This window comes from Antechinus flavipes, chromosome 4 (genome assembly GCF_016432865.1).
Source record: "Antechinus flavipes isolate AdamAnt ecotype Samford, QLD, Australia chromosome 4, AdamAnt_v2, whole genome shotgun sequence".
NCBI classification, from domain to species: Eukaryota; Metazoa; Chordata; class Mammalia; order Dasyuromorphia; family Dasyuridae; genus Antechinus; species Antechinus flavipes.
In genome coordinates, this window is record NC_067401.1 from 444,972,544 (window position 1) to 445,203,646 (window position 231,103).

The 231,103-nt window shown below is 36.2% G+C and overlaps 1 protein-coding gene across 1 annotated transcript; it reads right to left on the reverse strand.

The window, feature by feature from the left end:
• Positions 1-21,465: 21,465 nt before the first annotated feature.
• On the reverse strand, positions 21,466-222,906 carry DDAH1 (dimethylarginine dimethylaminohydrolase 1). The gene is made up of 6 exons (XM_051999248.1): positions 222,372-222,906; positions 84,092-84,191; positions 77,697-77,770; positions 75,218-75,337; positions 34,016-34,159; positions 21,466-25,029 (listed from the first exon to the last, which is right to left on the reverse strand). The coding sequence occupies exons 1-6, from the start codon at positions 222,672-222,674 to the stop codon at positions 24,913-24,915; spliced, it is 858 nt and encodes a 285-aa protein (XP_051855208.1). The 5' UTR covers positions 222,675-222,906; the 3' UTR covers positions 21,466-24,912.
• Between the last annotated feature and the right edge of the window lie 8,197 nt (positions 222,907-231,103).

A 231,103-nucleotide genomic window follows, 5' to 3' on the forward strand; every position in this document is an offset into this window, starting at 1 on the left:
CTGTCTTCCCACAAACTCTCTAACATTGAGAGTTCACATAAAAAAAAAATCTTTACCAATTTATGAGTTGTGAGGTGAAAGCTGAGAGTTATTTTGATGTACATTTCTCTATTAAGGATTTGAAGCTCTCCTTAGTGTTGATGGGCTCACACTGTTTTTAATCATTCATCAGGTAAAAAGAATGAGGTTGAGATTATCCAATAGTGGTTTATTGTTCTACTTATAATGCCCCCAAACTTGTTTTCTATTTTCTCAGAACAGGGGAAAGTCCATTTTTTTCTTCAATATGAAAAGTTTTTAGTAGTTTTTGTAAACACTAAAGTAGAGTACAGAGTTAATTTGAACAATACTGTGAAGGTTTACAGCAAGCCAAATGGGAAACCTAGCAGAAAATTGGAATTGATTCAAGCAGTGCATTGAGAACCTTTTAAGTCAAGTTGGGTTGTTGAGAAAACAAGCCAGGTGACCTTTCCTTGCAGGGCCATGATGTGTACATATAAAGAGTTCAAAGCTCTAAGAAGGACAAGGGGGTGCGGGTAGAAGTTGGCAACAATCGCGCAATAGGGAAAGCCAAGAAAGAAAGTTTTACAGAATGAGCAAGAACTTTTTTCTAAATAACTACCCAAGGTCAGTGTGAACTCACTGATATTTATGTAAGTGATCAAAGGCTAAAACAAAAATTTCCCCCCTACAATGACATGACTCATTAAAATAGAATGAACTTTTTTGGGGGGAGCTACTTTGTACAAGAAATTGGTTTGCCATTTACTATTTGGGAAAGCAGACTTGATTTTGTGAAGTGACACTAGCCAGAATGGAGTCCAAGAAAGATGGGAAAAAAATTAACAGAGCACGTCCGTGTAAAGAGAAAGGAGGTATGGAGTGTTTTCTTTCAAAAGTTTAAAAGGAAATTCTCAAGTTAAGCAGATGTGATCTGAATGTTGTCAAGTGGCAACTGCTTATGAGTAGGTGTGTGGTGCTGGGTAGCAGGAGGAAATGACTGGCAGTGGTGGGAGGTGAGAATGATAGACAAAGCTAGGTTTATGATAAACACTAGACCTAATCTGGGAGAGGAAAAAACTTCAAAGAGAGAGAGAGAGAGAGAGAGAGAGAGAGAGAGAGAGAGACAGATGTGTAGCAAGATCTTGAGCAATAATTATGAAAACAAGATGAGAAATATTAGGCATGAGAATTTACTCAAAGAACCAAACTTGTTTAGTTTGTCATGAAATTCAAATTAAAAGCTTTATAGTGTTCTACACAACGGGACAGTATGGGGGCTGATTTCTTTTCTGGGGAAGAAAATGTAAAAAAAAAAAAAACACCCTACAACCATGTAAATGTGGTTTTGTGAAGGGAGATGTCAACAGAAGAAAGAAGTACATACTAAAGACTTGGTCAGAATAAACAAAAGGAAAGCTGAGGGAAGCTCAATAGTATTTTAGGAAAAGCAGGAATTTGGGTGAAGCTCTGAGAATATAGAACAAAATTGCCTGCTCCATCCTGTCCCACTCCAATCTTCCCAAATGCAGCTCCAGGATACTCTATTTGCAATATTTACTCACCCAGCCCAAATATCAGCCTGCCTCAGGAAGGTAAGGGTTGAAGAAGAGACAAAATAATTTAAAGATGGCCAGTAATTAAAACAAGCACCAGAGTCCTTTGACTTGGACCATCCTTTAAGCTGTTGGATTCCACATGATGTCCAGAGATCTGTGTTTGAATAGATGAGCCTCTGACACCCACTAGCTCTGTGGTCATGGGTAAATCATTTAACATTTCTCATCATCAATTTGCTCATCTGTCAGGTTAAGGTAATAAAATATGCCTCATGAGATATTGTGCTATAGTGAAGTTGGATACAGGAAGGTCTTAAATTAAGCTTTGCCTTTTACTAGTTTACCAGTTGTTTGACCAGGGACAAGTCAATTCCTCTGGTCAAATCATATACAGAATATAACATTCCACATTTTAGGGTAACCCATGGCCCAAGACCTGCAAAGATTCTGGACTCATACAGAGCAAATCCCACTCCTCAAGGGGTCCCCATAGGCCACCTATTTCAGTATCTAAAGTTTATAGATGTATGAGATGTTCAGGGAGCACTAGAATCTCTGGTGTGAGGACGTTGCAGAGTCCTTTGCTCATCCTTTGATGTCTACCTTTCATGTGACTCTCATCTGTGGCTCAAAACAGCCGTAGCAGGTACGGTGGCTACACCCCAGTAAAGCCATCTCGAAAGATGAGCTAAATCAGGTGGAGGGTAAGCAAAAGGCCTCAGACCTGTTGGTGAGTTAGGGAGATGTCTGCCCCAAATGTGAAGACTTCCCCTGGTGGAATAGGTGGATGATAACAATTTGTTCCAATGGCCATGATGGGGGCTGAAATAGACATTGATGGCTTAGAACTTAGACATTAAGATATCAAAGTCATCTGTGGCATCCTGAGTCATGTTCCAGTCACCCTGACCACTGGAATTTGATGATGCTGAGGCTGACTCTGTCTCATTTGAATTCAATTCTTGGGCAAGTCCAGCTACATGATGTCATCAATCCTCTTCAAGAAGGAAGCAAGAACAATGAATGATAGATAAAGAAATGAAGATCTGATTGTATGAGGATGTACTCTGATGGAAGTGGATTTCTTCAACAAAGAGATCTAACTCAGTTTCAATTGGTCAAGGATGGACAGAAGCAGCTACACCCAAAGAACACTGGGAAATGAATGTAAACTGTTTGCATTTTTGTTTTTCTTCCCAGGTTATTTTAACCTTCTGAATCCAATTCTCCCTGTGCAACAAGAGAACTGTTTGGTTCTGCACACATATATTGTATCTAGGATATACTGTGACATATTTAACATGTGTAGAATTGATTGCCATCTGGGGGAGAGGGTGGAGGAAGGGAGAGGAAAAGTTGGAACAGAAGCGAGTGCAAGGGATAATGTAAAAAATTATCCAGGCCTGGGTTCTGTCAATAAAAAGTTATAATTAGGAAAATAAACAAACAAACAAACAAAAAGAAATGAAGACCTGGAGGGTTGAGTACTTTGTTTAAGTGTGATTGAAGTGGCAACTAGTATTTGAAGTCAGGACATCTGGCTCCACACCAAGTTTTCTTTCCACTGGAACCAGCCACTTTCCCTTTCTACTGTACCACATTCTTCTACATCTTAATATTCTTTTTTCCTCCCTTCATTTTTCCTCATACAATACTTGCTTGTGGGCATCTTTCATTCTTCCACCCATTGGTATAAAACTTTTTTTTGGCAGGAATGTATTTATTTTAGATTTTGCATCACCTGGCACATAGCACAGTGCATTATAGATAGCAGACAATAAATAATGAATTTAATTGAATCAATGGAATTAACATTGACTCTGGAGTCATATTCTGGATTTATATCCTGTCTTTGATGCTTATTTGTGTGACTTTGGGGAAATCACTTAATTTCCCTATGCCTCAGATTTCTCATCTCTAAAATACGGGGCCTGGACTAAATGATCTCTGGGGTTTCTTGCAATTCTAGATCTTACATTGTTTTTACTAAGTGTCTCTTCTTGTGATTGCAATGAGAAACTTCAAGTAGCCACTTGAGGCCGCCCTTGCTCCATTGTTATCATCCACTCAAAAAACATGGATAATATAGATGCTTTAGCTTCTTTTTCTATAGAAATTAGATTAAGAGACTTCCATGAGGGAGACTTACCCAGTAGAAGGTCTCAGATCTAGAATAAAGTTCAAAAAGTAGAGCTAGAGAAAGACTATATATATATATATATATATATATATATATACACACACACACACATATATACATATTTTATATATTATATATATTTATATAAATTAATACATATGAGGAAAATGCCATTATTACAGCTTTCTTCATCATTTATATTTTATACCATTAAAGGTTAGTTCTGGTTTTCTTTTGCTCTGCCATTATTTTTCTGTTAATACTATCTAAAGAATAAAAAAAAAAAAGACCATCAGTTACTAACAAACTCAACAGAAAATTGGATTGTAGTTGAAATATACACTCCAGGATTAGAGGAAAATCAATGCTTTTGGTTAATTGTAGTTGGTGGTATTACTCAGGCAGGTTAAGAAGGAAGGTCCTCTGGGAAATTTTCAACTAGTGTCCCCCTACTCCATTATGTGTAAAATAATGTTTTTCCCTCATACAGTCATATACTTAGTAAAAGAAAAATCATCATCTTTGGATTCTAGTCTTGAATTTCCCCCTCTGTCACTCTGCAATTCTGGGTAAATGTCTTTATTCATTGAAATTTCAACCTTCTCATTCATCATGCTGTTAGTCAAATCTTGGACTAGTGTCAAAACATGAATAAAGTGATTTGAGAACTTATTCTGGTAAGAATCATACTGTAGTTGTGCAAAGTCATAGTAATATTTATGCAATGTGACTCAGGAGCTAGAATCGAGTGTTAATTAAACATGAAGTTTTGGGAAAATCATATGCAATAAAATTCAAATAATCTTATCTTAAGGGCAGATGAACCTTTCATATTTTTCCCCTTAAAATTCTATAAGGATTAAGAGATCCCTTCTAAGTCCAAATCCTATAATTTTATGTAATTTGTAAAACTTTTCTTAATGCAGTGGAAACTCAGCCTCTTATCTGTAAAATGAATGCATTGTGCTACATGACTTTAAAGTCCCTTGTAGATCCAAATCTATTCTCTATGATCCTAAGTTCCATGATTAGATCATGGAACTAGGACATCTCTCTATAATTCTTTAAGCAAACCCTATGCAATAAAAAATAGTTTTGTTGTTGTTGTTTTGTCTATATTCATTTCTTTTTCCTTTTCTATTGCTATAGTTAGCATTTTTGGTGTACTATTGAATAGCAATGATGATAATGGACAACCTGGCTTGACCCCTGATCTTAATGGAAAAGCTTCTAGTTTATCTTCATTGTAGAGTATTCTGGCTCTTGGTAAGATCTTGGATCTAGGAGACAGAGGATCTGCATTTGAGTACGAGCCTTGTTGCATATGATCTAGAACATCATTCCTGAAATTAAGATAATTGGACTACCAACTCCTTGTATATATGTTGTTGGTGCTGGTCAAATCACTTAATTTCTATTTGACTCATTTTCCTCAAATGTAAAATGGAGATAATAGTAGGGTCTCCTGGGATTTTTGTGAGGGGAAAGTAAGATAATATTTGTAAAATATTTTACAGACCTTAGCATGCTACATAACTACTAAAAATATTATTTATTATATGTGAGGCACTGGGAGTCAAATATGACAAATGGAGCAATCCCTACTACATTACTAGAGGTAAACAAATTTCTTCTTTTCATTTTCCATTTCCTTATCTGTAAAATGAATATAATCATTCAACCCGATATAGCACTTGTGACTCTACAAAGCACTTTAATCTTAATTTTATTTTACTTTTTTTATTGAAGTTTTTATTTTCAAAACATATGCAAGGATAATTTTTCAACATTGACCCTTGAAAAACCTCGTGTTCCCATTTCCTCTCCTTCCTTCTACCCCTTACCCTAGATGGCATATGATCTAATATGTTAAACATGGTAAAAATATATGTTAAATCCAATATAGGCACACATATTTATACAATTATCTTGCTGCACAAGAAAACTCAGATAAAAAAATAAAAATAAAATGAGAAAGAAAATAAAATTCAAGCAAATCATAACAAAAGTGAAAATGCTATATTGTTATCCACCTTCAGTTCTCTGGGTGTAAATGACTTTCTCCATCACACAGCACTTTTATCATAATGTCTGTGAGTTGTACTCATGAATATTTGTATCCTAACTTTACATATGAGAGATGGAAGGTCAGAGAAGTTATGTAACTTACTTAGGAACACACAGCTAGTCAGTATTGGAGCTGAGATTTGAACCCCATTTTTTGGATTTGAAAGATCATATTTTTTCTCTTGCATTAGTCAGTTCTCTACTTACCATTCTTGGGGGATTCAGTCAGTTAATATGAGGCAGCTTGGTATAGCAGGTAAAATGCTGGACTTGGTATTAGGGAGACTTGGTTCAAATTTTGCCTTTAAGAGTTACTAGCTATATGATAATTGGCAATACTGGATTCCCAGTTTCCTCATCTATAAAGTAGAGATAATATCTACAGTGATTGATTTATGGTGTCATTTTGACAATCAAATGAAATGACTTATGTAAAATATTTTGTAATCTTTAAGGAGTTATATCATGGGGGTTATTTTAAACTATGTGAAAAGTGTTCTGTAAATGATAATGTGCTGGACAAAAGAGATAGTTAATTTAAGGCTTTTTTTTTTTTCTGTCACTGAATGCTAATTATTAAAGAAAAGGAATTATAATATTCAGGGAATTTACTTTTAGGAAAGTTAGCATATTTCTTGATGGCATGCTAGAATGGATAAAGTTTTGTTGGTAAGGTGACTCCTTATCTTCAAGACCACCCTACTAAATACTGCCTCTCCAGGAACTTCATCTCCAAGAACTAAGTCCAATAGAGGCAGCAAAGTTCACTTGGGAAATAACTGACACAAATCTGCTAGGAGATGTGAGGAAATCTATCCAGGTCTTTAGAATACTATATAGGTCATTGTTATTATCATAGTTGTCATAATCATCTCCACCATCATCATTAACATCAATATAGCCTTTTATACAGTGCTTTAAAGTCTACAAAACACTTTATATATGTCATCTTTGATCCTCACAATAGTCTTGGGAAATAAGTGCTATTATTATCAATCCTTATTTTATAGATGAGGAAACTGAGGCAGGGGCTAAGTTACTAGCTCATTTTCACACAGTTAAGTAGCAAAGGCTAGATTTAAATTCAAATTTTCTTGATTTCAGGTCTGGTGCTCTATTGTGACACTTAGGTTAAAGGAATAGGAATGTCTTTTGTAGGAAGAGATGCTTGAGGGGAACATAATGACTGTCTTCCTATAGATGGGCGTTGTCATAAGGATCACAGAAGGAGGCCTGGAAGGAACTTCAGGAAACTGAAACTCAGGGAGGTTAAGTGACCAGGTCACAAAGACAGGGTTTGACTCCTGGTCCTTTAACTCCAGAGGCAACGACACTGTTCTTTGTATTATACCATATTTAACACCAGAAGGAAAAATCGGCAGCAATTGTGGGAGTGGGGAGCTAACAGGGACAAAGATTTCAGTTCTATGTAAGGGAAAACTTCCTAACAATTGGAGTTGCTCCTAGGTGCAATGCAAAGACCAGTTACCCAGATGCCAGGGAAGCTATAATGAAAAGGCTTGTTCAGGTACGGGATAGGCCAGATGGCTCCTTCCCTGGCTCCGACTCAGAGATTCGGTGACCTTGAGTGTTTGAATCCTTCCATGGCAACATAAACACTGGAACCCAAAAAAGCCTCACACCTGTCAAGGTGGGTTAGCCTCCAGAGACAGAAAGTGAAATACTGAAAAGAAATTCTCTGGAAAGTGGAAAACACTCCTGTGTCAGCAGAAGGTCACTGACATGCTTAAAAAAGGCCCCTTGTTGGTTTGGTCACCAAGGGCCCCAGAGATTCAAATATATTTTTAGAAGTCACTGAGTGCTTACTAAAGAGTTTGACACTCAGAGATCTGGAATTTGAAGTTACTTCACTCAGAACCCACACATACAAACTGGTTTTTCTGTTGTTGCAGGGTTTTTTTCTCCCTTGTTCTGGTCATTTCCTGATATTGAGATTGAAAACAGCTTGGCTTTGACCTTCAACTCAATATAGCAGCTTATACTGAAGTAGAATAAATGGGAATAGAAGAGAAACGAGTTTGAATTTGGACAGAGAAAACCTGATTCCAATGTTGCCTCTGCCACTTACTATCTGGCCATCTTTATTTATTTTTTTGGGATTAAATGACTTGCCAGAGTCACACAACCAGTAAGTGTCAAGAGTCTGAGGATGCATTTGAACTCAAGCTCTTTCAGACTCCAGGACTGATACTCTACCCACTATATTACCCCTGGGTAACTTTATTTAAATGCTCCAGGGATCTGTGCCTTTTTTATGTCAGACTGAAGTCCTTCCATAGCTTAGGAGATGCTCTTTGTAGGAAAGAGACAGAATAATGAAAATTCCCTGAAGTTTTCTCCAAACCATACGCTACTCAAGAAGCTTTGCAAACTTTAAAGAGCTATATGTATGAAAGTTATTCTCATAGATAGAAAAGCCCTCTTTAAATGATAATATGCTAGGTATAAGAAAGGCAGTCAACTTAGAGCTTTCTTTTCTGTTTTTAAAAGCTAATTATTAAAGAAAAGGAATCACGATTCAGAAAGATACTTTTAGGACAGTCAGTGCATTGAATCCAGAAACAGCAGAGTTTTGGGTGAAAGGTAACTAACTTCTCACTGTCTGCTCCAGAAATTTCATCTTTTTTTTCTTGCATCTTGGATAAAATACAGACTCTCCAGTCTGGCATTCAAGCCTTCCACTATATACCTCCAGTCTATAGTTCCAGATTGATCACACATTTCTACCCTGCACCCAGTCTATGCTCCATTCAAACTGGTTTATTAGCCTCCATTTCCCACATTTTCCTCTCATGATCAATCTATCCCACACGCCGGAACACACACGCTCCTCATATTAGAGCAGCTACCTCCCAGGGTTGTGGTGAGGATCAAATGACAAAGTTTCTCAACAGCTTAACCCAGTGCCTGGCACATAGTAGATGCTTAAAAAATACTCATTCTTCCCTTCTCTCTCCTTGTTTCATGGTCAAAAAGAGCTCAGATATGAGTTCTCCTGAATCCCATCATTAGTGTTCTCTCCCCATCTCTCCACTTACTTTTTTCTGTATTTTCTTTTCCTTTCTTCCTTCCTTCCTCCTTCCCTCCCTTCCTTCCTTCCTTCCTTCCTTCCTTCCTTCCTCCCTCCCTCCCTCCCTTCCTTCTCTTCTTCCTTCCTTCCTTCCCTCCTTCCTTCCCTCTCTCCTTCCTTCCCTCCTTCCCTCCCTCCTTCCTTCCCTCCTTCCTTCCTTCCTTCCTTCCCTCCTTCCTTCCTTCCTTCCTTCCTTCCTTCCTTCCTTCCTTCCTTCCTTCCTTCCTTCCTTCCTTCCCTCCTTCCTTCCTTCCTTCCCTCCTTCCTTCCTTCCTTCTCTCCTTCCTTCCTTCCTTCTCTCCTTCCTTCCTTCCTTCCTTCCTTCTTTCCTTCCTTCCTTCCTTCCTTCCTTCCTTCCTTCCTTCCTTCCTTCCTTCCTTCCTTCCTTCCTTTCTTCCTTCCTTCCTCTCTGTCCTTATCTCCATCCCCCCTCTCTCTTTCTCTTCTCTCTGTCTCCTCTCTCTCCCTCTCCCTCTTCCTCTCCCTCTCTCTCTCTCTGTCTCTGTCTCTCTCTCTCTCTTTGTGTAAAAATCAGGGTTAAGTGACTTGCCCAGGGTCATAGAGCTAGTAAGTGTTAAATACATGAGGCTGAATTTCAACTTAGGCCCTCTTGACTCCAGGGCTGATACTCTATCCACTACACCATCTAGCTGGCCCTGTGTCTATTTTCTATATACATGTCTATATAGAATGTTATATAAGTATAGAAAATATGTGTAGCATATAATAGAATACTATTCTATATCATGTAAGTATATAGAATATATCATACATGATAGTATATAGAAATGTATATATGTATGTAGAACATATGTAGTATACAATAATATAGAATACACATATAAGTATATAGAATATATGTAATACATAACAGTAAATAGAATGTATATATAAATATATAGAACATATATATAGTACATAACAGCATATAAAATGTATACATAAGTATATAGAATATATATAATACATAATAGCATATAGAATGTATATATGAGTATATATCTAATGCATACATAAGTTTATAGAATATATGTAATATATAATAGCATATAGAATACATATATAAGAATATAGAATATATGTAGTATAGAATAAGATATAGAATGTATATATGCTTATAGAATATATGTAGTAAAGAATAGTATATATGATATATGTAGTATATAATAGTATACAGAATACTTATATAAGAATATAGAATTTATGTAGTATATAATAGTATATAGAATGTCTATATATAATACATATATAAGTATGTGAATATATGTAATATATAAAAGTATATAGAATGCATATAAAAGCATACAGAATATATGTAGCATATAATAGTATATAGAATGTATATATAAGTATATAGAATATTTATAAAATATAATAGTATATAGAATGCAGATATAAGTATATAGAATGTTGTAGAGAACAGGGACTCTCTTATTTTTGTTCTTGTAGTTCCAGTACTCAGCACAGGGTTTTACCCACAGGAGCTCTTCATAAATGACTGTTGAATTGACCTGAATGGGGTTGTGTGACAACCCTGGGTATTCTGAATTCTGGTGCTGCCCCTCTTTGCATTTAGGTGACTAACAGTAGGCTGCTGCCTCTTGCCTGATGTCTTGCCTGCGTGGTGGGACCTGAGAGATGTATTTCACTGGTACTCCTTTGGAGAACCAGAGTCCTTTCCTTAGAACATGTGGTATCAGGATAGTTAAGGTTTAAGTGACGAGTTTAAGAGCTTGTCTGGAACTTACCTAAATCACAAATGTCCTCACTCCTTGTTACCTATGAGTGAAAACATAAGCTCCCTAAAGGGAAAGCTTGCTCCTGGGTAGCACTAGTGAGCTGGGTCTCAGAGTCAGGAAAGCCTAAGTTAAATATCTGCTTCTGATACATACTGGCTTCATGGGAAAATTATTTCCTTTCCTTTTTCTGAGCCTCAGCTCTTCCTCTGTAAAATGAGGGGATAGGGCTCAGGGCTTATTGTAGTCCCTTTCAGTTCTGAATTTATGATCCTATTTTCACAAAAATGTATTCATCCGAACAAAGGGATGCAGGATATTCTTTTTTAAGGGGGTGGAGAGCTCTTCAAGTAATTGGTTTTCTCCCCAGAAGGTTTTAAAACCACTTCCCTGAGTTCTTGGGTCCCTTCCAAACACATTCTGATCTCCAGAAATCAAAAGAAAAAAAAAGATGTGCTTCACATCATATTATTGGAATCTGAGACATATCCAAAATCTGTGAATCATGGTTTGTGGAATCAATTCTTTCCACTAGGAGATGGGCAACCAAGACCATGAAGTTTGGCAACTGCCAGAATCAGAACTTGCCCAATTCTTGAACTTTCTGAGGCCCCATGAGGAACATTCTCGTAATTGGCCAGTCCCCCGAGAGCAGTGAAGACGGCACGGAACAATGATGAATTTGTCCCTCTTTAGTTTTAGTCAGGGGCCCATTACAGAGTCCACATCCTGCTGCAATGTACAGCTGCCCCACAGGAACCTAATTTCTGATAGGTGGCCCTTCTTTCACCTAATCTCAGGTAACTAGCTCTCCATCTCCATTCCTGTGCATTAGCTCCAAACCATGTGTCAACCGTCCCCCACTCTCAGCTTTGTTTTAGGTGATGTCTTATATCAGAAGTCAGTTCTCAGAGGGTATATATAGACTATCTTGCTTGCTCATATTTGTATCTTCAGCATACAATATATAGTATATGATATAGTATATCAATATATAATAAACAGTTAATAAATCTTCTCTGTGAATCTTTCTGTTTTCTTTTTCCGTCTCTCTCTGTGTCTCTGTGTCTGTCTCTCTCCTCTTCCCTCTCTTCCATTATCATAAAAATTTGAAGAAATGTTTTCATACAATTTTAAGAAAAAGAAAAGCAACTTATCATCCAAAAACTTGGTTTAATTCATCCTATTTTTTCCATTCACATCAGAAAAATATTAACAATTGATGCTCAATATGTTGAGAAACATCTTTAATAAGAGGATGACTCCTTTGAAACTTAAAGAAATTAGCCAGGGTAGGTATTTATGAAAAGACTATTGTTTTTCAAAATTATATAAATACGCCCTGTAAGCAGAACCTGTGTGGGGTTTGCTTCTGGCAAGCAGCTGTATCTTTATAATTTCCTGCACTGAGAATGATGTTTCATAACAGAAAGCTATAGATCTGAGGATGGAGATAGACTGATTTCTATCAAAGCAAATGGCAAAAAGTTAAGCAAGGAGTTTTCAGTACAATGTTGGCAAATAGCAGCGGGACTTCCCAAAGTACAAGGGCTGATCTGTCATTGCTTTCAGGCAGTGTTCATGTCAGATAACAATATGAAGCTCTATCTTACTAGCTGACATAACTGTTTGAGGCTTTTATTTATTTATAGTGACAGTGACAGGGTTTACACTTATACATTATTCCCCAAAGCCTGAAAACCTCATTTGTCATCTGCACAAAACTCAACTTAGAGAGAGACATGGTAACTAGGAGTAGAATAGGAAAGAATCCTGGATTTGGAGACAGAAAATCTGGCTTCCGGGTCCTTCTTTGCTAATTTACTATCTGGGTACCTTTAAGCAAATCACTTTATTTTTTCAGAGCTCCGTCACCTCATTTGGTTGGATTGTATCAAAGTTTCTTAAAATGTGGGTCATGACTCCTTTTGGGATCACATAATTGAATGTGGAGGTGGTGAAAAATTTGCCAATATCAAAAGGTATAAAATATTCTGTCAAGATTTACTTTTATATATAAATAAGCACATCACTCTCATTAGTATGCAAATTTGCTTTCATCTTTAATACATGGCAAAATTATATGTATAACAAAGAATGCTTTTAAAATAAATTTGTTATGGTTTATTTTCAGTAAATTTTTTATTTGTATTCTTATTTTATATACCCATATACCTGGGTTATGTAAAAATTTCTTGGGTAAAAAGGGGTCATTAGTGGGAAAAGATTTTTTAAAAAGTAAATAATCATTTATTAAATGTCTACTATGGGCCAGGTACTGTGCTAAGATATTGGGTGTTTTGGGTTTTTTTAGGCTATGTGTATACATTCATTCTTAACACTGGAAAATGTTTAAGAAGTGCTACATTAGGTGATGTCTTAAGTCTCCTTCAGCTTTCAATCTAAGATCTTCTGGTCCTTTTGACAAGTATCAGATGACACTATACTTTTGTATAAATTATCCTTGTATCCAGGTCTTCAGTTTAATTTGTTGGTTATTTTACTTTTGTCTTGACTTTTGTGCCTTTTTTGCCAAGAAAATCTGGAAAAATCTCTTATTTGTACAGTCCAGGATCTTGATAGTTTGTGTATCTTTCCAAACTTATACATTATGTTCCTTTATGCATTCTGAATTCCAGATAAAGTGAGCTTTTTTTTTTACTGTTCCTTGTATACACCTCTCCATTTTTTTCTGTCTCTGTATCTGCACAGACTATTCCTATCCCCCATTCTTCCTACTCACCTTTAATTGAAGGGGAAAGCAAGAAATGTTGATAGGGATGTGCAAAATTGGAATGTCAGTTCACTGTGGTGAATGATCTAACCATTTTGAAGAGCAATCTGGAATAATGCCTAAAGAGTTATTAAAATGCCTGTACCTTCACCCAGAAATACCTTTACTAGATCTATTTCAAAAGATTATTAGGAAAAGGAAAGAACCTATATGTTCTAAAATATTTACAGCCCCTCTCTTTGTGGTGGCAAAGAACTAGAAATTTCAGGGATGCTCATCAATCGGGGAATAGTTGGACAAATTGTGATATATGATTGTGATGGTACATTAATGTGCTATAAGAAATGATGAGTATGATGATTTTTAGAAAGACATGGATAGATTTGCACAAAATAATGAAGAATGAAATGAACAGAATGAAGAGTACCCTGTAAACAACAGCAGCAATATTGATTTAAGAATGATTTTAGTCAAATAAGTCATTTCGACTATTATAAATACCCAAATTAACTACAAAGAACCCATGAAGGAAGATGCTATCTGTATTCAGTGGAAAAAAATTGATAAATAGAAATATGTATAGAATGATTTTACACATATTTTTCAAAACATATTTTATATATGTGTCTTAAGGTACAGTGGGAGGAAGGAAGGGAAAAAAAAGAAAGTTACATAACTTTATTGTATATTTAAAAGGAAGAGTAAATTGTATACAATAGCTTTGCAATGTCATTTGTAATCATCTTTTTTCTATTGTTCTATTCACTCTATTATGGAAATGCTTATTTTATTTTTCAAGTTCAGAATAAATATATACAATTAAAATTTTTTTTAAGTTGAAATACACACAATAATTTCCAGCTTCTTTCCAAGCTCAGCTCAAATACCATTTTTTTCTATGTGGTCTTTCTTGATTTCCCAGCTTTTCTCCATCCCATCCTTATTACCTTGTGCATATTATATATATTGTATATATATATATGTATATCTATCTATCTATATCTTTATATATTTTTATAATCACACAATCATCTATCCTGAAGAATGTAAGTATATATAAAATTTGTCTTGTACTATGCCTAGCACATAGAAGGCACTTAATAAATACTTGTTGGTTGATTGATTGTTAATAATTCTAAGAAATCTTTACTAATATTGCAGCCAGAGGACCTTGAGACCTCGACATGATATGGGGATCATAGCTCTAGAATTAGTTAGACTTTAAAAGCCGCCTCATCCAATCATTTTACAGTTGTGGAAATTGAGACCCAGGTAGCTTAAGTGACTTGCCTAAGGCATGGAGGCAGTAAGCTTCATAGGGAAGATTGCAGGTCCTTTCTCTTGTGGCAGTTAGATGGTATAGTAGAAAGAGTGCTGGACCTGGCTTCAGAAAGATGAGTTCAAATCCAGCCTCAGATATTTACCATAACTGTGATTCTATATAACTCTTTTAATTTTTATATGCCCCAGTTTCCTCAACTGTAAAATGGGGATAATAATAGAACCTACCTTGAGGAACAGATGAGATAATGTTTGTAAAGCTCTTAGCATAGTGTCTGGCATATAGTAGGTGCTTAATAAATGCTTGTTTCCTTTCTTTCAGAATCATCACTCTTTCCACTACATCAACCCCTATTCAGGACATGGTAACACCCAATAAAGGCTCATCCCCATCTGTAATATGCACCATACAACAACAGAGGGCATTCTAGTGTAATTCCTTATTTTGCTCTCACTTTCAGAGATGACTGCTTCTTTCTCCTTAGTTTTGCCCCTTTGTGGGAGGAGAATAAATCCTTGACAAATATGTAGATTATTAAATTATCATTTTGCCTCAAGCCCTTACTAGGAAAACTTCTCCCTTCTGTTAAATCACATGCGCCTGGAAGCCATGGGTTGACCTGACCCTCTTGCCATCTACCCTGTCTCCCGCCCTCCATTTTTCATATTTTGCTTTGAAAACAGTTGTCACAATACCTACGCCTGCTGTTGGAATAGGCATGTTGGCCAACTGCCCAATGTCTCTACTCACATTTTCCCCTCTCTAGAACAAAACTTCCTTCCCTGGTCACCACTTCTTTAGCAGTATTGTGATCCCTTATTTGAATACAGAGGCAATTAGGTGGTACAGTAGATAATGCTGGACCTGGAGTCAGGGAGACCTCTGCTGAAATATGATCTTAGACACTATTTGTGTGACTTTGGGCAAGTCACATGACACTGTTTGCCTCAGTTTCATCATCTGCAAAATGAACTGGAGAAGGAAATGGGAAACCATTCCAGTATCTCTGCCAAGAAAACCCCATTTGTAGGAGCACACTCATCACAAAGATTTGGACATGATTGAAAAAAATAAATAACAACTGGAATGTAAGTTCATTGAGGATGGTAATTGCCTCCATTTTTCTGACTATCTCTAGGCCTACCACTCTGTCTTGCACATCATAAACCATATTTAATGTTTTCTTATTCACTGATTCTTATTTATGATAAATATATAATTCTATGATTTACTCTTATTTAAGGATACATCAGTAGTGTTAGCATCCCATTCAGGCAATGTCATTTTACTTAGATGAAATAGCAATTCTCTTAGTTTTTCCCATCATCATGTTCAACTTGTCTGCCCTGCACAGAGTTGTAAGGTCCCTCAATACCAGGACACCTAAGGAATGGTGTACATTTCATTCTTGGAGAAACTCTGCCATTGGAGCTCTTCTTTCCCTCAAGATCATCAACATGGATGTTCTGACACAGATTCTAAGATCATGAGGAATGACCTCATCCAAGTCCATCTTACTATTGCCATTTAGGTTGGATTTGCCAAATTTAAATATCCATCTAGCATTTATTAAATGCCTACTATATGCCAGGCACTGTGCTAAGCCTTAGGGATAGAAAAAAGAACAAAAAACAAAATAAAACAAGAAACACTACAAAACAGTCTGTGCTTTCAGGGAATTTACAGTCTAATGGGGAGAAAAGATGCAAAAAAAAAAAAATCCCCAAAACTATGTAAAATAATCTCTCAGGGAAGGCATTAAGATTAAGGAGGACTGGGAGGAGCTTCTTGTAGAAGATAAGACTTTTGTTCAGACATAAAGGAAGGAGTTGAGGAGGGAGAATTCTAGGCAGGACCACAAGGTGGTGAAAATACTGGAGGGAGATAAAAGTGTTCTGGATGCCAGGGTCATTGTATCAGAATATGTGGAAGGGTATAAGGTATGAAGAGACTGGAAAGGTATGAAAGGGCAGGATATGAAGGGTTTTGAATGCCAAGCAGAGTATATATTTGATCCTATAGATATTAGGGAGTCATGGCAGTTTGTTGAATGGGATGATGGGTGTGATCTGGGCAGACCTGAATTTTACCAGGATCACTTGGCAGCTTAGGGAACCTGGACTACTGGAATGGGGAGAGTTGGGACAGTGAGAATAAGCAGCAAGCTCTTATGATAGTTCAGGCTAGATAAGGGCCAGCACAGAAGAATACTACCTTCTTATCTGTTAGCTCTATGAAGAGATCAGAGGATCCACAATAATCCACCAACACATCACACAAATCTCATCCCTCTTTAATCAATTCATAAAGCCTCCAGGTTTATGCTCCCGCAAACATTACTATGGGATGATTCTAATCACCTAAGGCTATCTGTCTATGGTGTCCCTAGCATTTTTTGAGGTCTACCCTCACACTGTTACCTTTCTCCTCAGTGAACCAAAGCAGGGAGGTTTGGGAGGAAGGAATAGTGTAAACATCTGATAAAAGGACTTCCCATTTAAGGCTATGTAGCAGCTGTTCCTGCTGGCCAATTAACAACCTGTGAATTCATTATTTAAGCTGTCAGGAGAAACTCAGAGACATCAATAATGGAAATCTTGAGTTATTTCTGGACTGGATGATTGATTTGCTGTATCCAAATGACATTTTGATGGATTCCAGACTTGCTGCAAAGGGAGTAATGAGGATAATGATGATGGAGATGATGATGATAGCATGATTGATATTACATCTTTCTTCCTAAGAACTCTGAGTGTTTTTACTCCTTTAATCTTGTATATCTTCCAATAATTCTTCTAAAGCAGCAAAAGGAAGGTGGTTCTTAAAAAATATACTACAGGAAAGCCTTTATTTCATTTGAAAATAAGAAAATGTCCAGAATCACATAAACAATGTAGAAATCTCATAAAGGACTCATGATTATTCATATACCAGTGATGAAATCCATTTCCCTCTCCATGAAGTTCTTGGCAAAATAGAGCATTAGTTTTTGAGTCAGAGGAGCTGAGATATTCTGTGACCTTTATGCAAGGGATTTACTCAGTTTCCTCACTTGTAGAATATGGGGGTTGTACTATATGACATCTGAAGTTTTTTCTAGAGCTTGAATTACAATATGATACTATGACATTTTGAACTCTTAGCACCCCTTTGTGGAGTTTTACTAGCGTTCAGCTATTGTACAGACAAAGCACCATGGTAGGAAAAATAAGATTTTTCATTTTCCTTGTGTACGTGGGTAAAATGTTTACTCTCATTAATAATATTTCATTCAATAATCCTTCACTAAAGTCTTAGTTACTTTTTCTTGGAAGCCTAGGTTTCTTAAAGGCTATGCTTGCAGATCCCAGACATTAGCAGGTCCTCACTCCTGAACTATGGGCATGGTGATGACCTGTATGTGTGCACCCAAGAGCCCAGGTTGGTTAGGTTTGGAGGAGCAGACCAATCACTAGGATGGCCATTGGACAATGAGATTTTTAGCCCTAGCAATACTAGAAAACCATTTATTAAGTCATAGAGAAGATGTGGACTATGTTTTGATGGTAGGAGCCCCCCTCCCCCCCACTGATAAAAGTCATGGATCTTTGAAGTATGAGTATGTACGAATTATAATAGCAGCATATATTTATACATAGTTGAACAATACCAAAGTAACTTCACTTATATTATCTCATTTGATTCGAAAGTAAATAGTACTTGGGTATGATTTCATGATATATACAGAAAATTGGGATTAGAGATTAATTGATTTTGTCCCATGTCACAAAACTAGAATGTTGGAGAACTCCCCATTCGTTGTCTTGAATACATACAGTTGTCCTGCAGGATATAAGCAGAATCAAGGAGGTGTGAATTAACCTTCCCTAGCCCTCTTACTCTCATCCCCAATACATTCCCATAATACCAGACAGGACTGTTGTAGGCAAGGAAACTGGGGTACAGACCTGGGCAATATGGGTTAATTTTACCCTCTGGTGGATTGATTTGGGACTCAGATATGGGTCCTTTGGATAAGAAGAATACAAAAATGGCTTTTAGGACTTTGGCAGAGAATTTCAGAGACCCAGGAGAACCTCCCAGGTAACAACTTTTAAAGTTTTTTGTTGACTGTTTTTAATCTCCCTATTGATGGGTGTTAAATGATTTTATTTTCCTGAACTGCTTTTTAACCACTTTGGGTACTGTTTCCCCCCCCCCCATAGTATTTGATCCACTGGGTTTCCTTTTTCTAATTTCTTAAAATATTTTCTTAATCATTTCTTAAACAATAAATTGAATAAATCAACAAGTATTTATAAGTCTTTACTATTGCCCAGCACTGTGATAGACTCTGAGGACTGTCGTGATTTGTCCTTCCTTCCCGAAGACAACCATGATATCAGGAAGGTGATGCTGTGATATACATGTGAATTGAATTTGAGTGAGGGAGGGTTGTGCAAGGTCACCTGCCTCACTTTCCCCTCCAGAGCCATCTGGGTCCAGTGGTCAGATACAGATCAGGATGACTGGAGATAGCCTGGATGCAATGGGAGACTTCAGCCATTTTAAGCTAAGTTCTTTAATAGGTCTCAATTTGAGGCAATGCCCATTCAGTTATTAATGCTTAATACAAAAGAAATGAGGCAAAGAATAATCTTTTTTACTTAGTCAAACAAACAAATTAAAAAACAACCCAAACCAAAAACCAACCCAATCTTGGAGGGAAAGATCCTCAAGGTTTCTGGCCAAAGCAGAAATAAAAGCTATACCTACTCTGAGCCAATCAGGGCCCCAAAAATTGACCAAATGGGACTTGGACTGGGACATTCTGTTGGCCAATTAATGAGAGTCAGAGTGGTCTGATTTTAAAGTGTGGCCCTTAAGAAAAAAATCTAATCATTGAATCCCATGATATGAGGTTTCTGGAATTAAAATTTATATTTCTCTAGGCAGAGGATCCACAGGAAGAGAAAATAGAAAAGACCTACTATGTGCCAGATGCTTCGATAGGCTCTGGGGGATCCAAAAAAAGAAAAATAGTCTCAGCCCTTAAATAGATGACATCCTATTGGAGAGACAACATAAACAAACACCACAAGAACAAGTAAGTAAACGCAAGATAATTTTATGGGAGTGGCACTAGTAACTAGGAAAGACTTCATGTAGAAGATAATGCTTGAGCTAAGCTTTGAAGGGAACTATGATTCTAGCATTCTAAAAGCTCAGGCGAAGGGAGACCATTCTAGTCATTGGGGACAACCTGAGCAAAGTCAGACATAAGGGAAATGGACCATGTTGTGTGAAGATTGTAGTGGAGGAATGGTAGCAACATACCATAATACAGCTGGAATGGTAGGTGGGGACCAAGTTTCAAAATATGGAGTTGGTATTTGGCCATAAAGGTTACAGGGACATAATAGTTTATTGAGTGAATAGGAAAATTAGAATGGATAGAAATGTGCACCAGCAAAATCAAATGGGCAGTCTTTGAAGGATGGATTGGAGAAGGGAGCCTAATTAGGAGGTTCTTGCAGTAGTCCAGATAAGAGACAATGAGGACCAGATTAGGAAAATGATTAAGTTAATGCTATGAAGCTCTGTTCTATCATCCATGTAAAGGATTTTTTTCTTTCTTCCTTTTCTTCCCTCAGTCCTCTCTTATTGGTTGTGATCTTTGATTCTTGGTAGATGATTTTTTTAATAACAATTCTTCCTTTAATATGATTTCTTCATTTTTCCCCCTCAGAAACAGGTAGCTTTGAAACCAAGATCTAAGTAAAGATTTCCCTTTGGCCCATCTTGCCGGAGAAACAAAGGCAAAATAGAGATGAGAGTTTTTAATATTTTATTTGAAAGGGAGAGACCAAATGAATATATGGTTTGGTCCCAGGACTGAATGAATGAGACTAACATCTCCAAAAATCCAGCATCCAGCAGCCAATGCGAATTCTCAATGACATATTTATTCACAGTAGTTAAACAAAGGTAGGGAGGTGGAGTCCAAACTCTGGTGAGCGGGAATCTCCAGGCAGGAACCATCAATTTGGTTCTGACAGGTTTTGGGTATAAGATCATAAATTCTTACTAACTGGGAGGTAAGAAAGTGTCTGGCTAGAGACAGAAAGTCTGGACTCCCCCTTTTTGAGTTTACACATCGACAATTTATAACCTCTGAGTTATACTAGTCTTAATGAACCAGAGGGCAGCGTTGCAACTAAGAGGATTGAGGCAGAACAATTAGGGAAACTGAAGCAAAACAATTTAGAGAACCTGAGTCAGGATAATAAAAGAGAACTGTGGCACAATAAAATGACCCTATGACTCTCAGGGACACTTGAGTATCTAAGGTAGACAGTTGGCAATGATCCATTTGGACCTTTTCCTAACAGGAAGATTCTCTAATTATTAGATATCATGTGGGCACTGGAAGAATGTAACGGACTTTCATGATATATTGAGTATTACTTGAAGGAAATTGCCATGGACAATAATTGAGGGGACATCTATGGTCATGTCAAAACTAATTTTTTTCCTGCTCCACTATATATTATAAGTGTGTATAATTTTTAAATGTCTGAAGAGTGAATCATAACTTCAAAAGTGATTTGGAGATTCTTATCCTAATTGCCGTATAGGTATTTCTAATCTGTATCAGGATGGGTGGGCATGGATGGGTTGGGATTTGCATCGTTGGTGGAAATAACTCATATGAATGAGATCACAGAGCCCTTGTGGTATGCTGACATGTATTCTTTAAACAAAGAATTTAAAGAATTTTATCTTCTTTCTTGCTCCTGTTTTTGATATAATGACTTGGAAAATGAATCTTTGATTCACAATGACACTTTCCATTGCAAATGAAAGGCCAACACCATTTGCAGCACAACGGACACTTTATTCCATAATAATTGGTTTACATTGAAGATTGGAATTGCAAGAGACTAAAATCAGTGCAGAATTTCTTGGTCTAAAGGACTAGGGTATTTATGATTTTGGCACACAAAAAGAGGCTAACAATATATTGGCTGGAAGGACATGATCAGGAGAGACTGACCACATCTAGAAGCTATATTGTAATTCTATTTGCAAGCTGTACAACAATGCAATACTAAATGGTGAATAATTATAAAGATTTACATGCAACTCTATACAAGTTACATTATTCATCTACTAAGTATTTTCTCCCATAAGGTGAAGAGATGGCCTTAATATTCTGTTCACAGTAGATTAAAAAAAAAAAGAGCAAAATAACTGATAATAGACCTGTGTTTGTTACTTTCTACAGTTACCTGCCACAATTGAAAAAACCCTGAAGAAATAAAGAACTTTCTTTGTATATCCCTTATTTTATTTGATTTTGCTGGTTAAGTAACTCTGTTGGAAGTTTCTATTATTTGAATAAATACTGACTTGATCGTGTCACAGGGGGTTTTTGTTACAATTTGTCTATCCTTACAGATTCACCATCAACCAGTATAGGGGAAATTTGTGGCTGGTATTAAAAAAGATGACCATACTCTGTGTATGTTTTAAATGTCTACAATAGGCAGGTCATACAGAGCATCACAAAAGGGAAAATGTAATGTGTAATAAGGAGGTTTATTTAAGAATTCAGGATTAGTCTCTTGGGAAGAAGTGTCCCAATTTTAAATCATTTCTTAAGATAGAAGGAAAGGAGAGGAAAGAGAAGAGAGAAACAAAATGAAATTCTAGGAAATAAATAGTTCAGAGGATAATTCTATTCACATTGCAATTGACCAAAAATAGTCAGTGCTGTGATGATGGATAAAAGACAAAAGTTACTCTTAGTAAACTAAGTTTACTTATTAACTTTCCTTCCTTCCTTCGATATAAAACCTTGGAAGTTAGTCCTTCTTTCGCCTCTGGTCAAATTTGACATGAAAGGGTTAACTGTTTCCATTGGGTTCAAGTTCCTTCTGCCTCTCCCAATATGTGGTCAATATTCTCTCCCTTGTTGGTATGGTACTTCCTTATTTTGATTTGACTTTGGGATTATTCACTTCTGACAATTTGTAACACAATAATGACCAGTAAATGTTTCATTTACAGGATATATGTGATCAGATGTCTGCATATGATAAGAATTTAAAAGTTGAGCAATGAGGATTTGGAGAAATTTCTTCTGGTTTCTAGACTAAATAGAAGACAAAGCTCACGTGGGGCAAGACATGTCTGTGTTTTTTTTTAGTGCTCCCTCCTAGGAGGGGCATTGAATAGGTTTTCTAAAGTATTTGTAGGTGGCTCCATAGGGGTGAGGGAAACAAGGATGAGTAAGGGTGCAGTTATGTCTTTTTTGATGATTGAGTAAAAACATGTAAGTTGGCAAGGAAGAAAGCTGAATAGAATAAGAATGTAACAAGTATTTTCTGAATTTTCCTTATCCCCAAATCCACAGGAAAGGTGGAGATGACTAGGAAGTTGATAACATGTTGAAACCAGCCACTATTCCATGGAAAGTACCAAATCCACATCTGTGTAGGGACAGACTCTTTCAAGTCAAAGAAAAAAAGACAATGACTTCTTACTTCATAGTAGTATTTTCCTTTGTGCTGCCTGAGTCAGTCTGAAGGTTGAGTAATTTGAGAGTTACAGGAGAAGTGGAATTTAATTGAATTTCATCACAAATATTCATGGAAGTTAGAAAACAAAATTGTCTATTATGTGAAGCTGGTTGCAAGTCCCAGTTAGCCATGTAAGGAATGCCCAGTCACTTCTTTTGTCAGGGACAAATCCCGTCAGGGACGGGAGTCTCCATTCTCTTTGAGTTATGCATTTGGCATGCCCCTTCATTTTTGGACATTATTCTTTTTCAGGGGGAAATAGCATACTTAAAATGTTTAAAAATAGAGTCTTGGGAAAGATAAAAAGGACAAAAGCAGGAATCTAATAAAAAAGGAAAACAAAACCATTTAAAAATAAAAAAATATACCCCCAAATGATCTGGATTCCCATATCAGAGGGATGTCATCAGAGCATTTTGACGTTTGACATTTGACAGAGCATGTCAAATGGATCTTGTGATAGATTTATGGATTTATGGGAGAACATAGATGAGAATCATATTGGAATGGGCAGAAATGAATGGGTTGAGAGTTTTACATTGGGGAAGAGACCACCCACCTCAGTGAGATCACATTCCCTAGAGTATTGAGAAGGCCCATAAAGGGGGCAAGAACATGCAAATGTAAGTATCCTCACAAAGATATTATACGATGGAAAGTGAATACAGTATTTCTGAGACGTCTCTCGTTGGTTCCTCTCATTTCTATTTAGCACATTAATGCTTAGACTTGCCACAGTCCCTTGAATTTTCATTCAGGGAATCTGAAATATCATCAGAAGACTAGGTTGCAGCTTGCCTAAGTTTGGACCTCTAACTCTTCTGGAATTTGAATCTCTGGGGCCAGCCCTGTCTTGGTGCACCCCTGCATAGTAATGCTTTCCCAAGTTGCCACCCAGATTTGGTTGTGATTCTGCTCAGGAGCTCATTTGCCCATTCCTTAAGGCGGAAGTTGAAACAGTGAGGCAGATTGTATTGAGGCCAGAGTGGAATTGCACAGCCAGAGTGGAATTGCACGGTGGTATACTGATTAAAACTTTACTACCCAGAAGCCCAAGATGAGTCAACGTCAAAGTGGCTGTGAGAGGAGAGGGAAAGACCTGAAGACAAAGATTTAAAAAACAGGAATCCAAGAAACAAAGGGAGAAGGCCTCTTTCTTCATCTGTAAATGAGGGCATTGGACTAGATGGAAGTCCCTTCCAGCACTACAGCTATTATAGTCAATAGTCAATAAACATTTAGGTGCCTACTATGTATCAGGCAGTGTACTAAGTTCTAGGGGTACAAAAAGAGGCAAAAGTTATTAGTAGAGGCCAACATCAAGAATGAGAGAGAGAGAGAGAGGAAAAAGAATTCCCTAAAAATCCTACTATATGCAGATGATATATAGAAAAGAGAGATTATCTGACCAAGACATTCTTCTGAATATACTGGCATCTCAAAGGATTTTCTGTAAGTCATTAAAGATGAGTGTTTCCCTTGCTCCAATCAAGCTTTAATAGTTTGTTAAGACTTATATTTTCCTAGACTTATTCAGCTATCAAATCCACAGCTTAAGTACCATCTGGGGTAGGGAGAGAAGCATATGACAAGACAGAATGGAAATGAGAATTAACTTTTGTAAACACAGATTAGTAGCATCGTGGCACAGTAGATTGTCAATCAAAACAAGACTGGGTACAGAGTCATCGGCCTTGCATGTACGTTATTGCCAGTGACAAGTAGGGGATTCTGTGAACTCACAAGTCTACCTTTTTGTTAATCAAAATTGAACTACAGGTGAGTAGACCATCCACCTTTTCCAGTTCTGTGTTGGTGACAGGTATCAGCATGTGGTCCTTCAGTTTTTCAAACACCTATGGTAGAAATAAATGAAAAGATTGAAATAAAAGATTTTTTATATGTATATGTATTTCTGTGTATGTATACATTTTTTTTTGCAATTCCCTTCAACTTTTATTCCATTCTGAATCAAAAGATTATCAATGCAATAAAACATTCAAACATTTAAATCAGTGCATATGATTATTCCTGACATTTATTTCACCCCAAGGTATGGGTGACACACACACACACACACACACACACACACACACACATCCCATACTCACAGAACTGATAAAGTGATTTGCCATTTGCTATTTGGAGGCAGCTAGAGTACAGTAAAGAACTCTATATTCTTCTCTTTCAAGCCAAGTATGTGTGAGTACGTACTAGTTACAACACATGATAGTATATACTGAGATTTATTTTTTTTAATGACAACATGGTACAGTGGAGAGTCTGTTAGTTGTTGAGTTAGAGTACCTGAACTTGAATTTTGGATCAGCTCCTTGCTACCTTGTGTGTGCTTGGGTTTGTTTTCTCATCTATAATATGAAGGGATTGGATTAGATGATCTTTGGACTCTCTTTTAGTCTATCATCCTATGATCTTTGCTTTGAAGATCCTTGCTTACCTTCTACTGGGGATGATAAGGGAACAGTTAAGTTTAATATAAAACAAGGAATAATGGGACCAAAGAAGACGTCCGTGTTACAAAACAAGATTCTTAACCTTTTCTGATTCCTGTGTCCTTTTGACAGTCTGGTGGATCCCTTCTAAGAATCATGTATTTTGATGCAAAAAAAATTTTTTTATTGTTCTGTAAGAAATGATTAGCAGGATGAGGCTTGGAGAGATTTACATGAACTGATGGTAAGTGAAGTGAGTTTAGAACCAAAAGAACATTGTATGATGATCAATTCTGATGGACATGGTTCTTTTCAACAATGAGGTAATTCAGGTCAATTCCAAAGGTCTTGTGATGGCGAGCCATCTGCACCCAGAGACAAATTGTGGGAACTGAGTGTGAATCACAACCTAGTAGTTACACTTTTTTGTTGCTATTTGCATTGTGTTTTCTTTCTCATTTTTTCCTTTTTGCTCTGATTTTTCTTGTGCAACATGATAATTGTGGAAATATGTATAGAAGAATTGCACATTTAACATCTTGTATTACTTGTTATCTGGGGGAATGGGGAGAAGGGAGGGAAAAAATTGGAATACAAGATTTTACAAGGATGAATGTTGAAAATTGTCTATGCATATCTTTTGAAAATAAAAACCTTTAATAAAAAAAGAAAATATTAAGGCTGATAAAAGATAACAATTATATTATATCAATATATTGTATCAAAATGTACTTTTTAAAAAAAAAAGATCATAGACCTCAGGTTAAGAACCCCTTTCTTAGGGGAAGATGTAAAGAGTAAAAGTATTTTTAGCTGAAAGATTTCATGTCTATATAGAAAAGGTAAGGTCTAAGTGAAACCCTGAAGGAAGACAGGATTGTGAAGGAAGAGATGAGATAGGAGTCCATTCATAAAATTATCACTTTTTCAGGAAGCCATTTTGAGTAAGCAAACCACTTTACTATCATTCAATTCAACATTTATCAAGTGTCTACTATTTGCAAGGTATTGGGTTAGGTGCTGGGTACAAGGAGAAAAACACAAAATGGTCCCCGCCAATAAAGAAAGTAGGGGTAAAATATATCTTGTCCACATATAATATAATTTGTTCACGTGAGAATGAATATGAAGTAATTTCAAGAAGGAGACAGTGTTAGTAACTGCAGAAAAACCTGAATTATGCTTTGAAGAAAGTTAGAGTTCCTATGAGACGAATGGATTTCAGGCATTGGAAACCAAGTTTGCAAAGACAGAGATGGGAGATAGACTGTTACATCCCAAGAATAGCAAACAGGCCAGTTTAACTAAAAAAAGTAGAAAGTAGACTTTGATGAGAATGAATACGTGTAAAGAAGTGATATGAATCAAGAATCTCTTGAACTAATCTTCTTTTTCTAAAACAAAGCTCCTTAAGCTCATGAAATTATGGTTTATTATCAGTAAATGTTTAATTTGTATATTTATTTTATATATGTGGGGTTGTGGAAAACTTAATGGGGTTAAAAGGGGTCATGATTGGAAAATATTTAAGAAGTCTTATCCTAGAACCACACAGCTTTCATCTGATGATAGTTCAACCAACTACTTTTCCAACAACCACTGGTTGAATTCAATATATCTCCAAGTTTTCTTTCTCACTTATTTTCTTGTAGTCACTCACTTCAAATCTAATCACTTCCCTCCATAATCCTTTTTCACATTCCCAATCATGTGAGTTTCCCAAAGGTTTAGGTTTTGGTTCTTTTCGTTCTACATTCTGTGTCAGAAAACTGTTTGGTTCTCTAGTTTGACTAGTTCCTCTCTGAAAAATGACTTAAATCTCTATATATTATACATCCTAATCTCTTACCCAAACTCCAATTTCATAGCTCTTTCTGCCTTCTGACATTTCCATTAGGATGCCCTACCATCATTTCAAACTGAAGATGGACATCCTAGAAAAAGGTTTGGAGATGTGAAGAGAATGAATAAGAAAGGAATGGCATGAATTGATTAGAGTCATATTTGGATTGGATATCTCATCCTAAGACACCATGGCTTTTCACTGGCTATTATAGGGTGTGTTTATAGACTCTGGAAAACTGTAACACACTGGAAAAGCATCTTGGACTCTATGAACTCTAGAATTTATTTTCCAAGGGCCAGCCTAGCCAGGGGTGATAGAGGTTCATTACCTCTAGGCTGGTCACTAAATGATCCAGATAGGGGGCTGGTCTATGTCAGAAATGTAGCTTTATGGTTATTAGAAATGATTATCTTTTCCTTACCATGAGCTAAGTAAACATGTGAATTTGTTTTGGAGTGAATTTTAATATGCTTAGAGACAATAATTTTACTTTGGTATTTCTCTACCTATATGCTAGAAAAGAAAACATTTAGATTGGGGTTCTTAATCTTTTTTATATTCTGGACCTGTCTGGCAGTCTGGGGACTTTCTCAAAATAATGCTTTTAAATACATAAAATAAAACACAGAGGATGACAAAGGAGTCCAATTGGCTAAAAATTCCTGATTTAAGTAATGCATTTCCAACCAAACTAATTTTAAAATGGCAGCTGAGCATTATCTGACCTGAAGAGAAACAGGGTATCAAATTTCAAATTTATAACTATAATGGCTAAAACACCATGAAATCCCAAGCATTTAAAAAAATCAATCTTACAAAATGTAATAGCATTTTGCAAAAACAAAACCCAATCCATCTACTCTACCCAATTCCTCCAATGAAGCAAAACACCAGGGAGCACTGTTCTTTGGAATGGCTGCTGATGCCATCGTTGTTTTTTAAAAATATTATTGGGTAATAAAAAAGCAAAAGAAAATTTGAAAACAGAAATACTGCATATGATTATAATTCTGTAATAGGGAGTGACAGCAAATCCAGAGACCTAGACAACTTCTTGGGTGAATAACAGCAGGAGAAGCCACTTTAAGATATGGTTGAGAACAAATTAAAACTTATCAAAGATTAATGAAAACTTTAGAGTTGGGAAGAATGTGACCTGCTTGGGAGTCTACCCAGGAGAGAACAACAAATTTTTGGTAGTAGTTGTGTTCCTTCTGGTCTTACCTAGGTCTTACTCACTTTAGCAACTGCAAATAGTTATCTGCCCAATCCCCTAAACTTTAATCTGAGTTGCTACAAAGAGGTGGAATATAGGTGGAAAGTACTGTAGGATTCTAGCATAGGTGCCTTGAGGCTTTCTCTCTTCTATATTTGTATTATCATTCTATCTCCTCTCATCCTGATCTTGCCATCTTGCCAGTGGACCCAGAAAGTGAGACTGGTGACTCAGCCCTCTCTCACTTAGATAACAATTTACTTGTGTGTCACCTACTGAATGTCATAGTCGTAGAGTTCAAAGCACAAACAATAGCTGTAGGCGCTTAATAAATGCTTATTGATTGACTGAATAGTGTGAATTAATATTAGTAAATATTTTGATATATTTCTATGGCTAAGATGTCAAGAAACAAAACCCAGTGGTTACTTTAGAATTTTATAGCATACCATTCTTCCTATTCTCTTTGGTGGAAATATCTTATTTGATTTTCTAGAAGTAGACAAGGATATTTCTTGCACAATGCCTTCAGGCACAGGAACAGTATAACAGTTAAACAGATTATGCACTAGAAAGCCAGATATGTAGTGATTCCTGCTTAACAGGATTAACCAGAAATTACAAAAATGGAAAAAAAAAGACTTGTCTTGATGTTAAGTGAAGATTCTTAGATTGGGAAGGGAATTTTAGTGCTGCCCTTGGGGGAATTTCTTAGAAAAAGAATCTAAAGACCCCTAAGTCATGAGGGACCATTCGGCTGACTATAGTACATAAATGACAGATGGTCAGTTTTATTCCTTCATCCTTCTGGTGGAGTACTGCTTTTTGCCACTTGAAAAATATAGCTCCTGGTTATGTTAAACACTGTATGACCACTCTGTCTCCTTAGGGCACTCATAGTGCTTGGAAGTGTGATCCTAATTGGCCTTATTGAGGTCCTTCACCTGAGATATTCCATTTCTTATCTGCTCATCTTTATGCAGTCAGTTTCCCTTGCCTGAAATGTACTTCCTCCTCATAGTCCTGTTTCCTTCAGAACTCTGCCCACGGGCCATACATGAGGTCTTTTTATGATGCTTTCCCTGACAGCTCTTAGTATTCACAAAATTTACCTTGTATTTATTTTGTATATCTTCCTTTATGTTCATATTGTATCACTTGCTGAACTGTAACCATCTTGTGTGAGTGTTTCACTATTTGTATTTGTACCTGAACATTTAGTGTGGAGTTTGGCACAATTTAAGTGCTTCATAAATGCTTGTTGCCTGATTGTGGAAGGTGGATTTCTTACTAAAGTTAATGTCAATGTTTTTATCTGTACCCTCTATCCCATCTCAATTCCATCCCATCCCACCTCATCCTATCCCCAAAAGTTATTTCCATTATCCAGTTACATCAATCATTTCCATCTTTAATCAGCTTAAATCTCCCCCTTCCAGTTTAAAAATACACTTGTTATTCTTCCTAATGTCAAAAAAAAATTGCTTGACCTTAATAGTCTTTCAAACAATTTCCTTTGCTCTCTCATGCTCATTCACTGTAAAACTTTTGGAAAGAGAAGATTGTACTATCTCAAATTCTTCACCATCCCAGTTCTCAGCTGCTTGTAACCTATCTTTCCTCCTATTGAAATATTTTTTCTCAAGGTCAAAATAAGCTTGTTGCTAAAATCAAGTGATTCTATTTTGCCTTCATTCACTCTGACTTAGATGTGATATTTCAGATGCTCTTTCTTTTTTGACACTCTCTTTTCTTTTAGTTTCTCTAATCTTGTATTCTAGATTTTTTTCCTGAAGGATCCCTATCTCCTGTTATTCCTTATATAATCTTCCAAATCCTGGGATGGTTTTTCATGCTACTTTGTATGTGGAAGAAGATGTGATTCCTGATAAGCAGAAGGAATGTTGATACCTTTGTAAGCAATTTATTGTGTAAGGTATTCTTCAGGAGAAGTGACTGAACAAGATTTTGAATAGCACATGGCAGTGCTCCAAACTTTAGCATGTACTGCCATTATGTTCTTATACTTTATGGCCTACAATCCCAGTGACTGCTGTGAGAGGACCATTCTCCTTTTGGTTTAAACAGAGATTTCATCTTGTACCCAGAGTTCATTTACACTTGCATCTCCTTTCGTATGTTCCAATGTGTAGAAGTGCTTCAATCTTTTTCTTTTGTTTGCTTGTTTGTTTTTGTTTTTGTTTTTGTTTTTGGCTTGGAAACATAGGATTTACTCATTGTGCACTATTTGTGTTGGTCTTTTGTGTAACTAACTTTTGATTGAAGAGGGACTATGTTGGCAAGTGTGAGCTTAGGGCTACTATTCTTCTTCTGAGTGATGAGGGGAGTAGATTTTGTTCTGAACCTCTTACTTGTCTAGAACAGAGACATTTGAGGGAGTAGAACATAGATATAATTCTAGCCCAATACTCCTCTTGCAGACTATAGGAGGGATTGTATATTCTTAATTGTCCTGGACCTTGTTGCTTTCCCTCCAGCAGGTGGTGACAATCACAACTCTTATCTCTTTTCCATTCAGCAGAGTCAGACCTCAAATCACATCTAGCCATACTAGATTTAAATACTCTTGAAAGATTTAAATATTAGGATGACTTACAACATTTCATTTTATACATATGCTTACATAAGTTTACATATGGTTAAATAAGGGTGTTTCCCAAAATTCTGTTCTAGAATCCCTTTATTTTCTCAACTTTTCCCTTATTATCTGATCTACTCTCAAGCTTTGATGATCAATTAACTTTCATAGATATAACTCTATCCCAATTTCTACCAAGAGCTCCAGATTCATATTTCCAACTGCCTATTGGTTAATTCCATCTGGATTTCAACTTAATATGTCTAAAAAGAGGTCCATCCTCCCCACCTTCATGTAACCTACTTAGCCTCTCAACTACTTAATTTTTATTAATGGTACCAATAACTTTCTACTGTCCTAACCTTCCATGATCAAAGACTTTCCATAGCTCTCTATCAAGTTTAGTTTAAAATTTAAAGTGTGATTCTGGAATTCAATATACAACATTATCCTAACTTATTCTACAGTCTTATGTCTTTTTCTCTGTCATGTCCTACTCAAATTGGACTTGTATGACTCTAGTTTCTGTCTTGTCCTTTCTTATATACTAGTCTTTGTCCCTGATCTAGGTTACTTGTAGCTCTACCCTTTGCCTCAATCTTTTGAAATTCATCTCTCTTTTCAAGGTCCTATTGAGATGCTATTTTCTCACCTTCCTTTCTTATTCCATGCTACCCAAGTGCAAGTGATCTTTCTCTCTCTAGTTAATGCAATTAAAAAAAAAAAAGATGTTGGTAATTTATTGTTGTTTGTTGTTCTCAAAGATTACATCAAGGAAGTTAGTGTCTAGAGGAGGACAACCAAGATAGTGGAGGGTTTTGAGTCCATATCATATGAAAACTGGTTGAAGAAACTGGAAATATTTAGCTTGGAAAAGAGGAAACTTGGGGAGAGAGGGAAAACATGAAGACTATCTTCATGTACTTGAGGCACTGGACTTATGTTGTGCTCTAGAATGCAGAATCTGGAGAAATGGGTGAATGTCACAAAGGGGTTAATTTGGATTTGATTTATCACAATGAAAGCTGTCTAAGTGTGGAATGGCATGCCTCAAGAAGTGATGAGTTCCTCTTCTGTGGAGATCTTCATGCAGAGCCCAGAGGACCACTTGTTGATTCCTTTCACATATGAGTTGAACTACATGGCCACCCAGTTCTCTCCCAGCTCTCCAATTCAGGGATTCTTAGAAAATTCTCATAGTAGTTTTCCTGGTTCTCTCTTTTCCCATGTTCCATTCAATCTTATAACTTCCTTATTTATATTTATGTCCCATTCCCAGTATTAGATGATAAGCTTCTTAAGTTCACAGACCATCTCATTCCATCTCTGCATGCCCAGTACCTGACAGAGTGCCTTAGTATTAAATAAATGTTTGTGGAATTGAAGAGACCCCAAAATGAGAGACTAGGGGTTCTGGAAAGATTTGCCACAAAATAACAAAGTTTATTAAAACCCATTTTAAAATGAATGCCCAGATTTTGGAGGTACATTTATGTCACCAGAGAAAGAGGGCAGACTGAGAATAAGATTCAAAGAGTCACAGAATGCTAGAGATGAATTTATTATTGTGGAACATCCTAGGATTTAGAAGAGGAAGAAACCTTAGAGATTACATTGCTCAATTTCTTCACTAAGCAAGGAGGAAACTTAAGCAAAAAGAGATGAAATGTGATAAGGAAGAACAGGATAATCTTAGGGGGCCTAGGCTTAGAACAGGGAATTTAGGGGTCATCTCCTTCAGCTTCCTTCTTTATAAAAGGCTTATACCAGTGTCATCTACCTCATGGAGATGCTCTGAGGTTCAAGCGAGGTAGCATATATGAACTGATCCCTGGGTAAATGTTGGCCATCATGACTGTAATTTGCCTGTTATTTGTCACTGAGAGAGTAAGTGATCGATGCAGGATTAAAATCCAAGTCTGATTCCAAATCTAAAGTGCTTCTTATTATAACCACAGTGCCTCTCTCCACCATCCCAGTAGCTTATTTGAAAATCCTTGAATACAAATAGTAAGTCATTCATGAGTTATTAGGTACCTATTATAACTTCTGAAATACCCTATATATTCATAACACACACACACAACACACACATAAATGTATACTCATATATATATATATATATATATACTATACACCAATACCCACTTCCATACTCGCACTCCCTTTCAACACACACACACACACACACACACACACACACACACACACACATTTCATCAATGCTGGGAATTCCTACCATTAATGTAGTTCAAAACTCTTGCTATATAATACAGATTATGTAATAATACAATTCATTTATAATCTATTATACAATAATATAATCTATGTATAATCGCTTATAATCTATATTCTACAACAATATAATACAATAGATTATAATATATTATGTAATAATATAATCCATGTATAACTGATTATAATTTATATTCTATAATAATATAATTTACTTCTAATAGAGTTGGAATATTGAGAGGTGAGGTCATATGTGTCTAGTCCAGACTTGAACTCAGACTTTCCTGATCTCAAGGCATGCTGCTTCTATAAGACAAATGGTTTGTGTATTTGTTTGTTTATTAAAAACCTTAGAAAATAGAATGGCATTTTGAAAATAAATATCTGCTTGACTTATTTAGGAAGTCATTTAGTGACTAGTCTTAGAAATGAACATCTATAGCTAGGATGGTGGGACTTTTACCTTGTACCATAGCCTGAAAACTAAATTTACCTTAGCACTCTCCGGGTACTCTTCCGGGGCTCGGTGCAACAAGACATGCCCTTTGTTCGGGATGTTTAAATACACACAATTTGCGGCCACATCATCAGGCACAGTCAGTTTGTCATAGCGATGGTCACTCATCTGCTGCATGATCTATAAAGGAAAAAAATAAAGAAGTCCCGATTGGAATAGTTGCTGAATGTTCTCAGGAAGGGCCTCTTCTGAGTTATAGGTGACACCCAGGAATATTTTTCTACATGGAAGATACCTTTTGGACAACTGTTTCCCTACCTCAAACATACTGCAGCCTAGAAAAATGCTTTAACTCTCTGCTCAGACTTCTGTAGTTTTAGCAGTTAGTTCTCAATGAGGAGATGCAATAATGAAAAGGACAGTTCTCTTATTTAGATTCTGGGCTCAATCTTGCCTCTGAAGTTTCCTGCCTGTGTGTCTTGACAAATAACTTCATGTGGGCCTCAGTTTTACCCATCTGTAAAATGAACTGATTAGATGAGGGGTTCTCTGAGATTCCCTCCCAACTCTCAGTCCATATTCTTGCGGCCAGCTTCATAGGAATCATAAAAGCTCAGATTGTATTACATTGTATGTCAACAAAAGGAGCACAGTTTTTTTTTTTCCTTTTAAAAGTCAATAGGTTTTATGAAGTAAGGGATTTGGATACAGTGGAAAGAGTGTTGGGTATGGACTCAGAAAAACCTGAGTTCAAATATAACCTCAGACACTTACAAGCTGTGTCATTTTGTTCACGTTATTAACTCTGTTTGCCTTCATTTCCACATCTGAAAAAAAAAGATCTGGAAAAGGAAATCACAAACATTGCTAAGAAAATCTCAAATGAAGTCACAAAGGGTCGAACATGACAGATCTGAAATGACTGAACAATAATTTTTTTAAATGCCATTTATTTCATAGGATGGGTAATACAGGAATCCCATTCTTTTCTTTGAGAATCTAAGTCTAGAAAGGAAATTAGAAAGTTATTTAATCCAACTCTCTTATTTTTAAGATGAGGACACTGAGACTTAGTAGAGATGTTTGGATTCCTCGCATTACATAACTAGTAGTGGTAGAATCAAGATTTGAACTCAAGTTCCTGTGTGGAAAATTTAGTGCTTCTTCTTTTGGACTCTGTTATCTCTTAACATGAGAGCATTTAGGAGCAGATGAAATTTTGACTGTCTTCTCCAGGCTTGTTGGCAGTGCATAAAAAGTACATTAGTCAGAGCTGCTGGGAATGTTGAAGCCCCACCCCCTCCTCCCTTTCCCCAAACTGGTATAGATCAGGAATCATCCTCCCTTCCCTCACTATACCTTTGGATCAATTTTCTACTTTCCACATTCAGCCTAACCTGAGGCAAAGGCCTCCTTGCCTCATGCTGGTTATAGCTCTGAGTCATCATCCCTAAGACATTCCTTTAGTTTCCTTATAGTACCTCTGATCTGTTTCCTCTACCTGGAATGCCCTTTCCATGTCTCTGGTTCTATTTAAATTCTAGCCATTTTTCATGATTCAAATCTGCAGTCCTCTGTCAGACTGATCTGCCCTCTGAATGATTGTAGTACTTGTTGCTGATACTATTTAATTACCATTTGTCACTACTTCCTATTGATGATTTACTTCTCCCCCTCCTCCCCAAGCATATGTCTTATTATTAGTTATCTTAACTGAAAGTAGTTAGAGAGCTGGTCTTATACTATGTGACCATGATCAAGTCCCATTACCCAGTAACTCTCCAAAACTATAAATTTGGGGAAAGTAGCTAGTTTGTAGTGATAAAGTTTTCTCATAAAAGTTCCCTATACCCCTAAAAATCATAGGCCCAGACTGTCCCCATCTCCCCAAAGTAAATCTTTGGGGTATTTGGCTTTATTAAGGTAGGGTTGAATTTTCATATTTCTTAGAGGGCTTTCAATAAGCATTCAACAAGCATTTATTAAGTTCCTAAAATGCCTAGAACTGTGCTAGGTGCTAGGTTACAACGAAAACATACAGACTCAGTTCTCAAAGAGCCTACCATCTGCTGAAAACTTGTGTCTGCAGAGTCATGTTAGTAGCACTTGTTGGTGGAAGTCACGTCAGAGATTGGAAATGGGAAACAATTAATCAGTCATACTACATGTTGACAAGAACTCAGTGAGTGTATGATATTTATCTCCTTTTGTTTTCTCTTGACCTTTATTTTCCACTAATTTCAGAACAATTTTGGGAACAAGTATGCAGAAGGACTTTTTTTTTTTTTTTGCTATGTGTGAATTTTTCCCAGATTGACCTTTGTGAAAAACTTTTGTTTATAGGAAAATTCAAAGAAATATTTCATATGAAGCATTTTTTCCTACATATGCCACCAGTGTCTGTGTTCCAAGAGATGAGAAATCTCTAAATGAAAAAAGTGCCCAATGATGCTTAAATGTTTATTAAAGTAAACAGAACTAAATAAATGCCAAGGGACAAAATAACATTCACAAGAGGAGATCAACAATAACTTTTATTAACAAAAGCTGTATGTGACTTAAAGCTCTATAAGAAATGTATGCAATTATAGAAACACTATGAAGAAAGATATTTAAGAGAAAGAAGACATTTAAACATGAATAATGCTGTCTTCTGCCTGACTCTAATTGGCTAAAACCTAAGTAAACCAAAGCTTGGCTTTAGTCATGTCCATTAAAAGAGGATAAAATCAATTTTTAAGATGTTCAATGTTCATTCTGCTATAAAGAACTTACTATTCTCTGTTTAATGTTGTTGGCTTTTAGCTTCACTCATAAAAACTTCCCTGAGGGCAGTGCTTCTTAAATTTTTTTGTCTAGGATTCCTTTTTAACCTTAAAAAATCATGAGGACCTTCCAAGGAGCTCTTGTTTATGTAGGTTTATTCTCCATATTAGAAATTAATTTTTTATTATTATGATAATAGTTTTGACCTTGAGGACCTCTTGAAAGGGTCTCAGGCATACCCAGGGGTTCCTGGACCACACTGAGCAATTATAGGAGGTCAGATCCTATAGTCGTCTTGTGTCTAAGTTCCTAACTTCCAAAGAGAAAAGGCTCATTTTCTTCTAGCAGAGATCTTTGTGGCTTCTTGTTCTTTGCTCCTTTCTCAAGCATTCTAACCCCAAAGTATCCATGAGTTAATTCAAAATATATTTATTAAGCAAATTTATTGTGTGCAAGGCACTGTGCCAGTATCTTAGAAAAAAAAGATGAAAATTGTAAGTTTTTGTCCTTAAGAAGCTTACAATCCAATGAAGAAGGGCTGTAGGAGGGATATGCCACACAGAGGAATAAGCATGATATAAAGTAGAATGAGATAGGAGCAAAAGAGAGATCAAGGCAAAGTGTTCTTAGAAAATCTGAAGCGGGAGAATCACTTTTACCTAGGAATAAAACTATGACTTGGAAACCATAAACTGTGACCAAATCAATTTTGCCATTGTTCCTGCATGGGCACGTCAATCTGTTGTTTTAAAGTTATACTTCAAATCCTTCTAACTCTGGACAAAAGTGGTGGTAAGAGATCACGAATACTTCATGGAAGAAGTGATGCTTGAACTAGTTTTTGAAAGAAAAGATAGATTTCAATAGGGAAAGATAAGAAAGGAGTACATTTTATACTTAAAATGTAGTACAAGAGTGCTAGAACAGCCTGTCCAAAATTCATGGAAGTCAGAGAATGAAGGAAAAGAATGGAGGAAGCAACTGAAAGAGTTTTTGGAAGCTACTCATTTCAACTACCTCATTACATAGATCCATGAAAGTAAAGTGACATGTCCAATTACTTTCTCCCATTAGAGTGTAAGCTACTTGATGATAGAGGCTATTTTTTAAAAAAAATTGTATTCCCAATGGTGAAGATAGTGCCCAAAGATGCTTAAATGTTTATTAAATTATACAGAACTGAATAAATGCCAAGGGACAAAATAACATTCACAAGAAGAGATCAACAAGTATGAAAAAATATAACAAGATCAAGAACACTAAGACTTTATTTTTAAAAGGACATTGGTTTTAGCAGTTAAAAATTGGTAATCTTAAAGATAACTGTTTCAGTCAAGTTATTGGTGCTGGAAATAGAGGAAATGAGATGTCTTTTTTTCTCTAAGTTTTGTGTGTGAAAGGGAATGGGGAATATAAGATGATAGCTTGAGGGGATGGCAAAGTTAAACAAACTTTTGAGTGATTTTATTTTTATTTTTATTTTAGGGATGGAGGAAACCTGGGTCTTGCTCTAGGAATTAAAAAAGAAAGCAATAGATAAGAAGAGATCTGGTGGGTGGGTGGGAGAAGAAAGTGAAGAAAGACAAAAAGGAATCTCCAAATGGCAAACTCCTAAGGATGGGATCCTGAACCCAGGTGGTTGACAACAATTGACTATGGCATGGATAAGGGGAAAGGACTGACAGAGGGGAAGAGAGAATTGGACCAGGAGGAAAGAAAGAAAGTAAATGGAATGAGACTGAAGTCACAAGTAGGGGGTGAATCTTGGCAAGAGGGGAGCCACCAAAGATTTTGATTTTAGAGGCAAGGATGAATATGGGTGATGATTTGAGGAAATACAGGAATCTAGGGGAGAGATGAGAAAGCTTATGGCAGATGACTTCAATTTTCATAAAGCAAAAAAGATTTGTTGAGAGACAAGTAAGGGGTGTAATATGAGAAACTTGAGATCAGAGGAATAGGTTTTGGGAATAGCCACTGTGAGAAACGGATAAGGAATCAGTGATGAATACAAGTACTGCTGTGTAGTGTTAAGGGCCAAGTTTATATTAACTTGAATTTGCAGTGAACTCAGTCTAATTGGCAGTTTCCTGCCTCCTCCAAGAAGCAGATGTTGGGGATAGCCAAGGCTTAGTAAAGAGAAGGATAGAAACAATGGAAGAACAACAGGGGTAGAGATTTGAGAATAGCATTCCTGGCACACTGCAGAGTCAAGATGGAAGGAAGGAAAGGAAGTCATATCAGAAGTAATAAATAGATGTTTATGAATGGATTTAGAACTAGTTGAAGTAGATTTTATTGTTGTTCAGTTGTGTCTGACTCTCTGTGATTTCATTTGAAGTTTTTTTTTTTTTTTTTTTTAACTAAGATCCTGGAGTGTTTTTGCCAATTCCTTCTCCAGCTCATTTTACGGATAAGGAAACTGAGTCAAACAGGAATAAATAAGTTGTCCAGGGTTATACAGCTGATACAAGATCTGAACTCAGAAAGATAAGTCTAACTGAAGAAACAAAGGTCATACAATGAATGGCAGAGCCAGGATTGAATACTCTTACTCCAAATGCAGAATACTTTCTCCTGCACAATACAGCTTCATGAATGTCCTAGAAGAACAAATAGGGGCTGAGAGATTCAATGTTATAATGAGAGAAAATGATAGATAGAGGAAGAATGATATAATTAGAAAAAAGAATCTCAGAGTTCAGGATCTTGGAGATGGAGCAGTTTCAGATGATGAAGTTTACATTTTAGTCATCCTGATGGGTAGTAGAGAAGTAGAGTAGAAATGGCAGCCATACAAGTTGAGGTGGTTGATGAAGCTAGAGACAATTATTATGAACAAATGTGAATACTGACATCAAAGGTGGCATCAGATTGGAAATTATGAATATGAGTCAGGTGCTGCAGTCAATGAGGAAGGTTAGAGTCTGTCCTAGAGATTGATAAGTGACAATGACAATACTGGTATCAGAGTAATAGGAATGGACGACATGAACCTGAAAGGAGGGAATGAGATGGACTGGTTTTTTTTTGCTTCTATTTACTTATCCCTTATCCCTACACTTGACACTTTATGGGACTCTCCCTTGAGAAAGCAAGAGTAGGTCCACTGTTAGTAGAGTTTGGAAAAGAATAAGAAGGGAAAATTAAATACTCTTTAATCAAGACTCAATGACTATTTGGACTCATCTCTGCCTTTCTCCTAAACTGAAAATCTTTTCTCTCTGCTACCTTTCTCCACATCTCTTTCTTGTTTCTATTCAACTTATCCCTAGCCATGTTCAGTGCCCACCCAACTCTGCCTCCCTTCCCTCTGGGATCCTCATCTCTTATTTCCAAACTCCTCTTCATCTCAAATATCTTCCCCTTATTTTTTTTTCATTTATGAGATTATAAATTCCTTGAGGGCAGGAACTACCTTTTGCTTCTTTTTGTATGCCCAGTGCTTAGTATATTGCCTGAAATATTTACTTCATTTACTTAGTAAATGTTTACTTATTTATTGATTGTCTTAGATCCTATCCAAGGAGGCAGGATGCCCTGTTCCCCAAAGTCAGGATTCTACAGGCAGAGCTTTCAAAAACATGAGGCTACTTTTACACTTTGAGATCACATTAGTGAAGGACTAGTATAGAAACCTAAATGGGTGATTAACCTTAGACCTGCTATATTGCAGTTTGTGTTTATTTTGGGGAGAGCTAGGTGGTACAGTAGTCAGGCTTTGAAGACTTATGTTTGTGGATTCAAACCAGTCTCAGATACCGACTGGATATGGGACTCTATTCAAGTCATTTCACTCTGTTTCTTCACCTGTAAAATGAATTGGAGAAGGAAAGTGCAACCCACTCTAGTATCTTCGCCAAGGAAATCCCAATTGGGGTGATGGAGAGTATCATAACCGAAAGAGCCGAACAACAAAAACCACCCAGGATTATAGGATCCATCAATCCTATTTAGAGCTACAAAGAATCTCATAGCTTATCTAGTTCAAACCTCTCATTTTATAGATGAGGAAAGTCCAGAAATTTATGATTGACATATTTATTTATTATTTATTACTATTTTATTATTATTATTTCATTTTTAATTTGTGAAATAATACCAACATTTCTATAATATAACAGAATTTTTTGTTAAAGAGGATAATTGTACATGAAACTTAAAGATGTCCAAGCTCACTAAAGTAGCAAATGACAACATGGGGATTTAAAGCCCTATGAATTCAAATTCAGTGCTCTTGCTGGGGGAAGCATCTGAGAGCTGGTAAGGTGTTTCAGATGATCTAATTTTACCCCACTCATTTTATAGATAAAAAACCGTGAATTACATAGAGATGAAGCTTTCTTAGCATGCTTATCACAGTGCCTGGCAATAAGAGGCACTTAATAAGTACTTATTGATGAATTGACTGAAATTTTTGACTTAATGACAGAAGTGGGATTCAAGGCCTGGACTTCTGCTTCTCATCCTGGTATTCTTCCTGTTCACTACACTACCTGAACTCAAAAAACAGAAGCCAAAACCAAGGGCTCCAATGAAGAGGAATCCTCATTGAGTATGTAGTCACCTTGGGGAGTTTTGAAAGAGGTGCCATTGATAGATCTGCATGTTCCTCCACCAACTCCTCAAAAGGACCCGCTACATTCCACACATTGCAGGCTGAGTCATGCGTGTCCAGTGAGGACTTTGAAATACAAGTATGGAATGTGACCCATTTTTAAGGAAGTGTTATCAAGAATCTCTATCAGCTCCAACTTTTTGTTTATTGGAGAAAGAATAAACTTTTCAATCTCCAAGGCTGCCTTCACCTGTAAAATAGTAGTGAAGTCATCGGAACAAACAGCTAAAGAGTACTTACATCCTTTCCTGTTTTTAACTAGACTTTTCGATCCAGTCTTCACCTTGTCACCTTCTCCCTAAACAATCAGCTTCCCTATTTGTTGATCTAATCGGTTCTTTAATTTAGGTAAAGATACCAATTTGAGTCCTGATCCTTCTTTCTGGTGCTCTTCTTCATTGTTTTTTAACTCATCTTTTTCTTTTTTTTCTCATCTTTCTTTTTCATTTTGAACTAATCTTTTTAATTTCATTTCATTTTTACTTAAAGTTTACTTTTTCCCTTCATCATGCCCAATACCATGACTGGCATTGGAATAGCCAATAACTCTATTTTGAGCAGCTAGAGATAATGTAATTCTTCTATTATTGAAAAGCAAGTAACTCTAGTCTTTTTCCTGTGGGGAATATATGCTATGATCCATTGTTAAATTCTACTGGAAGCAATCTTATAATAAGTGACTTTTGCAAAGGCCACCTGAATCAACTCTGTGAGAAATTTCAAAATTAATTTACCAGAGATTCACAGTTTTTATTTCAAGCCAAGGGAAAAAAGAGCCAAAAGAAGTTACCTCTAATGTTTTTAATGAGAGAGAAGAACCCATATAGAACATAGGAGAACTCTACTTTACCTGAAAAAAACTAGAGATAAAAAGCCTTTGACAGATAACTGAAAAGATAGAGGAAGTGGTAACTGTAGAAGCCAAAAATAGGGAAAAAAAAGAAAATGAAAAACACTCAAGGTGACTCTCAGTATAAAAGGCTTTTTAGGGCCTTTGGCATGAATTCAACAAATTAAACAATTCAAGAAACACGTACAGGAAAATTGTTCTGGACAAAATTAATGAAGGATACAAAGTTGTTGGTGGTCTTTTTAGAACCCGTGGCCTCAAGAAGCTTATGCTTTTCTGGGGGAGACACTGCATTTATACAAGTAAGTAGGATACAAATGGATATGTAAAGAATAATGTAAAATGAGAGAACCAGCCAGACTAAGTGCACCAGTACAATTTAAAGGAGAGAACATTTTGAGCTGGAAGTTGGGTGGGGAGGGAGCTCAGGGAAGGCTTCTGAGAGAAGGAAGCACTGACTTAAACTGAGCCTTGTAGGAAGAAGAAGATTGCTAGCCAAATGTACACTTGTTGAAGTTAAGAACTATTTTTCACTTTATCATTGTAAATTTATATACAATGGGATTTAAAGAAATGCATATTGGATTGGATTCTGAATGAATATAAAAGCATTAGGTACTTGTGATATATAGAACACCGTGTAAGAAGCAATTGTGAAGAAAAGATTTCTTATTTTCTCTCAGGCAGCAGCCTTCTAATTTTGTATTACACATTCTTATAAATAATATAATGTGCCATTTTTGATAGTTGAGCTTTAGGAAGTAAATGTGTCCCCAGGGCACAGCTGGCCCGTCTTAATGGGGCTTCAAAGAGAAAGGCTCAGAAATGATGATCTCTCTGAGAAAGGCTCAGAAGTGATGATCTCTCTGAGAAAGACTCAGAAGTGATGATCTCTCTGAGAAAAAGCTCAGAAGTGATGATCTCTCTGTATCATCTTTTTGCCCTATTGAAGCTAGACAAGATGATAAGGATGAGCTCTCCTGGAGCGCCAGATAGGACTAGATAACTCCAAAGGGTTCCGAGAATTATGGACTTTGTGACTGTAGCATCTGGGCCTGGGTTTTACTTTTGCGTAGAAGATGAGCATCAATTCAAATATCCTGAGAATGCAGCTGTCGGGCTACATTAATTTCATGTTCCAACATTTTTTTTTCCTTCAAAAGGGTGGAGGTGGTATTTCTCTAGAATACCATGAAAAGAGTTCTCTCACCCTTGGGGCTGCACTTCCTGTATCCATGGCATCTTGAGCCAAGGCGGATAGGAGAAAAACACCCTAAATGAACCAGTGATACAAATTCCAGTTCCCGAGAACAGATTACTGTATATCCGCCTGAGACCTTTGGGACTGATTCCTTGAAGGACATAGAAGGAAGAAGCTAAAATATTTAGAGGAGGATACTGAGAAATGTAATAGCTGTCATTTGACATTTTCTGCCCTTTTTGGGAGCTTCCAACTATCATTAATTTACCAATATATATCTTTCATGAAGTAGTAAAGTGCAGTAGAGTGCTGGGCCTGCAGTCAGGAAGACACATCTTTATGAGTTCAAACCTCACCTAGATACTTACTAGCTGTATGAACCTGGTCAATTCACTTAATCCTGTTTGCCTCAGTTTCCTCACCTGTAAAATGTGCTAGAGAATGGAAATATAAACCATTCCAGTTTCTTTGCCAACGAAATTCCAAGTAGAGTTGGACATGATTGAAAACAACAGACCAATAAACTCATATCTTGTATATAATAAATGTTTTTTAAGTATTGGTGAGTGAATGAATGAATGATCTTCCCTAACCAAACTAAATATATTGGATTGGCTACCATGTTTTGGAAGAGCTCTTTCTAGATTTAAAGCTGAAAGGGATCCGTAAGGTCCTTTAGTCCAACCCAAGGATGTTATGGGATTTCCCTAAAGTCACAAAACTAATAAACATCAGAGATAGGATTTGAATCCAGGTGCTCAGAATGAGTGCTCTTTTATGATGTACATTTTTCTTTTTAAAAGAAGAAAAAAAAATTAAAAATGAATAAGAATGTAGTCATATCAGACACTGCTTTCAGAAGCCATCATGGGCGAGTTGTTTGTGTCAAATGAGCAGCTGTTGGTTTCAGAAAACTTTCCTACTTCACAAAGGCTGTTGCTGTCATAAAATAGAGTGGGAAACTTCTGGCTTCCTGCCCAAGAGCATTTACATGACCAGAGCGGTATTAGCAGCCAGGCATTTCCGGTGGTTCCTCACATTTCTGGGAATTCTCTAAACGGCTGGAAAGCAATTTTTGCAGGGCATTCTCTTAGTTCTTAGTCATATTTTCCTTATATTTAAGCAATTACCAAAAAAAAACATACTATGTTGTTTCACAGATGATCTAGGTAAACTGGGAGTATTGGTTTAATAATAAAGCAAAGATCTGGAAAGCATTTTTAGATGTTTCAGAAATCCTCAAAGCACAATTTGGGACAGATAGTTTTGGCCCACTAATGGTTAATTAGCCTCTCTATGAAATGCATAGTTATGCCAGTATCAAACATGTCAAAACAAAATTAATATTAAGAGGAACTTTTTATAGCGTTGCTATTTGGATATGCAAAGTATGATGCTCTATCACAGCTTTCATTCTGAGCAACCAAAATTATGAGAATAACACAAGGACAAGGCATTTGGCTGGAGGCAAATCCAGCAGAGGTATAACTCACTAGCTTGCAGAATTAATCATATATTTTCATTTAAAAAAATACACACACACACACAACTTGGATATGCCTGACAGAACAAAAGGGAAAAAAGGCAGTTTTTTCTGGGTTGATGGAATTTTTCTTGCCACCATGAAGGTTACAGAGGAAGCTATTCATTACAAGATTCTGGAGTAACTACTATTTCCATCTTGTCTCTTAATATTCGGGTGCCACCATTTTTCTATTAAGGATGTTTGCTTCAAGAAGAGAAGACAAAGAAGGGTAGCAACAAAAGCTTTCCAAGTGTTTTAAAGGCTCTCATGACAAAAAGGGATTGACTTTCTTCTGCTTGGTCCCTTAGCTGAAAGGGGAACAGAGGCAGAGATAAGTTGAATGTAAGAAAGAAGCTCCTGGCTGCTGTTCTAAAGTGGAATGAGCTGTCTTGGGTGGAGATAGCTTGCCATTGACTGGAAGTTTTGAAATAGACATGAAATGATCATTTGCTGGAGATTCAATAAATGAGATTCTTGATTTGGGCATGAGCTAGATTCTGGGGCCATCTTTTCAGCTTTTTATTAGTTTTTATTTTCTTTTTATCCTCAGTGTTTAGAACAGAACAGTATCTGGCACAGAGTAAATACTTAACAAATGTTTGATGACTTAGATTCTAGGTTCTTGTCAGTTCCTGCTGTCTTCTGCCCTGGTTGGGGATCTTTAGTATTTTATTTACTTTTAGGGATTATAGTTTAAGAAGGTTACTGGCCAATCCTTGGTACATAGTCAGAAGAGGGTGACCCAGATAGTGAAAAAGACTAAAAACTTTGCCTTTTCAGAATTGATCAAAAGAACTAAGCATGTTTTCTACTAATCAATCAAGCAATAATCAATTATTATATATCAGCCAATGTATTAAGTTATAGGGCTACAAATAGGGGCAGAAATAGTCTCTGCCATTAAGGAGCTTACATTTTTAATTGGGGAGAAAACATATATGCATATGTTTTATACACACACACACACATTGTAATTATGTATTATATGTTACATAATGGTACATATTTATCTACTGTTGTTATTTGTCCTTTGTTCTTGTAAAGAACCAGGACCTCAAGAAGGTGAAGTCATGACATGCAAGTGAATTGGATTAAAATGAGAGAAGGCTGTGCAAAGTCATCAGCTTCACTTTTTCTCTAGGTCCAGTGGCAAGATCTTGATCAGAACAACTGGAGATAGTCTTGATTGCAGTGGGAGATCCTGACCTTTTTATGCTAAGGTCTTTAACAGGACTCAATTTGACTAAGACAATGTTCAATCAGATATTAAGCCTAGGTAAGAAATGAGCAGGAATGGCCTTTTACCTAGTTAAAAAAAATTAATCTGGGAAGGGAGGATTTTCAAGGTTTTTGGATAAAACATAAACAAATGCTATTTGCTTTCACTCTTAGGCAACCCAGGCCCAAACTCATGACCAAATAGGGCTTGATCTGGGACTTTTCCCTCAGCCAATCTATGAGAGCTGGAGTGATTTAGGTTTAAAACATGATTCTAGCCCTTTAACCCCAAAATATTTGAGGTTTCAGCAATCAACATTTACATTCCTTTGGGCAAAGCTCCTGTAGGTAAAGGATGATGATAAGAGAAAAAGGGAAGCAACTTATATGTTCTAAAATGTTTATAGCTGCTCTCTTTGTGGAGGTAAAGAATTGGAAATTGTAGAGATTCCCATCAATTTGGGAATGTCTGGATAGGATTGTTTTGGAATATTATTATGCTATAAAAATGATAAGCTCAATAATTTTAGAAAAACATGGAAAGACTTGCATGAAATAATGACAAGCAAAATGAATAGAACCAAGAGAATATTATATACAATAAAAGACTTTGAATAAGTTATTTTGTCTATTATAAATACCCAAATTAGCTATAAGAGATATACAGAAAAAGACACTATCTGCACCCAGAGAAAGAACTGATAAATAGAAGTTTGCATAGAATAATTTTACATGCATGTATATATGTATAATGTATACCTGTATGTATAAATATATGTGTGTTTAGTGGTAGCCAACTCCAGGGTAGGGTGAAGGGGAAGGAAAAAAAAAAGGATTTTGACATGATAACTTTACTGTACATTTGAAAGGAATTGCAAATTGTGCATAGTAGATTTGTAATTTCATGTATAATCATCTTTTTATTGTAGTATGATATGGAATTGCTTGTTTTATTCCAAAAATTAAAAATAAAATTTAAAAGGAAAAAAAAGCTTTAGGTCTTGAAATCAGCAGCCTTGTTTTTGTTTTGTTTTGTTTTTTAAAACCTTCCCAGAGGTAATCTATACATTTTTTCAATTGGTATTTAATTTTCTTTCTTTGAGTCTGGGCAGTTCTCTTGTACAACGTAAAATGAGGGACAGGTGGTTTGAGCACAAATGAGAGAAAGTCTTAAAGGGTACAGTGCCTGGTAAACAGTTGGAGTTCAATGAAGCTTGCTTCCTCCCACACCCTTTCATCTGGTCACTCCCAACAACCCTCCTTTCCACAGCATCCACATTTGAATTTCTAAGTCACAACTCTTCTCATTCCTTTGATCAAGAAGTTTTTTGGCAAGTTTTCTGTAAAAGAAAATATAACTTCTTAAACTAACTACACTCTTTAAAAGTTTGTTTTTTAAGGCCCTTCACCTTCCATTGCCAGGCTGATTACCCCTGCCTCCCCTTCATGAACTCAGATGTCCCATGGCCGGCTATTTACACAGGACCAGTGCCTTCACACTGGCTGTCTCCTGTACCTGGAAATGTTCTCCTTCTTTACCTCTTGGAATCCCCGCCTCTCTTTGAGGTTCATTTCCAGGGCTATCTTCTTCAATGACTATCCTGATCCTCCTCGGTATCAATGTTGCCCTGCCCCTCACCTTCAGAATCACTTTGCCTAGATGCTGGACTGATTTATCTCTGGACACATGTCTATGTATATAACCCCCTTGAGTCTAGAACAGTACCTGTCTCGCCACTGTAACAGCATTGCCTCACACAGTGCCTAAGACATTGCAGATACTGACTTTCTGATGGTCTGGAACCAAGCTTGAGCCAGCCCTCCACTACTCAGACTGGGTTTCTCTTCCCAAACCAGTAACAAAGGTGATACTTTTGGATATGGTAGACAAGATTTTAAAGCCTAGATCTTTTGACAACCAGTGTGATCTTGGATAGTTTACCTTTCTCTCTCAGCCTGTTTACTGATCTGTAAAATAAGGAGAATTCACCCAAAATGCTTTAAGTTCCCTTTAAATTCTGTACATCTTTGATCCCATTTTAAGGGTGGGGATGGGGATGAGAATGGAGTGGAATGTAGAAATTAAGGGCTTACATGGACTAATGCATCTTTAAATGATTTCTGTGGTGTTTATTCAATAAACATTTCAAGATTTTGAAAAATGTGGATGTCTTGGTCAGGTTATAGGGAAAAGACTGGTGATAAATGGATTACAAAGAATTGGAGAAGCCTGAAACTTCTGAACAACAACCACCTATCCCAAACATATACCAAAGAATAGACTTAATGAAGTTGACCATTCCATTGTAATTATAATTATGACTTCATCCACTTGGTTTTGGTATGATACCACTTGGTATGGATGGTTAGAACAAATCTTTTAAATTTTCAATTTTTCCCCAGTAGGCTTTGTAGTATTATGTACCTTGTTACAACCAGTAGGATAGCATGTGTCAACAGGACCATGTGGAGAGCTCACTATCTATAGGAAATCCCTCTTCAGTTTGGACTTTGTGCCATATTTCCTTCCTAAGCATCTGAAACTTTAGCAACATGCTAATCTTGTGTCTTACCAGATGCTTATAGTCAGAGGTCATTGAACAAGGTTGTTCTATCTTTCAAGGAATCTTGAATAATTTTGATCACATTCTAGCTAGAAATATAGATCTGGGAGTCACCAGCATAAAGAAGGCCTCTTTCATTCCTTATTCCTGACGAATGTTTTCTTCTGTATTACTAACATCCTAATCCATTTAGTACTTTGTTGGAAGAAAGCTTTTAAGGAGGTGCTCTGCTTTACTGAAAAAATTAAAAATCATTAACAAGCAATAAACATGGACAATATGGTCTCTTGGAAAAGCACTCAAGTGACTGGGTCATAAGACTTGTGATCCATCCTTGCCTTGCCATGTGACTCCATATCTGTTAACTGAATGATGATAAACTGTGGTCTACTGTGAAATATCTCTTATGAACACTTATTCTTTATTACTATCCTTACTGAAGATAATTTTGAAGGGTACGTATTATTCTAATAAAAATGATAGCAAAGTAAGACTATTTGTTCTCTCAATCAACTTTAGAGGTTTTAATAATATATGAGATTTCTTTGTCCTACTTCAAATACCTTGTTATTGGGAATACATCAACAACTACTGATTCTTACTCTGACTTTCCTATCTATATTATATTTTTTTATGGGAAGTCATTAATTCATTGTATTGCAGAATGACATGATCATGTTTTAGCTTAAGAAAAATCAGTTTAGCAGATATGTTATGGATAATTTGAAGAGGGCTAACACAAGGCATTGAGATCAAATATTCTTTTATTTGATCTTCACAACAACCTTGGGAGGTAAATGCTGCTATTATCCCCATTTTACATTTGAGGAAACTGAAGCAGACAGAAGTTAAGAGTCTTGCCCAGGTATCAGAAAACAGATTCACCAAACTGTAGAATGAAATACATAGCATACATACCCGGAAAACTTTGAATAACAATTTCCTTTCCAAGTGTTCCTGATCAATGGGAGGTCAGTTTATTCTGAATGATCATAGTAGTGAAATATCTTTAATATTATCATTCAGGAAAACACCACATATCTCAAATGCTTAGGCACTGAAAACCCTGGGGATAGCTTTGTAACAAATGCTACTAAATTTGTCATCTCTTATCCAAAGAGGCTCTGTCACTTCCATATTTGTCAGTCATCTCTTTCCTACAAGCTTGCCAATGTTGGGGAAGGAATAGAAATATATGTCCTGATATTTACACAGGACCAAAACATCCTTCTTTCAGCTCCTACTGCCTTTTTATTTATTGATTCATTCATTTATTTTTTTTGTGAAAGCCCAAATTGTACTACTTTCACGAAATTCACCAGGGATAAAAACCTCTAACTCTGATTCACATGAAATGTGTGGTGTGTTAAATGTAAACTTCGGTAAAATTGGATCATCAAATCTCTCCTGTTGGCCCAGAGGCTGACACTTTATGGAAACTGGGCAAGGAAAACAGCAAACAAATTTCCAGAGAAATAGTGATCTACTTTCTTTATCCCCTCTCATTCTGAAACACTAAACATCTCTTTCAGGAAATGGGTCGGGTCTTAGGGAAACATCTGTTGTCCCTGCTTATCTTTCACAAGAGGCTATAATCTCTAATGTTAGACACCATAATTACTGTGTTACTACAAGGCTAAAGCTCATTGAGAGGCAATATGGTCTCTTGGAAAAGCACTCAAGTGACTGGGTGAGAAGACTTGTGATCCATCCTTGCCTTGCCATGTGATTCTACGGGATGTTACTTTTCATATGAAAAGTTTTCCCATCTGTATAATGAGAATGAGAATTTTTTTACTCTTCTTTTGGAAAGGACTTTTTTTTTTTTTTTTTTTTTTTGCGGGGGGGGGGGAGAGGTTGGGAGAGGACATGCTCGTGTATATATATAAATAACTGAGAAATGATAAAAAAAAATTAAAAACCTAATTAGAGTTATCAAATTTTAAAGTTGTAAAAACCTTTAGAGAGTATCTAACCCTTCTATTTTACAGATGAAAAAGCTGAAGTCCATAGAGATTATAGCTAGTTAGTTCCAGTGTTGGTACTTCTGAATTCTAGTTCAGTACTCTACACTTATTTTTAAAAATATAATATTCAATTTCTTTCCCCAATTACATGTTCAAACAATTCTTGAAACTTTTTTTTAAAAAAGTGTTGAGTTCTAACTTCTATCCCTCCCTGCACTCCCCTCTCTCTGAGATAGGAAGTAATCCAATATAGGGTATTCATGTAGTACTCTGTACTTATTTCACATGTAGCATTTTAATGTCTGTTTTAGGAGGGGATTTGGGATGAGAGCATGTACAATAATAACAATATCAATAATAGGTAACCACTTCTGTGCTTTAAAAAAAATCTTCTAAATGTGGAAATATGTTTAGAAGAACTACACATGCTTAAGCTATATTGGATTATTTGCTGTCTAGGGAAGGGCAGGAAGAAAAGGAGAAAAATTTGGAAAATGAGATTTTGCAAGAGTGAATGTTGAAAACTATCTTTGTATGTATTTTTGAAAATAAAAAATATTTTTTTAAAAAAGTGTTGAGTTCTAAATTCTATCCCTCCCTGCACTCCCCTCTCTCTGAGATAGGAAGTAATCCAATATAGGGTATTCATGTAGTGCTCTGTACTTATTTCACATGTAGCATTTTAATGTCTGTTTTAGGAGGGGATTTGGGTTGAGAGCATGTACAATAATAACAATATCAATAATAGGTAACCACTTCTGTGCTTTAAAAAAAATCTTCTAAATGTGGAAATATGTTTAGAAGAACTACACATGCTTAAGCTATATTGGATTATTTGCTGTCTAGGGAAGGGCAGGAAGAAAAGGAGAAAAATTTGGAAAATGAGATTTTGCAAGAGTGAATGTTGAAAACTATCTTTGTATGTATTTTTGAAAATAAAAAATATTTTTTTAAAAAAGAAATGTATCAAAAAAAAAAAAAAAAAAGAAAAATCATTTTCTCTTTTGGACCTCACTGTACTATCCCCATTTTACAGTTGAGAAAACTGAAGCAGAAGTTAAGTGGCTTGCCCAGTGTCACACAGGTAGTAAATTTTGGAGGCTGGATTTGAACTTAGGAATACCTGATTCCAGACCTAGAGTCTCTCTACAGCACAACCTAGCTGCCTGTCTGCATTATCTCATAGACTGATGGGATCAGATTGTTCCCAACAGTGTTCCAATACTGAATTCTCCCTGAGGTTACTGGGCCCTTATGTATTTCTACTGCCCTAGGAGATAAAGCTAAGGGATAAATTCAAACCATCAATCACTAATCAATGAGTCAGCATTCATGCAGAGGTTACCATGTGCCAGAGAGTACGCTAAGTGCTGGGGATACAAAAATGGCTAGAATTGTTTCTGTCTTCAAGAAGCTCTCAGTCTAATGGAAAGGTACTGTAACTATGTAAGTGTAAGCACAAGTTCATTTTAAATGGAAGAAAATCTCAGAAGGAAAGGCATTAATGTGGGGGGAGTGGAAAAAGCTCCATCAGAAGGGAGGATTGGAGCTGAGATTTGGAAGGAAGCCAAGGGAATGGATAAAGGGTAACAAGTAAGTCACCTGTTACCAGACCTATTCTTGAAGCCCTTCCACCTTGAAAAGAACTGTCAGAAGCCCAATGATGGGGTCCAAAATGTGCCTCATGAGGAGGCAGAAGATGATGGCTTTGAATTCTGACTTGGCCACTTGGGCTAATTGGGCCAATCATTCAACCTTTGAACTGAGCTCAGCTGGCTCATCTTTAAATTGGTCAAGTCCTTTCCTGCCCTAAAACTGTGTTTCCAAGAGAGCTTGTGCTTCCCTTAAGAAAGTCAGAATCAACTCCATCCATGGTGAGATATCATTTAGAGAATCTGAAGGGGAAGTCTGTTCTATTTTGTCTTAGTCTCAGAAAGAAATATCTCATCCCTCAGGTAATTGCTCTGTCTGTTGTTTTGTTTGATTATTAGTCAGTCATGTCTGTTACTTCAAGACCCCCTTTGGGATTTTCTTGGCAAAGATATTGGAGTGGTTTGTCATATCTTCCTCCATTTCATTTTACAGATGAGGAAACTGAGGCAAAAAGAGATAAGTGACTTTCCCAGGATCACACAGCTAGTGTTTAAGGTCACATTTGAACACAAAGCTTCCAGATTCCAGACTCAGTACTCTATAAACTGTACTACCTAGCTGCTCCTGAAGGTTGGTATTAAAACTCAAAAAAAATTTTTTTTCATTGCTTTTCAGGGAAAATTTCTGAGAATGACAGTGAGAGAGAGAGAGGGAGAGAGAAAGGGAGGGAGAGAAGGAATGAGAGAGAGAGAGAGAAAGAGAGACAGAGAGACACAGAGAGAGAGAGACAGAGACACACACAGAGACACACACACACACACACACACACAAAGAGACACAGAGAGAGACAGAGAGAGAGAAAAAGAGAGAGAGAGAGAGAAAGGTAGAGAGGGAGGGAAGGACATAGAGGAAAAAAGGAGGGAGGGAGGGAGAGAGAGAGAAAGAAACAGAAAAAGACAGATAGAGAGAGACAGGGAGAGAAAGAGAGAAAGGAGGATGGTAAAAGAGAGGTGGGGAAGAGAGAAAGGGAGAGAGAGTATATACACACACACACACACACACACACACACACATATAGGAGTAGTTGATACATTACTCAGATTAACCTACTACTTTAACCTAAAATGCCCATAAAATGTTATCTTGCATAAGTAACATAGGCAGACCTCAATTTATAAATGGTTTGTTTCAAAAACTCATTTATAAATGTGTGGAACTTGAGAAGAAAACACATTTTCCCATAGTAACAAAGTTACAAATGGCACTTAGGTCCAAGGGCAGACCACAAAAGCCCTTTTAATACAGGGTGAATTGGACTATAATACAGGATGCCCCCCAAAATCTCAGACTTTGGACTGAATTTACCTTGTTGGCTCAAAGTCTTGGTTCTGGAATTGGGGACTAAGTGCCATAGAAGGAAGGAAGATAAGGAAGAAGGGCATTTTCTTCCTTTTTCTTAGATTCTTCCATCCAATGAACCAAATTTGATATTGATGTGAGTGATAGCCTACTAGTGAAGCATAATAGTCTGTTAGAACAGAAATCTGTCTTTTTTTTTTTTTTTTTTGCAAACCTTCTGAATTTAAACAATGAGTCAATCAACAAGAATTTATATGCCAGGCACTGAGCTAGGTACTGACTTGAGCGACAAGGGCAAAACTGAGGTGATCCTTGCTCTCCTGATCCTTACATTCCACAATAGACAACATATTCACAGATAAGTAAATACTGGATATATACAAAAAATAAAAAGACAGTGATTTGGTAAAGGGTGATGGGATGGGAGGAATAACAATTCAGGGTAAGTCAGGAAAGAGTTTTTGCTGGAGGTTGCAATAAGAATACTAATGTTACAGAGATAACGTCTGTTCAAATATGGCTTGATTTATTTTGTCTATGAGATTGGCAACCTAGGAGAGGAGCTTTGAAGGATTCATTTGTCTTTGTCTCCCTCCGATCCTTTTTCTGCATCCAAATCCCACATTCTAATCCCATATGCCTGTGTTTAGGGCTCTTCTATTTCCCTACAATTCCTCTGGTGGCATCCTAACCAGGCTCCTTTTATCTTGAAAATACCCCATGACAAAAAAGATCTCTTCCCTTTCTTTTCCACCTTTTCTTAGTTTTTATTTTCTCAGCACATAGCTGATAAGATGAAGCTAATAGGTTTAAATTATGATCCTATAAATGATCCTATAACTGAACAATTTCATGCTAATGTATGACTGCTTTGTACACAGTGGGCACTTAATAAATGTTTCCTTATACTCTCCCATACGCTTTTTTTAAAAAAAAAAAAGCATACTGATTAAACCAAATGAATTTTTAACTAAGAAGAGTTCAGGCATTGTGAATAAATAAAAGTATTCAGGTGTGTAAAAAGGTGGTGGGTTTTTTTTTTTTTTTGGCAGGTCTGGTTGCTTGGAAATCTGCTCTAGGGAGTTAATTTCCCTAACTTTTTCATTGATTAATCTCTTATTCAATTTCTACAGATCTTCTCAAATGTCATAATCTATAGAAAGCCTTTCCTGGTCCTCTTCATCCACTCTGCATCCCCAAATGATGATGTCTTCTTTCTCTTGAAATTGACCTCCCAACTATTTTATATGTATCTTGTAGGTGGGTACCAGGTATCTATTCATTTGTATGTTGTTTCCCTCATTAGAAGGTAAGCTCCATGAGGGCAGGGACTATTTTTGCCTCATTGCATGTTATGTGTTCAAGCCCAATGCTTAGCACATAGTAAGGACTTAATAAAGTTTTAACTACCTATATGACTTTAAAGGATTCAAAGTTTTTAATAATGACTCCTTGTATAATGTCAATGAATGCCTTGTTCTGTAGGGGCAATGTTGGAGCAGGGAGGGTCCTTTGGAAGCATAGAGGGTTGGTAAGTTAAGAATTGCTTGTCGTTTTCTTCATAGAACCCTATTACACAATCGTTCCCAAATTATACCACACAATCGTTCCCAAATTACACCACAAAGCATCTTGACTGAGTGCCTTCCATGTGTCCAGTGAGAACCTGAAGAATATGGAATGATAGCAGATGAATTCTGAATATAAGAAGACGCTAACTCTATCACAGGACTGTTTTCAATATGGAGAAAAGTGATAGAAGGCAAACAGGACAAGTTGTCTCATATTCTGTAAGAACACACCTGCCACACACCTGTTTCCGAGTGAATGCTAGCATTTCATTAGTAGTGGGACTACACATTGGAGGACTTTTATTTCTAAAGGATCCATCATCATTTTTCTCCTATTTTAATAAGAGCCATTTTTGTGAGTCGTCATTTATTATACTTAAGAGGATATCCTACTGAATAGCTTTCATTTGAATTCTTTTTATGTTCAAGGATTCAGCAATTTGCTTTTGAAATGTTTTTCTCTCATGGACTTCAAGGATCTTAAATTTCAATGCTGTAGATACTTCCTCCATGGACACTTTTAGGTATGATGATCTTTGAAAATGTTGTGGCTGAAAGGTTCATAGGTTAGAGCTCATCTAATCAAATCCCCTTGCTGAGGTTCACACAGGATAACTTAACATCATAGAATCACTGAGCTGAAGCAGAAGGGGACCTCAGAGGCCATGAAGTCTAAGCTCCTTTATTTTTACACAGAGGCCCTTAGAGATAAAATGACAAGACAACACAGGTAGTGAGCACCAGAGATAGGATTTGAAGTCAGGTCCTTTGACTTATCCAAGATCAAAGAAAATGCAAATAGCAGAGCTGGGATGTAAGCTCAAGTGTCCAAGCTGAATGTTCTTCCCAATGCCTCTCAATGCCTCAGATCAGCCTTGGAAAGTTCAGTGATGACCTTCTTTGAATTTAGAGAACTTGGTCCTCAAATATCAGCTACATTGATAGCCTTGCACTTGATATCTTTTGATCTTGGTAGGGACAGCTTACAATGCAGCCTTGAACGCTCCAGGTTACCTTTAGGTCAAGATGAGGATCTCAGGAAGATTTCAGAACAGGTTTCTTTTCAGGGCTAACTTCTGACACCGAATACTTACTAAAGTAAACTGAAGTGATTTTTTTTTTTTTGGCCTATTTCTGGCCTATTCCAAAGTAAAGTAAGAATAAAAAAAAGGAAGAGAAAGGGGGGAAGGAGAGCAAGGAGTGAAAGAAAAAGGAAAGAAGGAAGATAGGGAATAAGAAAAAAAGAATCTGTCAGTCATTGTTAAAGACTTTACAAATATTATCTTATTTGATCCTTACAACAACCTTGTGAGATAAGTGCTATTATTATCTCCATTTTACAGTTGAGGAAACTGAGGTAAACAAAAGTTAAATGGCTTGCCCAGGGTCACAGAGTTAGTTAAGTGTTTGAGGTGGAATTTGAATTAGTTCTTCCTGACTCTAGGCCTGAAGCTCCAGCCACCATGCTAACCCTAGCTGCCAGGACAACTAATTAGGGGACGTTAGGGTCAGATGTAAAATCTGCTTCCAATAGGTGATTTTTAGAATGAATAACAAATAACAAGCATTGGAGTGTCTTGGGGAGCAGCAAAGTCCAGTTGTTGAAAAAATATCTGAGGAGGACTGGGTTCCCAAGGTAGGCTAGTTCATAGAGATTCAGCCTCTTACACACTGTATGATCTTGAGAAGGATGCTTGCTTGAATCTGTGTCCTGAGCTCTTTGTCACAGAAATAATGCTTACCTCTCCTACTCTCCCAAGGTATGTTGCACAATTGAATACTAGAAAAATATTTTTGAGCTTTTGGGAAGAAAGGTACTAAGAGAACATCCCATTTTATTTTTTGATCATTGTATCTTCAGGTGCTAAATTAAATCACATTAAATTCAAGAAACATTTATTAGGTGCTAATTATGTGAGAGGCACAGGGAACACAAAGATGAAAATGAGATAATCCCGATTCAAGGAGTTTATATTCATTTTTCAAGAGTAATACAAGTGGGTTCAGAGAATCAAAGAACTTAGAGGAGGGAAAAGAGAATTTATTGGGAAGATCCAGGATAACTTCATGGAGAAGGTAACACTGGAACTGAACCTCTCTATAAGAAGGCTTTTAAGAGATAAAAATAGAATTCTGAATGTAGGCAGGAACTAGCAGTTTGCCTGGAATATAGAGTGTGTGAAAGGGGATACCATGAGCCAAATCTGGACAGATAGACTGGAGTCAGAAGGTGAAGGGGGATAAAGGCCAAGCCAAGCAGTTTTTATTCTGTTTTAGAAGCAATAATAGGTTGCTGAAAGTTTTAAGTAGGGTCACGACTTGGCCAGATCTCTGCCTTAGATAGGATTATGTTGACAACTGTGTGGGAGGATGAAATAAAAAGGCAAAAGAGCAGAAACAGGAAGACCAATTAAGAGGCTTTTATAATAGCTCATGTGAGAGATGATGAGGGCCTGAATCAGGGTAAAAAGAGATGTGGAGACAGAAGGGCAATAATTGGCAGTGGAATGGATATGGGGAGAGAAAGAAGAAAAAACTTTAAGATTTTTAATTTAATTTAATTGAGAAAATAATTTAATTATAAAAACTGTGAGTTTTTATTTTAGGGTGTGTGTATATGTATATACATATACACTTACATACACACATATTATATATATGTGTGTGTATATATATTTGGATGGAGACAATTTACATTTTGCACATATAGGTGGATAAATTCGATAATTATTGATGCTTGATTGCACTTTGAGGGAAATTAGGGATAAAATGACAAATAGGGGAGTCCCATAGAGATGATAATATATGAATCTATGAAAGTAGATGAGATCACTAAGGGAAAGAGTGTAGAGATAAATGAGAAGAAGGTCTAGGACACAGACCTAGAGAACACTTAATGGTTGAGGGCAAGGAGTAGAACTAATTAAAGGAGATTCAGGAGTGATCATAAAGATACTGGGAAAACCAGAAAGTAGCAGCATCAAAGAAAATAAAGGATGATTTAACTAACTAAATAATGAACTAACTAAAGGAGATTCAAGAGTGGTCATAAAGATACTGGGAAAACCAGAAAGTAGCAGTATCAAAGAAAATAAAGGAGAGGAAGGCATTTAGGAATGGCTGACAGTGGCAACAGTTGTAGGGATGTTAAAGAGATGAGTTTTGGAAAAAAGCCTACTATATTTATCAAATAAGAAATCATAATCTCTTATGATGAAAAATGTTTGCTATCCATCTCCAGAGAAAGCACTGTTAGTGTTTGAATACAGATGGAAGCATCAGTTTTTTACGTTCTTTTTCTTGAGGTCCTTTTCTTTTTCTTTTTCTTTTTTTTTTTTTTTTTTTTTTTTTGACTATAACTATTATGAAAAAGTTTTATATAACTACACATATATAGCATGTATCAAATTGCTGGTCTTCTCAATGGAATTGAGGATGGGGAGATAGAAAGAATGAGAATCTGGAACTCAAAATTTTAAAAATGAATGTTAAAAATTGTTTTTACACGCAACTGGGGAAAAATAAAGCAATAAATACATTTTTAAAAAAAGATATCATAGTCTCTTTCCAAAAGATCATCAAAGAGAGTATCTTCTCTGTTAGTATTGGTCCTAGAAGTCAAATTGCAAAACAGAAGAAAGAGGGTGATTAGCATGTCACTTAAATTGCCAGTAAAATTGGAAAGAGATATAGGATGCTAGCTTGAGGTTATGGCAAGATCAAGTAAAGACTGTCATTTTCATATTTGTTTTTAATTAGAGAGACTTAGTGATTGTAGGCTGTGGGAAAGGAGCTAGTGGATAGTGTGTAATGAAAGATGAGAAAGAAATGGATCACGCTCTGGGAAAAGACAAGAGGGAATTGAATCTGGGGCAGAAGGAAAAAAGGTCAATCCTGGCTAGTGGCCAGTTGATAGGTGGCAAGAATCTACTTCTTTCTCAAAGACTGAGTAAAGGAGGAGATGACAGGGACTCAATATACTGAGTCATATATTGATCATCTATTGTAGATCAACATTATGTCCAGATATTATGAATGTAGAAACTTGAAATAACATTTTGTAACTTTTCTTTAACATTTGACCTCTTGAGAGTTTTTACAGCTACTTTATACTTAATCAGTAGGAAGTAACATCTTTCTTTTTGAAATTAGAATTCCAATATAGAAGGCCAAATTATAAGCTTCCCTATAGCATTAGTTTTATTTATTTTTTTAATGTTAAGGGCTTATAAATAAAGCAATAACATAAGTCATTGAGGAAATAAAAGAAATGGGAAAATGGCCAGAAAAGGCTATTTCTCAGAAAGCAGGTTGGAAAGGGGCCTTGTTGAACAAAGTCCTTAAATAAGCCTGAATCTTTGCTTGGGGACCTCCAGTGAGGGTAACCTGTTATTTCCCAAATCAATTTATTCTATTTTTGGATAGCAATAATTGTTAGGCAGCCTATATTTTCCTCCTGGATGTTTTCACCTGTTTTTATTGCTCCTATTCTTGCCCTCTGGGTTAAGCAAAGCAAGTCTAATCTGTCTTCAATGGAGAGAGTTTCAAAAACTTGAAAAAAGTTACCATAAGATAGAGATAGGCTTAGAGATTTGCCATAAAGCATCTCAAAACCTGCTTTAAACATTCATTAAAAATCATACTCAATGAACTGATTGATTTAAATATTCTTTAACATTACTGATAATACATCTAAGAGTATATTTTAAGATATTTTGAATTAATGAAACAAGGGGGAAAAACTGATTTAAATAGAAAAATGATTGATTTACCGCCTGTCTTTCACTATAGTCTGGTGCTAAACTGTATTTATAAAAGTGACGCCAGTAGAGAAAGCAGTTTTGGCAAATTCTAAACTTCAAGGAAGACCAGCAGATGGACTGTAGGTCTTTGATCCAAACACCTGCCTAGTTCACTTCTGAGAAGTTCAATACTTGGCTTCAATGTTGATTGCATATTAGAGATGGTGAGTCTACAGAAGACTGAATTTTAACTTTCTTTCTCTCTCATTTCATTATTTGCAAGTATATCCCCAATCCCAATGTTCTAAATGGGGAGAGAGTATGAGGGGACATTTCTTCCAGAGCTTGAAGAATAATTAAGTTATGATCAAAGCATCCCTTTAAATTTGCTTTCTACTATTACTGGACCTGTCTAAAACTTTTGCTTTTCAAATCAGGTTATTTGAAAGCAGAATCTTCATCAAAATGTAAGATGATTAAAACATGCAATTTCCAACAGTGACACAAAACCTATAGCCATCTTTGCCCTAATTCAGCTGACGCTTCATTTATTCCTATCCAAGGTGCCAAATTAAATAGAACATGGATTTTTGGTATAGTACAAAAATTGTAATGGGTCATAAGAGAATGTATGTTTTCCACACTCCAGGCAGAAATCATTTTTCCATACTGGTGTGAGAAACAGCAGGGCAACTCTAGTGGAATCATTATTGCACCAGGAGTCTGGAGACATGGTTCAGCTCTTGCCTTGGACCCATACTATTTGTGTGAGGATAAGTATCACCTAATCTCTTAAAACTTCAGTTGCTCATCTGAGATTGAACTTTTTTTTTTCTCTCAAGCTACAGCCAGAAATGTTGTCTGTGTTGTTTATTCCAGTGTAATTTTTTTTGTCCTCCAGATTGGAGAACTAGTTGATAAATAATCAGTGATCCTCAGAAACAAAGAGAAATTCAAATGATCTCTGATCATGAGTGACAATATAATGGATCCCATCCATCTAGAGGTTTAAAGTTTACAAAGGATTTTCTTTCCAACAATCCTTTGAGGCAGGTCGTATAAGTATATCTCTGATCCTTCCCCTTTTCACATAATTACCTGAAACTCTGAATGATTAAGTGATTTTTTTTTTTTTTTGTGATTGATTATAACTTACTAACTAACTAACTAACTAACTGGAAGAGTCTAAGGCGGTTGAATCAGATCTTCTGACTCCCAAGTCAACACTCTCCACTGCAGTCATCATGCCTCTTCTCAAACCAATTATGTAATAGAAGTCACAATTCTAACATTCTATGAGCTTAGATAACAAATCTGAATCCATTAATACTTAAATAATTTTCTTAATACCTTTTGTTTTTATATCACTTATTTCTGAATGCAGCTCTCTTGCTCCCAATCAAATCTTCTCTTATAACAAAGAAAAGTGGTCAAGCAAAAAGAATTAACACATAATTGTATCCAGCAATGTACATAACATTCTGCTTCCTAGTTTCCACCTCACTAAAGAGAAGGGAAGGATGGTTCAATTGGTTTTCAAGGACCAAGACTGGTTATTATAATATAGCCTTCTGGCTATATTATAGTGGGGGAAAAAGACTGAACTTGGAGTTGACATGTGGATTTGAATCTTGAAAGGAAGTATGGCCTCTCAAGTGGATGCAGTACTGGACTTCAAACCAGAAAGATCTATTCAAGTCCTAATTCTGATACTACCTAGCTGCATGACCCTGGACAAATCATTCTCTGAACTTCAGTTTCTTCATCTATTGATGGCCTTTACATCCCTTCTAGCTCTTCTTCTATGATCCTATTAATGATTTAGAGTTTCTCTGCATTTAAAGTATTCTTTCCATTGATGATATTACAGATGTAATAGGGATTTGAGAGCGGGCAGCCTGAGATTCAATAAAACAAGCATTCTCAGTCAACCCTAAGACTGACTTGGGACAATCGTAATATTTAAGTCCAAAGGCAGACATGATTAATGTTATGAGGTCCTTAAGAGGATATATGGCGTCTGCAAAAAACAGAATGAAAGAAAGGAGTGGAGACTGCAAGTGAGCAGCTGAAGCAGCAAGACCAACAAGTGGGGCTTTGGGGACTTAGTGGTTTAAACTGGGAAGGATCAGTGGCAATAAATTAAAATAAAAACTGAAAGGGAAAAATCTAAAGGAGAGCTGAGTCAGGGGAGAGAGGGGGAAGAAGTAAAAGGGGATCACCAAATCATTGTAGAACATATGATCTGGACTGAAATTATTGCCTGTATTGATTTCCTCAAGGACTGAGAGAAGTTCTTTTTAAACATTTGCCTTTTCCCCAGCTTTCCTTCTTTCTCTGTCTCTAGGAATAGACAACATAATACATTCTGCACAACTCCTTTACTTAAATGTTCCCTTAAGAGCCTAGGGGCTAGAAATTAGGGCTGAGCATCAAACCTGTTCAAATGTAAGAAATTATATTCCTAACTGGGGGCTCCAAACTGTTGTGATTGCATGTAACTTTTTGTCTGTTATAAATTCCATAAAAATAAAGAAATCATGTGAACCTGAAGCCCATTATGTTGCCCCTTTAAAAAAATAATGAGCCAGCTACTGTAGTAGATAAGTGGTTAATTAAATCTCTAGCCCTACTGTGAGAGAGAAAGGAGTAAGGATAGAAATAGGCAATATGTAGTTGAGATTCAGCTCCACCCCTTCTAAGATAGAGGTGAGAGAAGAAAGGAATAAGTGTTTTCCCAAGTGTTATGTAGAAATTGTGTATATTACTCTGTTGAACCCACTTTTTGAGGAGAGAGAATAACTCCTTTGGGGAATGTAATAAGATGTTAGTAAAAGATGAATATATGTTTTTTTTCATGGCGCACTAAGGTGAGCTAAGAGGTCATGAATTTGTAGTAAACTCAGCAAAGTTTCATGATTTCTTCCAAGAAATTCTGTTCTTTGTGAATATCAGAGGAGAAAGTTTGATGGTTGAGTTTATTTAGTTATTTAGGATTGAGAATTAGTTACAAAGAAATGGGGGAGGTTATTGGCTCAGTGGATAGACTGCTGGGCTTGCCAACTTCCTGAATTCAAATCCAGCCTTAGACACTTACTAGCTATGTAACCCTGTTTATGCCACTTAGCCTAATTAGCCTGTCTCCTTATCTGTAAAAATGGGAAAGGAAATAATATACTATTCCAGTATCTTTGCTGAGAAAACCCCAAATGGGATTTCAAAGAATTGGACAAGAATGAAAATGACTGAACTACAAAAAACATGGGAATGGCTGGATTTCAAGGAAGAGGAATGTTTTAAGGATGGAAAAGTATATCTTTTGAGAGAACTAAGTTAGAATCTCCTGAAAAGGCAGGGAAATGTAGCAGAAGGAGGCTCAGACTTGGACTCTCATATCTCACCACTGGCACTGACTAGATATGTAAAGTGGGGCTGAGTGGTACAATGATATAGCCAAGGCACGGAGTCAAGAAGACTCATCTTTGACAGTTCAAATTGATCCTCAGAAGTACTAGCTGTGTGATTTTGGGCAAGTCATTTTATTCTTTTTGATCCAGTTTTCTCATTTGCAAAATGAGCTGGAGAAGGAAATGGAGGACCATTCCAGTGTCTTTACCAAGAAAACCCCAAAATGGGGTTATGAGGAGTTGGACCCAATTGGAAAAAAAATATGTGAATGAATAAGTAACTTAGTTGCTCTGAGTCTTGATTTCATCATCTGTTGGAGTAATGGAATGGAATGGAATAAATATTTATTAGACACCTTTATGCACCAAAAACAATGGAAAAGGGACGTGCTTTTGAGTCTTGGTCTCCAAGTCACATGGGCACATGATTGAAACCTGTCTTAGGAGGGAGAAACCAAACCAGAACCCTCCTGAGAAAGCAGGGAAATGAGGCAGATGGGGCTTCAGAATTGAAGTCAAGAAGATCTAAGCTCACTGTGTTATTAAATGCTTTATAAACAGTATTCTTATTTGATAAAAATATCTCCAATCCAAGGGTTCTTGACAAAATGGCCTATGGATTAATTTCAGGAGGTTTGTGAATTTAAATGGGGGAAAAACCTCAACATCTTTATTTTTTACTCACCTCTAAATGAAATTTAGCATTTCCTTTAATTATTAAACAAATCATTCTGAGGAGTCCTCATAAGCTTCACCAGACTGTCAAAGAGGCCCAGGACATGAACAAATTTAAGACTCCATGGTCTAGTACTTACCTCAGAGGGTTTTTATGAGGCTCATATAAGATCAATCACTCAATCAATAGACATTTATTAAGTAGACATTATATATTTATTAGTCACTGGCAATACAAGGACAAAAATAAACTAATAGCCTCTGCTCTCAAGGAGTATAGTCTATCAGGGAGATACTCTGTGCATAAATAAGTATATACAAAACAAATGCAAAGTCAATCATATATGTGAGGTATTTTGCAAACTTTGAAATACTATATCAGTAAATGTCAACATAAATAATACAGGGTGTCCCAAAAGTATTAGGGCAGTCTAAAAACTATTAGGCAAATTTTGTTAAGCTGGGCAGCTAGTGGATGGAGTGCCAGACTGGGAGTCAAGAAGACACATCTTCCTGAGTTCAAATCTTGCTTTGGATGATAATAGTTGCATGACCCTAAGCAAATCACTTGTTAGTGCACTAGGAAACTTTGAAACTCCATGTTGCATAGAGGGACCTAGTGAAGGAAGTTTCACATCTGGAATTCTTCTAGGTCAATGACAGCACAAATCCCATCATTACTTCTATCCTATTATCAACACACTGAAGAACTGAGGATCAGATGATTGGAGATTTCCCTTCCTATTTTTCAGTTCCTAGAAGGTCCCCAAGCTCATTCTGTGGTTTGGAACTAATGCAGAATGGTTAGCTCTTGTGCAAGGCTTGAGAATATCATTATCAGAATTATTAGCAAGTGCTATTGGTAGGGCCAATTTTGTGAGGCAAAAAAGAATAATATTGCACATAATATGTGCAATAATAACAAATGGGAATAGAAACAATAATTACTCACATTAGTGTATTGCTTTAAGGTTTATAAAAGGCTTTCTTCACAAAAACTCTATGAGGAAAAATTACCTCCATTTTATAGATGAAGAAACTGAGATTCAAGAAGTATAAGACCTTATCCGTGGAAGCACAGCTAGTAAGGTTTAGGAGTTTGGAATTGAACAGAGATTATAGCCACTATCTCAAGTTTTTTATGCCTCCCTCCCTCCCTCCCTCCCTTCCTTCCTTCCTCCCTCCCTCTCTCCCTTCTTCCTTCTTCCTTCCTTCCTTCCTTCCTTCTTCCTTCCTTCCTTCCTTCCTTCCTTCCTTCCTTCCTTCCTTCTTTTCTTCTTTCCTTCCTTCCTTCCTTTCTCCCTCCTTCCTTCCTTCCTTCCTTCCTTCCTTCCTTCCTTCCTTCCTTCCTTCCTTCCTCCCTCCTTCCTTCCTTCCTTCCTTCCTTCTTCCTTCCTTCCTTCCTTCCTTCCTTCCTTCCTTCTTCCTTCCTTCCTCCTTCCTTCCTTCCTTCCTTCCTCCCTCCTCCCTTCCTTCCTTCCTTCCTTCCTTCCTTCCTTCCTTCCTTCCTTCCTTCCTTCCTTCCTTCCTTCCTTCCTTCTTCCTTCCTTCTTCCTTCCTTCCTTCCTTCCTTTCTCCCTCCTTCCTTCCTTCCTTCCTTCCTTCCTTCCTTCCTTCCTTCCTTCCTTGCTTCCTTCCTTCCTTTCCAGTTTAAATTAAGTGACTTGCCTGGGGTTATGCAGTTAGTTTGTTCTAGCCACTGTAACACTTAGCGACCTCTCTCTTGAGTTTCTTATCACTATCTCTCTGGGCATTGCTGAGCCCAACAGAGATGAATTAAACAGCACTATCCATTATGACAGCCTGTCCTCCATGGGGCTTCCACTTTTAGCACAGGACCTTGGGATGCAAATTCTTCTTCTTGTCTGTTAGCCTTAAAGGTTTCTTGAGGAATGAGGGAAGCAGGTCTGTGCCTGCTTTTCCAAGTAAAGAATCTGAGTCAGAGGAGTGCAAGGTCACAGACAGAGAATAGGTGAAAGAGCTAGAAATACAATCCATGAATTTTGATTCTCCTCTCCACCCTAGCCACTTAGACATTTTGGCCTGGTGGACAATTATGTTTCCTTAGCAGAGCAAACCTAAGGCTCTATTCTTAGCAGCGTGTCACCCAATCTCCGCATTTGGTGTGAGTTGAACATGCCTTTTTCTCATTAGCACAAATCTTCCTGGCATTCAAAAAAAGAAGGAAGGTGTTGCTAAATCTGATATAGGGAGGGGGAAGGGTTAGGATATGGAGTTCAATGCATGTTTTGTGTTCTTAAAAGTTGCTATTATTAAATATTAAAAATAACTTTAAAATGTGCTTTTTGAAGTTTTAAAAAACACATAGATCATTTCTTCCCCCCATTAAACCTCAGTTTCCTTGTTTACAAACTGAGGGAATGGACTGTTATTTCCCAAAGTCCATTTCAACTTTAGCAATCTATGAGCCTCTGCTTATTCCCAGGAACACATGATTTCTTCCTGCATTTAGAATGAAGCTGAAATTAAGCATGGTGGTTTTGGCTTCCCAGTCTCTACTTAGGAGCTTATCATGCCAAAACATTTTTCTTTTGGCTCTTCCAGCCTCATTGGCACAAGACTCCAGGAATATTGTTAGATCCTAGAAAAAGGAGCCTCAACATTTGTTACAAACATGAAGGCTACTTGGTTTAGTTTCTTAATTTCTTAATAAAGGAACGATTGATTTAAAAAAAAAAAATCTATTGTTCTGGTGATCTGGGCCAAAGTGCCTGAAACTGACAGTTAGGTAATGAGTTTAAAAAAAGACATACAATGAGATCTTAAATTTGCTTTTGATTTAAAGAGTCTCAAATAGGAAAATCCAGTGATGACAAGCTCTAATTCCTTGGGTCATAAAAAGTAAAGTCTCTCTAATTTTTTTCTCTCCCTGATCCAGTTTATTAGTTGTTGATTATTTTATTGGTTGTTCTTACTGCTATAGTACCAGCCCACATTTAGGGATATTCCAAATTATATATGTGTGCACAATCCAAACAAAAGGGTTGATTTTTCTCATTTAGAAAAAAATATAACTCTACAAAATAAGATGAACTTTTTGGATATTAAACCATCCCTACTGCCTGGTTATAATGAGAGGGAATACTTGGGGAACTGACCTCTATTATAGATGTTGGCCATTCAAGAGGAAAAAAAAATGCCTTGTGTAATTTAGATTAGCTTCTTGGTGGCTTGTATTCTCATTCAAGGCATTTTAAAAATGCAGTCACTTATTTCAGGAACCAGATAATGGGCCTTAAAGACATTTCCACAGTGATGTATTGCAAGAATTTTAATTTAAAATTCCAATTCTATTGGAAATCCACTTACGGGATTTCTGAGTTATTTGCATGACAAAAGCACTAAAATGGAATTGTGGTTCCATTATAATTCTTCTTACTCTAAGTTTTTTTTTTTTTTTTTGCATTCTTAAAGTATTTCTAGTAAAAATTCTTTGTTATAAAGGAAGACTTTACACACACACACACACACACACACACACACACACACACACACACACTCACACACACACACTACAGCACAAAACCAGCAACTGAAAGCCACAAAACAAAAACATCCTCCCCCAGCTCCTACCCCCAATGCCAAGGTTCTCCAAGGAGAAATATCTCTGAGCCACTGAGAAGTTGCCTCGTGGTTACCTCTCCAGCAGGTGGCACAGATTCATTGCTGATTATTCCATCATGCAACTTGGACTCCAGTCTGATTCAATAAGTTTTGAAAAATCTTTAGCTAAAACTTTCTTCAAATGACCTGGACTGTATACTACAAGGAGGTCAAATCCCAACTCATTATAAGTTTCTCCCCAGGACGACCATTATAGCCAGTCCAATCTCCAGGGGCAGGTTTGATGAGAACATAAGAACCCTGCAAATGCCTGAGGGACTGGCGCTTTCAAAACTGGATCTATACTGGAAAAGTATAGGCCATTGAATCAATTTCTGCTGCACTGTAGCTTTTTTTTCTCCTTTCTTCATACTCTTCTCTCCTCTTCTTTCCTCTCCCTTCCTGTCTTTGTCTCCGTCCCTCCATCTCACCCTCTCTTTAAGTCTACAACTGCTGAAAGCTTTTTTGGCTTTCCTGCTTCAGCCTAGTCCAACTCACCTGGATTTTTTTAAAATTAATTTTATTTTTTAAATTAACAAGCATTTTTTTTATTCCTCTCCTCCTATTTTATAGATGAAGAAACTGAGACCCATAGAGATAAATGAATTTCCCTTAAGTCACATAGGTAATAAGTAGGAGAGTTAGGATTTGAACCTCTCTAAGGGCACTGAGCCAAGTTGTGTGGCTCAGTGATTTATGTGATAATATTTATATTATTATCAACATATATTACTCATTAATACAATTTATAATCAGTTTATTATATTATGATTACTAATGTTAATTTATGATGATGATGATGCTTTGTAAAATCTGGCTTCAGATTTGAACTGGATGATGCTGGGCAAATAATTTTTAACGTATGCTTGCCTCAATTTCCTCAGCCTTAAAATGGGGCTAATAATAGCACCCATCTCTCAGAATTATTATGAGGATCAAATGATATGGTAATTATAAAGCATTTAGCACAGGGCCAGGCACACAGTATGAACATTATATAAATCTTAGCTATTGTTATTATTATTATTACTTTTTTTTTTTTTTTTTTTTTTTACTAATTCAGTGCATAGCAGGCTCTTAATTCATCCTGATGGATTCACCAGTGTGCTGTGGGTCTACTGATATGAATGCATTGACTTTTCTAGTAAACAAATTCCACTTGAGATGCAGAAAGGACAGAGGCTATTTTCCTTCCCAGTTCTCAAACTAGAAAGGTAACTAGAGCCCCTTGGCTACTGAAGGGCTGTATGAATTTCAGGTGCGAAAAACAGAATCGACTTGAGAATTATGGTGGTTCATTGCATGATGAAGTAGGGAAAATGAGCCCGGTGTATTTGTATGTTGTTATAAACCAATTAAATGATGTGCGTGTTGAAATCATTTACAATTTTCTGTATGACCAGCTAGATATGCAGCTTTAATGGCAAAAAGATGACAAATTGCATCTGCTTTACAGAAAGCCTTCTGAAAGGTTGTATATAAATCAAAAATAATTTAATTGAATCATATTTCAAATGCACTGAGCAAGGTTCTCAGTAAATTGTATTTCTTAATAGAAAAAAATCACTCATAATTTATCCTTTGTGAATATCAGAAAGTCAGTATACCTGGATTGTATGTATACTTGTCTCAGTATTAGGTGAATGGATGCTATTACCTCCTTCACTGCAGGGGGAGATGGGAGGCAGTCAGGTCCATGGAGTAGTAGCTCCAGTTTTTAGCTCTGATATCACTTCTTATTAGCTGTGTGGTCTTGGGTGAATCATTTAAACTCCATGAAACTTGGTGTCCTAATATGTATAATGGGAATGGTAAGACTTTGTCTACATACAATTGAGAATTGTTTTTGAGGAAATATTTCAGTATCTCATAGGCCCCTGACACTATGGGTGTGGGGAAGTCTCTCTACTGACTTCCTATGATGTGGAGACTTTTTTGAGAACCACAGAAGTTGATGAATACGTTTCCCCATTATATCCAATCTAGTGATGAATCTCTCCATTCTTAGTTAGGCTGAGACTTGAATAAAATGCATACAGTTAGTCATTTTTTCAAAATGGCCAGTCCTGCCAGAGCTTGGAGTCCTCTGTCAAAGCCCTTGAGTACATGAAGTCATCTCCATGCCATGTTAAGGCATCAGAGGTAGATGGTAGGTGAGGAGTAATTAACTATCAATCAACCAATGGGCATTTGTTAAGCATTTACTATGTGCCAGGCACTGTGTCAAGTCTGAAAATATGAAGAATTACAAGATAGTTCCTTTTCTCAGGGAGCCCATGGTTGAAAGGGGGAGAAAAAATGCAAGCAAAAATTGGGGATAATCAATCAAGGGAAGGCACTAGAATTAAGGGGGATCAGGAAAATCTCCCTGTAGAAGATGGGATTTTATATAGGATTTGAAGGAAGCTGGAGGATGAAGGTTGAGGAAAAACACTGTTGCTGCAAAGGCTGCCAGTCAAAATGTTCAAAGTTGGGAGATATGGTGTTTTGTTCAAGGAAAACCAAAGGATACTAATATCACTGGATCCTATTATCCATTGAGGAAGACAATGTGAGATGTAAAAAAAAATAAAAGTGAGGAGGAGGCAAGTTATGAAGAGTTTTGAACACCAAACAGAGGTTTCTATATCCTAAAGTCACAGGGAGTCACTGACTGGTACTTGTTGAATAGGGGGATGAATGGTCAGACCTGCATTTTAGGAAGATCTGAGGGGAAATTGATGAGTGGAATAGGAGAGGCTTAAGCACTCTCATCATTGGGTTATTGTCACTGTCCAGACATGAATTCTCATGATGAAGCTCTGCATTAGGGTCATAACTGTGTTAGAGGAGAGATGGGAACTTACTTGACAGTTGTTATAGATAGGACATATAGGATCACTTGTTCAAATAGAGGAATTTGCCTTGGCAAAGAGAACTGCCATCTCTTCATGTGAGACAGGGATGAGGGAAGAGACAGTGATAGAAGTCTGCTGGGTGATATGAGACAAGGGGGAAAGGAACAAGAGGGAGGTCTCAGAAAAGTCTTGTTTTTTGGTTAAATATTAGTTTTTCAACTGAAACAGTAGTGGGAAGGGAATCATAGGGAATTTGAGGAAGAATGAAAAGATAAAGAATTGCTGGGTGGATGGAATAGGAAGTTAATTTGATGTTCAGTCATTTAGTCATGTCCAACTTATAATACCATGGACTATGACATGTCAATACTGCCTGTGGAATTTTCCTGGCAAAGATATTGAAATGCTTTTCCTTTTCCTTTTCCAGTGGACTAAAGCAAGCAGAGATTAAGTGTCTTGCCCAAGATCACATAGCTAATGGATGTCTGAGATTGGATTGAACTCAAGTCTTCCTGACTTCAGACCCAGTATTCTGTCATTGAACAACCATGATTAGAGAGGTGTAAAAAAATTGCCTCATAGCAGTGAGGGATCAGTTGAAGTAACTTATATAAATTTGGAGTGGGATGGAGATTGGATCATTGAGTTCATTGGTAAAATGAAGTCCATAATAAGGAAACTCTTCATTCTCATATAGTAGCCACTCACCAAAGGTCACACAGCTAGTATCCATCAAAGGCATTATTAAAATAGTATTTTTATAGTATATTTAATATATATAGTATATTTTAAAAGTATTTAAATAAATACTCCATCCCTAAGTCTTAAAAACTTCTTATAAAAATGATATCTTACATATATAATTAATGGTGTTTTAGTCATTATAAGAGCTTTTCTCAAAGAAGTCTACCTCAAAGGCCTCCTCATTCTTTGAGGGTGACAATAATATGGAAGCAAAACATAGATTCTAACAGCTCTAATCACAAGATCCAGGGGCAGCAATTTAGAATCTAGAGGCCATCAAGGGAAATTCTCTCATTTTGCAAAGCAGAGAAGGGAAGGAACACATTCCATTGTGCTGAACAGTCTTGATTAAAAGTTCATCAAGGCAACATTTAGAGAGGCTCTTTCTTAGATTAGCCATAGCTTGGTAGAATTTGATTATCTCAAATTGTATATCCCTTCTCATTTCCATACTCAAACTCTCAATCATCGTAAACTTCATACATCCAAACTCATTATCTTCTTCTTCTAACCCTCCCTCCTTCTTAATATCACAATTATTGGCACCCCCATCCTTCCAGTCACTCAAACTTTAAAACTCTGAAACATCTTTGATTCTTCACTTTTACTGAACCTACAAATCCAATCTACCACCAACTCTTCCCTGTATCTTTCAAATAAATGACCTTCTCTGCTTGTATATACACAATCCCAGTTCAGGTTCTCATTACCTCTCATGTTGACAGCTGTATAATAGTCTTGAAATTGGGCTGCCTGCTTTACATTTCTCCCCATTCCAATATATCCTCCATTTAACTGCCAAGTGATTTTTCTAGAGCATTGGTCACATTTGACCATACTCTTTATCTGCTCAACAAACTCCTGTGGCTTTTTATCACTTCTAGGATAAAACTGAAAATCCTGTTTGGCTGTTTAAAACCCTTCTCAAACTTGCCCCTTTCTACCTTTTCAGTATTTTTATATTTTACTTCCCTTTACATAATCTATGGTTCCGTTTTATCGAACTACTTGTCATTCTGTAAACACAATATTCTATCTTCAATCTCTGACTCTATTCCCTATGTCTGGGATGTTCTGTCCACTCACTTTCACTTCTGAATTTCCCTGGCTTCCATCAAGGAGATCCTAGTTCATATCTCACATTCTATTGTAGTAGGCCTTCTCTGGTCTGCGCAGCTGCTAATGCTTTTGCCTTATAGATAACATTTATTTACTCTGTCTGTATGTTATATATATGAAGTTATTTCACCTGCTTTTCTCCCAATAGAATGTATGCTCACTGAGGGCAGGGAATATATTTTTTCCTTTTTTTTTGTACAGAGCCTGGCACATAGTAAGTACTTAATAAATGCTTATTATTTGACTAATACTGATCAAATTACTGATCATTGAAATATTTTAGGGTAAACTCACCTCACTTCACATTTATATAGTGCTGTAAGAATGTCTCCCAGTGAAGGAGGCAATACAAAAGTTAATACACCCTTTTAGTGAGCTGTCCATGGTAATAAAGCTCAAACCAGAGCCGGAGTTTGAACCCAATTTACTTGTTGACATTGTATAGTCGTTTTGATTGTGTTCAGCTCATCATGACCCCATTTGGTTTCTTGGCAAAGATACTAGAGTGGCTTGCCACTTTCTTCTCCAGATCATTTTAAAAATAAGGAAATGGAAGCAAACAAGATTAAATGACTTGCCCAGGTGACACAACTAAGTGTCTAAGGCCAGATTTGAACTTAGGAAGATGAGTCTAATTCCACAGCAGTCACTATCTTCTCTGCCTCTTAGCTATCCAATTTACTTGGCTTCACTTCTAATATTACAACTACTTCTTAGATGTCCCCCAAATACTGAAAGTATCCATACTTGTTCTATGATTCTATGCTGCTGGGTGTTTTGGTTCTTACCTCTTGGGGAAATAATAAATGTAAATGTTAGAGATAACTGGGTGGTATAGTGGACAGAGTGCTGGGTCTGTATAATGTCCAGGCTAGCTTTCTGGAGGTCCTCTGGATGGACCTTGGTCTCAGCAGGATAGTCACTATGAGGATAGTCTGGAATAGAGTCTAAAAATATTGTCTCCTTCATAGTCTGTTCACTCTGATTGACTGACCCTGTCCCCAATTCTCTCAGCCCTTAAATACCCTATTACAATTACATCATTACAACATACTGAGTGTATGCCAACTAGAGTGATTATATCAAACTAGAGTGATTATATCATTATATCATACTAGATATATGTGAACTAAAGAACCATTATATCATCAATTCCACTGTTTCCTTGTTTTAAGCATACTTTTCCGGAGTTCTGGCCCTCTATAGGTATGGAATCAAGAAGACCTGAGTTCAAATCCAACTGTAGACATTTATTAGCTGAGTTATTCTGAGCAAGTCACTGTACCTCTTTCTACCTCAGTTTTCCTCTCTGTAAAATGGGGATAAGAATATCATTCACCTCCCAAGGTTGTGTGGAGGGTCAAATGAGATAATGATTGTAAAGTAACCAGCATGCTGTTTGGCACAGAGTATATTAGCTATTATTATAACAACTGTCTTTTAGCTGTTATTATTATTAGTGCAGAGAACTTGGAGACTCAAGTCTGGTTTTCCTAAGTGCTTCAAGAACTCTCTGAAGGCAGAGACATTTTTTGCTTCCAAGGCTATTGAGGTTCCATTTTTTCCTTTCAGAGCCCTTCTTAGGTGATGAGTCCTTTATTACTAGGTATTAGAACTAGAAGCTCAAGGTTTGGTTCCTTCTTCCAAGGAATTTACAATTGATTTCATGTACGAGCAGTTCAACATGCTATACATGGCAAAGGATGTGGATACTGATGCTGTTGTCACCACAAACAGTCCCTTAGTAAGCTGCCTCACTGTAGGAGATGATTCATCTATTAGGGACTTTGTTACCTTTCAAATAAATCACTTCTTTCCAACACACCCAATGATTTACTCCCAGAAAATATGCTCATCCTTCTCTAAATTAGGCAGAACTAAAACAACATAAAGATCTTCCAAAGGAACAAGGAAATATGCATTTATTAAGGAAGTATGGTACACTAGGCATTGTGCTAAGCACAGTGAAAATCCCATTCAATTCTTACAGCAAGATTGGGAGTCTGATTGGGGTTTTCTTGGCAAAGTTACTGGAGTAGTTTGTCATTTCCTTCTCCAATTCAACTTACAGGAGGAAATCTAGGTAGGTAAACAAGTGACTTTCTCAGGGACACACTACTGGTGTTTAAGGCTAGATTTGAACTCAGGAAAAATGAGGCAGAATTTGAACATTAGTCTTCTTGATTGCAACTTAGTGTTCTATCCACTGTTCTACCTAGCTGCCTCTGGGAATAAACCACCATGGGCAAAACCAAATTCTTGAGGGAAAATCAAAATCTTGAGGCAGATCCAAGCCAGTGATAGGAAATACTTAGCAAACCAGTGGCTAATATAGCATGAGAGCAGAAAAGACAAGCTATAATCTTTTATCGAATACAGAAATGAAATCCAAATTGCCCAGGGCCAAACCAGCTGTTTCCAAGCAATAGCCATGATGGGGAGCTGACAAGGAAAACAGCCACTCTCTTTTCACCAAGAGACATTTCTATAAAGCTCCTGCCTTTGAGACTTTAATGGTAGATCCTAAATAAACAATCAAGAGAATGATAAAGATTGAGCTACTCAGGTGCTTTTGAATCAAAGTATTCTTTGAAGTAAGAAACAAGTGAGAAATGAATATCTGCTATAATATGGATCTTTGCCTCTTGAAAAAAGCAGTTTCCTGGTGAATTTCCCTTATTACAATGAGATAACTGTGGGGAAATGAGCACATCCCAGGTGGCCATGATAGTGGTACATTGCTACATGCTCTATTCCAGGCTTATTGGTTTTATCTGAAAGCAGGCAGGTATCAGAAAGAAGTTATTGAGCATCTCCCAGCACCCTACAGGCGGGCACTCCAGTCAGTTACACTCTACCTTGAGAGCTTTTTGTGCAGGTTCACTCGAGCCAATGGCGATCAGGTTGGGTCCGGCCATGCTGCAGAAACTTTTCAGATGTAGAGTATCGGACACTGGCACTGTGGAAACAGCATAATCCTATGCACAAAACAGAAAATCATTTTGTTTTTTGCCTGCTGAGTTTCATCATCACAAATTAAATTTTAAAAAATTCCTAAATGCTATCTTTCCAAGCAAAGACAATTATAGGGGACTGGAATATCTGGAAGGAAAGCTAGGATTTGAATGGGGGGAGGGGAATAGTATTACTCAAATGCATCTGTCATGGATTTGGGAGTTCCCTTCAATGACGCAGATCACAACCCACCCAAGCCTGCCCGTGCCATATGGCCCTTGTCCACGTCCTCCCATAACTTCAGCACAGAGGGCCCACCCTTCTTACTTGAGACTTTCCTCATTTTCTCCTAAGGTCACAAAGATACCATAGGAATCCTCAGGCTCTGTACTTCTCCTACATCTCTGCTACTTGACCAGCCCATCTTTATTATCGAGTATGCCTTTTCCCCACTAACATCCTTAGTCCCATTCTTCTTCAATTCCCAATTCTTTATGCGAGTGATGCTGCAAGCTGTACACTTCCACTAGACTCTTCTCAGTGTGATACCCATTTTAAAAACATCAGACTCTGTAGTGTTACCTAGCTCCAGTCATGACATATATGAATGATGTTCATTTTAAATTCTCTAGACACTGTAATGTTTTATGACTCACGGCTATTTAATAGCCTGAGTTAAATGTCAGTGTGGACCTTTGTTTCTGGGAGAAGTTTGGGGGCTTACTAATTTGCCAAATCAGACAAGGAGAAAACATGGCATAGCCAGATATTTAATAGAGCAATCAGTTCTTTAAATTTCTGGCCGTTCTGTGGGACTTGGGAAAGAGGGTTCTAAATAACCCAAGTTACAACCATTCAGGGCAATAAGCTTATTATTAGAAGGTCTGAGTTGGAGTTTACTGTTGCTCCTTCTTAATTTGACCGTATCATTTTCCCCCTTGGAATCTCAGGAGTTTTATGTAGCAATGAGGAAAATAAAACTGGTATTACCTTTGTTAATGGAGTCACTATGAGGATCAAATGAGATGACATGCATGAAGTGTCTTATAACACAAGGTGTTAATTTTGACTATTTTTGTTTGTATTGAAGACCCACATTTTTGGTATTCTTTAATGTTTCTTATGGGTCTCCTCATCTTTAAATATTTTTCAAAGAGATGAAACAGCCTCTGATTCCTTATATCCACAAAGAGCAAGAGGAAGCATTGCCAAACACCTAGATCTTACATATCTGACACTTATCTTTTATGTTGTGCAAATCAGTTTGCTTGGAATTCCCTGAGAGTCTGGTCTGAAAACATATCTCTCCATGTCATAACCAATCCAAGAGTCAGATATTTAAAAATTGCCCCTGGTTGCATTATGAGCACATGCAATTTTATAACTATGGATGGAGGGACAGAAAGGACTTCTATCTCTCTTCTCCCCCCTCCCAAGACAAAAAGAAAAGCACACACAAAAATTTCTGATGATAATCATATGCTAAATGAAATGTCAATGGCTCATAAAATATTTGTGGTTGACAACTTTATGCACTGACTTGGAGACAAGAAGGACCTGGATTTGAATCTATACTTATGAGCTGTGCAACACTGAGTAAGGCTCTTACCTGCTCTGACATCCAGTCTTGCTTCAGATATTTCCTAGTTCTATGACTAGACAAGGCATTTAAACCTCTCAATTTCAATCTCCTCATCTATAAAATGCACCTATCTCACAGGGGTATTATAAGGATCAAGGGAAAGGAAATATGCATTCATATAGCACTCATTAAGTAGCTAGCACTGTGCTAGGCAGTTATCTCATTTATTCCTCATAACAATCCTGGGGGGGGAGTAAATGCTATTCTCATCCCCATTTTACAGCTGAGGAACTGAGGCAAAAATGTTGTGACTTGCCCACCTAGTAAGTGTACATACAGCTAGTAAGTATGTAAGACCAAATATGAATTCAGATCTTTGTGACTCCAGTACTATGTTTTATCCACAATGCAACCTTCCAGGACTATGGTCTATCTATTGTGCAACCTAACTGCTTGAGATGAAAAAAACATACGTAAAGTTTTTGCAAATTTTAAACCAGTACAGAAATATGAGCTATTGTTATTATTATTACTATATATAATTTAAATGAGAAAATTATTTGAACTCAGTCTTTGTGACTCAAGAACCAGTGTTCTGTCCTGGTGCAACCTAATAGCCTCAGATGAGATAATGTATATAAAGTGTTTTGCAAATCTTAACCCTGTACAGAAATGTGAGCTATTGTTACTATTATTACTGTATGTAATTTAGACAAGAGAATTAATTAAATTCATGTATTCCTTCAACCACCATTTATTGAACACCTGCTGTTTGCAAAGTACAGCCATTTTTTACTCACCTTGAAAGTGTCAGCCAGGATTTCTGCACCACGTTGATTTGTCCTTTTGGAGAGGCCCACAAAAAATTCCCTGCCTAGATAAAATGACACAGACTCAGTGAGGGGTCCTGCCAACTTATCAACCTGCCAACTTATTTCATCGAAAAATAATTAAAGCACAGTGCAGTTAATTAATGCCCTCCCCACCCCATTTACCACTACCCACTCCAAACATCAGCCCATTAAACAAATGACTATATTAGCTTATAAGATAGAATGAAATTATTTTCATACATAATTTTATAATACTTGAAATGTTTACTTTGATTGGAAAAAAAGTAAAGAGTTAGTGGCTTTCCAAGTCAGTGGCAATGGAAATTGCATTTTTAAAGAGAAATCATTTTATGTGTTGGGAATTATTTTTATGAAAATAGTTGTCTTCCTTTAAAACACCTGATGGACATTCAGAAAATGGAGAGGGCTGCCAGTCTTGATGAAGATACCATTAATTGGTCATTCAGCTTGTTCTCAAATCTAACAAAATGTAAACTCCTTGAGAGCAAGAACTATTGTATTTTTGGCTATGATAAAACTCAATTACAATCTTGTCGTTGAAGAGGCAACATAATACCAAAGAAATAATGCTAGAGTAGGAACCAGAAGTAGTGGGTTTGAATCTCAGAGAAGGTTTAATAAACTACTAGTTTTTGTGCTGGACACAGGATACAAAGACAACAAAGAAGTCCTAGCCATGTTAGGAAAAAAGGAGAATCACAGAAGGGATTGGACAGTTTCTGAGGTGGATGGATGATGATAACTGAGGATGGAACAAAGTCAGAGCTGGCTAATTCTCAGCTTGTTTCTCTTCTCTCTATCAAGTAGCAATATCTTGGAACTGAAAAGGACAAAACAAATAGAAAGTGAGGAGCAGCTAATTGATGTAGTGCATAGAGCATCAGCCCGAAGTCAGGAAGCCCTGAATTCAAATCTGGCTTCAGACACTTAACACTTCCTGGCTGTGTGACCCTGGATAAGTCATTTAATCTCAATTGCCTCAGCAGCAAAAACAAAAAACAACCAAAAAAAAAAAACCAAATAAAAAACGAGAATCAGTGTCCAAGATAAGTTAAGAGGGGGCAAGAGAGCAAAGAACATCTAGAGAGAGAAGTGAATGAAATGCTGGGCCCAGAATCAGGAAGACCTAAATTCAAATCTGACCTCAGACACTTACTAGCTGTGTGACCATAGAGAAGTCACTTAATCCTGCAGCCTCAGTTCTTCATCTGTAAAATGAACTGGAGAAAGAAGTGATAAACCACTACAGCCTCTTTGCCAAGAAAACCCCAAATGGGATCACAAATGACTGAACAACAAATAACAAAACAAGGATATGTTTGAAAAGGGTATATCTGAGTTAATATATCAGACCCAGATAAAATATATTCCAGGGGACTAACAGAATGGCTGATATAATGTGGCACTAATACTGAGTGATATTCAAAAGAAATAAAAGGTAATATTAGAAATTAGGCCGGATTAGATAATGTTCTTTTAAGTTTCAAAAAAAAGGAAAGACTGGAGCCTGGAATCTACAAGCAAAAAGCATGAAGTTTAATACCTGGGAAATTTCTAGATGAGATTATCAAAGGAATTTTTGAAAATTACTAATGCTTTTAGTTTTTACACAATAAACACAATAGCTCCCCTTTTCCCTGTTATCCTCCAAAACACAAGCTCTCAAAAGAATTAATTTGTTCATTTTTGATAGAAAGGGTGGACATTCTCTAAAGTTGGACCATTTGGTACCAGCAGTAACTTTATATCTTCTTCAGAGCTGTATGCTTCTTTAGGTCCCTCTGCTTTCTGAAACATCTACTTTCTCTAGGATTTCTCTCCCTCCTTCCCTACTCGGTTTTGTTACCTCTCCATGTTGACTTTTATTACCTTGCTGCAATCATTGTGCATATGCTTCTTTTGTTTTTTTCTCTCCTTTGCATCATTTCATGCAAAACTTCCCATGTTTCTCTGCATTCTTAGTTAATCATCATTGCTTACAGCATAATAGTATTCTTTGGAAACAGCTAGATGGCACTGTAGTGTATAGTATGCGGGGACTTAAGTGGGACTTATTTTCCTGAGTTCAAATCTGACCTCAGATATGCAGTAGTTATGTAATCCTGGGCAAGTCACTTAAACCTAAAAAGATTAAATCTTAGTTTCCTGACCTATAAAATGAGCTGGAGAAAGAAATGACAAAGGATTCCAGTATCTTTGCCAAGAAAACCCCCAAATGGGGGCATGAAGAGTTGGACACAATTGAACGACAAAAAATATTCTCTTATATTCATATGCTATACTGTGTTTAGCCATTCCCAATTACTTGTCACATTTTTTTCCCTCAGCTTTTTTCTTTGTTAGAATGATGCTATGAATATTTTTATGTTTTTTTTCTGTTAAAAATCTCCTTAGGACTACAGTTTCCTGTAGAGGAATCTCTGGGTCAAAGGGTATGAATAACTTAGCAACTTGCCTTGCACGATTCTAAATTATCTTCTTAAATTATCATTTGAATTAATTTACACATCTCCCAGTATTGAATTAGTATTCCTGTCTTTTAGTTTCTCCAAGAATGAGTTCTTATTATTTAGCACCTTCCCCAGATTGGTGAATATAAGATGATGCCCTAGGATTGTTTTGTACTGTTTAAATAGTGGTTTAATAATTATGCTATATTTTAGAGAGACAGAGCTGAAAAAGGCAGCTGTCAGTGACTGTTCATTTGACTGACAGTTATGGTTACCTTGCAGGGGCTGAAGGAGTTTGAAGACAGTTTCCTAATTGTGTAGTAAACGAGTCAGACTATAGGTGGAAAAAGAGCATAATGAACAGAAAGAGAAACAAAAGGCATCTCATGCTCTATTTCTTGCTCAACTTATCCTAGTAGTGAATAAAGGCAAAAGTAACGAACAGACAGCATGAACCCCCTTTTTGAGTTTTATCCAGTCTATCCCCAGGGACATTTATTAAGTGTCTACTAAGCATGAAATATGGGCAGCTAGAATAGACTTCTGGTCTTAGAGGATCTGAGTTCAAATTTGGTTTCAGACACTTACTAGCTGTATGATCCTAGACAAGTCACTTAGCTGTTTACCTCAGTTTTCTCATCTGTAAAATGAGCTGGAGAAAGAAATGGCAAACCATTCTAGCACCTCCACCAAGAAAACCCTAAATAGGGTCATGGAGAATCGGACAGAACCAAAGTGACTCACCAATAACAATAACACTAAGTATGAGGTTTGGGGGAAATTCAAATACAAAACAAAAACCAGTGCTTATCTCTTCTTCTGGATGGATAACACATGCATACAGAGAGGCATAAACATGATCATTTGGGGAGGAAGGAAAGAACATTAACAAAATAAGGGGACCTGAAAAGGCATCCTGTGGGGGTAGTATAGGACCTGAAATGGGAAAGAAGGCAGAGATTCTACCAGATGAAAGAGAGAAGAGAGGTCACTCCAGACATGAATGTGGGAGATGGAATACTGATTTTTAGGGAGCAGCAAGAAGGTCAGCATGGCAGGAACAGAGAGCACATGAAAGGAAATAATATATATTAACTAAGAGCTAAATTGTGCAATGTTTTAAATAATAGCCAGTATTTATATAATAATAGGTAGTTTTAAGTTTGCAAAGAACATTATTTATGTTATCCCATTTAGTCCTTACCCTGTGAGGCAAGTGCTGTTATTATCCCCATTTTACAAAAGAAGAAAATTGAGATTCTGAGAAGGTTAAATGGCTTGTCCTATCCCTCAGTCAGTAAGTGACAAAATTCTAATTATTCTTTTTGACTCCAAGTCCAGTGTTCTATCCATTGTGCCATTCAGTTGTCTCTAACGCCAAGCTGAGAAACTTGTGTTTGCTCCTAGAGGCAATAGGGAACCATTTAATGTCTTGAAGAATGGTATGGCACGGTAAATCTTGAGCTTTAGAATAGATGCAGAGGAATCAGTTCTGCTCTATCAGTATGGTACTGCGGCTGACTAAGCTGCTAAGAAAAGAGTAGGTAAAATGACAAAAGGCAATTTATGATCACAAAGATATGTCCGATCTTGATGCCTGTAAATAAAGAATTGTTTATTTCTGTGCTAAGAACAATAAACCTCACAGCTAGCATGGTTTCAGGCAAACATATATCATCTACAATAAAAAACACCCCAGCAGTTAGCTTGTTGAGAGATTAATGTTACCCTAGCTGGAAAGACAACTTCTGAGTCTCTTGGGTTTAGTAGGGAAGTAGGGAGAAAGACCTTAGGGAAAGCGAATGTTTCAGAAAGCAGAGGAATCTAAAGAACCATCTAGCCCAACTTGATATATTCCAAAGAGTTTAAGCCGCTTGTCCCTAAGCCATATAGCAAATTAGCAATGCATTTTTCATTAAAAATTAGATTTCTTTATTCCTAGGCCAGTGGTTCTGAACATAATTCACTGATGTCTCTCTTAAATGGCTCCTATATGAATTTACAATGCTATGTTTATTTTGAGTTTTTGCTCCTGATGGCATCCAACCTTCCAGGACGTAGTTATGTGTTGCTGCACAGCAGTTGTTTCTTGTTAATAACTACAGAGAAAAATCCTATATATTTCAGGCTCCTTGATTTTCTATTTAATAAGAGACAAATGGAATTCTGATCTATGCTACTCAAAAAACCCAAAAGTTTCATGTATGGCTTCTGTGATAAATCCCAGATTCATGATGTCAGATGATCCCAAAGAATTCCTACTTCGCAGATATAATATGTTTACATTCAGTGGCGTGGTATGTCATAGATGGCATTAAAAATCAAATAATCTGATTTTGGTATTTAATAAGAGACCTAAGAATTAAAGTCAAGATTGATGACTCTAGCTTTTACATTATTATTGTCTTTTCCCCTTCTGGCATCCTATTAGAATGTGCTAGTGACTCTGATATTCCTCTGAATATCTTTGGGTGGCAGATATTCAATGTCAGATGTTTTTGTAAATGGTACTCTCTTACTTTTGGTTCCAAACTAAAGATGAATTTTGATTGCTTTCTTCATGAATTGTTCTAATGCCCTAACTTGATTTGGACTAAGAGATCATAATTATTTTTATGTCATAGATCCAGCTTATTGCTATTGTTCATTCTTCACTCTCAAAGAGGATCAAGAACATCAATAGAGAAATGACTTGGCTTGCAAGTGAATTGGATTTAAGTGATCAGAGCTGTACAAAGTCATCAGTCTCACTTTCTCTTCCAGAATCACTGGAGTCCAATGGCAAGACACAGGTTAGGATGACTGGTGATGGCCCAAGATTCAGTGGAGGACGTGGGCCTTTTAAAACTAAGGTCTTTCCAGTTCTCAATTTTTCTGAGGCAACACCCATTCAGTGATTAAAGACTAGGTAAGAATTGAGGCAAAAGATGGCCTAGTTTGTCTTCATAAAATAATCAATCTTGAGGGGAATTCTTTCAGAGTTTCTGGTCAGAACAGAAAGAATTGCTATCTACACTTACTCTGAGCCATCTCAGGATAATTTTTAAAAATCATAATAGAAAGAAATGCTAAATTTTATTTGAAGATCATTGACATAAAATGCACTTCAAATTTATGTAGCCCCTGAAATCTTTCCATGGACCCCAAGTTAATAACTCTCTGACTTAGATCATCATAGATTTAGTGCATGATTTTACAAAATACTCAAATCATGAGGTTGTGGCACAGATCATAAGAAATCCTGCAATGTTAAATTCTTTGGAAACTTTAAATCAATGAATAAATGCAAGCTGTTTATAAATATTATCCTAAGGAACTAGAAGTTATTTAACAGGTGAAAATGTAGTTCCTTTAATATCTATATAATACCCAAAGAAGCAATTCAAACTTTAACCAAGAAAGTGACTGAAGAAAATTAATACTGAAATTAGAAATTTGGATTTTGTTTAGTATTACTAAACATGGTATAGTAATGAAGATGACATGGTATAATTGATACAGAGATGGCCATAGAGGCAGCAAGATCTGAGGTCCAATCCCATTTCTGATACACTGGCTGTGTGACCCTGGACAGTTAACATAACCTCTCAGTACTTTAAGCATCTAAGACTAGGTTGCAGAGCAGGAACTGATATTCACTGCTAGAAGGAGTCTCCTCATCTGGGAATTCCCTAGACCAATAAAATCACAGGTCCAGTCCCTAATCTTAACTCTCAGTACTGTTATTGTTACAGTGGCATGAAGCCAAACCGATCTGAGTTCCAAATTATTAAAACTCACTTTACCATCTGGAAAAAATATTATCTGTAAAATATTGTAGTCTTGAGTTAATCACCTCTCAAGCAGAAATCTATTTTAAAAAATAGTGAAGCTATGTTTATATCACCATACCTGTGAATAAAACATCTCCACCATCCAAGGTTGCATTTTCATCTGTCATTTCTACTATGTTGAGCTGAAGGTTTTCTAATGTTCCTTTCATCATGTCAACCTGTGGAAAAAGAAGTCATTCAGAATCTCAAAAACCATTTTACAGTTTTCCAAAAAGAAAACATTTTCTCCTTCTACATTAGCACCAAGAAAAACAAAGAAATCTGTCATACAGAAATGGCCGCAATCATTATGCCCACCTTATTTCCTCTTGTTGGTGAGAAAGAGGAAGTTTTCCATTAGAATCTATTCATTTTTACCCCTGCCAAGCTATTTTTGGATAGACCTCTCTTTAGATGGAATTTTATCTCTGAAATAACAACAGTGAGCTATGAAAATTGATTTATCCTTTTAAAGACCAGAGCTCCTAACCTCTAATTCCTGGCCAATTAGTATAGGATTTATTTTAAGACTATATCTTAGGAATCACATTTGTACAAGGCCATATACAGGAGGATCATTTGTTCCAATAATCATTTGAATTCACAAATCAACATAAAAAATTTCTGTTTTCTAATTAAGTTTTCTTTTTGGAGTGTTGAATATGAATATGAAATAGTCTTTCTAGTTCACAATCAAATAGATTAAAGAGCAATTCCAACAAATTTTGTTCCCTATAGATCAGAGGTATCCAACCCCACTGCACGTGGCCTTCAAAAGTCCTAAGAATGGCCACACTTAAAATATAATTGGGAAATATTTAAGAAAATAAATAAAAATACATAAAAATAAAGAAAATGTTAATTTATGGTTTTCTAAATCCACATACAAGCTGCAGGATCTGTTTCTATTTGAGTTTGACAGCACTGCTATGAATAATCAACAAATATGCTGAATGTGTTCAAACCAAAGAAAATTTTCGATCCAAGCTGCTTTAGATTAAGTCCAGAGAAAAGGCAAGATGCGGATAGAGGAGTGACTGATGAATATCTATGAATTTGGCCCCTGACTCCAAAGGAATTCTAACATCTCCTGTGTTTATCTTTCTATTACCTACTCAAAATGGTTTTGTAAGAGACTGTCAACTCCTTTTCTACCAAAGAACAAAACCCCACAACCCCTAAGATCTGTGGGCCAATCAGTAGTTGAGCTGTGGTTTGGACAGAGCTGCCTTCTGGGAACAGTTACACGGACAGTTTAATTTCCTTGGGCTAAACAAAAATGAGGACTTAGAGAATAGGGACTATCTCCTTATATGAGATTATCCACATGGTTTGCATATTATTCAACAAATTCTGTAGTTAATTTAAGGTGTATGTGAGTACGTTTTTGTTCCCTGAAATAATAAACCTACAATTTTGAAATGAAAATTTGAATCTTTATAGGAATCCAGAATCTACTTTTCAAAGCATAAAGACATTCTGATCTGAAGCCAACCTGTCATATAGACCACTTCCAGGGTAGTTTACTTAATTACAATACCTAGCGACAGAAACCAGGAAACATTAAAAAAAACAGAAATGCCTTTTGAAATCTTTAATTTAATACAAGACTTTTCATGGGAAGCAGCCAATTAGTCTAAACATTTTTCTAAGGTCTGCACTGCTTCCAGCATGGCTGAGAGACATAGGATGAGAAGATGTAAACAGGGATGGAGGGGAAAATGCAAAAACCCCAGAAAAAGCATCCAGTCCTGCCAAATCACAGGCACTGAATACACACATGGTGAATTGTGAATGAAGAGTTCTGTAGACATAAATATCTCAGAGTGATTTCTAATGTAAGAAAAATATGGAAATACTTTAACAACAAGGCTTATATTCATACAGGCAAAAAAAAAATTTCAAGAGGATACAAAGAAAAATAAATATATCATCTCACTCTCATTCTGGAACCCATGTGAAGATTCCACAAACCCAAGTGACTCAGAACAATAAAAAATTATTTCCATGGATGAGATGGTCTTAATGGTGTAATAACTACATCGAATGACCTCTCTCAACAGGAGAATAAGCTGTCCTGTGTAAGAGGAAGTGGAATATTTGCTATAATGTTAATTTTTTTAAAAAAAGAAGTAAAGCAATATTTACCATGACTTGTTAAGTTCTGCTGAACTCTGGAAATTATGCAGCTGTCTTTCTTTGGCTTCCCTTCCATTTATGCTAATGGAAAATACACTGAATTGAGAAAGAGTATGAGAATTGTAGTATCGCCATTTAATGTCCCTATTAGGGAAGTGAACACTTCTTTCACAACCTCCTTTCTTCAGAGACTCAGTAAGAACTCGATCATAAAAATGCAATTTGGCCTGAGAATTCTGCACACACTGTCTCCAATCACATAACAATAAATTTTTTTTCCCTCATGTAGAATTGTAATTCAGTTATAGTACCTAAACGGAAAAGGGACATTATAAATCTTCAAGGACACTTCTCCTGGTGCCTTTCTCTATTTAAAGATAGGAAAATTAAGATCCTGTGAAGTGACTTGCCCAAGATCATCATGGGAGCAGGACTAAAATCCCAGGGCAGCCCTCATTTCTCTACTCTGTACCATTCAACTATTTTTGACATCATCTCATAATAATATTAGAGAAAGATAGTAACACTGATGTGAACTGACACAGAATGAAATGAACAGATCCAGTATAACAATACACACAACAGCAACAGCAATGTAAATGAAAAAATAATTTTAAAAGCTGAGCTATGGGTAACTGAAAAGCCGAAAATTATAAGGCCAAATGTTGCTGACATTTTCAGACACAATCAATGTATTGGTTGTTTTTTGCTTAACCTTTTCTCTTTGTTCCAAGAGAGGATACAATTATAGGAATGGGGATAGGGGAGTCTAAGACTCAGGGAGAGGTGCCTTGTCCAATCATGGAAATTAAACTGGGTTGGACCTGGTTAGTATTTGGAGGGGAGCCCTGATTTGACTTTTTTAGGGAGAGGGAGAATAAAAAACCCTGCACTAGGTTCAGAAATAATATGTTCCTGTGACTTTAAAACTATGTCCTCTAAAATTATTATTAATTTTTTGTTTTTAGGCAAAATCACTGTGGTTTCTGAAAAGTTAAAACAGCTGCCCTGGCATACACAACCTGGCTCTTGTACAAAGATAGTAATTTTTTGTAACACTCAGTCACATCCATATAAACAATGACATTCTGATCCTTCTACACCACAACCCAGTACAGGGGAGGGATGGGTTGGGGGTGAAAGTGGGAATGGGGGTAGGAGAAGGGATGGTACTTTCATGGAGGGCCTTGTTATAAAAAACAATAAAAGAAAATTCCATGTTGTTAGTAGTGAGAAATGAAGGACCAGAGGGCATCAAATTGACAAAGCAGAGACCAAGACACTTTTTCTAGAGAAGTGGGAAGGGCAGTAGTAGGCTGCCCATTGAAAACCACATGCACTTGGCCCTTGGGTTCGGTGAATCAGACAAACCTACAGCTCTAAACAGGCTCCATGCTATCCTGACAGGAATACATGGCAGGCCAGTCATGTAGGCAGCCAGAATACTAAATATAGTTATAAAAGTGGAGATTGTTGAAGGAAAGAATCCAAAGCCCCAACCTTCAAGGAACTGCCTGTCCTGAGGTCTCATGTCTATGGTTAATATTGTTTCAATTAACTTTCAGAAAACAAACCCAAACTCCCCCTAAACCCCACCCAACTTTTCATCAATTCAATGATCCCATCAAATGGAACTCAGGGTGGAGAGAAGTGTTTAGAAAAAAAAAAAAAAACCAAAACAGAATTTCTTCCAGAAACTGGAATTTGACAATGGGTCATTTAACTCATGAAAATGGAAAGAAATTGAAACTATGGTTAAATTAATTTTGTTCTAAATTTTCTCATTTTCCTTATTCCAGCCCAAGAAACTGCACATCCTTCTTACTGAAGCATAAGGCAAGAACATGAATAAATAAAAGACAGAATGTGACTCAATTATATGGAAGAATGAGAGACATGGGGGGAGGAAGGAGTAGTCCTACATGAGAGAGGAAGTGGGAGACCAAAAGATGGCTTTAAGAGGGAGAGAAACTACGTTTGTCTTTAGAATTGAATGGGTGAAAGAATGGAGGTGGATCATTTTGGGCATAGGATAGATAAAATACAAATAAAATACAAATGCAAGGAGATGGGAAGTGAGAAAAAGGATGTCCAGCTATTCAATTTGCCTAGAACACAGAGTACATAGGAAGAAGCAAGGTGAAAATGAAATAGAAAACCATATATACAGATATACATATGTACATGCCTATATGTATGTATATGTGTATGTGCACACAAATATACGTGTGTGCATACATGTATGTATATGTATAATGTAGGAATCAAACCGAGGAGGGCCTTGAATGCTTTAAATTAAGAATTTGTATTTTATCCTATAGGTAACCAACAGGAAGTCACTAAAGATTTTGCCCAAGGCAGTGAATTTCATTAGAAAGACTACTACGTCAAGAGGTAAGGTTGATAGAACCTGGCAACTGATGGGAGTAGAATAGTGTAAGGGAAATTCAAAAGTTAAAAAATCAAAAAGGCTTCTTCAGGTTTAAGTCTGGGTGACTAGTAGAAGTATAATATTGCCTGAAATGGGACGCTGAATAGGAGTATTTGGAGAATTTTAGGCATGTTGAATTTGCTGTATTGGAGATACCCAGAACGAAATATCCAACAAGGACTAAGAAATACAAGATTGAAACTCAAGGAAGAGACTAAGGTAGAGAGAGAGAGAGGGAGTGATTAGGTTGTGAGGATAACTGAAATCATGGATAGATGGATAAGATTGTCAAGGTGTAGGAAGAAAATAGAGAAGAAAGCAATGGATGCCTTGGGTGATACCTACCATTGGAAACAATGGAAGAAAGAGGAACCAAAGATCATTAAAAAAAAAAAAGATTGTAGAGGTAAGAAAAGAATCAGAAAAGACCAGGGGAAAAGAGGACAAAGATGGAGAAAATATCAAGAAGGGGATGGTTGACAGCTTCTCTTAGAAACCAACATGATAGCACAGTATAGGTACAACATGATATGAAACAGGCTTTTTAAAAAAATTTCCCACCTGTCATCCAAGAGTCATCCAATACACCAGCATTTAATGTAGTTACTTAAAGGATAGAAGCTGTACTTCTTTATTTGAATAACTTTTAATAATATTTTTCTGAAAATTGAGTATGTTAACGTAATGTAATTTTCATCTGCTACATCATCATCATCATCATCATCATCATGACCACTCCCATCACCATTATCTACTATACTACAACAATCTCCATTGCCAGGCTTGCCACAGGATTCTGGACTTTTTAGTTACATCAACTCTTGACAATTTACTAAGGTATCGGAGGGGAGGGTGGTGCTTTAAGTGAAGAAGAAATTACCTTATACAGCTGAAATCACAGATGCTTTAATATTAAAATATTCAGAATGGGGAATTACTAATGTAATGGGGTGTGAGCCATGCTTAGACCACATAAGATGCCATATAGAAGATGCTGGGGACCTGGTTTCTGGAAGAGTGGAGAAATGGAGTATATATGAACATGCTGCCTTGACCTACTATGTTGGGTCTGAACCAGTCTTTTCCTCCTATTGGCCCTATAGCTAAAATCAGGGCAACTTGGTAGTACAGTGGATATAGCACTGGAATCAGGATCCCCTGAGTTCAAATTTACCTATGTGATCCTGGACAAGACACTTGTTTGCCTCATTTTCCCCATCTGTAAAATGAGCTGGAGAAGGAAATGACAAACTATGCCAGTATCTTTGCCATGAATACTCCAAATGGGGTCACAAAGAGTTGGACAAAACTGGAAATGAATTGAACAACAACATAGCTGAAAACATTGGTTATCTTTAAAATGTCCAACAGTCACTCAGGTGGCTTTTCCTGTACTCAAATTATTTTTTTTATTTATTTACAGTTAGTGATACCATACTATAATGGGCAAGGAGCCTGAGTGAGGGCAGCCTCCATTCCTCTTCTCCTTTTGATCATGGCCTGGAGAAATGGGCCTGTGATTATATATTTTTCCTTTATTCTTTTCTATTTTAGGTGCAGGGATATGAGTCTCTATTCTGGCTCAGAAACTCAACTTATGGGGTTCTGGGGGTTCAGGAATCTGGACTAAGTGACATAGCCAGTTCAATAGCAAAGGAGAAAGTGTTCAGGGATATTAGCCTAATCTTGAACTTGGTGAGACTAATGCTATGTATAACTGAGCTAAATTGTGAGCTTTATCTCACTTCCTTCCCCAGAGAACAAGGGCATTGAGATGCCAGTCACTAGGTCTCCAGAATGGCGTACATTGTAGACAAGCCAAATTATTTGGGAATAGAGCTGATGGTAGAGAAAAGAAATTCTTTGTGAACCCTTCTGTGTGACCTGATCAGAAAACCAGAAGAAGAATAAAATGTAATAGGCCTGGTTTTGAAATAATGGGGTCAGAGTAAAATTATGTTATGCTAAATAATTAGATTAGTTTATTAATATCAACATTAGATAGAATCAATCATCTAGGCTCACCCCTTTTCTTTTTCATATCCTATTCTCTTCACTTATTTTTCTTCTTTGATATTCCTTCTCATAAGAATCCCATCTTCCTTTTAATTCTAACAACTTGTCTTTTGCTTGTTTTTTGTGTCCTTTCCATCTCCCCTTTTCTGCCACAATGTTGTTTAGCTGTCTCATGTTTTGACCTGAGGCTGGTCATCTCCCAGAGGAATAAGTCATCCACAGACCCACAGATAGCTAAGACAAGTGAATATGTAGGAAATGCATAATAGCAGTTGAGAATTAGTTTTCACTATAGAAGAATAAAAAGAACACTCCTTTCATCTTTCTTTTCCTATAAAGAGTTTCAAAAGTTTAAATAATTTACTGAAAAGATAACATAATTCTATACTTGTTTTTTACTCAGATATTGTAAATAACATAACTATTTAAATAGTAAATAATCAGCTATTTACCATAATCTGTTGCTTGATTTTAATTAATAATAGAGACACTGTGGACAATGTTGGCTTTTATTGGAATGTGTCTATGTAGCCCCCTTCATGACTAGGGCTCCCTTATATTTGGTCACCATCTAGTAGCAGTAACTATTATTTAATCAAGTCTTATTTTTGCCTGATAGAATGAGGTGCTTTGGATATATATAGATAGTGGTAAGTACATATTTGCCTGAGACTGGATCTCAAGTCTACAGCTGCTTCTACTTTGTATTTCTTTCCCTGAACACAGGTGACAAAAGAGAGATCCTGAGGTGGATGTGTCTAACTTTAGTAGCTACCATAAAAGTTTGAGAGTTCCGGAGTCCCAATGTTAGCTACCCAGTTCCATAAGAACTTCTCAGAGAAGATGACCACCATCAGGAAGATACTACAATTGAAAGGATTAAGTAAGAATATAAATGAGTTTAAGTAGAATTGTCTTTTTTTATTATATTGGCCCTACCTATCCATGAACAATTAATATTTCTATTATTTAAATCTGATCTTATTTGTATAAATTAAAAAAAAATTTAGTTTATGTAATTCCTAAGTTTGTTTTAACAGGTGTACTCCTAGGTAATTTATATTGTCTAGAATTATTTTAAATTAAAAAGGAAAGCCCAAGCTAGGGCGTGGCTTGTCTTGTGATCTAGAGTTAAATTCCAAATTGTAGACTCCTCCTGGTCTACAATTTTGTAAAATGTTTCCTATCTTAAGAATAAGAGTATGTTAGAAGTGATGGACTATTTAAGTATTTGCCAATGTATACTTCTGAGTCTTGTAATTTAAACATTTATTTTGAAGTGGAAGAAATGAATAACTGCCTTATTCCTAATATCAACTACTTGATTCATTTAGTAATTTTCAGGCAGATAAACTGTTAATCCCCTTTAGGGGAGACTCTTGACAGGATCTCTATCTAAACTTAATTTAAGAAATTTCCTCCTACAGTTGTGCTGGGGGATGGGGGCATAAATGAACCAGGGAATAGGAGGAAAGCCTCATTCCTTCTCTTTGGGGTCAGGCTGTGTTAGGATCAAGTCCAAAACTAAGGAGCCTTTGGCCCTCCTATCATCTCTCAGCCCCAAGGATGCAGGTTGCTATATATACTATCTTATCAGAGCATCACAATAATGCTATGAAATGATCGACATTATCACCCTCACTTTACAGATGTGGTAACTGAGAATCAGAATCATAAATGACTAGGATACAGCTAGTTTGTGTTAGAGGAGATTCTCCTGATTCCCAAGGCCAACATTCTGTTGACTATACTACACTGCCTCTCCTGTCTCTGCACATGTGTAACCCAGAAGAGTTAAGGTGCATTAAAGAGAACCTCATTAATAGCTAGTTGGCTTCACTGAAGTATTTTACCAATTGTGTGATCCTAGGCAAGTCACTCTAAATTTTAGTTGTTGTTTTTTTGATTTCTAAAATGAGGGGTAGGACTCAATGACTTAGAAAGTTCTTTCTTACTTCCAATCTGTGAGCCTGGAAACTTTTGGTTGATCTTACTTTGCCTTTTAAGTAATTGGGACATACTAATCAAACTATTTGGTTGACTCATAACTCATGGAATCTGATGACATTTTAAAGTCATGTTGGATCTCCCAGCTATGTTGTACATATCTCTACTAGATCATGTTGATGACCTATTCTATTTGTTTTGCACATAATTCAATTCAAAAATGGTTATTGAGCATCACTATGTGCAGAGTTCTGTATCAGATGCTGGGATGGGCTGCATATAAAGTTGGGGTATGACACAGTCTCTGTCCTCATAGAGTCAAAGAAAACTAACACTTATTTAGTGCTTCAAGAGTTACAGAACACTACTTTCAAAAGCCCTGTAAAGTGGGGTGTGCAAATATCTTCCCCATTTTGCTGTTGAGGAAAGTAAGAAAAGTGGAATTCAAAGAAGTCCAGGGTTGTGTATAGATCTCATGGAAATTTTTTAGAACTAAAAAGGATACTAAATATAATTTAATTCAATTTAATGAATATCTATTAAGCATTGATTATTGATTACATGGTAGGGACAGTGTGGTCCAGTATTAAAGTTTGACAATAACACTTTGGTTTATTGTCTGTTTAACTATGGGCAAGTCACTTAAGCCCTGTGATTTCCTTATCTAAAAGGGGGTGGATTATAAGAACAACCAACTGATAGATCTGATGTGAGGATCAAATGTGTCTATATGGCATTTTGCAAACTGTAAAATACAGAAAAAATGTGAACTCCTACGAATAGATAAAGATAAATAACCATTTACTAACAGAAGGCACATTTCAGACTCTTGAGTAGCTTGCAAGTTAGGAGAAGAGATAAGATTCTAGTGTATGATAAATGCAGAAGTTCTAGCAGAAAGAAGCTTTTCAGGATGATTAAACTTTAAATGACTGAGGTCCTTTGAATCTGAAAAAGGTATACCTTTAGGGCAAGAGAGCTGCTCAGAGGGTGATTTAAGGAAGGCAGCATACGCTGATTCAAGCAATCTCTAGTCAGTTCTCTGGAATCAGGAACTATATAGAGAGTACCAACTGCATCTCTCTCCCTATTCCTGTATTTTGTGTTCAAGAGAACAAAGAGAATATACATAACATGATCCAAGATGGGATTAGTTGTTAAATTGGGTTACCCAGCACTGCTTATTTGCTCAACTGGCCTCTGTACTTGCTCACCCTCTAGCTACTTGTACAGAAGCCATCTGGATCAATGACACTCTTTCTTATGTTTTATTCTCTTAAATGCTCTGACTGGTCGGTTGGAGCTTAGGTAGAAAGCTTAATGTTATAAGCTCAGAGTCCTCTGGGCCACCCCTGTTGCCCATCATTTCACATTCTCATTGTGTTCTTCTATACCTCAGTGTTTCATTGCATTTTATTCTAACAAATGCCATGAGAAAATGGGGGTTGGGGGGGGAGGGAAGGACACAAAATCTTTCCAATTGAGGGCAGCAGGAAAAAGCTTTGCTGGGGTGGGAGCACATAAACTAGGCTAGGAAATCGGAGCTGAGACAACTTAAATGATTTGCCTAATGTCACATCAGCCTTCATGATTAGTACAGTGATGGAACTGAGACTAGCACACAAGCATCCAAACATGTGCTCTGTCGAATATACCAGACTGATTTGCCCAAGGTCTCCTTAGACATCATCGCCAACACCAGGCTTAGGATACAGAGGTTCCATTTTGAGCTCTGTGTACTTAAGTCTACTGAGTTTTACAAGGTCATGTACCAGAAGGACCTTTGGATCTGCATTCTCTTCATGTTTGAGATGAATGATACTTCTATGGATTACAGACCTTGGATACTAACTTGTACCCTGTTTAAAGATCCTGGGTAAACAGGATACAGAATGTAAAAAGCTTGCCAGGAATGTTCATGAAGGCCAGCATGCTTCTGAATGATTAACCCTCAGTTTTTAGCACCTGAGAAGGTTGGCACAGTGGGATAACTGATTTCTTTATGTTGATTAAATTGGGGGAGGGAACCCCTGATGAATCACCATATCTTTTAATTAACTAGAATTCTTTTTCTGTATTTTATCTTTAGGAGACAGGAGCCCAGGCTCTTAGCAGGAACTCAGTTAAAAAATAAACAAGGAACCTTTAGTAGAGCACTGCCCATACATTTATTCTGATTGTCTGCAACTTTTATAGCTATATCTATCATACTGTGTAATGAAAATTGATGTTCAGAATGTTCCTGTGTCAGTAAAATATCTTCAATCACTGATATAAGAAATTGTGTCTGTTGGACTAATAGCTTAGACAGAAAAGTAGAAGTCTGAAGTGGTACCTAGTGACAAAAGAAGTCAAACTCTTGGACTTTAAAGATCCCAATTTGAATGTTAATTATGATTATATGACCCCATATTTGTAGATTGTTGTTCTTTGGGACAAGTGATAATTTTGATATAGTTTTATTTTGGTACTGCCACAATCATATGTATGTACTTTTACTGACACTAGAATAATTCAGAATGTATAACCTTAAGCAGATGAAATCAGATTTGGCTATTTTTTCCACCTTTATAGTTTTCTTTCAGATGAGTGCTAGATGTTATACCACACATTTCTCTCTCTCTCTCTCTCTCTCTCTCTCTCTCTCTCTCTCTTACTCACTCCATTGTTTTAGAGAATGAACATCACTCCAAGGAAATTATAAAAAAAATTGGTTTTTGAAGAGCACACTTCAATAAGTGTTAGAGCTATTGCAGGAGCTATTACTGTGGGGAAGTCAAGCGTTTCAAAATTCATTCAAGCCTACAGTGAAACAGAATCATTTACATTCAAAGACAAAGGAAAGTGTAACTAAACAAAAAAACAAAACAAAACAACATTAAAGGGGACAGAGGATTACTTAGAAACACTCTAATTAATCTTCAGAAAACAAGTACAGGCCTGGAAATTGGATAAGTTGTTACAGATTTCTCTACAATGTAGCAAAGACTTCTTCACTGGAAGAACAACAAAAATGACCAGAAAAAAAGTTGTTAGCCATTGCTACATTAAAAAAAAGGCTGCCATAGGAAAATTGATACAAATGGTGAAGCATGAAGATAGGAAAAAGGTAATTTTTACTGATGAAATTCACTTTTTCATTCGGGACTATTTAAAAAGCATTGTCAGATGAAGTTCAAGTGAATCTAGAAGGTCTGAGCAAACTGCAATCCATCCATTCCTCAAAAGAGGAGTCTAGAAATCTTGCCCTAATGAGAGTTGATAGTCATAAATCCACCGATAAAGTAGATTTGTTCTGTATTTGCAGAAATTCCTAAATGGAAATGGAAATGGGATACTGCAACTCACTCTGAGCCATGTGATATTCCATGAAAAATTAAGAAATACATCCAAGAGATGGAAACAAGCATGTTTCATTGGCTTGAGGATTCACCTATCTATCTATCTATCTATCTATCTATCTATCTATATAGCCTACTGAAAATCTACAGGCTCTAATTAAGGCTGGTCTTGGGGAACAAATGGGCAGCTCACCAAAGGTGCAATTAATATTCAATGTGACATATCTCATGATGAAGAATGAAGAATATGTATAAAAAAACCTTATGAACTGTCAAAAAAAATACTGTGAAAGAATATATTACATATTAAAATTGTTAATGATATAAGACACAGTCGTCATCACCATGTGTGAATCACCATGCTATGGTCAGGATCTAGGATGGGACACATACAATGAATATGGAAAAATCTCTTCCCTCAAAGATCCAGTACTAGGGAAAATAGAACTACAACAACTATTTTCTTTTACATAGAACTTTCTGGGCAATAACCTTTTGGGATGGGGGTAGTATGTCTCTATGTAGAGATAGCTGGGTAATAGTGCATGCCGTTTTCTTGGAAACAGGAAAACCTGAGTTGGAATACCTGAGTTCACACTATGTGACCTTAAGGAAGGCATTTAACATCTCTTTAAGCTTCAGTTTCCTCATTTGTAAAATGTTGGATTTGCTGGTCACTAAGGTCTCTTTCAGGGCTTAAGGTATCCTCCTATGATTTCTGCTCTGCTATGAGACCAGAAGCAGCTAGGTAGAGCAGTGGATAGAGCCAGGCTCTCTTTAGGTTGCAATTTCCTCCTCTTTGAGAACTAGATGGATGATCCTATGATTCCCTATTGATGCATATAAGTTGCCTGACCAGAGACATCACCTAAATATTCTCAGCTATAATTTTATCCTCTACAAAATGAAGGATTTGGAATATATTTTCCAGTTCATCAATATATAACATATATTAATATAAATGACATATTTGGGAGTTCCTTCCACCATTGCAGATACAATCCACCCATGATGTCCTAGATAAATCCTAGGGGAATTGTCTGAGGCTCAGTGAAGTCTTCTCTTGGGTCAAGTACAAGAACTGGGATCTGAATCAAAGTTCTTCTGATTCTGGGACCAGCACTCTATTCACTATGACAGGCTGCTCTACATAAGCAATAGATGAAGACAATAAAAACAGGCTGGCATACTAATTCGGAGAAATTTACATTATGCTCACCTAATGGGATCTATCAACAGGCATGTCTTTGGATACACACTGATCTCATTATATGCCTGGTACTTACTCATCTTGGCAAGTAAAAGACCATCATATACTTTCTGGTACAGCAATTGCCACGGATACTGGCAGTGACAAAGCAAATGCAAAAATCAAGCTTCTGGGCCTTAAGAATCAAAAATTTAAAATCTCAGAATCTCAAAACTTAAAAAACTCCAACACCAGATTTTATGGGATCACAGATGCTCATCTCTTGAAGGGAATGGACCTCATTAACGAGATGAGAACATGTTATTCAAATCACATTAGACTTGACTGTAAACACAAACTGCTAATGAAGGCATTCATTTCCGTGAAGTAAAGAAAGTGTCGGTGCAGAAGTTTGTCATCTGAGGATTTCTGCTCTTCTGTCTGATCAACACAGTAGCCAAATGACACATCTAACACTAAATCAGTTCTGCCTTTAAAAAAAGGATCCAGATCTGTGATTTTAGCATGTAGAAATTCTGGTATGGAAATTTTGTCCCCCAATGCAGTTCCAAAAACTCTTCTGAAATTTATAGTCTTGGAAGACTGGTAAATGATCTGCTCATACTCAGAAAAATACTAACATATCGCATTCACTGAATACAGAATGAGCATTAACTTGTGAAATTAACCATCTACATCCCAGAAAAAATTATTAACCTGATTTTATATATATAAGGATTGGGATTAGAAAGAAAAGAAGCATTTATTACACATTTACTATGTGCCAGGCACTATGATAGCATATTACAATATTATAATTGTATAATAATTTAATATTATTAAATTAATTATGTGATAATAATTAATATAATATGTATAATAGTTACTTGATCCTTACAACAATGCTGGGAGATAGATGCTATTATTACCTCATTTCACAGATGAGGAAATTGAGGCAAAGAAAGGTTAAATTGCCCAGGGTCACACAGGTAGCATTTCAGGCCATGTTTGAACTTAAGTCTTCCTGATTCCAGTTCAAGCACTCTACGCACTGTGCTACCTAGCTGCCCCCAATAAAAACTAGATCTGTGATTTCATTAGTACAGAGAACTCATAAAGGAAGGAACTTCCCCTATCAAAGTAGATTAGTACCTTCTCTGCAAGTTAGAGTCTTGGAGATTGGCCTAGGATACCAAGAGATTTAAACATCTTGCTCAGGTCAAACAGTGTGAGTCAAAGGTAGAGTTTGAACTATGACATACTGCTTCTACATATAAATACTATAATAATAACATAATATAACACTCATTTTGGACTGCTTCCTTAACTCCTAGCTGCTGGAAGATCAGATTCCTTGAAGTATTTCTATTAAGGGGTTTGGGATTATCTTACTACTCTCATTTATGAGTCCCAATCTGGTGCACCAGGCTGTGATTATCAATTAGACAGTTGGAGTTCACTGACTTTAAGACAAGAGGATTCACTATTATTATTTGTCCTTCCTTTCAAAAAGGACCAATAACATTCAGTGTGATATCTTGACTTGTATGTGAATTGGATTTAAGTGAGGCAGAGTTGAATACAGTTATTTGTCATTAATATTCAGTGGCAAGATAAAAGCAGGGTGAGCAGTGGTGGCCCAGGATGGAGAGGTCCCAGGCTCACTCCACTTAATGAGATACAAAGTCCCGTCTTTCTTTAATGTGTCTAGTTTGTCGTTAGTGTGTCTTTCAAATCTTTGATGCAGAGATGTCATTAGCTACTTGCTGTTGGGGATCAATGCAAATACATGACAATGGTGGAATCTTCATCTTTGAGCCTAATAAATTTCATAAAATTATCCTCCGGCCAATAGGGCATGAGGAAGAGAGTGGCCCAATCTTCCTTATTCCTTCTCATCATGGAAACATATCTCTACGTCTTCAAAGCTCTTCAAGGCTTGACCACTTTCCTTTCCAAATCTCTCAGCTAGCCACTATCCTGTGTGTGTCTAATTACTTCAAACACGTCCCAGTACACTTCTAGTGTGTCACCAGCTGATTTTATCTAATATCTCAACAGCACTTCTCTCCTCCAAAATGGATTAAGGACTTGGTTTCACCTTTGTTTAGATCTTTGATTGATTTATTGATTGAAGAGAGTTTATATAAGACTTATTCACACCTAGTTCACACATTTGATTGACTGATTCAATAAAGCTGTCTAGACCTTCTGAAATAATAGAGTGATGGTTATGGGGACCCATCCTCATGCTTTTCAAAGATATTTAAAATATGTTAGGGTTTACAAAGCATTTTTCACAGATCTCATTTGATCTTCACAACAACCTTCTGAAGTAGATAATGCAAATATTATTCACATTTTTATGGATGAAGAAACAAGCTCAGAGAAGTGACCTTGCTTATTATTCAAGGTCACACAGTATTCCAGCTGGGAAGCAGAGTAGAACTCAAAGCTAAGTATTTCTGATATTAAGACCAGTGTTCTATCTACCATAGAATGAGGGATACAATGTTACAACTCTTTGGCAGTTGAAATTCATAAATTGCCATTTATAAATCTATGTTTAGGGTATGGAAGTCATACCGTGTCTTAGAAAGTTAGAAACACAGGAGGAGAACAAATAGGAATACATCCTTAAAGTTAGATTACTATGGAGAAAACAAACAAGATCAGAGCAAAGAAAATAGGGATAGATTGTCCTCCTTTCTTCAGAAAGGTTAGAGAGGATCTCTATTCCATAGTACCTTCCTAAATAGCAGAGTAGGGGTTTGAATCTGGGTCCCCTTATTTTAAACAGAATGTTCTTTCTAAAGCATCATGCTATTTCTTGTATTTTCTTTCCTGAGACGGGGAGAGAAGTGATTAGCTTTCAATTAAAAAAAAACCAATCAAATAAACCAAGCATGCATTCTCCTTTCTATGTCAGCCTGACTCATGTATGTATAATGTACTGATTCTAATGGTCAATTTTTTTGTTAGTTACAATAGAACAATACCTGCATTGTATGTGGGCACAAGGGCAGAACAAAAATATGATATCACCAAAAGGGCTGCATTTTTTATTGTATTGGAAATCAGAAAAGTTGACAATGATGAATTATGAAAAATGTAAATAAATGTCAAAGTTGAAAACATGGAAACTTGTAGCACAATTCATCTAAGATAAGGGCCAGATGTCAGAATAGGAAGAATGGGGTTACTTTCAGTGTATTAGCAGATGGTTATAGTGTCGACATTTATAAAAGAGAGATACTTGTAAAGAAAATATCAAGGCTTTGGAAGGTCCAAAAATTCACTGCATATTATGGGCACTTTAGCATGTAACATGTAAGTAGCTTTCAACTTTCAATAATAAATAATAATTTAGTAATTAGAATTCTATTTTTTTTCAGGAGCTCTGCTTGTTTATGGCTTCACAGAACATCCTACCTCCTGATGGTCTTCCCCCGCAACCTGATTCCCCTGCCCCCCTCCCCCCCAGCATTTTTTGGTGAGGTATTCTCTTACCTCATTATATTGCAAGTTCCTATAGAGTAGAAATGACATTTCTTTTTCTTATTTGTGTCCTCAGTGTTTGGCACAACACCTGGCACATAGTAGGCATGTAATGTTGATTGAATTGAATTAAATTAAATATATATATTTCAGTCATTTTTTTTTATAGTCACATCCAATTCTTTGTGACCCCATTTGGGATTTTTTTGGTAAAGATACTGGAATGGTTTGTCATTTCCTTCTCTAACTCATTTGACAGATGAGGAAACTGAGGCAAACAGGATTAAATGACATACCCAGGATCACAAAGCTAGGAAGTATCTGATGTGATTTGGACTCAGATTGGGACTTTCTAACCCCAGTCCCAGTGCTCTGTCCACTGAACAACCTAGCTGCTTCCAATATAGGATCATAGTATTATCTTATAATTGAATATAGGATAATCTTATAAAATAATTATCTTTATATATATATATATATTTATATATATATAGATGTGTGTGTGTATCTATCTATCTATCTATCTATATATATATATATAGATATACATACATCTATATATATATAGATGTGTGTGTGTATCTATCTATCTATCTATCTATATAGATATACATACATCTATATATATATTATATATATATAAATATATATAATATATATATATAGATGTGTGTGTATCTATCTATCTATCTATCTATATATAGATATACACACATCTCTCTCTCTCTATATATAAATATAAATATATATATAAAGATAATTATTTTATAAGATTATCCTATATTCAATTATAAGATAATACTATGATCCTATATTGGAAGCAGCTAGGTTGTTCAGTGGACAGAGCACTGGGACTGGGGTTAGGAAGTCCCAATCTGAGTCCAAATCACATCAGATACTTCCTAGCTTTGTGATCCTGGGTATGTCATTTAATCCTGTTTGCCTCAGTTTCCTCATCTGTCAAATGAGTTAGAGAAGGAAATGACAAACCATTCCAGTATCTTTACCAAAAAAATCCCAAATGGGGTCACAAAGAATTGGATGTGACTATAAAAAATGACTGAAATGTGCCAAATACTGTGCTAAGCATTAAGGACACACAGTCTTTGCAAATTTTTAGCTATTTACTCTAATCAAACCTAAGTAAATTGTTACTAGGCAAATAGTGACCTCAGAACCACACTTATAGCAGCATCTCAGGTTGAATAATAACTCATTTTTATTTTTAAAGTCCTCCAGAGATGGATGACCTCTAGTGTTCTTGGACTCTTTATTACAGTCATCAACAATTCCTTTTGCCTGATCCAACTTGTTTGTCCACAGTAGTGGCTGGGTAAACAGAAGAAAGGGATGATGTCAGTACCTATCTGAAAGACTGGCGCGTGCAGAGTTGTAGAGAAAAGCAAGTCCCATTCTATGTGTCTTTTTATTCTCTTTAGGTTTTGTCAGATAGAGAGACAGCTTAGGGCTAACTGTTTAAATCTCTACCAGACCATTGAGCTGCCTCTGTGATTTCAACTAGTCAGTTGGCCCTTTTTATTGGCTTCTAGGTCTTGATCCAAAATGGACGATACTTAGGGAGATCCCGCCAAAACCTTTGGAAGCCTTGAATTTGAGAAACTGAAGGGTATGCTAAGTTGAAACTGATGTAATCATATCATCACATCATGGCTGTTAAAATTTACTGGAAAAATTTACTACTGCTATCAAATGGTTTGGTTATTATCCTATTTCTTAAAGTTAAAAACAAAACCACAGACATCTTTTCTATTCAAGGAGGGTGTGGTCAGGCCTAGCATATGTCTCAATTCTGTTTTGTAGGATTAAAAATGGAGACGACTGCCAGTACATTTTACTCAGGCTTAGTTGCCATTAAATTAAGGAAAGCATTGATTTTTCAATTAGGCTTCTATTTACTGCAGTAAAGGATCCTAATTATTCAATACTTGGATCATTCCCCCAGGCCTTCAAGCAAGAATCTACCTAAACTACTTTGCATTTTGTGTTCATTTTGGGGACAGCTAGATGATGCAGTGGATAGAGTACAATGGACTTGTATTAGAGTACAAGACTCATCTTCCTGATTTCAAATGTAGTCTCAGACACTTACTAGCTGTTGGATCCTGAGTATGTCACTGTGAACTTGGGCTTTGTAATGACTGCATTAACTGATCAAATACATTAGAGTTTCCTTTTTTTCAGGGGAATTAGACAATGTAGTCTAGTCAATAAAGAAGACTTCTAAAGCCCAAGACTGCTTAACATATCGGTGATCCTTTGTGAGAAAATTTTAGTTGAACTGGGAGATGCCTGCAACTGCCAAATCCAGTCTTGATAAGCTCCAAAAGAGGGCAGCAAGCATCTTCATTTCTCATTTATTGTATTTGAAGATATCATCTCCTTAAATCCCCACTTCATATTTGACTTCCCAATTGGATTTCTCCCTTAACTTCCACTTAACCATAATACCTTAAATAAGTATTTTTACCACACTTTTTCCCAATCCCCTTTCAGCATCTGAGAACTTTCCCTCTGCTCCAGTTTGCAAGTTTTCTTCTCAGATAATCAACACTTTAATAATCTTTGTAAACTGTGATTAAATTCTGGCTTATTCCAGATTTTTCTTTTGGACCTGGGGTTTTTTCTGTTTTCGCAGTTTATAGGAGTTTCTTGTGTTTAACATTTCATTGTCCTTAAGATCACTTAATCCTGTTTGCCTCAGTTTCCTCATTTTAGGGGAAGGAAATGGCAACCTCCAGCATCTTTGCTAAGGAAACCCCAAATAAGATCACAAAGAGTTGGATACAGCTGAAAAACAAGACAACAAAACCTACAACTAGACTATTTTGCATATAACATTTTAAATACAGAACACATAGTCCCATTTGTTAATTAATTTCAATATTCTAGCATCCTTTCTTTGATTGATCAATTCCTCTTGGACCTTTGCTTTAACAAAGGGTTCACATCAGTCATGTCAACACTTTAATTCTTCACCCTACCCTTTTATTTTTGACTCTTTTCTTTCTCAGTCATGTTCCCAATCAAGTCCCTGCTCCCCTCCTTTACCTCACTACTTCCCACTGCCTTTTATGTGTTGACTTCCCCCATCAGAATATAAATTCATTGAGGATAAGGAAAGTCATGCTTTTTGTTTCCTTATATTCAACACAGTGCTTGTCATAGTATTTTTGTTGTTGTTCAGTTTCATCAGTCAGTCTCACTGATCCCATTTGGGATTTTCTTGGTGAAGATACTAGAGTAGTTTGCCATTTCCTTCATCTTATTTTACAAAGGTGGAAACTGAGGCAGAGTAAAATGACTTGGCCAGGGATCATATAGCTAGTACATAACTAAGGTATGTTTGAATTCACAAAGATGAATCTACTTGATTCTAGACTCATCACAGATATTTTTTGACTGGATTTTAATAATCCACCTAGTCTGACATAACTCTATTTCTCTTTTTCACGAATCTCCAAATACAAGCAACATAAGGCAATCTCCTTTGGTTCTCTTCATCTCAGGGAATGAAATACATCTGTTCTAGAAATCTTTCATGTAATAGCTCTTTAAAAAATTAGAATGAACTTTAAAGCTGTGTGCTGCAGGGGCCAAGACTAACACCCGGTTATAGGCTAACCGTTTTATTTCAATTTATATTTTATGTGGTCATTGTTTCAAATGATATGATTAGAGGAGTGATATATTTGAATTTAAGAAGCAAGAGAAGCCATAATGAAGTGGAATTCTCCTTGTCTCTAAAGGCTACTCATTCCACAAACTCAGCATGTTCCAATGTCAATCTTCAATGTCTGAGTTTAAATTTAATTCAATGTGACTGCAGTAACAATACCATTCATTATACAGTGATTTATAGTTCTAAGAGTCTGTGATATGTATGATCTCATTTTATTTTGACAGTTGAGGCAGTCAGGACAGGTATAATCATTTCCATTTTACAGAAGAGGAAACTGAGACATAGAGAGGTTATGGCTTGTCTAGAAGTCATACAACTGGCACATGCCAACAGTAATGTTTTCATTCCATTCTTGAGATTGAGCAGGGCTTTTTTTTTTTTTTTTTAGACTTTAATTGTTTAATTAATCCCTATCATTCTATAGATCTAAATGTCCTTCAAGGTTTATCTCTGTTACCCTCTAGAGTCCAGGGGTCCTCAAACTTTTTAAATAGGGGGAGAGTTCACTATCCCTCAGACTGTTGGAGGGCCGGACTATAGTAAAAACAAAAACTTTGTTTTGTGGGCCTTTAAATAAAGAAACTTCATAGGCCTGGGTGAGGGGGATAAACGTCCTCAGCTGCCATATCTGGCCCACGGGGCATAGTTTGAGGACCCCTGCGGACACTTCATAAGGATACTATTAGTCTTCCATACCAGTACTAAATGGTACCTAGAGACTCATAGTAATGCTTTTAATTGTATTCTAATGTATTAACTAAGAAAGTTAATCTACTAAATTTCTGAAGTGAGAGTTTGAGGGGTATGGAGAGAGTGGGCCAAAAGAATTTAAACTATAATAATATCTGGCTAAATAATGTCCAGAAGGAAGGCCTTCTGATAAAATATTCTTAATGAGATTAAAACTATATAATAAAAAGAAGGAAACCCTGGTGTTAACATATTTTCAAGGACAAGAATGTGATGTTAGCTACATGATGGCAAGAAGGAAGGGTTTATGTTAACATATGCTGGGTGACAAGAATCTCTGCTTAAGTATTATAATGTCAAAGAAGGAAGGCCTTATATTACCTTTTAACAACAAAAAAGCTCTGATCAACTATGTAAATGTCTGGAGGATGGCTTTGTTTTAACAATTCTAAGAACAAGGTGAGGTTAACTATATGGATAATTATGTTTGTTAACTAACTTATGTTAACATTCTCCAGTGACAAGAAAATCTGCTTAACTACACAACATCAAGAATGCCTTCCATTATTAATTAATAACAATAAGATCTGCTTAAGTACATATTGCCAAGAAAAAAAACTTTAAGTATCCCATATTGCTTAAATTGGACAGTAATTCTATTGTTTTTGATAACATGGATAGTCAAAATGTTCAGAGTTGGGAAAATAGCAATCTTTTTTTTTTTTATGTCTGAGAGTCAACTTTTGTATTATTGCATTTAGTTGTGATAGATTTTTTTAAAGACTTTATTTTTGAGAGCACTATACATGATGATCAAGTGTTGCTGTCGACTGCTGTCCTGCTGATTCTGGATGTTCTCCGCTAAGCACATTCCTGCTGGGAGGTGACATGCGTCTAATCCACAATAAATCTGTTTGAGCCACCATGGAGTTGAGCCAGCTCTGGTTCAAAGAAAAAGACAAGAAGCATGGCCAGTGACATTTATGAGAATCTAATTCTATCATGCCCTACATCATAAGAAGGGAATCTTTTCCAATGTAAGGTTATTGTACTTTGACAATTACTGGAAACTAGATGTGAAGTCTGAAGTCCTTCCAATTTTTTATTCATATTGGCAGCTGGTCTTCAAGTCAATATGTTTTCTATAAACAAACACCACAAAATATCAGCAAGGATGTGATCAGAGGTCAGAGGCAAAAATGGATTTTTTTTTAAGCGGAGAGAAACTACAAAGGAAAGAATTTCACTATATTTTTAATTTTTTTTTTTTTTGGTATTCTGGGAAAAGCAAAGCTCATTAAGCAGGTGATAATTAGTTTCTGTTTGGTAAAACATTCACTGGAATGTTTCCACAAAGAAAATGCTATTGAACTACTATTATCTCATGCAGGTAGATTCTGCCCTAAACCAGATAACAGAGAATGTAGAGCTTTGGTTACTCCTGTTTCTAAGCATCAGGAGAGACAGGAGAAAGGAAGGAAAAGTAATAAACATTTATATGGTGTCTACTCTGTGCCAAGCATTGTGCTAAGAGCTTTTCACAGAGATTATCTCAGAAACCAAGGGCAACTTCTTAAAGCTAAATAGGCATCCATCCACACTCAGAAAAAGAACTATGAAGATTGAATGCAGATTGCAGCACACTATTTTCACTTTTTGAGTTTTTTCTCTCATGGTTTTTTCCCCTTTATTCTTATTTTTCTGTCACAACATAACTAATGTGGAAAAATATTTAAAATGGTTGTACATATATAACCTATATCAGATTTCTTGCTTTCTTGGAGACGGGGAGAAGAGCAGAAGGGAGAAAAAATTTGGAACGCAGAATATCACAAAAATGAATGTTAAAAAAATCTTTGCATGTAATTGGAAAAAAATACTATTAAGTGGGGGAGAAGCTAAATATGAATCATGAGAAGATAAAAGATCTGGGTTCTAATCCTGAGTGACTTATAAATCATTTAATATTTGTGGGTCATTTCTTCAACTGTAATAGTGGGCTTAGCGCAAGAATGTGTTGTTGGTGATTCTTAAGTTTGCAGTATGAACATTTACACCTCAGAAAGAAGCAAACATTATAAACTGGGAGCTTTATTTATTATTTGGTCGATTGTCTAGATGACTTAAGAAAGTGATGGAGACAATATTAGATTTGGAGAGCCTATATATTTACGATCATACTCTTCTTTAGTACTAGGTGTCTGTGTGGGAAGGGATCTCAGAGATCTGCCTAGTCTCATCTGAATGGGATAATATACTCACAGGGTCATCCAATGCTTGTTTGGAAACATCCAATGATGGGAAGCCTACTACTTCTTGAGATAACCAATTCTCCTTTTTTTGAGGACTTAGAAGTTTTGGGATACATTTCTTGAAACAAGCTCAAATTTACTCCAATTTTCTATCCTTTGAAGCAATCACAAGTCAAAGGATCCTAGGATAAATGACTTAGAGGCTGGAAAGCACTTCATTTCATGAAGATGAAGAAGCTAAGTAATGAAGTGACCTGCTCAGTATCATGTCTACTACCTCTACGACTCGAGAGAACACTTTAAATACTTGATGATGGCCATTGATGCCTGTGATCCTTGCTGGCCCACACCCATCTCTGTTAACAAGCATTTATTTATGGCATTAATTAAACAAAATGTTCAGATGGTGAGATTTCTCATATTTCAAATAAGTTTCATAGAACCAAATGTCTGAACATATGACAAAGGCTATATATTTACTAAACTGTTTGCCATGCTGAAGTCTGGTATCAAGAGACATACTTCTCAAAGTTAATTACTATATAATTTACTTATCTTTACTGCTGCCTGTCACAGTCTTCCCTAATGAATACTTTGAAATTACATAAGCCTAGAATTTAAAAGAGAAACCTCATCCAAGTCAGTACACACACACACACACACACACACACACACATACACACACACACACACACACACCTTACAATAAATGATATAGTATAAGTTAAAGTTTTATGTATACATATGTGGTATATGCACACACACATGTACACATATGTTGTTGCCTAGCTATTTTGGTCATACCCATCTCTCCATAACTCCATTTTTTGGCAGAGATACTGGAGTGGTTGACCATTTCCTTCTTCAGCTCATTTTACAGATGAGAAAACTGAGACAAACAGGGTAAAGTGAGTTGTCCAGGATCACACAGTGTCTAAGGCTGGATTTAAACTTAGGTCTTATTGACTCCAGACCCAGGTGTTCTAACTGCTGTGCAACCTAGCTGCCTTAGATATCTATTTTCACACACTCATATACACATACATACATACATATACACATTCTTGTTATCTCCAGGATCAAATATAAAACCCCTTGGATGGCTTTTAAGACACTTAAGAACTGGACTCTCTCCTACATTTCCAGGCTTTTTATATCTTGTTTTCCTCCAGATTCTCTGGAATCCAGTGATCCTGATCACTTTGGTGTTTCTCATACACACAACACTCCTTCCTTGACTGCCTGCATTTTCACTGCTATTCCCCATGCCTGGAATAATCACTCTCCTCAGTACAGCCTCTGAGCTTTCTTGATTTCCTTCAAGTTTAAGCTAAAACATCATCTTTTTGGATGTTCTTTAATTCCATTATCTTCCCTCTATTGATGCTCTCCCCCTATTAGACTGTGAACTTCTTGATATCAGTTGGTATAAATCAGTCTAGATTTAATTTGACCTCAGACCACTGGTGACTGGTGATTCTGGGCAAATCACTTACCCCTGTTTGTCTCAGTTTTCTCAATTAAAAAATAAGCACTTACTTTATAGGATTATTGTGAGAATCAAATGAAACAGTTAAAGTGCTTAGAACAGAGCATGGCACCTGGTAACTACTATAGAAATGTTAGCTCTTTTTATGATTTATATTCCTAGCACTTAGCTCAGTTTCTGACACATACTAGGCACTTAATAAATGCCTGATTACTCGACTTTAATTTCAAGAAGTTGTTCTTGGTTTTGGAGGATATGTTTTCTCTCACAGTGTAGAAGAAGCCTTCATGGTTGAGGCTCTTAATCTGTGAACTTATTGTAAAAATATTTTCAGAACTATTTCAGTGGGCTTTCTCTGTAATCTTAGGTATTTTATTTTATGCATTTGAAAGCATTATTTTGAGAAGGGGTTCAGAGTCCTCATCAGATTGACAAAGAAGTCCAGACACAAAGAAAGATCAACTTTGACCTCATTTACACTATTTAATATGCTTAGTAAATGATTTTTGCTAGAATGTACAAAATAAAACTTTCACTCAGGACCTATGCAAATACTATAAATTCCTATTTAATGAAATCTGAACATATCAAGTTTGTTATATATATTTTTATAGAACAGATTGTTAACTAGAAAACAGAGCAATGGGAAAGAAGGCTCATTTGGAGAGATCATTTATTGATTTCACATGGTGGGGCATATAGATTCCCTACAAACTTTCATTGTGGTAGGATCTGATCTCCTAATAGACTCATGTAATAGTTCCTGTTAGGCATTTGGTATCATTGGCCATGGTGGATTTTTCTAACCTTCTTTTCCTAGCAGGTGTCATACCTTATGGTATAAGGGATGAAAGCTCTTTAATAGGGAGTTGTGTTCTTGAATTACTGATATAATTTTGATAAGAATCCTGAATAGGAGTATCTCCTATCACTTCCTGAGGCAGACAACTGGATGCATATTTCCTAGACTTTTCACTTCCAGTTTTGTGTTAGCATATTTGAAATATAGGGTGTCCAAATTCAAATGGTCCCAAGTTTCCAGCTTTCCATAACTTAAAACTAAAACTTCTGTGACAACCTATAAAAAGCCAAGTGCCAGCATAGATTCTTTGACAACAGAAGTATGCCAACTAGAATACTTTGTAAATCTTAAAGCACTCTATGAATGTCAATGATTGTTATTGATTTTTTTATCCCAAGCAAGAGACTTAACTCTATCTCAGTTTCTTCAGCTGTAAAATGAGGATAACAGTATCTACCTTCTAGAGTTATGAGGATAAAATGATTTAATATTTATAAAGCTGTTAGCCTGATGCCTGGCACATAGTAGGTGCTTAATAATTCCTTTTTTTCCTCCTTCCCTCTCTCCCTCCTTCCTTCCTTCCTTCCTCTTCCCAAAGTACTATGAAAATCATATTTTAGGTGACCCTGGGTAAGTCATAACTCTAGGCAAGTATGCTGAAGGAGGTCTGGCTCATCAGTCTCACTGGAACTCCCCAAGAAGATCCATCAATTAGATCCTTAGTGCATTCATATGATACTATTAACTTTACTCTTTAGTTCCAATCACATTTTCCAGATTTCTCAAATATAACAAAAATGTTTCATTTTTAATTACAAATATAAATGGACAATTTGGTCATAATATCTAAAAATAGAACATAATAGGCTCTCATAAAATATGTACTTCACCAGAAGTGTCAAACTTGTAGCTCCTGAGTATAGCCTGAACCAAACTAATGCAATAAGGAAATGTTTTAATTAACTAAATAAAAATGCAATGTATTTTTAGATAATGTTAATTTATGGTTTTCTAGCTTAATATGTGGTTTGACAATCTTTCTATTTGAATTTGACACCACTGGGCTATACAACAGTGCTCTTGAATCCAAACAATATTCCAATTGTAATAAACTTTAGAAAACAACCTTATAAAATATTTGTAAAACATATTTTAAAAAATAAATTTTGTTTTTTACATCAAAGTCATCTCTCAGTTATATAACTTCCCGGTTCATAAATCTCTCTTCTCCTTCTATTGAGCCCTCTCTAACAAATTAAAAAAGGAGTTAAAAAAACCTTACTTATTCAGTGACTGCATTTTGTCAATGTATGGAATATTTAAATTCCATGGTTCCTTACAAGAGGAAGGAAATATTAAATAATTTTTGATTAATTTGTTCAATCAATTAATATTTATTGAGTTCTTAATAGATGTAAAGCACTGAACTTGTGACAAATTAGGCTGTGCATTATGACTTTTTACTAGAAAGCATAAATCAAATGCTTATTTCTTTAAAAGTATAGGTTATGATTCATGGGCCTACTTGCCCCAAACGTATGTACTCAGGAATGACAAAGGCAAGTTGGGAAATAATGGAAAAACCTGGTTGCCATAGTCAAGTTGTTATGAAATACCAATCAAGATTTTTCTAGATAAACAAGATGAGATGAAATTTAAGTCTTGCATGAGCATGCTAAGAAACTAACATTCTAAATACACTTTTACTTACAGTTTTAAAATGATACTTGTCAAATGATGAATAGAGAAACACACTCTATTCTGCCTGGATGTGCAGAGAGGGCCAAGAATGCACCTGGATAACCTAAGCCTTCATTATCTGTGAGATACCTAATATCCTATAGTGCCCAGGAAAACTGCCAACTCCTTGTCCACTATTGACCACACGCCATGCGACCCATTTTGTAACTGAAAAGTATTTAAAATTCATGAAGCTGGTTGAAGGCTCCACTTTCACATTCTGCTCATTCCAAAGTGGATGGGAGAGAAAGCAGAAGGGGCATTTCAACTGGGGCAATGACTGTTTCTGAACACCCAATATTCCATTAAATTGCTAATAAACCTATTTGAGGATGTTGATCACAACCAAAGCATACAGCTTTGTTCCTTCCCTTGCCAGATTTCATTCTGTACAGTACTAGTCTTTCTGTGTCATTTATTGAACGGTTGTGTAGAATTCAATGCACTTATTCATTAGAATGTAATCCAGTTCAGTCTGCTAATAACAAGATTCTTCAGTGAAAAGCATGAGGGGGAAAATCAAATTTATTTTAGGGTCAGCCATGAATTTTAAGGAAAACACATACTAAATCAGTTTAAAGGAAGAGGTCAGAATCCATGAAGTATTATGAAGAAAAAAAAACATTTACTTCCATGATTTTTTTACATTCCTTAAAAATAAAAACAAACAGTTATGAATGGCATGGACTGGCTCTCCAATACTGACTGCAGTGAACAATATTGTCATTCATAGAGAGTTTGGGCTTCAGTTATTTTCTTGACACCAGACAATTTTGGCTTGTCTGTTTGTTCGTTTGGTCTGAGGTTCAAAACTCAATCACCTAAATCTTAGTTTATCAGGATAACTGCTAAAATAAGTTTTTTTAAAAAATATTTTTCATTTACCACTGAATTACTGTTGTTAAAATGCTAAATGGCCATTTGGGACATGTATCCAGACTCTAAATCTGAAAACTGTGAAGATAAATGGATGTTCTACACATTTGCATCTTTGTGGAAGGTAAAAGCTCACTTTTGTGCAAATGACTGGATGCTAATCTTTTTCCTGTCCTCTGTATTCTGTCCAAACCTCCCTACTTTCTATTCTGCATGTTCAAGGGGTCATAGATTTGGAATGGTAAGAAATCTCAGGCCATCAAGTGTCTGTTGCATGTATACTCAGTTCTGGTTGAACAGCATATATATATATATATGTAATCTACCTGTTATGTAATTAAGAATTTATTCTTGCTTGAATAGCTGGGCTGTGTCATCTGAACTCTCTAAGAATGCATGCCTTGAACTGAGAGAAGAGAAACAAGAGCCTTCCTTTACATAGTGTCTTTTCCAGAAGCAGAATCCCTGGTTTTGACAAGACTGTGGGGATGTGGAGGAGGGTTTTTTTGGCCCTTCTTTATATTTCTGGCACTTAGCACTGTTATGATATATAGCAGGTGCTTAATAAATGCTAATTGACTGACTGACATGCTAAGTACTGGGTTCCTTTCCTCTACAATGCCCCATTATATTATTCTTCTTGTTTCCAGTTGTTGGACCTGTGATGTTCTTGGAGGCTTATGTGATCACAACATGGCTCCTTCCAACTCTAGTCCTTGGTTACTTAAGAACAGACTGACTTGCTGTAACAGGGTTGGAAGACGCCTAATGGTCATATGTTCTTCATTGCCAAATGGGAACTTGGGTGGGCAGGCACTGATATAGTTTTCAGTACCTACAAGGGAAATCCTCATATTATCTGCTTGTATGTGCTGCATGTCCAAAGTTAGTTAATGTGAAACCATTTAAGATACCTGTATATACTCTGACTTGGGGGCAGGACCCGACCACCAGACATCACCTGTATGTTAGAGCCTCCACAGGGTGGAGTTTACACGTGAGCTGAGGTGACACAGGTGGAAAGAGGGTTGGACCTGGAGTCAGGAAGACGAGTTCAGATTTGGTCTCAGACACTTAATAGTTGTGTGATCCTGGGCACATCACTCTATCTCAGTTTCCTTAATTGTAAAATGGAACTAATAACATCTGCCTCACATGCCTGTTGTAAGGATCAAAGGAGATAAAAACTGTTTTAAAAATGCTTGGCACAGTGCCTAGAACATAATAAGTGATTCATCAAAGTTTGTGGAATAAATGACTAATTTCCCTAAGGATTAATTGAAAATGTTTAGTGAAGTGAGAATGTATAGGGAAGTGAGAAAATTAAAAAGGAGATGGTTTAGCTTAGAATTCTTTAATCATCTAGGAATAAGATGTTTAGGGTTTGTTGTTGTTGTTATTCCCAGTAGCTTTTCTCTTAGTTACCTTCCTCTATTTCATCTAAGGCCCTTATATCAAAGAACTGATTTTCTCAGTTCACTGTTTTCAATGTCTGCCTTTATCCAAATAGGAGATTCTAAGAAGCAAGGGTTGGTCTGCTATTTCCCTCCATGTGGCATCCCAGCTGTAGTTCCTTGCCAATGTACATAGCTTACTTCTACAGAAGCAAAATCTGGGTGGATAAAAGTAAAAATCACTTCAAGGTTTCCTTTTCTTTTCCTTCATTAAAAAATCCATTATCTTTCAGGGATTGCAATATTAGAAATATCCCAAGAGATTTTCCCCCCACAGTTTCCTCTCTGAAATACCTCCATTGGAATGTATGAAGGCCAACTCTCTAAATCTGGATGAAATCACAGGAGGAACCTGGTAAATGTTAAAGCAACAATAATCTGACTCAATAAAAATAAAAGTGAGTAATATCCAGAATATAAAAAGGAAATTAATTTGACAACTCATCAAGAATAGCAAAACATATCAATCACTTGTGGATACAAATATACAGGATGTTTTTAAAGGATGATGAATTCCTACTTATAAGGATGGATTGTTTCTCAAATTCTTACCCTTGACATTTTAAGATATTAAAAAGAAAACAGAATATTAAGGTTGTCTAGAGAAGAAGACAAAGGAACTGGACTTGGAGACAGAAAGGCCTGACTTCAAGCCCCTTGGATACTCACTAGCTGTGTTAACTCTGAGCAGGATATCTAACTTTTCAAGCCTGAGTATCCTGATCTGTGATGTTAATCATATCTATAGTTCCTGGCTTGAAGGGTTTTTGAGGCCCAAATAAAATTAGGCATTTAAAGCCATTTGCCATCCTTAAAGCTATTAAGAAGTTTTCTAGTTTATCTTCTGAGAGTTTAGGTGATACAGACCAGTTACTCAACCAAGAGAATAAATTTGAGTCACCTCTTAATTATATCCACGGGTAATCATTCACAGTAAAATAGCAAATTCTGTAATCAAATCATTATGCATTAAAACCTATTGAGTTTCAGCTTGGTTTCATCTCTAAAAGGAGGGAGTTGAGTTGGACCAATCAACCAATAAGGCACCAGGCTAGGTGCTAGTGATACAAATACAAGTGAGATCATCTTTATCTTTCAAGATCTTCCTTACATTCAACTGAGGAAATACACTTTATTAAGATTTATTAATATAATTTATATATATAATATAATATAATAATAAATAAATAATAATAGTATAATATTAAGATATATTAAGGTTTATTAAGATATATTTGGCAGCTCTAAGAAGGATGGAAACTGGATGTGGGGAGACTAGTTAGAAGACAAATGCAACAGTCTAGGTTCATGGGCCTAGAGTGGATTTTGTATTAACAGAGAAAGCAAGAGAGAGGCAAGAGACAATGAAGAATTGGAATCAGTATCTGCTAAATGGTTGGGATCCAAGAGAGTGAGCCCAGAGTAAAGCTAGGAATGACTTATAAGTTTTGAGCAATGGTGGTGTCCTTGTGAGATTAGACTATTTAACATCCATCTCAACTTTAAAATTCCATCATTTTTTTTAATAAAGGAAAAGTCAGATCATATCTATTACATATAGTACCAAATTTAAGAAGAACATTATAGAACAATCTACAGAGATGATGTCAAACTTAAATAGAAAGGAAGGCCAATAAACTATATGTAAGAATTCCTTTGGGCCACATACTGATAAATTCTAAATGATTATTTTTTTTTGGCATCTTCCTTACTATTCCTATCCTGCTGAAGTATTTCTGTTGATATCCATAGCATCACTTCATGTGTTAAGCAATAACATCAAGTTCCATTTTATATTAATACTATCATTATAATTATATAATAATAATTATTATATTCTTAAAATTATTTTTACAATTATGTTATAATAATAATTATACTTTTATAATAATTATATAATCATAATATGCTAATACCATACTAATACTTTATACTAATATTTAAGACTAATACTATACTAATATTTAATACTAATACAAAGTGCACTAATACTTAAACATCTCTGTTTTTGCTAAGACTTGAGAAAGGGGATTTCTCCATAGACTAGTGTTTGTGTGAACTTGCAAGAAATCTGTTTATTCCCAGCATGGATTTGAAAGTAGATGAGTAAAGGAACAGGAAGGGGAAACTGGCCAGTTTCCCTGTTCCTCCTGCGTCAGATAGTTTGAAAGCCATTTACAAGAGTAAATTAAGTGAATTCCAAGAATACCAGTTATGCCTCTATTTCAAGGACTCAAAGAACCAGATCTAGTTCTTCCATAATCTGATGTCCTGCTTTCCATGGTGGTGGATGCCCCATCATTGGAGATTTTTGAGAAAAGGGTGAAGGATAGTTCCTTGGGCAAGACATCAAGGGAATTCTTTCTTGAGTGCAGTTTGAGCTAAATGGTCATTGAAGTTCCAACTCGGAGAATGAGTAAAAATATAATAATATTTTGGGCTGACAATCATTTTGGATAATTTTTGACAGTATTCCATTAATATAGATATAAAAAATTAATTCCATGTGGAATATACATGAATATATTTTACTTCAAAAATTATCATAGAATCATTACATATTAAAATGGAACATGGCATAATGGATGAAAGCAAGCCTTAAGTCAAGGAGCTATGGACTCAAGGAAGCAAGAGTTGAATCCAGGTCTTCTAATTTAAAATTCAGTATACTATGAATTTTAAGTTAGAAGACCTGGATTCAACTCTTGCTTTTGATGCTTACTATCTGTGGGGCCTTGGACAAATCCTTCTCTCTTTCCTCAGTTTATTTATAGGTAATTGAAAGTTAGATTGAGTAGAGGGCCTTTTATGTCCCTTCTTATGACTCATGTTAGGTATGTGAGCACAGGTCAGTAAATCAACTTCCTGGTGCCACAAGCCATTCTCTGACATTGCCTGAAAGTTATAAGGAAGAATTGGTGATTATGATCAGTGAAGGGCTTGGGCATAGCTTCCCAAAATAAGGAAATGATAGGTCTTCATCATTCTGCCCCAGTCAGACCATATCTATTGTATATGGTATCATGGTTTAAGAAGAATATTATGGAGTAATCTAGAGAGGAGTTATCACATTTAAATAGAAAGAAGATCTCTTTGGGCCACATACTGACTTAAGAAACTATATATGAACTTTATCTATGTTCTGTGTATATTTATTTATTTTGTTCAAAATTTTCTAAATGCAATTTAATTGAGGTCAGCAGTGTTGGAGGCACGAATGGGCCATACCTCTGAACTGGAGAATGACCAGAAGACAGCATCTAATGTAATAAAAGACCTTATATCCATGGCATTGAGACTCAAATGTATGAGGAAAGTTCATCATGGAGAAGGGGAAACATGATAACTGTCCTCCAAGTATCTGAAGATCTATCCCGTGGAGGTCTAAGATTTATTCTATCAAGTTCCAGAGGACAGAATGAGGAATAATGGGTAAAGATTAAAAAGAAGCAAATTTAGGCAAGGTTTTGGTAGAAACTTTCTACAAATTAAGAATTGTACAAACATGAAATTAGCCCTCTTATAAAGCATTGGGTTTTTACTGCCTTGGAATTTTTCAAGTAGAGGTTAGATATATGATATGAACAAGTCAAGTCAACAAGAATTTATTAAGCACCTAGGAAGGGCATGGCAAAAACCAAAAATACAAAGGCAGGCAAAAAAAAAATACATGCTTTTCAGAAGCTCACTGTCCACAATCATCAACATACAAACAAGAGTTGTGCAGGATAAATTACAGATCATTTTGGAAAGCATTAGCATTAATGGTGATCAGGAAAGGCTGATGCTAAAATTTTAATCAGAATCTGAAAGAAGCCAGGAAATCCAGAGGACAGAGACAAGGAAGGAAAGAATTCTACACATGAATGAACAGCCGAGGAAATTGCCTATGGTAGGGGGATGGAATGTCTTATTTGAGTAATAGCAGAGGCCAGTGCCACTGGCTCACAGAGTACTTTGAAGAAAGTAAAAAAGACTGTACGGGTAGAAAGTGTTAGATTGTGAAGAGTTTCAAAAGCCAGAGAATTTTATATTCAATTCTGGATGTGATAGGGAGCTGCTAGAGTTTACTGAATGGCAGTATTCATATTTGGAATGACATATTCATACACTTTAGGAACTGCAAATTGACAGCTGAGTGGAGGATGGTTTGGAGCTGAGAGAGACCTAAAGTAGGAAGACGAACTAGGTGGCTATTGCTATTGTCAATTTATGAGATGATGAGGACTAACTCTAAAGTGGAGCAGTGTCAAAAGAGAGAAGGGTATATATATATATATATATATATATATATATATATATATATATATATATATATATATATATAATTGAATAGATAAAGTTGGAGGTCAGGAGAGAGGTTAGGGCTGGATAAAGAGATCTGAGAAGCAACTGTCTATATAGAAATGATAATTGAAACCATTAGAGTTGATGGGACCACCAAGAGAAAAATTAAATCATACTGTAGTGAGGATTTCTGTTGGATATGGTTTGAACTAAATAAGTGCTAAATTCCCATCCAATTCTCAAATTTTGTGATTCTGTGAGTTCCCACATCAACAAAATCATAGGTTTACACAATTAGCATTTTGGAGTCTTACAACTGGAAGGGCCATCAGGATGAGCATATTCCATCCCTCTCTTTTGGTCAAAAAGAAAATTGAAGCCAGAGAAGTTAAATAATTGGCTTTGATCATATAGATAGAGGGTAGAATTAGTGGTAGTACTCAAACTAGATTCTAATTTGTGGTTCTTTAATCATGTTCAACTCCTCATTTGGGGTTTTCTTGGCAAAGATATTAGAGTGGCTTGACATTTCCTACTCTAGTTCATTTTACAGATAAGTAAACTGAGACAAACATAGCTAAGTTACCTGTCCAGGGTCACTCATAGTAAGTGTCTGAGGCTGAATTTGATGATGATGAGCCTTCTTGACTCCAGGTCTGGCATTCTATCCATTGTACCACTTAGCTACTCCCATTTTCATTAGGTAACAAATATTTCAGGAAGAATCATAATATTGGAGGATTCTGAGATAAATGTTAAATGATATGTCCACTTTAGGATTCAACATTGAGCAAAAACTTTATGATTAATATGTTTAAATATCGAGCTTATGAAAAAAATTACAAATTTTTATTATGATTGCATTTCTCCTTTGCACAGAAGGTAAATGAGGTCAGATTTGCCATGTGATGTGAACTCAACAAGGGTAACCAACACAGTGGCAGGTTTGACATAGTTCAGAGACTTTTCAGCAACTAGAAACCATCCTTGTCATTTGTACTCTCTGCCAATTTTCCTCCTATAAGAAAGTGAAACATTTTTTTCATTATATCTTTGTCTTTTTCTGTTTCTGTCTTATATACACATAACCACACATTAAAATATGTAAGAATTTAAATTAGAAAAGCATCTGACTGGGTCCCAAATGAGCCTGGAGCCACTAAGTCTCCTTCTTGGCTTTTAACATTTAAATCTGAATAATCTAAATAAACAGAAAAATATACATTGTATAAAAATGGACATGTGAGGGTTTGGGCCTTATGAGTATATGTTTTCCTTTTTTATTCTAAACCTAAAGTATATGTTTCACAAGTGTGGGAGACATTCAGTGTGAAAATGCCTTCTACCAATGCAGCTCTTCTGCAATTTAAGAATCTCTGACATTTGTTTGGAGGTCCTAGGACATTGAGGTACCTTGTCAAGGATCACAAAGTTAGCAAGTATCAAAATCAAGATTCAAACTCAGGGCTTCCAGATTTCCCAACTAGAATAGTTAGTAGTCACTTGGGCACAGTGCCTTTCTTACATGTTTTCTTCATCTCTAATTTAACAATACATGAAAGGAGTTTGTGGATAAATGCAGGGTTTGAAGAACCCCTTATGAAGTACTTGCCATGTGCCAGGCACTATCCCAGGCACAGTAAAAATCCTATGTTCTCAAAGTCTACAATTGAGGCAGAAGCTCTCGATGACCCTATTCAACTAGAAACTCTTATAGGAAAGAGTCCAGCAGTGATGTGATTATCTAAAAGCTAGTGTACTTAAATTCAGAGAGATCATGACATCAGAAGATCACATATTAAGTGATGAGGTTTTTTTCTTCAGTTATATTGAACTTCTACTTGAAATTATAGTCTCTTGAAGTATAGAGCATCAAAGTAATGAGACTGGTTTTCCTTTCAGGGTTTATGGAAAGCTGAGTGACTGTTTTCTTCTCACACCTCCTAGCTCTTTAATGAGGGAGATGACAAAATTGTTCCCATCACAAAAATTGGGTGGCATATTGTGAAATCAAATCAGGGAGACAAAGAAGTAATGTGTATAAGTGTGTATGTATATGTGTGTGGGGGGGAGGAGGGGGAATTATGGGAGGTGGGAGTCCCAATTAAATTAATAGCTAAACTTAGCTGGCTCACAAAAAAATGAAACTAGCATTCTCTAAGGTGTCAATGATGAAGAAGTTCACTCAAGGGAAGTTTATAAAAAAGGTAAAGGCAAGAAGACAGGAACATCTGACAACATTTTCTGCTTCTTCGAGGCTATTCTCTCCCAAGATCATCTCTGAAGTACCCAAAATGTTGTTCATATTCACAAGCTCAGTATTTTCTACTCAACCAAAACTTCTAACATCATGGAAAGATGAATATGCTTAGCTCAAGAGGTCTTATAAAATTAATATTTTCTATATGGTACTAGGAAATTTGTCAGAGATGATATACTACTTTTGTAAACCAAATAAGCAGACAGCTGCTCTGATGTGGCTACACCCAGTAGTATGGGCAGCAAATGCTTATCCAGCTCTTAAAAGAAACAAACCTTATCCACAACACATTTTAAATTTTATTCTGCATAATCAACATTTTCTCCATTACTTTCTTAAGTTTAGAGTCTAAAACAATCAAGTCCTGATTTGTAGCATTTAATTTTTTTTTCCTGAGGGATAGATATATGAACATTTAATAATCAACTCTCCAATTCGGTTTAGCTCTAGCACAACTCTGTATCATAGTCACAACTAGAGAAGTTTTGGGAAATTCTATGTAGAAAAGGATTCTTAATAAAGGGCAACTATACCTTTAATTGAAGGAAACAGTTTTAACTTTTAATAATTATAAATTTCATCATCTGTAAAATTAATGGGCTGGTCTTTTGTTCAGTCATGTCCGGTTCTGCATGGACCACAGCATACCACATACTTCTATCCTCTACTATTCTCTTGAAGTCTGTCCAAGCTCATGCTCATTGTCTCCATGATGTTATCTAGCCATCTCATCCTCTGCTGTCCTCTTCTTTTGCCTTCAGTCTTTCCCAGCACTAGGGGATTTTCCAATGAGTCTCATTTTCTCATTATGTGGCTGACGTATTTAAACTTCAGCTTCAGTATTTGACTTTCCAGTGAATAGTCTGAGTTAATTTCTTTAAGCATGGATTAATTTGATCTTTTTGTTGTCCAAGGGACTCTCAAAAGTCTTCTTCAATACTGACAATTTGAAACTGTCAATACTGCAGTTAGCTTTCCTTACAGACCTATTCTCAGCTGGGTTCTGTAGCTCTCAGAATACTTCATGAACTTAAAGACCTAGATCACAAACTCTCAGCAATTATATAGTCCAACAACCTTATTTTATAGATGACAAAACTAAAGTCCCAGAAATGATAAAACATTTGCCTAAGATCAGAAAGGTAGACAGCAAATGCCAGAAAAGGTATAGAATGGGATAGTATAATATAGAGTAAGATATAGAATATTGTATTATATAGACCATGCTATATTTTTATCATATATAGTATACTGTTCTGTTCTGTTATTATGTGATATTATACTATGCCATATAACATGTTCTATTCTATATATTTATTCTATATATTACACTAGTAACTATACCATGTACTGTATGACTCCTATGCTAGATATAATATAATAGAAATTTTATCATATATAGTATACTGTATTTTATAGTATATAGAATGGTATGGTATCATAGCAGTATGTACTATAGTAGATGATATATTATCATTATTCAGTTATCTATTATGTGTAATATACATATATAAAATATATATGATATACACATAAATATATAATATTCATATAAATAAAATATAATATGTAGTATTATTTATAATGTTTAGTACAACATAGAATATAGTATATTATATGATACATAGTACAATATATAGTATATATAGCATAGTATATAGTACAGTATAGCGCATAATCTATAGTATAATACTATGTTATAGAGCACATAGGATATAATATAGTACAATGAATAGTATAAAAGCTATATGGTATAAACTATAGTAAGTATATTGTATAATGTAGAGTATAATAGTATAGTATGCAATGTAGTACAGTATATAGAAGAAAGTGTATAGTATAAAATATTAATACCCTACTATTGAGTATAGACTCTACTATATAGTGTATAATACACTATCTATATAGTACATAGTACAGTAACATGAAGTTACAGCAATCAAAATTTACATTCGTTTGGGCAGAGAGCCCACAGGAAGGGAAAAGGAAAAAAGAAAGACAGAGAGACAGAGAAATACAGAGAAAGAGACAGGAAAAAAAGGAAGGAAAGGAGGAAGAAAGAAAAAAGAAACAAACAAAAAGGAAGAAAGAAAGAAGAAAAAACCTGATCCTTGGTCCACAGAGGGGAAACTTTAAACTCAGAGATTGATGTTTGTCCTTCATTCTTGAAACTGATGCATACATCAAGGTATCTGGGGTTCACGGGCTAGATTTCTTTCTTAATGACCATGCTTTAAACCCAATCCTCTGCTTTCAATGAATGGCCAATAAAAGAAAAGATTCAAGATAAGACCCACTTGGTTTTTTTGGGCCATTATTGCTTCAGAATTTAAACAGAAATTGGTTAGAAACCCCGAGAGCCTTCTCTTCCAAAAGTAAATTTTTTTTGAGTAGGTTGTAAAAAGGCCATTCTTTGACTCATTTCTTATCTAACTTTACTCACTGAATGGGTGGTTGCCTCAGCCAAGCTGAAACCTGTTAAAAACATTAGTTTATATAGGCCAATGTCTCACACTCATCCAGGGCCATCTCTGGGTACCCTGATCTATATCTTGTCACTGGACCCAGATGACTCCAGAAAAGTGAGACTGGTGGCTTTGTGCATCCCTCCCTCACAAAAATTAATTAACTTGCATGTCATGCAAACCCAAAGATTCTAAATTTTGGGATAAGATTTCATTATTTGATAAAAACTGCTGGGATAACTGGAAATTAGTATGGCAGAAATTAGGCAAGGACCCACACTTAACACCACATACCAAGATAAGATCAAAATGGGTCCATGACGTAGGCATAAAGAACGAGATTATAAATAAATTAGAGGAACATAGGATAGTTTATCTCTCAGACTTGTGGAGGAGAAAGAAATTTGTGACCAAAGATGAACTAGAGACCATTACGATCACAAAATAGAAAATTTTGATTATATCAAATTAAAAAGCCTTTGTACAAACAGAACGAATGCAAACAAGATTAGTAGGGAAGTAACAAACTGGGAAAACATCTTTACAATTAAAGGTTCTGATAAAGGCCTCATTTCCAAAATATATAGAGAACTGACTCAAATTTATAAAAAATCAAGCCATTCTCCAATTGATAAATGGTCAAAGGATATGAACAGACAATTTTCAGATGAAGAAATTGAAACTATTACCACTCACATGAAAGAGTGTTCCAAATCACTATTGATCAGAGAAATGCAAATTAAGACAACTCTGAGATATCACTACACACCTGTCAGATTGGCTAAGATGACAGGAAAAAATAATGATGAATGTTGGAGGGGATGCGGGAAAACGGGGACACTGATGCATTGTTGGTGGAGTTGTGAACGAATCCAGCCTTTCTGGAGAGCGATCTGGAATTATGCCCAAAAAGTTACCAAACTGTGCATACCCTTTGATCCAGCAGTGTTTCTATTGGGCTTATACCCCAAAGAGATACTAAAAAAGGGAAGGGGACCTGTATGTGCCAAAATGTTTGTAGCAGCCCTGTTTGTAGTGGCTAGAAACTGGAAAATGAATGGATGCCCATCAATTGGAGAATGGCTGGGTAAATTGTGGTATATGAATGTTATGGAATATTATTGCTCTGTAAGGAATGACCAGCAGGATGAATACAGAGAGGCTTGGAGAGACATACATGGGCTGATGCTAAGTGAGATGAGCAGAACCAGGAGATCATTATATACTTCGACAATGATATTGTATGAGGATGTATTCTGATGGAAGTGGATTTCTCTGACAAAGAGACTTAACTGAGTTTCATTGGAGAAATGATGGACAGAAACAGCTACACCCAAAGAAGGAATACTGGGAAATGAATGTGAACTATTTGCATTTTTGATTTTCTTCCCGAGTTATTTTTACCTTCTGAATCCAATTCTCCCTGTGCAGCGGGAGAACTGTTCGGTTCTGCAAATATGTATTGTATCTAGGATATACTGCAACATATTTACATATATAGGACTGCTTGCCATCTTGGGGGGGGGGAGGTGGGAGGGAGGGGAAAAAACGAAACATAAGTGATTGCAAGGGATAATGTCGTGTAAAAATTATCCTGGCATGGATTCTGTCAATACAAAGTTATTATTAAATAAAATAAAATTTAAAAAAAAAATAACTTGCATGTCATGGCATCCCCTCCCTGATGTTATGGTCTTTTTTTCAAGAATGAAGGACAAACAATAATAACAGTACAATGACTAATATAGTGCAGTATATAACATACTATATTTTTATTATACTATATTTTATAGTATATGGCATAATGGTATGATATATATAGTATAGTACAATATGCTGAGTAGAACATGGGATATAGTGTAATATAGTATATCATATAGGATATAATAGAATACACTCTATTATATAATATCTAGCATAGGAGTCATACAGTACATAATATAGTTACTAGTATAGTATAGTATAATATAGAACTATTTATAGAATAAATCATGTTATATGGTATAGTATAATATCATATAATAACATGATAACAGAACAGTATAGGTCAATAAGTTATTGTTTTCTTCTCTAGGGAATTGCCTTTTATAATCTTCTTATTACGAGCAAAACATGCTTGTTCTATACCTTAATATCTGAGTTACATATGGCCTTTGATGACAGAAGTCCTTCTGTATATGGCGGTCACCTGTATTTATGGACAATTTTAAAAATACTCCTCAATAATGAATACATAAAAAGGACAACTAAAAGTTGACCTACTGGAAGAGCTTTATCTAAATAAGGCCCAAAGACATAATAATTGCCAGACCCCACCCACTAATTGTCTTATTTTTCATACTTCATTATGCATCTTTCAGCTGAAACCACATAAAAATGGTCTCGTAGTTTACAAGAAGTTATGAAAATAGGTGAGCATTTTACCTAACTTCAAAAATATATTTGAAATTTCTTGTTCTTTGAAAAGAAATGGTTCCTGTGTAGAAAGAAAACCTAACAAATCAGACAAACAAGACTCACTGAAGAGACTTCCCCATTTCTGACAACTCAAAGGATAGTCCTTTGCTTATCATGATGATGAGAGCTGACATTTTACCCTAAAAGCACTGGCCTAGAAATGATTAAGTCAAGAACTACAGGCATTGTAATATGTACCAATCTGATTATTATAATCCTTGATCATTTATGACAGGAGAGAGACTAAGGAAGAGTCCTTTTTTTCCATTTTTAATGTACCCTTTCAAAGTCGAGTTCTATAATACATGACTTAAAAATTACCTTCTGGTAGATAATAGCTTTTCCCCTAACTCTAACCTTTTTTAGAAGGGAGTTTGTGATACTTCTTAACCCAACTAAACTGTGACTGAGCCTATAAACTAAAGAAATCAAAGAAAGAGGAAAAGTGTTTTTATGTACAAAAAAAATTTGGGGGGGGAAATTCTACTGAGAAATGGTTAAATAAATCATGTTATATGAATAGAACAAAATATTGTTCTTTTTTGTCCTTTGTTGTCCAAGAGGACCGTGACATCTAGGAGGTGATGCTGTGACATGCAAGTGAATTGTATTTAAGTGAGGAAGGGCCGTGCAAAGTAACTTTCCTCACTTTCCCCTTTGGAGCATTCTGAGTCCAATGACAAGATACAGACTGGAAATGGCTTTGCGTGAAATGGGAGACCCTGGCCTTTTAAAGCTAAGGTCTTCCACAGATCCCAGTTTGAGGCAATAGTCATTCAGTGATCAAGGCTAAGAAATAATTGAGGCAAAGGATCTCCTCTTTCAACTAGTCCAAAAATTCACCTAGTCACTTCCTTCCAAAAAAATTAAATAAATAAATCTGGGAGGGAAAGACCCTCAGGGTTTCTAGCCAAAGCAGAAATGATTGCTATTTACATTCAATATGAATCAACCAGAACTGTGCCATAAGAATTAATGAAATGGAAAGTTTGGGAGGAAACAGAATTTATGAATGGAAACAGTTGGAAGTGAGCAGATGGAAGAGAACCATCTATACAATGATTAAAAAAAAATCACAGAGGAAACAACTTGCAAAGACTTTAGAACTTTGATTAGCTCAGCTCTGATATAGGTAACACCTCTTGCCACAATAAATTTAAAATGTAGAAAGAAATGTTGATTTCCAAATATGCCAAGTAGATAGTAGTGGGAAAGGTAGTAATGGTGGTGACTGGGGAAAGGATAGTGAGTAGAAGGACTAGATGAAAAAAGAAAAATAGTTGAAAAAGAATTATGAATGGCAGTATCACTAAAGATACCATGAGAAATTACATCAAAATAAGCTCACATAACATTTTAATATGTAATAATGTACTATATAATGTATATTATACTATATAAGATAATGTATTATGTTATAATGTATAATGTAATATAAATATAAGTTAATATTGAATCACCATATTGCATAAATTAATATTAGAACAAAGATTAAATATTGCAACACCACATATAAGTATTAATGTTATACATAACTTCTTATGTTATTCAAATTTATTGCTATTTTATGTGAAAGACTGGTTTGTATCTTTAAAGAAAAACTTTCCCCCCTCATTAAAATAAAGGAGCTTCTAAGTGAAAAGCAGTTTCTATTTTGAACTTGGTAAATTGGGGTTGCCTAGAAGTGGTTAATAAGTAAACTATACTACTGTATTTAAATTACCATCCAATTTCAAGGAACATCTAGCAGCTAATAATCCCTTCCGAAAGAGGAAAGCTAGGAGCAAGAGTTTTGTTTTATTTTACTTTTTATTTATTCCTTCTCTCCATTAGCATTTTCTTCCTCTGTCTAGTAAGTTTGTACCTAACCAAAAAAACCCCTCAAGTTATACTAGTTTTAATCAATTCTCTATTATCCATGAATGTATTGTCTGCATTGCAGTCTGTAGCTGATCCTGATAATAGAATCACAAGATTTTGGATCTTCAAGGAATTTAAAAGTCACCGAGCCACTGACAATAAACAGTGAGATGATTTTGGACAAATAACTCAATCTTATTTAGCCTCAGTTTCCTCTTCTGTAAAACAAAATTTGAAGGAAGATTGTATTCTCCTGGAGAATTTAGCACCAAGGCTAGCTAGAAGAATGTCTAAGTCCTGTTGGGGTGTCTATCAGAGAGATATTAGGGAAACATAGCTCATGTCAACTCTGAGTGACATTCCTAAAGAACAGGACTGACCATGTCATTTCAAACAGCTCCAATGCTTCTCCTTTTTATTTGGAGTTCTTAACCTGAGGTTCAGAGCTGTCTGTCTGCTGTCTGTCTGCCTATCTATCTATCTATCTTCCAGCCATCTATCATCTATTTATCTGTCACTCATCTATCTCAGTTATCATCCATCCATTTATCTATTTTTCTTTCTCTGTCATCTATCCATTCTTTCTCTATCATCTCTCTCTCTATCTCTCTGTCGGTTTGTCTGTCTGTCATCCATCCATACATCTATCTTTCCATCTATCATCTATCTATCCATATATCTTTTTGTATATTTTTGTTTGTATATGTATATGTGAATGTGTGACTAGATATACATAAATGTTTATATACAATATATATTTTATAGCATATATACTATAAAACAGTACACATGATATATAGTATGTTTAAATTATATGATATAATAATATATTAATATATTATATTCAACAGGTAATGTAATAGACATGTTATATGTAATATAATATATAACATATACATATACATACACATTTAAAAATAATTCACTTTTCAACATAACTGATTTCCTTTGTAATTCTGTTTTTTATTTTATGAATTTAGCAACATTTTCCTTAGAAGGATCTATAGGTTTCACCAAAATGTCTAAAGAGTCCTTCTCTCACACCCACAAACAAATACACACACACACACACACACACACACACACACACACACAAGTTAAGATCTCTGGTGTAGGAAAAGATGGATTTAACTCTGAAATATAAAGTCCTTCATAATTTAGTTCTAGCTTTCCTTTTTAGGATTATTCCACATTAATCCCTTTCATAAACTATGGTGCTATTACTCTAAGTCCAGCTAAATTAAACTACTCAGTACATTGCACAGTCAATTCCAGGCCTGGCATGGACTCCTTCAAGTCTTCATCTTAGAATCCCCAGTTTCTATCACAATTCAACTCAAATGCTACCTCCTCTATGAAATCTACTTTAGCCATCACTGCCCAAATCCCATTTATTTTGTGTTTACTTATATAAAAAGTAAACACTATTGGTCCCCTTCCCCAATCCTTCCATAGAATTCAGGCTCTTTGAGGGCAGAGGGCATTTATTTTTCCCTTTTAAACCACTTTTATGTTTCTTGTGTCTAGCATGGTATTTGACAAGTAATAAATGCATAATTAACATTTGGTGATTGACTTTTTGTTGAGTCAGAGAGTTCTCTGCAGAAACATGGTTTTGATACTTTGAGTGACAAAATGTCAGGATATCTATTAGATAAGGGCTAAGATTTCTAGGACTGTGTTAATTGGCCAGAACCATAAATTATCTTCTTCTTTAAGCCCAGGCCAGGTGCCCTATCCACTGCATCTCCTAGCAGCCCAGGAGTATTTTGTCAGTAATTTTGCTTAGGGCTCAGGAATTTAATATTTCCAGAATTCTCCATTTTTCCTTTTTATAAAGAGTAACTGGGCAGGGTAAAAGGTTGATGGTCACATGAATCTCCTACAGAAACTCTCAAATTCAATTAATTCAATAAGTATTTAAGTGCCTATTGTGGGCATTGGAGAAGCAAAGACAATAACAATCTCTGCCTGAGAAGTCTTAGATGAGACTAGAGGGCATGGGTTTTACGTTCTTAAAAAAAGCACAACTCATTCTAGAAACAGAATGCCTGATATAGTAAAATCACAGGCAAAAAACACGGGGGAAAGGGAGAGGAAGCAAAAGCTCTGCTCTCCCAGTGCTGAACACTAAGTCCTGGAGTGTGGGTGTGGGGGAAGGGGAATGGGGTATAACTTTGGACTCTCCATCGATAAGGAAGTAGTAAGTGACTGTTAGTGCAGCACCTGCAATCTATTGTCCCTGTGGGCCTAGAATAGATATAGAGTCTAAGCAATCTGGCCAGATTTTCTATCTGAAATGAGCAGGAAGGGGACATAGTTGAGACACACTCAGACACAATCTGTGCTGTTTTTCAGCAATATAGTTTTTCTAGTAGGAGAACATGGGCACAAAAGGAACAAAAAATTATTAGATCAAGAGGGCCAACCCAAATGCCAAGTGGAAATTCCAGGGTTTGGGGATCTTAGCAAGTAACAGTTATGGTTTGTTTGTTTAAGGACTGCTGGGGTGTGCTTGATTTTAAGTACATGACATTCTATCTTCTACTGTCATATTTTTGCACAGGTGGCCTCCATCTCTGGAATGTACCCCCTTCTTTTGGAATTCAGAGTTTCCTTCAAGACCCAACTCTGGTGCCACCTCTCATATGTCTTTCCTGATCCTTGAATTTGCTAATGCCCCTGTTTCTACTCTTTTGAAATAAGTCTGTGTCATTTTGCATATCTGAGTTAATTTTTTGGGGGGGATGGATTCTATCCACTATAGATCTGTACTAAAATCACCTTCACTTTGTTTCAGGTATGATCTTCCTTATTTCATATGAATACATTTGTATTCTTGAATGAGAGGGAGAAGTGAAATCTTGACTGAGTTGTCCAAGATCAATGAATATGAATTCACTATGTCTATTGTATACATTTTTGGACACAACCAGTATGGGAATTTGTTCTATTTGATCATGTGTATTTGCTACAAAGGCTTTGTTTTTCTTTTTCTTTTCCAATGGTGGTCGGGTGAGAAGGCAAGGAGGAATACAGAGTATGTAGCACAAGAAAAAAAAAATAAGGGGTCATTGAGGCATCTTTTACATATATAATATGTAGTATAATTATATAACATAACATAATAAAATAATACAATATAATTATGTATATATAATACACATGTATACACCCACCCCCCATATATATATATATGCACATACATATTTAAAAAGATACCTTCTATTCAAGAAAAGAAAGAAAGATATAAAGGCTGGACAAGCAGAATGATTTTGAAAGCTATAGGTTTATTTTGTGATTTACTGTTTTTTTAAAAAAGCAGGTTTTATAATGGAGACCTACAGTTGCTCTTTTTCTGTTCTATTACATAAATGAATACAAATTCCCATTCTATTTGATGTTTTTCAAATTCAGAATAAAAATTAAAATAATTTTTAAAAAATCTAGGGGTGCACAGACATTCTTCCATGTCCTGTAATGTATAAAATACTTTTGTTACTACCACACTGTGCTACTATATTCTTCTATTATAATTAAATTAATTGGCCCCCAAAAGGCATATAAAGGCATGTGGTGGGTATGAACATTTTGCAAAACATTTTCAAGGAAGAATCATTCAGGATAAGAATAAGTGAGAAAAAAGATAAGCCAATCATACAGCAAAGGTGATAGGTGATTAAACTGGAGAAAAGACTATGCCCCACTAGTATCCAAGCAATGTTAAGAGAGCTGAAAATATGTTAGATAGGACTCTCTTTGGAGGATTTATTAAAAGACATGGACAAGGCATGTATGGGCTTCAAATTATATATTTGGAGGGAGTATCAATATTGATCATAGTTCCATTATTAGTTGCTTATTTTTAAATGAGTAGTTAGACTTTCTTGTTATTATTTAATCATTTTCAGTCACGTCTGAATCTTCATGACCCTATTTGTAGTCCTCTTGGCAAAGATCTGGAGTTGTTTACCATTTTCTTCTCTACTTCATTTACTGATGAAGAAATTGAGGCAAAGAGAGTTAAGTGACTTATCCAGGGTCACAGTTAATAAATTGTGAGGCCAGATTTGAACTCAGGAAAATGAGTCTTCCTGATTTCAGACCCAGGATTCTATCTACTGAACTACTTAGCTGCTCCTGTAACTAGACTAAAGTCCCCTAATCATCATGGTTACTAAATCAGTTGCTATAACTGCCATTTTGTATGAGCACTATAGAATTTTCATTAGGCTTAAAAGAGCATTGATAATATTTATCATAAAAAGCCATGATGATACAAACTCTAAAATTAATTTTTTTTGGCACAACTCAACAGGTCAAAGGAAGAATACAAAGGAAGAATATTGTTCTATATTATGTGTACAAATCTTTTATAAATAATTACTTGCTTCTCAGCACTGTGCTTGGTGGTCACAATGTCAATAATATGAGGAGCAAGATTCAAACTTAAGTCTTGACTTCAAGTCTGGTCTTTATTCCTTACCCCATGTAGCTCTGATATATCCTAAGAAACAATTTCCTGTTTTCAAAAGGTATCTAGCTGGACTCTAGAGAAGGAAAAAGTACCTAAAACATAAACTTGGAAGTCATTAGAACTGAATTATGTTATCACCATTTTCTTCTAACTATGTACTAGTTAAATGGAACTATTACTGTTAAATGGAAGAAGAGAATATTAGAAAGAAATAGATTGTACCCATTATATGACTACTACTTACATTAAGCAAAAAAGGTTGGGCACAGATTGAAATGAAAATTTCTTTCTCTGAATTTTTTGAAAAACAGCTGTTTCTTCCAAAGAAAATGGCCAGTTTTAAAGGTTTATTATTCAATTTGCACAGCTACCTAGCCACTAACCTATGTGTATTTTACAACACACACATATACAGAAATTGTATTACCATTTGTCTTTAATGGAAATATTTCCAGAAGTAACTTTACATTTGGTTCTATTTCAATGTGCCCTGAGAGTGTATCTTTAAAAATTCATCACTCAATCCTCTCTTCCAGACTGAGGCTAAGTGTGAAATTTTTTCCGAATCTGAATCTTCCACAGAACAGCTCCAGCCAGTTACAAACTGCTCGACATTCCAATTTTTATAGTCAAAACATTTTTAAAAGGCAGTAGTTCAAGTTTTCCATATTCTGTTTGCCTCAGATGAAAGTGATATTTTTTTCCTGAAATTCATCACTGCATTTCAAATGCCAAGAGGTTAATATTTTAAACTGATCTGGCCAAAGGAGCTGACCCACACCATTCATTTTTCTTTTCTTATTTAGGATATGATCAGACTTTCACAAGCCAAGTAAAACGATTCCTTTAGAATACGATTAAATAATAAAAACACTTATGTGAATTCTTCAGCTTAATTCAAAAATATTAGTTTAACCTGATCTCTTTAAAAAAACGAATAAAAATGCCCACTCAAAGAATCTGTCCTAAGTGATAAGCGTGGAGAGATGTCTGCTGGCAATGGCTTGGGAGCCTCCCTGAGGGCCTCCAGTGTTTTATCTGGCCTGCACTGATAACTTCCAGGTTTTTTTCTCCCTTGTTGAACATGTAAACTCCTCAGGTTTACCAACAGAACAGGGAGGGGGTAAAATAAAGCAGTAAAATAATCACATCCAAGAAAAGTCTGAGAAGACACATTCAAAACGTGCAAGACACACTGTACTTGAAAATCTATTTCTGTGGGGTCAGGCTAAATACTCAGAAGGAGACTTGAAGGCTACAACTTGGGAATCTTATTTCCATGCACAGTAGAGTTAGTGTCCTGGAGCTCTTGGAATTTTTCAATTGAAGGGTCACAGCAATTTACTTCAAAAACAGACCAAAGTTAGTAACTGAAATCCAATCGATTATACTTCAACTCCCAAGTTGCAGTTCAGTCAACATGGAGTTTTTTTCTTTCTTAAAAACAAAATAAAATAATGGGGATTTTAAAGTCTGGCAGTGACTTTAAGGCCAGTCCTTGAACTTGTTAAATAAAAGTAAGTTATTTGCTAAAAAAATTATATCTTACTTGGAGTAGAGGCTCATTCCTTCTCTCAAGCGCCTAGTGACATATTAAATCAATTCAAAATTTATTTCCACTCATTGATCTGTAATTCAAAACAGATCTTTAAAAAATGAATGCTTTAGTCCTTGCTGTTTGCAAGACAAATGCTCTCTACTAACACATAAAAGTCAATAGTTTATAAAACATGACTTTCTTTTTGATGAGTAGTTACAAATTAATACACGCTGTCAATTGCATTCTTAGTCATATTTAAATGTAACATTTTAACAATACAATTAAGAACAATGAAATGATACTTCACTTAAAGCAGGGTGACTTCCATCTCTTCAATTACCTCCACAATCCTACTAACATCTCAGTAGTATGGATACAAACCCCCTGTCTTGGAATTGGTTTTTCTTTTAAAATTTCTAGAAGATAATTATAAAATATACAGAAGGAAGAAAAAAAAAACCATAAAGGTCTTGGATGGAACTTTCCTTTACGAAACATATTTTGTACTTGATAAACAAAGCCACGTAGTAGTCTTCCTGTCAACAAAGCTCTTGGCAAGCAGTAAGCAATGACCTCTCATTCTAGAATGCCCTTATCTTTATACACCACATGTCCATGATCTGCTACACTCTGAAACTCACTATCTGTAAGGTTGCTGCTGCCCATCCTGTCCGATTTCCATTTTCAAATGCATTGCTAAGCTTTATGTATCCTTACCATATCTGTTTGCCATCAAACTGCCATCCCCAACTGCTCTGCAATCTTTTCAACAGATTCTCTGTTTAAACATCCACCTGTGTTACAGAAGAACAGTCTGAACCTGCTTGAGCCATGGAGCAAATAATAACAGTAACTGTAACTCCAGACAGAAAAAAATAGGAGCTCCTTTTCCAGACTCCTGTGGGAATAGAGAGCATGTCTGCTGAAACTAGATCCAAGAGTCAGTGATATTGTAGACTCAAGTATTTCTTTCTATTCCACGTAATGGATTTTCCTTTCTCAGTGTTTTACAGGACATGCCTATGCTGTGATTTAGAAAGTGAAGGAAATATTCTTTCTTTCTTTGGTGAGTTATAAAAACAAAAAAAAATTTGCAAAGTAGAAATTCGTATGGAAAACTCCTAGTCAATCCCACATTGTTCACTTCTATAGTTTTGCAATGGCAATTTGAGATGAAATTAAAGGAAAAAAAAAGTAATAAACTCTAGACACCTTGATTTCGTCCGGTTTGTTTTTGTTTTTAATGTTTTGAGTTTTCATTTCTTTAGGTATCAATTCTTCTTCTTCTTCTTCTTCTTCTTCTTCTTCTTCTTCTTCTTCTTCTTCTTCTTCTTCTTCTTCTTCTTCTTCTTCTTCTTCTTCTTCTTCTTCTTCTTCTTCTTCTTCTTCTTCTTCTTCTTCTTCTTCTTCTTCTTCTTCTTCTTCTTCTTCTTCTTCTTCTTCTTCTTCTTCTTCTTCTTCTTCTTCTTCTTCTTTTTTTTTTTGCTGAGACAACTTGGGCTAAGTGACTCTCCCAGAGTCACACAGCAAGGAAGCGTTAAGTGTCTGAGACTGGATTTAAACTCAGGTTTTCCTGACTTCAGGGCTGGTGTTCTAGCCACTGTGCTATCTAGCTGCCTCTAGGTATCAACTCTTAACCAGTGAATCCAAACGTTTTTTCCTTCAAAGGTGACTTGGCTAAAGAATATATCCTCTCAATAATAGCTTGTTCCATCCTTTCTTGGCCAGAACATGTCAATTTTTCAGCCAAGAACATCTCTATCATTAAATCACATGAGGTGAGTGCTCCTTTCCTTCTCATCCTGGGGTGCTCTTTCTTCTAATCCAGAGATGTTTCTGCCTACAAGCTAGAGATTCTAGGCAAAGATAGGCAACCCTATTCAATTCAAATGGCGTGGATGTAAAATGTTTCATATTATAATCTCTAACAGAACACAGCTAATCTAAAACAGGATTAAAAGTTTCACCTAATATTTAAAAGAATGGTCACATGCCTGTCATAAATGTTTAAATATGTTTTGTTCAGATTTCATTTACTTAATAAGGATCTTCTGGTATAGAAATTCCCTCTATCAAAAGCAGACTTAAATTTATGGTTTTAAAATGTTATATGGGGTTGTTAAAAAATGTAATTATGATGATAATGACATATAGAACTTTGAGGTTTGGAAAATGCTTTAAATACAGAATCCTTTTTGATCCTTGCAACAACCTTGAGAGGTAAGTGTTATTCCTATTTTTAAAAATGGGGAAACTGATGGAGGCAGCGAGTTCAAATCTAATCTCAGACATGTAACACTTCCTAGCTGTATGACCCTGGGCAAATCATTTAACCCCAATTGCTTCAGCAAAAAAAAAAAAAAAAAAAAAAAAAAGGAAACTGAACCTTTAAAAAATGAAATGACTTGTCCAATAAATATCTTAGGCAGGATTTGATCTCAGGTCTTCTTGACTTTCACATAATGTGAGACCAAGGCAGGAATTAAATCCAGTTTTCCCTGACTCCAAGATTGGCCTCCTATCCCACTGCCCCTTCATGATAAATTTATGTCCTGTTTTTCTTGGGCCTTCAAACACTTACTGCAGAAATACTGCACTTGATTCCACAAGTGTCATGAGTCACCAGGTTGTTACTACAGGCATGGAAATGTTTCCTCTAAGTAAACACAGGTGTCATGTGGTTTGATCTCAAGCAGTATAAAAAGCAGCACTTCTTTTTTTGGTAACCATGGTTTAAAGTTGAAAAAAAAAATTGTTCTGGATCAATGGCAATTAGGGTGTTGGGAGAGGTTGGTAGTATTGAGGTGTGGTCAGGGTTTGCCCTCCATTCAGCCAGGAAAAACTCAGTCTCTGGCTCAGTCTAACGTGTCTAAATGAAGATGGGTTTGGTTCAGAATAGTAAGCCTGTGATTGTAAGTTAAGACATGTGAGCGTCTAAAGAAAAGGAGGGGTCCCCAACGTCAATAAAACCATTCACTCAATAGAAGGATTCAAGGAATTCTGGGAAACAGAGATTTTCTCTTACTTCACTCCACTCACATGTCTACCAGTTGACTTCTGGTAAGCTCCCCATCTCTCCAATCTATCCCTTCACATGACTGACAAGGTGATATTTCTAAAGCACGGGCCTGACTCTGTTATTCTTTCTAAAACAAACAAGCAACAACAATAAAAACCTTCTAAGGTACTGGAGGACCCTCTCTCTTCTAGCTTAAAACAGAAACTCATGTCCTCGATTTGACTTTAAGACCCTTTACAATCTAGCTTATAAGCCTCGAGCTTATTACACATTTCCCCTCTTCATGAACTCTCCATTCTAACCAAATTAGTCTACTTCTGTTTTTCCTAGAAGACATTCCATTTCCCTCGTCCATACCTTTTGCACAGTCCATTCTGAATGTCTGGAACACGCTCTCCCCAGTACCTCTGTCTAGGACTCCTGGCTTCCTTCCAAGGCCAGCTTCAATACCCCACCCCACACATAAAGCTTTTCCTGATCCCTCCAGCTGTGACTGCCAAGTTTACTTTGTATTTACTATGTATATGTATTGAATTTATTTATATATGAACATGCGGTTTTTTCACGGCAGGACCTTTTTCAATTTTTTCTTTGTATCTCCAGTACTTGGCTGTACTACTTGCTTAATAAATAATTTCCTGGCTGATTGATTCCTAAAATTTGGCAGAGTAAGGTCAGTATGTATCTCTTAGGGTAGAGTGTTAGGAACACCTGGATTGGAATATTGCCTTTGACGCTTGCTAATTGTGTGACTACAGGAAATTCAACTTTACAAAGGGCTTGAATATCCTCATCTAAAAATGGGGATATTAGCCCTAATCTGGATCTCAGAGTTGTGGTGAAAGTCAAGTTAAACAGGTAAATATATATGTATATAAAATGTACATAAATATAACATATATGATTGTATATTATCTACAATACATGGGTATGTGTATGTGTGTATATATGCATATATACACATATGTATAGCTATTGGATTTTTAGGGATAGAAGTAAGGATTATTTCCATAAGTGCCATTTCCTTGATGAACATATTTCTAGATAGTTTTGCCCAGGGAATTTTCTCTTGCATTTCCCCAAATATGTATTATATGCAATATTTATGCAAATATGTATTATGTATAATACTTTTGAAATTTTAAAGCACTATATATGATACTAATTGTTATTGCCATTTTCTTCTTTCATATACCAGTATATTTAGGGATAAGTCACTAACATCCTATAATTTTCTATTGAAATTAGACTTTTAAAAAATGCTAATTCATCCAATTTAAAATAGACAGTTACAAGTGGGAAGAGTAGTGAATAGAGAAGTCAATGAATAGAGAGCTCTAGTCTTAGAAAAAGCAATCCCTGGCTGCAAGTCCAGTTTCTGATACTTCCTGGTCTTGTATCTTTGGTCATTTAACTTCTCAATTCCCAGGCATTCCCTCCCTTCTTCCCACCTCCCTCAAGTTACAAATCATCATAAATCTGAACTGACAGAGGGAATTTCTTCTATGGGAGTTCCCTAAACCAAGGAAGTCATAAGCCCGAGTCCCTCTTTCCCTCAAGTGATAGTATACAATAATATCTTGATATTACTCTAAAGTGAATTTAGAGGAGTTGAGAATTCTTTCCTAGAATTTATTCTACTCTCCTTATAATAGAGCTAGGTATGAGACCATTCACTTTATTTCACTAAAAAAGAGAGAAACAAAAAAGATAAATTACTTGATTATGGTCAGATGTGAATTTATCAATTAAAAAAAAAACTTGCTTCTTGGATCAACCAGGATGGGCTAATGACATGTAGTCCTGCATCCAATCTCCATTTCTATTCTCCTTTCCTTCCCCCCACCTACTCTACCTCTGATGAAAATAATAATCTTACTCCTTTATCATTCCTTATAGGATTTTCATGTGATGTGACAGAAGACATTTATTCATAAAGCATTTAAGCCAAACTAATCATAAAAGATTTCCCCCTTATCAAGAAATGACACATTTGAATGTGTCGGAGTAAAAAACCACATAGAATATCCATACTTGTTCCTGTTCATTAAGTTACATTTTCCTCATTGTTATGTATAACAAACTCTTATGATGCTATTAGAGGAAAGATAGCATAAGTAATAGACAGAGGTTTTTAAAATATCCATTTCAAAGAAAACAAAAAAAGCAAAGCAAAGAAGCCATGCATTTAGGGAAAGTGTCTTCCTTTTATAGATAGATGTAAATAAATACACATCTTGTGCCTTCATTCAAGCAGAGCTGAATGATCAAACAATCAAGTTTGCAAGAGGATCCCTATCCCCCAATCTTTTTAGCTATTGGATTTGGGCTCAGGGATGAGGATTGTTTCCACTCTAAAAACTGCCATTTCCTCTTTAGGTATATTTCTAAGAAGTGCTACACGGGAAATGTTTTTCTTGTATTTTCTCAAATTGTCAGACAATTCTTAATTGGCTAGAAATTCTTCCAGATGTGTAGGTGTCCTTTCCCCTCCCACTCTCAAAGTCCCAGTACCAAAGTTCTGGGTGAAGTTTTAATTACTCATTTAGGGAGGATATGACACCTTCCAACTTAATACAGTCAACTCTCTTTAGAGTAAATGTAGAATTAAGGCTCAGTGTGCTTGTAAGATCTCTTAGCAACTAGAGTAGAATCAGCCAACAATGAATGATTCACTGATTTAGCTGGGGTTTGCAGCTATGTCTGCCAAAACGCCTGAGCAAATTCACATTGCTAGACGCTATGGTAAAATGTGACCTCTTTTAAAAGTCTCTCAGAAAAGACAAGAAATCTGGAGCTTTCTAACAGTTCTGTGGTGTCTGAAAGGTAACAACCCCTGGACTATAAAAGCACGACTTTATGAGACTAGCACACTTTCTGTGACGATCATTTTCATTTAATTAGAATTGGTGTAATTCTATTTGAATGTAGCTAGAAATAGGGATTTCCAAAAGGACATCATGTTATTTTCAGAGGCTTAATATTAGAATCTCTGGCAGTGCTGGTACTTAGAGAAGGTCTTTCCTGCTTTCTCCTCCTCATGACCCCCAAATCCCTAGTTATTAGAGGTCCCTCTCTTCCTAAGTTGCTTTGTATTATAAACTATACACACTGTATTTACTTACTTGTGATGTTATATTCTCTGAATAGAAGGTAGGCTCCATGAAGGAAGAGACTGTCATCTTTGTGTTTGCATCTCTAGAGGTAGCACAGTACTCTGCATATAGAAAGTATTTTAAAATGATTGATGAATTGAATGATGCTTTTTCAATTTTCAGTTTGAGAAAAAAATAATAATTTTTTTGGAATATGGATCTAAGAACAAAGTAAGCATATTTTTGGGGGGAGGCGGGGGGAAAGAGGCATGGTAGTGGAGGGGCTGGACCAATAATTTCAATAGGTAGGGAACTCCTAGTGAAAGAACTCCTGTTGTTGATAGTCATTTTCTTTACAACTTAGTCTTAGAGATTTATTCCACATCAGTAGGTCCTAATTTTAAGACTGGTTCCATCCTCAGGTCTGTATCTTCTATCTTCATAGACGCTGTTATACCTTATGCTCCATTGGCATAATATTTAAGAATCTAGGTATCAATTCATATATTAGAGTAGGGCTTTAGTAAAGGCAAGAAAATACAAAAATAAGGACTGCATCTGGGATTTTAGTGGTAATAGAGCAAAGCTTCTTAAACTGTTGTTCATGATCCCAAATGGGGTCATGTAACTGAATGTGGGGACCACAAAATTATGATTTATCATTAGTAAATGTTTTATATGTATATAAAAATGGTAAAGATTTCTTAGGCAAAAAGAGTCATGAGCAGGAAAAGTTTAAGAAGTCTGTCATAGAGAACTCCCATAAACTCCCTCCACCAATGCATGATTCCAGTCTGAGAGTAGTCCAGGATCAGAGAAACAGGCTACATTAGAGGCAATACTTGGACTCATTTTAGGTCTTCTTGGTTTTGGGTCCATCTCTCTATTCATGCACCCTATTGTCTCTCTAATGAAAAATGACATTCCCAAAAGAAATTGATGACAACATTATTGTGTACTGGGCAAGGATGTGGCACAGTAAATAGAGTGCTAGGTATGAGGTCAGGAAGATCTCAGTATAAATCCAGTCTCAGACACTGACTAGCTGTGCAAACTTGAGTAAATCACTTAACCCTCTTTGCCTCTGTTTCCTCATCCATAAAAGGGGCTGAAGAAAGAAATGGCAAACCATTCCAGGAACTTTGCCAAGAAAACACCAAATGGGGTCATGAAGAGTTATATACAATTGAACAATGACTGAACCAGAATCCACCACTGACACATACTGCTTGTGTTATGTTGGACAAGTCCATTAGCTTCTCTGTGATCTGGGCCAGAGATGTCAAACTCAGTGCAGCTGAACCAGATGAAAAAGAGAAAAGTTTAATAAAATAAATAAAATAAAACACAATGTGATTTTCTAAGTCAATATACTGCCGTCAAAGGAATTGTTTCTATTTGAATTTGATACCAACGGACCAGACAGCTCTGCTAGGATAGAAGTTGTCATCGTGCACTGATAGATGGAGTTCCCTAATTTAGAAGTTCCCTAAATAAGTGAAACCACAAGTTTAGGTTCTATATACTACATATATTTTGTTGTCTTTACTGTTGTCCAATCAATTGTGTCCCACTCTCCATTTGGAGTTTTCTTGGCAGAGATATTGGAATAGTTTGCCATTTCTTTCTTTAGCCCATTTAACTGATGAAACAAATGATGCAAATGGTTAACTGACTTGCCCAGGGTCACACATATTTTTAACCTTTATTAAAACCTTTTTCTGATGTGTACCATTTGGTTACAGATTCTAAAAAGTTATGCCAATAGAACACAAGCACTTTTTTATTTTTCCATCCAAACTGCTCTTTACAAAGTTACTAATGATATAATTTCCAAATCCAATGGTCTTTTCTCAATCTTCATTTTCCTTGATCTCTCTGAAACCTCTGACATTGTCGATCATCCCTTCTTCCTTCATATTCTCTTTTCTCTGGGTTTCTGAGGCACTGCCTTGTTGGTTCTTCCCCCCACTTATCAGACCTCCTCAGTTTCCTTTGCTGGATGTTCACTTAGGTCATGATTACAAACCATAAGTATTCCCCAGAGCTCTGTTCTAGGTTCTCTTCTCTTTTCCTTTCATACTGCTTTGTTTTTTTCCAATAACTCCCATATATTTAATTATCTCTATGCTCTTGATTTTCAATTATAATTATCATGCTCTTATCTCTTTTTCTGACCTCCAATCTTGCATCTCCGGTTGCCTTTTAGACATTTTGAACTAGATGTCCAGTAAACATCTTAAACTCTCTATGTTCAAAATAGAATTCATTATCTTTCCTTATTACTTCCAAACTTCCTTATTACTGTTATGGGTACCATCATCTTCCCATTAACACAAACTTACAATCTAGGTATGATTTTTGATTCTTTCCTCACATCCAGTTTGTAACCTATTCCCATCAAATTTACCTTTGCACCATCTCTCAAATGCATCTCTGTCTCTCCTCTGATATTCACCTTATACTTGCACTATTGCAATAGCATGCTAGTGAGTCTGCCTGTTATAAGCCTCTTCCTACTCTGATTCACTCTCTATTCTGCCAATAAAATGATTCTTCTCAAGTACAGATCTAACCATGTAACCCCTTATCCCCCACTCAATAGACTCTAGGAACTTCCTATCACTTCCCGGATCAAGTACAAAATCCTTATGAGTTCTTTATGTAGTATTTGGAGCCCTTCAGAACTTAACCACCCCACCCCATCCCCAACACACCTTTCTAGGCTCCTAACACCAAGGACACAGACCTTTAACTGTTCCACAAACAAGACATTCCATTTAAGCTCTGGGCTTTGTCTCTGGCTGTCTTCTATGCTTGGAATGCCCTCCTTACTCATCTCTTCTTGACTTCCCTAATTTCCATCAAGTCCCAGCTAAAATTCTATCTTCTACAAAAAATCTTTCCCAATACTTTTTAATTTCAGTGTTTTCCCTTTATTATTTCCTACTTATCCTAAATGTAGCTTGTTCATACATATTTGTTTACTTGTTTTTTCCATCAGATTGAAAGTTTCTTGAGAGCAGGAACTATCTTTTGCCTTTTTATATCTACAGTGCTTAGCACAATGCCTGATATATATCAGGCACTTAATAAATGCTTATTAATTGATTTAATATAAAGCCTTTTTTCACATATATCATAACCACTCAACTTCTTTGTGCCATTTATTTTTTAATTTGTTAACTGAGGAGGTTGGACCTAATAACTTCTATGTTCTAATAGATTCCTTGTAGCCGAACTTATCACAGATAGATAAAGCTTCTCTTAAATGCTTATTATGTGTCAGATTTATGAATTTGTGCAAGTAAGATGGTTCCCATCTTCAAGAAGTCGAGCATCTTGTGAAAAGTCACATGTGACTCACCATTTCTACATTCTAATAAGGTAAGGCAACACAGAACAGGGAGCAAAGGAGAGATGGACATGGGAGGGGCAGTAAAAAAATGGCCAGAGTATTAGTAGTATGTTTTGGAAATGGAGGCTATTAAATTCAATAGCCTAATAATGAAAGGAGCTATTTTAGAAGGTGTAGCTCATGCATGATAATTCTGAGATATATTTAAAAGGAAAAGCAAGTTGTACATAGTAGATTTTCACTTTCATGTACAGTTACTTTTTTATTGCATTATGTTATAGAAATGCTTGTTTTATTCCATAAATTAAAATAAAACAAATTAATTTAAAAATAAAATTGTGCTATTTGTATAAATACATAGTATTTCATAATTTAAGTCATATCATTATTTGAGCCTCACAAACTAAACAGCTAGGTATTATTATTCCTATTTTGCAGATGAGGAAACTGAATCATTGAGAAGTTAATTGGCTTGCACAAGTTCATAGAGCTAGCAGGTTACAGTTAGGTCTCAAATTTAATTCACCTGGTTCTTAGTTTAACAGTCTTGTCTCTAAAATGGTAAGCATGTGAAGGCGATGCCTGCCTTTCTCAACTGTTGTACAATGAGGGCATGGAAATGATAGCACTGGCAGAGTTGAAAGTGTCCTCTCACTTGGTCTCTCATAACCACAGAAAACCTTAAAAGGAAGAGAAATGGATATAAAAGTAAGCTGTGTTTAGTTCAAAAAATGTACAAAGTTAGTGTTCTCGCAGATGCAAAGAGAAGACTGGGATGTGATGAAATCTGACATATGTTCTCTTCCCAAAGATGGCTTAAGAATTAGAACCAGTAAAATACATATGCAAATTTCTTCTGGAGAGATAAAAGCTATGTATCTACATGTGCATATATAAAATATATGATTTTGTTTGTTTTTTTGTCCTTTGTTTTTGAAGAGGACCAATGACATCATGGGATGATGTCTAAACTTGTATGTGAAAATATATGTAAATATTATCTGAAGAAAGAAGTTACATATATTTACAAAATACATTTCAGGCATCCTGGAATATAAAATAGTAAAATACAAAAATAATTTTCTTGGCAATATGGTAGCAAAAAGTTATTACAATTAAAAAAAACAATCCTGATTTTAGAGTTTTTAATATTATATTGTGGATTTTAAAGTAGCTTCAAAATTCAGTATTTGGTAAGTATTTCTAATAGAGCTCACAAACCACTTTTGACATCTCTAATCATGAGTCAAAAATAATAATCACAGTTATAGAATGTCTTAAGGTTAAGAATGACTTAAGATTTAAAGTACTTTCTGGGTATTAAGACCAGGTAATATAGTGCCAGAGGTTGAGTATTGGTATAGAGTTACTTGTGTGACTCTAGTCATGCCTTAGCTTTGTAGGCCTCAGTCCCCCATCCCTGTAAAATGGGCAGATTGGACTAGGTGGTCTCAAAGATTTCTTTAAGATTAAAATCTCTGTCTTATGGAATTTTGAAAGGTTGTGATTTGTCCCAAGAGATAGAGGTTCAGACATCCAGGTTGGAACAGTGGATAGTATTAATGAGAAATCAGAATGATGAAGTCAAGTCAACAAATATTTATTAAGCACTTAATATGTACCATGTACTGTGCTAAATGATTCAATAAAAGGCAAAAATAGCCCCTTGTCAGGGAGGAAAAGACAAAAAACAAATAATTATGTAAAATAAAATATAAAAAAGATAAACTGGAGGTAATCTCAGAAACAAGGAGCTGTGATAGGTTCAAAATTGCCCTCTACTATTTAATATTTGTGAGACCTAAGACAAGTCACTTAACCTCTCTGGGAGCTTCATTTTTCTCATCAGCAGAAAATGGACTAACACTTTTAGTGGATATTTCATAGAGGTTATTTTAAGGCACAAATGAGATAATTTATATAAGATCTTTTGCAAGCTTTAAAATATGATATCAATACTAATTACTGTCCTTGGGTCTTGGTCCTGGAATGCCATTCATTTCCCCCCTAAAACACCCTGCCCCTAAACTGCATAAAATCTTATACAATCAAGGAAATTTAGTCTATATTACTCAGTAGCTGGTGTGAATCCTTGTGTGATATCTAGGAAGCCAAAAAAAATCAACTTACTGCTTTGCCTTATAAGGATATTAGATCATCGCCCATGAACCTGAGGTTTCCCATATGTTTTCTGCAGCTGCTGATACACTTTGGAGCCAAAGCTGAGCTTTGGCAGTTTGGATTCCTGTGTGTTGTGATAATCAGCTGGGGTTTGGAAAATCCTTCAAAAATCTAATGTTCTGGCAATTTAACAAGGCTTCTGAAAAAACCCCCCAACAATTTAACATCTGGAACAAAATATTCACAGTAGGCCAAGACCAACATCGCAAAGAACTTTTCTTTCAGTCAAGGGAGAAGTATGGTACTTCCTTGCCTGTCATCAACTAGATTGGTCCAGTTTAAAAGTTCTGGAGCCATTTATGATAAATAAAAGATATAGCCAACACAACTTACAGCAAACTGAACACATGGTCTGAGTATTTGTCATGGCTTAAAATTGCAATTATCAATGACTCGAACCAAGGCAGAGATGGCATGCTAATCAATTCTGCAGATGACCCAAAGCATAGAGGGGTAGCTAATATACTCCACAACTGAGTTGGCATCTAAAATGATCTTAACAGACTAGAATGCTGGCCTAAATCTAATTAGATGAAATTTAACAGAGATAAATAGAAAATCTTGCATTTGGGGCTTTAAAAATTCACTGTCACAGCTATAAGATGGAGGTGTTTAAGTAGGTAAAAGAACTGGGCCTTCTATGACAAAGGGGAGTCAATGGTGAGGGCCAAATTGGGCAGACTTGCTGATGGCATCATCTGAAAAAGATCTGGGGGTCTGAGTAAATTGTAAATTTAATATGAATCAGCAGTGGGATATAGTGGCCAAAGAAGTTAATGCAATTTTTGGCTGTAATAAAGTGATAGTCAGGCAGTGCTTTGTACTGGCCAAACCACATCTGGAAAGTTGTGTGCAATTCTGAGAAGCACATTTTAGAGAGGCTACTGATAAGCTGGAAGAGGGGCCTTTAAATCATGCCCTTTAAGGACCTGGAAATGTTTAGTCCAGAAAAGAGAAGACTCAAGATGGACCATGGGAGCTGCCTATTAGTCCCTGAAGGGCTGCCACATGGAAAAAAGAAAAAGACTTATTTTTCTCAGCCCTACAAAACAGAACCAAGGGAAACAGTGGAAGTCACAGAGTAGCAAAGTTATAATATTTGATATAAGAAATTTCTATTAGAACTGTTCAAAGATTGAATGGGTTGCCTTGGGATGTAGTGAGTTCCCCTTTAAACAGAGATTTTCAAAGTGAGGAGCCTTTAGCTCTGAACTTTGTGAAATGGATTTTTGACCAGGTAAGAGATTAGACTGGAAAGCCTCTGAAATTTCTTCCAACTTTGCAATTTAGTCTATGCAAAAGCATTTGTACAATCTGTCATTATCCTATTCTCTTCTACACATTAAAATCTATAAAGAAAATTCACCAATCAAACTCAAGAATCCCTCATTTAAGCTTTCTGGAAGATACCAGGACATACCATTGAATAGAGAATGAATTTACAGAACTTTCTTTTCTTTCTTTTTTTTTTTTTTTTACCTTCTTTCACCTAAAGAGATGGAAGAGACAATGATTTAACAGATGCTCATCGAAAGTCTCTAAGGATTCAACTTCAAAGCTTGGCTTAGATCAAAGGCAAGATGAATTTGTTATTTTATTTCTATTTAAGATTTACGAAGATGTCGCAGTCAGCTGAAAACAGTAAAAAGCAGAAGTTAAGAATTAATGAAATATCTACTCTTTTAATCAAACAGTTTATATTTTAAGGTACATGTGACATGTTTTCTTTCTTTCAGAAGGTAAGTGAGTAATTGATTTGTCTTCCTTCTTTGCAGTAGTTACTTCAATAGTTGTATTCTTGTTCTTTAACAACTAAATCCAATTAATGTACACAATGGAAAGTAACAAATATTTATTGTCTGCTATATGCAAGACACAATTATGGATACAAAGAAGAGTGAGGCACAATCTAAGTTTTTAAAGAGTTTATTATCCAGTAGATGAAGTAGAATGTGTTCAAATAATTGTAGTACAATGTAGAATGTGACAGATATCCTAAGTGAAGAACATATTATTTTGGATATTCAGAAGAGGGACAAATCATGTAGCAGAAAGAGTTAAGAGATACAGACACAAATCCTGTGATGCTTTGATTGTGTTTTTTTTTCACTTGTAAGTGGGAATAATAATACATATATTAACTATATCAATGACTTTGTAAAGGTATTTTGCTTTAAAAGCCTTAAGACAATGTACAAAATAAATATGTTGTTATTTACTTAAGAGGGGAAAAGGGAAAGCTTCATAGAGAAAATGGCATTTAAAAGGAGACATAAAATACAAAGAGGATTACAATAATCAGAGATGAAGAGAGAGAATTCCAAGAGAAGGGAGCAGCAGGAGGAGAAAGCACGATGAATGGAATTGCAAGGGTCATGTTTGACAGACAGAGAATAATCTAGCTTAGCTGGAGGAGAGAATATATGTAGAGACCAGAAGAGAAGATGAAAATGTAATTTGGGTCAGAGAAGGCCAAGGATAACAGTCTGAGGAGTATAAACCTTAAGAAGCTGAAACATTCAAGAGATGAGAGAAGATAAAGGAAGAAGTGGGGATATAGTGATAAATGATAGATAAAAAGTGACAGAAGATAAAGGAAGAAGTAGTATTGGCAGCTCTAGAATGCATGGGCAGAGTGGCCTTCTTGCTTCCAATTGACCATGTATATAGCACAGCACTGAAGGGGCGTGGAGCTTTGAGATAATGATGTGATCCCTTTTTTGGCTGATGAGCAGGAAGAAGGTAGGGGTCCACTCAATGGACCTTTAAAAATGGAATGGCACTGTTCCTAGCCTTCTTTTTCTTAGACCATCCAGGTAGGATTAAATGGTTATACTAAAAACAAAACATAAACAAAACAAAAAAACCAAAAAAACTAACAAATGAACGACAATTGTGAAACAATTTGTAAATAGTAAACCCTCACACCAACCTTGGGGAATAGGTACCATTTTTGTAAATGAAGAAACCAAAGCAGAGATTGTGACTTGTCCATAGTTCCAAAGCTACTAAGTGCCTGAATCTGTTTCAATTCATATGACTTTTTCCTGATTCCATGTCTGGAATAAATCTTCACACTAACTCTCAGGACAACCAGGTACATATTATAGCTACAGTGTCCACTAGATTTGTGACTCTCATCATATTAATTAACCTGTGAAAGCTTCAGTTTTCTTATCTTTAAAATAAAAACAATATTAATTGCACTGTTTTAAAAAAGGATTATGTAGTTCTAGGATTTCATATGAAGATTTGGAAGAATGGCATCTTTTTCTTTTTCTTACCTTGGCAGCCATTCAGCCATCAGTATATGACAGCTAAAGTCCATAAGCTGCCTAAGTGAATCTGATCCTACATTTTGGGTTCCTTCTTCTGATTGTATTATTTCTCTATCTAAGGTGAACGAGTATCATTTCCAAGATGAATGTTTCTAAGCTTGGAGATCATCTTCATAAAATCCAAAAGCTTCAGAGAGCCTGGGTACTTTGATCAGAGCTGACTGGTGGCAAGGGGAGTAGTCCTTGCCAACTATTCTTTGTATTTCTATTAGCAAGAAGATGAACACAACTCCTGAACCACGAAGGGGATATTTTAGAGCCAAAGACAAATGTAGAATACTTATTTGGGACCTCCCTCCCACAAATGCTTCATGTTCCAGTGTTTATGATTCAACTTCCTAATATATTCTACAGGAAAAATGTGCAAAGAATATACAGGAAGATTGAATCATAAACACTGGAACACGAAGTTCCAGTGACTTATTACTTCAGTCTTGTCAATGAGTTAATATTGATAAGTCACTTATTGCTTAAGAATCCCCTCCCCCCAACTATCCATGGCATTTATCTATATTTTAGATTTTGGCACTTTTTGTGTGTGTGTGCTTAAGTTTCATTATAGCTTATAAAAGTGATTGTATGGATCCACCTTCAAGGGTATTTAAAAAGTGCCTTTCCCTCACCCACAACCCCTGCATATTACAAAAAAGGATTCTTTTCAGTTCATAGAAAAGGACTTGTTGTGAAGGTTCTAGTTCAAGTCCATGGTTTGCTTGTACTGAGTCTGGCATTTTCTGGTTTTTGTTTTTTTCCCAAATAGGCACATTCCAAAGGCTTGCTCTTCTTAAGGTTCATGGCTTTGGGAAGGTGACAACTTTCCTTTCTCTCACACCCAGTCAGGAGAACACAAGCAACAACTTGACATACTTGACAGGTATAATGGGCAGGAGTGAGGGATCTTATATTATTTTAATAGTTTTACATATTAAGTCATTTCACTAACAATTTTAAAAAATATTTTAATAAGTGAATTTACTTAAATCAAGAGTAAGTAAGGACACAAATTTCAAGATATTTTCAAGAGGAACCAAACTATTATTTTTAGATAATCCTGAGCATCAAAGTATATGAAAACTAAAGAAAATAGAATACATTCTTTTTTTTTTTTTGGATTTACAAGTGAATTCTTTTTTTAAATTTTTTTTTTTATTTTTAGGAACTTTTTATTGACAGTACCCATGCCAGGGTAATTTTTACAGCATTATCCCTTGCACGCACTTCTGTTCCGATTTTTCCTCTCCCTCCCTTCACCCCCTCCCCCAGATGGCAAGCAGTCCTATACATGTTAAATAGATTACAGTATATACTACATACAATATATGTGTGCAGAACCGAACAATTCTCTTGTTGCACAGGGAGAATTGGATTCAGAAGGTATAAATAACCCGGGAAGAAAAACAAAAATTCAAGCAGTTTATATTCATTTCCCAGTGTTCTTTCTTTGGGTGTAGCTGCTTCTGTCCATCCTTGATCAATTGAAACTGAATTAGCTCTCTTTATCAAAGAGATCCACTTCCATCAGAATACATCCTCAGACAGTATCGTTGTTGAGGTCTATAATGATCTCCTAGTTCTGCTCATTTCACTCAGCATCAGTTCATGTAAGTCTCGCCAGTCCTCTCTGTATTCATCCTGCTGGTCATTTCTGACAGAACAATAATATTCCATAACATTCATATACCACAATTTACTCAACCGTTCTCCAATTGATGGGCATCCATTCATTTTCCAGCTTCTAACCATTACAAACAGGGCTGCCACAAACATTTTGGCACATACAGGTCCCTTTCCCTTCTTTAGTATCTCTTTGGGGTATAAGCCCAGTAGAAATACTGCTGGATCAAAGGGTATGCACAGTTTGATAACTTTTTGAGCATAGTTCCAAATTGCTCTCCAGAATGGCTGGATGTGTTCACAATTCCACCAACAATGTATCAGTGTCCCTGTTTTCCCATATCCCCTCCAACATTCCGCATGAATACATTCTTTTTTTAAAAAAAATTGTATATTTCAATTTATTTTTAAAGCATTTCAAAGATATTTTATTTTCCCTATGTGCATATATACATATATATAAGTTTAACATTAAATTCTTAAAACTTTGAATTCCAAATTTTCTCCCTCCTAACCATTACTTCATTGAGAAAGCAAGCAATTTGATGTAGATCATACATGTGCAGTCATGAAAATCATATTTCCATATTAGTCATATTGATTTCACTAACAATTTTGTAAGTGCCTTGAGGGCAGGAATATGTATAAATAACTTTTTGTGTACTTTACAATATCTAGCATAGTGCCATACACCAATAAGTCCCTCAGTGTGTTCTTGTGAAATCCAATTGAAATGCTTTTACTCTCCTTTTCAAATGGGGATATGGAATATAAAAATGGATAAAACCTCTATATTTCCAGTAAAAGGAGTAAGAATCATTACCCTATCTTGTTAAGAAAAACTCAGAAATAATTTAATTCAATATCTATTGTTGATAAATCCTGAAAAAATTATCTAGGAAAGAGTTCCTTGTTTGTCAAGAATTGTTGGGAAAACTAGAAAACAGTTTAGTAAAAATTAGGTTTAGACCAGTATCATACAACATATTCCACAATAAACTCAAAGTCAATATATTGATGAGGTCAGGTAGCAATTCCTAGTTCTAAATAAACATGTGACAAATTCACGATGGACATCTTTTTCCTAAAAGGTAGGTTTATTTAGGAGAAGAGGTTTCAGACAAAATGAAGAGCTAGAATATGAAATAGATTTGGGAGAGCAATAGGGTTACAAAGGAAAGGCATTTGAAAAAAAAACATTAAATGAATGTGCCTCATGGCATATGAGGCCTGAGTATGTACCATTACTGACAAGTTAAATGCATAGAGGAGTGTAGCAGACTAACCAGAGTTCACTATAGTGAGGAGAAAGATACCATTAAAGGGAAGACACCATGAGGGATAGAGAATACTGTAATGGGCCAGAATTCTGGAGAAAGGTGTTAACTCAGGGGAATTGATGAGACAATGGTTATTTAGTTTAGCATGGTGATTAATAGTTCTCTAGTTCAGTATGATTGAATTAATCTTACAACAAATAATGGTTCCCTAGTGATATAATGATTGACTTATACTCGGTATGATGAATGGATTTAATTGTAATAGAGTATTTAAGATGTCAGAGTCAGACCTAAGGAAGGGGATCAAACAGACTTGGAGACAGACTTGTAGAAGACAAGAGGACTGGAGAATAGAGCTGGCTGGCCTGTCCTCCTGCTTCCCCTACTGAGACCAAGGCCCATCTGAAGGACCTTCAGAAAGCTAGCCGAACCCCAGGCAAGGAGACATACTTTGAAGGAGACAATAAAGACTTTTGGACTTTATCCCTGGCTATTCTCGTGGTGAACACTCTGCTGAGACAAAGACTGGTCCGAAAGACCTCCAGAAAGCTAACCAGAACACTACAGAATACCTCATAGCAGTCTTAGTCCTAGAAAGGACTTGGCCTAATTAAGTCTTGTCAATGAATAGTGAATCTTTTGTGTTTTTTGCATTTTATTTTCTGTGGGTAGGAAATCAATATTTATCTTCTATAAGATTAATATTTTATAATGAATATTTCCTACATGGTTCCAAGATAGGAATCAAGCCAAAGATTTCCAATATAACCAAAAGAATTCCATTATAATCAGCAAAACATGTATGTGTGTATATGTATGTGTGTGTGTGTGTATGTGTATGCCTTTGGTCTAGAGGTTAACGAGGGTTCTATTAGGAATGAATAGAGTGAATTCAGATTCAATCATGGGTTGGACTAGATGGTCTCTGAGGCCCATTGCAAGTCTGAGATTCTTTTCCTCTGTGGAGTAACTGGAGGTTGGATGCTTCCATATCTCATAGAAAATGGCTAAGGTCACCATCTGTTTAAATTACAAATTTGGGAAATACATGCTAATTGCAGTTCAAATGAAGGTGAACAAGAAAGTAGCTCAGATCACAACCAAAAGGGTTATGCCTCAGAAAAAGTCAGAAAAGTGCCCTCAGGAATAATGACAAGAACCCACAGACACTAGAGAAGAAGGTTCATTTACTGGTTAAAGGAAAAAAAAGATGTGTAGGAGTGACTGATGATGTTCGGCTAATGGGTTCAAGTGAAATAAAGTATGATGTTCTTCAGAGGCATATGTCCAAAACATGCCAGAAAGCCTTCTATGATTTATTAACTCTAACAATCATTACCTGCTTCTGGTTACTTATGTGGAGATTAAAATAATTTCTGCCATAAAGAATTTATTAAACATGCAATTATGTGGAACTATGCTCAAAAAATTATCAAGCTGTGCATACCTTTGATCCAGCAGTGCTACTACTGGGCTTATACCCCAAAGAGATAATAAAGAAGGGAAAGGGACCTGTATGTGCCAAAATGTTTGTGGCAGTCCTGTTTGTAGTGGCTAGAAACTGGAAAATGAATGGATGCCCATCAATTGGAGAATGGCTGGGTAAATTGTGGTATATGAATGTTTTGGAATATTATTGTTCTGTAAGAAATGACCAGCAGGATGAATACTGAGAGTCTTGGAGAGACTTATGTGAACTGATGCTAAGTGAAATGAGCAGGACCAGGAGATCATTATATACTTCAACAATGATACTGTATGAGGGTGTATTCTGATGGAAGTGGATTTCTTTGACAAAGAGAAGCTCTAACTCAGTTTCAATTGATCAAGGATGGACAGAAGCAGCTACACCAAAGAAAGAACACTGGGAAATCAATGTAAATTGCTTGTATTTTTGTCTTTCTTCCTAGGTTATTTTTACCTTCTGAATCTAATTCTTCCTGTGCACCAAGAGAACACTTCGGTTCTGCACACATATATTGTATCTGGGATATTCTGTGACATATTTAACATGTATAGGACTGCTTGCCATCTGGGGGAGGGGGTGGAGGGAAGGAGGGGAAAAGTCAGAACAGAAGTGAGTGCAAGGGATAATGTTGTAAAAAATTACCCAGGCATGGGTTCTATCAATAAAAAGTTATAATTATGAAAGAAAAAAAAACATGCAATTATGAAAACAAAGCAATTATGAAATCTTGGGCAAGAAACTAAAGAATTAGAGGGACATTTTCATCCTTTTTTGCAGACAGAAGATAGAGGCTCCAAAAGAGATAGAAGGATATGAATAGTGAACAATTGGTAAAGAAGATGGTATCTTCTGATTTCTAGAACATGTTTTGGAACAGATAAAAATAATGTTTTCTTGGTTAGGAATGGCAAACATCTGAATTTCAATCTAGGAGTATGGAGGTGATGGTTCCACTATAGTTGGACTCTATCTGACCATATTTAAAGTGTTATGCTCTCTGATGAGTTTCAAATTTAAGGAAGTACAGTGATAAGTTGGACTGTATTTAGAGGAGGATAATGAAGACGGAAAAGGGTTCATATTCATACCCTTTGAAGCCTGAAAAAAGGAAGGTTAAAGGTATACTGTCTTCCAGTATTTAAAGGGATACCACATGGAAGAGATTAAATTAGCTTCACTTGGATCTGGAGGATAGAATGAGGAGTAATCAATGAAAGAGATAACTGAGTCAGATATAGAGTTGTGATAAGGACAAAATTTCTAACCCTTTGAGATATTTAAAAGCAGAATGGATTATCTTGGGAGGTAGTGGATTCTCTTTTACAGGAAGTCTTCTGGAAGAAGTTGGATGATCACTTGTCCAGTGTGACATAGAAGAGATATTTCTTTATATAAGGATTGAACTAGATGGCTTCTTGAGTTCTATCTAATTTGGGGTTTCTGTGATGAATTTCAGAGCACTTCCAAAATATGTTCTGCTCAAAATATATTTTGGTCAATAGTGCATTAAATTGAAAATAGAAGGGGAAAGAAACAATTGTTTACTAGGGAATTTAAAGAGCAAAATAAAAAAGCAGGGTTTCATAAGTATTTTTTTCATCATGAACTTCTTAGACAGTTTGAGGAAGTATAGGGCCCTTTCCTTCTCAGAATAACATTAGCAATTTTTTTATAAAGTGAGGAAATACTGAATTCAAATTAGAATCCAATGAAAATAAGCATGCAATTTTTTTCCATTCAAGTTCACTGATTCCCTATGTTGTCCATAGACCTCTAAGGAATCTATGGACCGCAGGCTAAGAACCTTTGAACTAGAGTTAGGAGGTACCTCATCTATAATTTAGTGTTGGAATCCTTACAAACTGCTAACTAATTAGAGTTGATCTAATCTTACAAGAAGATGTTTTGGGCAGAACCTGAAATAAGGTACTAAGTAGGACTAATTAATACAAGGCTTGTGTTTACACCTTTACTCATTGGAGTTCACAAATATGCCAGCTTCACAAAGTACCTTTATGAGCTCACACCTCCCTTGAAGCTCTTTGGGCCAGAGAGCACTATGGGAGAAAACCCATAATCCCTCTCTCTCGTATCCCACAATTCCTCCCTCTTGGATAAAAGAAAACGACAGAGGCTCTCGGTCAGATTTCAGCGGAATTACGCCGGAAGCCTTCTCTCCGAGGCGAGGCAAGAGAGAATATATTCCACTTGGCTGGCTGGTCGCAGAAGAGAGTTCAGCTGCATTGGAGAGGAGTCAGTGGTTGGGCTCCTGTACTTCTCCCACTGAGACCAAGCTGGTCTGAAAGACTCACCAGAAAGCTAGCCGAGCCCCAAGTGAAGGAGACAAGAGATTCATTCCATCTCTGTGCTGGTTGGAGGCTGAAGAAAGCAGAGACAGAGGCTAAAGGACAGAACCTTTGGATTTGGAGACATTCGGAGGGAGCTCTTGGAACCAAGCAGAGAGATAGGCCTCTAAGCTAACCGGGCCATATTGGAGATAATAAAAGATCTGAACTTTTATCACCTGGCTGTGTTTTGAGAAGAAAAAGCTCACCACAATTTAGAAGCGAGCTAGCCTAAAAAAAATAAATTCTAGCATACTGTGATCTGTAGACATGACTGCTAAGCTACCATCAGTGGCAATTTACCTTTACATAATTCCATAAGCAATATTTGAAAAACCAAGTGGATGAGGGAAGTGATACAGATTAGAGAGGGACAGATGCTCAAATTTTATACTTATTTTATATTCTTTTTTGTATTTTTAAATTATTTGAATTCTATTTTATTTTCAGTTCCAAGTTCTTTCTCTCATTCCTTTCCTATTCATTGAGAAGACAAGGAAAATAAGATCCATTACAAATATGTATAAATATGCAAGACAAATTCCCATCTTAGTCATGTTCCAAGAAATAAAAGCTTGAAAAAGAAAGAAATAGAAGAACATATGTTTCAGTTTCCAACGGCTCTCTTTCTGCAGGGAGATAGCACGTTTTATAATGAATCTTTGGAATTGTAGTTGGTCATTGTGTTGATCAGAGATACTCTGCAGAATTGATTATCATTACAATATTGCTGTTATTATGTGAGCTGTTTTTCTGGTTCTGCTCGCTTTACATCAGTTCATACAAGTTTTCCCAGGTTTTTTTCTTTAAAAAGTACTTTATCATGTTCACATAGTACAATCAATTTGGCCATTTTCCAAATGTTGGGCATTCCTTTAGTTTCCAATTTTTGATACTATAAAAAGAGTTGCTATAAATAATGTTTTGTACATATGGGCTCCTTTCCTTTTTCTTAATCTCTTTGGAGGATAAACTTAGCAGCTGTATCATTGGGTCAAAGAGTATGTACAGTTTTATAGCTTTTTTTGGGCATAGTTCCAAATTACTTTCCAGAATGGTTGGACTAATTTGCCGCTCTACCAGATGTTCTAATTTTTTAAAAAGGAGGGATTCAGAAGAATGCTAGTGGGAAGAAGGGGGAAACATGGATCGTATGCAAATGCTAGGGTAAATATCTAGAAAAGAGAATGGTAATAACCAAGAGCCAACCTAGATTCTTCAAGAGGAGATTATGTCAGACTAACCTCATTTCCTTTTTGTAAATGAGGTTATTAGAATGGTAGATCAGAAAAGGGCTATAGCTTATCTGGATGTTAGCAAAGTATCTGTTGAAGATTCTCAAACTGTTCTTATGAGAAACAGAGAGATGTTGGCTAGATATTAGTATATTTAAGTAGATTTGGAATCGGGTGAGTGGCTAGAACCAGAATATCCATTAATGATGGGACCAAAGTCAACTTGATGAGAAGTCTTTGATGAAATGACTCAGAGATCTGTCCCTAAAACAGTATAGTTCTGCATTTTTATCAGTGATGAAGATATGCTTGCCAAATTTTCAGATGACATGATGTTGATAATAGAGTTAGGAATTGAAAGAGTTTCAGGGGAAAAAAAAACTGGTAGAGGGGAGAGAATGAACATACAAAACAGTATGTGGTTGGGAACAATTTCTTGGAGTACAAGATGATGGACTGCTCAGATTATCAAATGAGATGATATCTGGAAAGCACTTAGCACAATGCCTAGCATAGAGTAGATATGATATAAATGCTTGTTATTATCATAATTATGTTTAATGAATCAGCAATTGGTTAAATTTTATTGAATTGTATAAGGAAAGTTCCAGATCCAAAGAAATCCCAGGATGAATTCTTTTGTATTGGAAATAATTACTCCTAATTCATCTTTTGTGCTATTAAAAAATTACTGGACTTGAAGTCAATGGATTTTCATTTAAATCCTGCCTCTGCCATTTAGTTATCTACATGACTTGGGGCACATTGTTTAACAACAATATTTGGTTTCCTTATCTAGAAAATGAAGAAACTGGACTATATGTTAAGATTCTTTCTAGTAATAACCTATAATAACTTCCATATTTCCATAAAGCAGATTTGTTTATAGTGAGACAGATCTATAATCTAATCACTATTTACTCAAATCAAAAAATGGCATTTCAAGAAATAGTATATCATTTAAAAATTCTTTCTAGGAAAGGTCTCTTTTTCATCATATATGATCTCTATTAAGTATTTTTCTTTTGGGGGGGGAAGAAGGGAAGGGGAGTCTCCTACAAAGTTCTGCATCATTAATATGATGGTTTGCAAGGCAATTCTTTTTTAAGAACCCACTCTGAAACTACCTTTGGCAGAACCCCCCACTGTGACAAGTCTTCTCTGTTGAGGAATGGGGTATAGAAGGAATCTCAATACTGTGGACAGATAAAATCATTAAAGTGATGTTTTCCTAACAACATCAAGTCTTTCATATTCAGAACTTGAAGGAGAGATAGCGTTCTTATGGAGAATATGCCACAAAAAGTCACTTTTCAATAAGAAAGAATTAAGTGGAAAAGAGGTATCGATGAAATACTCAGATTACAGAGCTAAAACTCAACTGAGTAAATTGAGCCTGTGGTCACAAAATTGAGGTTCTAGCGACCAAAGTGTCTGTGCTGGAAGATTGGATGTGGAATAACGTGCAGCCAGAAGACAGACTCAGTGCCAAAGTACAGATTCCTGGTGGTGGAGGCTCAGAACAATCTGCTGTTTTTCCTGAGAGAACTAGTGAAGTGGAACCTGGCTGCCAGTCAAATGGATGTAATTGACAGGGATAGAAAAATATTTAAACTATGCCCGAGTTCTAGGAATTTTGTTCCCCCCACCTCTCCAAGCATCTCCATCTCCTCCTCCACCACCACCACACCTTCCAAAAAATTAGCTCTGATAGGATCTTTTATGAAGAACTCATGCCCACTATTTTAGAGTTTTGTCAACAGAAGATTCCACTCATTTAAAAAAAAGTTAAAACAAACAAGCTTTCATGAGCAAGACTAATCAAATCAAGCTACTGAAAGACAGATTGACTCTCCATTTCACTACTGGGAAGTGTAGCAGCTTTTTGGTTTTATACTTTTCCCCACCCTTCAAAGTACCCATAGATCATCATATTTTCACCTACTCTTACTGCTCTGGCCAGCATCTCACTAAGGATGCTGCAGATGGCAGCAGGCATTGCTGAACCCAGCACCAAAGCTATAAGACACAAATATACTTTAAGTGTTCCTTAAAGGGCTGGGTTTTTTTTTTCCTACTTGACCTAGTTGCCTTAAGCAAGGGGCTGCCATTAAAATGTATACATTGTTCACAACCAAATTTTGGGGAAACTGTCAGAAGCAGAATTTTGGAGATATTTTTGATTCTTCCTCATTTCTTTATATCCCTAGCACTTAGCACAATGCTTGGCATACAATAGCTGCTTAATCAAATTAATGATTAACTATTGATTATATCCAACTGTTTGTGAATTTCTGTGCATTCTACCTCTCCAACATCTTTCCCAAATGTCCTCTTCCCTCTTTTCCCATTGCCACTACCCTATTAGAGATCCTTATTACTACCTACTTAGATCAGGGCAGAAATCTTTTGACAAAAGTTCTTATCTACACTCTTTTCCTACTCAAAACCATCTCTCAAACCAGTCTCAGAATAATATTTCTTATGCAAATCATTCCTCTGATTATAACCTTGAGTAACAATTTACTGCTCCTTCAGTAAATTTCAAAGATCCTTTACAATATGGTACCCAACCTTCCTTTCTTATGTTGTATTCCTCCAAAATCTGTGCTCCATTCCACCTGGACTACTTTCTGTCCCACAAACATGTCTTGGGTTTTCTATCTTAATGATCTTTTCCAAATTGCTCCCAATTCAAATGTCACTTTCTCCCCAATTCTTCTTTTGGGTAATGACTTCTCCTTCAGTTCTCCTCTAGAGTTTTATTTTGTAATTTCATGTATTTATCTTGTAATAATGTACCCTACAGTAGTATTTTTTATGTCATTCCCTCATCCATTAAGGCAAGACTCCCCCAGAGTCTGATATATGATTTGCATGTGATTATTGTTCATCCTTTGTTTTTGAAGAAGACCAGTGACATCATGGAGTGATGTCTTTACTCTTACATGAATTGGATTTAAGTGAGACAGAGCTTTACAGAATTATCACCCTGAATTATCCAAGTCCATTGGCAACACAAAAGTCAAGATGACGATGGGTGATGGCCTGCCATGTAGTGGATGACCTTGGTTTCTTCGATGTTTAAACAACCTTAAAGTACCCCACAACATCTGCTTCAGTCATCGTCATGGGCCAGAACAAATTGTTCTCATCCACCCATTCTACCATAGGACATCTTCACATGCTTGGAGTAGGAACCCCACCCTCCCAGTGATGGGTTGAAGCCCATTGGTTACCCTCAACCTCATTTAGTCTATCTTCTGAGACAGCTTTACTAAGGTGTAGCTGTGTATACTATAGCTTCTTGGAGCCACAGGTGAGATTTGGGTGAGAGAAAGACACCAAAGGTGTATGAACAGCCCTGAAAAGGGCTCAGCATCCCTCACATCAGAGACGCTGGTCTTCCCTGAACAACCTAAGAACTCTGATTTGCATATAACCAAATGTATATATCAATTTGTATAGCTTCTTCAGTAATTTCCCACTGAAAATTTAAGCTTTGTTCCCCTGAGAGTTGAAATTTACATTTATGTCTCGTCTCTTTCTCTTTACCTATGTAATAATAAGTACAATTTGACTTCTATATATCACAGATCCTAATAATGTAACAGGTTACAACTGTTAACATGAGGCTTCAAAAGTCCTTGCATGAGAGGGTAGCTAGGTGCTCAGTGAATAGAGAACACCAGTCCTGAAATCAAGAGGACCTGAGTTCAAATCTGACCTCAGACACTTAACACTTTCTAGCTGTGTGACCCTGGGCAAATCACTTAACCCCAACTGCCTCAGCCAAAAAAAAAAATCATTGCAAGAAAAGTCAATGTTGGATATTTCTTGATCTAGCAATTTCATTCATTGTACTTGATCTTAAAAAATATCCTAAAAAAGAAAAAAAATCCCTATCTATATAAAAATATCCATAATTCCCTTTTTTTTTTGGGGGGGGTAATACTACACTGAAGATAATCTATATATTCAATGATTGGAGCACAGCTGGATGGTGCAGTAGAGTACTGTTATTTTATTATCCACTTCTTGAAGAGGAATATGACATCAGAGAGGGGATGCCATGATGTGCAAAATGAACTGGATTTAAGTGATGGTGAGTTGTGCAAAGCCACCAGCCTCACTCTTTCCTCCAGAGTTATCTGAGTCCAGTGGCTAGATATTGATCATAAATGACTGGAGATGCCCTGGGATGCAGTGGGAAACCTTAGCCTTTTTAAGCCAAGTACTTTAACAGGTCTCAGTTTGACTGAGGCAACACTCATTCAGTGATCTGGGATAGATAGCAAGTGAGGCAAAAAAAGGCCTCTTTCACCTAGTCCAAAAAAAAAAGTAATAAATAAACATGGGAGGGGAAAATCTTCAGGATTTCTGGTTAAAGTGAAAATGATTGCTATTTACATTCACCCTGAATCAATCAGACAAACCAGAAGTCAGATATAGTCTTTGACACTTACTATGTGATCTTGGATAAGTCATTTAACTTGTCTATCTTACTTTCCTCATGTAAAATGAGGATAAAATATCACCCACCTCCTAGGGTTGTTGTAAGGATCAAATAAGATAATGTCTCTAAATTGCTTACTTAGTATAGCATCTGGAACACAGTTGGTGCTATATAAATGCTCATTCCTATATCCTCCCTTCCTCTTATCCATAAAAGTAGCAGAATTTGATGGAGGAAAGGAGAAACCTGTGGCTTTATTAATGCATGAAACTTCTAGTGTGGAAACTTTCTTCATCAGTGGAGATCAGCAACTCCCTTGTAAGCTATAGTTTTAAAAAGTTGCCTGGAAGTACTGGAAAGATAGATGATCTCCTGGGGATTCCATCACTGCTATATGTTTGAGACAGCCTGTGAACCTATTTTTCTAACTCTTAGGTTAGCCTCTCTCTCTGCCTCATTAAGGACATATTCTGGGGCCATAGAAGCAGAAGAAATAGGAAGCTGAAGAGATAGGAAAAGAACTAAATGAAATTCTACAAAGGAAGATCACAAGAATCCTAATTGAATATACACTGAGAATTTCTCTCCTTATATATGTATTTGTTGTTCAGTCATTTCATTCATATATTTGACGCATAATGATCCCATTTCAGGTTTTCTTGGCAAAGACACTGGCAGTAGTTTGCCATTTCCTTCTCCAGCTCATTTTACAGATGAGGAGACTGAAATATACAGGGTTAAGGGACTTGCTCAGGGTCACACTTCTATTAAATATCTGATAATAGATTTGAACTTAAAAAAAACTAAAGATGAGCCTTTCTGACTTCAGGTGCTGCACTCTATACACTATGCCACTTAGCACTCTCTACTTTGAGGGTAGAAACTGTCTTTTTATTGTGTTTCTATTCGCAGTTCAGGTGAGGGTCTGCCACAAATTAAATCTTAAGAAATGCTTTATCTCATATAATCTCTCTCTTAACTATACCATGAATATTTATACATTCATCTACATTTATTGGCACATTTAAATACATGTAAAAATAAAATCATAGAAGAATTTCAGAAGGACTTGGACAGAAAAGAAAGGCATTTTTGCTTGTTATCTGTTTATTCACTTGGCATAGTGATTATTTGTCTTTGGTGATGGTAATTTAATCTACAATAACTTTTTTAAAAAAATCAGGGTGGGTGAACATAAGTGGAGTATGTGAATAGGAACCCAATCATAGCATCCACTTATGCTTAATTCCTAGTGTTGTAAGAGATAGCCTCTTTTACTATTTCTGAAGTTAGAGAGGACTTTGAGAGATGGCATTTTACTGGTTCTTATAAATTAAAATATCCAATAGGCTCTACTCTCTTCTTACCCCCACCTTCCTCTTCTGAGTCCACCTTTCAACTTCCCTCCCTTTCTCTCTGTCTCTGTCTGTCTCTATATCTCTGTCTCTCTTTCCTTTCTCTAATTCTCTCTTTCTCTGTCATTGAGGAAGACCACATATATGATTCTTCAGAGTGCCAAAGGCATCCATGGATTTGAAAGTTCATGAACTCAAGTACTTTGTCAGAAAGACTCATCTTCCTGAGTTTAAATCTGGCCTCAGACGTTTATCAGATGTGTGATTCTGAGCAAGCCATTTCACCCTGTTTGTCTCAGTCTTCTCCTCTGTAAAATGAGCCAGAGAAGGAAATGGCAAAGCACTCCAGTATCTTTATCAAGGAAACCCCAAATAGGGTCACAAAGAACTGGACAATGGAAACAACTAAATAAGAACAATAACAAGAAAGCAAAAAAACCTCAATTTCAAAATGGGGATTTTATGAATGACTATTCCATATAGTGTCTTTACACAACTTTTTTTTTAAAAAGCAGAACAGAGAGCCCTTAAGGGATGGCAAATGAGTTTATGTAATGGCTGTTTTAAGGAAGGCCTGCAGGAAATGGTAAAAGATAAGTTTTCAAAGAATTTGACCAGAGTAGGAGTCATATGAGCAAATCCATAGAGCTGTTAGAAAACTTTGGAATAAAAGACTTGAATGTCATACCATCTCTCTGAACACTATTATTGGAGCCTCTCCTGTTTCAGATAGATAAGATTCAAGAACAAAGGGGAAAAATAGAGGCTAAACTCACTGAGGGACTTAGCACATGGAACATGACATGACCAAAAAGTTAGCCAAGAAAATAATGGCATTTCCCCCTTTTTGGGGAATTTACCCTCTGAATCCAGGGTACCTAATGTGCCTTCTTTTCAATAGAAAATTGAGAGTATTAAATTTTGTTCTGTTCTCGTTAAAACAAAGACTGATAAAGCAAGAAAGTCTTGATGTTATTTAAAAACCTGAATTTTATATGGTTTTCATTTCATAATTTGACACATATGTGGTTCATAATTTACAAGAACAGAAAGTCAAAGACCATTAGATTTCTCTGGAATGAAGGAACATTGTGAGCTAAAAAAAGTGATGTTGTATATTTATGGAAAAAAACCAAACAAAATAAGGGAATGCCTCATATTTCTATGAATTTTAGTACTGTTTACATATTTTGGTGAAATGTTCAGGTTTTTAGATTAGCCAGTAAAAATCTGTATAAGAAAGTTGGTCACCCCTGGACCTCTCATGGAGGCATTTCTGCCATTACAGTCAGCTGATTAACAGTTCCCTTAGGTACCAGCTTAGAACAATACATACTAAATTAGATGCTCATTGATAAGTGGGAAACATTCTCTCTTTGCATGAGATTATTCACTAAAGTTGTCAAGATTTCCTTTGGAAATCATCTTTTAAGGGGGATATATTAGGATTTCAAGGTTCTGAAGCAGAAAGTACTAGGCAGAATCCAAGTATTTATAGCAGAAGTCCCCTATTCAAAATATCTGAGATATTAATCTTATTGGCAATCTGATAATGATGTTTCTTCATCTTTCATCTTTCTTTCCCAATAAATAGCCAAGAGGGGCCCTACTGAAACTTTGATATCCCCTGAATGTGAAATTTAGTTCCCTAAAGATTCTCAAGCCCAAAAGACCTGAGGCAGGTACTCCTCCCTGAAACCCTACTCATCCTGGGTTTACTTACCATTAGACAACTCTCTAGTTTAGGTAATCAATGATCCCTTAGCTCCCATGTCCTTTTTCAGCAGCCAATATGGGAGCAACTACTTCTACATTATTCTACAGAATTTAAATTCTTAATAATTGGAGAGCTCGGGAACAAATTAATGCATTCTGCATCTACTTATAATCTTTATAATTAACTAAAAAGGATTTAAGAGGAATCTGTCATCAAATAGGAAAACATTAGATAAAAGTTGCAGCATCTAACTCTTATACTACAAAGAACAGAGCTAGTAATAATCAAAGTTACAAAGAAGTAGACTGAATCTTGATTTAAAGGGAAAAATTCATAACAATTAGAACTCTAACAGTAGCCTGGGAGGTAGTAGGTTTCCATTCACTGGAGATCTTTAAGCAAAGGTTGGAATTGGGAATGTTGTTGAGGGTATTTTTTCTCAGGTGCAGATTGGATGAGATGGTCTAGCTCAGGAATTACTGACCCTAGGACCTGTAAATTTGGATGGAAAAAAAATCAAAATTTAATTTTCATTAACTTTCAACGGAAATTTATCATTTTTCTCCAATTATGAGTGTAAGTAATAAATGTTCTGAAAAGTGATCCTCACCATCCATCAGACTGCCAATGGTGTCCTTGACACAAAAACACTAAAGAACTCCCATACTAAGAGGTACTTTCTAGTTCTGACATTCCATGAGAATATTCTGAAATTTTAGAAAATTTTTTTACCCTTTCATCAAACTGAGAATATTTTGAAATTTAAAAAATTATTCTTCATCAAGCTAGAGAATTCCTGATGTGAAAATTCCTTTCTCTGATGCTGGTAGGAAGTATCTCTACCCTTAGAGGAAGAGTGGCTATACATAACTGGCACAGATGTTCCAGAGAAGGATTAAAGATCTGTGTTCAAGTCCTGAGACTTGAACACTATTTGACCATGGGCAAGTAAATGCCTAAGGCATTGAATATATAAAGAAATTGCATGAGGAAAATAAAGCCTAAAGCAGAGTCTTAGGGGACATTCACAGTGGATCTAGCATAGAGGAAGATCCATCAAAGGAGACTGAGAAGAAGTCAGAGAGGTAAGAAGAGAGCCAAAAGAGACATTCATAGAAAGTCAAATAGGAAAATGTATCCTGGAGAAGATCATGACTAGTGTCTAAGGCTGAAGGGAAGTCAATAAGGATGACAATGGAGAAAAGATCACTGGATTTGATAATTAAGAGAAGAGATTTGGAAGCGCTTCTACAATGACATGTTGAGGAATCATTTTAGGGAAGATGGCTTTTTTTAGGGGTGATGGTGCTGTCAAGATTCACCAGAATCCATCTAGGATGCAGCCAATTATCACAGTCTTGTGATTTCCTCATGTTCTGTTTAGTAGAACATATGTAGGAGAAAAGAAAGTAGATAGAAGGGTTATTTGAAAGATGGGATTTGAGAGAAAAAATGTGGCCAGAGATAAGACAAGGGAACAAAGAATTTAAGAGCTGAGGACAAGGTAGAGTTAAACTGACTCACCAATGAATTAAGATGGGGAAGAGAGAAAAGTCTAACCAGATCAAAGATAATGGCCTGGGTTAGACTAAGGAATGGAAGCATTTGAAGTCAAAGTAAGGGCTAAAAGTAAGTTTAGTGGGAACAGGGTATATGGAAAGATTGAAGGATAAAAGATTATGATTGGAGAAAGGAAATTTGGAGTTCTTAAGCATGAAAGTAGAAGATTTGTGGATAATGATAGGAACAAATTTACAACCATCAATATGTGTAATGGAGGCAGAGTGGAGGAGTAGGCCTTGGGAGCTGAAAGATTGAGTAATTAGAAAGTTATGATATGTGAGAGAGCATCAACCTGGTGAAATCCCACAGAATGAGGACAGAAGTTGAGAATGGATGGTGAGAGGGAGAAGAAGACCGAGAATCAAGCACGGAATCCAATGAAAAAGAGAAATAATGCTTTGAGAATCAGTAGAAAAATGGCTATCCAAATCTGAATTGGATAATAAATTAGAATTACATGTACCTTAAAGGAAAAGAATTGTTAATAGATGGTGGTAAAAGGAAAGTCTGAAAGTAGCAATGGAGAGCAAGGAGGGTTCGATTAACAAGACCAAGCAAACAATTAGGAGGAAGCATCAATTAATGTGGAACCAATTCTAGAAAGAGAGGTCAAGGATATGATGTCATCAGAAGGGTGTCATCAGGTCTTAATGAGGACCAGAAAATCGAAGGAACAAGTGAGGAAGTGGTCACAGATAAGGGAAGCAATATGTTAATTGTGATGTAGGCATTGTGGGGGTCATGGTAGAAGTGGTGAGAAGATCTGAAGTGAGACATGGGTGAGGGAGGTAGAGGTGATGTGGATGGGGATGAGGAAGTAGACAATTGGGGTTGAGAAAGAGGGTTTGTTTTTAGGTTGTTAGGAGTTCCATAGCAAAAGGATGGGAATGACTGAGAAGGTATGAGAATGCTAATCATGGAAGAATGAGTACATGCAGTGTAACAGTGAACTCCACTGATGAAGGTATGGAATTAGAAGGTTCAAGCTTGGCCCACCTTCAGCTATCCAACCTACTATGGTATCCCAGGAGATATCTGGAAGCCTGCATGAGCAGAGGGTTCTGTTGAAGCAGAAAATCTTGTCAAATAAAAAATCAATCCTGTTTTAGATGCAAAAGAAGGTCAAGAAAGTATTTTGAATAAGGTAATTTTCTCTTAGAAAGACAAGGAAAATGGGAAGATGGTGGTGGTATGTTTAAATGATACTTTTGTTGTTGTTCAGTCTCTCTGTGGCGTCATGTGGATTTTCTTGGAAACAATTATAGGAGTTGTTTGCCTTTGCATTCTTCTACTCATTTTACAGATAAGGAAAACAAGGCAAATAGAGTTAAGTGACTCATCTAGAGTCACATAGCTAGTAAGTGTCTGAGGCTGGATTTGAAGCTGAATATTCTTGACTTCAGACTTGGAACTCTAACCACTGAACCCCCTAGATACCTTAACGTGTTGCTATGAAGTACCAAAATCTGACAGGAGCTATAGTCTATACAATTTCTGTGTTATTTGGTTTGCTTGGCTTGAACATAGCAATAAGAATGAACATTTCTCAAAATCAATCTCATAGTATGCATGGTCACAGAATTTCAAGAGTTGTTAGAAGGGATTCTTCAGTAGTTATCTAGTTCAGCCCACATCTGAAAAGCAATTCCATCTTCAACATACTAAGAAGTGGCCACTCAGCTTCTGCTTAAAGACAACCAGGGAAGGCAAAGTCATCATCTCCAGAGATAGCTTCTTCTGACTAGCACAAACACAGAAGCATGCATTCACACATGTATACACGAGCATACACATGTATGCACATGCTAAGCTTATCTGATCTAAGGGAATGATTATCAGTATACAGAGGGAGCAATATTGGAAGACAAGACAAAAAATAAAAACAGGAAAAAAAAGTCTATTGGACCTGGGATCTGCTTCTAGTTTGTCCTTTCTCGTGTTTTTTTTTCCATTATGCAAAGTGAGAACCCATTTGTTTATGAAGCAAACAACTAGAAAGCATCTGCTATGTGTGAGATATGGTAGCATATAAAATTATCTTCTTCCCAACAAAGTTTCCCTAGAAAAGGTTTTTAAAGGGTTTTGCATTCCTGAGAAACGAGATCACAAGCATTTAGCTGGATCAGAAATTCCACCTTTCTGTGTTCTGAACAAGTTTTCTAATACCAAATACTCAGGAAATGGAGAGAAATATACTTAAAAAAGATAAAAAATCCACCTAATCCATGTACCAGTCATATAAGTAATAATTCAGGTGATCACAGAATTCAATCTGTTGTTACAATCTGCTCAGAGGAAATAATAAACTTTTGCACTGACACATTTACTTATGCTTTGCTAAACAGTCTTCAGTATTTCAAATGTCATGATTGCAAAACATCCGTTTAAAAATAAGCATTTCTTTGCAGCTAATCTGCAGGCAGTCTATCATGTTAGACCTCAGCATGAGATGAGAGCTATATTATATACTGAAATTCTTCCATGCTGAAACAGATGTCTCAGGATTGCTACTTTTGCAATGTGGTCCATTTTTCTCTATCTGGACAGACTTCTTTTGCATTCTGATCCCTCCTCATCAACTCCCTGGACCACCTCTATAAAATGTCTGCTCACTGATGACTCAGTTTTTCCTTAAGTACTTTACCTTGTCTGACCTGTCTTTACGGTGGCCAGTTAAGCTATCTTTCAGTTGCTCATATTTCTGGGACTGGAGAAATAAGAGCCACATTTTCCCAGGTTGAAATTAACACGGCCACAGAGAATGCATTTTCCAGACAAGAAGCATCAAATGAGCAGTGAATGAATTTCTACTTCACTGGAAGCTCTATAGCACTCGATTAAGAACTTGCATCCCCCTTGGTTTCCTAATCATATATGCACCTGCATTCACACATATACACACACTTAGATATGATGATTACACTACCCACTCTGGGACATGAATGTCCATTCCCAAATGGTAAATTGAAACACATTCGTGGCATCCATTTTTCCTTCTTCTTTGGATCATGTTTAAAACTGCAAGAAGCTGTCACTAATTTTCTATTGGTGGCAAGCTTTTTTATTTTTAAAAAACAAAGTCTGGCTGATTTCTATGATTTTCAATACATGACAGATTCTCTTTAAACACACAGAATTTAACTGTCACAAACCCTTCTTTTCTCCATTTTTCCATCTCTTTTCTGTGTAGGATAGTAATGTAACAGTAGGATATAAAAGTAGGCAGCACAGTGAATAGAGTGCTGGACCTGGAGTGAGAAAAAACCATCTTCCTAAATTCAAATCTGGCCTTAGATACTATCTGTGTGATATACTAGACAAGTCATTTAACCCTGTTTGCCTCAGTTTCTTCATCTGTAAAATGAACTAGAGAAAGAAATGACAAACCACTTCAGTATCTTTGCCAAGAAACCCTAAAAGGGGTCATGAAAATTGAAAATGATTGAAATGTCATTGAAATGTTTTAGCAACAACAATACAAGAATAGGGAATGGATGGTGATTATATTGAGATAGGCAATTCACAGATGAGAAATCTCTTTCTCTCATTTATGTTTGGTATCTTCCCTTAGAGATTAAATGATTTGCCCAGGATCATACCACCAGAAGTTGAACTCGGGACTTCCTGGCTCTGAGGCTAACTTAATTTTTGACTTCATGCCATTAATACATTTTTAAAAAGAAAGAATAAACTGAGTAAGACAAAGAATTGGCACCATGGAGTAGTGAATAAAAAGCTGGCATAAAAATGAAGTAAACCTCTAACATACTGGTTGTGTCATCTTGGGTAGGTAACCTTGTTTTTAGGCAATTGGGGCTAAATGATTTGTTGAAGATCATACAGCTAGTAAGTGTCTTAGATTAAATTTGAAATTAAGTCCTCCTGATTCCAAGCTTATTACTCTATCCACTGCATTACCTAGCTCCTCTACAAGGAACCTCTTATTTTTTTGGCATGAAATTGAATTCCATGTATTTAAAAAGAATCTGCCACTGTATTGAAAAGTATAGAAGTCAGTTTGGTTTTGATTTTTAAAGATAAAAATGTTTGCCATTAATAGAAAGAAGTCCTTATGCTGTTCTATGCACTGTACCACCTAGATGCTCCACAAGGATCATCTTATTTTTATTTATTTATTTTTTTTTGAAGCAAGGCAATTGGGGATAAGTGACTTATCCAGCTAGTAAATGTCAAGTGTCTGAGGTCAAGTTTGAAGTCTGGTCCTCCTGACTCCAGGGCTGGTGTCCTATGCACTGCACCACCTAGATGCACCCCAACAAGTAACAGGTAACAAATAACTACTACTACTGCTACTGCTACTACTACTGCTAATATTTCTCCTGCTCTCCTCCTCCTCCTCCTTCTTCTCCTCCTCCCCCTCCCCCTCCTCCTTATTCTTCAATAGCCCTAAAAGTCTAAGTTTCAGAATACTAATAATGACCTGTGCTAGTAGAGGGAGTTTTCTCACTGGAAGTTCCCTAGACATAATCGTTAGAGAGGAAAACAATGTGGAACTAGGAAGGTGCAGAATCGCAAATCTGTTTATTTTGTCAATGAACCATGTGCTAAGAGATATATTTTCTTTTCTGATATATTTACCTGGTGTAGGGGAAAGAGCTGGCAGTGGAAAACCTAGATTTTTAGTTGTTTGGAGGAGACTGCATAGATGAGGCAAACTTATTATGGCCCCTGGTATGTTTTGGGTTTTTATTCCAAGTGGTCCATATGAAAACTTGGACTCCTGCAAGACCTTTACAACTGCAAGAGCGATATATAAAAAAGAGATGTGTGAAATTATCATGTAGTGCCAGGCCCCAGAGAGTTTTCTCAAAGGGATATCCCGGAATAGCCACCTATGTTCTGACAGATAATCTCTAGTTTTTATCTGTTCACATGATCATATACTATCAACTGCTGCTGGAAAACAAACAAACAAGATGAGAATATTCTCCAAGAATTAAGAACAGGGAGTGTGGGCAGATGGAGAATGAATCAGGCTATTCCCTCCCTTTTATGAATTTATAATTTCCTTATGCCCTCCAGCTTCTGTCATATATTGTAGAATCACTGGATACTACCAGAAAAACCTATTCCTGCAAGGCTTAAGTGTCTTATCTAAAGGTAAGCTTTTGAGCTAACATAATGTATAGGTGTAATATGGTTCCACCTTTCCATTCACTGGCACCAAATTCTGTCCCAGGTTCCCCCTTCCTATTAATACCAGGCTGCTATTCTAGTTCCCAGTCTCTGTCATATTCAATATCACTTACTTCTGGATACCAGCTTAATGTTGCCTTCCATCTGGAATGATTACTAGGTTTTATTATAAGAAACCAAAGGAATTTGTCACCTCCTCCCCCACATCTCCATCTTAACCCTACTTTTATTCTCAGGAGTATTTTAGATTTAACATTATAGAGAGGGGTGTTGCTACATGGCAGGGGCTTGATTGGAGATGAATACGTAGCAACAAACATGAGGGATCACTGGGATCAGTGAAACGATATCTGATAAGGCGTCAGGAATGGTCTGTCCCCCAGTAACTTCCTGTAGCACATAAAAACTTCAGACAAGTAATTCCAGAACAACACAACAACAGACTTGTTTGTTTACTGTGGCCTGGATTACAAAATGATCTGCAAATGTGTATTAAATTTAGGGACTATATCAAAGAATATAAAAAGAAATTTCAATAGAAGAAATATAGACAATTATAATGATTTGATAAATTGCTTCATCTTAGTAATAATAAAAAAAATGAAAACTATCATTTCACATCTAGCAAATAGGCAAAAATAGCAAAACTGTATATTGGTGAGGTTATGGAAAAACAGATATACTACTGATAGAAACGCAACCTTGTAGGATATTTTGGGAGAGTAATCTGGCAGTATGGTTTAAAAGTAGCAGAACTAAGCCTTTGACAGACAATTCCTTTGTTAGGAATAGATCCTGAAAGAGTTAGCAAAAACAACAACTCCTCCCCAAAATGAAGGTTTTCATGACAGCATTATATTAAAAAAAAAAAACCCACAACTAACCAAGGAACTTAAATGCTCAAAAAAGGGACAATAAGATAAATTACATCACCTTAATGTAATGGAATATTTTAACACAATTAAGTCCAATAGGTATGTGGAATACAAAGAAATCTGGAAAGATCTGTATGAAATAATAAACACCACGAGAACTTAGTATATAGTAACAAAATTGGAGAAAAGTAAGTTAGAATGAATGGACAAAGAATTTTGTTCAAAGTTAGAGGGAACAAATGAAAAAGTTATCTGATATCTAAAATAACTGAAATTAATTTAAATGTTACTAACCCATTTTGCTTGATTTTGTTGATGCTTAGTCATATGTTTTTAATTAAATGAATTGAGAATCATCAGAGTACAGTTCAAGTTTATTTAACCAACTGAGTATATCACTTAACCAACTGGTACAGAATAATTCTCTAAGAATATAAGTTACAGAGAAGGTATCAAAAAATTTTCCATTACCAGAGAGTCCCCTATACCAAATGCCCTATCCTTACCCCAAAAATCATAAACAGGACCAGGAATTTGTAAGGGGGAATAGCTGAGAGCCCTCTTCCAAACGTTCTGGATTTTAGCAAGGTATTTATTTGATAATCTTTTCTAATGTCCTCGTGGACAAGATGGAAAAGTGTGGACTAGACAAGAGCCCAGTTCAGAGGATTCATAATGAGTTGAATCAGAACTAAGCAGAACTTCGGGTCTAGTTAGGTTCAGAACAGTGATTTATTGGGCAGAGTGTGGCTGGGCTTTGTCATCAAACCTGTTCATTTTTAAATGGCTTGGATGAAGAAATAGCATACTTATCGAGTTTACAGACTTCACAAATCTGGGAGTGATATCTAATACATCAGATGACAGGATGATGATCCCTAAGGGCCTAGACAGTCAGGACAATGAGCCAAGTCTAATAAGATGAAATTTAATAAGGACAAATCTAAAGTCATTTGATTGGGTTCAGGTATGGATGGGGGAAACTGGCTAGACAGAAGTTTATGTCAAAAAGTTCTGTCATGGTAAGTAGACTGTTGGTTCAATGATAGGAAAGTGACACGGCAGACTAAAAACAAACAACAACAAAAACCTAAGGTGACTGGATTGCATTGGCAGAAGCACAATGCCCAGAACAAAGGGGATTATAGTCCCGGTGTTTTCTGCCCAGGTGAGATCACACTGGGAGTACTGTGTTCAGTTCTGGGTGCCATGTTTTAATCAGGACAATAACAATCTAAAGTGTGTCTAAAGTGGGTGACCTAGATAGTGATGACACTTGAAACCAATCAATTTAAAGACTGTTGAAAGGACCAAGAATGAGGTGGCTCAGTGAAAAGATAATGACTTGGGAGTCCGAGGATCTGAGGTGAAATTCGTCCTGGGACATCATTTGGATGACTTCCTGGACCTCAGTTTCTTATTCCAAAATGAGACGGTGGTAGAGTTAGTGGAGATGGTAGAGATCCCTTTCAGTTCCTAATCTCTGATTTTATAACCATCCCAAATCTTATCCTTTCCTCTTCTGCCTGCATCGTCTTTGTTCCTAGAATGTATTCTCCTTCTATGTTCACCTATTGGAATTCTTCTTTTTCATGATCTACCTTAGGGGCCAACTCACCTATGAATTCCTCATCTTACTTAAATGTGACTTTTTCTTGTCTGAATACTAGATGCCTCTCTGATCTGCCCATACACATTTAATCATATTCTGGCTTTTCCTTGTGTACGTAGTTTTTTCTCTTACAAGACTGTAATCTCTATGATGTTAGAGGAATGTGTCATTTTTTTTCCTTTGATTTTAAAGGTCTGTCATAATAAGCACATTGAATTGAATTTCCCTGAGTCCTGAGCTAAATCCAAGAAGGCTGTGGAATTGTAAGAGTGATATATTAAGAGGCAGCTTCTCCATTCCTCCTATGAAGGGAGTAAGTGAAAGATTTTGTCATGTATTCCAAGATCCTCTTTTTAAAAAGATATGGTTGAAAGTGTTAGAAATGAAAGGGAATAAAGTTATATAGCTACTGTTCAGCTAGGAATTGGATTTCCTTTAGAACTGCATATTATGACAAGAAAGCTAAAATTAAAGAGTTGAAGAAGCAAATCAAGCTATTGCTTGTCTTGTGCAATTCCATATTCATTCCCCATTAAACACTCCTTGATTTACTGATTAAGTGGACTTCTATTTTCATTCACACTTCTATTGTTCCCATGCTGTTCCTTTAAGGCATAAGCAATGCTTCTTCAATATCTACATGTGTATTTATAGCCTCATAAAAGTGAGAGTAGAAATATAGGACTGGGAAAGACTAGTAGTTGCAAAAATGTTTTCTCCTTTCTTGATACTGTATTAATTTTAAAATCAATGCAGAGTTCAATTCATTGCAGACTACAATTTTCTTTGTCTGCAATTCTGGCCATTTGGTTCCATACTAAATCACAGAAGATTAATTTTATAATTATTTTTGATTCTTAAGCTTTATAATGACTATATTTTTCTAAGTCAAATGAAACAAGGGTCTCATGTATAGTCAAATAATTTTGCCAGAAGATTACTAGATGACCATTGGCCAGGTAAGTTGTGAAGAAGATTCCTTCTGAATAAATTATGATATATGAATATTATGGAATATTATTGTTCTGTAAGAAATGACCAGCAGGATGATTTCAGAAAGGCTTGGAGAGACTTACAGGACCTGATGCTGAGTGAAATGAGCAGGACCAGGAGATCATTATATACTTCAACAAAATACTATATGATGATCAATTCTGATGGATGTGGCCATCTTCAACAATGAGATGGTCCAAATCAGTTCCAATAGAGCAGTAATGAATTGAACCAGCTACACCCAGCAAAAGAACTCTGGGAGATGACTATGAACCATTACATAGAATTCCCAATCCCTCTATTTTTGTCTGTCTGCATTTTTTATTTCCTTCACAGGCTAATTGTACACTATTTCAAAGTCCGATTCTTTTTGTATAGCAAAATAACTGTTTGGACATGTATACATATAGTGTATTTAATTTGTACTTCAACATATTTAACATGTATTGGTCAACCTACCATCTGGGGGAAGGGGTAGGGGGAAGGAGGGGAAAAGTTGGAACAAAAGGCTTTGCAATTGTCAATGCTGAAAAATTACCCATGCCTATATCTTGTAAATAAAAAGCTATAATAAAAAAAAGAAAATAAACACAAACTCCTTCCTTAATCCAAAAAAAAAAAAAAAAAAAAAGATTCCTTTTGTGTATGAGTTGGACAAGGTAACCACTGAGGTTTCTTCCAGCTTCCATATTCTGTCTCATATAAAAGTCCTTCCTTCCTTCCTTTCTTCTTTCTTTTTCTCCTTTCTTCTTTTCCTTCCCTCCTTTCTTTCTTTTCTCCCTCTTTCCCCTGATCTCCCTTCTTCCTTCTCTTCAATTAAAGTGAGAGTTGCTTGAGAATCCCTAGCAAACAGCTCAGGGCTTCCTAATCATAACCTCTTAATAAGTGCTATTTACTTCCTGGTCATGCTCTTTTCTTGGCTAATTGTTGTAGAAAACACTGAAATTATTCAAGAAAAATGATTTAATTGTCCATAATTGTTATTGTTCAGTTGTTTTCGGTCATGTCCAACTCTTTATGACTTCTTTTTTTTTTTGGCAAAAAAAAAAATGGAGTGGTTTGCCATTTCCTTCTCCAGTCATTTTCTGATGGGGAAACTGAGGCAAAGAGGATTAAATGACTTGTTCAAATCAAACACCTAGTAAGTGAGTGAGGCCAGATTTGAACTCATGTAGATAAGTCTTCCTGACTTCAAACCCAGCATTCTATTCACTGTGCTATCTAGCTGAAAATTTAAACAAAGATTCAAAAATTAAATCAATTAGAGTCAGTATGTGCAGTGGAAGGGCTAAAGGAGACAATATATGCAAAACGCTTTACAAAACTTTCAAGTGCTTTGAAATGAAAGAAAGCTATGAGATTGGGAGTGGTTAAATGATATCAATCCCTTCTATTTGAATGAAAGGAAAGCATCCCTCTATCACATACACATGTTTGCATATATATACATACACTGTGTATGTATATACACACGTAGATAAATATATATTTCAATGATGCCTTAAATTGTTAAGTCCTCAATTGAAATATTACTTTATTGTAATATTTTAATTATATTATTTTTCATTATTGCTCAGGTTTGGTACATAAATATTATATAAAACATATTTATAATTTATAACAATTTAATATAATTTAGAATAAATCATTTTATAAATGTAAATATATACCTATATACACATACTACCATGATGGCTTTAATTGTAGTGTTTATTGGAATAATTTTATACAACCTATAAATATAATATATAAATATATATTTTAATAATTTAAATACATTGTAATATAATCATGTAAAGATATATTATATATATAATTTCATATAATTTATAAATAGTATATATAGACAATATACTATGAAGCCTTTAATTGTCTTCATTTGAGTAATTTTCATGCAATCTATAAATAATCAAATTTTTTATAATACACTGCAATATAATTTATACAATATATAATTTTATAGATATAATTTTATGTAATCTATAAATATTATATATGAATGTTTTTACATATAAATTTATATCTAATTGAATATAATTATATATAACATTATTTTATAAATGTAAATTGTATCTACAAATATATATACACACATAATGTACTATGATGCTTTTAAAGTCTTCATATGAATAATGTTCATGTAATTATATACTTATATAGTGATATATAAGTATATAATTATATATTTAATTATACACATGTATAATTATATAAAATAATGTCATTTTACAGATGTAATTTTCAAGTTGTCTATAAATATTGTACATGAATATATTTACAGATAATTTTATATCTAATCTAATTATATACAATATAGTTTACAAGTGTAAACTATATATACACACTGTACCCTGCTGTTTTTAATTGTTAAACCTTCATCTGAATAATTTTCATCTAATATTTAATATAAACTAATATATATATATATAATGCATCATTTTATAAATGTAAATATATCTATATCTATATATATCTACATACCAATATACACGTCTCTCCTTTTCTCAACATACCAGACACAAACATATTTCTTTTTTTAAGGAAACACATATGTTATTTAATGTTGGGTTTTTTCTTGACTGAAAGGCTGAGGTGCTAGAAATAGGGAGTCATAATTAGGAGACAGAACAGCAGGGCTTCTGCCAGGGCTCTGAGCCACTGGGATTATCTGGGAAATGGCAGAGGAGAAGAGTTTGGAACTGGATTGAGGCCAGAAGAGCTGAGCTTGGGTGTGATAGCTGAGGATATCTGATTCACAATCTTTTCTTCATCAGCAGGGAAGAGGAACTGGAAAACATTTCTTGGCTATGTTGGTAGAGAAATGGCTAGAGAGTCTTTTCTCTTACTGTGCTCTTCAAACTACAGAGAGATTTAGATGCACTAGAAGGCTTAGGAATCAAAGAAAGAAAGAGATCTAGAGAAGGAGGGCAGGGTGTCGCCACCAGGTTCTTCCCACTGGCAAACTGGAGTCTGGAATTTATCTTAATTAAAACTGAATCTTGAGAGCCAGTTGTTGTTTGTCCTTCATTCTTGGGGAGAACCTCCATTGGGGAGGTGATGGCGTGAGTGAAATGGATTTAAGTGAGGGAGGGCTGGGCAAGGTCACCTGCCATACTTTCAGAGTCACTTGGATCCAGTGGTCAGATATAGATCAGGATGACTGGATGCAATGGGAGACTTTGGCCTTTTTAAGCTAAAGTCTTTTAAGATATCTCAGTTTGACTAAGGCACCACACATTCAGTGATAAGAAGCAGTAGGGGATACTGGAAAGAATATAGGATTTGGAATCTGGAAAGCTGGGTTTCATCTCTGTCTCCATTATGTTCTACCTGCGCAAACTTAAGGAAGTTGCTTTGCTTCATGGGCTAGCTTCATCTATAAAATGACAATCTCTAAACTCCTTTCTATCTCTATATCTGGGATTCTTGGGTGAAATGCTTCTCCCTCTCCCTTTACCACTTATTCTTACTTGGTAAATGTAGAAAACCAAAATTCTTTACAACTTAGCAACTTCAAAGAGAGCTGGGGATGCTAAAAACATATATCATAAAAATGATGTTGCCCCCAAGTTGTTAATTTTCATAAGTGAGCGAGGGACCTGAGTTCTCCTCAAATCAACAAACCCAAACTCAAAGCTATGCTCTCATCTTGGTGCACTGCAGTATGTTCCTACTACAGCAACCAAGACTCATAACAAAATGATAGAATGTAATTCCTTAGGGGCAGCATTTGAAACTACTTCTCTCCCAATTTTTAGTTTACTGCTCTTGCTACACTTACACATTTTATAATCATTTTATTAGTTGTTCTTCATTAAATTACAATTCATGTAATTAATTAATCCAATTCATGGATAGGGGCCAGAAAGGATTTGAAAGGTCATTCTGTCCAATGCCCCTATAGTACAGATGATAAAACTGTTGCCCAGAGAGATTAAGAATTACATTAATACAATATACAAAACCCAACAAAAGAAATGTTAATTTCAAAATGAAAATATTAGCAGTCTATTTTATATTCTAAATGAGTCTTCGTTTTATGAAAAGATTTACTGCATGGTTAGTGTTGAATATTAGAGGCCATCATATAAATTATAGCTTTCTTAAATTATATGGTTTAAGAAAGTTTAACTTACACATAAAATTTTAGGAAGAGAACTTTAGGTAAATATATATGATGTAGAGGACCTGTGTGGGTCCTCTGAGAGTCCTCCAGTTTTCCAGCTATAATCCTATGTTAATCCCATTTTGATATATAGCAAAACTGGGGCACAGGGAAATAAAGTAAGGCCACACAGTGATTTGAAACCACAGCAGGAAGAATATCAAGCACTTCTGGTCTCATTCCAATAAAATGCAGTTCACTTTTAGAGTAGATGTGTCCCTGAAAAACCAAGAGCAAATTGAAGATTTCTCAACTGTGGTAAGGGATCCACTGTTAAGTGGGAAGTCTTTTATAAAACTAAATTCTTTGAAAATTGGATTTCTTTTCCCTAAGTTACTATATGTGTCTGGATTTTTGTGTATAGGGTTTGATTTCATTTTTTAAATAGGAACTAGACATATGGAATTTATATTTCCTGGGATAATCTAGTCTCAGTCCTCTTTATTCTTTTTGCCCATACTCAAATTCTCTCAATCTTTTCCCCTCTGCATCCCTGCCTGTCTCCCTTTTTGCCGCCCTCCTCTCTTCCCTCCCTCCTTCCTTCCTTCCCTCCCTCTTCCCCCTCCTTCTCTTTTTCTAGCTCATTCTTCTTGCTCCTCTCCCAAATAATCTCATCTGTTAGACTTCTAGTAGATTCTTTTTACAATGGGCTATTGCCAGGATTTGACAAGAACGAGGTTCATAAGATGCCTTCTTGAATGATCTTCCTAGTTAATGTCCTGGTTATGAAATAAATAAGTTCCTTTCTCCCTCCTTCCCTCCTTTCTTCCTCCTTCTCTTCTTTCTTCTCTTCTCCTTTTTCAGGGCATCCCTTTTTGCTTTTTGAATACTCAATCCCTAAATTTATATCTTCTTTTTCATTGACCCCTAAAGATGTTGAGATGACAAAGATACATTAGTGCTTTCTACTCTTTCAGTGAGGTAAAGAATTGTTCTCATCCTTTTTCTATTGAATCTCGTTTAACTATCTTGGTTTCTTTTGTCTGCCACATTTTAAAAACTGCATAGTTTTGGTTTTCTCAACAGGAATGCTTAAAAGTCACTGGTTTTTATTCAGTCTATTTTATTTCCTGGAGGGTTCTGTTCAGCTTTGTAAGATAAGTTAGTTATTTTTGTACACAGGTGTTTTTTTTTTCCCTTTCTGTCAAATATTTTCTTTGGTCTGATTCTGACTGGGGTTCCTTGTTATCATTTGATCCTCCTTTCTTGACCACTTGTAATATTTTTTTCTTGATCTAGGAGATCTGGAATTTGAAAATCATGTCTGATTGTGTGAAATTTGGGGTTCTTTGTGATTTTGATGTATGGATTCTATTTTGACTCTGTTCTCTAGCTCCCAATTTCTAAGAATTTTAAAAAACAAGTTCTTTCAATATGTTATCCAGGTCGGGGGGAGGTTTTCCCCACTGAGAGTCAGACACATTTCTTGTCTTTATTCCATTTTCCATATCAGTTGTTTCTGATAGTAGATTTCACATCCATCCAATTTTAGTGTCTTTTGACTCTGCTCTAATAATTTTTACTGTATAACTGATTTTTTTAGTTATGTTTCCTCTATTCTTTATCCCCCAATGATGTCCACTATTTTGTTATGGTTTTACAACTTCTATACTAAGTTTCTTACTCTTCTTTCAATTTTTTCTGCCAAGAGCTCTGTTTGTATCCCTTATCTCTTCTCCTTTGGTCTATTGTCTTTTTTTTTTTTTTTTTTTTTTTTTAAGAATTTCTCTTTGGAGGCAATGCAGGATTACTCTAGAGTTTTGTCCAGAAACCTCTTAATAATAGTATGTCTTCATTATTTCAACAGTTATTCTATATTCATTAATTTTCTCTCTGTTGTTTTTTCTTTCCCTGGAAAATTTTAACTTTTAATGAGGATAGGAAGGCTCTGACTGAAGGGCTCTGGAGGATTAACTGACAAAAGTATAGTACTTCTGGCTATGACTTCCAAAATTCTCTCACACTGATAACTTTTAATGCCATTGTTTGCAGATTCTTTAAGCTTCATCACAAGGTAAGAGGTTGGGGGGAAGGTTTGGAAAAACTCTGTGATTATTAATATGGCCACTGTTGTCATTATTCCCCAAGATGGTTGTTTTATGGAAGTTATATTTTGCCTTTATTCTATGTGTTTCTTCCTACATTTGAGGTGCTGATGGAGAGATGTAGATTTGACAGGTTCTTGGGTCCCTCTACCATGCCCAATAAACCATGATGCTATGCCTCCTAGCTTAACACCCAAAAGCTAGGATTTAGCAAAGGAAGTTAAGCTATAGAGCTGTAGAAAGAATAATGGATTCAGACTCAGGGAACATCTAGATTTGAATTCTGATTTTGATATTTACTAGCTGTGTGCCTATGTATAAATTATTTGATCTCCAATAAGCCTAAGTTTTTGTATTCATAAAATGAAGATATATCTACTTTTTACCTCACAGACTTATGTTATTTTGTTCAGTCATGTCTGACTCTTTATGACTCCATTTGGGATTTTTTTTTTTTGACAGAGATACTGAAGTGGTTTGCAGTTTCATTCACAAACTCATTTTGCAGATAAGGAAACTGAAGCAAACAGAGTTAAGTGAGTTGCCTAAGGTCACACTGCTAGTAGGTGTCTGAGACCACATTGGAAGTCATAAAAATTTAGTCTTCCTGATTCTAGACATGATAATCCACCCACTGTGGCACCTGCCACTTGGCTGCTTTTACAGACTTATTATGAAGATCAAATGGATGATTTCTTTCTTAATTGAATATGAATCCTTGAAAAAGAGAAACCATTTTATTTTTAATCTTTTTCTCTCTAGTTTTAGTATCTGACATATAGTAGACAATGTTTGTTGTACTGAATTATGTAAATTATACTGTGAATCTTAAAGCACCACGTAAATAAATGTCACTCACCAGTATTTATAGAATATAAGACCTGATGTAGTATGGAGATTCTTGAAGACTATATGAGTGGACAAGTTCTGCCATGTCCTACTAAGCAGCAAAGGCATTAGTTATGACCTTGGTAATGGACAGCATGTCTGTGAACCCAAGTCTGATCTATCTACATTAGCTGATGGGGATAAATTTTTTTCACATGACAGTTGGTGTGTGCCTATCCATTCTGACTGATTCTCATTTGTGTCCCACTATAAATTTATTTCAATAGGGAGAGGAGAGAAGCCAGGCTTTCCTCATTTTCTCTCTATGGTTTTTTCCCCCCTGAGGCAATTGAGGTTAAGTGACTAGCTCAAGATCATACAGTTGAGAAATATTAAGTGTCTGAGGTCACATTTGAACTCAGGTTCTCCTGACTTCAGGGCTGGTTCTCTAGCCACTGCACCATCTAGTTGTGTCCCTTCTCTTCATATTTTGAAGATGACAAGGAAGAAGCATGCGAACTTTTTATTGGCCATCCTTTGCTTTCATTAGTAACCAGTCCATCTTCTTTCAATTCACATAGGTAGAATAGTGGTGAGAGCATTCGATCTATAGTTGGGAAGATCTGGTTTTGAATACTACCTCAGACACTTAATAGCTATATCACTCTGGTCAAGTTACTTGTCAGCCTTGTTTTGTTCATATGCAAAATTGAGATAATGATAAAAATTCTTCTCAGAATTATTTTGAGGAACAACTGAGATAACAAAGTGCACTGGAAACCTGAAATCACTATACAAATGTTAGACATTAAAGACATCTTTTTATTCCTTCATAACTCCTCCATTGCTGACTTTTTCCTCCCCGCTTCTCAACTTACCTCTATTTCCCTTTGAGTGATCCTCAACATCCATTCTTTAGACACATACCATAACATTCCATGATTCAGTCATATAAATATATGATTTTTTCACATTAGATAACTCACCTAACTTGGAATTCATTAAAAATAAATCAAATACTTTTGATAATGAAATATGAAAAGCGGGAAATTTCAATAAGAATTTGAACATAATCTTAAAGTTCTAGATGGTATGAATTTCTTGAAAGTTGGAGTATTATATTACTGAGAGGCTCCTTAAAGTTGCATAAGATTTTTCTTGCCTGGAAAAATACCTAGAATATTCAGTAGATGTCACATACTATTGATATGTCTATAATCAGCCAAGACCATGATAATGAATAAACCTGACAGCTGCACCAGCACCAGCATCCCTGTAGCCCACAGCCCAAGAGCTTAGCTTCTCTAAGAGGGCTTGCCAACTGGACCACCTGGAGAGGTGATTTGGTGGAGACAAGGCCTCAGTCTGCCCTTTTCCATGTACTGAAAGCATTCCCTTAACCATCAGGCAAGACAGACCACCTGGGGAGCTACTTTGCAGAGACCCTGCCATCACCCCAACATTCCAGTTGGAACCTTGAGGCTAGCGAAATTCTGCTTGTTCAGCACTCTCTCACCCACAGCCAGAATGACTGTCCTTCCAGCATACTTCCCAACCTCCTACTTCCTCATTCTAAAATTACTGCTCTAGGCATAAACTTGAGGCCCCCCAACTCCTCAATGCTCTGTTATTCTTTCTTTTCTCCAGTGCCTTTTGAAATTGTCATTTTGCTGCAAGTAGATAACCCTAATATTCTTGAACTTTTCCAAGAGCATTCTTTCTATTTCTTTGCATTAACTAAAACCTATCCTTTCTCTGATGACTCCCTATCCCTTGAAACCTTTTTCAATGGAGGGTGTTCCTTCTCCCATTTTTCTGATTCACAGAACCCCAAAAAAGGGAAGAACACACTCCTGGTCCCCACTGGGCTAAAGAGCATTTGAGTCAGCACTGCTCATCAGAAAGAGTATTGGCTTTAGAATCAGAGGTACTAGTTTGAACTGACCTAGTCAGTTCTAATAAATCTCTGCATTTGATAGTAATACAGAAGTTTGAAGGGGAAAGGTTTGAAAGAAAGATAATAGTTCTACTTTAGACAAGTTGAGTTTAAGAAGTCTATTTGACATCCAATTCAAGAACATCATCCTCCCAAGTTCCCAGGTTCCCCACTTAGGAGTTATATTGGGGTTCTCACTTTCTCTCATCCCCTCCCCATATCCAGTTTATTGCCAATGCCTCTTGACTTCACCTTTGCAATATCTCTCAAACATGATCCTTTTTCTCTTCTGACATTGCTTGGTGCAGGCTCTCAGACTGCTATGGTCTACTGCTATAGCATTCTGGTGGATCTGTTTGCCTCAAATCTCTTCCCCACTCCAATCCATTCTCCATCAAGCAGCCACTGATTTCCCTAAAACCTGAGTCTGACTCCTCCTACTAAATAAACTCCAGCGGCTCCTTATTGCTTGCAGATCATTTCTTTGGCATTCAAAACCTTCCATGGTCTAGACTATGCTACCTTTCCAGTCTTCTTACACCTTACTCCCCAAAATGTACTCTTTAATCCAATATCATTGCACTACTGGCTGTTTTATGGACAAAACCCTCCATCTCTAGACTCTGAGCTTTTTCTCTGGCTGTACCCCATGTCGGCAATACTCTCCCTCCTCATTTCCTCCTTCCCTGCTTTCCTTCAAATTCCAACTAAAATTCCATTTTCTATAAGTCTTTCTCAAGTCCTCAGTTCTAGTGCATTTCTTCTGTCAATACTTTTCTATATATTACTGTGTAATAAATATACAATGTATCTATACAACATATATGTACATAAAATGTATATATATCATATTATGGTAATATATATTATATTTGATATATTATAATGACATAATATAATGATATATTTATTAATAAATTAATACATATTAAAGAATATACTAATTTATATATATACATATCATAAATGTGACTATATATTTAAATATGTAAATTAAATTAACTATGTAAATAACTAAATGTAAAATTATGTATATAATATATAGTTTGTAAATATTTGCTTATCATATCTTCTATAAAACAGTGATCTTCTTGAATTCAGGAAAGGGACTATCTTTTGCCTTTTGTATCCCCAACATTTAGCAAACAGTAGGCACTTAGTAAATTGTTTATTGACTGCTCCACAGCAGGGAAGGATTTACAGAATTTGTAAATCCTGAAGATAACTCCAACTTGAAAATCAGTGAAAACAGTCAGATTTTCTTCTCCCCAGATTTGGAATGAACCTCAAGAGTCCATCTGTCCAAGCCACACTTAGACAAGCATCCTTTCTACACCATCCCCAATAAATGATCATCTAGCCACCTCCGCTTGGAGACTTCTAGTGAGAGGAAACCCATTACCACCTCCTGAGGCAGCCCATTCCACTTTTGGACAATTTTTGAAGACTTTTCAAATGAGACAGAGAGCTACAGTTCTTTCCTTTACCAACAGCCATAAAACAGTAATTTCTCTCTTTTCAAAATTCTAAGAAGCTCAATATGTCAAAAATGTATTTTCTAAACATCCACCCTCATAGCCTTCCTGTGAAAAAGATTAGTTGCAAAAACTACATGGAAAAAAAACCCTCCAAGGCCCTGAAATATTAACTGGCCCAGACAGTCAAGAAAGACCTTGCTGTTCTCTGTTCCAGCTGCCCTCTGCCCACACTCATGCCAACCACCTCTTCCCTAAGCCAAAGTATGTATAGTAAAGACATAAGCCAGAGGCTTCCTGTTACATTCTATGTGTTGATTTAAAATCTCAGCGAAAAACCAGACTGATACGTATGAAAATATCCAAAGAGTTCACTAGCTCAGGGTGTCCTGAGCAAGGCCATACTGAATCATTAATACAAAACCCTGAATTAAGGAAAAAAGAAAATAGTATGGAATGTTAGCAGTTCTTCAAATCCAGCTATTTGCTTTCCATCTATCCAGTTTGTTTTGCTGAGTTTAATCAATTGGTCAAGCATTTATTAAGTGCTTACTCTGTGCCAGGAATTGTGTTAAAAATTGATTATACAAACAAGACCTTTCAGGCAGGTCCAAAACATGGTGGAGCAATGAAGAATCACTTTTGTGATATGTTTTTAGGAGTCTCAGAACAATCCTTCTGTTCCACAAAATATAGCTCCTTCCCAAAAACTGATTCCATAGTCCCTTAAAGAGGGACCAAACCTTTTATTTTTTTCATGTAACAAAGATTTATTTTTCAGAAGGGAAAATGTCAGCAAGACTGATCAATACATTGAAAAAAATCTTAAAACATACAGTGTTCCATACTCATGAACTCCCTCCCTTCCACTTCTGCAAATGAATGGGGTAAGGCATCTTATAGTTTTTTTTCTGGGACCAAACTTGTTCTTTGTAATTTTTCAACATTCATTTTTAGGTTTTTTATAATGATCGTTCCCCCCCCCCCATTTATGTTGTTGTACTCGTTCAAGCCTTTTATTGCAAAGTTATAGGTAAGATTTTAAATGCTAGTGGGAAATTCCCCTACCACCCACTGTTTCTCCTCAGTCCCTTGCAATTGGGTTTATATCACCCCAAACTTTACCAGAAACTGTTCTAAAGTTATCAATAGCTCCCTATGTGCTGCCTCTATTGCCCCTCTTTCAGTCCCCAATTATTTAGAGTGAATGTCCTCCAAGGTCCTGTCTTTAACCCTCTTCTCTCTATCACCAAAGCTCCCCTGGGATCACAAAGAACTTATATTTGCAAATGCAGATCTCCCAACTCTCCTATAGGATTGACATTTTAATATTCAGTGTGCAAAGAGTAACGTTGTGCTCAAAGCAAAAAGAAACACTTTTGGAACTACTTTCAGAGAAAAGCAGCATATGTTGTAAAATTAAAAGTATTTTTCAGGTCAGATGACCTAGTTTCAAATTCTACCTGACACAACTTTGTATGGCCTACTGACATCACTGAACCTGTATGGACCTCAGTTTCCTTATCTATAAAAGGAAGGAGTTGAACCAGAGGGCATAGGCTATCCCTTCCAAGTCTAAATCTTTGGTTCTTTCGAGGATTTCTGCTGTTACTTTTATGCAGATCACTATAAGATTTATATCTCCAGCCCCAGAAGCTCCTATTCCATGACCATAATGCTGAAAGGGACCTTAATGGTCATTAAGGTTAATGGTCCAACCTCCTCTGTTTACAGATACAGCTATAGTTGATCTATGCTTCCAAAATCACAAAGCTATCAGCAGCCTCAAAATATGCCTAAGGAAGCTTTCCAGATCATCTTTACAAATGATAGTAAATGTCTAGTTGGGGTAGAATTTGAATTCAGTCAGGTCTTCCTAACTGTAAGATCAGTGCTCTATCAGAGACTACACTGCCTCATCTGAGCTCCACACTGGCATTGCCAGCTAGGTATTCTATTAGCACTTTGAACTAAACAATATTATATGACAATAATGATAAATGATACAGATGATCCATTATAAGATTGCTCATCTCCTTTGTTCAACACTTCAAAAACTGTCTATATCTTCACCTGTCCCCCTTTTCTTTGCTCCATTCTCCTTCTAGGACCACCTCCTTCTAGGGCCACCTCCCTCTATGCCTGTTCTGCAACCTGTCCCCTGCCCTCTCATCTAGAAGCTTGCTCTAGCAATCTTTTCCTTCCCTTTCTCCATCCTTTAGGTTCATCTGAAAGATAAGCAAGGATTCATTGAAAAGTCTTATCCATGCTTTGGTCATGGTACATTCTGAAGATTATCTTACACATAGCTTCAAAAGCCTCATCCCACTGAAACTCTCCTAAGCCAACCTTGCGAATGGATTACAAAGAGTTTGGAGAGGAGAACTGGAGAATAAATGCTAAAAGAATCCTAGACACTATGTAGTCTGGCTCCTCTCTGACATGAGGAACTGATCCCCAGAAAGCATATGTGCCTCTTCTGAAATGACAAAGCTATCAGCAATGTGAAAATATGCCTAAGGAAGATGACCAGACATCTGACTTTAATATAACATCATAAAAATCAAAATGGGATTGTGCTCTTTTTTTTTTTTTTTTTACAGATTGTGCTCTCTTGAAAAAAAAAATGAGATTCTGGCTAAAGAAAGTTGTTTCTTGAGAGTAAATTAAAGCTTAATCATTGGAATTCTGGGGCATTTAGGTAGCAAAGTGGCTAGAATACTGGGCTTGGAGTCAGGAAGATCAGAGTTCTAACTTACTGTGAATCTGGGCAAGTCACATCACCCCTATTTACATTAGTTCCTCATCTGTAAAAAGGGGATGCACTGGAGAAAGAAATGCCAAGATATTCACACAAATAGCCAGACTGAACAACAACAGTAGGATTCTAGATAGAGCATTAGCGTCAAAGATAAGAAAAATTGGTTTCAATCTCTCTCTCTCTCTCTCTCTCTCTCTCTCTCTCTCTCTCTCTCTCTCTCTCTCTCTCTCTCTCTCTCTCTCTCTCTCTCTCTCTTTGTTGAGGCAATTGGGATTAAATGACTTGCACAGCATCACACAGCTGGTAAGTGTTAAGTGTCTGAGGATGGATTTGAACTCAGGTTCTCCTGACTTCAGGGCTGGTACTCTATTTACTGTACCACGTAGCTGTCCCCAAGCGCTATCTCTGACACACACTAGTTGTGTTATCATGGATAAGACATATCATTTCTTAGTGCTGCGAACAACTCTCTGTGATTAGGCTGCTTCACTCCACAAGTAGAGGAAGTTTACTTGTCTAAGAAATCTATCTATGGAACCACACATCTAGTTTCCATCGCCAGAAGGAATGTTTCAAAAATTTTCAGGTGTAGAATAATTTTTTTTTTACTACCTCATAAAATTTTTCTCCCCTTTCTATAGTTGCTAGTGTCCTAAGAGAGCTTATCTAATATGTGAGCACAAATAGCCTAAAGATATATAGTATCACACTAGAACTATTCTGGAAAATTTTCATTTTTATTAAACTTTTACCCATCAATAGCATTTCTTTTAGGCAAAATTTAATTTCTTTTTAGATCCAGAAGCTGTGTATCTTATTCTCTGGCTCAGCCAATGTTCTGTTCTTTCTTTGAATCACTACACTCTAATTTCTCCACATCCTTTTACCCCAGGACACCTAAATAGGAACAGAGGACTCTTGCAAAGTCTGAATAGAATTATAGAACTCTGGTGTGGTTTTTATATGCTGAATCTTTGAACGCTGAATTTTTTGTGTGTGCCTAATTTCTGGCCTCGTTCAGGACCACCTTCAATAATTAACACCTCAGAAGGGACTAGAGAATGTCCCTCAAAGTCACTTAAGTTTCTAATTTCCCTAGGTGAGAAAAACCCAGGACTTCCTCTGGGTGTGGTACAATTTGAATGTAACTTCCTTAGATAAAACAAATTTCCTTTTGGAAGACTGGAAGTATCTGTTACCAAACATGAATTACACAGCATCTGGTTGAGCTGTCTAGACATAGTCAACCCCGGCGACACTGCCTTCTCTGTCAAAAACCTGGGTAAGGCCCAAAGAAAGCTGATGTCCAGCTAAGCTCGGAAATATATTCCTTCCAGCCAAAACCTGGCAGGGTTCTGGTGAGCACATTTGAAGCCAACGAAAAGCATGATTGGAAAATTAAGAACACCAAGAAAACGGGAACTACATAACCCTTTCACAAATTAACTAGGATCAATGGCATCAAGGATTTGAAGGGTTTCCAGGCTAACTTCTAAATAAAGGAGCAAATTGGCCTTGTAGGTCCATCCAGATATTTTTATAGCCTCACAGATCCTGTCCTTCCCCTCCTCCCACCTTCAGAGTCTGACAAGCAATTATCATATTACTAATGATAACAATCTCGAGATGCTAACCAATTAAGAGTCTAGTTTTTAAAGCATGTTCTTTTCAAAGAAATCAATTTTGTCTTCACAACATCTCTGCCAAATCGTTATATATAAAAGATGGGTAAACCGAGGCACAGACTGATACTCTGCATAGCACCACAGGAGATGGTGTGGTATTAAGAGAGTCAGGGAACTTATATTTGAATCCCAGCTTTGCAATTTAGATTTTACAGCATTTTATCTGATACAGTGGAATTGTGGAAAGAGCTCTGGATTTGGAGTCAAGAAGCCTGTGTTTGAATCATTCTGTTTCTGCCCTTTACTACCTGTATGACTTTGGGCAGGTAATTTAACTTCTCTAGGTGCCAGTTTCTTCATCTGTAAAATAAGTTAGAATAACTTATTAAAATAAAATAAGTTAGAGTTTTAATGGATGGCCCCTGAGGTCTAGATCTAATTCCCTATGAAACCTATTCTTTTCTGGAGAAGGAAACAGAAGCTCAGCCTGAGAAGCCTTGTCCAAGATCACACAGGTATCAAATGTTGAAGATGAGATTTAAACTTAGGTCATATGGTTGGGTCAGGCAAGTCATTTATCTAGCCTTGTCTTCTCTTCTGAAAAATAAGAGAACTGAACTGGATGTATCTTCTACCTCTTAATCATAATCCTTCCCAACCTGTCCAGTGTTACAGAAATGGGAGCAGAGCTGGAAGAAAGTTGACTTCCTCATACTTATTTCTGAAACTTGCTATAGGTTGAGGGCTCTTAACATGGGGTCCATGGATAAATTTTATAAACTAAGATGGGGGAATGAAATCTTTATTTTCACTGTAACTGAAATTGAGCATCCCCTTCAATTATTTTAAAATATTATCCTGTGAAGGTATTGGTAGGCTTCATCAGATTGTCAAAGAAATCAGTGCTCCCCAAATTAAGAAGTTCTAATCCAAGAAACCATCCTTCTATAGTCTTGGCATCTCATGTTCTGACACTTTTTGCTCTCCAGCAGGGTTTGGCCTTGGGCTCTATCCAAAGGGTTTTAGTTACTAAAATATCAAAGCTATTTCACAATTTGGCAGTTTCTCCTCTGAGACAGTGCCAGAGAAGGGACCCTACAGACAGCAGTATAGAGAGTCTCACTCCTCCTAGCTCTATTCTACATCCTCCCATCTTTATAGCTTCAAAAGAAGGGTATTAAAATAAATTATTTTATCCGATTAAAACTTTGATGTAGACCCATAGTGTGTCTAAACTATCTTTGTTGCAATATATAGGAGAATATTACATACAAGCTCAACCTAGGAGAGTTGGTTCAATTAATTAAAAATGAAAACATATTCACTAGACAAAGAGTTTCTTACTAATGTGACATTAACCTCTTTCAAAAAGAGGGGGAGGCAGGAGTTTAGGAGGTTTTTCCTTTTTAATTTGAAAGCCCTCCAAATGTTATTCCATTACTCAACTTCTGTCAACTCTGTTCTAAGTGGGGAAAATGGTAAACTAGAAATAGTCTCTATTCAGCTTGAGATCAAGAAGAAACTTTCTGCATAACTAGGCATTTTCATATTTCATTTTTACTTTTAATTTTTAATCTCCTTCATCCCTCAATATTGTCTTTCCTCTTACACTTCCCAGGGAGCCCAGATCTTATAATAAAGACCATCCATCTGGTGAGCTCACACAATTTTGAAGCTGGCAGGCTTCCAGAAGAAGCTGACCAAGGTAATTGTGGGGATGGGGATCAAGACCACACCATAAGAAGATGAGTTAAAGGAACTGTTGTTAGATGGGTTCACTCAAGAGAAAACTCAGAAGTTCTATCAGTGATCTTCAAGTATTTGAAAGCTTTTTATATATATATATATATATATATATATATATATATATATATATATATGGAGATGAAATTTGTTCTAGGTTCCAGAGGACAGAAATAGGAGTAATGAGTGGATTCATATAGAAAGGTAGCTTTTGGCTCAATATGTTTTATTTTTTAGACTGGTGATAATTAGATCTATCCAACAATGAAAGAGCTATATTTCAGGAAGTAGTGGACTACCACTCCAGAGGATCTGCTAAAGATCCCAAAGTGGTGGATCTTTAAGGGAAAATTAGATGATTATTTGTTGGATATATTGGGATGAAGTTGGTCTCTTGAGATCCTTCCCAACTTTGGAATGTTGAGATTCTATAGAACAGAAAATGAGCCTACTGTGACCCAAAGCAGAGCTAAGAAGGTTCACTAAGTAAGGTTCACTAGAAAACAGAAGCTATGTTGAATAAAATCACTGTTCCAGGCAAAGTTATGGTTAGTCTAAACCCAGGACAAAACCTTACCACTCACTGGTCAGTGCCAACATTCTCAAGGAGCTTGCTGGACTTTGAAGATTATACAAAATGCTAATATAAAACCTATAGTATCAGCTGCTTCCTCAATTTGCCAATCAACCAATCTTAATTCTCTGTGGGAAATATTGCAATCCTCCATCTTTGCCCCCTCATTCAAACATCAACAAAACTTGTTGTAGCATCCCCAAACTCTTCCCTTCTAATTAGTTCCAGGGAGACAGTGAGAACTTGTAGTGCATCCAGAGTCTGCCCTGTGGCTAGGCAATAAATATTAATTGAGACAATAATGCCAGCACTTTCATAACCTTTCTCATTAGCAACATCAAAGTCTATTAACAGGTTTGAGGCTTTTATTCCAGACCACTAATTATGATTCATGTTTTGTTGACCTTAAACTGACATTCTAATTCTCTCAAATCACTCCTACTTTGTAAGAGTAAGACTGTCAGACAAGATTATTAAGTTTGAAGAGGGCTGCAATCCTGGTTCTTCCTAGACCTCTAAGAAGAGTCCATTTCCTTCTCCCTCCATATTAGCACCTCTCTGCCCCTACTAAAGTTAATCACTTCACTACTTCTATTCCACCAATGGAAAACAATCAAATTGACTGTTGGCCTTTCTGCTAAAGAATCTACATCATTTCTTTTGTATAGATACCCCCCAATTTGAAACAACAATAATGTGAAGAAATATGTTTTCGCTTTCAAAGTGGACACCACAAATTACAGAGAAACCAATATTAAGGAATGAAAGGAGAAAAACATCTTCAGATCTTTAGGTTTAATAAAACACAAGAAAATTAGCTTTCAAAAAAGATACACTTTATAACAAAATCAAAGTCTGAAAAATTCCAGAAACAAAATGGACTCCATGTCTCAGACTTATTATTCCAGAAAGCTTAGAAAATGGAATTTCATTGATACCCAATTGTGGTTGGGAAAATTTCAGGCAAAGAATACGAGCCTTAGCCTTTCTTGCTATGTTACCTAGAAAATCTCTCATTCCAACTTTCTAGTGGGTCCTCAAATGAATATAATGACTTTCTTTTCAAATTAAACATCAATCTGTCCCTGATTCATGAAATCACAGAATTTTAGTTATAAGTTTCTCAGCAGTACCTGGCCACCCATTCCCAAAAGAAATCTCCACCAAATCAATTGACAAGGAGTCATCCAGCCTCTGCCAGAAGGCCTTCATGGAAGGGGAACCTACCACCTCTATAAGCAGCCATTCTACATTCCACTCTGGGAAATTTCCAGTGAACAATTAGGAAGTTTTTCTTGACAAATGACTTAAAAATGACAAAGACAAAAAACTGTCTTGACTAAAATTGTCTCTTTCAAACTTCCACCAATTGCTTCAGGTTCTGCCCTCAAAAGAATTTTAATCCCTCTTCCACGTGACATTTTTTCAAATATCTGAACACAGCTATTAAATGTCCCCTGAGAAGTTTCTTCTCTAGAATAAATATTAAATATGTTCAGTTCCTTCACCTGTTTTTCATATGACATGTTCTCAATATCTTTCACCATCTTGGCTGCTCTAATATAGACATTCTTCATCATATAAATGTGATTTTTAATCTGTGGAACTCAGAATGAAACATAATACTCCAGATGAATATTGACAACAGCAAGAGTACAGATGAGCTATCATTTCTTTATTCCTGGAAGCTAAGTCTCTTCATGTATTCATTCTAAAATCTCTAGTTCTGAATGTTTTGTAAATTGTTTTGGGCTGCCACACCATATTACTGACTCATATTAAGTTTTCAGCTCATTAAATCTCTCCAGATCTTTTTTCAAAACAACCTCTGCCTAACCATTTTGTTGTTCAGTTATTTCAGTCATATCCAACTACTACTTGTGATCCCAATATAGGATCTTCTTAGCAAAGATACTGGAATAGTTCACCATTTTCTTCTCCAACACGCTTCCCCTAATTTTGGACTGAAGTTGATTATTTTTTATACCTGATGGTAACACTTTACATTTATCTCTATTGAATTTCATTTTATTAGACTTAGGTCAATGCTCAAGCCAAAAAGGATTAGAATCCTTATTTTACTATCTGATATGGAGATGTCAAACTCCTAAGTACAGCCGAACCAGATTTTTTAAAAAATTGGAAATATTTAACAAAATAAATTAAAATACAATACAATATAGATAATTCTAATTTGTGTTTTCATAAGTCAATATGCATCCTGGCAAGATCAGTTTCCATTTCAGCATGCATCTAGTGGATAAGCATCACTTATAACTTTTTATCATTTGCAAATTTGATAAGCATATCTGCTACTTAATCCTTTATCCTTGTCATTGATAAAGCTGTGAAAGAGTACAAGGCAAAGCACAGATTTCTGACTCCTTCTCCTCTTCCTCCTCCTCCTCTTTCTCCTCCTCCTTTTTTTCCTCCTCCTCCTTCTTTTCCTTCTCCTATTTCTACCTCTTTTTTTCCTTCATCAGCAACAAAATCATCCATACCATTCTAAAAGTTATTTCAAATTTGCTTTTAATGAATTTCGGAAGATGAGGTTATAACCCAACACTTTTACTAGATCATAAAAAAGTAATGCTATTTATGTCTACAACAGCCTGCCCCCCAATTTAAACATTGACAAAATAAGAGCAGAAGAGTAACCTCTTCTGAGGTCATTTATATCTGAACTCCACTGAACTAAAATGAGGGAAATGAGATAATTATAATAATTGTAATAATAAAATGTACATGCTATCACTCTAACAATACACTTTCAGAACCATAAAATAACAGCCTTGGAAAATAAAATTGTAAAATACTAAGGAAAGAAACAAACATTTATCAAGCACCAATTGTGTGCCAGTCACTGTGCTAAATGTTTTACAAGCATTACTTCATTATTGAATCCTCACAATAACCCCAGGTGGTAGTTGCTATTACTATCCTCATCTTACAGTTTTGGAAACTGAGGCAAAAAAATTTAAGTGATTTGTCCAAAGTCATACAGCTTGTGTCTGAAGCTAGATTTAAACGTAAGTCTTACACCAGACCTCTATCCATTGCTTCCCAGTGTAATGAAACACAGGGTTTTCATCATTTCAAGGGAGCTATAGTGAGATTAACACTTTCCTGCTAAAAAGGAGGCAGATGATTGGCTGGCACTAGAGAGCAGTGATAAATAACTAAGTTTATAAAAAAGCCTACAGAAATTCTTTTGGAACAATAGCTGTCATTCCTCCAAGTAAAGGTAAAGACTGATAATGCTGGATTTGTCAGAGCTAACTTAAAATGATTTACCTCCAGATGGGGTCAAACTGCTGAGATCCAAGAACTGAATCAAAAGGGTTTCCACAGGTGATATTCACATGCAATTCATCAACAATATATTGACTGACAAGTATTGAACAAATGGCCAATTTATGTAGATATTTTTGTTTATAATCAGAATTTATTGTGGGTATTTATGTTTATGAAGACAATTCAGATTCAGGTCCCTACTGCCAAAAATAACAAAAGCTTTATTCTTTAGGGTCCTAGACTTAGTGATCAATGCATATTATGCAAGAAAATGGTGGAAATAATAGCCCCCATGACTACAAGCTGCAAAAATTTAGCATAATCAGAGACAAAGGCTAGAATAATATTGCAAAAGCTCATTATGTTTTGTGAACTGTCAGGTGAATACTACCAACAGAAACCAAAACTGGACCTTATGACAAACTGAACTGCTGTCTTTGATTGACCTGGAATAACACTGATTCTTAAAACTTTTAGGGAAGATGCTTTTAATAGATGCCATTATGCGGCCTTCTTTGTAGTGGCCAGAAACTGGAAACTGAGTGGATGCCCATCAATTGGAAAATGGCTGAATAAATTGTGATATATGAATGTTATGGAATATTATTTTACTGTAAGAAATGATTAGCAGGATGATTTCAGAAAGGCCTGGAGAGACTTACGTGAACTGAGGCTGAGTGAAATGAGCAGAACCAGGAGATCGCTGTACATGGCAACAACAAGACTATACAATGATCAATTCTGATGGATGTGGCCCTCTTCAACAATAAAATGAACCAAATCAGTTCCAATAGAGCAGTAATGAATTGAGCCAGCTACGCCCAGTGAAAGAACTCTGGGAAATGAGTATTAACCATTACATAGAATTCCCAATCCCTCTATCTTTGTCTGCCTGCATTTTTGATTTCCTTCACAGGTTAACTGTAAACTATTTCAAAGTTCTATTCTTTTTGTACAGCAAAATAACTGTATGAACATGTATACATATATTGTATTTAACATATATAACATGTATTGGCCAACCTGCCATCTGAGGGAAGGGATGGGGAAAGGAAGGGAAAAACTGGAACAAAAGATTTTGCAATTGTCAATGTTGAAAAATTATCCAAGCATATATCTTGTAAATAAAAAGCAATAATTAAAAAATTAGATGCCATTATGCAAAATGCTAATTCTCCAAGATACATGGAATAATATATTGATAATATAATAATAATGTCAGCCTGTCTACTATTAAAGCTATGCCAAAGATGCTTCCAATGAGCCTACATCTGATGATAACCTAGTTATTGTTGTTTGTTGTTCAGTCATGTCATGGCGTGTTCTTGGGAAAAGTATTGGAGTGGTTTGCCATTTTCTTCTCTAATTACAACTCAGTATTTTCATTCAGCTATAAAAAGTGATTATTTTTCTATCTGCATAACTTTTTAGATCATTAAATAGAAGAGAATAATTGCAGGAATGTGACTTTTTCCTAGGGTTTTTTCCTATTTGAACACTTCTGAAAAAGATGAGAACAAAATAATAATAATAATGAGCAAGAATGATGATGATATAATAATAATAACAATGAACAATTACAAGCTCAGTAGAGTTTGAACAGAGCAGGGAACAAACAGCTTCTGTTCTATTATCCAAATTCAGTGCCTTGTTACATGTTTTTCCTAACCTCTTGCACTCTAAATCTTGCCTACAACCGTTAACATCAATGAGCAGAAGTTACAAAAAGGCAAATTTAGGCTTATGAGAATATAAAACTTTCTTGCAATTAAAAGTTAACCCAAATTAGAAATAGCAGCTTTGGGAAATGGGTAATTTCACCATCACTGGAGGGTTTCTGAAAGTGGCATAAAAATCAAATACAAATGGGATCATTTAATTATATATAAGGATCTCTGTAGGTTGCATATTGATATAGAAAACCCCATATTAAAATTGTTCTATTTTATTTTTATTTATTTTGTTAAATATTCATTTTAATCTTGTTAGGTACTGTTGAGTGTTTGACACCTCTGGGCTACATAACTGCTTATTGGATATATTATGGAAGAGATTCTTATTTGAGTGTGGGTTGTACTAACTGACCTCCTATATCCTGTGATTTTATTTTTGTTATAATGAGGACTCGGGTGGCCACTATTGTGAACCATCTTCCCTGAGTGCCAATTATAGAGATTCATTACTTGCTCCATTGTCCAAAGACCTAGTTTTCTGCTTCCATCTCCTAAAATCTCATCCTTCCTCTCTTTCCCTATTATAAAGCACAGCATTGTACTTCAAACCCTTACCTATCAGAATCTAAAGACAATCAAAAATAATTATGATGATGATGGAAAACAATTGTAATAAATAACACAGCACAGGAACCAAATAGCCTCCTACTTTGACCTGCAGCATTGGCCAAATTTATCCTGCTAGACTAACAATTTTGGCCCCAATTGTCTCTGTCTCTCCTGAAATGACCCATGATTTGGCATGATGCTAGAAATGACTCCTTGGTACTTCTTCCTTGTTTAATCATTGGCAGGCTGGTTATCTTTGCCTGCCAATTTACCTACTGATTAATACTCTTGCTAGTCTAGCATTATACAATGCTTCAGTAAAATGCATATATCTTTTAGTCCTGATAAATCTATTAACTAGTGCTCACTGCTTCTTCACCCATTTCATTCTTTCAGATGGATCAACTTAACTACACTTTCAAGTTGAGAACAAACCTAAATTATGACACCCAATTATGTCTGAATACCACCAAACTAAGATCCGAAAAATGATAAATAATAATAATATTAATAATTCCTGATGCTCTTTAAAGCATAAAAGAGAGTAGAGAATAAACAGTCCTGTGAGGTTACATTCAAAGACTAGACTCAATAGTAATCCTTTTGTTAATTCTCGCACTCCTTATCTGATCAGATCATTAATTAATTATTAATAATGCATGTTTACTTATTTAGTATGTGTAGAGAAAAGAGAGCTAGCTCCAGAGTGAGAACACAATCTGTGATTTGTGTGATCTAAGGAAATTCTTCAGAATTTCAGTTTCCTCATCTACAAAATGAAGGAGAAGAGAGGTTGATTTAGTGAGTTTCTGAGATCCTTTCCATTACTAGATCTAGGATCTAGTGATCTATTCCTTAGACTGGAGCTGGTGGAGGGGACTGAAAGGAACAGGCCCACAGTTCCTTGGCACTGAATCAATAACTGCTTCTGCTTTGCACCCTAATTCAAAATAACCAGATTCATGCCCTGGCCCCCATTCCCTAAGAGCTAATTCCTTTTCCTTGTTATGCTCTTTCCCAGAGTGGCAGAGACAGATTTGTACTTTAATTATTCAATAACTGAGGATCCCAGCATCCCTAGTGACTGGATTCTTGACATTGAATGCAAGTTTCCTAGGAATGGATCATCTTATTCATGATGGGAAACTTCCCTGATGCCAGTAACACATAACAAAAGCAACAATGATGGCAATGGTAGTGATGATGATAAACAATGGAAAACTCAGTTGAGTGTAATTTACAGAGCAGGGAGTAAAAAAGCTTCTGCCCTATTACTGAAATTCAAAACCTTTTCACATGTCTTTTTCTAACCCCATGTAATTTGAATCTTGCCCAAAACCATTAGCATCAACCTATGGAAGTTACAAAGAGGGCAGTTTAGGCTTTCTATTAAGAATTAACACAACTTAGAGAGAACTGCCTTGAAAAGTAAGGATTTTCCCGGTCTTTGGAGGTTTTTAAAACTTTCAAAACATATCTCTTATAGCTGTCATATACTGCTGATCACAGTCTGTCTTCCAGTTTTATGTGTGTTGCTTTATCCACCTCTGACACCACATCTGCAGTCAATTAGTCAATAAATCTCAATTGACTTTTCACCCACTTTATCCTCTCTGGATGAATACTTTAGAATTTGGACTGACATTCTTCCTACCTTCCCCATTGATTAATCTTTCCATTTCAGACCTATACTTAGATTCATGTAATCTTTGCATCGGTCCCTGGAATCAACTTAGTTCAACACATATTTATTATTATTAATAGAACTCTTTTCTATAGCATCTTAAAAACTGTAAAACTGTTTCCCTGACAATAATCCTATAAAGCAAATAATAATGATTATGATACCCACTTTATAAAAGTAGAAACTGAAGTTCAGAGAGGTCAAATGTCTCACCTATCATCACACAGTTAATAACTATGGTAGAATTTGAACTAAGGTCCTCTAATTCTAAGTCCAGAACTTTATTCACTATGTCATGCTATGTGCAATGTACCATAATGGTTTCTTTAAAGTGGAATAAAATCAGTCCATGAGAGGAAAAATAAGCTTGACACTAGTACAGTTAGGGGGAAAAGGGGTTCAGATGATTCTGAATTACACAGTGTCCATCCAAATAGGATTAAGGGGCATTAGCAAGTGATCTAGTTTAACTGGAGCACAGGGTACCTGTAGAGGAATTTACATTTTCCCCATTAGACAGTGAACTTCTTAAGGGCAGATGATGGAGGTGGAAGGTGTCAGAATAAAGTTTTATAAGACAAAATATAAAAAGACACATAAGAACTGTGATATAAAATATGACCCCATAAGAGGTGCAAGCATTGTGTTATAGGTTATATGTTATGAAGACACAGATTTCATTAATGAAGTAGTTTGAATCAAGCCAGGAAAGATGGACAGGTCAGATTTTGAGAGGTAGGTAAGGAAGAGGTTGGGGCCATCATAAGTGAAGACATGAATGGAGTTAGCAATTCAGGGGCATTAGCAAGTGATCTAGTTTAACTGGAGCACAGGGTACCTGTAGAGGAATATTTGGGAAGAAATCAGGAAAAATAGGTGAGGACCACACTGAATAGGCTCTTGAATGCCAACCTGAGTTTAGATTTAATTCCCTAGTTTACCCCCATCACTGGATCTAAACCCCAGTTCTGACAGTATGCCATTTTCAAACAGCTAGAAATTTCATTGTTTTAATAGTTGTGAGACCATCAACTGGCATTAGTAGTATGTTACATAATTACAATAATTAAAACCTAGGAAGGTTGAGAAAATGTAACACCACCCCCTCCTTCCCTCCCTTCCTTGAAGAGGTAAAGGACTATGGGTGTAGAATACTGTTTATATTGTTAGACATGGAATATATATATTGGTTGATTTTCATAAAGTGTTTTCTCCCCTTCTTCCTTTTAAAAAATTATTGCAAGGGCTTTTCCTCTCTGGATAGGGGAAAGGAGAGGAATAGATTAAGAAATGCCTGTGAAGCACAAAAGACATAGAAAAAAGATTATTTCCAATCTAATAATAATATGCACAGATGTATTTGTATGCACTATATATGTGTGTGTATTCATATATACTCTTTAGAATTACTTTGCTATACTACTTTATATTTAAGATGGTGCTATTGACCTAGGATGACCTTAATCCTGATTAAGTTTGCTTTCTTTCCTCTCCATTTCATGACTTTTAAAAAGCCCCTTTCCCTTTTTAGGTTATGAGGATGCAGGCTTTGGAATCTAAAATCTTGCCATTAAAATAGGCAAAACTAATAATTATACAATACCAATTCCCTTCAAAAGTCTCCAAAATTCTGTTATTAGAAAGAACAGCAAGATTAATGGTGACATTGCTTTATTAAATTTGAAACACACCACCAAAGGCACAAGGAGATCAGAAAAGAGAAAGGAAAATCCCAATTATCTGTTCTTTCTTTTTTGCTTTTTCTTGCTCCAGGTGGGCTTTTCACAAAGGGGAATCATCAGGCATGAGGAATGAGGGAAGTTGGTATTGATACTATAATAAGCTGAAAATTTCCCAGGAGAAGAGACAGAATCTGTAGAAATTTCTTGACACGTTAAATGTTCCTGGACGTCCATCGAGATTTTCTTTAAGCATTCCGATGGTACAACTAATAAACTACTAAATGTTATTTCATAACTCAGGCATTGCCACGAACTGATTCTATTCAACCCAATTCAAGAGAGGTATGTGAGTGTGCATTCTAAATGTGTCTATGTGTTTTGAAGGAGGCTAAAGAAGACAGCAGTTGTTTCTCTTTTGGAATTCTAGTCCGGAGGCTGACCTCAGGGCAGGCTAATGTTTCAGGAACCATGTTCTGAATTGTAATTGGGCACTTGGAGGCATTGAAGCCAATGGGAGATACATGACATTTTTTTGTATCAACTTTTAGTAAAATTTTCTAACTTCATTTTCTTCTTTTCTCTCACATCCCTGAAAAGCAATGCTCTAGGGTCCAATTTAGCAGCAATATGAATTCTCGGTTAATGTTCAAATCTCTAGAGTTTTCAGGTAATTTAAGCACCTCAGTGATCACAGTGAAAAGGGCAGTCAAGGAAAACACCACTATCTTGCTATCCATTTTTCCTTAGTGATTATAATCCTGAAATGTTCTTTTTCACACTCCTTCCTTACCCATCTCACCTTTCTCCAGCTGGCTTGGTGTTAACCTGTACCACAAATGACTTTTACCTGAGATCACAGGAATGTTCATTTGGAGCTCTTTTTGTCAAATAATGAATGATTGCCATAGTTGCTGGGTCTCTGAATTTAGCAAACATTAGGTTAGCTCATTGGCTTCAGGAGTTATATAGCTAATCTATTCCATTCTACTGTTTTTAAAGTATGAAATAATTTTGATGATGACCATTTTGTAGTATAATTTGGGACCTGTTATTCCTGCTGCTGTTGCTAATACCTAACATTTATATAGTGCCTACTCTGTGACATTTTCCTAAACACTTTACAAAAATTATCACATTTGATACTCATACCCACCCTGGGAGGTAAGTGCTTCCATTATCCCTAATTTACAGATGAGGAAACTAACATGTTCCTTTCCTTCCCACTCTGTTCATTAATTCCCTTGAGATTCTTTTTTAATCAATATTTTTATTACATGTAAAAACAGTGTCTTAACATTCATTTTAAAAATTTTAAATAAATTTAAGAAAACATAGATCAAAATCAAAACCAAAAAAAGCTAAGAAAAAGAAAATAAAGAAAGTATACTTTGATCTGCATTTAGACTCCACAATTCCTTTTTCTGGAGGTAGATAGCATTTTTTCATCATAAATCCTTTGGAATTGTCTTAGATCATTGTATTGCTGAGAATAGCTAAGTTATTCATAGTTGATGATCATACAATGAAGCTATTATTACCATGTACTATGTTGTCCTTTCTGCTCCCTTCACTTTGCATCTGCTCATATCAGTCTTTCCAGTTGTTTCTGAAAGCATATTGTTCATCATTTCTTATAGCACAATAATATTCCATCACAATAATATGTCAAGACTTGTTCAGTCATTCCTGAATTGATGGACTTCCCCTCAATTTCCATTTCTTTGGCTCCAAAAAAGACAGTAGCTATAAATATTTTTGTACAGATAGGACTTTTCCCTTTTTCTTTGATTTTCTCTTGAGATTCTTGACTTGTTTGTTTTATCAGATGAATATCATTATTATGTTTCTAATTCCATAATGTATTTTGATTAGTATATTGATTTGTAGAAGCAATTTGATTAGTATAGCACTGAATAAATATATTACATTTAATAATATTATAATTTTATATTATTTAAGGCTGCCCATGAAAAATAAACATTTTCCTCTTATTTCAGCCTATATTGCTGTAAAGTTTGTTAGGTAGTTATACTCTGATAGTTCTCAAGTATACCTTAGTAACAGTCTATCTTTTCAGATATTACTTTTTATCCCATACTCTAGGCACAAGTCAAACCAATTTGCTTGCTATTCTCTTTATACTCCAGTTCATCTCCCACTTTCACGACTTTTTATAAGCTTATTCCAAGCTTCCCCCTTACTCATACTTCTTAAAACTCCATGTCTCTTGCTTAGCTCAAGTGTCCTTCAAGAGGTCTTTATTGATTCTGACAGTTGCTATGGTCATTTCACTCCAATCATTGTATATTTAATGCATATATTTCTTATATTTACTTATTCACAAACACGCTGTATCTCTTTAGTAGAATGTAAGCTTTCTGAAGGCATAGACTCCATTCTGCACTTGCATGCCCAAGAACCAGCACAATGTCTGGCACCTTCAGAAATGTTTGTTGATTAGTGGACTTCAATGAGACAAATGTATAGTATGACTTACAACAAGAGCTATTTGGCTTTGGAGAGCATTAATAGAATAATCTCTAGAAAGGAGACAGTCTCTCTGTCTTTTGCCCTGGTGACATCACATCTGGAACACTAATTTAAATTCTGAATGCCACAGTTTACAAAGATATTGCTGGGCTAAAGAACTTCCAAAGGAGAGAACAACCAGGATGGTAAAAGCTTGAATCTATTTCAAAGGGTTTGGTTAAAATAATCAGGGATGTTTAGCCTGGAAAATCAAAGGAAGATAGGGGAACATGACAGCTGTTTTTCAAGTATCTAATGGGCTATTAGGTGAAATTTGGATTTCATTTATTCTTCTTACATCACAGGTGCTAGATAAATGCTTCCCACTTCCATTTTAGTCTGGAATAAGAGGTCAAAGTTGAAAAGAGGCAAATTGAAGGTCCATATCAGGAAAAATTCCCTAATTATTTGAGCTATTCATAAGTGTAACAGTTTGCATAGTAAGATAGAGGACTTCCCCTCATTAGAAGTCTTTAAGCAGAGGCTAAAAAATCAATTACCAGATACAGTGGTACCTGGATACTAATTATTAATTGGTTCCAGAAGGCATGATAAATAACAAAAACAATGAGTACCAAATGATTTATTTCCATAAGGCGTACATCTCTAGTTTGTAGTCTAACTACCCCTCCACATTCAGTTCCCCAAAGGGACAAATTTCTCCACTGCTATGGATAAGAAACAATTCTGCCCAGCTCAATTGGGCTCTTCCCTTCTTGGCCCAACTCACTTTTTGAGAGGAACCATGAACTTTATACTCTTCCCCTAACCCCCACCATCCAAGCTTCCTTAGGTGGGAAGGAAGGCTGGATGTGGAGGCTACAACCCTACACCATCCACAGACCAGGGTTTGGTGGTGCTGCATATCCTGGGTCCTCCATGCCATCACCTCCACCTGCTTTCCCACCACTGCTACTCACTCCATCACTCAGCTCCTGCTCCTCCTGCTAAGCATACTGGCACTCCAAGCAAGCATCAAGTGCTGAAGCATTTCTTTTTTCATCAAAATGTGTCAAATACCAACAAGTCTAGAAAGAAATAAGTGCTGAGGTACCACTCTCTATATTGTTATGGGGATGCTTGCTCACTTACAGATCAGATAAATTGGCCACCTAGGTTTCTTGGAACATAGAAATGTAATTCTATGAATACCAAGAACACCAGTAGACTGATATTCTGTGATCTGAGAGTGACAGGACAATAATATATGTGATAACTATCCATCTTGTTTTCTGAAATGACTGCCGAGTTCCTTAAATGTGACTTTCTCAGGATTAGAAAATCTTTCATGTTCTTTTTCCCCCATTTCTCCACTTACCACCACCCTTCCTGACAGTTACATCTCAAGTGCACTTGCTGCCAATGACCAGGGAATCTGCCTCTTTTGACCTTTGCCATGCCAAGAATTTTTTTTAGCTAAGAATCATTACAGTTTCCTTACTTCCTCTTTCTGGGGATACAGAGATAGCACATGGAGAAGTAGGTGGCATGGAGAGAATGTGTTATATGAAGGAAGATACTCCAAATAGAGGAGGTAACAGATTCTTGTGGGAGGCTGGATATCCACTTCTTAATCTTGAACTGTCAGGTTCACAATATTTTTGGTAGAATAAAAAATTCACAGGATTTTCCTTGATTGTTTAGAATATATCAGAAAAATATGTGGTTTAAATATTTTTTTTTTCATTACCACACTGTAAGCTCCTTGAGGACAGGAACAAATATCTTATTGACCCTTTTCCAGCCCTTCTCTGATCCCTAGGCACAAGGATCTTTGTCTATATTAATATTCCTAGGCCTTGAGATTTCATGGTATGAGATTGAACAGAATCACAGGGACCCAGGTTGCAGATTGAAAGGATATAGATAGATATGACCTAGACTGACTTTTCCCTGCCTCCAGGATTGGTGCCTTTGTGGAGAGTAGGAAAGGGGCTATAATGAGGCAATCATTTTTTATTCTTTTGTTTTCAAGAAGAGTGATGACCTTCTTACTCTGAAAGATCACTCTACCTGTCTAGTCCCTCTTCCCACTGAGAGTTTCTCCAAGAATGTCCCAACTATCAAACTGTTTTCATGCATATATTTCTTTGCTGACTCTGTAAACTCCCTCATAATAGGCCCTCTATCCACTATTCTAGTACATCTTATCCTCACAAACTGAAAGGGACTTGGAAGCAGGAAGATTTTGATTTAGGTCTCACCCTTCCAAGACTATAGGTTACAAACAGATTACACACAGAATGTAATCACTTTCCACAACAGGAATTGCTATATATCTTATAACTCTTCATCCATGTAAATTTGGCAGTCCCTCAAAGAACAATCCTGTAATACTGCAGCCATGCAAGGAAATGTGACTCCTGAGTGGAAGTGCCCAGGTCAGCCATGCTCACTCTTTTACTCCTTTCTCATCTTTTCTTCTTGACTCTCCAGGATTCTCAGTGCCTCCCTTTCACACATTTTCAGCTTGCTTTTGCTTATTCTCTCCTCTTATTAGAATGCAAGTATTCTAAAGTCAGGGACTGTTTTTTTCCCTTATATTTGCATTCCTAGCACTTAACATGTATTAAATGGTTTAAAAATGTTTATGGGCTTGACAAATCAAATATTTGTGTTCTAGGAATTGTTTTGTGGAGTCCAGCATTTTCCCTGGTCACTTCGTAGTCTGGCTCCATACCAGGAAGCTTACTTTTGGCCAACTAGTTCCCTTCTCACCAAACATTTATTACATTAAAGACAACCATAGACAACAATATTAAGCAAATAATAAAAGAAAAAGCAGGGAGAAGCCATACAGATTAATTTTGGCCACAGACTATACAAGAAAAAATAAGCTCTGGGATTTGGGAACAAGATGAAGACTCATCTCAATCAAAGAGAATATCATCTCACCTAAAAAGTCCTTTCCCAAGTGTTTGGGGATATAGGGCATTGGGAATAAAAGGCATAAAGAGTTGCTGGCTATACCCACATACCTATACCAATAGGAACAGCACTTACTTGGCCCTTCAGAGGCCTCACTTCTCTCTTCACTGTATTTCCACCACACAAGAGTCACATTTCCTTGCATGACTACAATATTACAGGGCTGTCTTTTGGGAGATTGCCAAGCCCACATGGATGAAGAGTTATAAAGAGTTTAGGAATTCCTTCTGTGGAAACAGATCATATTCTGTTTATAACCTGTTGAAAGCCTATAGTTTTAGGCTAAATGACTTGCCCACGGTGTCACAATAGCAAATATGAAAGGTGAGATCTGAATCAAAATCTTCCTGCTTCCAAGTCCTTTTCTGTTTTTAAGAGTAAGATAGAGCACCTACTGTGAGGGTCAGGATAGAGTTAACAGACTCAGTAAAGAAATACATAAATGAAAACATTTTGATACCCTAGACAGAGGTGCCAAAACTGAGTTTATCAGCAAGGGACTTTTTAATTAGAGAAATACACTTAAGTCATAAATCACTTAAAAATAGTCATAAAGCTAAGACTATTTACTGTCTGTCATTCTTTTCCTAAAAAAATTGTTATTTCCATTAGGAAATTAGGAGAGTGAAGTGGATGTTCTTTTCTTCCATGATCATTTTCTAATTTTGTCATTTAATTTGATTCTCTCATTTCATAGCTTTTCAACTGACAATCCTAAGCTAAAAACGTCCAGACATGGCTTAGGTGAAATTATTATTAGAAATGTGTCATAAAACCCCTATCTCCTTAAATCTGTACTTACCTTATTATGGCTAAGGAGTTGCCCTAGGTTCTTATGGTGGTGGTGTTGAATTGTTATGGTCATATGACTGTTTATAATCCCATGTGGGATTTTCTTGGTAGAGATATTACAGTGATTTGTCATTTCCCTCTCCAGCTCATTTTATAGATGAGGAAATTGAGGCAAATAGGGTTAAGTGATTCAGGTAAGACCACAAATCTGAGGCCAGATTTGAACTCACAAAAATGAGTCTTCCTGATTTTTATCCACTGTGCCACCTAGCTGCCCCTTGGGTCCTTGTAGGTTGTCATTATCAAATGCCACCTTTGGCAGGTCCAACTAAAAGGAAATAGCTTTGAAGACAGAACTGTTGATAAATTATGTGCCCATCATTTAAGAATTAACCTGTGTAAATTGGAAGAGACTCATCAGCAGACAGCTGGCTATAGAGTGATGGATTTTTTTAAATTAAAGTAACTCATGGGTATTATTAACTAAAGCATGGTAATGTCTCATTTGAGAGTATACATACCCACATCTTCCATTCATTCACATCCAATCTTCTTGCTGTGTCTCACACACATTTCATCTCCCATTTGCATGTCTTTGCCCAGGCTGTCCTCCTTTGCCATCTTCATTTCAACTTCTTAGACTTCTTAGTCTCCTTTAAAAATGTACTCAAAGGTTTTACTGATCTCATATGCCACTAAATGTACCTTCCCCTAAAAATGACCTTGAATCTATTTGCATATATGGAAAAATTTCTAAGTTATATTCCCCTATAGAGAACACATATTTCCTTGAAGGAAAAGATTATTTCATTTTTGTTTATCTTCAGGACCTAGAACAGTGCCTGGATACCTCTCTATTCCCTTTTTTATTTCCCCTAGAGAAAAAGGGGCTGCCTTTTTTTTTTTTTTTTTTTTTGGCTTGCATCTGTATTCCTAACATTTAGTACAGTGTTGGGCACTGAATGTTTTGTCTATTTATTAGACCCTTAATAAACATATGTGAATTGATTAACCAATGAATGAAAATCGGGTATCTTTTGAAGTTCTTTTAGAGGTATCTGAGTGCTTTGTTTTGCAAATTTTCAAGCATCATATAAATTCTAGCTAATGTTATGATCATTATTAGTTAAATAATCCCACAAAATATTTTGCAAAATTATTTCTACATCTAACCATGGTAACAACTCTATTTGCATTCAGTTAGCCCTAAAATGAAGCTATACCAGCAGCCCAAGGGGCAAATTATGATTTGCTAGACTGGGGTAGAGAGTGGATACTGAAGAAGGGACTTATAAATTCTAATTAGTGATTAAAATTAGAAGGGAGAGAGGGTAATTTTCAATAGCCACACTAGTCCCTGTTGACTACATAAATGCCTAAGCACAGAAAGTTGATATCCTTCCCTTTCACTCCCCTCCCCCAAGACACAAATATATCCTCCAAGTGCTCAAGACAACCAGGGCTTGTCTAGATTTGAACTGACCAGGGCCTCTGGCCCTTCCCTGGAAACTAGGGTTTATCCCAGAGAGATTTTTTTCTTGCCCCTCAGGGATATGGCAGTAGGGAGATTTCCATGATCTAATTTCAAAACCACCTCCCAAGAGAAATGGGGATTTCCCATTATGGAAGTGGGATGCAAATAGTTGGTATGCAGAAGTCTTGATGCCAAATAAGGATGAATATGCCAATATGCCCCTTTGAAAAGGCCAGGGATATACAACTATCCCTTCCCTCTACATATACACACAAGTATACAATCACCCAAACCTCTGAATACTGGAGTGCTTTGAGATTACAGGACAGAAGAGGGATGTGGACCCTTACCCTCTGCATCTTGGGTCTATGCCTTTCTTATCTCTGTGTTCATCCCCCCTTCCCACCCAGTTCTTTCTTTTGTCCTTTATGCCAGAAAATCCTATGTGAAGGAAGAAGAGGTAACAAAGTCATTTTTGAGGTGGGATTGGAAATCCAAGATAGTAGGGAAAGGCACCTCATCCCTACCCTATCCCTCCAATCCCCTATAATTAAATGGCACAATCTTCATCATGCAAAAAAGCTATATTTTTAAAGTGAAACTTTCCTTATTTAGTCCTTCTGAGAAAAAAATTGGTTTGTCCTTTTGAAAAACAAAAGAGCAAATAGTCTGTAAATTATCACATAAAAGAAATCAGGCAAGTCAAGAAAGGAATGTTTGGGGAAACATCAGAATTAGTAAAGAGAGCAAGAAATTAAAAATACACACTGGAATAGAAGATTTTCCTTTGTACGATACTTTGCAAATTTCAAAGTTCTACATGAATATTATTATTATTATTTAGACTATTAATACTTATTTACAGAAAATATCATCTATATTAAAGCTTTTTAAAATTATTAGTCACAACTTCACAAGGTTTGCATAACTGAATGTGGGGATCATGAAATTATAAATTATTAGTAGTATATGTTTGATTTGTATATTTTATACATCTATATATCTGGGTAATGTCAAAAATGTCTTGGGCAAAAAAGAGTCATGAGTGGAAAAAATTTAAGAAGTCCTAATCTATATAACTCTGGTGGAAATGTTGTAGTCTAGTAAAAGGTACTAAGGACCTACAAAAAATTTAAACCTATTTTTAGGATTCTGTTTAGATTAGAAATATTATTAAAATATCACTCTGAAATGTGTACCACCTGTACAGATCAGCAGGACAACCTGACTAATCAAAAATATAAAATAAGATTGAATGGACAGGAGGAAGCCAGATTATGGTGGGCTTTGAATGTCAAGCTGAGGATTTGTATATTATTCTAGCAGCAATAAGGAGATACTGAAGAATTTTTAATTAGGACATGATATGGTCAGATCTGTATTCTAAGAATATCAATTTGGCAGCAATATGAAAGCTGTATTGGAGACAGAGGATAGACTAGAAGCAGATCAGTGAAGAGACTTATAGCAGACTGAGTAAAGATGAGAGCTAGGGAAGAGGTCATATGAGCAGAGAAACAAGGACAAATGGTAGAGGAATTGAAGAGGTACAAGACAGTAACTGATTAGATATTGGATAGAGGAGAGGTGAGAGAGACAAGGGTGATTCCAAGCTTGTAAATACGAATCACTAGCAGTGCAGGGGTCCTATCAACAGAAAAAGGGAAGTTTGGGTCAATGATGCATTTGTTGTGGGAAATAAAATGAGTTCTGTTTGAGATGTCCTTTTAAGATATCTAGGCAGTGATACCTAAGATATTATAATATCCTTTAACTGTGTAATCTGGACTTTTCCAAATCTTTGCAGAAATCTGTGGGTACACTAACTTGAACAAGATAGATTTCTTGTTATCATTAATATGATTTTAAATTATTTCAACATTTCAGAAAGTCATGATTTCATTGATGTAGATGCTATATTAATGGGGAACATAGTGTCTCCAAGATGGTCTTCCTGAATCATGTAGTTGATAAGAAATTGTTGGAATCTTTACAAACTGCTAACTCATTAGAGTTGATCTAATCTTACAAGAAGATGTTTTGGGCAGAACCTGAAACAAGGTACTAAGTAGAACTAATTAGTACAATGCTTGTGTTTGCACCTTCACTCATTGGAGTTCACAAGTATGCCAGCTTCACAAAGTAAACTTTGTAACTTTGGGAATTCACACCTCCCTTAAAGCTCTTAGGGCCAGAGAGCACTATGGGAGAAAACCCATAATCCCTCTCTCTCATATCCCACAATTCATCCCTCTTGTATAAAAGAAACAGACAGAGGCTCTCGGTCAGATTTCAGCGGAATTACGCCAGAAACCCTCTCTCCGAGGCGAGGCAAGAAAGAACATATTTCACTTGGCTGGCTGGTCACGGAAGAGAGTTCAGCTGCATTGGAGAGGAGCACTCTGGTGCAGACACAGAGCACTTTGAGAGATTTCACCAGAATGACATGAAGAGTGGAGCTGGCTGGAGGCTGAAGAAAGCAGAGGCAGAGGCTGAAGGACAGAATCCTTGGATTTGGCGACATTCGGAGGGAGCTCTTGGAACCAAGCAGAGAGATAGACCTCTAAGCTAACTGGGATATATTGGAGATAATAAAAGATCTGAACTTTTGTCACCTGGCTGTGTTTTGAGAAGAAAAAGCTCACCACATTTTGGTGCCCGAACAGGGACCGACAAAATCCTGATTCCAGGGAAGGCACCCAGAGAGAACTTTTATAATATTTTATAGAAGAACAAGAATCCAACATTTGGACTTGAACCCTGGACCCTCAGATTTGAACCCCAACATTTGAACTCCAACAAGAAATCAGTACTTAATATCCAGCCCTCTGGTGATCATTATCCCCACACACAGCTAAGCCAGAATTAGGACAATAGATAATCAAACTTCCTGGCTTCCTTGGAGGGTCAGTTCACCCACCACTTTCTTCAGGAAACCTTTCTTGATCTTTGAAGTTCCTATTGTTCTCTCACAGCCAAATAAATTTTAAGTTCTCTTAATTCTTTCCTAGTTAATCATCATTTATTAAGCACTCACGAGAGGTAATGTCACATCTCTAAAATGGAGATAATAATAACTTAGCATGGTGCCTGGCACATAGTAAGTGCTTAATAAATGCTTGTTCCCTTGTTCCCATTCCTTCTACTTCCTGACTGTATGCCAAGTGGTGTGATCAAAATGTCATGTATATATTTATCTGTTTACAAGATGCAAGATGTATCTAGCCAGTGAAGTGTTAAGTTCATTAAAGGTAAGGAAGTTTCTGTTTTTTTTTTTTCTTTGAATTCCAAGCTCATCATAGTGTTGTGCACATAGTATGTTTTTAATGAATGCTTGCTGGCTCATACTCACCTTTACAGCTTAATCCTTCTTGAACTTATATTCTTCTGGCTTAAGTCGCAAGAGACCACTGTAAGCTCCATGCAGAAATGAAGCACAGGAGTATGGCTAAGTGATAAAGTCATTCATTAACATAGCTCACTCTTTTGTAGATGGCATTTATATATCACTGTAAGATTTGCAAAGAATGTTATTATCATTTGGTCCTTGAACAATCTGTGAGGAAAAACTTCATTGTCTGAAGAAAGATTAGAACTCAAGTTTTCCCTGATTCCAAATCCAGAATTCTGTCCAATATTTATTCCAATAATCCTGCTTTGCCCCCCTCCTTATGTAGATAGAGAACTACACTCCTTTCATTTCAAAAAAAAATTATCATCTCCAATCTATTTTAAGAGGATATTATGAATACAAAGAGAAATGGCAACTCAGTTAAGACTGGTGCTTTTCATGAGTTTGAGGGGTGATGCTATTACTATCTCCAGTATGGAAAGTCAGGAAAATCATTAAGCACGATATTTCAGTTTTTCTTGGTCATGTCTTCACAGCCTGATTTACTTTGTTTTTGTTGAAATATGACATTTCAGAGAATCATTTATGTCTCTAGTCAAATATAAATAGGCATACATCTTTTGAAGGCAAATTGAAATAATTTTTGAATTATTATTAACATGAATAATTGAGAAATGACTATAAAACAATGAGCTATCTTGGCATGAGGAAATTAAGTTTACTTTTATCTGAACTTCAAGGTTTTTCTAGGCACTTTATTAGCTTCCATCTTATCTAGATGTCCCCTGTAAACTTAGCTATTTTAATGTGCTGTGATGCCATTCAGGATGGTTGATTTGACATTCAATGACACCAGGACTTTGTAGAATGAGAGAATAGGGGAAAAGAAATAGGGTTGGGAATGGGGGAATCTTCATAACTCCAGAACACATAATACAGATGTTGATCTAAAATAACCTATGGGTTATGGGCTGCAACAAGGCAGAAACCACAAAGGGAATCTAAACACCCCAGGGAATCTAAGATTATTGTGAGGTCTGCCCTTGATTGTCTACAAAATAAAATCTAGACTCCTTGACAATGCATTCAAGATCCTTTACCATGTCATACCTATCTGTCTTTTTACCCTTATTCCATACTGCTCCCTATCAGGAGTTCTGCCCTTCAGGAAATTGGGCTAGTTGTCATTCTCATCCTCATCTCCTATTCTGCTTCCTCTGTACCTTCTAGTTGTAGAATATCTGCCCCTTTCATGCTTAGTCTCCAACTCTGCTTTTTGAGATCCTATCCATCCTTGAAGACCTAGTGAATAATTAATCCCATGAAGTGGTAACACTATTCTACATGGTTCCATTGGGCTGGAACCAATGACTATATTTTACATAATTATAACTCCAGATTGTCCAAATTTGAATATATTGAACCATTTAAGAAGATTAATTATTAATATTAATAAGGATCTAGCTGTACTTAGTATTCTCATAAGGCCCCAGCTGTATTCACTACATTTTCCATGAAATTTTCCTTGGTTTGTTCAGTTGGAAAAAAACCTTTCCTTCCTTGAATCTCACTAAGCCCTTACTTGTGCAGTCAATGTATTATATTTTGTATTAGCCATTTATGCCTAGCCCTCCCAACTAATGTGAAAATTTAATGCAAGGGGATGATATGCTATTGTTTTTAATTTGAAGAAGTGGAAAGACTGTTAGACAAGAAGTCACAGGACCTGAACTCTGTCACTTTATTACCTCTATATCTTGGACAAATTCCTCATCTTCCCTGGGCTTCAGTTTTTCCAATTATAAAATGAAGGGTTGAATGATATCAGCAGGTCAAGCTCAATTAGAAATTGTGATCCATAGTTGATTTCAAAAACCACAAATTAACATTATCTATGTTCTTCCATATTTTAATTTATTTTTGTGAAGCATTTCCTAATTGCACTTTATTCTGGTTGGGCAATAAAACATTAAAAAAATTAAAAACCTAGGGCTTTAGGTGGTGATTCTGACACCTTTGAGATGTTACTTGAGGACCTCCGAATTCCCTGCCAAGTCTTGGTCTATGATTCTATCAGCCTGTGATCTCTGAATATTCCCTTGATCCTACTATAGCAGTCTGAATATACTAGATATTTAATAAATTGGATTAATTGCTTTAGTCAAGGGCATCTGCCTTAGTCCCTCATACAGGGACTCCAACTTATATCTACAACACAACATTCACCAACTTACTAGACTTAGGCCACTCTATCAAATGATAGGCTTTTATTTGGTCTTTTTAAATATGGCTGTTTTGTAAGGCATGCTTATGTCTCTTGGTTACATGGCTTTATAAACTTATTTGAAGCTTCCACATTTCCTGAGCAATTAAGAACATACAAAAAGACATCAAGTACAGAATACATTTTAATGAAATACCCACAAGAGGTTATATTTTTATTTATATATATAAAAGTCAGGTAGGAGCAACATGATTTTCATTAGAATGTGTTCATTCCCACAAGCCAATTCAGATAAAATTGTATTATAAAGAGAGTAGCTCAGAAATTGTGTTCCTTTTAACTTGTAGTTTTGTGATATCAGCAAGAAATGGATATGTTTTGTTACATAAGGGACATTCTGTAATGTCAGTGAGCCAGAAAATTATTGTGATTTTTCACAGTATCTCAGGTTGGGGAAGAAGTTCAGAGGCCAAACAGTATAACCAATACATGAAAAAGGATCCTTTCTTCAACATACCTGACAGTCACCTAGTCTTTGCTGGAAGGACTGACTACAGTGAGGAGAAACTCATTACTTTTGGAGGAAAACCATTTTGTTCTTGGATGGTTCTCTTTGTTAGGATGATTGCCCTTATATCGAGGGGTAGATAGAGTAAAGATAGAGTCATTGAGTAAAGAAGACCTGAGTTCAAATCTACCCTCACTTACTAATTATGTGAATTTGGGCAAGTTACTTAAACTTGTTTGTCGCAGTTTTCTCATTTGTAAAATGAATTGGAGAAGGAAATGGCAAACCCACTATAGTTTTTATTTTTACAAAAAAACCCACACCAAATAGGGTCAAGAAGAGTCAGACAAGACTAAATCATTGAACAAAATCAACAAAAATCTTCTATCAAAACTAAATTCAAGTCCAGCAACTGAAGATCACAGATGTGTAACTGGTAGAGAACTTAAAGATTATCAAATCCAACCTTCTATTTTACAGATAAGAAAACTAAGGTACATAATGATAATGACTTGTCCTCAGTCATGCAGATCCTGCATAAATGTCATAGATTAGATCCACTGAATCACCAGACTATTTTATCTATTGCTCCCAATTTTGTCCTCTGGGGTTATGCAGAACAAACTGCATCCATCTTCCACATGTCAGATCTTCAAATGCTTGAAGAGAGGTAACATGCTTCTTTTCCCTAAGCTAAATATTTCTAGTTTCTTCAACTGACTCACAAATGGCATGACCCTGAAGCTTTTCACCATACAGACTACCTTCCTCTAAACACTTTTAAGCTTATCAGAATCCTTTACGAATGTAGAATCCAGTTAAACAGAAGGATAGAGATTGCATCTATGATTTTATTGACATGGGTAACTTCCAGATGATAAAACTCCCTGTACATTGCAAATCAGCACTGTCTCTCCAATTTATTGCCACAAAAGTTGCCTAGAACAGGGGGCAAGTTACTTTGCTGGAGTCATATGAAGTCAAAGGCAATACTTCAGCTCAACTTTTCCTGCCTCCAAGGTCAAATCCATTGCTCAACACTGTCTCTCATGACACCCAAAAATGAACAAAGTATTCCAGGAGAAATCTGACTAGGATGGAGTACGATCTGATTATCACCTTCCCATTTCTAGATACCTGGCTTGAATTAAGACTGCTGGTTTACCTTCCTGGCTTATATATCCTAGTCTTGATTGATATTATATATATATAATATTATTATATGTAGTATAATATAATATAATATTTATTTAGAGTCCACTAAACACCATTCCACTCCACTTCACTCCCATTCGAATAAGCTAGTATCTATCCATTCCTCCTCGATCTTGTCTTCAAGAAGAACTGTATTTTCCCTCTATGTTGTGTTGTCTGACAAATTATAGCAAGCTTTACAGTATGCTCAATTGTGTTTTTGGTAAGCAAAATAAGAAGGCATGGGCAGGTTGAGAAGTGCACAACAAGGGGGAACACCCCTGACAATGAGATCCATCAAAAGATCTATTTGTCATCATTGCTTAAATGATCTAAACAGAAGAACCAAGATGTTTGTCAACTGATTCCCTTATTTTAGGCACTCTTGCTCTTTCAAGTTTTGGCTTCCAGCAGGGCACAATATTAAATTTTTTTGATAATGACAAAATGAACCAGATTGTCACTATATACACATCCCTTTAAATGGAATTTTTATTTGAGGTTGCTGTTGTGATATCTATTCAGATGGAAAACAACTGTCTACATAGTTGGCCTGAAGAATTTGTTGGTGGAAAGTCAAAGCATCCAAGGCTAGGTGTGTTATTTTGTCCAACAGGTATGGTGGAGCTTGACATGGGGGTATTTTCAGGTCACTGAATGTATTACTGTTGCTTTTTATAAATGCCACAACATGCAAATATAGATTAGAAGAAGCTTTCAGCAGCTGGTACTGTTTTAATGGTAAAAAAAAAATCCAATAAAACCATATCCACACTAATTTAAAAAACATATTTCCATATTAATGTTCAGGGTCATAAGAGGCCATGAATAATTTACCTGATGGAAAAGCTTTAGAAGCTAAACTCTCATTTGTTCAAATGTCCTAAGTGGACTTTTATGGTTGTGGTTTCTACTAATGGGTGGATTGCTAGCATAACAGTAATCAAAATTAATACAAAAGAAATATGAACTCTACAGCAACCAAAGATGTGAAAAAGCTATTTTCCTGGGCAAAAGCGGAGAATCTATCCATCATTCCTTTTCTATTTATGAAATGTTCCATAAAAAACCCTTTTGCCAAAAAGTTCCATTTTAGTCAATGGCATTTGATAACAATTACATTCTACTTATCATTTTGCACTTTAATGCTCAGGCTTTCATAATCAACTGCAGGTAGTCAAATTAATTTATCTTAATAGCATCAACCTTTTCCCCAAAAACTTTTCCTGCTGAAGCTATTCTCAAGAATAGGGTGTAAACACACAATGAAAGCAGTTGTTGAGACTAGTTGGAGGCAACTCTGTACTAAGATATGATCGTTTGTTGCCATCTGAATAGCCTCCAGCACATTCACTCTTCAGCTTCCAGTGAGTCAGAATAATTTCTAATTAAGGTACAAAAGAGTTTTCCTCTATTGAATTTAAACAGAAGTTTGGGGAAATTTTTTGTGTGCTCATCTGATTTTTAAATTCTATTTATCTTTAAAAGGGAAAACAAAAAAGGCAACAGCTGAGTTCATATGGATATAGTTAATGTCTGAAATAGGATTCATGTGATTAATTACCTTTACAATTAAAGAGAAAATCCTGATTGGCTTTTAAAGCCCTTCTTAAAGGGGCCAGTTCACCTTACACCTTACACCAAGTTTCCCCCATTCCCCTTTACTCTTTAAATCAGTAACACTGACTGCCTTAGTTCTTGACACCAAGCATTGTCTCTGGCTATTCCCCATTCTTGGATGCAATCTCTCTCATTATCCCTACCTCTTAGCTTCCCTGGCTTCTTTCAAGTATCAGCTAACATGCCCACTTCTGAAATAATCCTTTCCTTAGTTTTCCTTCATCTTATTGGCTTTCACATGATTGTGTCTTTAATTCATTCTATGAATATTTTGTTTGACATTGATATTTATATATTGGCTTCCTCATTAGACTCTGAACTCCTTGAGGGCAGGGACTATTTTCCCCCTTTCTTTGTGTCCCCCAAATTTAGCACAGAATCTGGCCTATAGTAGGTACTTAATAAATGCTTGTTGATCTGACTTGAAAAATCTCATAATTGAAAGACCCCTCAGGTGATATCTAATCTAATTCATTTCTGAACAACTCTGACAAAATGGTCATCCATTTTGAAGACTTCTAGTATCTACTAATCCCATTCCACTTTTGTATAGTTCTAATTGTTTGAAAATTTTAAATTATTATTGAATTAAAATCTCTTTCTGCAGCACTTTAACTAATTGCTACTAGCAGGGTCTTCGTGGCTTCTCCCTCCCTTTAAGGTTCATTTTAAGTACCATGTATTTCAAGAAGATCCTTCCAATTTCTCTAACTGCTAGCATCTCTCTTCAAATCACTATGTATTCATTTTGCATACATATTGTATCAGTGAACTCTCCTTTGTAGGGTTCAAGTCCCTTGAGGGCATTTTCTGTCTCCTAACTATATATGTGCATAGCCAGAATATTGGCGGCACTTAATGCATATTAAGTGATTGAGGACTAACAGAACAAATCTAATCCCCTTTCTGACAGCCAATTTGATGATTAGTTATAATTATGCAAAGTTAACAGAAGCTCTGATAAACACATCATTTCATTTTGATCAATAATATGGGGGCCAAAACAGTTCTGCTTTTCTTAGAATAAGCACAGAGCCAGACAAGTATAAACTGGCACCTCCTTTGTTGATACAACAAAAACTCTATAATTAATAATTGTTATCTTAGCTCCAAGCACTGTCTTCTTCTCATAAGGTCCTACCCCCCAAATCAAAATTCTCCTAGGAGAAATACAATATGAAGTCCCTAATATGAGTGACAATGGGTTCCTACTACTTATCCCTTCACCTCAAAATCCCCCTTTCCCCTCTTCATCCCTAAGAAACCAAAGGCAGCTAAATTGGGATAGCCATCAGGCAACAGATATTCCCAACACCCTTGATGATTACACCAATCTCTATTCTACACTAGACTACCTGTGTGATTCCTGTTGTTGTAAAGACTGTCTTTAACAAAACAAACAAACAAACAAACAAAACAACAACAACAACAAAAAAAAAAAAACATGGTAAGCTAGGTTAAAAAAAAAAAAACTCTCCTTCACTTAGCATAACGCCTGGCACATAGTAGGACCCAATCAATGTTGATTAATGATTTGATTGCCTGAGTGATGGGAGGAAAAGGAAAGAAAAGTTATTCTTGTGTGTTTTTTTCTTGTGTTTCTGTGAAGCCCTTCACTATCTCTGGGGGAAGTTTTCTGAGTTGGGCAATGCTGTGAGCTGTCCAAGGTCTGATGCATAGTCAATCATATGGTGAAGAATCCCTATCTCAAGTTTAGCTAGTTAGCTACATCCTTGACAGCCTCTGTTCTCTCAGTCATGCCTTTGTCAGAGGTCAGGGGACACTAACTGCAGAACAGACAACATGAAGGCACTTGGCTGCCTGGTGAAACAGATACTGAAAGAGGAAGCAGGATACAGAAAGGAGAAGGGAGAACTAGACATACACAGCAACAGTAGTAATAATTCATCTGAATGGTAAATTTCATTAACCACTAATCATAGATTTTAAAAGATTTTGTGAAATGCAATTTGGTGTATTAGAGCAGATCTCAAAAATGCATTTCAATAACCCTGGCATTTAGAAAGAAGATAGAGAGGGAATGAATAAATAGGGTGAACAAAAGCCTATCTTTAAAAATGCTCTATTTCAAAAATATTTTAAAATTGTTGTTAATGTTATATGATTAAGAATTGATGATTACCAAGTAATTACAACATTAAGTAAAGTTAATGAAGATAAAAATGGAAATTTACCTACTTATTGACTTCTACTTTCTACTTCTAAAGAAAATCAATCTTACTATCTGGGATGAATAATTTTTGTTGTTATTGTTAATAATAATAATAATAATAGGCAGTGTGGTATAATTAATAAAAATCTGGTTTAGGGCTTGGTTTCAATTGGAATCTCTGACATGCCATGGCTCTGAGACACTGAGAAAATCATTCATCTTCTCTTTTTCAGTCAGCCACATAAGACTAAGTTTCAGAGAAAGTGTCAACCTGTATCAGTAGAAGGAGTTTTCTATCAAAGTGAAATCACAGGGATAATCCCTATCTAACAAAATAGTCATTTGTCCTTAAAAAGAAGATATTGGATAGCAATAATGCTAACTTGTTTTCAAGTAATTTATATATTAACAAATAGTCAATCATCTATTGAAGAATTATTAGTCCTCTGCTTCATCAGATGAGTAGAGATTGCACATGGATTTTATTGACATGGATGAGTTCCAAATATGTAAACTTACTCTGTCAATATACATGGGTACACATTCTCTAAAACTGAGTCTTAAAAAGCTTCTGAGAGCATGGAGAGCTTGTTATTTGTCCAGAATGGCACTCAGCATGTGTAAAAGGCAAAATCTGAACCTAGATCTTCCTAGCTTAAAGATCAGTTCTCCATCCACTTTACCACAATCTTTAATCAATAATAACCAATGAAAATGTCTTCAAATTGGTATGAAATATTGGACTTTCCTCAGAAGGAAAAGGAAAGAGCAAATAAGTAAGGAGGATTTCTTCAGATTTCTCAAATGAAGATCATCAAGATATAAAGCTGATCATTTGTATTCAAATACAGTCTTAAAGATTGAACTAATAAAACGAAAATTCAAGTACAAGTGAATCCCAATTTACTAAAACAGAATATACTGAATGGTAATTAAGGTGAAATCTCAAATATGAATATGAAGAAAGCATGGCTGACAGTATTATTCAGTTATAACAGTCATGACTCTTTGTGACCCCATTTGGGATTTTCTTGGCAAAAATACTGGAGTGGTTTGCCATTTCCGTCTCCAGCTCATTTTATAGATAAGGAAACTGAGGCAAACAGGTTTAAGTGACTTGCCCAAACTCACATATTTAGTAAGTATCCGAAGCTAGATTTGAACTCAAGTTTTCCTGACTTCAAGTCCAGTGCTCTATCCACTGGGCCACTAAGCCACCTAAAGATTGATGTAGAATCATATAAATTGAATAACCTGTTATTTAAAAATCTAAAGTCATAAAAATGATACCTTTGGCTGTTTCTGAATTATATGAGCAATAATTCTTCATTCACATTGCATGGAAATACTGAATAGTGATAGAAGGGAGTCATCCTTGAATCTTCACTAGTAGTGAACTGGTTCAGACATATTTCATTGTTAAACACACACACACACACACACACACACACACACACACACACACAAGTTTGAACTGCGCTGAGCAAGACACTGTGTAGGTGCCAGGGATGGGAACAAATATTTAAACAAATATTTTGCCCTGTTCAGTCAAACACAAACAATCTACTGAGGAGAAAGGATATTTTACTATAATTAGGAGTATAAAGATAGGATTAAATCCCTATTCTGCCACTTATTATGTGATCACAGGCCATTTCTCTCTGAGAAGTCTATTTCATCATCTTTAAAATGGTGGGTAGTTAATTCTTATGTAACCTATCTAGAAAGATTTTTGTGAAGATCTAAAAGGCTTTGTAACTGTACAGCAGCAAACAAATGCCACCTGAAAATATTATTACTCAGTGCCTTTATTCTATATTCTAGTCAGTCGAGTTATACCTTGGCTCTATGTACCCTACTCTAAGGTACTTACTGAAGAGGAACCATTTCCAAGCACTTGACTTATCCTGGGAGAACATGGCATATTAGATTAGATGAGATTGGATATCCAAAACATTAGCTTTACTTTCCATAAAGAGAAGGAGAAAATGTCACTGTAATTGAATTATTGACAAGTGAAACTCAAAAAGTGAATCTATTCTGACCCTCTAGGGTGTGTGTGTATGTGTGGTTACATATATACATATACACAAATATGTACAGATATATGTGTATGTGTGTGTATACATATATAAACTTAGGAAAAACAGGAAGGAATGAAGTCAACTTTCATATATTGCTCAACACGTAGGAGGTGTTGACCATTTTCATCTTAGGAAAGTGACACTATCATTGAAAATCAGAGGTACCCCAGAACAATATTCTGAGAGGAAATTGGATTGCACTACCAAACAGGCACCATTCTGAAGAGCTTCCTGAGAACATTTCCATTTTCTCCTAAAGTACAAGCTATACATAGCCCTACTTCTTGGTGAAGAGCACATTAGAAATGTTTCCATCAGTACTGAACTTTTTCTCAATTTAAAATTCAGTTGGGAAATCCATGAAATCAAAGAGTTGGAAGGCAAAAGGAAAAACAGGTGGTTGAAAAATCAAATCCAGTATCCTTTTTATTAACTGAATTATGAAAAAGGGGTTGCTGAAAAAGGTTATTAATTAATGGATTGTTTTTATTCACTAAGAATATGTAATGTCCTCTCAGACAAGAAGCACCTGTGTAGGTTCCCAAACTCTACGACCCATTTCTAACATGTGTCAATGTCCTAATGTGTGAAAAGAATAAAAAGAAAAAACTCCCAATATGAAAGAAAGCATCCAGCTTCTTGCAATGTTATTGTATGCTAACAGCAAAGGATTTTTTGGGCCTTGGCTGTGAGTAGACACTGGGGCAGCATTGTCCAGATGGCATTTCAAAATCAAATTTCGCCCTATTCTTCTCTCAATGTTGACCTATATTGTATTTTAAGTATTCCCTGCAATTTTCACATGCTATTGTGGCTTTTTCATACAGTCAATACCCCTTTAACCCCAAACCAAAACCATCTTAATTGCTTTTAATGAGACTAAAAACCAACTAGATTTGGAGGGCGACATTTCTATTTAAAACACACACACAACACACACACACACACACACACACACACACACACACACCCCGCACTCGACAGAGTACAGCTTTCCAAATATACTCCATTCAAATACTTAGCAAACCAACAAAACAGACCCACCCCCCCATCTGTATTCATTCACTCTACTCTCCCATTCTGCATGAGTCACACGCCAGTATTGTAAAAGTAACCGAGATATCAGTGAGCACGCTCGTCCCCCCATTTATTAGGCCCCCAAACTGCTCCTGAGCAGCCAAGACGCTACTTGATCCCTGCTTCATTGTGACAAATGGGAGCATCTCTCTCAAGTCCCTCTCCCATCATTCCACCAGCCTGCCTGCTTGCCACGCCTTAGAGCACACCGCACACACGGGCTCCTCTCTCCCTGACAAACAGCTGGGAGTTACATTTTCCTTTTCTTTTTCTCTGGCTCTCTCTGCAAAACAAATAAACAAAAATGCATGTGTGTGGGAAGTGGGGTGGGATGAGATGAAGAAGAGTGGGGCGGTTTTCACGCACCCTGCAAGTCCTTCAAGAAAGCAGAAATAACACTTCTAGGATCTTGAACAGCAGAACAGCATACAACCTTTCGCAAATAGTCGAGGGATAATGACAATGAACTTCTCTGTGTGCCTTTCTCTCCAGTGTTTGTGTTTGTGTGTGTGTGTGTGTGTGTGTGTGTGTGTGTACCTCATATTCACTCTCTCCCAGAAATGGGAAGTTCCTAAGTAGCGCGGAAGCCGATTCTTCCTAGACATTGGGCAGATGCCGCTGTTAAGTGGCGGGCGCGCGGGAAGGGGCGCCCGGGCTTTCGAAGCCCTCCCTCCTGTCAGCTCTGCCCTGCCCTGCCAATACACTCCCAGCCTCTGCCAGCCCCGGCGCGCCTCCCTACCTCCTTCCTCCGGCTCACCGCCCCGGGTCTGGTGAGGAGGGCTGTCTCCTCGCACACCACGGCCACGTCCTCCACGAACACGCAGTCGGGCAGGCTCTCGTCCGCCGGCAGCTCTACCACTTGCAGCCCCAGTTTGTTCTTCAGCACCCCCACGTAGAGCTGGTGCTCGCGCTCGGCCCGGGCGAAATCCACCTCGTCGCCCTTGTGGCGCCGGAGCGCGTGCTGGCACAGGGACTCGGGCAGTCCCCGCACCACGGCGTGGGTGACCCGGCCGAAGGTGGAGAGGTGGCCGAGCGCGGCCATGGCCAGCGGCTGCGGCCGGGGCCGGGGAGGCGAGAGAAGCGGGCGGAGAGGAAGGACTGGCCCGGCTGGCGGGCTGGCCGGGCGCGGCGCGGCGCGGCGCTGCGCTGCGTTGTGCCGTGCGGTGACAGGCGGCCCCCCCTCAGAAGGGCAGCGGCGACCACGTAACCGCGGCTCTTTCCCCTGGCAGCCGATGAATGTAGTGCAAAAAAAGCTTGCTCGCGACCAAAAACCTGCCTGGGCTCACTGAGCATGCCCAGTGCTCCGGGCTGGAGCCACGCACGGGAGTTTCCATGTGCGGATTCCAGGGTTCCCGGTTTTCGCCCCAGCCAAGGAAAGGGGGATGGGGTTGGAGAGGTGCGGGGTATCAGGGCAGCTACAGAGAGGAGTTTCGTCCAACTCGTGCCAGACTGGACAGAGCCAGCGGGGCGGGTAGAAAGGACCTAGGGGAAATGCTATCCTGACTTCACCTGTGCCCCACTCCCCCAGTTGCCCTCTCTGTCCCAACACGGGGCACATGGTTCCCCCCTACCATGTCTAGCTATAGACTGATAGGGATGTTTGTTTTTCCTAACCTCGTGTTGTGAAAGCAAGGAGCAAAGGTCATTACATCACATGTCCCATATCCCCAGGAGCCTGTGTGCCCAAAACCATCGGTGGAAAGTCCAGGGTGGCAACTAATCTTTCCTTCCCTTCCTAAGTTGCTTTGGATGCTTCTCCATAAAGAAATTTCTCCTATACTTTACCTTACAACATATTTGTAAGTTTTGAGGGTGGATTGGGAATGTGGAGAAAGTAACCCTAATATGGTATAGGGGGTAGAAAGCTGACCTTGTGAATCAAGAAACTGGGTTCAAGTCTGTCAGTGTGTGACCGTGAGCAAGGCATTTAAGCCCTCATTTGCTGCTGCTCCCCCTTCCCTCTTTCTCCCCTCCTTTCCCCAGCAATTCTCTAAGACTTTTTACAAAGAAAGTGCACATCTGGTTTGGTAGGGTCTTCCTAGCAGGTGTTTCTTACATTTGTGAAATCAGAGATCTAGTTCTCCAAATATATATTAAAAGCTTGAGCAATCATACAGAAGAATGAGTTGAAGGAGGTGGGAATGTTTAATATGAAGAAGGGAAGACTTGGAGAGGCAAGGAAGTTGTGCACAAAGACTTCCATTTTGGTTATTTACTCTTTAGAAAGAATTTCTAATTTAGAATCAGAATTTCTCAGTTTCAAATATGGTTCTGTCATTATCTTGGTAATACTGATTAATCACAATTGTGATTTGTAATTGTAATTGTGAATAAATCACAAATCACAGGCAGTTTCTTCCTTTGTAAAAAAGAAAAAGAGGGGGGGAGGGATTAAGCCAGAAGAACTCTGAAATCTCTTCTATCTCTAAATCTATGAATTTCTGATCCTAAGAGGCAGAGATCAGATCTGCTACTTACTATATCACCTTGTGCCTCCTTTTTGTCATGTGTCTCCCATTTTGTGTGGGTCACACAAAAATGTGTCCCATTTTTGTCATGAAATGGGAAAGTTGGATCAGATCAGAAGTGACAAACCTGCCCTGCCCTTATGACCAAAAAGATAAAGAGGCAGGCCAGATTAAAATGTAATTGGAAATCTTTAACAAATAAAGAAAAATACAATAAAGAATAGAGAGCTATATTTTAAAATTAAGTCAATGTGCAGCCTGCAAAGATTCCTATGTTTGGATTAGTGGCCCCTTTCTATTTGAGTTTGACACCATTGGACTAAATCACCTTCTTTAAACCTAATTTTATTGATGATTTTTGTTTTTACATTAAATTTTATTTCTGTTCCATGGAATTTTTTCCATTTCACAAATTCTGTTTTTAAGAAGTCATTTTCTTTTTCTGTTTCACAAATTCTGTTTTTCTGGGACTTGCTTTCTTTTTTCATTTTATCAAATCTATCCTTTAATGAATTATATGCTTTTTTCATTTCACTAAGTCTATTTTGTAGTGAATTTTCTTCAGATAGTTTTTGTGTTGCCTTTTCCAAATCCTCTTGCAAGTTTTTCATTTCCTTTCCTCATTTTTCTTCTAGCTCTCTTTTAAGATCCTTTTAAATTTCTTTTAGGAGGGCCTGATGTGATGGGGATCAGGTTATATCACCTTTTGGGGCTTCATCTAGAGACAATATGCCTTTAGTCTTCTCAGAGTTTGAAATCTGTTCCTCTCTTTCGCCATAAAAGCTGTCTATAGTTAGAGTCCTCTTTACTTTTTTACTCATTTTTTTTAAAAGTTAAGGTCTGCCTTTAGGGCTGGGAGGTTTTCCAACTGTTGCATCTGCACTTAGTCAATATTGATTCACTCCTGGAGCTGGGTGGGCGTGGCCAGTTCCCTGTGATTCTGGTATTTTAGGGTTCATTATTGTTTTTTTGTGTTTGTGTTGGATGTTTTATAATGTCTCTGCTAATCTACTGGCTTGCAACCAGGGAAGAGTGGTCAATAATGCTGTAGATTCCTCTCTCTAGATTCTCTGCCAGTGCACTGCCCCATGGAGTCTGCAACTGCCACTAGCGTTTTGTGGTCAGCTGTTTGTGTTAGGCTGCTTCCTTCCTGTTTCCGATTGAAAGAGACCTTTTCTGGTCTCTTTCCTCCGATAGATTCTCTGCCACAGGAAGTCTACACCACCATACAGAGATTGCACTGCCTCTGGACTCTGAGCTGTCTGTGCTGGTGTTTGTGGTCAGTTCTCCCCCCCACCCCCCGTTTCCAATTGAAACAGACCTTTTCTGGCAATCTTCAAAATTATCTTCTGTTTATAATTTGTTGCACTCCCATTATTTGTGGGTTCTGCTGGTTCAGAGCTAATTCAGAGGCTGGATTTTGTAATTAGTGTGAGGATTGTAGAGAAGGTCAGAGAGGACCATGTATTGTCTCCACCTCCAAAATTGAAACTATCTTTTATTTCTGAATACATCTTCCTTCTACTGAGCAGACCATCTTTTGAGAGAAAGAGTAGGAATAAGAAGAGAAAGAGGAGAAAAAGAAAGAGAAGGAAGAAGAACATGAAAAAGAAGGAGAAAGAGGAGGAGGCAGTTTAGTAAGACTAGGCAACATATCAATCCTATTTGGCAACATATACAATATCTCATACTCATGCCTATAGACACCCTTCACATCTTTATAAAAAAAAAAAGTTAAGATAGATACATGTTTTCTAGTTTTCTTACAGAATATTCAAGCTTAGTACAATTAGTACTTGGAGTTTTCTCACTTTGGAATATCCCTCTGTCTCTTAGGCCTCCTTGAATTGGCAAGTTCCTTCCAGGGAACTGTTTATGGGGATAAGCTCAGGCCAGCCAGGCCTCATTCTGTCTCTTCTGACTCTCAGGACTTAATCACCTCATCCCTGAGTAGCTCTAGAACAATGATATCAAATTCAAATAGAAAGGGATTCTTACATGGCACATTTTTGACTTAGAAAACCACACATTGACATTATCTATGTTGAACTGTATTTTTATATTGTCAAAAGTTTTCCAATTATATTTTAATCTGCTTCTGTCCACAGAGTAGTTTTGTGAGTCACTTGAGTTTGATACTTCTAATCTGGAAGACATATTATTTTTTTCTGTTTGAGCTTAGAAAGCTGAATTTAAGGATATAAGTAACTGAGGCAAGTTCAAGCTTGATGAAAGAAACAAAGCAAAGAAAGAGAAAAAAAGTGCAATGGGTTGCCTTGCTGGGAAGTTTTGCCCTTCATTGGAGGTTTTTGGCCAACAACTGAATGCAACATGTAGATGTTTTAAAGAAGATCTATTTTCAGATGAGTTAAATTAGGTGGCTTCTAAGATTCTTTCCAATTCTGAGCCTAAATGATCGTGTGTTCTGAGAACAATAAAAAAGATGTTTTGACTGTATGGCATAGTCTACACACTTCTAGATGGAAGGGACTTCAATCTAGTCTTGTCCTATCAGGAAATTCAGGCCCAGGGAGATTTGGTGACCTTCAGACACCAACAAGGTAGATAGTTGTCATCATTATTCCTATTTTACAGATGAAGAAACTGAGACAAAGATTGAGTGATTTATCCAGACTAGCAAGCATCTAAAATGAGATTTGAACACAGATTCTCTAACTCCAGAGACAGAAATCAATACTTGAACAACAGCAACAACAAAAAACTTTAAGGAAAATTCTCTAGTAGTAGTATGAAAAATGGGTTGGAATAATAATAAGGATTATAATGAGCATTATAGCTATTTAAATATAGCAATTTCAGTTTTGCAAAGTCCTTTTAAATTTTTTTGTTTTTGCAAAGCACTTTACATATATTATTTTACTTTATCCTGACAAAAATCCTAAGAGATTAGTGTCATCATTATTCCCATTTTACACATGAAGGAACTTAAAGCAGACAGGCTAAATGACTTGTCCAGGGCTTATACCTCAAAGAAGTCATTGATAAGAAAAATATTTATAGCAGCACTTTTTGTGATAGATAAGAATTGAAACAAAGTAGATGCCTATTGAGTGGGAAATAATTGAACAAATTGTGTTACATAAATGTAATAGAGCCTTACTTTGATGTAAGAAATACTGTATGTGATAAATACAGAGAATTACAAAAAGATCTCTATGAACTAATGCAGAGTTAAATAAATAGAGACAGGACAACAGTATATACTGTAACCTTTTACTTTTTTTCTTTTTTGTGTTGATTATTCTTTTTACACTGATGTGGTATCAATGGCAATGGAAAAAATAGTCATGCCCCCCAAAAAAAATCAGAAGTAAACTTTAAAGAAATAGGACTCAAATGAAGACTTCCACATCACCCCTTTCTGGAGGGAAAGGTCCCTAGGAACTACACATAGTACATGCTTTGAGACTCTGGCAAACATATACTGACATAGATATTTGATAAATGTTTATTGAATTGAATTGACTAAGAACAGAAAGCTAAGAAGTTGATCATCAATTGGAAAATAACAGAGTAAATTATAGTTTGCATGTAATGGAACACTGTTGAATTAAGGGAAAAAGGCAATAAAGGGATGGTTTCAGAGAAACTTGGGAAGACTTTTCTGAACTAATGGAAAGTGAAGTGAGTAGAACAATCTCTATTATAATATTAACATAATCAAAAGGAATAACTTTGAAAGACTTTAAGAATTGTAGTCAATGAAATGACCATCCACAATTCCAGAAGATTATATACTATCTTCTTCCTGACAGTGAAATAATGGATCAAATGAGACACACTTTTTTGGACACAGACAATGTGAGAATACATTTTGCTTGATTATACATATTTGTTACAAGGGTTTGGATTTGTTTTTCTTTTTAATGAACAAATGTTTTATTTAAAAATGAATTAAGAAAGCAAAGTCATTGCATTCCATACTGGGAAAGAGAGAAGTGGAGTACTAAAAGCCAGCATTTCTGGAATGCTTTAAGGTTTGCAAAGTGTTTTAGAAATATTATCTCACTTGAGCCTTACAATAATCTTAGGAGATAGGCACTATTGTTGCACCATTTTATAGATGAGGAAACCAAAGCAAACAGTCTTTAAATAACTTGTTCAGGGTTACACAGCTATTAAATGTTAGAGACCACTTTTGAACTTAGTTCTTTCTGACTCCAGGTTCATTGCTCTATCCACTGTAGCAGAGGGTAATCAAAATAAGTTTTGAAGAAAGTTAGGAATGCTATAAAGGAAAGGTGATAAGAATACATTCCAAATATAGCATTGTTAATGATCATAGAGATGGGAGACTGATTTTAATTTACAGTGTAAAACAAATGGTCTATTTTGACTACATAATGTGCATGGAGAGTAATGTATAATAAGCAAGGGAAGGTAACCTGGAACCATGCTGTGAAGGACTTTAAAAGTCAAATGAGAATTTATGCTTTATTTTATTTTATTTTATTTTTATTATTATTATTTTTTTAATTTAAATTTTATTTTAGTTAATAATAACTTTGTATTGACAGAATCCATGCCAGGGTAATTTTTTACAACATTATCCCTTGCACTCGCTTATGTTTCGTTTTTTTCCCCGCCCTCCCTCCACCCCCCCCCCCCCAGATGGCAAGCAGTCCTATATATGTTAAATATGTTTATGCTTTATTTTAGAAGTAAAAAAGTGCCATTCAATTTTTTTTTATTTTTAAAATATTTTATTTTCCTCAGTTACATGTAAAAACAATTTTTAAAAACTATTACTCTCTTCCTCCTTCCTTCCCCTTCTCCCTCTATGAAAAAGTAAGCAATCTAAGTTACACATGTGAATCATGTAAAACATTTCAATATTAGACATCTTGTACAAGAAACTTGAAAAGAAAGGAAGAGAGAATGAGAGAAAGAGAGACAGAGACAAAAAGAGATGGAGACAGAGAGACAGAAACAGTATGCATTCAGACTCAATCAGTTCTTTCTCTGGAGGTATATAGCATTTTTCATCATGAGTTCTTTGAGATTGTCTTGGATAATAGTATTGCAGAGAAAAACTAAGTCATTCACAACAGATCAATGTACAATGTTGCTGTTACTATACACAATATTCTCCTGGTTCTGTTTACGTCATTTTGTATCAATTTATGTAAGTTTTCTGCCATTGGAGCTTCTTGAGTAGCATCATGATATTTTAAGTGCTTTAAGGATATCAGTTAGGCAGCTATAAGAAGGATGGACTGGAGAAGATAAAGACTGGAAGCAGGGAGATCAATAAGTAGATTATTACAGTAATTCAGTTGAGAAGTGATAAAGACCAATATTCCTGATTTTATCTCCTGTCCACCCAATTAAGTGCTCCCATTAGTCAGTTCTTAATATGAATGTTTCCAGACCCTTGAGCAAAGTCTATTTCTAGACCTTTCATGACATTGATCATGTTGTCCTCTGAGCAATTTGCTGAGAGTACTGTCATATAATTTTTAAAAAAATTATAGAATACTGAATCAGGAGAAATCTGAATTCAAATTCTGCTTCAGATACTTAGTAGATAGAGGATAATGAGCAAATAACCCTATGTAGAATCCCAATTTTTTTTTTTGTCTTTAAAGTGGGTTCCTATCTCTCAGTGTTATAAGGAGGATGGAAAAGGACTTTGCTATTATTAAAGATATTCCAATGAATCTATGATCTTATCAATGTGGACATTTACTTCAATAATCCTGGTGTGGATCTGTCAATGCTTCTCCATTCTATGTAACTTTTGATCATGTCCTCTCATAAATTAACCACAGAAGTACACCAAAATTTCTGGAGGCATTTAGTACATTTTTGCCTTCTCAAGGAAACCAAAAGAGCATTAAGACTATCTTTCAGTTATCTCTTGCTCTCACTTTATAACTGATTCATCTCTCCCCCACCCCCACCCACTATAGTCATTGAAAATCAAATGACCCAATATCTGTAAAACATTTAGCACAATGCTTAGCACATGATGCATGCTTAGTAAATGCTTCTTTTCTCCTCTTCCCTTCTCATCACATCTCTAGTGTAATACATTGTGATGTGTTAGATTGTAGTTGAGTTACAGGCAACATTCATCTCTTCATTGCTTTCATGGACAACATGCAGCTTTCCATTGATTTCTGGGTAATTTTCAACTTCTGTTTTCCTGAGACAGTGGAATTCTATGACTGGCAACCATACACTATTACTGGGAGTATAATTGTGTTTTTAAAAATGAGCCTTTGTTTCAAGGAGAAGCTGGGAGCCATTAAAGGAACTTTGCAATTTCTCAAAGGGAATGCAAGCTGTTTTTCTCATCCTGTTCAACTCCTTGCTGCAAACCTTTAAGAGCTTTAAAAACTGAAGCTAGTCTCATTAAGATGTAGTGCCTAGAACAAAGCATAGTACTCCAGATGGGATCTGCCTGTTCATGGTACAGTCAGATTATTCTTCTTCCCTTAATTTTTGACATTACCCCTTCTGTTGATGTAACCTGAGTTTGTATGAAGTTTTTGGACAACTGAGTCACACTGAGTTTTCAGTCAACCAAAAACTTCCAGGCTCTTCTGAAATAAACTCTTTCAAACTGAAAACTTCTAAGTAAAGCCTGAACTAGATTAAAATGTAACTGGAAAATATTTAGCAAAAAAAAAAAAATACAATACAGGATAGATAATGCTAATTTGTGATTTTCTAAGTCTGTGGGGTCATGGAGATCAGTTTTATTTGTTTGACACCACTGAAAAGTACATCTTTCTTCTATTCCGTGTTTGTATAACTGATTTTTTGGAAGCTAAGAACAAATCTTTACATCCATCTCCAATAAGTTTTTTTTATCTCTTTGGTATTTTCAGATTTTTGTGAATCTTAAGTTGAGAGTCTTTAAAACCTGGCATGTGGTTCATTCAATAGCCATTTAGCATTTATAGTAGCAAAGATTTGGACATAGAGGCTTTTTAAACATTCAAGTCCAACCTTCTTGTTTTACAGATTCAAAAAG

Bases quoted from the DNA above. Each gene is read 5' to 3' on its own strand.
- DDAH1 (XM_051999248.1), bottom strand. From the start codon at position 222,674: ATGGCCGCGCTCGGCCACCTCTCCACCTTCGGCCGGGTCACCCACGCC. The intron at 34,160-75,217 runs GTAGAGTGTAAC...TTTCCTTTATAG, and splicing joins CTGCACAAAAAGCTCTCAAG to ATCATGCAGCAGATGAGTGA. The intron at 25,030-34,015 runs GTAAATTTAGTT...TTTCTACCATAG, and splicing joins AGTACCCGGAGAGTGCTAAG to GTGTTTGAAAAACTGAAGGA.